The sequence below is a fragment of the Mauremys reevesii genome, linkage group 1 (assembly GCF_016161935.1).
Source record: "Mauremys reevesii isolate NIE-2019 linkage group 1, ASM1616193v1, whole genome shotgun sequence".
NCBI classification, from domain to species: Eukaryota; Metazoa; Chordata; order Testudines; family Geoemydidae; genus Mauremys; species Mauremys reevesii.
In genome coordinates, this window is record NC_052623.1 from 222,938,466 (window position 1) to 223,211,217 (window position 272,752).

Here is a 272,752-nt window from a genome sequence, read left to right on the forward strand (position 1 = left end):
TAGAATATTTAAAATTCTCAAGCTTGTGCTTAATAACCTTTCCTCTCCACTACACCCTCAAAAGTTTCCAACCAGCTTTCCAATCACTTTATATTTATTGCCTGCCCGTCTGGGCCCGATCCTTTTTTCCTTTCCAAGTTCTCTGTCTATTGCCTGCCTGCCTGGGCCCGATCCTTTTTTCCTTTTGCTAGACCGTTCCTTTCATGAACACTAACTTATCCCACTATCAATTTAGCTAGGAGGGTGTACTTCTTAACTAGCCCCTACCCTTCTGGTCTCTTCTATGAACAATTATCTGTACTTTCCCACCGTGGGGGCTACATTCTCATGCATATAACTTTAATTACAACATCTGCATTCAGCCTATCTATTATAATATTGGCTACATCTAATATCAAACAATCTTACAATTGCCAATAATCAGCACATAACACAAAATTTACAAAAATCTAATAAGGCTAACAAAAGCACTTAACATAAAGGTACTAAAATCACATAAATTCAAAGCCATTCTTCCAAATTACCTAAATTTATGCCTAATAACACCCCAAAGCCATCCTCCTAAATTACCTAGATTTATGCCTAATAACACCATAAACTCCCCCCCTTTGAGAATACTCAACAAACCTTTGGCTGAGTTTTCTCAAACTCTGAAAACAAAAAACAATTAAGCTCTAGAAAATTGGGGTTAGTAATGGGGGGGGGGGGTAATATCATATACAATCCAATTAGGGAGGGCAACACAGGCTAAAAATTTTATCCAAAACACAGGGCGCAGCCTGTAGAATAAACCCCAAAATCCAATCAATACCACATTTTTCAGCAGGAGTCCCAAATTTCTTCCTGCCTGTGTACAATTCTTCGTTTCTTCACCAGGGTCAGTTCTCAATGTCCTTTTAGTCAGGAATTTCTGGACTTTGGCAATGTCAATAATGTGAGCATTTTTTCTTCTTTTCCACCACCGTTGTGGTTCAGCTTCTACGGGGAAAATTACCAAAACATTATTCTGTAGTGGTTTTGCTTCTTGGAGTTGGTTTTGCTTCTTTCAAAAAGAAATCCAATAACACAATGGGGGCTGCAGCGGACAAGGGAGAGGTTAGCCAGTACATCACCTTGTCCTTTTTCCCTGCTGTTTAGAAGCACAATGGAGCTAAATAAAAAAAAATAGGCCAATCATCAGTAGTAGAATCCTCCTAATGTAAAGGGGTCTTTTTGCAGTAAAAATCATGGGTCCAAGCAGTCAGTCTCCTGGTTCCAAGACTCCTGGTTCCAGGGCTGCTAGGATCTTTAGGCAGCTCTTCCATACCTGTGAGAAGAGACAGCTAACACATTCCGTTAGTGCCTGGCAGGGTTTTGCAGCTCTCATTAGCTTTTTTGGGCCCAGTCAAGCCCCTTTGTCTAGGCTGTCCGCCAAGTCTTAGCTGTGCCGCGTCCTTGACTGGGGCCAGAAAAGAATGAGGTGTCTTCGGCTAACTCATTCTGTTCTTTTTTCCTTCCCTGCTTGGCTTCTTTTAATCTGTGAATCCTGTGTCAGAACACCCAGCTGTTGCTGCTCATACCGGAGAAGCATAACGGTTTTCCCGGCATTGTCCCAGGCTTAGACCAGCCAGCGTAGGACGCCTTCTCCAGGCTCCTGCCAAAACAACTTACTTGCTTGTAGGTCCGAACGACCTCCGGGGCCACGGCACAAGCCTCTGCCTGCGCCGTGCACTCCAAAGTCTTCCCGTCCAGGGCTCGCTTCCAGCGGAGCACCTCCTCACGAGCCTCTGCCTGCGCCATGCACTTCAAAGTTTTCCCGTCCAGGGCTCGCTTCCAGCGGAGCACCTCCTCGTCGTGTGCCCGAAGGGCGGTCCGGAGCCTCTCCAGCTCCCCCTCTTTCCACAATGATGCTGGAAGACCTTGCATTTGATCTAACTTATTATTAATGGCCTGCAGCTGTTGACCCTGGCGCTCCATTTTCTTATAAAAGGCATTAAACTGGGTAAACTGAATAGGCGTAGTCAAATTGGGATAGACCTGTGATGGCACGTGTCTCACCCGAGCCTCCTTTGTTTCCCCGCATTCGTGACACCCCCAGGTCCCGTGGACACGGCATGGCTTGGGAGGGGGTGCGTACGGCAAAGCTGTTTTCATAGGCTCGGGCGTATCGGGGGGTAGCGGGACCGTAGCAGGATTAGTTATATCAGGGCCGAGGGCCACATTGGAGGGTAATGGAACCATAACAGGGGCAACATTATCCAGGTCGGAAGCCAAAGGTATCACCGTGTCCTCGCCACCGAAAAACTCCCTGGCTCCAACCGGCAACACAGAAGGCATTTCGGGCGTTGGGCGGAAAAGCTTAGAAAGGGCCGCCTGCACTCCTGCCTCGGCCGCAAGAGTTTTTACTATCTTCTTTGTCTTATTCCATACTGGACTCAGGGAAAAGGCTTCCTCATCGCCCTGAGCCACCGACTTCCAAAGCTTGGAGCCTAGCCGTTCCCACACAGTTTTATTAAAAATTGTACTCGGCTTAACAAAAAGTTCCCTTCTCTGTCCCCACCGCAGCAGGCGGGATAACATATCAGAGGGGAGCTTTTCTCCCTGCCGCTTCATAATGTGCAATAAAGGCTTCTGTGTTATCTTTTCTTCCGCTGATGCAGCGGTTCCCATGTTAGCTGCTTTGCCCTTTTCCGCCGCGACTTATAGCCGCCCTTCTCCTCCGCGGCTTATAGCCGCCGCTTTTCTCCGCGACTTATAGCTGCCCTTCTTCTCCGCGGCTTATAGCTGCCACTTTTCTCCGCGACTTATAGCCGCCCTTCTCCTCCGCGACTTATAGCCGCCGCTTTTCCGCCGCGACTTATAGCCGCCCTTCTCCTCCGCGGCTTATAGCCGCCGCTTTTCTCCGCGACTTATAGCCGCCCTTCTCCTCCGCGGCTTATAGCCGCCGCTTTTCTCCGCGACTTATAGCCGCCCTTCTTCTCCGCGGCTTATAGCCGCCCTTCTCCTCCGCGACTTATAGCTGCCGCTTTTCTCCGCGACTTATAGCCGCCCTTCTCCTCCGCGGCTTATAGCCGCTCTCCTCAGGGCTCAGGTGCGCCTCTCTTCTCGGACGCCCGGGGGCTTCTCCAGCACTCTCCGCTGCAGCTCCTCCACCTGGAACAGGCCACCGACTCTAGGCCTCCGACACTATCATCATTCGATTCGAATCACGTCGGGGTCACCATTTGTTGCGTCGCTGTGCCTCTCAGGCGGGCACGGACAGAACCCAGCAATCAATGTGATTGGTAGCAAAGTCATTTATTTCTCTCCAGCATGCTCTTATATACAATTATGGCAAGCAATCAAGCAGTTGCTAATTGGTTAATAAAATACACACAGGCACAGCTGTAACTTCATAGGGTAATTATCATCCTGTACAACTTTCTGATTTATTATCCTGTTTACTGCCTACTTGGCAGCTGAGAACCAGCCCAAGGCCACTTAGCCTCTAACATACCCAAACATACCCATGTGCCAAATTCCCACAGCCAGAACCAAAATGCAATGTTCCATGCAGGATGGGATCACTTACCTCAATAAGTGCATATATATTCCATTGGGTCTCCCCTGGCTAGAAGTGCTCCATTTCTGCTCTGACAAATCATTGGCAGGCCACTTTGGCTGCCTTAAGACTTTCCGCACAGGTTCCCATTTCTTCTGGTGGCCCCATATGTAAGCTGAAGTCCAGGACGACATTGACTCTTATGACTTGTGTATGCATACCAAGGTGGCCTGTACTAAGCCTGTTAGTGCCATAGTACCCCTGGAGACTCCACCTAGGTCCTGGGACATCCTCACCTTGGACTTTCATAGTGAAAGTCCCTGACTCTGATAACCACACAGTGGTCTTGATTATTGTGTGTCATTTTGGTCAGTTGGTCTACTTCATCCATTGTAACAGCCTGCATTCTGCTGAAACAACCGCTTGAATCCTAGTGGTTTATGTGATCTGTATTGATGGACTTCCTGGCTGTAGCACATTGGACCGAGGCCCAGAACTTGTCTCAAACTTTTGGCATGAAGTGTGCTGGCTAATGGATGTTCATGCTTTCAACTTCTTTGTGTCTCCTCTGTGATGGGTTGTCCCCCCGCCCCGCATCTGGGATGCCACCTGATGTACTGGGGTCCCACTGGGCTCACTTGTTCCACCAGCCTGGGTTCCCTCACCCTGTCCTTCTGCAGCTGGCCCTCAAGCTTCCTCAAGCACACACATAGGTAGGGCCACACCCAGCTGCAAACACAAAGACACTGAGGTCAGCTCTATGTGGCAAGACTCAGCTCAGGGATTGCCCAGCACTCAAGTGCACACACCCTCTGAAGTGTAAACCCTAAATTATATTGTCTTGCACTATAGAGAAGTCTATACAGTGTAAACTCATGAAAATTGCTCCCTCCCTCAATGTGGAGGCAGATATACACAGCTTTCCCCCCCCCCAGTTATGAATTGCATAACTGGTTTGTAGAAAACAAAAACAAGTTTATTAACTACAAAAGCAGATTTTAAGTGATTATAAGGGATAGCAAACAGATCAAAGCAGATTACTGAGCAAAATAAACAAACATGCAAACTAAGCTTAATGCACTAAAGAAATACTAAGTTCTCACCCTAAATGTTGTTTTAGGCATGTTGCAGAGTTTCTTGAAGACAAACCGCTTTTGCTTGGAGCTTAAAGTTCCAGGTATTTCTCTTCACAGGCCCTTTCTCAGCCTGCTCCCAGTCCTTCTTCCCCAGATGAATCTTAGGTGTTTCCAGCAGTCATCCTGGGCAGGGAATCTGTGAAGAACCTGCAATCTTGATTAACTCACTCCCCAGCCTTAAATAGGATTTACATATAGTGGGAATCCTTTGTTTCCCTGTTTGGTCCCCACCCCCTACAGTGGCAAAGTACCAGCAGTCCAAGATGGTATCCAGTACCAGGTGACATGATCACATGACCCTGCAGTGCCAAAGCAACCATGAGATAAGGTTTATTTGCAATGTCCACAGGAAGGAACTCCAGGAAGACGGGAGTTCAGTATCGTCAAAGACCCATTGTCTTTCCTAATGGCCCATCCAGGCTCACTGCACAATGTCTGGTGGGCCTTTCTTAGGTGTAAACACAGTTGTAATTGTTACATAGTCAATATTTCTAACTTCAGATACAGAAATGATACATGTATATGAATAAGTTAATAATATTCAGTAACTCATAACCTTTCCAATGATACCTCACATGACCCATCTTGCATAAAATACATCTTAGTTTTGCCATATTCATAACATAGCATATTTCTATGAAGAATATGGGGCATAATGTCACACCCTCCCCAGACAGATGGGCAGACAGAGACGGTGAACCAACTACTATAGCAATACCTAAAGTGCTTTGTTAACTACCATCAAGATAATTGGTTCTGCCTCCTTCCTTATGCTGAGTTCTCATACAACAAGCTGAATACGCCTATGTGGGGGAGAGTCCATTCTTTGTAAATTATGCGTTCCACCCTAGCTTCCACCTGTCCTTGACAGCAGCCTCCCCAAACCCAGCAGTTGCTGTCTGGAGCCAACAAATTCACCATATCCAGGAGGAGGTTAAGGACCAACTCCAAGATGTGAAAAGGGACTATGAGCCATACACGGATTGTCGACCCCAGGAAGGCCCAGCTCTCAGGGTGGGTGGAAAGGTCTGGCTTGCAACAAAACATCTCCATATGAACAAGCCATACTGCAAGCTAGACCCCCAGTTCCTTGGACACTTCCAGATTTGTCAGCAAATCAACCCCATCACCTTCAACCGGGGCTCTCTCGGTTACTGAACTTACATCCCATTTTCCATGTTTCCCTCCTGAAGACTTACACAGAGGACCCCTTTGCCAATCAGTCTCAACAGCTGCCCCTGCAGGTCCAGGTCCAAGGGGATGGGGAATACATAGTCCATGCTATCCTCAGCTCTAAACTGCATAGGGGAGACTGTACTACCTAATCGATTGGGAGGGCTGCGGTGTTGAAAAATATTCCTGGGAACCTGCTGCCAATGTCCATGTCCCTGACCCAGTAAAAAGGTTTAATCAAGACCTTCCAGACATACAAGGCCCAGCTCCCATCCAGAGGAATGGTGCCCCGAAGAGAGGAGTGATGTAAGAATTCATTGACTAGAACCTGGGTCTGAAGAGCCTGGGACAGCTGATGTTCCCACAGTGCAACTAGGAGGCCCTGTGGAGCCACGGCCAGGGACCACAGTGGACAGTAGGTGCCGCAGAAAGTACCACACAAGGCATCCAGAATGACAGTACCCTGAGGTCCTCTGATTAGCCAAGTGCCTTATTTAACCCTGGAGGGAGCCCCAGAAAGTTGTCTGGGCACCCGCACAGACACTGGGCCTGCAGCGACTCCACACCTCACCTCACTTCCCGATCTCTGGTCTCTGATCCCAAGCCTGACTCTGACCCTGACTCTTGTCTCCTGACTCTAGCCTGGTACAACCTCTGATCTGTGGTCCTGGACCACAGTCTGACTCTGACCACAATTCTTGCCTATTGAACCTGGCTCTAGTGATTCCTCAGACCCCTGCTACAGTCCCTGATGTGTGGATCCAGCCCAACAGTGACTTCTAAGCCAGACTACCTACACCCCAGCACCTTACACTGCTGCTGGTCTGGAGGAGTGATGAGGAGGGAGAGGCAGGGAGCAGTAGGATGTGGCTACTCCCTGGGTGAGGTTGGGGGGCCCATTCCAGCTCACTTGCCTCTCTGAAGGCTGGTGCACGTGCACCCCTTAGGAGGTGGTTCCTCCCTGCTTGCGCAGGCTGTTGGGCGTGTGTGCTGGGGTCACACTGAGCTTGGAGGAGTCTGTGGGCTGTGGGCGGTTTTGGGGAGGGAGTTGCATGGGTAACGTCACAGGAAGGGGATTAGACTGGCTGTTTTTGTCCTACTCAGGCTGCCCACCTGGGGCATGTCCCAGATGGGGAGTGCTCGTGGGGTGGGAGCATTGAGGTGTTTTGGCCAACACGGGATCCAGGACTCCAGGCATCCAAGAATTTGCTGTTTCTGGTTGGAGGGAGGGAGGTGCTTGGGGGCCATGAGTCTCTGAAGGAAGGTGGAGCATGACAGCAAAAGTTTGGGAATCTCTGGGTTAGTGAGTGTCCAGGATCCATTTTCCATGGACCTGTTTGGGGATGGACCTAAGGAAGAGTCTGGAGAAGGAGCAGCGCAGAGTCAGCGATAGGATCCACAGCTCGATAAGAATCAGATCTGCCCAGCATCTTTATTATTACAATGGTGGGACAGGGTAGCCTAACAGGGAGGGATTTCTGTGTTGTGACCAATACAATTATTGCTATGGTGGCTATTGCATTCAGTAGGATTGGATTAGCTTCGCCTAGGGTTGCTACTTTTGGTTGGATGTATTTCTGGATAGATGGAATTCCTCTACTTGCCTGGAAAGGTAGCCTTCTCTTCCACTCTGGGATCTCTAACAGACTGATATTCTGCAAGTTTTCCCAGTTTAAAATAATGTTAAAACCAATACTGGTCCCAGGCCCCTAGTAGGATTCCCATCTTGTGGTGAGTGTGACGGAGCTGTTCTGGCGGGATCCAACTGAGAGTGCCAAATCAGGACCAATTGCTTAAACAGGGCAGTTACAACCCTAGGCTGGGGTTTTTCCACCTCTAAGGCAAACCAAACCAGCCAGACAAAAAGGACTTTGGTCTCACCCCACTGGCTAACCATAAGTCACACAAGCAATTTCCTTAGACACTCCAGTCTCCCCGTATCACCACCAGTGCACTCGTCCTGGGGATAAATGGTTATGAAAACCAACACCCCAATAAAAGAAAAAGGTTCCCTCGATCCCAAAGGACCAAGCCCCAGACCCAGGTCAATATACACATCAGATCTTACCCACAAATCACGCTGTTGCCAATCCTTTAGAATCTAAAATCTAAAGGTTTATTTACAAAGGGAAAAAGGTAGAGATGAGAGGTAGAATTGGTTAAATGGAATCAATTACATACAGTAATGGCAAAGTTCTTAGTTCAGGCTTGCAGCAGTGATGGCATAAACTGCAGGTTCAAATTGAGTCTCTGGAAAACATCCCCCACTGGGATGGGTCCTTCAGTCCTTTGTGCAGAGCTTCAGTTTGTAGCAAAGTCCCTCCAGAGGTCAGAAGCAGGATTGAAGACCAGATGGAGATGAGGCATTAGGCTTATATAGACTTTTCCAGGTGTAAGAATCCCTTTGTCTTCACTGTGGAATTTTACAGCAAAATATGGAGTCTGGAGTCACATGGGCCAGTCCCTGCATACTTTGCTGAGTCACAAGGCGTGTCTGCCTTCTCTCCATGGGTCCATTGTGTCCTTAATGGTCCTTAATGGGCCATCAAACAGGCTAGGCAGAGCTAACACCAGCTTGTCTGGGAGGCTTCCCCCAGAAGCACAGCACAAACTTGAAATACTGACAGCATGGAGCCAACATTCATAACTTCAACTAACAATGATACAGACATACAGACAGCATAATTATAACCAGCAACCCATAACCTGGTCTTAGACACCTTATATGACCCCCTTTACTTAGGATTTGGTGCCACTACAGGACCTTGGTTGCAACCCATGTTCTATATGGTCCCCATTTATATCAATAACGTCACACCCCCAACGCAAAATTGATGCAGGAAGGGATGACAAAACATCGCTGACTGCATCCCAAGAGCCCCCTTTCCTTGGGTCTGTCTCACTACAGCTAGTGTTGGGCTAGAGGCCGCACCGGTGTACAACCGAAATGGTTTATCAAAGTCATGTTCAATAACATGAATGGATCTCTTTACAAACTTAAGGTATAACTTGGTTAGCTTTTGCAGCATGGTTCCTGTATGTTTCATGTGATCTTGCCAAGAGCTAAAGAAAACAGCTACTTTATCCATACCAACCTTGGCCAATGTTTTGAACCCAATTAACATTAAACCAATGTAGATATTGATGTTGCTCATAGTACAGGACTCTTGGCATTTAGCCATGAAAGCAATATGGTAGTGTGCCTCAGTTTCCCCTTTCATACAGCACATCAGGTCTGGAATGTATTTTGCCCTGTGAAAAGTTCCAACATTGTTTACATGCATTAACTGTGAAACATCAGTATAGCAAGGCCCTTTAACATAAAGTGTGTTTTCATGTATTCCTTTCAACATGTTCCAGGGATTTTCCAAAAGATTAGGCACATTGTACATTGTTACAGTCCTTGGCCATAGCAACACATTAGTTACAAAAATTAGCATCAGCAATAACAACAAATTCATTGCAAGTGTCCATTTACAATCATATTTGTCATGCCATACCCTTGGCTCAATACCATTGGAGATTGGGCATTTTAGGGTTAACCTGTGGCTTCCCTTTGCAAAATTCAGTCTTCTCTTTCCTGCTTGTCCTGCAGGATGAGACCCTGATTTCTCTTGCTTAACGGAATTCACTGGCTGATGGGGTGGGCCCTCTGTGCTAACAGCTATTAGCAATTCTGTCTTCTCCCTGCCAGCCAAGTAATCCGCATCAACACAGACACTAGCTTTTAACTCTTCAGCTGCTATGGATTCCAAGGCTGGACTTTGTCTCACAGAGATACCACACACATCCAAAGAGTCTGAGGGTGAGAGCTGCCTCCTCAAGCATTTAGCCATATAACTGTTCTGCTCTGAAACACCAGTAACTGAATCTGTCCTCAGATCCTGAAGCACAGACTGCTCACTTACAGATTCAGCATGGAGACATTCCTGTCCCAACAGCATTGTCTCCCCACCAACAAGCTGGCCACACACAGCCAGGTGGTTATAGGGCTGCTCAACTTCCTTAACAGCTTCTACTCCACCTGAGACCTTTTCAAAGCTGCCCACACTGGATCTCTCAAAAGGAAAGTCAGTGGATCCATTCACAACAGAAAATTTCTGGCTGTTAGGAACTGAAACTTTCTTGATTAAATCACTTTTACACCCTTCAGTTGCAGTAAACTGCTTGCACAGGCTACCATGAGGATTCCTTTCCCTAGGAGCTTCTCTAAGCAGCAATTCACCCCTCTCAGAAATTCTGCCCTTCCCCTCTTCACCTAGGGCTTGCTCTAAAGGAACACTTCCCTGAGCAACCACAGATGCTACAGACTTTCTAGATAACAGGTCAGAAGTAGTCTCCTTCCCTTGGCCATGAACAAGTTCAGGAATCTTTTCCTTCTTGCTACAAGTTGTCAAACTGTCAGTCGGTAACACAATTAAATCACCTTTATGCTCTCCTTGTGCCCTGGCTGGGGTATCACCCTGATCAGACAGAGTTGCTGCACCCTTTTCCAACCACACATTAGCAACTGGCAAACTACAAGCATCAGAATTGTCTGTTCTCTGGGATTTTGCTATGACACTAACTGGATGCAACCTAGTCACAGCGCCATTCTCCCCAGCAGACCCAAACTCAGGACCATTCCCTTCCTGGGCTTTAGCTGTATTTACAACCAACTTTGAGACAACTGAATCACCCTTAACCATTACAGGCTGACAGGCACCTTCTGTCTGCTCCACAGACACAGAAGAGCCGGAGACACATTCTCCTTCACCAGACACACAGCTTGGGATCTCATTTCCCTTGTCCCAGCACACAGGGCTGTTCACAGACAACTGCTTGGAGACTGAGGTAGCTCCCTTCATAGGCAAGTCAATACCCTGACAGAGACAGGCACATTCCCCTCACTGTCACATTTCTCCACACAGGAAACAGGTAAGGGATATGGACACTTATCTTCCACTATCCCTCCCTTCCCAAACTGCTGATTAGACAAAGCCATCAGCTCACAAGGCTGCCTAGGCTCCAAACTTTCCCTTCCAGGCACATTGCCTCTTCCAACAGATAAACTGCTGCTCTTTTCACTACACTGAGCTACTTTTAGCAAATCACAGTTACCCATTTCAGGTTTACTTCTACAAGCTGCACTAGCCAACAATTCATTACCCATTACAAATTTACCCTCTCCTTCCTCAGTTAGGGATTTAACCTGACCATCTACTTTAATCTGCTCCTGAGAAACATTTTCCTCACCAATGAGATCTTTCTGCTCTTGATCTAACTCCAGATTCACTTCTGAGACATTAGACAGACATTCAGAAACTTCATTCCCAGACAAACTGCTTTCTTGCACAGACAAACAGATATTTCTCCCCAGGTTAGAACTCCCATCTCCCCAGCCATAGCAAAACTGGTTAAACATAGAAAACTGCCCAGAGTAACCCCATATATCAACACAGTTATAAACTGGATTTCCAAGAGGATACAGTTTCTGCCGTTCTTCCCTTGCTTTTTTGACTTGGAGCTGGAGTCTAGCAGTTTCTTGTTGCATTTTGTGAGTCTCCTGCTGCACCTTGCGAGTCTCCTCCTCAGCAGCCAGCACCTCCAGACGTCCCTTACGAGCTTTTTCTTCTCTCTTAGCAGCCTCTCTCTTTCTCTCAGCAGCCTCTCTCTTTCTCTCAGCCACCTCTTTCTCCAGCTGGGCCAAGACTTGCTTCTCTTCCATTCGAATTTTTGCCAGTTCTTGCTCATAATCAAACTGCAGGCTGTCTCTCAAGGCTTGCAGTTTCCTTGCTTTTTGTCTCATGGTCACTGATCTTTAACCAACCAAACTCTCAATCCCACATTTAAATTTTGGATAGCGTGGGGTTCTGACCCAAAGCTTAATTGACCTGGTTCTGTGGATCCAAGCACGACTACGCCACTGTGACGGAGCTGTTCTGGCGGGATCCAACTGAGAGTGCCAAATCAGGACCAATTGCTTAAACAGGGCAGTTACAACCCTAGGCTGGGGTTTTTCCACCTCTAAGGCAAACCAAACCAGCCAGACAAAAAGGACTTTGGTCTCACCCCACTGGCTAACCATAAGTCACACAAGCAATTTCCTTAGACACTCCAGTCTCCCCGTATCACCACCAGTGCACTCGTCCTGGGGATAAATGGTTATGAAAACCAACACCCCAATAAAAGAAAAAGGTTCCCTCGATCCCAAAGGACCAAGCCCCAGACCCAGGTCAATATACACATCAGATCTTACCCACAAATCACGCTGTTGCCAATCCTTTAGAATCTAAAATCTAAAGGTTTATTTACAAAGGGAAAAAGGTAGAGATGAGAGGTAGAATTGGTTAAATGGAATCAATTACATACAGTAATGGCAAAGTTCTTAGTTCAGGCTTGCAGCAGTGATGGCATAAACTGCAGGTTCAAATTGAGTCTCTGGAAAACATCCCCCACTGGGATGGGTCCTTCAGTCCTTTGTGCAGAGCTTCAGTTTGTAGCAAAGTCCCTCCAGAGGTCAGAAGCAGGACTGAAGACCAGATGGAGATGAGGCATTAGGCTTATATAGACTTTTCCAGGTGTAAGAATCCCTTTGTCTTCACTGTGGAATTTTACAGCAAAAATATGGAGTCTGGAGTCACATGGGCCAGTCCCTGCATACTTTGCTGAGTCACAAGGCGTGTCTGCCTTCTCTCCATGGGTCCATTGTGTCCTTAATGGTCCTTAATGGGCCATCAAACAGGCTAGGCAGAGCTAACACCAGCTTGTCTGGGAGGCTTCCCCCAGAAGCACAGCACAAACTTGAAATACTGACAGCATGGAGCCAACATTCATAACTTCAACTAACAATGATACAGACATACAGACAGCATAATTATAACCAGCAACCCATAACCTGGTCTTAGACACCTTATATGACCCCCTTTACTTAGGATTTGGTGCCACTACAGGACCTTGGTTGCAACCCATGTTCTATATGGTCCCCATTTATATCAATAACGTCACAGTGAGCTACAAGTTTCAGTTGACGGACAAGCAGCTGGGGTCCCAGATGTATCATGTTAAGTTGCTGTAGCCCTGGAGGGCCCAGGATGAGTGTCTTGCCCACATCCCAACACCAGAAGCAAAATTTGGTCCCTAAGGGTCAGAAACCAGGTCATGCACAGAGATGCCTGTCAGGGAAAACCTGTCTCTGGACCACGAGGAGGAGGCCAGAGAATTGGTCAAGCATTTCACAAATGTCCTTACTACTAAAGCAGGGTGGACCCACCTAATCAAACACCACATGCATCTGAAACCTGAGACCTATGTACAGGAGAGGTTAAAAGACACAGCCAAGAAGGAATTACAAACTGTGTTGCAATTGGGTGTATCTGAGGAATCAAATAGCGACTGGTGCAGCCCAGTTGTGCTGGTCCCTAAGTCAGACCACAGCATTCACTTTCACATTGATTTTTACAAATTAAATGCAGTGCACAAGTTAAATGCCAATCCTATATACTGAATCAGTGAGATGCTCGAACATCTGCAGAAGGCTCAATACATCAACCCTCTCATCCTTACAAAGGGCTATTGGGTTCCATGGAGCTCCTGTGATATTTTACAGACTCATGGATAAAGTACTTCTGCCCCACAAAGTGTCTGCCACTTCATACTTAGGCCGTGTCTACACTTACATGTTTACAGCAGCACAGCTGTACTGATACACCTGTGGCACTGTAAAAGTATTTGTGTAGCTGCATTATGTCGAAGGGAGAGAGCTCCCCCATCAACATAATAAAACCAGCTCAAATAGCGGTGGTAGCGATGTTGGTGGGAAACATGAGTGACATGAGCACTTATGATGGCAAAACTTATGTCACTCGGGGGGGGAGGGGTTCACACCCCTGAGCAACAAAAGCTTAGCCAACATTGGTGCTAGTGTAGAATATGGCCTTAGATGATGTAATCGTCTATTCCACCACCTGGGCAGAGCACCTCCATCGTGTTGATGACCTACTTCAGTCCCTTTGAGCTGTGAGTCTCACAGCCAACCTGGCCAAGTGCCAGACTGGCTACTCAGAGACAAAGTACCTCGGCTACACACTTGGAAATGGGGGGATTTAATCCTTAATAGAGAAGGTAAAGGCCCTCATAGAATGTCCTGTCCCCACCACAAAGTGGCAGATAAAAACTTTCCAGGGGTTGGCTAGGAGCCGCCAGTGCTTCATACCCCACATTTCTATGATTAAAGCTCCACTAGCATAGCTATTGTGTAGCCAGGTACCCTGAAAGATGCTGTTATATCCTTGGGGGCAGCCGGTTTAGGAAGAAATCACTTGAGGCCAGACAGCAGACAGCTAACAAAACTACCATTTTATTTACAGACACAGAGCTCACCCAACCGGCTGAAGCTGGCTGGGCTATCCCCTAATAATCTAACTCAGTTGCCAGAGGAACAAAAACCATAACAACCAAATACACAACATATTCCTCCCCCCCCCCCAATAAGAACATCCCCTAAATAAAACACACACTAGACTAGAGAAGGAGAGTAGACTGCCTCCATTCCTGGCTAAACCCTGGGGATTATTTTGCCCCATAACCGACGGTTCGCCCTAGCTAAAGATCCAGCCGATGAGGAGGCCTTCTGTCTCTAGGTGGATTAAGGCGAACTTCTGGTGTTGTTGCACCCGAAAGTACCATGGGCTCAGGGTCCGCAGCACGAACAGGTGAGGAGATAGTATCAGCGCATGCTGGGCAAAGGGGTATCTCAGCCGCCGACAGTAATGGAGGAGAACAGTCAGGAACAGGTGATTCATGATTCGGTGTCTCACCAGAAGAGGTGAAGTCAGACCACTCAACTGCAGATGTGACCTGAGGACTGGCATGACCTGGCAACAGCTGATCTACATGTCGCCGCCAGGTAAGATTCTCTGCAGTTTGGACTGTGTAGGAAACAGGTCCTGTTTGAGTGATGATTGTGGCCGGGACCCATTTATCTCTGGAAGTATAATTCCGAGCCAAAACTGGCTGTCCTGGGCTAAAGGTTCGGTCTTTTGCTCCGGGTGCCTGTCTGATGACTTGATATTGCTGCTGATGTTGCACAATTTGTCGGGGTTCAGAAGGTTTCAGCAGATCAAAACAAGTGTGCAGCTGTCGTCCCATCATTAGAAAGGTCGGGGATGCCTGGGTCGTAGCATGAGGTGTGTTTCTGTAGGAAAGTAAGAAAGGTATCCAGACGCTTTTGAATGGAGTGTTGTCCCCTCGCTGATTTCAAAGCGTGTTTCATTGTCTGCACAAATCTTTCAGTTAATCCGTTGGTGGATGGATGATATGGTGCTGACGTGATATGGTGTATCCCATTTGCCTTCATAAAATTTTGAAACTCCTGAGAGACAAACTGCGGTCCGTTGTCCTCACAAGTTGTTCTGGCAGACTAAAACGACTAAAGAGTCCTCGTAGTTTTTGGATAGTACTCTCTGCAGTAGTGGACTGCATTATGGAGACTTTTGGCCATTTAGAATGGGCATCTACTGCCACCAAGAACATGCTTCCTTCAAGGGGGCCAGCGAAGTCAATGTGAATACGTTGCCATGGGTTTTCAGGCCAGTCCCATGGGTGTAGGGGTGCCCACTGGGGTGCATTCCTCACACCCTGACATGACATCCAAGCTTTTGCCTTCTCTTCAATAGCACTGTCCAATCCAGGCCACCAAAAATAGCTTTGTGCAATTTCCTTCATGCGCACTATTCTACAGTGACCGGAATGTAGCTGTTCTAACATCTGTGATCTCAGTAATGGTGGAATAATGACATGACTCCCCCTCAACAAACAACCAGATTAGACCGATAACTCCGTCCTCCTGGACATGTAGGTAACAAGGTCGGGTGAGACAGGAGAGGTTTGTCGAGATTTTCCATGTGTATTCTCTTCCTGTTCAAAGTAGAAGATTTTCTTTTGGGCACTGTCTTGATGTTTGACTGGCAAAGGCAACCTTGAGAGGCCTTCTGCATTGCCGTGCAGAGTGGATTTCCGATATTTGATTTCATATGTGTGTGCTGAAAGTAACAATGCCCAACGTTGCATACGACTAGCAGCTAATGGGGGAATGCCTGTGTAGGGTCCAAAAATTGACGTCAGAGGTCAATGGTCTGTGAGAAGAGTAAACTTTCGCCCAAACAGGTACTGATGAAACTTCTGAATTCCAAAAACAATTCCTAATGCTTCACGTTCGATTTGGGCGTAGTTAGTTTCTGCTTTGCTTAGAGTGCGTGAAGCAAAAGCAATAGGTCTCTCTTCTCCCGAAGGCATAATGTGTGACACGACTGCTCCCACTCCATAAGGGGAGGCATTGCAGGCCAATTGTAGGGGTAAGGATGGATCAAAGTGCGTTAGAACTTCAGAATATAGCAGTGCATCCTTAGCTTTGTTAAAAGCAACATCACAGGCTTCAGTCCACTTCCAGGCCTTGTTCTACCCAAGGAGCTCATGAAGTGGTTTTAGCAGTGTGGCTAACTGTGAGATGAACTTTCCTTAATAGTTCAGTAGTCCTAGAAACGAGCGCAGCTGGCTTACATTTCGAGGTGGGGGAGCCTCCACAATAGCTTTAACTTTTGCAGGGGCCTTATGAAGACCTGCAGAATCAATGATGTGTCCCAAATATTCAACAGAGGGCTTGAAGAATTCACACTTGTCTTTGTGAACTCGTAGGCCATACTCTTCCAGTCTTTGTAGGGTAGCCTCTAAATTCTTTAAGTGATCCTCTTCATTTCTTCCAGTGACCAGGATATCATCCAGATAGCACTGAACTCCTGACAAGCCACACAAGATCTGGTCCATAGCCCTCTGGAACAGGGTGGGAGCAGACGTTATTCCAAAGGGTAGGCAACAGTATTGATAAAGCCCCTTATGAGTCACAATAGTCAACAGCTCTTGGGACTTTTCATCGACGTGCATCTGTAAATATGTTTGACTCAGATCAATCTTACTGAACTTTTGTCCCGCAGCCAGGCCTGTGAAGAGGTCATCGATGCGGGGAAGCGGGTATTGCTCTGCACACAACACTGGGTTGACAGTGACTTTAAAATCACCGCAAATCCGGAGAGAGCCATCTTTATTGACTATTGGAACGATAGGAGTGGACCATGAGCTATGGGTAACTGGTATTCATAGGCGGCAGGTTCGTATAATTTTTGGTGGGGCCCAAAATGGTGGTCCCCCTCCCACTCTCACCCTGTAAGCTGATATAAAATGAAGCTACAATGTGTCAGCACCACAAGATTACAAGGGACAATTAAAAGTGGAAAGTCAGAAGCAGCACTTGCCTGCTTCAATATACGGTATTAAATTTTGTTGCACCTGATGTGACAAAGTGGGAATGTTCTTAATGTTTTCTCTGAATACTGTGTGGGTGCCTCAGTTTCCCCTGCAAAGTGCCAACTGACGGTGTTGGGGACAAAGAGATCAGGTGGCCTCCTTGTCCGGAAGAGACACAAAGGCCAGATGAGGGAGTGTCAGTTTGGAGCTGGCTGGGGAAATCGGGAGAGGCCCAGAACTTGGGTCTGGGCTCCCCACCCCCCAAGATGGACCTGACTGAGGGGTCCTGTTTTCTGTACCTACAAGCTCTGTTTTAGACTGTATCCCTGTCATCTAATAAACCTTCTGTTTTACTGTCTGGCTGAGAGTCACATCTGACTGCGGAGTTGGGGTGCAGGGACCTCTGGTTGCCCCAGGACCTGCCTGGGCACACTCGCTGCGGAAAGTGCATGGTGTGAAAGGGCATGCTGAATGCTCCGAGGTCAGACCCAGGAAGGTGTAAGCTTCTTGCTCTGGAGACAGTATGCTCAGAGAGGAGGCTCCCCCAGAGTCCTGACTGGCTTTGTATGGAGTTGTTCCAAAGCATCCCAGCATCCCCTTCCACACCATGCGCTTCCCGGAAGTCTGCACAGGCACTGACACTCCCTCCTCTGGCCTTTGTCTCTTTTCCAGGCATTAGGAGGCCACCTGATCTCTTTGTTCTCCAACACCTTCAGTTGGCACCTTGCAGGGGGGTGGCCCAGGCCATCAGTTGCCTGGAGGCAGGGTTGCAGCCATTATCTGTGCAGACAGCATCACACTGGCCCTCTAGTGTCGGATTGTTTTGCATAAGAGTGTGGGAAACTGACATGCAAGTCTCAAGGATGAGGCTCGTTCTTATCTGCTGGGAGGCAATAACAGGATAATAAATTAGAGGGTTGGCCAGGATGTTAAATAGCCAATGAAGTTATAGCTGTGCTTGTTTGTACCTTATTAACCAATTAGCAATTGCTTGATTGCCTGCATTAATTGTATAAATGAAATATGCTGGAGAGGAATAAATGACTTAGCTGCCAATCATACTGACTGAAGAGCTTTGTTCATGCCCGCTTGAGAGGCACCGAGACGCAACAAATGGTGACCCCGACGTGATTCGTATTGAATCATGATAGTGTCGGGAGCCTGAGCCCAGAGGCGGGGAGTGCCTATCCGACGTGATTCGTATCGAATGCTGAAAGTGTCGGTGGCCTAGTCTCGGTGGCCTGTTCCAGGCGGAAGAGCCGCGGCGGGGAGTGCTGGAGAAGGGCCGGCCCCCGGGCGTCCCAAGGAGAGGCGCATCTGAGCTCAGAGGTGAGCGGCTAATATGGGAACCGCTGCATCAGCGGAAGAAAAGATAACACAGAAGCCTTTATTGCACATTATGAAGCGGCAGGAGAAAGGCTCCTCTGATATGTTATCCCGCCCGCTGCGGTGGGGACACAAAAGGGGACTTTTCGTTAAACCAAATACAGTCTTTGATAAAACTGTTTGGGAGCGGCTACGCTCCGAGCTTTGGGAGTCGGTGACTCAGGGCGATAAGGAAGCTTTCTTCCTGAGTCAAGTATGGAGTAAAACAAGGAAGAAAATACAGAAGCCTTTATTGCACATTATGAACCGACAGGGGGAAAGAATTTCCCCTGCTGCACTGATTTACTCATTAAGAAGAGAGGGGGAGTTGGGGAGGCTCCTCCTGACCGGCCTTCGGGCACAGGACGAGGAGGTGCTCCGCTGGAAGCGAGCCCTGGACGGGAAAACTTTGGAGTGCACGGCGCAGGCAGAGGCTCATGCCGTGGCCCCGGAGGTCGTTCGGACCTACAAGCAAGTAAGTTGTTTTGGCAGCAGCCCGGAGAAGGCGTCCCACGCTGGCTGGTCTGAGGCGGGGACAGTGCCGGGAAAACCGTTGTGCTTCTCCGGTATGAGCAGCAACAACTGGGTGTTCTGACACAGGATTTACAGTTTAAAAGAAGCCAAGCAGGGAAAGTAAAAGAACATCATGAGTTAATCGAAGACAGCTCATTTTTTTTCTTTTGGCCCCGGTCAAGGACATATTGCTCACAGCTCACACTAATGAGAGCTGAAAAACCGCCCCAAAAAGCTAATGAAAACTGCAAAATCCTGCCAGGCACTAATGGAATGTGTTAGCTGTCTCCTTTCACAGGTATGGAAGAGCTGCCCAAAGATTCTAGCAGCCCTGCCATTTTTGCAACCAGGAGACTGACTGGACCCATGATTGTTATTGCAAAAGACCCCTTCACATCAGGAGAATTTTCCTACTGATGATTGGTCTAATTTTTTTTTTAGTTTCATTGTGCTTTTAAACAGCAGCAAAAAAGGACAAGGTAACGTGCTGGCTAATTTCTCCCTTGTCCGCTGCAGCCCCCACGTCCTGATTATTTCCCCCGTAGAAGCTGATCCACGACGGTGGTGGAAAAGAAGAAAAAACATTCACGTTGTTGATATTGCCAAAGTCCAGAAATTTCTGACTAAAAAGACATTGAGAACTGACCCTGGTGAAGAAGCAAAGAATTATACACTGGCAGGAAGAAATTTGGGACTTCTGCTGAGAAATGTGATGTTAATTGGATTTTGGGATTTATTTTACAGGCTGCGCCCTGTGTTTTGGATATATATATTTTTAGCATGTATTGCCCCCCCCCCCCATTATGGTAGCCCTTCCTAATTGGATTGTAAATGATATGTCCTTCTTTTATTGAGGCTGAGAAAGCATTGCCGTGGGAGCTAGTATGTTTGAAGTTTTGAATGGCCAGCTGATGGCCATTCGGAGTGATTTTGAGCACCAGGATAGCCCCACTGCCCTTACAGATATATTAGGAGTACCATTTGATTTGGGGTTGTAGAGATATATTTGGATACTGTTTGGTTGGAAGTGTGAGTATTTGCAGTGCCCCTCCCCAGCATTGTAAACCAGTTGAGTTGGGGGGTGAGGGCTTTTACATACTGAACCCTGCCGGGTTCATGGGGAGGATGATGGTGGAATTAATTGCCCCAGCTTTTTAGAGTTTAATTGTTTTTTGTTTTTCAAGTTTGAGAAAACTCAGCCAAAGGGTGTGTTGAGTATTCTCAAGGGGGGAGTTGTGTGTTATTTAGGCATAAATTTAGGTAATTTGGGAGAATGGCTTTGAATTTATGTGACCCAAAATACCTTTATGTAAAGTGCTTTGGATCGGGCCCAGGCAGGCACGCAATAGATAGAGAACTTGAAGAGGAAAAAAGGATCGGGCCCAGGCGGCGGGCAACAGATAACAAGCTTGGAAAACTGGTTGATAACCTTGAGGGTGTAGTTGATAGAAAAGGTAATTAACTACAAGCGAGTAATGTTAGGCAGAGTAAAAAGTTAACTCTGTGGTTGCTAAAGGGAATAATAGCTGAATTTTGTAAAAATGCTGAGAGAGAAAAGTTTTTGGTGTTTTGAAATTTTTGTAAATACATGTAGGCAAAGAAATTAGTTTGTAATTGTTTGGCTATGAATAATTTTGCTGTATTAGCTGAAGAATGTATATAGTGCTATGAAATTGAAATTGTATTAGGCTTTAGGGCATTGTAAGTGATGATGTTTTTTTTTTGTTTGTGTTTAAAAGTAGAAGTTAATAGTAAGAACCCTTAAGCTGTGAATAGCTTTGAATTTAGAAGTAAGTTAGGATGCAATTGTATTACTGTAAATGATTTAATTGATGATGTAATTTTTCTTTTTTTGCCTGATGGTATTAAGGGTATTTGTATATTGTATGTGATGATTGCTTGCCCAGTAGGGGTAGTTTTGTTTTGTTTTTTAGATATTAAGAAAATTGGTGTTAGCTGTATAGCATTTTTATGTACCATGCATTTATTTATGGAGTTAAATTTATGTTATGTGTCTTATGTTTTGTTTTGTGGTGTTTATTTGTTTGTTTTTCTGGCCAGAATTGTTTTTTGCGTTTTATGTGGTTTATGCTGTGTTTTTTCTAGGACCCCCCCCACTCCCTCAGTGTCAGTTTGATCGCCTGACATCTGAGGGATGATTTGGTAATAGAAGTTTGCCACAAGTTGGTGTGCTATAGAGAAGGGGGGAATCCTGTAGAATTTACACCATTTATTTGTTGTGTATTTATGTTTGTTTTGTTTGATGTTGTTGGTGTTGTATGTTATGAATTGCATGGTTATGGATAAGCCTTATAGATTGAGGAAGTATTATTTGGTTTTTAGTTTTGTTTTGCTTAATGGGTTATTGTTAATTTTTTTATGTGTTTTTGGAATAGAGGGGAGAATTTCCCTATGCTGCCTTGGTGGAAAATCACAGCTGCGTGGTTACGAGAATAGAGGGATGAGATAATGTTGTTATGAGAAAGTAGGGAACTGCCAGAGTGAGGCAAAGGCCAGGTGGCCTAATTGGATCAGATACGGCGCATGGGAAATGGGAAGACAGTAAGCAAGGTGGATTCCGGCGAAGTGGGTCTGGCCTTGGCTGATTTTGGCGCAGAGTGCCATAAATACAACGGCCTTCTGCCTGCTGCCCCATGTTGCTGCAGTGAAAGCCCTTATTGGAAACCTGCTTTGTGGGTGTTTGCATATTGGCAGAACCCTCCTGGCCCCTTGGGCCACTTGCGTTACCTGGAGGAGGGATGTATAGGTAAAAATAGGGCATTGCGGAAGATATTGTTACGGTTTAGTTAGGCAGCTGGTGTTTAGATTTGCTTTTAGTTTTGCTGTGTAATAGATTGTAGTAATGTGATGCTATAAGTTGAAAATGTTTTGCTGTGCCTTCCTTTTTTTTTATTATGAGAAAAGGGGGGAAGTGTCGGATTGTTTTGCATAAGAGTGTGGGAAACTGACATGCAAGTCTCAAGGATGAGGCTCGTTCTTATCTGCTGGGAGGCAATAACAGGATAATAAATTAGAGGGTTGGCCAGGATGTTAAATAGCCAATGAAGTTATAGCTGTGCTTGTTTGTACCTTATTAACCAATTAGCAATTGCTTGATTGCCTGCATTAATTGTATAAATGAAATATGCTGGAGAGAAATAAATGACTTAGCTGCCAATCATACTGACTGAAGAGCTTTGTTCATGCCCGCTTGAGAGGCACCGAGACGCAACACTCTAGGGCTTTACAACAATCACACCCCCTTATCCCACCATCTAGAGCCTTAAGAAATGCATTGGGGAAACTGAGGCACACAGACAGTATTCAGAGAAAACACCTGTATACGACCAGTTACATACTTTGAAGGGTGTAAAATAATCAAATATTGTGCTAAATACAATGATACTCCAAACTGACCACCAAATTTAAGTTGCATGTTTTTTCCCCTCAGGTGAGGGTTCTGGGGTGGGGCTGGGGATGAGGGGTTCACAGTGCAGGAGCGTGCTCAGTGCTGGGGGTGCAGGCTTTGGGGTGAGGCAGGATGAGGAACTTGGGGTGCAGACAGGCTGCCCCAGGGCTAGGTCCAGAGAGGACTCCCCATCACCACCACTGGCAGCAGCAAGCTCCAGGGGAGGGACCCCTCCTCTGCCCCCCTACCCCCCACAGCACACTCACTCTGCACCACAGTCACTACACATGCTCCTAGGGCCCCTCAGGTCCAGAAAGCCCACTCGCCTCCCCTATGATGGGTACTGGGGGGGTTGCCATCACAGGTGGCCTTCCATGCTGCCCCTCACCATAACTTCACTGTGGATGGGTGATGGGGCTGCCCCTTGCCCAGCATGCGGCAGAAGTGGGGTAGGCAGGGTGGTGGCTGGCTATGGGGTGGGGGAGCAGGGTGTCATAAAATTCATCCAAGCCCCAGCTGCTCAGGTCTAGGAAGCCTCCCTCTCCCATCCCTCCTGTGGCGGGTGGGTTGGTGGGTGCTGGGGGAGGGGGCATTGCCTTCACATGTGGCTTCCTGCCTCCCCTGTGCAGCCTGCTGCGCCTCACTGGGGGTAGGAGTGGGGGCTGGAGCTGGGGCTGGGGCTGGGGGGGAATCATAGGGTTAAACACTCAAACATAATAAAAAGAATCATAGGGTCAAACACTCATGGAAGCCCCAGCAGCTGCTAAGGTGAGTGATGTCCCTCTCCTGGCGGAAGTCCCGTTCGCGTCTCCTCCAGATAGGGGCAGGGGAGGGGAGAAGAGGCCCCCTCCACTCCCCTCCCCCTCTACAGCAGCAGTTAGTTAGCATTGTTCTTATGCTAATGCTGCAGCTGTAGCCTTAGGCTACAGCAGCAAAAGCAAGGGATAGAGACACTCGCTGTGCGCTCTCTTTACATTCAGGCAGGGAAGCTTCGGGGCGGGGGGGGGAACCTAGCTCCCAATATTGATGGAGCAGAGCCCCTGATTATGAATATTCCTGGGGCTTTAGCCCCAAGAGCCCATAGAGGTCATCAATGCAGGGAAACGGGTATTGCTCTGCACACAACACTGGGTTGACAGTGACTTTAAAATCACCGCAAATCCAGAGAGAGCCATCTTTATTCACTATTGGAACAATAGGAGTGGACCATGAGCTATGGATAACTGGTATTAGGACTCCATTGGTGACCAGGTGCTCCAGGTCTGCTTCAACTTTTGGCCTGATGGCATATGGCACAGTTCGGGCTTTCAGATATTTTGGTGGACTGTCAGGTTTAATGTTCAATGTCACGGTGAGTCCCTTCATACCTCACAAATCATCTCCAAAAACAGCAGCATGTTTCCTTAGTATAGGGGTTAGACTGGTTTCTTCTTTAGTCATCCGGTGCACTTCTGCCCAGTTCAGTTGAATCTTCCCAAGCCAAGACCTACCCATTAAGGCTGGGTAGTTACCTCTCACCACAAACAGTGGCAATTTAGCAGCCTGTCCATTGAGCTCCACCTTAACATCAATAGTGCCCAACAAGGGCACAGCTTCTCCCGTATACGTCTTCAGAACAGTTTTTGTTGCCTTAAGCGGAAGATGCTGTAGCTTTTCTTTAGACACAGTCTCGGAGACCAGCGAGAAGGCTGCACCTATGTCCAGTTCCATGTGTATAGGTTTGCCATCCAACAATGGGGTTACCCAGTATTCATGTAAGCCCACTGCCAAAGACAAAACATGCAGTGGCACTTCCTCTTGCGATGAGGTGTCACCTTGATCATCCTGGGTCTGCTCTAGGGTATGCACGGTTCCTCTTTTTGTTGGCCAGTCCACAAGCCTCTTTTTCTTTTGTTTACAGGCACACTCAATGTGTCCCTTTTTGCCACAGTGTCAACACACCAGGTCCTTACACCAGCATTCTGATGCCTGGTCACCCGGCTTACCACAGCAGTAACAATCTTGACTCTGCACAAGTTTGTGGGTTGGTTCTTGTGACACTTTTTGCACCCTAGGGATGCACCGATGTATTGTGCCACCCCTGTAGCCAGTTCCATGGAGACAGCAATATCAAAAGCCTTCTGTAATGTAAGCTGAGCCTCTGTCAGTAGGCGCTTCCGTATAGCTTCACTGTAGAGGTCACACACTAACCTGTCACGCAGAGCATCATTTAACATCTCTTTAAATTCACAGTGTTCTGCCAGCTTTTTTAAAATGGCTACAAATTGTACAACTGTTTCATCTTCCTTTTGGTCTCTTTTGTGGAACCTATATCTTTCAGCAATTACCAGTGGTTTTAGGGAAAAATGGGACCCCAGGATTTCCACAATGTCACTGTAAGATTTAGTCTCAGGCTTAACAGGGTGTAGTAAGCTGCATAGCAGGGAGTAGTTTTTAGCCCCTACAACACTTAAGAATATTGGCACCTTCTTCGCTTCTGTAATGTCATTTGCAATAACAAAAAGCCCAAAACGCTCAGTATACACATGCCACTGCTCTATATTCTCATCAAAAGGTTCCACTGGCCTGGTCAGAGTAGCCATGATTTTTAGTTTCACTTTCACAGTCAGTGCAAACAAGCAGGTTTTTTTTGTTTGTTTGTTCTTTACCTTGACTTCTACTTCCTTCTGTTACTGGAGCAGCATCGGAATCCCATCCATCATCGCCACTTGTTATATCCTTGGGGGCAGCCGATTTAGGAAGAAATCACTTGAGGCCAGACAGCTAACAAAACTGCCATTTTATTTACAGACACAGAGCTCACCCAGCCGGCTGAAGCTGGCCGGGCTATCCCCTAATAATCTAACTCAGTTGCCATAGGAACAAAAACCATGACAACCTAATAAACAACAGATGCCCTGAACCTGTGTGTGTGCAGCTGCATATGGTGAAATAAAGCAAATTCTCTGCAGTGCCCTGGTACTTCACAGTCCAGACTTTGGTAAAGAGTTCATCTTACAAATGGGTGCATTGGAATGGGGCCTGGGAGCTGCACTTCACTGGAATTGGACAGAGACAACCCCATTTTGCACTTGAGAAAGAAGTTGCTGCCCCAAGAAAAAACATACACAGTCATTGAGAGAGAATGCCTCGAGATAAAGTGGGCTGTCAAGGCCCTTAGATACTATTTACTTGTACTACGTATTTTGATCTCATCTTAGACCACACCCCTTTAAAATGGCCACATGCAATGAGAGACACAAACCGCAGGTTGGCCCAGTGATACCTGGCTCTGCATCCTGATGTGTTTACACTTTGCCATCAAGCTGGTGCCACACATACAGGGGTGCTGGAACAATTTGTATGGGGGGAGGGGGAGCTGTGAGTCATACAACCAAACTGTAAACCCGGTATGATGCAAACCACTTCAAGCCAGGGGGTGCAGCAGCGGTCCCAGCATCCTAGTTATAGCACCGATGCACACATCTGAATGAGGACTTTTATTCACAAGATGGGAAAGGGGCTAGTAATACACTTTGTCTTAGATGGGGGGTTATGCTTACTGTTATGTTAACTGAAAGGTGACTTCATACTTCTCAACCTCCCTGGGATTTTAACTCAACCCATGATAAGGTTTCACCCAGCTCACATTAGGGGCCTTCTGTAGGGCCGCCCAGAGGATTCAGGGACCCTTCCATAAAAAAAATCCTATAGAATACTATATTCTTGTGGAGCCCCTGCAGGATCCAGGTCCTTGGGCAAATTGCCCCACTTGCCCTCCCAGCCCCCGGGAGACCCTGGCCTTCTGAACACTACACTAGTATAAATCATAATAAATATAATGCCTCATTTTATAGGGCTATGCATATTCTACAGTTCAGGCTCTCTGGCCTATCTCAGTGCAATGGCTTTTGCAGGTTTTCATACTTTAAATATCAAATACAATATAGCCCCCAAAGATACTGGCATATCTGGAGTTGCAGTATCTGTCACATTTATTTCATAAATTCTGAGAACTACACCAAATCCAGACAGATTTTCTCTGTGCCATCTAAGAGCACATCTGCAACCAACATGTGCTAAATATCTAATGTCTGCACCAAACCCAAGAAAGGCTATTGGTGTTCAAGATAAGGTGGTTTTGGGGTTGTTTTTTGTTTGTTAGTTAGTTGGTTTGTTTTATTTTTTTTAATAATGGTACAAGTGTATTATTTCTTTCTGTGCTAACAAATGGTTCATCTGTTTTCACTAAAAACAAATTTAAATCATCTTAAGTAGAGACCAGATGTAGAAGAATTCAGCCTGACAGATAAAAAGCTGTAAGGAGCTGAAAAGGGACCCTTTCACATATGGAAATGCTCAGGCAACATTGACCATAGTCTGCAGTGCAGGGGTTGCTATGAACACACAAAATGACAGCCATCTTAATTATCTGGAGGATGGTGTGGACTGCACCCTCAGCGAGTTTGCAGATGACACTAAACTGGGAGGAGTGGTAGATACGCTGGAGGATAGGGATAGGATATAGAGGGACCTAGACAAATTAGAGGGTTGGGCCAAAAGAAATCTGATGAGGTTCAACAAGGACAAGTGCAGAGTCCTGCACTTAAGATGGAAGAATATCATGCATTGCTACAGACTTGGGACTGAATGGCTAGGCAGCAGTTCTGCAAAAAAGGACCTAGGGATTACAGTGGACAAAAAGCTGGATATGAGTCAACAGTGTGCCCTTGTTTCCAAGCAGGCTAATGGTATTTTGGGCTGTATAAGTAGGGGCATTGCCAGCAGATCGAGGGACGTGATCATACCCCTCTATTCGACATTGGTGATGCCTAATCTGGAGTACTGTGTCCAGTTTTGGGCCCCACACTACAAGAAGGATGTGGAAAAATTGGAAAGAGTCCAGCAGAGGGCAACAGAAATAATTAGGGAGCTGGAGCACATGACTTATGAGGAGAGGCTGAGGGAACTGGGATTGTTTAGTCTGCAGAAGAGAAGAATGAGGGGGGATTTGATAGCTGCTTTCAACTACCTGAAAGGGGGTTCCAAAGAGGATGCATCTAAACTGTTCTCAGTGGTAGCAGATGACAGAACAAGGAGTAATGGTCTCAAGTTGCAGTGGGGGAGGTTTAGGTTGGATATTAGGAAAAAACTTTTTCACTAGGAGGGTGGTGAAGCACTGGAATGGGTTACCTGGGGGTCGGGGGGGAATCCCCTTCCTTAGAGGTTTTTAAGGTCAGGCTTGACAAAGCCCTGGCTAGGATGATGTAATTGGGGATTGGTCCTGCTTTGAGCAGGGGGTTGGACTAGATGACCTCCTGAGGTCCCTTCTAACCTCGATATTTAATGATTCTATGATCCCCCCATACGGTTGGGTGTGGCTATCAATGGTCAGCTTTTGTAGTGAATTCATAGTTTCAGCAATTCCTTGATTAAATTTCATTCACTAGACCTGGTGACCTCCTACAACCTTAATTTCTTCAAACTGGAGACTTCATAGTAGAACTGGCTGAATAAGGAAAAAAGATTTACAAATAATCTCAGACAAACAGCTACAACTCTGTTTGCTGCTGTTCATGAGGTCAGGCCCCCTATTCAGATGACTGCGTGGGACTCTTCCAATTACTTTCCAATCTCAGAAGTTTCATGAATTTGTCTCAGAAATGCATTATTAGGTCCTTATTAATCACAGTGCAGCCTGTGTTCTTCTTCTTCTAGAAGTTTCACTCATCCAATTGAGGAGCAGACACAACATTTTGGCACCAATCACACACCACAGATAGAAAACAGCTAGTAGTCAATGTGAACAGTTTACAAACATTCCTTGGGCTGAGAATACCTAAGACATGTTTATGTACCTGTATAGGGGAGTAAATGATACGAAAGCCAAAACTCACCATAGTTTTGGTTTGATAACTAATGATCTATTGCATACCCAGCTTGGTGAAGCAACTTAGATTAAGTAAATAGTTAGACTGATGCCCTATCAATACACCTGGTTCAGAACAGCAAGTGAACAGTTGTAAACCAAAAAGGGAGAATGACTGGCTGTGATAGACCCAGGCCAGGTGGGTACAGCAGAATAGCAGAAGGCAGATATACTGGCCACTGGATTAACAGTTTTCTGTTCCCTGACTGACCAGAGCAGGGGCTGCTCCAGGCTAATGAGAACACCTGACTCTAATTAACCTGTAAAGAGTCAGGTGAGGCCATTCAGTTAATGTGACCACCTGACTCTAATTAAGGCCCTGCTATTACTATAAAAAGGGCTCACTCCAGTCAGGCAGGGGAGCCAGGGAGCCAGAGGAGAGGAAGTGCGGCTGAAGGGCTGGTTATTGAAGACACCCTCAAACCATCGTTAAAGGAGCCCTAAGGTAAGGGTGAAGAAGGGAGAAGCAGGAGAGCTGTGGGGAAGTGGCCCAGGAAAATGTAGGAAGTCTGGCAGTGAAAGGTTGGCTGCCAACAACTGCTACCATTAGGGTCCCTGGGCTGGAACCCGGAGTAGAGGGTGGGCCCGGGTTTCCCCCAACCCACCACTCCAGGAACAGCTCCTGGAAGGGGAAGTCAGGTCCCTGTCAGGACAGGAGGCTGAACAGAGACTGTGGGAGTTCTCTCACCAACCTCCTTGCAGCCTATGATGAAAAGGGCTCAGTAGACTGTAACCCTGGCCCTAGAGAGAGAAGGGCTATGTCGAGGGTCACAGTGAGCCACTGAGGCTAGCATAAACCGCCTAGAAGCGCAAGACCCACAGGAGCAAGGTCAGAGCTCTGCCACAACTGGTGTTAGCAGTGGGATTGGGATTGTTCACAGCGTGGCAGAACAAAGAAGTGTTTACTAAAAAACAAAAAAACAAAACAAACAACAAAAAAACAACCAAAAAACAACAAAAAAGGGTGCACTGGGGTTTTTGGTTGTGGGTTTTTTTTTTGTTGTTATTTGTACCACCATGGAGGAGGCGGTGAGAGCACTGGTGCAAGCCACAGCGGCCCAGCAGGAGGCAACACGGGCTCAGGCGATGGCACAGCAGGAGTCCATGAGGTTACAGCAGGAAACCAACCAATTATTAATGAGCCAGGCGACCCAAGATCGAGCCCTCCTGTGCGAGGTTGTGGACCAGCTGAAGATCCTCACCACCCAGGCCCAGGGGTCCAATGGGACACGAACCCTGAGGGCCACCGGTTGTCTGCCAAAGATGACGGCAGACGATGACATAGAGGCGTATCTCCTCTCATTTGAAAGGACTGCACAGCGTGAGGCGTGGCCCCTGGAGCAGTGGGCCTGCATTCTCGCCCCTTTCTTGTGCGGAGAGGACCAGAAGGCCTACTTTGATCTGCCCACTCAGGATGCCGCTGACTATTACCGGCTGAGGGCAGAGATCCTAGCATGATCTGGGGTGACAGCAGCAGTACGGGCCCAGAGGTTCCAGGAGTGGAAATACAGGGAGAACAAACCTCCAAGGTGCCAACTTTTTGACCTCATACACCTTGCTCGGAAGTGGTTACGGCCTGAGGCATGCAGCCCGGAGGAGATATTAGAGACTTTGGTCATGGACCATTACATGCGGGGGCTGCCGCCAGATCTCCGCAAATGGGTCTGCCAGAACGATCCGTCCACCTATGACGAAATGATCACATTGGTGGAAAGACGGAAAACAGCCAGGGAATTAACCCAACTACCCAAGGAAGGCCCCTCACGAAACAAACATTTGACCCTGACCATGGAGGTTCGGGCAGCCAATCCTCCAGGAAGTCCTAGGTGGAAGAAGAGGGAGGTCAAAAACCGGTGAGGAACCCAGAAGGAAGGGGAAGGGCTGAGTGGGGGGAACCCTGGGACTAAATCTCCTAACCCACGTGATAGGGGAATGACTAGAAGCAATTATAGGTGTTATGGGTGCGGGGAGTTGGGGCACATAGCTGCCCAGTGCCCCAATGTCATAGAGCCAAGCGGGGCAAGCGTCGACTTTGGAAACGGTGCACTGTGGGCAGCTATCCCACAGTTCCCGCAGTCCCCGCTGCCCATTGGAATGCTGGGTAGAGCCCCCAATGCCTGCTGGGGGAAAAAATGTGTCGAGGGTGGTTTTGGGTAACTGTCATCATTCAACCGTCACTCCCGCCCTCCCTCCCTGAAAGCACCGGCGGGAAATCTGTTCGCGCACTTTTCTGGTCAGTGACAGCGCGGACACCACAGCACTGCAAGAATGGAGCCCGCTGCGATCATCGCTGAACTTGTGGCCGTTGTCAACTCCTCACACCTTATCGTCCACCTCTTCCACAGTCAGATGCTGAGAAATCGGGTGAGGAGGCTCCGGCAGGACGATGAGGACATGAAGTCTCAGAGTGGCACAGACCTCTCAGAAAGCACAGGATCCCGTGCCGTGGCGATCATGGTGGCAATGGGTCATGTTCATGCTGTGGAACGGCGATTCTGGGCCTGGGAAACAAGCACGGACTGGTGGGACCGCATAGTGCTGCAGGTCTGGGATGAATCACGGTGGCTGCGAAACTTTCGCATGCGTAAGGGCACTTTCCTTGAACTGTGTGACTTGTTGTCCCCTGCCCTGAAGCGCAAGGACACCCGGATGCTAGCAGCCCTGAATGTGCAGAAGCGAGTGACCATAGCCCTCTGGAAACTTGCAACTCCAGACAGCTACCGGTCAGTAGCGAACCACTTTGGCGTGGGCAAATCTACCGTGGGGGTTGCTGTGATGCAAGTAGCCCACGCAATCGTTGAGCTACTGCTCTCAAAGGTAGTGACCCTGGGAAACGTCCAGGTCGTCATAGATGGCTTCGCTGCGATGGGATTCCCAAACTGCGGTGGGGCTATAGATGGAACTCACATCCCTACCTGGGACCGGACCACCAGGCCAGCCAGTATATTAACCGAAAGGGCTACTTTTCAATGGTGCTGCAAACACTGGTGGACCATAGGGGACGTTTTACCAACATCAACGTCGGATGGCCGGGCAAGGTTCATGACGCGCGTGTTTTTAGGAACTCTGGTCTGTTTAGACGCCTGCAGGAAGGTACTTTCTTCCCGGACCACAAAATAACTGTTGGGGATGTGCAGATGCCTAGAGTGATCCTCAGGGACCCAGCCTACCCGCTAATGCCCTGCCTCATGAAGCCCTATACAGGCGCCTTGGACAGTGACAAGGAACTCTTCAACTACCGGCTGAGCAAGTGCAGAATGGTGGTGGAGTGTGCTTTCGGACATCTCAAGGGGAGATGGAGGAGCTTACTGACTCGCTCGGATCTCAGCGAAACCAATATCCCCATTCTTATTGCAGCTTGCTGTGTGCTCCGCAATCTCTGTGAGAGCAAGGGGGAGACCTTTATGGCGGGATGGGAGGTTGAGGCAAATCGCCTGGCTGCTGATTACGCTCAGCCAGACAGCCGTGCGATTAGAAGAGCCCAGCGGGAAGCACTGTTCATCTGGGAGGCTTTGAAAGCTAGGTTCCTCAGCGAGCAGCATGACCTGTGACTATTCAGTTTCTTTACAGAGAAGCTGAACCTGCCCCTGTTTCTTTACCCAGTTACTGTTGACTATCCTCTGCAGTTACATACCCCGTTCACCCCTTTTCCCCCTTCCAACACACGTGTAATAATAAAATCCATGTTTCATTGTTACTTAACTACGTTTTCTTTATTAATGACTTTGCGTTAAAGGGTTGAAACTGGGACGCAGACTGTGCTGGGTAGGGTGTGTAGTGATGTAAAGATCACTTCTAAACTCGAGGAATGACAGGCTCCTGCTCCTAGAGCAGTCCGCAGTGCCGGACTGGTAGTTTCAACGGAGCCTGCCATCCCTCCTTTTTTGGGACTCTGTGTGTGGGGGCTATGTGACCTTGTGGCGGGGGGGGACAGTTACAGATTCCCCTGCTGCGTGGCTCTGTGATCCAGGACAAGGACCGCCGCCCTCCCCCGCTACAAAGTCACGTACCCCCCACCCACACAGAACATGGAAACCACCTCCCATACCGACCAGGGTACCTACTGACTGCACTGTGTGTGTGACCTGCTGCTGATCCTGCCCCCGTGTCTGTACCCTGGTAAAGGTGACTGTCCTATGCAATTACCAACCCCCTTCCCCCCCTTCAAACACAGTCTTCTGTACAAAAACATGACGGAAACAGTAATTAACAGCAAAGTATTTTTAATAATCAACTAAACAGTTAGGGGATGAAACTGGGATTGTGGCTTGGGTGAGTCAGGAAGGGAAGTACTTCTCAAAATTTATGGAATGAGAGCTTTTGGGTAATTGAGCACTCTGCTGGGGTGGAGTGACAGTTTTCACGGCCCCTGGCACCCCTCCTTCTTGTTATTTTGGGTGAGGGTGGTATGGGACTTTGTGGCGGGGGAGGGCGGTTGCAGATACACTGCAGGGGGACTCTGTCCTCCTGCCTGCGGTCCTGCAGAACATCCACAAGGTGCCGGAGCGTGTCCGTTTGCTCCCTCATTAGTCCAAGCAGCGTTTGAGTCACCTGCTTGTCTTCCTCACGCCACCTCTCCTCCTGTTCACTGTGTGAGCGCTGGTACTGAGAGAGGTTCTCCCTCCACTGGCTCTGCTGGGCCGCCTCGGCTCGGGAGCAGCCCATAAGTTCAGCGAACATCTCGTCCCATGTCTTTTTCTTTCGCCGCCTAATCTTTACCAGCCTCTGTGAGGGGGATGCTAGGGCAGGTCGGGAGACAGTCGCAGCTGTGTGATGGGAAAAAGGGAGTGAATTCCTTGCAAAGATACATTTTTGCGAACAATGAACACAGTCTAGTCTGTCTCTGTGAACAAGACCATGCACAGCACCTATCTCATGCGCACTCAGGACAAGTTCAAATTTTCTGCCTTCGCTTTCATTGCCTGGGGTCTTGCACTGGAGATCAGACAAGCGGTTCAGGACAGCAGAATCCGTGGAGCAGCCAGGCATGGTAAGCTGTAGACTTTAGGCTGCTTAAAACTTAATGTATAGCTGTGCCCTCCTGCTGCAGGCAATCAGGAAAGCATAAACTCTGCCCCTGTTCCACCCCCTCGCGGCTGTCCCCGGGAAAGATCCCTGTATGCTGCCCCTCTGCAGCCTCCACCACGTGGCTGTAAACTGCCGCTTATTGTTATGCAAAGGAAAAGTGAAGCATTCCCAATACTAACATTACACTAATTCCCCTAATTAAATGCAGGAGTCGCCGAGCGAGATCACCCTGAGGAGGGTCACTGAGGCAGATAGAGAGCGCATGCTGCGTGAAAGCCAGCACAAACCAGGGGCCTATGCTGCCATGCTTGTGGAGGCAATGCTCCTAGAGTACCTGATGATAGCCTGGCGCGGAAAAGTGTGCTATCACGGAGCACCCAATAAGGCAGCTCTCCCCAGGAACCTCATGCGTAGGCTTTTCGATTACCTCCAGGAGAGCTTCGTGGAGATCTCCCAAGAGGATTTCTGTTCTATCCCCATATACATTGACCTTCTTTTCACATAGTTAACATTCCTGTTCTTTCAAAAATAAATGTTTACATGTTTATAGCACTTACCGACTGATCCTTCCCCTGATTCAGGGTCCGGGTTAATGGCCGGGGAGGGTTGGTATGGGATCTCCGTGAGGGTGATGAAGAGATCCTGGCTGTCGGGGAAATCAGCGCTGTAAGCACTGTCGCCTGCCTCGTCCTCCTCAAACCCTTCCTCATCTTCCCCGTCCGCGAACATCGCCGAGGAACTGCCCATCGACAGTATCACATCGTCAGAGTCCACGGTCACTGGTGGGGCAGTGGTGGCAGACCCACCGAGAATGGCATGCAGTGCCTCGTAGAAGCGGCATATCTGGGGCTGGGCTCAGGAGCGTCCGTTGGCCACTTTGATTTTTTGGTAGCCTTGTCTCAGGTCCTTGATTTTCACGCGGCACTGCGTTGTATCCTGGCTGTATCCTCTGTCTGCCATGGCTTTGGAGACCTTCTTGTAGGTCTTTGCATTCCGTTTGTTGGAGCGCAGCTCCGAAAGCACAGACTCATCGCCCCACACAGCGATCAGATCCAAGACTTCCCGGTCAGTCCACGCTGGGGCCCTCTTTCTATTCTGAGATTGCATGGACACCTCTGCTGGAGAGCTCTGCATCGTTGCCAGTGCTGCTGAGCTCGCCCCGATGTCCAAACAGGAAATGAGATTCAAACTGGCCAGACAGGAAAAGGAATTCAAATTTTCCCAGGGCCTTTCCTGTGTGGCTGGTCAGAGCATCCGAGCTCGGACTGCTGTCCAGAGCGTCAACAGAGTGGTGCACTGTGGGATAGCTCCCGGAGCTACTAAGGTCGATTTCCGTCCACACATAGCCTAATTCGACATAGCCATGTCGAATTTAGCGCTACTCCCCTCGTCGGGGAGGAGTACAGAATTCGAACTAAAGAGTCCTCTAGGTCGAACTAATTAGCTTCCTTGTGTGGACGGGTGCACAGTTAAGTCGAATTAACGCTGCTAAATTCAACATAAACTCCTAATGTAGACCAGGCCTGAGATGATTGCCCAATATCAAGATGTATTCTCGACAAAGCCAGGTCGCACAACCGGGACATATCACCACATCATCACAAACCCTGGGGCCAGAGTAATTATTAGGCCCTACCGGGTGCCAGCAGCCAAAAGGGAGGAAATAAAAGCGGAAGTCAGGAAAATGCTGGAGATGGGGGTCATCGAAGAATCCCACAGTCAGTGGTCCAGCCCAATAGCGTTGGTGCCCAAACCTGATGGCACCACAAGGTTCTGCAACGACTTCCGTCGACTAAATGAGATATCCCAGTTTGATGCCTACCCTATACCCCGCATAGACAAACTAGTGGACCGTCTGGGGAATGCCGGGTACTTGACAACCTTAGACTTGACAAAAGGGTACTGGCAGATTCCCCTAGCCAAAGATGCAAAGGAAAAGACGGTGTTTTCTACACCAGAGGGTCTCTTCCAAAATACGGTCCTTCCTTTTGGACTACATGGGGCTCCAGCTACCTTTCAGCGCCTCATGGACAAGTTATTACGCTCCCATACCAGTTATACTGCGGCCTACTTGGATGACGTGGTGATTCATACCCCAGACTGGGAGACCCACTTGGAAAAATTGGGGGCGGTCCTTGATACCTTCCGGCGAGCTGGCCTTACGGCGAACCCTGTTAAGTGCGCTGTAGGGTTCACAGAGGCAAAATATCTTGGCTATGTGGTAGGAAAAGGTCTAGTGAAACCCCAACTGAATAAGTTAGAGGCCATCCAAAATTGGCCTCGGCCGAGTCATAAGGAGCAGGTCCGAGCATTTCTAGGGGTGGTGGGGTATTACCGGCGTTTCATCCCCCATTTTGCTGCAAGGGCGAGTCCCCTAAAGGACTTAGTGAAGGCCCGTGGTCCTGATCCAGTCAGATGGTCCGATGCAGCAGAAAGGGCATTCGTGGACTTACGGACTGCCCTCTGCAGTAACCCCATATTGATAGCCCCAGATTTCAACAAGGACTTTATCTTACAGACAGATGCATCCGAGGTAGGGTTAGGGGCCGTCCTGTCACAGAGCAGGGAGTCGCCATGGCAATGCCGATGGCTTATCACGCGTACACTGTCTGGTGTCCCAAGCTGCCCAACCCCTTGGTGTTCAGCAGGGGGAGGGATATGTGATAGAACCAGGCCAGGTGGGTACAGCAGAATAGCAGAAGGCAGATATACTGGCCACTGGATTAACAGTTTTCTGTTCCCTGACTGACCAGAGCAGGGGCTGCTCCAGGCTAATGAGAACACCTGACTCTAATTAACCTGTAAAGAGTCAGGTGAGGCCATTCAGTTAATATGACCACCTGACTCTAATTAAGGCCCTGCTGTTACTATAAAAAGGGCTCACTCCAGTCAGGCAGGGAAGCCAGGGAGCCAGAGGAGAGGAAGTGCGGTTGAAGGGCTGGTTACTGAGGACACCCTCAAACCATCGTTAAAGGAGCCCTAAGGTAAGGGTGAAGAAGGGAAAAGCAGGAGAGCTGTGGGGAAGTGGCCCAGGGAAATGTAGGAAGTCTGGCAGTGAAAGGTTGGCTGCCAACAACTGCTACCATTAGGGTCCCTGGGCTGGAACCCGGAGTAGAAGGCGGGCCCGGGTTCCCCCCAACCCACCACTCCAGGAACAGCTCCTGGAAGGGGAAGTCAGGTCCCTGTCAGGACAGGAGGGTGAACAGAGTCTGTGGGAGTTCTCTCACCAACCTCCTTGCAGCCTATGATGAAAAGGGCTCAGTAGACTGTAACGCTGGCCCTAGAGAGAGAAGGGCTACGTGGAGGGTCACAGTGAGCCACTGAGGCTAGCATAAACCGCCTAGAAGCGCCGGACCCACAGGAGCAAGGTCAGAGCTCTGCCACAACGGCCCTTAGGTCAGGTTGATAGAAGTATTTAAGCATTGCCACATTCAGCATTGCAAGGCCTAAAACTATGTTTATCTCCATATTGCAGGCTTGCTGTGCGTTATTCTCATCTCCCCTCCCCCTCCAGCCACACTCAAAGCTCTTAAACATGTGTCATGGGGCACATTGAATCTGTGATGGTGTGGATGGGAGCGTGGGGCATAGTTTTCCTTAAGCCTTGACCTTACCCACCCACCCTGACATCATGTTGAGATAGTCCTCCAATGCCAGTCCCACAATTTCCTGTGCTTGTATTTTCGTGCCCTTCTACTCACTCACTTCCCACTCACCCTTTATGCACCAGAAGCTACATGATGGTTTGGAGACTCTAGATTGGCATTCAACCCTTCATTTTCCACGTGGCCTGCTCTAGGTTCTGCAGAGTTTAGTCCAGCACAGCCAGGGGCGGCTCTAGACCCCAGCGTGCCAAGCAGGCGCGTGGGGCGGCCCTTTCCCAGGGGGTGGCATTTGGCTCCGGTGGACCTGCCGCAGGCATGACTGTGGCGGGTCCCCTCTTCCCGCAGCTCCGGTTGAGCTCCCGCAGGCATGCCTGCGGGAGCTCAACCGGAGCTGCGGGAAGAGGGGACCCGCCGCGGGACCGGGGAAGGGCGGCGCAGCGCACCGTGCTGCTTGGGGCAGCCTGATTTCTAGAGCCGCCCCTGAGCACAGCCAAGCAGAATAGGAAATGCCGACCCCAACAGCTGGCAGGATGGATGGGCTAGAGCATATTGGTTTTCAAACTGTGGATCCCACCCCCTGGGGGGTGGGCCACAGCAGGGTTAACAGGCAGCTTCCAGGACCTGACTGGTTGGTGAAAGCGCCTCTCACTGTCTGGGTGTCCTGCTCCAGCTCCCGCTGCTGATTGTAAGGGTCCTTGAAAGAGAACCCAGGTCTGCAGAGCCTGGGACCTGTGATGTTCCCACAGTGCCATGAAGAGGCCCTGCAGCGCCACAGCCAGGGAGCACCATGGAAAGTAGGTGCTGCAGGAATTACTGCCCAAGGGACCCAGAGAGACAGTAGCCTGAGGCCCTCTGATTGGCCAGGCACCCTATTTAACCCTGGAATGCACCCCAGGAAGTTGTCTAGGCAACCGCACAGACATTGGGCCTGCTGCGACTCCAAACCTCACCTCACTTTCTGATCTCTGGTCTCTGACCCTGGTCTGACTCTGATCATGACTCTTGCCTCTTGTCTCCTAATTCCAGCCTGGTACTACCTCTGATCTCCAGTCTCTGAGCCTGTCCTGACTTTGATCCCGACTCTTGCTTATTGAACCCGGTTCTAGCGATTCCTCTGACCCCTGCTCACCAACTACTGTCCCTGATGTGTGGCCCCCAGCCCAATGGTGACCGCTAGGCCAGAGCGCCTATGCCCCATTCCCTTATAGTTTGCCCAGACCTACTTACACCACACTCTGTGGGAGCCCTTTAATAGCGATATGGAAGAGTTGGGTCTCCATCACCCACTGCTCCCCAGGTGGTACAGAATCTACAGGAGTGGGTCACACAACTCCAAACCAAGAACCATCTGCTGCGGCCCCAGGTGGTGCAGCTCCTAGCAGAAAATCAGTCACTCTGTGAGCAGCTACTAGGGTGCCAGGAAGAGAATTCCGTGCTCCAGGCTCAGGTTCGGAGGCTGCCTTCTGAACAGGGCACTGCAGTACCACTGCCTGAACATTTTGATGGGACCCACAAGAAGTCCAGGGGGTTCCTGAACCAATGCCACATCCTATTCCTGCTCCACCCTGGAATGTATCCCACCATCCAGGCCAGGGTGCAGTTAGTGACCAGTTTGCTTGCTGGAGAAATGCTGGATTGGGCCTCTCCACTTCTGGAACAGGACAGCCTTCCTCTGCGGCATGGGGCACGGGTCACTTGCTGGTTTAAAGCAACGTAAATGGTGGATTCTCTGTAACTTGAAATCTTTAAATCATCATTGGAGGACTTCAGTAACTCAGCCAGAGGTTATGGGTCCATTACAGGTGTGTGTGTGGGGGGGTGGGGGTGAGAGTCTGATGCCTGCAATGTGCAGTAGGTCAGACTAGATGATCATGACAGTCCCTTCTTCCCTTAAAGTCTATGGGTCTGTGAGTTCGGTGCTAACAGACTGGAACGCCTTCCTGCAAGCCTTTTTCTGCAATTTTTGACAACTCTCATCCCGGTTGCTCAGAGGAAGCTGTACTATGGAGGGTCCAGCAAGGGCAAGGAGCAGCTGTCTCACATGCTGACAAGTTCAAGCAACTCACAGCTGATGATGCGTGGAATGAGGCAGCCCAACTGCATCACTTCATTGTGGACTTAGTAAGGAAGTAAAGGATGAGCTAGTCCACACTGAGATCACAACCCTCTTGGATGCATTCATTGACTCTCTCTCTGCATCTACAACAGGCTGCGTGAATGCAGAGGCACCAACTTTCTGTTTTCCTTGGGGGGTGCTTGACCCATGGTCAACCCCAGGGCCCGCCCCCACTCCACCCCATTCCCAAGGCCTCACCCCCGCCCTGCCTCTTCCTGACCCCACTCCACCCCATCCCCCTCAGCACCTCCTGCACACCGCTGAACAGCTGATCACCGGCAGGTGAGAAACACTCTGAGGCGAGGGAGAGGAGCTGAACAGTGGGGCCGCTGGTGAGTGCTGAGCGTCCACTCTTTTTTGCCCGTGGATGCTCTAGTTCCAGAACCCCCACGGTGTCGACGCCTATGCATGAATGAAAGGAGGAGAGGAGGGGCACCTTGCCACTGCTTTGCCCACATGTTACCCAACCCAGCCATGATTCAGGTTGATCTGGGCCACTGACTCTTGACCCTAGCAGAAAAGGACCGTTAATGACAAAATAAGCGATGCAGCACCCGGACGTGCCCTCTCCTCTTGCCTGTTGCAGACCTCAACCCACAAGGAATCAAGAAATAAGTGAGACTAGGCAGCATGGTGGGGGCTGGTCTGAGTAGCACCAGGTCACTGTGCTCTGGAACAATCCCACAGCCCTCAAGAGAAACTCGATCCGGGACATGCAGGTCCTCCCCCCACTTCCAAGTACGAATAGTTACATACCGAGTATGGGGCTAAGCCGCTTGCCTCCCAGTGGCCTCTGATCAATTTCGAGGCTACTGATAACGTCACAGATGCTAAAGTTGCTCAAGCGCTACAAATCCCCCTATGTTTAAAACCTTCCTCATTTCTAGTAGAAACAACAGATGGGCCCCTCCTGTCTTCAGGGTCAGTGATGCAGGAACAACACGGCTGGAGACCTTAATTCAGGGCCATTGGGAAGTGCTATAGTTCAATGTGATCCATTCTCCACACTTCCTCCTAATTCTCAGCATCTCCTGACTGGAGCAGCATAAGCCTGGCATCTCCTGGTGGGAAAAGAGGATCAGCTTCCTCTCTGAATACTGCCAAAGGCTGTTCCTGCATGCACCTAGCCCAAACCTTCTGGTCCCAGGTTCCTGAACCCAAACTCCCTTGCAGAGCTTGCACCCCTCACACCTTTCTGAACTCCAGCCCCCTGCCCCAGGATCAGCCCGAAGCCCTCTCCCACACTCCAAACGCCTCGGCCCCAGCCCAGAGACGGTACCCACTCCTGAACCTCAACCCCCTGCCCCAGTCTGGTGAAAGTGAGTTAGCATGAGGGAAAGTGAGCGACAGAGAGAGTGGGTGGGGTGGAGTGAGCGGATTGGGGCTTCAGGAAAGGGGCAAGGCCTCGGGGAGGGGAAGGGGTAGCTCCTGGGTTGCACTTACATTGAAAAAGTGTTTTTATGCGTAAAAAGGTTGAAGATCACTGACCTAGACCCTGGACCTCCAGCACCTTGGACATCACCATGGAACTCCCTGACTCTCATAACCACGCAGTTGTCTTGATTATTGTGTGCCATTTTGGTCAGTTGGTCTACTTCATCCCCAGTAGCAGCCTGTCCTCTGCTGAAACAACAGTTTGACTCCTAATGGTTCATGTGATCTGTCTTGATGGACTTCCAGAGCGTATCACATTGGACTGAGCCCCACAGTTTGTTCACACTTTTGGCATGAAGCTCTCAAGCTAAAGGAAGTTCAAGCTTTTAACTCCTCCATGTACCATCCCCAGGCACATGGGCAGACAGAGCCAGTGAACCAAGTATTAGAGCAAAAGCTACGGTGCTTTGTTAACTACCATCAAGATAACTGGCTCTGCCTCCTTCATTAAGCATAGAATTCATACAACAAGCTGAACATACCTCCAAGGGCACAGTCAATTATTTTCAAATGACAGGTTCCACCCTAGCTTCCACCTGGACTTGACAGCAACCTCCCCAAACCCAGCAATTGCCAACTGGAATCAACAAATTCGCCATATCCAGGAGGAGCTGAAGGGCCATCTCCAAGTCGTGAAAAGGGACTACAAGCCGTATGCAGATTGTTGACACCAGGAAGGCCCAGCTCTCAGTGTGGGTGGAAAGGTCTGGATTGCAGCAAAACACCTCCATATGAACAAGCCAAACTGCAAGCTAGACCACCAGTTCCTTAGACCCTTCCAGATTTGTCAGCAAATCAACCACATCACCTTCGAATTGCAGCTCCCTCAGTCACTTAACTTACATCCCATTTTCCATGTATCCCTCCTGAAGACTTACAGAGAGGCTCCCTTTTGCCAATCAGTCTCAACAGCCGCTCCTGCAGGTCTAGCTCCAAAGGCATGAGGAATATACATAGTCCATGCTATCCTCAGCTCTAAACTGCATAGGGGGTGACTGTACTACCTAATAGATTGGGAGGGCTACGGTGCTGAAAAATGCTCCTAGGAACCCACTGCCAATGTGCATGCCCCTGACCTAGTAAAAGGGTTTCATCAAGACCACCCAGATATACCAGACCCAGCTCCCACCCAGAGGAAGGGTGCCCCTGAAGAGGGGGGGGGTGATGTAAGACTCTGTTAACTAGAACCCAGGTCTGCAGAGCCTGGGACAGCTGATGTTCCCACAGTGCCACTGGGAGGCCCTGTGGAGCCACAGCCAGGGAGCACTGTGGACAGTAGGTGCCGCAGGAAGTACCGCCCAAGAGACCCAGAATGACAGTACCCTGAGGTCCTCTTGTTGGCCAAGTGCCTTATTTATCCCTGGAGGGAACCCCAGGAAGTCCCTGATTTGTGGACCTCAGCCCAGCAGTGACCACTAGGCCAGATCACCTACACCTCAGCCCCTAACACTGCTGTTGGGCTGGAGGAGCGATGAGGAGGGAGCGTCAGGGAGCAGTGGGACGTGGCTGCTTCCTGTGTGAGGTTGGGGGGGCCATTCCAATTTGCTTGCCTCTGTGGGGGCTGGTGCATGTGCACCCCTTGGGAGATGGTTCCTCTCTGCCTGCGCAGCCTGTTGAGTGTGTGTGCTGGGGTTACACTGGGTCTGGAAATGTCTATGGCCTGTGGGTGATTTGGGGGAGGGAGTTCCATGGGTAATGCAACAGGAAGGGGAGCAGATGGGCTGTTTTTGTCCTACTCAGGCTGCCCACCTGGGGCGTGGCCCAGGCAGGGAGTGCTCATGGGCTGGGAGCATTAAGGTGTCCTGGCCAATGTGGGATCCAGGACCCAGACATCCATGAAGTTGCTGTTTCTTCTTGGAGGGAGGGAGGTGTGTGGGGGGGAATGGGTCTCTGAAGGATGGTGGAGCAGGACAGCAAAAGTTTGGGAATCTCTGGGTTAGTGAATGTCCAGGATCCATTTTCTAAGGACCTAGTTTAGGAAGGACCTCAGGAAGAGCCTGGAGAGGGAGCAGCGCAGAGCCAGGGATTGGATCCACAGTTCAAAGAAGGAGGACAGAGCGGCTGAGGGGAGCCCTTTGGCCAGTCATTGATGGATACATTGGAACCTGATCCTGAAACCCCAATGAGTGTTCCAGTCTCTCATCGTCCACACCCCTAGAGGAGGAAGGAGAATGCGGCGCGGGGGAGTCACCGATGGACAAGGTGAACAGAAAAGACATCGCTCAGGTAAATGAATGATTTAGAAGTAACGATTTAGAAGATGTGTGTGTGTGTGTGTGATGGGATTAGGAACCATGGTTGTGTAAATCTAAAATCAGGCTGTGGGAATTTACACTTTTTTCTTTTCTGAAAATCTCTCGACAGCTCAATGGTGCCTTTCTAAAGGACTCGGAGGCCCTGGACAGTGTTGCATCAAGCAATGAAGACAAACTGGACCCGCCTTGTTTTTGCTCAACACTGATACAAATTGTTGAAGAGGACTCCGAGGATGACGGCTGTGAGGAGTTTAGGAGGAAACTTGGCATGGAACTAACTGAGCGAGTGCCACATCGTGAGTGTAAAAAAGTCATGCGGACTATTGAATACATTGCTGTTTATGCTGTCCCTAAACACTGTCCTAGGGAAAAGCTTTTCAAAGATTGTGAGGGCTGTGTCATAGATGCGCCAGGCCAGTGGCACCATGACTGTGTGACTTGGACTTAATGGATATAAACTACAAGCTCTGGGGCCTGTGTGCTGAGCTGTGTTTGGAAAACTTATTAAACACTGTTATTGCTAGAGGTGATGCTATGCAATGTCTGTGCTTAACTCAAGAACATTTAGCGCAAGGGGCGACCTTGATAAATGCTGTGTAATTCAGTGGAGACCCTGACCGATTTTAAAGAAAACACACAAACCGGAAGATGCTGCTTACAGCGTTATATTGACCATCTGGTCTGCACAAAAAGTTACAGAACCCTGCTTAAGAAAAAGACGATTTGTAAGAAATCTAAAAGGATTAAGTTAGGGAATGGTGAGGGGACAAACATGCCATATAAAATTTGGTGGCTGTAAATAATAATAAACAACAAAAAAACTATTGAAAGGGCTTTGTGATGATCTGTGTTTCTGTTAGAAGGTCTCTGTGGCCCTTAAGTGAACTAATAGTTTTAATGGAGCATCTTGGTGTGTTTTCAAGGAGCTGTATGTCTTTTAAATTAAAAAAAAATAGTTTGTGAGAACCTCGCTCTTGTGTCTTTGTGTAAAAGAGACCCATTTACAGCAAAAAGCTGAAATATATCTTATAGAATCTTGGGGGGTGGACCCTAAAAATGTGTTTACAATTAAAAAAAACACCCAGGGATGGTTCAGACATGTGTTTGAGTTCAACAGACCCACAGTGTTGAACTGAATGGGTTTTAACCACACCCCCACTGAATAGCCAGGGTGACTGAGATTGCCCACCCTTGTTGTCATCAGGGTTAATCATATTAGTGATCAGTAATTAAATATGATGGGTGTACACCCACAGTAAGGGAGGTGGGTGAGTGAGGATAGTGAGCTCTGATTAATATGAAATGAAATAAAACCTCAGGAATTCGCAGATGCTATGGACATTTTAAATATAACCCAGGAGTTGGTAGAACTCTATTGGACAGATTAAATATGACCCCAGGAGTTTGTGGAATGCTATGGGTCACTCTTTCTAGCAACTCAAAGTCATTAAAATAATATATTTACAAAAATAAACAAGGGTCTAACCCAAAACTGAAATGTTTCAAGGGTTCACACACCTCCACCATATTTTAGAATAAGCATTTGCTCTAAAGACAATCAAACATTTAAAAGCTCTGGGTATTTGTAGGTGCTTACTATGGTTGTGAGACACCCATTTTATTTCAAAAACAACCCCCAAACTTTAAGCATGAAAGAAACATGTTTAAAAAAACAAACAAACAAGCCCCAAGACATTCATTGATATCTGCAATTGAATTGCTGCTGGACTGCAAGAGGAGATATGCTCCCTGCTTTTAACTCTGAAAATATATATTATATAATGTCACTCTTTGGCCTTGCTGTCCTTACTAAATAATGGTACCTATCTTCACTGCAGTGTGATCTATTTAGCATGGAACCAGTAACTTTAAGCTGCATTTCACCATCAGACCAATATAAAAACCAAAAACCATTGTTAACTATAGCTGTGCTTAATACTGTTAAATTAGAAAACTTCAGGTATTACACAGATTATACAGGGGTTTGATGCATTTAGGGAATAATACTAACCAAATGTTTTGCTTGTTCTTTAACCCAAAGGCCCAAACAGACAAGGGGGAAAACAGAACAGCATGTGCCAGCAACCTTTTTATTCTGTGGTGGAAGGTAACTTTCTGCAACTCGCTTTAAATGCATGTGGGTTTATTGAAAAGTATTTTGTTGCAAACTGTTGGTTTTAAACTGCTGGGGTTTTATGGCTACAAACTGATGGTATAGCTAAACCCATCCTACTGCCTGCAATATCCTCCATAGCAATAACTGTATTAGTCACAACACAGAAATCCCTTCCTGTTACACTACACTTTCCCCCATTTATTACCAACTCCCTCCATTGATCAAACATCCTCTCAGGAGTGGTCCCCAGCAGCTGAAGCCCCTCCTGATTGGGAAGGGGCAGTGGGAGGAGTTCTAAGAGGGGTCACATGACTCAATTCCAGAAGGGTCACCCCGCCCTGGAACTCACCCCGATTGGTCAAATCAACTCTCAGGGTGATCCTAAGGGGCTGAAACCCATCCTGATTGGTAGAGGGTTGTGGGAGGAATTCTTAGAGGGGTCACATGACACACCTCGCTTCCAGTCATATGCTTGGCTTGACCCCGGAAATAATACTGCTGGGGTGGGACTTCCCATGATAGGTGGGCAGGGGTCAAGAGGCGGAGCTAAAGTTTGATTGACAGCAGAGCCCTTACACTATTTTGGTGCAATTGCCTGTTTTGTCATTACTGTTTGTTTAAATAGTGGGAGGGCAGAGTGAGGGGGAATGGCAGGATTGAGGGGGGGGGGAATTTGGTTAAAATAAGGAGAGGGAAGGAAGGGAAAGAGGCACAACCATACCTCCTCTCCTGCCAACCTAGTCACTCTGTCAAGTGTTTTTCCGGAATCACAACAGAGCAGAGTCTCAAGGAGGGATTCAAAGGAGGATCAGGTGTCGATTGCACAGATTTTCTCAGGGAGTTTTCTCCATACAGAAACAGCAGCATGGGAGAAAATGCAAAGGGAAAGAGTTAAAGACATTCCCCTTAATCCAAGTATTTGCAACAGTTGTCTTGAGGAAGAGCAGGAGGTAGGTGTGGTGCCAGCCAGTCATTATTCTGTGCTATATGCCCCTAGCCTTGTGCCTGTTCCCTGAATTGTTTGTGTCCCATGAATCAGGTAAACTTGTTTCCAAGGAGCCCTTTTCCTGCTGACAGCACTGAAGGGCATGGTGTGTGCAGGGCATCCTGCTACTGCAAGAGTGGGTTGTGGCCTACTCAGGAAGCCCTAAGCTCTGCCTCTACCACTAACAATCAGGGTCTAGGCAGGAAAACCCAAGGGCAGGGTTAAAGTAACACTTACCGGTACGGGGGCCCGGTTCCAGGCCCCTGGAAGGGGTGGGGCCTTGGGCAGAAGAGGCAGGGCTGGGGATTAGCCTCCCCCAGCCAGTCCATCTGCTCTGCCTGGCCTGAACCACCCAGGGCTCCGGTGGTGATATAATTTTAAATTTTAAATCACCAGCCCCAGGGCAGCTGCCCCTTTTGCCCCCCTCCCCCACGTTGGCTGCCTGCGGGGGTGGGGGGAAAACGTCAGCTGCATATAGGCTGGTATCGGCAGCCGCTTTTTAAGAGTACGTCGTACTGGCCCACTTTCACCCCTGCTCCAAGTTCTATTAGTAGAAGAACTGTCAATATTTCAGATGCTGCTGAGTAATTCTTCTATAAAGCTGATCTGAGTGACACAACCTGAGTCTAGTTATTTGTCCTTGTCTACAGTTGAGCATGTCCTATACTGGGAATTGGTCTTGTAATGATCACCGTTGGCAGAAGGGATTTCATTCCTAGTTTATAAAATAACCAGCCTCTAATGTCTCCCAATTCATGTTTAATATGATATAAACTCTATCGTGGCAAGAAACAGCAGAGATACAGTTTGTACAGAACTTTTCCTTCCAGCTCCGGAGATTGGGGGTTACTCAATGATCTGAGGCTGTGGTAAACCTGACGTCAGGAGGGGGCTCATCACTCATATATGGTGATGTTTGTTGCTTTCAAGTTTTATTGGATGTTTTAGCTGCATAAAGTCACAGATAAAACCACTGATAATAACTAAAAAGGCAGGTGGGTTTTCTATTGGTTCCTTCCCACAGCTGATGCCAGCCTCTGAATCTATATATTTCCCTTCCACTGCTTTGTTGTCACTTGTCAGCCACAGAGGAGCCCTGGCAGGTGTTTAGGTGCAGCCAGTGCAGTGAGAGGAGGGGACAGCAAGTCAGGCTGGCAATGAAGGGACATCTCTCCACTCCGGTGCTGTGGCTTCTTCTCCTCACAATTCAGGACATCACAGGTAAGTCTCCTCTGTGTTTCACTAGGGGAGACGGGTTAACTGGAACTAGGGTGGTAACTTTTACTGTCAGCTTTTTATAATCCACATCTGGTTTGGAGATTGTGACTTTTCCTTTCAGGATTGGACCTTGCCACTGTTACGGAGGCTTTTCTAACCTTGAGATTGGAGTATTCAAATGACCCTAATGTGGGGCTGCACCTTAGAACCATTCAGAGAACAAAGCTGGTGCAAATGGCAGCGACTCACTGAGCAGCGCATCTTGCTGGCAGCATGTTACAGCTGTGCTGCAGGGTCTGCACTGGCTGCCCAGAGGTTAAGGTGTTGGCGATGATTTATAAAGACCTAAATGGCCTGGGACCCGCCTCCCTGAGGGATACACACAGCTGTGGTCAGCAGGGGCACTTGATCTGGTTCACCCTTTTTATAAAGGAGAGGGGTGGCTGGCAGCGTGTTCTCTGTGAGGCCCCCGGGACTCTGAAACTTGTTGTCCGGTTTGGGCCAAAATAGTCCAAATTTGGTGATCTTCTGGGCACACTGCACAACAAATTTGTTTGGCAGTGGGAAGGACCCAGGCCGTGTGTCACATAACGAGAAATGGGTGGGAAGGAGTTTCTGTAGGTGGCTGGTTGAGTTCCTGTTGAAAGGGTCACTTCATGCTGCAGGGATTTGAGTGTGTTATCAATGTCATCTGGGTGCCAACAGTCTTGGCTGGGCATCACTTTAGTGTTTTAAATCCCAATAAATACATCAATAATTTGGGATGCAACAGAAATCTCTCTTTGGTCCTGAATCCAACAGCTCCAAGGGCCAAGTCTTGGCTCCTCACTCCTCCATTCATTCACTGAAGCAGTAGAAGTTTTGCATGAGTGAGATCCAAATAAACCCAGAGCTGATTCCTCTCACAGAACGGGTGTGTGCATGTGCTGAGATGCAGTGTGTAGTGTCATGTGCCCATGAGGGTACCGGAAGCTCTGCCAGCAGGAAGATTTATCCTGCATTAGCCCTTCCTCCCTCCCCCAAGGTTTCTGCTGGAGACTGGAGAAGCCCGACCTTAGGTTGGATATTAGGAAAAACTCCTAATCTCCTTCCTTAGAAGTTTTTAAGGTCAGGCTTGACAAAGCCCTGGCTGGGATGATTTAGTTGGGAATTGGTCCTACTTTGAGCAGGGGATTGGACTAGATGACCTCCTGAGGTCCCTTCCAACCCTGATATTCTATGATTCTATGACCTCTGCATGGCAGAGGTGCTATATCAGTGCCTCTCACGGCCACATTGGTTTCATTCCCTCAAGGCTGCCCCTGCCCAGTTTCAAGGCTGCTCTCATTCCTCCAGCACCGAGGGGGCTGCAGGCTCTTTACTATCCAGTGTCCCAGCTCAAGGCAGACTTAACAGCAATGGTGGGGGGTGGGAGGAGAGAGGCAGATCAAGGGGTACATCAACATGTGCTGGTGCATTTTTGGAAGTGAAACTGGCCCAAAGACTCCAAAACTGATTAGCAATAGGATTAAAACTGAATGTGGGACCCAGATATGATTCAAATAATACAGTGATTGGAACCTCTTGGGCTGGTGTTAGCAGCATGAGAATGATCCATGTGACTTGCAGGGCAGTGAACTCCACAACAGTAGCTGGTTTATAGGAACCTGATGTGCTACTGCGCTAGCCTGAAAAATTGACCGTGAAGTTGATAATCAGAAATGTCAGTCTAAATTATTCTCTTAGAGAAAAACCTGCCCTAATGTATATTTCACAGACAGCTCAGTGCGGTGATACCGAGAAAATCCTGAGCAAACCAAACCATCTAGCAGGTTACTTGGAGTTTATATTTCAGATTCCCAAGAAGTTTAGATATAATGTGCTGGGATTAGAGTCCATAACACAGCTGTACATGACTGAAAAGCAGGGAATTCGATGGTGACTTCTGATGATCAGACTGACATTGCAGGGGATGGACAATTATTACCACGTGAGGGATAAATTACTGCACGATTGTGGGATGGTGTCACATAGTGATGCCAAGCACATGTTCAGCTCAGTGTATTTTTGTTGGATTTATGAGAAAATGTTTATCATCCCCTGAATATTTATTTTCTATAGGAAATTTGACTGCTTCACATGATGCAGACCCAGTGATGTAGGGGAGCATAAAATACTCTCCAGTTATTTGTGGGATAGCGTCATATAGTGATGCCAAGCACATACTCAGCTCAATGTATTTTTGTTGGATTGATGAGGAAATGTGCATCATCCCTTTGATATTTTTTATTTCCTAATGGAAATTTGAGTTTGCCTCACATAACACAGACACAGTGATGCGGGGAAGTTTACAATATAGGGGAAATCACCCCATGTAGCTACTTTTCCCTTTCCCACAGTGCTCCAATTCTTTTCCCTGAGCCCTGAGCAGAGGCCAGGTCAGTCTTTGCCAGAAGATCGTGTTTCACAATTATTGACCTCTTTACATTGTGCAGGAAAACAAATGTGTAAAATGATGTGGGGTCCAGACAAACAAGAGAGAAAATATCAGTGACGGATCAAAGCCGCAGGTTTTACTCCCAGACCCAGATCTGAACTTCTCCAATGTTCAGAGAGCTGTGGGGGGTCATTATTCCAAGCTGGGCCACAGAAGTGGAGCCAGTATATGATAGAGAGAGTATGCAAATGTGATTTTTATCCTGAAAGGTGCTGATGGCTGCTATTGGGGAGTCTTTGATCCTAAGACAATCACAGACCTCCTGAAAGTCAGTGGCAGGGTGAGAACTCTTTTTTAGGCTCAAGAGATGGAGCAATCAAGATCCTTTATGTGCTGAAAAAAGCTGCAGACAGTGGGAGCTACTGCCAAAGGCACTGGGCATATGGGCAGGGCAGAGCTAAGCCAGGAGTTTCCCTTGTTGCCAATGCAGGGGCCAGGATACTGGCGTCAGACTGTCTGTTGGAGGGAGAAGCCAGTAGAAGGAGTTGTGACTGGGATCTTGGAAGTAGAAAAGAAACAAAACCAGTTGGAGCTCGCTGAAGGGGCAGGCTGGGGGATTTCTGAGCAAGGAAATTGCTGGCTGTTCTTAGTTTCTACTGTGTGCAGGGAAACAGAACTGTGTGTGCACTTAGCTAGAGCAGTGTTACAGCCTTCGGTCCTGTCACAAGTGACCATCACTGAGTTAACCCCACTGAAAAAAGCCCTTTTTTTCTTAGTGCAGACCAGGCCCCATTGGTTGGCTGTGGGACTGCACTGAAGTGAGTCATACCTGAATAAATGCCCCTGTGGACTGCAGAAAAGTGAGAGGTTTGTATTTGCTTGGCATTAAAGGAGCAGGATGGTCTGGGCATGTACTAGTATGAACTGCACTGTTCTCTGAGCTCCATGGATGCTTGATAAACATGGTGTCCCCTGCTCAGCCATCCACTGCTGCAGCCAGCCTGTTCCAGGGGTCACAGTGGAACTCTGCATGTAGCTGTAACTCATAGGCATTGTAATGATGCCCGTACTTGCTCCCAGTCTCAGGGTCAATCCTATGTCTTCACACCCTGTCATGTAGACTAATTCTCCCAGCCAATATCCCAGTGTAAGCGGGGGAATGGTCCCGCTATTGTGGGGAACTTTCCTGGCTTCTGCACTACCCCGGGGAAGTGGGCTAGCGAAGGGATCTGAGTCCTCGCTCCCACTTCCTTTACCCAGAGACCTCCCTGCCCTTGAGGACTCCCCTTCCACTCTCCTGTCTGGCAGAGTCCTCGTAATTCCAACAAGGCTGGGCCTAGGATTCCTGGGGGGCTCGACCCCCAACCTAGCTGTGGTCACCTAGGACAGGGCTAGGGTGTCCCCACTCTGGGGTAATCTCTTTGCACTGCACACATCCCTGACCCACTGATCACATCATACAATTTAAAGCAAATACAAGTTATTTAATTAACACTTAATTTAAAAAAGAATAAGGAAAAATGGGAGAGGTTAAAGGAAAACACATTACGCTGCTCTGTAGCAGGGAACATTTCAAACAGTGTCTCTGGAACGTCAGGGCAGTTCACAGTCTGTTCCTTGTAGGTCCCAGGCCTCCTTCTCAGGCCCTGGCTGTGCTGAAGGGATGCTGCGGGTTGGACACTTGCTCTGCCTCTGGTTGGCAGGACCCTTCTCCCCAGCGTCACCCCCGCCCTGTCAGGGTTATGATCACCCTCCCAGTCTGGCTTGCAGGGCCTCTTGGCTGAGGTATCTCCCTGTGCTGGGCCCACTGCCCAGGGTCCCCCTTGCTCTCCCCAGCTGCTCACCGCACCAGGCTCTGAACTGCCCCAGCTCCAGCTCCAGCTCCTGCTCCAGCTCCACTCTGCCTCAGCATGGCTGATACTGCTACTCTGACTTCAGCTCCCTGGGCTGCTTCTCTGGCCTCTCTGGCTCCGGTTGCTACCGCTCCGCTCCCAGGGCAGGGCTGCTCTGCAGGCTGTTTCTGTGACTCTGCTCTGAGCTCTCATCTGCTTCCTGGGCTGCTTGTCTGACCCTCTGGCTCTGGTTGCTGCAGCTCTCCTCCCAGAGCAGGGCAGCTGTCTCTGGGCTGTGCTCTGGCTTTTTGGGCTGCAGCTCCACTCCCATCAGCTTAGCTTGGGCCTTGCTCTCTCCTTAGCTCGGCCCCACTCCCTCTGACTCAGACAAATCCAGCTCACACGGAAGACGGGACCCCTTGGCCTCCTGACTCCTTGATTAGCCTGCCCGCCCTGTCAATCAGGCTGACCTGGAGCACTGGCCTCACCACATTGTTCCTGGAGACTGCCAGTCTCAGGCTCCTGATTTCCCATCGACTTCTCCCTTTTTAGTGCTGGGAGCTAGCAACCAAACACCCCCACTCAATGTTAGTGTAACCCTTCTGCCCCTCTGAGTTAGCAGCAACAAGGGCTGGGTTCAGTATCCAGGGGTTCCGTTTCAATAACACAATGCAAAACCGGCTCGAGCCCCCACCCAGTGACCTGGGACAATTACCTACCACCCCCCCCGGGCGCCTCTAGGAGGCAATACTTCCCCACTCGCAAGCACAGAGTCCGAGTGTAGCAAAATCCTTTTAATAAAGGAGGGAAACAATGCGGCATCACGTTGGAGAGACACCACAAACAGGACTATACACAAACCATAAGCAAAAAAAACCCCCAACTTTCAAGTACATTTGGCACTGTCCTTTCCCCCTTAGGGTCTTAAGTCCAATCACCCCAAAGTCCAACAACCCAAGAGTCTCTGTCTCTGGTCAGTGCCACCCCAGAGTTCAAAAGTTTATCTGCAGAGTTTTACCCCCCCCCCAGCCTGGGTGGAAATGGGGGGGGCACACACAGGGTGTTAAAGGACACCTTATGTGGGCCAGGGCCGACTGCCCCGCTTCTCCGTGGAGTTCTGCTGCAGCCTTCACCACGACTGGCTCCACTCCATCAGCTGTGCCGCTCCTCCAGCCAACCTGTGAACCACATCAGCTGTCCCCGTGAATCGCTCCACACTGCTCACTGTTCCACAGGCTGCGCCAACGTGCTGCAGACTGCTCCGCTCTGCCAGCTGCTTAGCAATCAATCTTCAGGCTCCCCTACTCAGTGATCTCAGCTCAGTAAGCTTAGCTCTTTTAGTGATTTCAGCTCTTAGTGGTTTCAACTTGAGCCCCAGTGCCACCTTGGCCCAACATGAATTCAGGTCGGCAGCCTCCAGATGGACTCCTAAAGGATTTAAAATTAGCTCTGCTCTTTAACAGTGGAGAGAGGAGGAAGTGCAATTGGTGTTCCAGGCCCTCAAAAGGGGCCCATACCATCAGGTACACACACCAGTCCCCAGCCTCTCTCCCTTCACTGGGTTTTGGAACCCATGTCCCTTGTCTAGCAGGTACTATTTAATGTAGGTTGAGTCATTTCTGTCATAAAGCAGTCTCATAGTTCCTCATTCACATAATTAAGGTAACAGCACTTTTTTCTCCTTCCTGCCCCAATAACAAAGAAATTGGGGATTCCACAGTGTGAAAATAACCATCCCATGCTGCTGTGTGTTATGCTAAGTGGAGTGGGTTTACCAATGCAAATGCACATTCCTAAAATTCCTTTGCCCACTCCTCATAATGTACCACCAGATGTCAGGGTAGATCTCATCCTGACTCTGCTTACATTAGTAAGGGGGCAACAGTCCCCTTACATTAGGACTGTGTGACAGGCATCCTCACAGTTCCTGTGACCTGTCTGTCTCCCAGCAGCCAGCTTTGCCTCTCCACATCCCCCAGAGAGACAAAAAACTCTAGAGACAACTGGGGGCAGGAGGTGGCACTCAGATCTGGCTACTGGGAAAAAAGCCAATGGCAGGGAGTGGGGGCAAAGTCTGCTGCTCATCTGGGGAAAGAGCAGCCTGTACATGCAGGGCAGAGAGGCCAGGTAGAAAGGGGAGAAGAGCCCAGGGGAGGCAGGTGGGAAGAGAGAAATGTGGAAGAGGGAAATGTGTGGGGCAGGTGGGGAGAAGAAGCTCTGGCAGGGAGCACAAGGCTGTATTGCCAAGTGCCACAGAACAAAAATTACAAGGTTATAAAAAAAATCCAGTCATGTTACTCAGTCTGTCTTTGGACTTTTGAACTCCCCTCTGCTCCTCTGCCAGAGAGAGGGTGAGAATCCCAGGCTGAAAAGTCACCATTTAATGCACAGAAACTGCACAACTCCCCCTGGCTGCTCAGCTGGAGACTGTGCTTCCCTCCCCTCACCCATGAGACGGGAACTGCCGTCCATTACCCAGCACTGCCTTTGCTCTCCCTCCTGGTTCAGTTCCTCTGACAGACGAAGGGATGACTGGGAAATAGTTTGACAGCCACTGAGCTAATTCATGCAGCGTGGTTCACACTCGCACACAGAACTTCTGTTACTGTTCAGGGTTTAATTACAGATACTGGAGACCTTCACACTGACATCAACCATTCACATCAGCAATAATGTCACCGTAACACGACGGGTTTGGTTTAGTCATTTGCAAATAGGAACACTTCCCTGGCTTCCCCCACCCCACCCTGCAACTTCTCTGTCTCAGACTGAATCACACCCCACAATCTAGAGGCCCCTCCTCTTCCCTTGCCTCCCTCCAGCCTCCTGTTCCAGACCCCCTCCCCCCTCTCCACACTCCCTCCTGCCCCCTACTCCAGTCGTTATTTCTCACCCCACTACTCCCTCATGCCCCTCTGCTCCAGACCCCCACCTCCCTGCCCCTCCATTCCCCTCACCTCCCTCCTTCCTGCCAGGGCCGGCTCCAGGCACCAGCCGAGCAAGCTGATGCTTGGGGCAGCAGAGTCCAAGGGGCAGCATTCCGCCCAATCCATTATTTTGTTTGCGCTTCGCCGCTTCCACCGCCCCTGCAGGTTTTTTTCTTTTGGTTTGCTGCTCCTGCGGCGTGGAGGAGGGAAGCTGCTGGGAGCGGTGCCAGGTCTGCAGCAAGCCTGGCACAGCAGCCTGCATCCCTCCCTGCCTGCCCACTGGAGCGGCACAGAGCCCTCCAAGCCAGCGGTGCGGCGGGAGGGGCCGCATGGCGAGCGTCTCACTTAAGGAAGCCCTGGCTGCCCCCCTTCTCCCCGCCCCCGCTAGCTGGGGTGTGCAGTCCGCTGCCTGGGGTCTGCAGGGCTGGGAGTCCCCCTGCACCCACGCTCCCGCCGCCCCACAGGTATTTTTTTTTCTTTTTGTTTTTCCTTCTCTTTGTTGCTCCGGCCGGCTGGCAGGCAGGTTTGTTTCGTCCCCCTGCTCCAACCGACAGGCAGGTTTACCAGATTTCCCGCCTCTCACCCTTTGCTGCTCCAGCCGTGCGGCAGATTGGTTTCCCGCCCCCGCCCCACTTTGCTGCTCCAGCCGGGTGGCAGGTTGGTTTCTCGCCCCCACCCCCTTGCTGTTCCGGCCGCTGCACAGGTTGTTGTTTTTTTTTTTTTTTTTGCTTGGGGCGGCAAAAAAGCCAGAGCCGGCCCTGCTTCCTGCCTCCTTCTCCAGACCCCTCAGCCAATTCTCCCTGTTCCCCAACTCTAGACCCCTCCTCTCCCTGTCTTCTGACACAACTTTCTAGCCCCCTTCCTTCATCTGGTCCCCTGCTCCAGACCCCCACCTACCTGCCCCTCCACACTCCTTGCCTCCCTCCTTCCTGCCTCCTTCTCCAGCCCCCTTAGCCCCCTCCACAGATCTCACTCCTCCCCTACTCCAGACCCCCTCCTCTTCCTTCCTCCTGACCCAACTTTTCAGACCCCCCTCCCTTCCCCTGGTCCCCTGCTCCAGACTCTCCACTCTCCACTTTACATTCCTCCTTTCTGCCCACACAACACTTGCACCCCATTCCTTAACAACCCTTGAATCTGCTTCCTGCCCCCCCGAGTGCCCTTATTCCCTCACTCTCCCCATCCTCCTTGCACAGGGTCTCTGCTTCCCATCACAGTCCCTGGATCCTGTCCAGTCCCTTGAGCCATTCAGGGGAAGCCATGTTTCCTGTGGGCTTCAGTCTCATTGAAAACAGTGGGAAGTGGCAGCCAGCTTTATTCAGGGCGGCCTCACTCCCACATGTGGACAGACTGTAGGGAGATGGCGGCATCTCGCTGGCTTCAGCCCCAGTGACAGTGACAGGAGATGGTGCCTTTTGGAATAAGGGAAACTGTGAGTTGGTGTCTTTCATCATGTTCTCACGAGACAGGTAAAAACACCCCAAATCTCCAGAGTGGAGATAAAATGGTGAGAGCTGCAGCACTGACAGCCCCGAGTGTGAGGCCCTGAGATGGGATCAGGTGGAGCCATGAGGCAGCTCTGGGCATGTCCCATTCTCCTGGCTCTGGGCGCGGATCCCCTGCTGTTGGGCGTGGACTCTGCTGTGATAACGCTGGGGAGGGGGCTCCCTGTTCACCCTGACCCTGCTCTGTGTCTTTCTTTGAAGGTGCTGATGAGCTGAGGCTGGCGAATGGAGGCAGCCCCTGTGCCGGGAGAGTGGAGGTTAAACACCAGGATCAGTGGGGGACGGTGTGTGATACCAACTGGGACATGGAAGATGCTGAGGTGGTTTGTAAGCAGCTGGGATGTGGAGATGCTGTCAGTGCCCCTGACTGGGCTCATTTTGGAGAAGGATCTGGACCGACTTGGCTGTATCTAGTTGATTGTGGTGGTGACGAGTCAGCTCTCTGGGACTGCAGGCATAGAGGATGGGGTGTAGCCAACTGCCCTCATTCTTATGACACTGGAGTGATCTGCTCAGGTAAGAACTCGGCCAACCTGCCCCCGTAGGAAACTCCCCATAAGGGAGAAGAGACTGAACCCAAAGTGTGTGACATTCCTGGTGACTCAGAGCTGAATCGTGCCCTGCCCTGGGGTCAGGGTGGAGCTGACCAGTCTCTCCCTGAGCTCCCCTGGGCAGACTGGGGATGAGCAGGCTGTGCCAGCCTTTGGGCCACTAGCAGGGGCAGCTGGGGCAGTCATTGTGCGGTGGGTGTCCCCATTAGCAGATGGGTACAGCAGCCCAGTGTCTCCCCAGAGCAGTGGCAGCAGCAGGGATTCTGCCTGTGGCTGCAGGAGCTGAGACATGAGTTGGGGGAGGGGGACGGGACAAGTGCTGTGGAGCTTTCCCCAGAGTTCACTGAAGCAGTAAAGGAGGAGCCCTCAGCCTGACCATGGCAAGGGGGAGAGGCCAAAACAGCTGGGGGTAGGTGCAGGGGTTAAAATTGGCTACACTGCGCCACACAGCTCCCTCCTTCCCCAAATCTCCCCACAGGGAACTCCCATGTGGTGCGTAGCTTTTTGCTTAACAGCTTCCTTCACAGGCTGCCTTCCCATGCAGGGTGGGCTAGATTTACCCCCCAGCACAATGTGATGGAGATACACCTGGATCCCTCTGAACTCTGCATTTGGGAAATATATGTTTGCATAATCTGACTTCATCAAAACTTGTGCAAGAAAAATGCCTGGGCACAGAGGCTTGCACAGAGTGACTAATGCACTGATAGAAACAGCCCCTGACAGGTAATACTTAGGATAGGAACATGGATATCTACAGCTGGCTGAACAGCGATAACACCTCTTTGCTCTGATTAGCTCAGTTTGTACCTCTCTGCTAGTTCCTGATCACCACCATTGGTGAGGTCACATCTGAGTACGGGGGTCAGTGCTCTTTGTGTCTCCCTCTCGCATCCTGCCACTCACTCACTATCCTCATTGTAGGATCTCCAGAAACTGTGGGGGGGGGGATTTCACCCCAGCTCTGTGTCCTCTCAGCCCCGGCTGTGTCAGCACAAAGGGGCCACAGTCACCATAAGCCCCGCCCCTTCCCTCAGAACTGTGTCTGGTTCAGTGGGGGTGTGATGGGGCAGTAACCCTGCTCCTGCCCTGAAGGGCTTAAAACAGCCCTGGGAGAGGGCTGTGGTAGGGGAAAACCTGGGCTCATTGGGGAAGTAGCCACAGCTGGGCCATGCCCCAATCAGGCTGCAGCTGGCCCTTATAAGAGGGCAGTGGCCCAGGGAGCAGTCAGTCTCTCTCTGCTTAGAGAGCAGGGGCGGCTCTAGGAATCCCGCCGCCCCAAGCAGGGCGGCGCGCCGCGGGGCGCGCGCTGGCGGTCGCCGGTCCTGCGGCTCCGGGGGACCTCTTGCAGTCATGCCTGCGGGAGATCCGCTGGAACCGCGGCTCCGGTGGACCTCCTGCAGGCATGACTGCAGAAGGTCCGCTGGAGCCACCTGCCGGTAAAATGCCGCCCCAAGCGCGCGCTTGGCACGCTGGGGTCTGGAGCCGGCCCTGTTAGAGAGAGAGGGGCTTGGCTCTGGGAAGCTCAGGATACTTAGGGTAAAGCAGGGCTGGGGAAAGACCAGAGGGGCTGGGGAGCTCCAGGCTGGCAACTCCCCAGGCTGCAGGGCCTAATTCAAGGCCCCATAGAGGTACTGGGTTACACAGAAAGGCAGCACATCCAAAAACCCCTTGCCTGTGATGAGTGGCTTATACTGCAGTCTGCCCCAGGGAGCGGGGGCTAGTTGGTGACTAGCAGTGGCCTATGACTGAAGTGAGGTGGGGGTAGGAGTTCCCTGGGGAGGGGAGACCCTGAGACTGAGGGATGTACTGCCGGGGGCAGCATCCCAGATAATGGGGTACTGGAGTCCTGGGAGGGACACAGGGGCCAAGCAGCAGTGGGATACTGGCCTGCAGAGGGTGTTTCAAGGCTGGAAAATGAACTAATTCCCAGGACACCAGCAGGAGGCGTCGAAGGAGTGAGTCTCACACTGGTACAGGGGGCCTCCTCAACAGGCCCTAAACAGGAGTAATCTCCAGTACATGGAGGTGCATTTGTAACACTGACAGACCATGGTCATTAGTGGGCAGGACTGAACCTGGGATCCCTAAAGCTTAGTGCTATGGGCCTATACTGCATGAGCTAAAAAAATACCAGCCTATTAACCAAAACTGTAGCAAACTCATCAATAACTAGGTGCCACTAGAGGGAGACAGAGCACCACACCCAGCAGGAATGGGTTACACATTGGCTCCCTTGTCAGTCCCTGTGCCAGGTTCAGCTCTGGTGCAAGGAGCTACCAGGGCAGAGGGTCTCTCTCTCGGCTTGATTCTGGATTTCCCACATAAAGTGAGGCCTGCAGCTGCAGTCTCTCAACTGATCCTGGTGTAACTGACTGAGCTGTACCATCCTTATTTCCACTGTTTCTGTACCAGAAATGCACAATTGCAGAGAGGAGCTCATTTGCATAATGGGAGGAGCCAAAAGCACGAGCCTAGCAGACACACCCCCATTCCCTGCTGGGTCTGTGTGTGTATGTCTGTGTGATTTCTGCCATGGTTTCCCAGCCCTGCTTGGTCATATGGTGTGGCCCGGCCCCCCTCCCTGCCTGGCAGCTGCTGGAACCTGTGAGCTGCAAGCTGTGCCCCATGGGGAGAGGCAGGAGGAACAGATGGGAGCTGCAGGGAGGGGGCTGCTGCTTTCCAGGAGGGGAGACTGAGGGTAAGCGGGGGTGGGGCCTGCCTGCAGAATGGGGCATGACTTGAGGTGTTCCAAGGGTGGTTGAAAATTTTAATTGTGTCACCCCTGCACTACCAGCAGATATAGGTAGTCTCTGACTGGGATTGTAAACCCTGAATTTCTGGGCTGTTCCCTGCTGCTTGGGGGATTTGGAGCGTATCCAGAGGGTGCAAAGGAACTCGACTGGCTGCCTGGGAACTAGGCACAAGCAGTTCCCAAGGCAAATCCCGAGTAAATGCAAAGTAGAAACTTACCTGTCTGAGAAACCCTCACTCCAGCCATCCAACTCCAGTTACCTGGCTTTAAAGGTGTAACTCATGGTACAAAAGTGACTGATGAGCCACATAAATTGAGTGTCCCCCCTCCATACAAATTATTTACCTCAGAAATAAAGAATCGTTGTCCTGAGGTTACAGAGCCATTTACGCTAAAGGAAAAGATTCCTCAGCACTTTAAGTTTCCTGCATGAATGCTCAGTGTGTGTCCTCCATTTTGAGTCTTTATCACATATTGGCACCAAACTTGGGCCTTGTCAGGTGTCACAGAACTACAGGATCTGTGCTATGCCCCAGCTTTTAAACAGTCCCTTGAAGGACACCTTCAGTGTGCCAGACCCCAAGTGGTCACTCTCTTCCTTAAGGTAGGTCACGTGGCCTCAGTGCCTCCAAGACAGAGTCTCTGTGCTCCAGCACTCGTGTTTTGCACCATGAGCTCTGCCCAGTGAGTCCAACTGAGACTTACACTTATGAGGGACCAGTGCAACTCAGCAAGTATCTGCAGTGACTCCAGGCAGCCTTTTCAAAACACAGCAGGGTTTGTTAGTCAACTGGAACACAGCATCAGGAAGTCCTACGGTTAGGGTTACCATACATCTGGTTTTCCTGGACATAAACTCTTTTTTTGTTTGCTGACCTCTGTCCGGGCGGATTTTCCAAATAAGAGAAAATGTCCAGGATTTTTCCAGATGTTGCAGGTCAGAAAGAGCCATCTCCACACCCTGATTGGTCCCTCCCCAGGGCATCTGCATCTGCTGCGTCCTGCTAGCCCCATCCCAGCCTGGCCCACCAAGTAAGCAGAGCCACCCAGCACCTGTTGGCCTGGCCACCTGCCCCACCACAGGGCCTCAGAACCCAGTCAGGAGTTGTGAGAGGGCCAGGCCCCAGCTCCCAGCCCAGGGAAGGGGGAGAAGCCTGCAGGGAGACCTTGACTGTTGGGCTGGCTCTGCTGACTAGGCATGCACCAGCTGGCAGGAAATGTGACACTGACCCCCACCTCGAGAGTGAGGCTGCAGGTACCCTCTCCGGCATCCCCCAAATACTCCCTCCCAGTACACACATCCCTCCAGCATCCCCCAAATACTCCCTCCCAGTACACACACATCCCTCCAGCATCCAACAAATACTCCCTCCCAGTACACACCCCTCTAGCATCCCCCAAATACTCCCTCCCAGTATGCACACACCCCTCCAGCATCCCCCAAATACTCCCTCCCAGTACACACACATCCCTCCAGCATCCCCCAAATACTCCCTCCCAGTATACACACACCCCTCCAGGACCCCCCAAATATCTCCTCCAGCACCCGCCAACTGTAACCCCTCTCCATATTGGGTCACAGAAGGGCTACCATGAGCCATGCTGCTGTGGACCCATCTTGGTTTCTTCTCTCTTTCTCTCTCTCTTTCTCTCTCAGTCCCAGATGAGCTCCCATGTCTCTCCAAAGTCCAGTTCTTATCCTTGCCTCCTGTCACTGCTCGATCCATTGTCCTCCTCCTGCCAGTTATGGCCAATTATCCACATTGCAGCAAAGCAAACTCATCACAATTCCCACAGTCTACATGCCAGGCAGCAATCTTGTACCTACAGGGCACTACCAGAAGGGGAGCATGACAATGGACATGCCCAGGGGAGAACAGCAGAGACGCCAGCACAGAGCATGGCCTTGTTAAATGCTGTGATTGAATAGGACCCTATTCACCAGCTTTGCACGTACAACAGCCACTTACACCAAATTTGCCCAGGCTTACACTGGAGAATATGCACAATATAGATTTTGCTGATCACTCCCTTTCTTGCTGAGCCACTGTCCAAATTCTCTTTTGGAACCTGCCTCTTGTCTCACCGAACCAGCGGGTCTAGCTGCAGTTACAATGACTTCATCCAGCCAACCATCACCTCAAAGGTGGCAAATGGGTGCAGTGCACTAGTGGTGATGGTAAAGGGCCAGTTTACACCTTTGCAGCTTCCTACACACAGCGCTATGGAGACCTGAGCCCTCTGTGTGCACATAGCCCTGCACTCACTGCTAGAGCTAAACATTTCTTACACTGGTGCCCTATTAATTGTCACTGGTGCTCTACGAGTCCCACCCAGAACAGGAGGCCGTTGTTCATTCACTGCAATGAAGGCCAGACTCTCCTTACTGCCTGTGCACAGACAGCTCCGCATGTCAGAGACTGTGGAGTTAAGTTAAAATTAATTGACAGAAAGCTTCATTTACACAGAGTGCATGTTGCCCAGAGGTATCTCGTGCCCTTCTAGGACATCGAGTTGGGCCAAACTCAAACTGCTGAAAACCAGGCAATAGACAGTTACGGTAAATGCCAAGGCAGCCTTAACTCTGACCCCTGGAGCTGGAACTAGCTACTGGCACTGGGAATTATTTGCATGTGCTCCAGCTTCAGTCACTGTGTTAGGTGTAGCTGTACTGAATGGTGGAGGCATGAGTGGGAGCACTTCGGCAGAGCTGTGACTGTGATATGAGGAGGTCTGGGACTAAGCCCCACCATATGATGAAAGGGAAGAGGTGCCTGACTACCCTGGGGATCCCATATGCCTCATTTCAGTGCTGTGTTCTGTACAGTGTGTCAGGGGCAGAGCACAGGAATCTTCTTGCCATGGGGATAGCAGCAGTGAGGTGGGAGATGGAAGCAGTCTGTGTGTTTAATGATGGTGAAAGGACAGTGTTAGCTGGAATCCTGTGAGTGTGGGTGAAGTGGTTGTGAGAAGGGGCAAAGGGGTTGTACAATGTAACAAGTGTGGGGTTGTTTCTGACTGCGGAATAGGGTCAGTGTTTGCAGGGCACTGGCCACTGAGGACCTTCCTCTGTGACTGTGAAGTGTTTTCATTTTCTTGTGTGCAGATGCTTCAGTGCCAGGCCTTTCCTTTCCCTTGGAATGGCTCCCATTTTACAGTTTGTTTTCTGAATGTGGATCAGTGTCATGGAGGATCTTAGCACAGCTGTGGGACCCATGGCTACGGGTGGAGGCTTATCTGGTAGGAATCGCTGATCCAGCCAGGAGTTTGCATGCTGTACAGCAGGGCTGGCTCTAGGATTTTTGCCGCCCCTAGCAAAAAAAAATTTGGCTGCCCCCCACCCCAACCCTGGGCTCCCCCCCACACCAGTGCCCTCCCCCACCCACACCCCCTACCACCCCAGCCCTGGGCTCCCCCCCACAAATGTGACCACCTCGTTCACCACAGCAATCCTCGTTTACACTTGCACTGGGGATCAAACTGTTTCTCCTATTTTTATTTCACTTTAGTATAAATCTTGCCCCCACCTCCCGAAATCCCATCTTTAGTGCTCCAAATGCACATGGAAGGCATAGGGACTAACCCTCAAACCTTGTACCTGGAAAGGGATGGGGATCTAGTAAAGAGGGTTCAGGCAGAGCAGCGGGTGTGGGGGCGCTTGGGGGCTCTGTACTGGCAGAGAAGCTGGGTGTGATGTACTCACGGAGGAGGGTGGAGGAGGCGAGGAGGTATCAGGAGGGTTGCAGGAGAAGAGGTGCAGGGGAAGGGGGGAGGTGCGGGAGGAGAGGGCTGGGGGAAGGTACAAGGGGAAGGAGCAATGGGGGGAGGTACAAGTGAAGAGGCTGGGAGTGGAATGGGGGGTGTGAGGGCTGAGAGGGGCAGGTGCTGACAGCTGCTTCCCCAGCCCCGTGCAGGCAGAGCTGAGAGGACGGACACTCACCCCAAGGTGCCCGAGCCGTGGGGGTCCCCTGGGGGGCAGTATCCCCTGCTGCCCCGCTCGGAGCTGGGCTCTGCATCTCCCCGCCCAGGACAGGCAGCAGGGGCTGAGGAGGGGGAGGTGCGCGGCGAGCTGGGTCCGGGGGCAGGAGGGGGTGGTGGCAGCTCCCTGGCAGCTCGGGCTGCCCAGCCACTCGCCCTGTCAGTGCGGGAGCCGGGATCTGCGCCCCCTGCCCAGCCCGGCAGCGCCCTGCACAGCCCACTCGGGCGGGGAAATGCCGCCCTGCCCTGGGGAGACTCAGAGCGGCAGGGGTGGTGTCAGCAGGGCCCCTCCTCCCTCCCTGCATCCCGGGCCCCACTTCACCCCCTCCCCAGCTCCTCACACACAGGCTGGACTGCGGTTCAGGCTGCCCTGCCGCTGGAGAGCCCGAGCATCATCCCCCGGAGCTGAGCCCCTCTCGCCGCTGCAGCCTGGGCTCAGCTCTAGGGGATGATGCTCGGGCTCCCCAGCAGCAGGGCAGCCTGAACCGCGGTCCAGCCTGTGCGACTCAGGGTGCCGTGAGCGCCATCTAGCGACTGAAGCCAGAACAGCAGTGTCATAAGAACATAAGAACGGCCGTACTGGGTCAGACCAAAGGTCCATCTAGCCCAGTATCTGTCTACCGACAGTGGCCAACGCCAGGTGCCCCAGAGGGACTGAACCTAACAGGCAATGATCAAGTGATCTCTCTCCTGCCATCCATCTCCATCCTCTGACGAACAGAGGCTAGGGACACCATTCTTACCCATTCTGGCTAATAGCCATTTATGGACTTAGCCACCATGAATTTATCCAGTCCCCTTTTAAACATTGTTATAGTCCTAGCCTTCACAACCTCCTCAGGTAAGGAGTTCCACAAGTTGACTGTGTGCTGCGTGAAGAAGAACTTCCTTTTATTTGTTTTAAACCTGCTGCCTATTAATTTCATTTGGTGATCCCTAGTTCTTGTATTATGGGAATAAGTAAATAACTTTTCCTTATCCACTTTCTCAACATCACTCATGATTTTATATACCTCTATCATGTCCCCCCTTAGTCTTCTCTTTTCCAAGCTGAAGAGTCCTAGCCTCTTTAATCTTTCCTCATATGGGACCCTCTCTAAACCCCTAATCATTTTAGTTGCCCTTTTCTGAACCTTTTCTAGTGCTAGAATATCTTTTTTGAGGTGAGGAGACCACATCTGTACACAGTATTCGAGATGTGGGCATACCATGGATTTATATAAGGGCAATAATATATTCTCAGTCTTATTCTCTATCCCCTTTTTAATGATTCCTAACATCCTGTTTGCTTTTTTGACCGCCTCTGCACACTGCGTGGACATCTTCAGAGAACTATCCAGATGACGCCAATCCTGGTTTATAACCATTAACTTCTGTTCTAAAAATTTTATATGAATTTACATTGGGATTACGAAAGAGACTGATGGTAGTTCAGTGCATAATTTGCTTTGACTTTCAATGAGACTTTGGCTCCTAAGTGCCCAAGGGCCAGGTTTTAAAAGATATGTAAGTGTCTATAAATGCAGTTAGGTGCTCAGTGGGATTTTCAAATGTGCCTGAAGCTGAACTCCAAGGAGATTTGGAAACTCCCAGTAGTTGCCTGTCTTCACTCCTAGGTACCTGAATGTCCTTTAAAATCTGGCCCTGAGTCACTTTTGAAAATGACACGTAGGCTCCTAAGTCACTGAGGCACATCTGAAATTTTTACCCTTAGGCTAAAATCCAGACTCAGGCACCCAGCCAGAGTAGCTTGGAAGATACACAGAGGGAAGGGTGTTTATGGAGCCCCTTTCCCACCCTCATAGGGTGACCAGGCAATGGGTTGATCATCCTGACTCCCTGATACCCTGTAGATCTGGTGTAGCATAGAGGGCTCAGCCAAAAGAATATCTCAGCCTTACCCGGCACAAGGATATCGTATTATGGAGGAATTTCCTGGGACTCCATAATTAACGTTACAACTACGGGTCCATTCTAAGTTTTATTTGTAACTCTTCTCTTTTTAACAGTTAGTAGGAGTAATAAATTGCTATGCAAACAGTACAAGGAAGAGTAGAATATTTTTCTTAGAATTTCAAATGTTTTAGCAGCTCCCCTGGCAATGGGAGCTAAAGGTAAGTGTTTAATCTTAACCCTCTCTGGACTGTGAGTGTTTCTATGCAAAATCTCAACATCCTCTTAACATGGGGGAGGTGAAGGGCAGGGCATGATATGCAATTTCCTAGCATTGTTAAAAAATAAAGATGACAGGCAGGACTTTATTAAAATGAGCTTCATTTCCAGGACTTTGAAATTCTACACAAAACGGACTGGTCCTCGCCAATGTAAATTCTCTAGCAACAACAGACGCAGCCTAGACTCCACTAGTTGTGCATTCAGTGTGCCACTGATTTTGAGTTCCCTCCACCATGGCATTACAGTTCCCATGCAACAGTCTGTGCACAGTATCCTCTATGTTTTTTGGCCTTCATCTAGGACCTCTGGGGAAGAAAGATTTCCCACCCCTAAGGCCTTTCTGAGACTGGGCTCAGCTAGCCCTGTTCCCCTCTCTCTTTCCCCACCAGGGGCATCCTTCCTGTGCGTCTTTATCCGATTTGGGCTGATGGGCTACTTGGCTGTTTATCCACCCAGCCTGCTAGCCTACTTAGCTAATGACCTCAGTCAGCTTTCTTTGGGGGACTAACTGACATCTAAGAGACCAGTGTCACACTGTCTGGAGTGGCTCATGACTGTGAGTGCCTCCTCAGGGCAGACTGTCAGAAAACAGGGCAGACACTGCAAACTGGTGATGTTTTCTATAATTAGATTTCACCAGGCCAGTAACAAATGTGAAATCCTGGATTCCTAGGCACCGACTCTGTGGAAGAAATTAGCGGGTGCTCAGCACCCACCAGCAGTCATGTTCCCCCCACCCAGCGCCTCCTGCCTGCCGGCGGCTCCGCCAATTAACTCTTCCTTCTCCCTCCCTGTGCCTCCCACTCACCGCGATCAGCTGTTCTGTGGCGTCCAGGAGGCACTGGATTACTATAACAGTCTTACCATGGAGTCACAGACAGTGCCCTTAGACCAGTGGTGGGCAACCTGCGGCCTGCAGGCCACATGTGGCCCATCAGAGTAATCAGTTGCTGGGCTGCCAGACAGTTTGTTTACATTTCACAGCCGCCCGCAGTTCCCAGTGGCCACCGTCTATAATTCAAAATTGTAGCAGAGATGTAGTCATCTGCCAGTTTCCCAAAAGTGTCTCAGGGCTACCCTGAGTAACTCTGGGGAACTCCATCTTTTCGTTCACTTATTCCACCCTGTTAGAATTCAGACAGTCCAGAGATGAAGGATCTTTCCCTGAATCCAGACTTACAGCTTCTTCTCACAGAAAACAAACTGAGAGGGTCATTACCCACAGGGACTCTACTTTTGATGACGGAGAGTGGGGAATGCATTTAGAGTGTTTGCTTCCAATCATCACACACAATGACCACTTGCTTGTGAACGTTCTTAATTTGCATTCCACAAGGCTTCTTTCTATTCTTTCTGGATATCTAGGCAGAGGAGGTGTGTTCATGTAAATACAGTTTGCTCCTGAAGTGTTTCCCATTCCCAGCTAGCTGTCAGGGGAGAACTCATTCAGACCGTGCTTCTATCAGCAATTACCTAGTATTTTTACAGAATAAAAAGATGGGTTGGGCAGGAACTTTACAAAAATGAGCTTCATTGTCAGGACTTTGAAACTCTGCAGAAAACAGATCGACCTTCGCCAATGTAAATCCCCTAATGTGGTAATAACTACTGCAATGCCTTGTGCTGCACACCTAGCAAGTGCACAGCAGGGAGTTCCTCTCCTCTGAGCCTCACCAGGAGGAGGGAGCTGCACACAAACAAAGGGGTATCAAAGCAAAAGTCCCTTCTGTGCACCTTTCTGTAAAACTGGGCCTGCATCTCAGCTGGAGCTGCACGTTTGCAGTGGGAATAAAGTTTGTGTTTGTAACAGGGCGCTTGAAGGGCTGGGCTGCCTAGTGGTTGGTTCCCCTGACCTCCAGCCCCTGGTTTTCAAGGTCAATTTGCCTCAGTCTTTTAGGCAGTGGGGTAGGGAAACCCAGGCCCTCGCTCTCTACCAGGTCCCAGGCCAGGGTCCTGCCTGCATCTACCCCTGAATAGGGGAGGCCTCCCAGCAGGGATCTAAATCCACTTCCCTGGGCTACTTCCTACCACTGTCCCTTTTGTTTAGGGCCTGGCCCCTCTAGTCCCGTTCGCTGGGTGGCTTGTACCCCATAGCGCCTCTCGTGGATCTTGGATGCCCTCTCGTCCCAGCCTCCTTCAGGTGGGGCAGCCGTAAGTTTGGTGAGACTGAACCCCACAATGTCTCTGGGCTTTAGGGACCCAGTTACCTCAGTTGCCGGAGGCTCCTAGTCTCCTCCACAGTCCCCCTTGGCTGGGGAGACAGCGCTTACTCCCTGGTGGCTGCCTTGGCTGGCAGGCTAGTGACCCTTCCCCTCGGGTAGGGATGCGGATCGCTCCTGCCTCTTCCCCAGTCAGCCCTCAACTGAGCCAGGCTCTCTCCTTTTCTCACCCCCAGGCCTGGCATTGGCTGCAGGTACAGCAGGGTGAGGCTAGCTGGGCCCAAAGGCTCCTTTAACCCCTGCTGTGCTGGCAGGGTAGTTCCACATGGTTGAAGAGGAGGCTGAGTCTTTCCCTGGCCCTTATAGTTATGTTCATTCTTGTCACTAATCCCCGTCTTCCCTGGATAGAGGTTCAGGGCCAGCTCCCAGGGCCATACCCAGGGTTCCTTGCTCAGGCAGGCAGTTATTGACTATCATGTGAGTTTGGTTTGTACAGACTGAGTAGAAGCAGGATAAAGGACTCAGGATTGGGCCCATTCAGAATTATTCCAGAAATAACCAGTCAGCCATCTACAAACTGCCCTGTGCACTAGATATCACTGAGAACAAACACATACGGGATCTGTGATGTTTCTGCACCAAGTGATTTTAGAGAGATGCTGTCCTGACAGAATACTAGAAAACTTTCCAAAAAGTGACAGTCGCCTTCTTATATGCAGTGTTGTTGTAGCCATGTTAGTCCCAGGATATGAGAGAGACAGAGTGGGTGAGGTAATATCTTTTATTGGACCCATTTCTGCTGGAGAGAGACAAACTTTTGATTTTACAGAGAAGAGCTGTGTGCAAGTTCAGAAGCTTGTCTCTCTCACCAACAGGAGTTGGTCCAATAAAAGATATTACCTCAGTAACTTTGACTCGCTCAACCCCTTCTCATCCAGCTTTCACTTCTCATTTCTGGTTGGATTCATACCAAACTTCACCAAAACTTTCTCCTCTGCCAAGGTTCCAACTCAGTCATTGCACAGGCTGGACGGTGCCCAGGGAGTGAATCAGAGATGCACAGTGAAAGAGGCTTTTGTCTGTAGGCCCCAGCCTCATTGGTTGCACCAGCAGCATCACCATCATCGGACTCTTCCATAGATCTGCCCGCAATAGGTACAGACGTTTCCAGATGGGTCAGCTGCCTGCTGGGAGAAAGTTGTTTTTCTTTCCTTCCTTCTCTCTCTCTTTTCAACTTCAAGGGCAAGGCACTTCTCCTCAAAGCAGACCACTGCCTGGTGGAGAATGTGGCATCATTGAGATCAGTTGGTTCCTTGCTCCTCCCAGCTTGTGATGTCCACATGAGTTTTCTTGAGATACGCTTTCAGTGTGTCTTTGTAGGATTTCCTCTGACTACCACGGGATCTCTGGCCATGGGTGAGCTAAGGCCTGGTCCACACTAAAAAGGGGGTTCGAATTAGGGTACGCAAATTCAGCTCCGGGAATAGCGTAGCTGAATTCGAAGTACCCTAATTCGAACTACTCACCCGTCCAGACGCGGCGGGGTCGAACTCTGCGGCTCCCCCGTCGACTCCACCACCGCCGTTTGCAGTGGTGGAGTACCGGAGTCGACCATGGCGCTTCCGGAGTTCGAACTATCGCGTCTAGATCAGACGCGATAGTTTGAACTCCGAGAAGTCGAACTCACCGCGTCGACCCGCGCGGTGAGTATGGACCTGCCCTTAGAGTAGAGGGCTTGTTTTGGGAGGTGAGAGTTTGGCATCTGCACACAATGTCCAGGCCAGTGGAGTTGGTGAGTGTGGATCATTGCTTCAATGTTGGTGGCATTGGCTTCAATGAGGATGCTGGTGTTAGTGCAGCGATATTCCCACTTGGTGCAAAGGATCTTCTGGAGGCATCATTGGTGGTACCTCTCCAGACTCTTGAGGTGCTGTTGATAGGTCACCCGGGTTTTGCATCTATAAAGAAGTGTAGAATAACAGTTGTCTCATAGACCTGGATCTGTCCTTCCGTAGGACATGGGCTGTGAAAACACTCCAGAGCAGTTTCCCAAAGGAAGCACTTGCGCAATGGATCCTGTGCTGGATCTCACTGTGAATTTTTGTATTTTGAGAAAGTTGGCTACTGAGGTAACAGAAGTCCTGAACTCTCTCCAAGGTCTGTCCCTTGATGGTGATTTCTGGTGGGTGATGTGCAAGGCCTGAAGCAGGCTGATGGAGCACTTTAGTTTAGTTTTCTTGATATTGAGTGAGAGTCATAGGTGTCGGTAAGCTTGTGCAAAAAAATGCAGTGTGGACTGAGGGGCACTCTCAGTGTGTGTGACAATGACACAGTCATCAACGTACTGAAGGTCAGTAATGGATGCCCTGAGGACCTTAGACTTAAAGTGGAAATGTCAAAGATTAATAAGCCGCCCATCCTTTCTTTACTGAATAAATTTTGGAGGGCAGCCAAATCTGGGCAGCACCTTCCACAGGGCTTCATGATTGACAGAGTCAAAGGCCTTTGTCAAATAGATGAAGGCCATGTACAGGTCCTGATTTTGCTCCCAAGACTTTTCCTGGATTTGGTGGGCAACCAAGATCATGCATATGTGGAGAAAAACGAAGCTCCCAATAGCATAGCTCTGAGGATCATTGGAGCACATAAACCCCTTCATCACAACAAGGTGATGGGTTGCAGCAGTGGCAAGATGTGTGACCAATAAAATTATGCTGAAATTATGCTCCTGGCTGCTATGGGCCAGCAAGGCAACAGGCACTGGAACTGAGATGCGGGAGACTGTTTCCACCTATTGGACCGAGGCAGTGTGGGGAGGAAGCTACCAGAATTGATCACAGGGTGAGAGGGGAAAGTAGATGAGGACAAGGATGCAGGGGGAATATTCTGAGCCTGGAGTCTGGTGGATGGAGAGAAACTGGGACTGGGAGAGAAAGCGGGAGATGGGGACTGCCTGGGCAAGGAGAATGGGACTCGGAGGAGATGGAAAGAGACTAGGACTGGCTAAGCAGGGCGATTAGGACAGGGAGTGGGTAAGGAGAGACTGTGTCTTGCTGAGCGAGGAGATTGGGAGCTGGGGAGACTGGGACTGACTGGGTGAGGAGAGTGGGACTAGGAACCAGTGGGGAGGAACTGGAGGTGGGTGAGGAACCAGAGTGTCGGGGGAGTCTAAGACTAACTGGGCAACGAGACTGGAATAAGCAGCCAGGGTGGGATCGGGGAGACTGAGAGCAGATCTACATGAACATTTAGTATGTGGCAAGCTGGGGTGCAAATCTATCTTGCACTGTCCTCACAGGCACCCAGTGTCTGTGTGGACTGTGCTGCCCATGCTCCGATGCCTTGTCTACACTACCGCTTAAGTTGATGTAAATTATGTCACTCAGGGGTGTGACTCCCCGCCCCCCCAGAACGTAAGTTACATCGATTTAAAACGTTCTTCCACCCATGTAATGCATCTTCATCAGACATGCTAAATCAGCACCACCGCATCGATGCACTGGCACTGATACAGCGCGGGAGGGAAGACAAGCCCTAGCAGTTCCCTAGGGAACAGATCTAGTCCCATTTCAAAGCACTAGGGGAATGTTAGTGCGCAGAAGCAGGTTCCACACAGACACTCACTGTGCAGCAGCCCAGTGTGGGTTAAATTTATCCGCAAACTAAGTGTTCATGTAGAGAAGCCTTGAGATTGGATGAGGCATCCAGGGAGGGAAACTGGGAGTTGGGGCAGACAGGAGAACCCAGCGCAAGTGTGGGAGTGAGAAACAGATCAGATGAGGGCCCCAGAGGTGAGGGGCAGCACAGAGAACAGGGAGGGAAACTAGCACTTGGCTGGGGAAGCCAGAGGTGAATTCTAGGACTGGCTTGGCAAGGAGACTGGGTCTGGGGATGTGAAGCTTGAGGAGTGGAGACTGGAAATTGGTAGACAAGAAGAATGGGACTGGGATGTAGAGCAAGGAATGGGGAAGAGACAGGACTGGGACAGGGACAGGTCGGAGGGGAGGGGGCTGAAGGAGGAACACGGGAAGAAGGGTCTGTGACTGCTAGAACCAGGGCCGCCCAGAGGGGGGGCAAGTGGGGCAATTTGCCCCAGGCCCCGGGGCCCTGCAGGGGCCCCCACGAGAGTTTTTCAGGGACCCCGGAGCTTCTTCCTCTCCCAGTCTTCACCGGCAGGGGGTCCTTCCACTCCGGGGCAGAAGGACCCCCCCACTGCCGAACTACCGCCATAGCAGGATGGCAGCCGGGTCTTCAGCGGTAATTCGGCAGTGGGGGGTCCTTCCATTCCAGGACCCGCCGCCGAAGACCCTAGACCCCTGGAATCCTCTGGGCCGCCCTGGCTAGAACACACATCTCTCTAGAGCCTGGAATGGAACCCAGTATCCCTGAGTTTTGCCATTCCCCTGCTGTCAGGAAATATCTGTCAAACCCTCCAGCCAAATCTTCTGATCCTCTTCTAGTGCTGGTCCACAAAGAGGATGACAACCTACTACTGCTGTCAGTTACTCCATTAGCTCCAGTGTCAGAGGTTTGTGTAGTGAATCTAAAGGCTGAAAAGCTGCCGATGACCCATGGGGGTGGCAACATGATTCCGCATTCTGGAACATCTATTTTTTCAGTTTGCTTTTTTTAAAACGTAAGAAATTATGCACAAAACTTTACTTTTAAGGAACATTAAGTTTGCAAAGTTGAGCCATAAAAAAATAAGCCTTGCAACTCTATTTTGGCCTGTCTTTACATATGCATTAAGATTCAGCCTTTCATTACATGATAACTTGCTATTTTCTCCACAGGACCCCTGCTTCATTCAGCACATGGAATTGACAGTGCTCTGAATCAGGGCTGTGGAGTGAAGGAGGTGGTTGTCTGTAGGATCCCTGCCTCATTTGTTGCAGGAATTGTGAAGTGTGCAGTGTATGAGGCTGGGAATTGCAGAAAGAGATAGGAGGGTCTCTTGTTAAGGCAGTTGGGAATTAGGGTCCCTGGGGAATTAGGATCTATTCCTGCCTCTGCCACAGAGTTCCTATGTGATGCTTGGCAAGTCACTTACACCAGATGTTTCACAGGTGGTCATTAATTGTGTGTTCCTCATTTTATGGGTGGCCCCCTTGAGACTGTGAGTGTCTGATTTGCAGAAGTGCTGAGCACTCACAGCTCTAAACTGAAGTCAGTGGGAGTTGTGCTGCACAAGCCGAAGTACTCTCAAAAGCCAGGACGTGGGTATCTCAAGTTGGGCACCCAAAATCAGTGGATGCTTTTGATAATTTTGGCCATAGTGTCTCTGGGCTTTGGTTCCCCGTGTTTAAAATGGAGATAATTACACTTCTCTACCTCCCAGGTGTTGTCAGCTGTTGGCTGTTCGTGTTTTCTCTGTGTGTGTGTTTTCAGCTCTGTGCAGATAGCGGACGCAGCAGGCCTCAATCACACTGCCCAAGAAGACCACAGACTTGGTTCAGTGATGAAGGCGCTCGTCAGGTTTATTGCTGACAAAGCACGGTACTAGCTCCCCGGATCAATGTCCACAGTTACACTGGTACATCTATGCCTCTTACAATGGACTTGGCTCAGTGAGTGGTGAGACTTTCCACCCCCATCTCCCCACTCCGAGGCCAGAAGAAGACTCCCTCTGCGACTTGTCTTTTATACTCTGATAGAAACCAGTTATGTCTTGCCCCTCAGACGTGGTTAATTACCACCCTTTACCTGGTACATTTTGGTTGGATCAAAACATCTCTATCCATCACCTTGTCATCCTGACCTTACCATTAGGAGGGGTTAGTGTATCCCTGTATCATCATTGGGGAAGTGTGTTTACACCATAACCCTGTACCAGGGTGCTCTGGTATTACCCTTCTGGAATGTGTTTATGCACGTGCCAGTGCCTAGCACTTCTCATGAATATTTGTGTTTTGTCAACACCAACCACGCTTTTGCCAGATGAACCTGCACCCATAGTCACAAAGGGACTAATGAAGGTTTCAAAGGCAGGTACAAGTCTGGCATTCTGAATGTTTGAGTGCTTCTCTTTGCAAACTTTAACTTTCTTTTTGATTCATAGCTGTGTAGATTTTAGGGCCAGAAGGGAGCTTTAGATCTAGTCTGACCTCCTGGGTAACAAAGACTAAAGAATTTAAACCAATTACTTCTATACTTCATCTGAAATTGTGTCTGGCTAAGGCATATCTTCCTGAAAGGCATCCAATTTTGTTCTAAATAATTCAGGAGGTGGAGAATCTTTTGCTTCCCTTGGTAGTTTGTTCCAGTGCTTCATCAGCATTACTGTGAAAAATATCTGCCTTACCTCTAATAGGAATTTATCTGGCTTTAACTTCCATCCATTGGTTCTTGTTATGCCTTCCCAACTAGATTAAGAAGGCCTTTAGTATGCAGTGTTTTGTCCATGGGAAGGTATTTATACACTGCAATCAAGACACATCTAGGTCATCTTTTTGATAAGCTAAACAGATTGACCTCCTTAAATCTCTCACTGTAGGGCACATTTTCAAGCCCTGGAATCATGATTGTGGATCTTCTCTGTGCCCTTTCCCATTTTTTAACATCCTTCTTACAATGTGGATACTAAAAGCAGATGTTTGTCTTCCCAGTGCTGTGTACACAGGAAAAATCACCTCCCTACTAGAGCTGGTTGGAAATTATTTGGCAAACCAGAGTTTCATTGGAAAACGCCTGGTTGTTGATTTCAATATTTGTCATGAAAATGAATCAGGTTCAAAGAACTTTCTCAAAACCACAAGCAGGGTCTGGTGGAAATGTCCATGGTTCCCTGCCCGGTTCACTGGTGGCTCCTGTTAGTCCTGCCATGTAGATTGTCCCAGTGCTGGGTACCCCAGTCTTCTAGGATCTGCAGCTTTGGGGCAGCCCCACCATACAGATTCCCCCAGAATTGGAGACCCTGGGCTTTCTAGGGTCTGTACGTCCAGGGCAGCCCTGCCAATGCTTTCAGGCTGTCTGCCATGGGATAGGAACCTGGAAGCCCTGGGAGCCCCAGCTCTCACCAAGGATCCACCCCAGGGTCTGCATCAGGGATCCTGGAAGTCCTGGGGTGGGTTCTGGTGTCCCAGGGTCTCTGGCTCTGGGGCAGCCCTGCCTTGCAGAATGGGCTTGACTGGGATATTTGCCTATTTAGGCTGCCAGCTGGTCAAAGAGTCTGGGAGCCCGGGAGTCCCTGGTCTAGGGCAGGCCACATGATGAGGCTGCCTCAGAGCCCCAGCAGTGGCTGTGGGAAATTGACATGCTTGTCCTGATGTTAACAGTGGTGAAACTGACAAGGATGTCAGTGTCACTCCACATCCGTTGGGGGTCCTGGAAGCAAATTTCATGTTGGATACACCATGGGCTGGAGTATCCAAAACAAAATTTTTAGCCGGATTTCCAATTCACAGGACATTTTAAAAGAGTGAAAATTCTGTACACTGGAAATCCTGCATTTCAGCCAGCTGTACTCATTGCTCCCCTCTTTATACATCCAAGGATCAACGTCACCGTTTCTGCAGCAGCATCACACTGGGAGCTCACATTCAGTTCTTTGTCTACTATAACCCTGCACAGAACATGGGAAATATCTGTATCTCTGTGACTATTATGTGCACCTCAGTCCCTTTTACTGCTATTTTTACATTTCCTACCAGGGTTCAAAGGGCAACCCCCATCTGAGCTCCCCACATATGCCAGGACGGCAGACAATGGTTTCATAGAACCCAGTTACTGGTACGTAACTGACAAAACAGGTGTCAGGGGTTTTGAACTTTTGCATCTGGCCAAGCTGAGCACAAGCCCCCTTCCTTGGGAAGGCCCCTGAGGTGGGAAAACTTAACCAGAGAGCTTGGGAATTGTTAACAGGGGAGCCCTGATGAACAGAGCGGGTGAGGCAGGGTCTGCAGGGAAGGAGACTGAAACACAATCCCCAGAAGCAGGGGTTCTTGGGATAAGCTGAGTCAGCCCAGATTTTGTGGGGAAAGCTGAGCTTTAGGTAAGACATAGCCCTGCGGGCCTTCAGTTGCTTTATTCTTTTCTCTGTGATTGCTGTGTCCCTATGGATAAATACAAAATAACACTGTCCTGGGTCTGGTACTATTCAATATTTCAATAAATGACCTGGATGATGGAGTACAGAATACACGTACACAATATCTGGATGACACGAAGCTGAGAGGGGTCTCAAGCTCTTTGGAAGGCAGAGTTAAAATTCAAAATGGTGTTGATAAACTAGAGAATTGGTCTGAAATCAGTAAATTGAAATTCAATAAAGACAAGTGCAAAGCATTAGACTTAGGAAGGAAAAATCAAATGCAAAAAAAAAAGGGGGTGGGGGAATAACTGACTAGGCAGCAGTTCTGCCGAAAATGATCTTGGAGTTATAGTGGATCTGTTCTATCAACCAGGAAAGGTACTAACAAACTTCAACTGGACTTTATTTTTACAGTGGAAACCTCTTTACCAATCTGCTGCTGCACCCTTTGTAACTCTCACTCAGCCTCCTCAACTCCTCCCCCCTCCTTCCTGTTTCCTGTCCTTTCAGACTCCCAACAGCCAGTGCTCCCAGTTCTAATAATTACAAGCACATCTAAACACCACAGGATCACAATCTGAAAAGTTGTGATGCTGTTATGAAAAAGGGAAATGTCATTCTGAATTGTATTAACAAAAATGTCATGTGTAAGATACAAGAGGTAATTGTCCCACTCTACTTAGCACTGGTGTGGCCTCAGCTGGAGTCCTGTGTCCAGTTTTGCTCATCACCATTTAAGAAAGATAAGGACAATTTGGAGAATGTCCCGAGGCGAGCATCAAAGAGAGTAAGAGTTTATAAAACATGATCTGTGAGGAAATGTTGAAAGAATTGGACATTTTTAGTCTTCAAATAACTGAACGATTGTTTGTCAATTGTTGTCCATATACACTAAGGGTTCCTTCCAACCCTACATTTCTATTATTCTGTGGTTTTATCAGCTATTCAGACCTGCTGATATATATAAAAAATGTTGATCCATGGTAAATGCCATTTAACATGCTCCTTAGGTACCAATAGATTGGAGAGAGATTCATCCTCTTCACAGAATATGAATAGACATCCTGCTGCTGTGCAAAACCAAAAATGTGTATTGAACACTTCTGCCTTTTCTGCATCATTAACAATTTTACCATCTCCATTTCTAATGGGCCTATAGCATTGGTAGGATTTGTTTGTTTGTTCCTAATATATTAAAAAAAAAAACTCCTTATTTTTCATAGTCCTCCCAGTCACGGAGTTTATCCTGATGTCTTTAGCTTCCCTTATCAGTTTTCTTCATATCCTAACTTCTAATGTATATTGATTTGCTCTAATTCCCACTTTTTCCATTTTTTTAATGTACTGCCTTTTATTTCTATTGCTGCCTTCACTTTGCCACTGACCCAGAATGAGCTTTTAGGCAAAGTTTTATACCAGTGGAGTACCCGAACTCCCAAACCCCCTTTATAATTTTCAGCTTTCATTGACTTTCTAGGACACATTAAGCCCCGTCTAGTTGGAGGAGATGGTGCCTGCTCAGGACGTGTGGAGATAAAACGTGGAAACACGTGGACCACAGTCTGTGATGCACATTTTGATCTCAGCGTTGCCAATGTTATCTGTAATGAACTACAGTGTGGAATAGCTGTATCTATCCCAGGAGGAGGTCACTTTGGAGAAGGACAAGGGTTGATCTTGACTGAAGAATTCCAGTGTGTGGGGAATGTCTCTCACCTGTTCTCCTGTCCCAGGATATCACAAGTGAATCAGAGATGCTCACACACAAATGATGCTGGTGTCATATGCTCACGTAAGAATTCAACACAATCTCTTTAAAATCTCAGTGACGTATTCTAAATTAGGGTGAAGCAATGTACTGATCTCACTGTGCAGAGAGCTGGGTTTAATAGGGTTGGATCAAAACCCCAAACAAGCCAAGATAACTAGAAAGGGATCAAATGCCCCCTGAATTTCCTTTCTTTTACTATTTGCTATAAAATAGTCCCTCTCTAAATCCCTTCTTCCCTGGGCACACAGGTTTCCGGCTGGTGAATGGCAGCACAGCATGCTCAGGGAGGGTGGAGATCCAGGTTCTTGGTGCCTGGGGAACACTCTGTGACTCACGCTGGGATTTACCAGATGCCAACGTTCTCTGTCATCAGCTTGACTGTGGATTCGCTGAATCGGCTCCAGGAGGAGGGTATTTTGGGAAGGGAACTGGCTCTGTCTGGACAGACACCTATCACTGTAAAGGGACTGAATCCCATTTGGGTCATTGCTCTGTTACTGCTCTGGGGGCCTCTCTGTGCTCACATGACAATGATGCCAGTGTGATTTGCTCAGGTAAGTGCAGGAGAGATGCTGGATTAAGGACACCTGCCCCTCAGTGTGTGACACTGCCCCCAGAGGAGGGAAACCTCAGGGCACAGCAAGGGGAGGGGGAGCGAGATCCTAAAGCACGTATAATAATAGTAAATATGTTAAACATAAAATTAAACTAAATAATATTATCACAAATGAATAGTTGTGACCCAGGAAAGCCCTGGATTCTCCAGGAAGAGCTTTAGTCAGCAACTCTGTCCTTACGAAGAACAGAGAAGCAGGGGCAGCACTTTGTCCTTCAGGTTACATAAATGTCACCAATTCACCGTCCCCATCCTTCTCCAAATCACTGCTAACCTTCTTCTTTAGAAACAGTCCATATTTTCATGCACACTCTGTATTATTTCTAGTGTATAACATGGTGTGTTATTCAGTGAATTTCCCATCTCTCCTGAGCCCAGGTCGCTCTGAATCACTCAGACTGCTGAATGGAGAGAGCCGGTGCGATGGGAGAGTTGAGATTTCCCTCCATGGTATGTGGGGCAGAGTGCTGGATGACCAGTGGGACATGAACGATGCCAGCGTGGTGTGCAGGCAGCTCCAGTGCGGAGTCGCTGAGAAAGCTTATAACCCCCCTAAGTCTGAGCGAGGAACGGGCCCCGTGGGGCTGAGAAGTGTCCAGTGTGCAGGAAATGAGACTCATCTGACGCTCTGCATGATCTCCACGTCTGAGACAGCCCAGGCAGGAATTGCTGAGGATGTCGGCGTCGTTTGCTCAGGTGACTTATATGAAATCTTGCAAACATCCTGTCCTTGTTCAATGGGAACATGACCTGTCCTAGGACCTTGAAAATAGGTGGATCTGAGGTTCAAACTCTGTTGTAAAAATATAGTATTATGCACAGAGAAGAGCACAGCCACGGGATAGGTTAATGCACTGCAGCAACCTCACTGTCTGCCTGTCTGTCTGTCCTGCATTTTTAATCAAAACTTCTTCAGATGTAAAACTGTTTCCTTGTTATGGAAATTTTCACAAACTTTTTTTATTTTCACAGAACATTGTCATGGTTACAGGGTTAGCTGCACCTCCCTCCCCGTTCTGGTGTCTCTGAGTGCACCCACATCAGGCCTTAGCCTGCTTGCCCTGGCCTGTCATGGGGTGGAATCGAGATTCTTCCTCTGTCAGGCCTGGCCAGGTTACACTACCCTGTGCAAACCAACCGCTTAGCACCCAGCAGGTCTGACTGGATTTCAGGCACCAGCATTTCTTCCTCTGGGGGATTTGTGTCCCGTGATAGTGACCTACAGTGTACTCAGAACAAAGCACTTTATTCAGCAGCTGGAGAATGCATTTGAGCAAAAGGGTTTAAAAAACCAAACACCCCACACTTGTGTTGCAGCTCATCTAATCTCTGCTTCACTGCACATTAAGTGAGCCGGGCTTCCCTGGGGAAGAGAGGAAAAGAACAGAATGAGCCTGTGTTCTTGTAAGAACCAAGGTGCTCATGAGACCCAGCTGGAGCTCAGTTTGTCTGCCCCACTCTGCTCCCCTTTCTCTGTGAAGTTGCATTTTCTGAAAGTCCCCACCCTGTGTGTGTCTGGGCTCAATTACCATGTTGGTCAGTGGTCTGTGTTACAGGGCCAGGTAAAGTATTCCTGCTGCCTCAGGCTAGTTTTCCCGGTTGGCCAGCCAGGCCATCTAGGAGAACATCCCCATGATGATTGCTCCATTGTCCCGCAGTCAGCCCCATCCAGCTTTAATGGCTGGCAGCCACTGGTCTTGTGACCATATCCACCTGCGTGACAGAGCTGCCTGTTCCCTCCAACATTGTGACACCATTTTAAAAGTCAAATTCATAAGTCACAGTTCAGGGTACACAGCAGTAACCTCTACCCTGCCCATACACTCACCACAAACACAATCAGATGTGGTTTTTTTTGAAAGAATAATGGAAAATTCTGACAATGAAAAATACTGATATCTATCCTAACATTTGTTTGGCAGAAGAGATAATTTTATGAACATGTCAATAAATACTTAAAAACGGTGGCTTCTTATCTTAAAATCTTCAATAATGGGGCATCCAGAATCAAAAAAGAAAAGAGGGGGAGGCAATGTGGCCTATTTCACAGAGCACTGGAACAGGACTCAGGAGACTTGGGGTCTCCTCTCAGCTCTGCCACTCTCCATTGTAACAGATTGCTAAAGACAGAAAAACTACCTCTAGAAATTGTTTTAAGTACATGGGAAGCAGGAAGCCTGCTGTACAGACTGTGGGGCCACTAAATAACAAACGTGACAAAGGTGTTAAAGGAGCACTCAAGGAAGACAAGGCCATTGCAAGAAGCACAAACAATTCTTTGCATCAATCTTCACTGCAGAGGATGTGGGGGAGATCCCCACATCAGAGCTATCCTTTTTGGGTGACAAATCTGATGTACAGTCCAAATTGATGTGTAATAAGATGAATTTTAGACAAATTGATAAACTAAACAGTATTAAGTCACCAGGACCAGATGGTATTCACCCAAGAGTCCTGAAAGAACTCAAATATGAAATGGCAGAACTATTAACTCTTGTATGTAACCTATCACTGAAATCACCTTCTGTATCAGATGACAAGAAGGTAGCTAATGTAAGGCTGGATTTTTTAAAGGGCTCTGGAGCAGATCCTGGCAATTACAGGCTGATGACCCTACCATCAGCATCAGGCAAACTGATAGAAACTAGTGTAAAGAACCAAATTATCAGACACATAGATAGACATGATTTGATTGGGAAGAATCAACAAGGCTTTTGTGAAGGGAAGTCATGCCTCTCCAGTCTCTGAGGAAGTAAACAAGCATATGGATGAGGGTGATCCAGTTGATACAGCATACTTGGGTTTTCAGAAAACCTTTGACAGGGTCCCTCACCGAGGCACAATGCAAAGGCATGAACAGCGGGTCCCCCCAAGGATTTGTACTGGTACCTGTGCTGTTCAACATATTAATAAATGATCTGGAGAAGGGTGTGAACAGTAAAGTGGCAAAGTTTGTAGATGACAGTTCAATCCAAAGCAGGCTGCAAGAAGTTACAAAGGGATCTCACAATACTGCGTGATTTGCCAACAAAATGGCAGGTGAAGTTCATTGTTGATAAGTGCAAACCAATGCACATTGGAAAAAAATAATCCCAACTACACATATACGATGATGGTTTCTAAATAAGCCATTACCACCAAAGAAAGAGATGTTAGAGTCACTGTAGATAATTCTTTGAAAACTGCTGAAAATTGAGAAATGATCAAAAAGGCTAATGGTATATTAGGAACTATTAGGAAAGGGATGGAAAATTTGACAGAAACTATCATAATGCATCTATATAAATCCATGGTCTGCCCATGCCTTGAGCACTATGTCCAGTTCTTGTTGCCCCATCCACAGAAAGGATATAGTGGAATTGGAAAAGGTACTGAGAAGGGCAACAAGGATGTTGAAGAGTACAGAATGGCTTCTGTCTAAGGAATAGGACCAATCCTATTCAATTTATTCATAAATGATCTGGAGAAAGGGGTAAACAGTGAGGTGGCAAAGTTTGCAGATGATACTAAACTGCTGAAGATAGTTAAGACCAAAGCAGATTGTGAAGAACTTCAAAAAGGTCTCACAAAACTAAGTGATTGGGCAACAAAATGGCAAATGAAATTTAATGTGGATAAATGTAAAGTAATGCACATTGGAAAAAATAACCCCAACTATACATACAACATGATGGGGGCTAATTTAGCTACGAGTCAGGAAAAAGATCTTGGCGTCATCGTGGATAGTTCTCTGAAGATGTCCACACAGTGTGCAGAGGCGGTCAAAAAAGCAAACAGGATGTTAGGAATCATTAAAAAGGGGATAGAGAATAAGACTGAGAATATATTATTGCCCTTATATAAATCCATGGTATGCCCACATCTCGAATACTGTGTACAGATGTGGTCTCCTCACCTCAGAAAAGATATTCTAGCACTAGAAAAGGTTCAGAAAAGGGCAACTAAAATGATTAGGGGTTTAGAGGGTCCCATACGAGGAAAGATTAAAGAGGCTAGGACTCTTCAGCTTGGAAAAGAGAAGACTAAGGGGGGACATGATAGAGGTATATAAAATCATGAGTGATGTTGAGAAAGTGGATAAGGAAAAGTTATTTACTTATTCCCATAATACAAGAACTAGGGGTCACCAAAAGAAATTAATAGGCAGCAGGTTTAAAACAAATAAAAGGAAGTTCTTCTTCACGCAGCGCACAGTCAACTTGTGGAACTCCTTACCTGAGGAGGTTGTGAAGGCTAGGACTATAACAATGTTTAAAAGGGGACTGGATAAATTCATGGTGGCTAAGTCCATAAATGGCTATTAGCCAGAATGGGTAAGAATGGTGTCCCTAGCCTCTGTCCGTCAAAGGATGGAGATGGATGGCAGGAGAGAGATCACTTGATCATTGCCTGTTAGGTTCACTCCCTCTGGGGCACCTGGCATTGGCCACTGTCGGTAGACAGATACTGGGCTAGATGGACCTTTGGTCTGACCCGGTACGGCCTTTCTTATGTTCTTATGTTCTTATGTAAAGGCTAAAAAGATTAGGGCTGTTCAGCTTAGAAAAGAGTGATGTGATAGAGGTCTATAAAATAATGAATGGTGTGGAAAAAGTGAGTACAGAAATGTTATTTACCCATTCACACAGTACAAAACCGAGGAATCACCTGATTACATTAATAGGCAGCAGGTTTAATACAAACAAGAGGAAGAACTTTTTCACACAATGCACAGCTAATCTGTGTAACTCATTGTCATGGGATGTTGTGATGGACAAAAGTATAACTAGGTTCAAAACAGAACTGGATATGTTCCTGGAGGATAGGTCCACCAATGGCTATTAGCTAAGATGGTCAGGGTACAGCTCTGATACAGGCCACTTTTGCAGACAGAATTCTGGTCTGACCCAGGCTGGCAGCTCTTATGTTCTTATGGTTCTTTTCTGGGGAAGGTAAATAAACAATGGCTTTCTTCAAATAACAGATTTTTTAATAAACCCCTAAATCATGCACTGTACTGTTACTGCACTGAAATCATTGTTCATGCCCATTCCAGTTCCAGGGTACCTACGGCACAGTAAGGGCCCATTCCTGCTCCCATTATGGCAGGGAAAGCTTTGTTGTTGACTTCAGCAGCATTAGACTAGATCCCTAAGTCTATTAGACTTTACCGTAGGTACAAGTATCCACCTGCCGTTCTTCCTTTATTTGGAAAATAAATGGGTCCTAAGTCTGATTTTCTCCAAACCTCTGGAACCTCCCAAGTCTGTAACAATTTAAAAGAAAAGTGGAATTTTTGATAAAGTTGTTAGTTAATATGATATTTCTTATATCAGAGGGGTAGCCGTGTTAGTCTGGTTCTGTAGAAGCAGCAAAGAATCCTGTGGCACCTTATAGACTAACAGACGTTTTGCAGCATGAGCTTTCGTGGGTGAATACCCACTTATTCGAATGCAAGCGGATATTTCTTGTGCATCCTTAGAAGAGCGGTTTGAAAATATTCAAGTTTTCCAAGTAGGAGCTGATTCTGCAAAGCTTTAGCTTCACTAGTAGTTCTTGCTTTCAAGAGCTGTCCCATAAGGATGACTCCGATGACTAAAGGTTCAGGGTTAGTTCCTGTCCCTTTAAATGCTTTTAATCAGAAGTTTCTTCACAAAGTCTTCAGCATTTCCTAATTCTACAGACTTCTTCTTTTTATGTTTCTTGTTAAAGACGCACATTTTTCAGTATCTCAGCCATTGTAGCATCATCGTTGACTTGCATAGAACCTGTTAAGTTATCATTATATTGCACATTAACAGCTGGGATCTATCCCTGCAGGAAGCAGGCGGATCAGACTGGTGAATGGGGCAGGTCGCTGCGCCGGGAGAGTGGAGATTTATTACCATGGCAGCTGGGGGACAGTCTGTGATGATTCCTGGGATCTGTCAGACTCCAATGTCGTTTGCAAACAACTGGGATGTGGACACGCCATCAATGCAACTGTCTCTGCTCATTATGGGCAAGGATCTGGGCAGATCTGGCTGGATGATGTGAACTGCTCTGGGAAGGAATCCGAACTTTGGGAGTGTCCTTCCAGAGGCTGGGGCCAGCACAACTGCAGACACAAAGAGGATGCGGGAGTTCTCTGCTCAGGTCTGGTCTGGGAATGCTCCCATGAGTCCGATAATCAGGGGACTTAATGAAGTACATGGGTGTCTGAGGAGTGAGCTGAGGATGTCAGAAAGTTTATCTCCTTTTTCCTTTCTCTCTCTCTCCGCTACCTACCCACTTGCAGTGGTCACCATTAAAAAGTCAGCATTGCCAACAGTTAATACCAAGGGTTACTGCAAATGTCACACTGATTTTTGAATCTCGGGTACCACTGTTTGCAACTGTTGGTAAATGGTGTCTTTTTAATAATAATTTCATTGCTCATGGGCCTGTCACTGGTCTCTAGAAGAATGTCTCTGATTCTTCTGTAGAAGAATGGGCAAGGTTGTTAGCGATCTCTGGGATTTCAGCCTTTAAATCCCAGTGAGTTTCAGAATCAGAAATCTTCACACCCAACTTGTCCATTTCCTCCTAGAATTCACAGATCTGAGACTGGTGAGTGGCAGTGACTGTGCTGGGCGACTGGAGGTTTTCTACAGTGGGACTTGGGGCAGTGTTTGCAGCAGTCCTATGGATGCCGTCACCATGGCACTTATATGCAAACACTTGGACTGTGGAGACAGAGGGACACTTTTGACAGAGTTAAAACATGGAAGCGGCTCTGGCCCTACCTGGGTGGATGGTGTTCGGTGTGATAAGCAGCACATCTCCCTTTGGCAATGCCCATCAGACCCTTGGAAACAACAATCGTGTAGCAGAGGAGAAGAAACCCATATTGCTTGTGAAGGTAAATAGCAAACAGACACACACACACTCAACAGTCAGGTTTAGCTCACTGAAAGACTTTGATATAATTATTATATTTTGTTACTTTTCACTAGATCTTTTTATGAAATACATACACATGTATATACATTATAAATAAATGTGTATGTATTTCATAAAAAGATCTAGTGAAAAGTAACAAAATATAACAATTATATCAATCTATAGCTATAGCTATATAACATTCTCAGTAATGGTACAAACTTCTTTTTGGTATCTGAGGTTTTAGAAATAGTAATGTTCCCTGTTAATAACAAACATGGAAATCGCTATTACAAAGACATACATTTCACTGCAACCACAATTAGGGCCTAATCCAAAACCCAGTGAAGTCATGGAATCACAGATTTTAAAGGCTGAAGAGACTGTTAGGATCTTCTAATCTGACCTGCATATCACAGGCCATAAAATATCAGCCAGTAATTCCTGCATCAAGCCAGTACATTTAGTGGAGCTAGAGCAGATCTTATAGAAATAAGTCAAGTCTTGATTTAATGAATTCATACCCAGGAGACTCCCCATATCCCTTGGTAAATTGTTTCAGTGGTTAATTAGCATGAACAAATTCTAAGCCCTTTGCAATCCTTGTTACTGGGATCAGAATCTTGATCTCTCAAGTCTCACTCACACAGCAGCAGAGCCTTTCAGGAGAACATTATTACAGACAGGGAATGGAGCCACAGAGAGATGAAATGTCCCAAGGTCACCCATGGTGCCTTAATGAGCATTGACTCAGGCCTCTGGTAAGAGCCAGGAAGTGTTACCCATTAAAGACCATCATTAGTGTGCCTTTCTGGTTATACATCTTCCAAGGAATAACAATCAGAGGTTTGGGCTGTGAAGTTCATCTATAGATCTGTGTCTCAAGTATTATTTGAGACCTAAAAACACATAAAATCCCCAAAGGCCTCATTGCCCCAGGCACTGTCAATACACAAATCGAGAGAGGCCTGCCATACAGAGTTTACAGTCGAGATAGACCAGAGGAGCGGGAGGGGAAACAGATGATAGAGAGGTGAAGGAACTTGCCCAAGTCACACAGCAGATCTGTTGCAGAAACAAAAATAGAACCCTAGCCTTTTAAGTCTGAGTGCAGCACCATAACCACTGGACGACACTGCCTTTCTGTGTGGGGAAGTTCAGACCTGCAGCTCCCATACAGCCCCCTCTCTATATTACTTTCCCTCTTCTGTTGGTTCCTGTGGTAATGAGGGTGAGTTTCAGTTCAGGTGTCTGTTTCCATTCCAATCTCTGGGCAGAGGGGTCAGGAGTGTTGTCGCAGGGAGAGCTAGAGGAGAATCAGATACTGTCCTGCCAGTTATGTAAAGAGACACACCCGCCAGCAGGGAGCTGCTTAAAGACTGCAAAATCCAGAGGAACAGCTAAGTAGCTAATTAATTATTCAATAACCTAGATTTTGGCTTTCAGTCAATATATAAAGCACTGGTATTAGTGGTGTGAAATACCAATAAATCCTACTCGAACCTGCATTGCACACACTGCCCGATCCACTCACCTCAGCTTTCTCTCCATAGGAAAGAAAGGGAAACCTACTGAATGCTTGAACTCTACAAGCTGTACAGGTATCTCCGCATCTCTGTCTCTCCCTCTTGGTCCCTAAGGACTTTCCCAGCTGTCCCAGTAACATGTGAGGTTTCTGCATTTCCAGACCAGGAGAAGTTACGTGTCGTGGGAGGAGAGAACAGATGCTTGGGCAGAGTGGAGGTTTGGTACCGTGGCTCCTGGGGAACAGTTTGTGATGACTCCTGGGACATGGCGGATGCTAACGTTGTGTGTAAACAACTGGGCTGTGGAACTGCTGTATCTGCCCTGCGCGAGGCTGCATTCGGTGAGGGGACTGGTCCCATCTGGGTGGAGATGTTGAACTGCAGAGGGACAGAGTCATCTCTCTGGGACTGTCCTGCCAAGCCCTGGGGTGAGAGTAACTGTGACCATAAGGAAGATGCTGCCGTGAATTGCTCAGGTGAGTGACAGGAGATGTTTCTGCTACATGCTGTAATTTTTCAGGGAGGAGGATGGATGAACCCACCCACTCCTGCCTTGGTCCCAGACAAGGCTCTCCCATCTCCTGTGCGCAGGAGCTGTGAGATGGGACCTTTGTGGTGACAGATTGGCTCAGGCATCAGCCCACACAGCCCCCCATCCATCACAGGTCCCAGTGTGCTTGTTTATTAGTAGTGTCCTCATCACTGCACAGAGCAAAAGGGACTTGGGCCCTAAATCACTAACAAACAGGCCCTGTGCTGCTGTGAGGGAGTTTGTGGAGGTGACAGCTGGAGACAACCAGGGACTCTCAGATAACAAACACGTCACTTCCCCCTCACTCCAAGCTCCAACTCTCCTCCTTTTCCCTTTGCAGGTGTGACACGGATGACAGATTCACCAAATACCCCAGGTAAACCATCCCCCTTCTCCATCAAGGGTTAAATTCCCCTGGTGCTGAGTCACAGAGGAGGAGCTGCAAGCTGCAGCCTGAGGAAAGGAGCTCCTTTCCATGACCTGTGAAATCTGAGGTCGAATGACACCTGGGTGGGAGCTGCAGGCCCTGCTGAGCAAGACGATTCCTGTTTGCTGGCTCCATAACAAGGCAGGGCCCATGATTTAAAGAACAGCCTGTGAGCTGGCCCCATGGTTCACAGACTGTGTCCCCGCCCATTACCCTGCTGTCCTGGGCCGTGCAATGAGTGACTGGGGAGCTCCATGCTCCCCCGTCCCCATGACTCTCACAGGATAATCTCTCTCTGTTGCTTGTTCATTTCCATCCAGCTCCCCCTCGCCGTCCTCTGTCCTCTGACAGTGGGAGAGTCACGGTGCCCGTGGTCATCTGCATTATCCTGGGGGCCCTGCTCTGCCTGGTCTTAATCATCCTGGGGGCGCAGGTGCGAAGTGCCAGGGCAAAGCGCAGAGGTGGGTGCTGATTTGTGTCGCTGTGTGAAATACCTCTGCAACAGAAGAGGACTGCAGGGTGTCAGGGTCAGGGGTGATACCAGGGTGGGTGGGGTGGCCATGGATGCCTGTTAACCCCTCTCTCATTTAATATTTCATTAACTGTCTGGCAGTGGAACAGCCCAGCCATGGAATTTGGAGATGATATTAGCTAGGGAGCATCACAGTTTAAGGGAAACTGCACCTGTATCCCCCCCACCCCACCGCTCCCTCCCCGTGGTGCACTCCAGGAGAGCCAAATCACACCTCAGGCTCCAGGCATCACCTGTCTCTGGGTAGAACCCCCTGTCCCATCTCCTGCTGACCAAGATCTAAAGGCTGCACAGCCCCCTGCCTTCTGCTGTGATATCTCCATAAGTCAGGCTGCTTAAAGGCCAGCCCCCATGCTGTGTTATCTCTCTGTGTGCTATGAGCAGTGTATTGCCAGCAGTTACAATTACCTCCCAACTCTTTCTCAGCTGACTGCACCTTATTAGTAGGATAAAAGCTTCACAGAGAAAACACACACAAAATACAAAATTCCGCCACATTTACTGAACATACCAGAAATCACCCATCTTCCTCATGGGCAGCCTGGTACAGCAATGTCCCTTCAACCATTCAGCATTGGCCTTCCCATGTGCAGAAGATCCTGTTCATTTCCTGAATTGAAACAAAGGCCCTGAGTTTGTTTAAACTCAGCCTTTTCTACCAAAAATCTTTCTTTATCTCCTGGTCTCTGGTAACCCAGTTTGTACCAGTCCATGCACATCGCCCCAAGGTCTGGTATCTCTCTGGATTGTTTACGATCTCAGTGTTTCACCTTAATAATCCTCCATTGTTTTTTCTTCCTGGAGGACCTGTGGTAACACTCATCCTTGGTGTAAAACACAATCATGCCTAAACCAGTCACAGATTTCATACAATGGTTCCCAAAGGTACTGCAATATCTGTCACAGGAGGGGTTCTGAATATCATTGAGGAGAGAAAACATGGAAAGGGGCCTACATAGACTGGAAATGTTGTCAGACAAAAAAGGGTACAAAAATAGAGCTGGGAAAATAGTTCTGTATAGAGAAATCCAGTGGAAAGCAGAATCTTAGGAAGGAGAACTGCTGGAAAGGAGCATTATAGACTCATAGACTTTAAGGTCAGAAGGGACCATTATGATCATCTAGTCTGACCTCCTGCACAATGCAGGCCACAGAATCTCACCCATCCATTCCTGTAACAAACCCTTATCCTATGTCTGAGTTATTGAAGTCCTCAAATTGTGGTCTGAAGACCTCAAACTGCAGAGAATCCTCCAGCAAGTGATCCGTGCCCCATGCTGCAGAGGAAGGCGAAAAACCTCCAGGGCCTCTGCCAATCTGCCCTGCAAGAAAATTCCTTCCCGACCCCAAATATGGCAATCAGTTAAATCATGAGCATGTGGGCAAGACTCACCGGCCAGCACCCAGGAAAGAATTCTCTGTAGTAACTCAGATCCCACACCATCTAACATCCCATCACAGACCACTGGGCATACTTACCTGCTGATAATCAAAGATCAATTGCCAAAAATTAAGCTATCCCATCATACCATCCCCTCCATAAACTTATCAAGCATAGTCTTAAAGCCAGATATGTCTTTTGCCTCCACTACTCCCCTTGGAAGGCTGTTGCAGAACTTCACTCCTCTAATGGTTAGAAACCTTCGTCTAATTTCAAGTCTAAACTTCCTAGTGTCCAGTTTATATCCACTTGTTCTTGTGTCCACATTGGTACTAAGCTTAAATAATTCCTCTCCCTCCATAATATTTATCCCTCTGATATATTTATATATATTTATAAAGAGCAATCATATCCCCCTCAACCTTCTTTTGGTTAGGCTAAACAAGCCAAGCTCTTTGAGTCTCCTTTCCATTCCTCGGATCATCCTAGTAGCCCTTCTTTGTACCTGTTCCAGTTTGAATTCATCCTTCTTAAACATGGGAGACCAGAACTGCACACAGTATTCCAGATGAGGTCTCACCAGTGCCTTTTATAATGGTATTAACACCTCCTTATCATTGCTGGAAATACCTCGCCTTATGCATCTTAAAACTGCATTCGCTTTTTTAATGGCCATATCACATTGGCAGCTCATAGTCATCCTGTGATCAACCAATACTCTGAGGTCCTTCTCCTCCTCTGTTAGTTCCAACTGATGTGTCCCTAATTTATAACTAAAATTCTTGTTATTAATCCCTAAATGCACTTTTCACTATTAAATTTCATCCTATTACTATTACTCCAGTTTACATGGTCATCCAGATCTTCCTGTATGATATCCCGGTCCTTCTCTGTGTTAGCAATACCGCCCAGCTTTGTGTCATTCGCAAACTTTATTAGCACATTCCCACTTTTTGTGCCAAGATCAATAATAAAAAGATTAAATAAGATTGGTCCCAAAACTGATCCCTGAGGAACTCCACTAGTAACCTCCTTCCAGCCTGACAGTTCACCTTTCAGTACAACCCGTTGTAGTCTCCCCTTTAACCAGTTCCTTATCCACCTTTCAATTTTCACATTGATCCCCATCTTTTCCAATTTAGCTAATAATTCCCCATGTGGAACCGTATCAAATGCCTTACTGAAATCGAGGTAAATCAGATTCACTGCATTTCCTTTGTCTAAAAAATCTGTTACCTTCTCAAAGAAGGAGATCAGGTTGGTTTGGCATGATTTACCTTTTGTAAAACCATGTTGTATTTTGTTCCAATTACCATTGATCTACTTTCTCCTTCAAAAAATTTTCCAAGACCTTGCATACTACAGATGTCAAACGAACAGGCCTATAGTTACTCGGATCACGTTTTTTCTCTTTCTTAAAAATAGGAACTATGTTAGCAATTCTCCAGTCGTACGGTACAACCTCTGAGTTGACTGATTCATTAAAAATCCTTGCTAATGGGCTTGCAATTTCATGTGCCAGTTCCTTTAATATTCTTGGATGAAGATTATCTGGGCCCTCCGATTTTGTCCCATTAAGCTGTTTGAGTTTGGTTTCTCCCTCAGATGTGGTAATATCTACCTCCATATCCTCATTCCCATTTGTCATCCTACCATGATCCCTAAGCTCCTCATTAGCCTCAATAAAGACTGAGGCAAAGTATTTGTTTAGATACTGGACCATGCCTAGATTATCCTTAACCTCCATTCCATCCTCAGTGTTTAGCGGTCCCACTTCTTCTTTCTTTGTTTTCTTCTTATTTATATGGCTATAGATCCTTTTACTATTGGTTTTAATTCCCTGTGCAAGGTCCAACTTTACATGGCTTTTGGCCTTTCTCACTTTATCCCTACATGTTCTGACCTCAATAAGGTAGCTTTCCTTGCTAATCCCTCCCATCTTCCACTCCTTGTAGGCTTTCTGCTTTTTCTTAATCACCTCTCTTAGATGCTTGCTCATCCAGCTTGGTCAACAACTCCTGCCTATGATTTTTTTCCCCTTTCTCAGGATGCAGGCTTCTGATAGTTTCTGCAACTTTGACTTGAAGTAATTTCAGGCCTCCTCCGCCTTTAGATCCACAAGTTCTTCAGTCCAATCCACTTCCCTAACTAATTTCCTTAATTCTTGACATAAAAAACCCTAGTCCCACATCTATTTTTGTTTATCCTTCTATCTAGTTTGAACTGAATTAGCTCATGATCACTTGAACCAAGGTTGTCCCCTACAACCATTTCTTCTATGAGGTCCTCACTACTCACCAAAACCAAATCTAAAATGGCATCCCCTCTTGTTGGTTCTTCAACTACTTGCTGAAGAAATCCATCAGCTATCACATCCAGAAAAATCTGAGCCCTATTATTATTACTAGCACTTGTCCTCCAGTCTATATATGGGAAGTTAAAGTCTCCCATGATCACACAATTCCCATTAGTGTTTACTTCCTTAAAAACATTAAAGAGGTCTCTGTCCATATCCAAATCAGATCCCGGCAGTCTGTAGCACACCCCAAGAACTATCACAGGGGAGTCTCTAGTAGCTTTCTTTCCCAATGTGATTTTTGCCCAGACAGACTCTGTCTTATCCATTCCATCACTTCTTATTTCTTTACAGTTAACCTCATCATTGATATACAGTGCTACTCCACCACCTTTGCCTGTATTTCTGTCTTTCCTAAACAGCACATACCCTTCAAAACCTGTACTCCAGTCATGACTATTATTCCACCATTTTTCTGTTATCCCTATAATATCTGGTTTCACTTCCTGCACCAGTAGCTCTAGTTCCTCCATTTTGTTACGTAGGCTCCTTGCATTAGTGTACAAACATCTTAATTTTTGCCATTTGGCTTCACTGACATTCTTTACCCAGTTAGGCACAGGCATTCTACCACCAGTATCACCAATTAGACTGGTATCTACACTAACCTTCCTCCTTGTGTCCATTCTCCTACCCACGTATCCTCTCTTAGGGTATGGCTACACTGGCGATTTGCAGCGCTGGAAAGCCTCCACCAGCGCTGCAATTAGTAAGTGGCCACACCTGCAGGGCACTTCCAGCGCTGCAACTCCCTGGCTGCAGCGCTGGCCGTACACCTCACTCAGCATGGGGAATAAGGATTCCAGCGCTGGTGCTGCAGCGCTGGTCATCAAGTGTGGCCACACACCAGCGCTGTGATTGGCCTCCAGGGTATAAGGATGTATCCCAGAATGCTTTTATAAATTACTCTCTTTGTTTTGTTATGCAGCCTCTCTTTGTTTTGTTGTGAACGAGCTCCGTACGGAGCTCCGTTGCCGTTGCCGCTTATCTAAAAAACAAACTGAGCTCCTGTTTGCTGTGATCATCTGTACCTGGCTGTAAACAATCAAATGAGATTGCAGGCAGGGAGTGAATGAAACAGCGGGGAGTCGTGTTGGCTGCAGGCTGTTTGCAATTAAGAGTTAAGACTAAGGGGTTGGAAACATGTTCTGATTTTTCAAGTCAGGAAGCTAAACACACAGTGTTGGCTCCAAAAATCCACTCTCTCTCTCCCCCCGCTCCCTGTCACACTAGACCCCACTCCACCCCCCTCTTTTGAAAAGCACGTTGCGGCCACTTGAATGCTGGGATAGCTGCCCATAATGCATCACTCGCAGCAGCGCTGCTAATGCTGCAAATGTGGCCACACACCAGCGCTGGTAGCTGTGAGTGTGGCCACACACCAGCGCTGCTCCTACACAGCTGGATGACCAGCGCTGCAAACTACCAACGCTGCAAACCATAAGTGTAGCCATACCCTTACTTTGTTTTCTTCCCTCGCAATGTTAAATTCCGGCATGGAATTTACCTGGACATCTCCCAACAATCTTCCCCAAATTCCTAGTTTAAAGTTCTCTTAACCAGTTTTGCCAGCCTCCATCCTAGAAGTCTATTTCTCTCCTTACTCAGGTGCAGTCCATCCCAAGAGAACAGTCCTCTGTCCATGAATGCTTCCCAGTGGCCATACATCCCAAAGCCCTCCTTATAGCACCACTGCCTGAGCCATCTGTTGATCGCCATAATCTTCTCACACCTTTGTTGCCCTTCTCTAGGAACAGGCAGAATCCCACTGAAGATCACCTGAGCCTCGATTTCCTTAAGAGTCTTCCCCAGTCTGGCATAGTCTCCCCTGCTACGTTCCAGTGAGAATCTAACCATATCATTCGTTCCCACATGAAGGACAATCAGCAGATTCTTTCCTTCTCCCGTTAGGATCCTTTTCAGGCTCAGGTCCACATCTCGTATCTTAGCACCCGGCAGACAGCACACCCTTCTGTTCTCCAGATCAGCTCTAGTTGCAGGCCTGTCTATTCTTCTCAGTAAGGAGTCCCCAATCACGTAGACCTGCCTTTTCCTGGTGACAGTGCAGTTCTCCGGTCTAGCCCCTGTTCCCTCTTGCTTCAAGTCCTCTTGATTTCTATTGTCCCTTGCAATCCTCCGCAACCCATCCCATATTCTTCTGGGGATCATATTTGTTGTTTTCTCCATTGACACTTCCCCTCTTCCTATAGGTCTATCTGCTCTTCTCTTCTTCCTTGCCCTCTCACTTTCAGCGACCACCTACTGTGCTCCTTCTTCATTTTCCAGCTCAGCAAACCTGTTCCTGAGCTCTATTTCTCCTTCACTGGCCGTCCTTTCCTCTTCCTGGTTCTCTTAGTCACATGCTTTCACTGTCCACTTTCCTCACCCCTCAGAGTTCTTTGGTCCTGCTTCCATCTGCAAGTCTGAGCTTATCCCTTCAGCCTCCTCATGTCTTTGCTCCATCATCTGCTCGAACCCCCTTCTAAACTCAACCAGAGTTTCCACTTGCATCTCCAGTCTTCGGATCTTTTCTTCCATCAGCCCTATCAGTCGGCACTTCATGCAGACGAAACTCTTTTCAGGTACCCCCTCCAAGATCATGTACATGCCGCAGCTTCCACATCCAGTCATCCTCATTATGTCTTTCACTGCTGCCTCTGTACTGGTCATAGCCTTCCCACCTAAAACCTGTTAGTCCAGGAAACACAAACCAAAACAAACCCCCAACAGGCACCAGAACACCGGCCGAACACCACCCACTCCCTTCACTAGCCTGTTGGTTCCTCTACCTAGGTCTCTAAGTCTCCCCCGCAACCTCGTCCAACAGAACTCCCACTGAAACTCACCTGTTTACAACTGTTCGCTGGCTCCTGTGCCGCTGCAGCTGTCTATACTATATTATACTCTTAAGTATAATAATACTTAGAGGATTTTACATCTATAAAACACTGTACAAATATTAGCTCCCAGCACCCTGGGAGGCAGATAGAGAACAGGATTGCCATTAACATACACATAACAGCAGTGGTAGGCAACTGATGGCACGCGTGACGAAGGCGGCACGCGAGTAGATTTTCAGTGGCACTCACACTGCCCGGGTCCTGGCCACCAGTCCCGGGGCTCTGCATTTTAATTTAATTTTAAATGAAGCTTCTTAAACATTTTAAAAACCTTATTTACTTTACATACAACAATAGTTTAGTTCTATATTATAGACTTATAGAAAGAGACCTTCTAAAAATGTTAAAATGTATTACTGGCACAAAAAACCTTAAATTAGAGTGAATAAATGAAGACTCGGCACACCACTTCTGAAAGGTTGCCGACCCCTGCATAACAGTCACAGTTTAGCACTAGGGCAATGTCTGTAATGTTAGAGAAGAATGAGCAAGCTGACCCAGAGGCAGATTGAGTAGCCGGGCTTCTTTATTGCGGTACTTGTTCCCCTTGACCCAGTTGTTGAGTAAGCACTGGATTAGTTACAGCTCACGCTTTTTATTTAAGTTAGTATGTAAACGCCTACATCTGCTACAACAATCCCAAACCCCTTATTAAGTAATAGAAACACCCATACTATGATTATACCCACCCCGATTGACTGATTACAGCATTACGCATATTATACACACATTTTTACCTTGGACATATATTTCTTGGCAGTAATTTGTTGTCACAAGTTCCCTTAATCAGCAGTTCTCAGGGGAAGGAGGGAGGGGCCATGACCCAGGGCTTGTTTATGTAGCTGGGAAAGGAAGGGAGGGGGAGATAACACTTCTTTTACACACATTCCTCATGCAGCTGCAATACTTATCAATTCTCAACAAGCAACAGGGAAGGGAAAAGGATGGCAACTTATTTATCAAACCGAGAAACACTGCTTGCCTGTGCCCTTATCCCCTAATGCCATGTCAGCACACCAGCAGCTTCCAAGGTCTTTACTTAACCCTAACATATCTCAACATATAATCAGACCTCATGCTTCAGGGCTTCAGATAGTCATCTTCAGGGGTCAGGAAGGTGTTGGGCCCTCTTTCTCTCCTCTTGCATATTTGTGGGGGACAGGTTTCCCTCCTCTGTAGCATCTGAGATTGGCCACAGCTAGAGAAGGGAGGCTGGATGAGCTGGAACAGACTCTGAGATGGTACAGAGAAGAATCTTTCTTAGATGCCTAGCTGATGTGTCTTTTCCACATGCTTAGGATCAAACTGATCACCAGATTTGGGTCAGGAAAGAATTTTTCCCAGGTCAGGTTGGCAAAAAAGGAACCTTGGGGGATTTTCATCTTCCTCTGAAGCACGGAGCAGGAATCGCCTTCCAGGATCATCTGACATCTCTCACCTAATCAATTCCCTTCCATTGCATGGACACTGGGTATTAGTGGTACCTCAGTCCCTCCTGTACTCTGCCTGTGGCACACAACAGTTTGTTCTCCTGAGGACTGAAATGTTTAGTCTAATTAAGACTTTGGGCTCAAACATGCGTGTATCTGGGTGAAATAAAGTGCATCTGGGTGAAATATATACAGGAGTTCAGACTAGATGTTCTAATGGTCCCTTCTGTTCTTAAACTGTATGGAAAAAAATGCTATCAACATTTTGCAGATAGGTGTAAACACCAGCATGGGGGATGAATTATTTAAGAAGCTCCAAAGGGCAATAACCAGGAATAATTGGATGATATTTAAGAAGAAACATTTAGGCTGAATATGAAGAAACTTCCTGACAGTGAACTAGCCTTTGGAGCCATCCTCAAAGAGATTTGTGGAAAGGGATGTTGTCCCCGTCACCTGGCACATTTAAATCTAGCCTGGACAGATCAGTGGGAATGAGCTGTAGGAACCAGTCCTGCACTGGGCCCATGGGGAGGGGCTGGATGATCCAATAGTGTGTCCCATCTCAAGTTTCAGTGACCCTGTGCAAACCCTGCCCTTTGTTTTCAGGTTCCAGAAGACTCATGGATCCCTTCTCTGAGGCCGTATACGAGGAGATTGATTATAACCTGATGAGAGAGAAGCAGGAGATGTTCAGTCGCTCAGGTCTGTGTATCTCAATCTTAACAGGGAGCATTTGTGAAAGTCACATTCCATTCTGAGGCCCTGACCCAGAGCTAAATCACTGGAGCTTCACCGCCGTGTTAGCTTGTGATTGGAGATGGGTGCAAGTTTTGGTTAAAACAATGTAGGTGAATGTTATGTATGCAAAGATAGGGGCGGCTCTAGGTTTTTTGCCGCCCCAAGCATGGTAGGCAGGCTGCCTTTGGCGACTTGTCTGCGGCAGCTCCCTGGTCCCACGGATTCGGCGTACCTGCCGCTGAATTGCCACTGAATTTGCAGGATCGGCGGACCTCCCGGAGGTGCGCCACTGAAGGCTGCCTGACTGCCACCCTCGCAGGGACCGGTAGGATGCCCCCTGCAGCTTGCCGCCCCAAGCACACGCTTGGAGCACTGGTGCCTGGAGCTGCCGCTGAAAGGAGAACATTTTTATGTAGGCGAATTCACTCACTAGAGGTGCTACTGTTAGAGCCAGCCAGTTGTTGTCTAGAAGAAATGGATTTTGCTCGGCGTTCAGTGAAGTTTCCTCCTCCTAGTGGCCAGTTCATCTGTAGATTTGCTTTTCTTGACATACAAAATATAAGAGTTCATTGTTGCTGCTGACTGTGAGAGATTACACATGTTCCTCACCACACAAATACAACCCCTAACGTTTCTGGCCACGAGCATGGCATTCTATTGAAGATTAAACACAAGCAGCGGGATTCTAGAACCACCCCAGTAGAAAATTGTGATCTCAGAAATTAATGGCAAGTATTCCAGTTCAAAGGGGCCACCTTGGCATCTGAACCAATGTTGTTCACCTTTGATTTGAAATGATGATGCTGGGACACATTGAAGACTTTAACATAAGTGTAACGATGTGGTTCTGTGGCAGGACCCAACTGAGAGTGCCAATTCAGGACAAATTGCTTAAAGCAGGGCAGTTACAGCCCAAGGCTGGGTTTTTTTCACCTCTAAGGCAAACCAAACCAGCCAGACAGAGAGGGCTTTGTTTTTGCCCCACTGGCTAACCACAAGTCACACAAGCAATTCCCTTAGACATGCCAGTTTCCCAGTATCACCACCAATGCCACTCGTCCTGGGGACAAATGGTTATGAAAACCAATACCCCAGTAAAAGAAAAGTGTTCTCCTGATCCCAAAGGACCAAGCGCCAGAGCCAGGTCAATATACAAATCAGATCTTACCCACAAATCACGCGACTGCCAATCCTTTAGAATCTAAAATCTAAAGGTTTATTCATAAAAGGAAAAAGATACAGATGAGAGCTAGAAATGGTTAAATGGAATCAATTACATACAGTAATGGCAAAGTCTTGGTTCAGGCTTGTAGCAGTGATAGAATAAACTGCAGGTTCAAATCCAGTCACTGGAGTACACCCCCAGCTGGGATGGGTCATCAGTCCTTTGTTCAGAGATTCCATTTGTAGCAAAGTCCCTCCAGAGGTAAGAAGTAGGACTGAAGACAAGATGGAGATGAGGCATCAGCCTTTTAAAGTCTTTTCCAGGTGTAAGAACACCTTATTGTTCTTACTGTTGAAAATTACAGCAAAATGGAGTCTGGAGTCACATGGGCAAGTCCCTGCATATTTTGCTGAGTCTCAAGGAGTATCTGCCTTCTCTCAGTGGGTCAGTTGTATATCTGATGGTCCTTAATGGGCCATCAAGCAGGCTAGGCAGAGCTGACACCAACTAATCTGGGGTGTCACCCAGAAGCATAGCATAAGTTTGAAATACAGACAATATAGAGCCAATATTCATAACTTCAACTACAAAAATGATACACACATATATACACCATAATCATAACCAGCAAACCATAACTTCTCCATAGACCCCTTTTATACAAGATTTGGTGCCACTACAGGACCTTGGTTGCAACCATGTTCTATGTGGTCCCAGTTCAAGTCAATAATGTGACAATAAGTCACCCTGAATCGTGGCATTCTCATTCAGAGACATTTCCTTATTATCTTGAAGCAAATAAGATCAGTGACTGCTAACCAAAAGTATCAGAGGGGTAGCCGTGTTAGTCTGGATCCTAGCCACCATGGATGTAGAGGCTCTCTACACAAACATCCCACACACAAATGGAATACAAGCTGTCAGGAACAGTATCCCTGATGATGCCACAGCACAACTGGTTGCTGAGCTCTGTGCCTTTATCCTCACACACAACTATTTCAAATTTGATGACAATATAAATCTCCAGATCAGTGGCACCGCTATGGGCACCCGCCAATATGCCAATATTTTTATGGCCGACCTGGAACAACGCTTCCTCAGCTCCCATCCACTCACGCCCCTTCTCTACCTACGCTACATTGATGACATCTTCATCATCTGGACCCATGGGAAGGAGACTCTGGAAAAATTTCACCAAGATTTCAACAGCTTCCACCCCATCATCAACCTCAGCCTGGACCAATCTACACGGGAGGTCCACTTTCTAGACACCACGGTGCAAATAAGTGATGGTCACATTAACACCACCCTATACCGAAAACCTACCGACCGCTATGCCTATCTTCATGCCTCCAGCTTCCATCCCGGGCACATCACAAGATCCATTGTCTACAGCCAAGCACTGAGGTACAACCGCATCTGCTCTAACCCCTCAGACAGAGACCAACACCTACAAAGTCTCCACCAAGCATTCTCAAATGTACAGTACCCGCCTTGGGTGGCAGGCCAGTCCTCGCCCACAGACAACCTGCCAACCTGAAGCATATTCTCACCAGTAACTGCACACCGCACCATAGTAACTCTAGCTCAGGAACCAATCCATGCAACAAATCTCGATGCCAACTCTGCCCACATATCTACACCAGCGACACCATCACAGGACCTAACCAGATCAGCCACACCATCACCGGTTCATTCACCTGCACATCCACCAATGTAATATACGCCATCATATACCAGCAATGCCCCTCTGCTAAGTACATTGGCCAAACTGGACAGTCTCTAAGGAAAAGGATAAATGGACACAAATCAGATATTAGGAATGGCAATATACAGAAACCTGTAGGAGAACACTTCAACCTCCCTGGCCACACAATAGCAGATCTTAAGGTGGCCATCCTAGAGCAAAAAAACTTCAGGACCAGACTTCAAAGAGAAACTGCTCTTACTATATTGATAATTAACCTCCTTCTGGGAGACGTGCCATTCATCTTGTTGGATTTTAAAAACAAATTGTGAACTCTGGATGATCAACATGTTCAATGAAAGCTTCAGTTCATCTGCAAATTTGACACCATCAGCTCAGGATTAAACAAAGACTGTGAATGGCTTGCCAACTACAGAACCAGTTTCTCCTCCCTTGGTTTTCACACCTCTACTGCTAGAACAGGGCCTCATCCTCCCTGATTGAACTAACCTAGTTATCTCTAGCTTGCTTCTTGCTTGCATTTATATACCTGCCCCTGGAAATTTCCACTACTTGCATCCGAAGAATTGGGTATTCACCCACGAAAGCTCATGCTGCAAAACGTCTCTTAGTCTATAAGGTGCCACAGGATTCTTTGCTGCTAACCAAAATAGGCTGTTCTCTTGACAGTCTGTGGGTACAAGATATTTTTCATTCATTATCATGAGCTTTCGTGGGTGAATACCCACTTCTTCAGATGCAAGTGGTGGAAATTTCCAGGGGCAGGTTTATATATGCAAGCAAGAAGCAAGCTAGCGATAACGAGGTTAGTTCAATCAGGGAGGATGAGGCCCTGTTCTGGCAGTTGAGGTGTGAAAACCAAGGGAGGAGAAACTGGTTCTGTAATTGGCAAGCCATTCACAGTCTTTGTTTAATCCTGAGCTGATGGTGTCAAATTTGCAGATGAACTGGAGCTCAGCAGTTTCTCTTTGAAGTCTGGTCCTGAAGTTTTTGTGCTGCAGGATGGCCACCTTAAGATCTGCTATTGTGTGGCCAGGGAGGTTGAAGTGTTCTCCTACAGGTTTTTGTATATTGCCATTCCTAATATCTGATTTGTGTCCATTTATCCTTTTCCTTAGAGACTGTCCAGTTTGGCCGATGTACATAGCAGAGGGGCATTGCTGGCATATGATGGCATATATTACATTGGTGGACGTGCAGGTGAATGAACCGGTGATGGTGTGGCTGATCTGGTTAGGTCCTGTGATGGTGTTACTGGTGTAGATATGTGGGCAGAGTTGGCATCGAGGTTTGTTGCATGGGTTGGTTCCTGAGCTAGAGTTACTATGGTGCGGTGTGCAGTTACTGGTGAGAATATGCTTCAGGTTGGCAGGTTGTCTGTGGGCGAGGACTGGCCTGCCACCCAAGGCCTGTGAAAGTGTGGGATCATTCTCCAGGATGGGTTGTAGATCCCTGATGATGCGCTGGAGGGGTTTTAGCTGGGGACTGTATGTGATGGCCAGTGGAGTCCTGTTGGTTTCTTTCTTGGGTTTGTCTTGTAGTAGGAGGCTTCTGGGTACACGTCTGGCTCTGTTGATCTGTCTCCTTATTTCCTCGTGTGGGTACTGTAGTTTTGAGAATGCTTGGTGGAGATTTTGTAGGTGTTGGTCTCTGTCTGTGGGGTTAGAGCAGATGCGGTTGTACCTCAGTGCTTGGCTGTAGACAATGGATCTTGTGGTGTGCCCGGGATGGAACCTGGAGGCATGAAGGTAGGCATAGCGGTCGGTAGGTTTTCGGTATAGGGTGGTGTTAATGTGTCCATCAATTATTTGCACCGTAGTGTCTAGGAAGTGGACCTCCCGTGTAGATTGGTCCAGGCTGAGGTTGATGGTGGGGTGGAAGCTGTTGAAATCGTGGTGAAATTTTTCCAGAGTCTCTTTCCCATGGGTCCAGATGATGAAGATGTCATCAATGTAGCGTAGGTAGAGAAGGGGCGTGAGTGGACGGGAGCTGAGGAAGCGTTGTTCCAGGTCAGCCATAAAAATATTGGCATATTGTGGGGCCATGCGGGTGCCCATAGCGGTGCCACTGATCTGGAGATATATATTGTCATCAAATTTGAAATAGTTGTGTCTGAGGATAAAGGCACAGAGCTCAGCAACAAGTTGTGCTGTGGCATCATCAGGATACTGTTCCTGACAGCTTGTATTCCATCAGCGTGTGGGATGTTGGTGTAGAGAGCCTCTACATCCATGGTGGCCAGGATGGTGTTTTCTGGAAGGTCACCAATGCATTGTAGTTTCCTCAGGAAATCAGTGGTGTCACGGAGATAGCTGGGAGTGCTGGTGGCATAGGGTCTCAGTAGAGAGTCCACATATCCAGACAGTCCTTCAGTGAGAGTTCCAATGCCCGAGATGATGGGGCGTCCAGGATTTCCAGGTTTGTGGATTTTGGGCAGTAGATAGAATAGCCCTGGTCGGGGCTCTAAGGGTATGTTGATTTGTTCCGGTGTTAGTGTAGGGAGTGTCCTGAGTAGATGGTTCAGTTCCTTAGTGTATTCCTCAGTGGGATCTGAGGGCAGTGGCCTGTAGAATTTGGTGTTGGAGAGTTGTCTGGCGGCCTCCTTTTGGTAGTCAGACCTGTTCATGATGACAACAGCACCTCCTTTATCAGCCTCTTTGATTATAATGTCATCACAGGACCTAACCAGATCAGCCACACCATCACCGGTTCATTCACCTGCACGTCCACCAATGTAATATATGCCATCATATGCCAGCAATGCCCCTCTGCTATGTACATCGGCCAAACTGGACAGTCTCTAAGGAAAAGGATAAATGGACACAAATCAGATATTAGGAATGGCAATATACAAAAACCTGTAGGAGAACACTTCAACCTCCCTGGCCACACAATAGCAGATCTTAAGGTGGCCATCCTGCAGCAAAAAAACTTCAGGACCAGACTTCAAAGAGAAACTGCTGAGCTCCAGTTCATCTGCAAATTTGACACCATCAGCTCAGGATTAAACAAAGACTGTGAATGGCTTGCCAATTACAGAACCAGTTTCTCCTCCCTTGGTTTTCACACCTCAACTGCCAGAACAGGGTCTCATCCTCCCTGATTGAACTAACCTCGTTATCTCTAGCTTGCTTCTTGCTTGCATATATAAACCTGCCCCTGGAAATTTCCACCACTTGCATCTGAAGAAGTGGGTATTCACCCACGAAAGCTCATGCTGCAGAACGTCTGTTAGTCTATAAGGTGCCACAGGATTCTTTGTTGCTTTTACAGATCCAGACTAACACGGCTACCCCTCTGATACTTCATTCATTATAAGATCACTCATTGCACCTGCTTTGCCCAGGACCAAGACATACAACAAAATCATACCTTTGCTGAAGGCACATTTCTCACCTGTGCCATCTGTCATTGTTTGGAGATTTCAATTTCATAAATGAAATCATTGCGCTGACAAGGGCATCGCAGCCTATGTTGCCAAACTGCATCGCATCACCAAACATTGTAACTTTGGTAATGTTCTCACCGACATGCTGCAAGATCGCCTTGACTGTGGAGTTCAGGAGAAAGCATTTCAATGCCATCTCCTTGCGGAGGCAAATTTGACATTCACCGTCCCTCAGGAAAAGGCCTTGGCTGCCGAAACAGCATCATTGCACACTGAGGAAATTTGTGAGATGACAACCAGCATGAATGCTGTACTTCACAATCAGAAAGATCATCGTCATCGAGAAACTCAGTGGAACAATGGGAACTCAATCACATTAATGTCATCAGACAAGATTAATCACTTACACATCTGTCCAGGCTAAGGGGAACAGCATCAACACTCTTCTTGGAAATTCAAAGGCACAAAGCACCATTTCTGCAAAAAGAATGGTCATGTTGAGAGAGTCTGCCAATCAAAGGTTAAAAGCATGAAACAAAAGGACAATGACCAGTATTCTCATCCTCACACATCAAACATACTTGATGCTTCCTTCGACAATGATATCAAGAAGCTTTACTACATTTAGAGCCATCCACAACAAGGAATCTTGAGGTTCTGAAATATTTGCAACAGTGCTTATCAATTACCATGAGTTACAAAATGGAAGTCAACTCTGGTTCTGCAGTGTCGATTATCAGTGAAGACACATTCTGTCAGTTTTTCTCGCATTGTCCTCCCAAGCTGTCAAATCCATTCTGCAGCCTTCAAGACAATAATGGAAGCTGTAATGTAAATATTTGGTATGGCTCTTTCAATTGCCTCTCATCATCACAGAAAGTCAACATAAAAGTATCTTAGACAGGAACTGGTTAATACAGCTGGGAATCAACATGGGAATCAACAAAGAGTAAATAAGAAAGATCACTGATGAATTCTCTCAAGTATTTTCTGAAGAATTGAGAGCTTACAAGGGACCTCCAGAGTTGTTTCACCTGGATCCGACAGTTGTGCCAATTCACATGAAGGTTGGGAATGTAGCATTTTCCCCATGTCCAAAGACTGACATAGAATGAGAATGTCTCATTGCAGAGGGAAGCTTTGAACCAGCTACAGATATGAAATGGGCTATACCAAGTATCCATACTCAAGCCAAATGACAAAGTGAGAATCTGTGGAGATTATAAGTGCACTTTGAAAAAGGCACTTAAACAGCATTCTTCCCCAGAGCCTGCTGTTAAACAACTGCTCCCTGTTCTTGCTGGAGGAAAAGTCTTCACAAAACTCAATCTTGCCCAAAAAGGTAAGAAGTGATTGTTGACAAAGATGCAACAGATGCAGAGACGATGATCACTCATTGAAAATTTTGAGTCACGGGTCTCCAGTTTGGGATTTCCATTTCACTGGGAATTTTCCAATGGTTCATGGGAACTCTACTTTCCAGAAATGCTATAAGTATATTTTGACGACATCCTGATTATGGTATCAACCAAAGCTGAGCTTGCCAAGCAACTTCAAGAAGTCTTGTGCTGATTTGCAAAGTCAAGTATTTGAACCAAGAAGGAAAAATGTGAATTTGGAGCTACAAGTGTCACCTTCTTGGGCTATTGATGCATCTGGTATCCACCCTACAGAAAACAAGGTACGGGCAATCCATGATCTAAAATCCAAACAGGAACTTCAAAATTTTCTAGGGTTGCTCAACTTCTGTTACCAAGGGGTTTCAGAACCCACATCAGTGATAACTTAACTTTTTCACTGCAGGCAATATCAGGAATAACTCAATGGGAACATAGTGCTCCAGCTGATGAAAAGGAATACAAGTAAGCATGCTCTTATTTACAACTACACTTTATTCAATTTAAGCACAGAGAGACATAAGAAATAGGAATAGAACATCCCAAACATTTACCTAAATTCTGAGCAGGTATTGAGTAATTGACAGCTGGTCTTCATTGGTCAGTTGCTTACCTGCTGGGGAGAAAAGGTGTCAGGAAAAATGTCTCTCTTAGGACACTGTGATGGGGTGGACTAGGCTCAAAGGCCTCTTGCTGGGGACCTCAGGGTTCTGCCACAAGCATCGAAGAGAAGGAGCAGTAGAGTGGTCCTCCAAACAGGCTGGATTGGCTGCAGCCAGTCAGGGCCTAGGAGGTCCATATAAAAGGAGGTACAGAGCAGAGCAGTAGTTAGTTGCTTCTTGGAGCAGAAGAAAGGACTGCAGTCCTAGCTGCCTGGAAGACCAGCAGTGCTACGGACAGTTTGTTAGCAGGGACTGGGGCAGCACTGACGGAGTTCCTGGCTGGTTGCTAGGACTGAGTAGGGATTGAGCCTGGGGAGGGCTGCAGGAAGATAGTATCTCCAGGGAGGAAGCCCTGGGGATACAGCCCCATACCAGGTCTGAACTACTTAAAGACCAAAGCCCAGGGAGGACTAGAGAGAGACACCCGAAGAGGGGTAGTGAGATAGGTCCCAGTGGACCATATACCTGAAAGGGGATTATGCTGGTTAACAAGCAGACAGTGTGACTCGGCCGGAGTGCTGTGTTACTGACAAACCCACCTGAGAACCACTGAAAGGGGTCACCAGAACTAAAGAACACAGACACACTCAACCAGAAGGGGGCACTCATGACAGGTGGGTACCAACCCCATTATAGACACCTTCAAAGAACTGCTCCAAAGTACATTCTATTTCTAGTCCTCTTTATAACTAACTTTTACAAAACACATAGCTCATAGTGACCCCTACTGAGTCATCTCTTTCTCCTAACATCAATAAACTATTTATCAACAAACCTTCCTAACAATCTTAATCATAATAAGATTCTCTATCAAAGGCACCCAGATTCAAGGTTCTTTTCCACTTATTTGCTTTCAGTCTTAGTTGTTGACTTTTTCTCTTCCCTCCTCCCATTCTGATTAGCAGAAACTGTTGGTGTACACCTAGCATTTGACTTGCCTTCAGAAGCCTGCTTATTCAAATTAACCCTTAACTATGTGGTTTTCTATTTTATTAAGTCATAGTGGCTGAATGCACATGATATGGTTGCAATTAGCTTAATCACATTCTGGGGTACACACACCTCTCAAATCCAGGCAACACTTCCACCACCATATTTTCCAAAAAAGGCAACAGTTACTGAACATCTTCATCACCTTCTTGACAAGGGAACTCCAAGGAAATGGACTTGCCAGCACACAGAAGCCTTCAGGAATGTCAAGAAGTTACTGACATTTGACTCCATCCTCATTCACTATGACAAACTGAGGCCATTGATCATTACCTATGATGTATTACATTATGGCGTTGGCGCCATTCTCAGCCATCCCTTTCCAGAAAGAAAAGAGGCACCTATATCATCCGAGAGAAACTATGCACAAATTGATAAAGATGATCTCACTGCCATTGCTGCAGCCAAGAAATCCCACAATTACATTTACAGTCTGTGTTTGAGATTCGTACTGACTATAAGAGACATCTAGGAATTCTCTCCGATAACAAGCCAACACCTTCAGAAACTCCCTGCTATAGCACGGGAACAAATCTACCCAGACACCCCCCACCCCACGGAGCCCCGACCAGGGGTATTCTATCTGCTACCCAAGATCTATAAACCTGGAAACCCTGGAATCCCCATCATCTCAGGCACTGGCACTCTTACAGCAGGATTATCTGGCTATTTGGACTCTCTCCTCAGACCCTACGCTATCAACACTCTTGGCTATTTTCAAGACACCACCAACTTCCTGAAGAAATTACATTGCAGTGGTGATCTTCCCAAAAACACCATACTGGCCACCATGGATGTAGAAGATCTGTACACCAATATTCCACATGAGGGTGGACTATAAGCTGTCAAGAACAGTATCCCTGATGAGGCCACAACACACCTGGTGGCTGAGCTTTGTGACTTTGCCCTCACCCACAACCATTTCAGATTTGGGGACAACTTTATACCTTCAAGTCAGTGGCACTGCTATAGGTATCCGCATGGCCCCACAGTATGCCAACATTGTTATGGCTGACTTTGAACAGCGCTTCCTCAGCTTAGGTCCCCTAGCACCCCTCCTCTACTTGTGCTACATTGATAACATCTTCATCATGTTGACCCACTGGAAGGAGGCCCTTGAAGAGTTCCACCTGGATTTCAACAATTTCTAGCCCACCATCAACCTCAGCCTGGACCAGTCCACACAAGAGATTCACTTCCCTGACACTATAGTGCAAATAAGTGATGGTCACGTAAACACCACCCTATACCGGAAACACTAACCCAGGAACCAATTCCTGCAGCAAACCTCATTGCCTACTTTGTTCCCATATCTACTCTAGTGACACCATGTGAGGACCCAACCACATCAGCCACACCATCAAGGGCTCATTCACCTGCACATCTACCATTGTGATATATACCATCATGTGCCAGCAATGCCCCTCTGCCATGTGCATTGGCCAAACTGCACAGACTGACACAAATTGGACATCAGGAATGGTAACATACAAAAGCCAGTAGGAGAACACTTCAATCTTCCTGGACATTCCATAACAGATTTAAAAGTAGCCATACTTGAATAAAAAAATTACAGAAACAGACTTCAAAGAGAAACAGCAGAACTAAAATTCATTTGCAAATTTAACACCATTAATTTGGCCTTGAATAGGGAGTGCCTGGCTCATTACAAAAGCAGCTTTTCCTCTCCTGGAATTGACACCTCCTCATCTATTATTGGGAGTGGACTACATCCACCCTGATCGAATTGGCCCTGTTAACACTGGTTCTCCACTTGTGAGGTAACTCCCGTCTTTTCATGTGTGAGTATATAATGCCTGCATCTGTAATATTCAGTCCATGCATCTGAACAAGTGAGGTTTTTTCATCCATGCAAGGTTATGCCCAAATAAATCTGTTGGTCTTTAAGGTGCCGCGGGACTCCTTGTTGTTTTTGTGGATACAGACTAACATGCCTACTGCCCTGATACTTGACACCTTCAGTCATGTCACCACAAATGCAATGGTGGAGTGTCATGCTAACTACTACTGCAACGATCATTGTTCTGCATCAATTGTTCATGACTCATTTGTCACCAGATACTATCATATCTGATAATTGAACTGCTTTTACCTCTGACGAGTCCAAGGACTTCACCAAAAGCAACTTCATTCGAGCTGTCACCATTGTCCCATCCCATCGCCAAGCAAATGATCTGGCTGAACAGATGGTGCAGACAACCAAAGATGCTATAATGAGGATCATCAAGGGAGACTGGCCGACAAGGCTTGCCAGATTCCTCATTACACAACATGTCACTCCATGCCCAAGTACCAGAGTTAGCCCAGCCGAGCTACTCATGGGACAATGTTTTAAGACCATCTCAACCATGATCTATCTGAGGAATTGGAACACAAGTAGGATCATGCTCTGGATTCCTCCCTATCATCTACCCTGTGGCTCCTTCACACGATAAGAAAGTGTATTTGTAGAAGTTATGGAGGTAGGTTCCTTCAGCAGTTATTGAGGTCACTGATTCCAGCTCATATAAGGTCCAGATTGCCAGTGGACATGTTTGGCATCACTACATTGACTAGATGAAAAGCTGCTCATCTTCAAGAAACATTACTCCAGAGAAGCCGTCAGATGTGTCTCCTATAGAGGCAACCATTTATTCTTCATTATCGGTACAGCCTGCAGCCTCTGACACTCTGAGCTCACCAAAGCTGCTACTCAAAGGGGACAATGCTCTTGTCTCACCAGGGGTTCATGCTGAATTTCAGTCACCAAAGACACCTGCCCTGCCGAGTGTTCTAGAGACACCACAACACAGGCGAGAACACTCACTATGGTTGGATGATTGTGTTGCTAAAGGAGGGAGGAGGGTTATGTATACATGGGGGCCCTGTAGTTTTGTGAAGGGGAAGGCACTCACCAGGAACACTGCTTTTAGTACCCAACCAGTTGTTGTCTAGAAGGAAGAGAATTTGCTCAGGGTTTAGTTCAGCTTCGCCCTTGCTACTGGGCAGTTCATCTGTAGTTTTGCAGTTCCTGACAAAATAAGAGTTCAATGTTGCTGCTGACTGTGAGTGATTACACACGTTCCTCATCACACAAATACAACAGTGAAAAATACAGACCCGGAGATACCGAAACATTTTACAAATTCATATCAATTTCACCAAGTTGTTCCAAATACAGACACACATAATACATTTTGTTTCAACATTTTCTACGCAGAACATTTTTTTTCAATTTGCAATTATCTTTCATTTACAAATTTCCTTTACTGTATTAATAAAAATTAAAAAAAAATTGAAAATGTCAAAAAATCCAAAATTGTTTCATTCAATATGCATTTTTCTCTTTTTAAAAAAACTTTTAACTTAGCCAAAATTTCCAAAAAAAGTGATTTTGGGCTTAACACAAAATCATTTTTTAAATTTGTTTTACAAGGGCCAGCAAACTAAAATTCTGTGTCTCTCCCAACCCTAGCTGTGAATGTTGCAGGAGCTGGGGCTGTGTTGAGACCAGCAGTTACCCATGTAGACTGAGGGAGATGGGCTTCCTTCCCATCATACTCTATAAGTACCAATTCTAGGGATGGTAAATATCACTCTGCCAATCCTGCAGCTTTGGAGTGTAACCAGTGAGGGGTCAAGAATGCGATTGTCTGGGGCCAGGCTAAACTATCATCTGAAAACTGCTTTGGAGCATTGGGGCAGGGGATGTTCTGTGTCCCCATCCCACTACAGCCACTGGCCTGCTGGGTTGGCTCCCTCCTGCCCCCGGAGCAGAGAGATCAGCCCAGGAGATCCTCATGACTTTGAGTTCTGTCCCTTTTATCCTTTGTGCCATTTTGTCTCAGTGTCAGATGGGAACATCCTGCCCAAGGGCTCTGCTGTGCTCAGAGCATCCCCCAGCACCACAGCTAGAGTGAATCACAGATTCTGCTCTGGGCCTGTCTTGGCCTACGTCAAGCTGTCCTGCTGTGGCTCAAGTGCGTGAGTACCAGGCTCAGGGCAGACTGTTAGGAAGCAGGGCACAAACCTCAGATTGGCTGTGAATTCTGTACTTAGATTTTACCCACCAAGTAACAAGTGTAAACTCCTCAGGCATTATACACAGTCTAACCATGAAGTCACAGACAGTCCCCTTGGGTACTCCAGTCTATCTGCTCAGCTAGGTGAGCTTAGCTTTGCGCTCGATGGTCCCTTACATCAAAAATCACAACAATATTCAGGTTATTTCCAGTCCCAAAGGACCAGCCACTTCTCCCAGGTCAATTGCACCTTAGAACTCACACCAAAGATGCTTGTAGCCAATCCTGTAATAAACTATCTAAGGATTTATTAACTAGGAGAAGAAATTAGTTATTTACAAGGTTAAGGCAGGGAAACACACACGCACACCAATAGGTTTCAAAAAGTAATGGGAACTTCTAAGCAAGCTCTAGATCTTCTTTAGGGCTAACCCAAGCCAAGCACTGTGGATATTTTGCTTAAGCTTAGTAAACCTTGCTCCTGCTTTGAGCAGGGGGTGGACTAGATGACCTCATGAGGTCTCTTTCAACCCTAATCTTCTGCGATTCTATGATTAATGCGGGAGATGGGTATTTGCCCTTAAGAAGGAGTCTTCTCTTTGGCTGAGGTGGCCAGGACCATTGTGGAACTTCCCTGGACCAAAGCCAGAGATGTGCCCTTCACTAACCCCACAGGGTATGTGAATTACCAGCATCCTTCAGGTCAGATTGTATCATTCTGTCAGTCACATTTTCCATAATGAATTGGAGATTTCTCTTGGGGAGTCTGCATCAGTCTCTCACGGCTCAGAGTCACTGTGATTCAGCATCTTCTCTAGAAGGACAACCAGACTGAGACCGGAAATCATGCTCCAGGCCGCGGGTGTGTTCCCAGTCCCACAGTTTTGCTATTCTCACTGTGATGAATTTCTGGTTCTCGTCTCTCCAGTCTCCTATTCAGATGACTCAGTGACGAAGCTGCAGTATTACACCGGGGACAGCGAGGGGGAAAACGATCCTGGATCAGAACAAGGTAATGGGGGAGGGGCAGACTCAGGCCAAGAGACCCAAATCTGGGCAGAGAACAGAATTTCTATGACACTTTCTGCAATCGCAGCCATTTGCCCTCACACGGTTCCCATTTTACACAGTCGGGTCTAATCCCATTAAACAGCATTTCTGCCAGAATCTCAGGATGGGAACATATGACCATCTCCTAAGCCCACACCCCTGGGAGTGGCACCCAGTGACCTCCCCAGGTGAGGAGCTGGAGGCAACGGGTCAGTCTCTTTGGATGGAAGGTGTCAGTTCAGTAGGAGAGATGAGAAAATTGTCCTGTGTTATAATTACAGATGGACTCAGCTGAATTCACTGATCTGAACCCACCAGAACTTTGTGGGAGGAGAAATTTTCAGATTCTGACCCCAGCTCTGGAATTCAGTTTTGGGGCTGGCACCTGTCATTATAACAAGCTGAAGGAAAATCCTGGATGTGAACTTCCTGGCCTGGGCCCATCTCTAACTGTAAACAGGGCAGCATTTCTACCCCAGCTGCTCTCAAGGGAGTCCATGAATTTGGTCCCTTTGGGAGTTTAGCCTGTGGCTGGGGGAGGAGACACTGAGCAGATGAGCCAGTTCTGCTGAGAAGCTGGAGCGCTGCTAAGCTGAGCCCTGGGCTGCCTGAGAGGCTAGTGGAGAGCAGGAGCTCACAAAGGATCAGGCCAGTGACCTCCCAGTGGGAGCTTTAATTCCTGCAGAGGGGAGGTTCCCCCTCCCCAGGGTAATAGGAAAATTCAAACCTGTCTGCAGAGATCAGCTGGATTCACACAGGCCGGCTCTGGCCTGGCAGCTCCCATGTCTCAGCCTGTTAGAACAAACCCAGATCCTGCTCCCACTGAAACACATAAAAGAGCTGCTGTTGGATTCTGCAGGGACAGGATTGGCCCCTAGTTATTTCTGGGACTCCTGTTTTACTGTCGTTCTCTGACTTGTGCCCTCTCACCATGGGCCCCTGCGACTTCCCCTCTCACGTGCCAAGATAAACAGCTCTAGTTACAAGCGCCACCTGTGCTGAAGAGAGGCTGCTGGTGCCGGGGCTGAGTGTGGCATTTGCTGTTTCAGAGGGAGCTTCCCCAGGGGGGTCTCAGCTGGATTACGATAACGTGGAGGAGCCTGCCTTGAACGATGTCCCCCAGACTCCAGACGGCCGAGGTGAGCAGAGAATCCACCTCCTGGAAGCAACTTCACCCTAGGGACAATAATGGTGTGTTAAGAAAACCATGAAGTTCCCCACCAATATTTTCTATTGGCGTAACGCTGGGGACACTGACCAGGTGCATTATAAAAACTGTGTGGAGGCCCAGGGGTAGGGAAGCATGTTTTGCCCTAGGTCATAACAGAAACTCATTGCAGGGATGGAAGGAGCAGTTCACTCAGGGGCTGTCCATGCTGTACTTGCTTCAGGTCACTGCCCTGTGACCCTCACTGCCATGATCACTAGGGTTAATCACCATTTATAAAGGGGCACATCAAAGCAGAGATGTCATCAGTGCTGCAATGTTCCCTGCCTGCCTTTCCTGGGATTCTGCTAGAGCAGCTTATATACACTGTGACATGGGGGTGGGTGGGACATGCAGATTTTACACCCAAAGGGCCATGTCACACCCTTATTAGCTGGCTTAGCTCCCAGTGGTGTCAGTACATTGGACACTGATGGCAGTTTATGGGGTAAATATTATCAGCAGAACACAGTGTAATTACTGTAACCAAATGCCTTTGTGGAGCAACCCCTCTAGGCTAGATCCCAGTCACATCTTTCTAGAGCTCCCCCCAGCCCCCTGCTCATTTGGGAGCTCTAGGATCCTCTCAAATGGTGATTGAAATGTATGAAATCAATGTGAAATCCCCCAGTCTGAGGTTCCAGAGGAGACTCCTCTTACTGCCCTGAGGGTGGAAGTTAAGTGCTGAGAGATCCCCAGGGACCAGTAAGCCAAGTGCATCTGCAGCTTGTAGCTTATTTCTACTTTTGCTGTGACTATTCTCTTAATTACTTCACATCTTCACATCAGATGCCCCTGCCCTGCCTGGAGATGTCACAGGGGATGGTTATGATGATGCCAGAGAAGTGTCTGACTCTGAAGTTGACCCTGCTTTGGGGCAGAATGATGAGGAAGGCACTGGGGCAAGTGACAGGGATTCCCAGACAGGTGAGTGGAGAACTTTTTACACTTCACATTGTCTCTGCAGAGTGGGAGGGCTGGAAATGTGGGGTACGCAGCAAGGGAACATCCCTGGCTACCCCAACACCTTGTGAGAAAATCTTTCCTTCTCTCGTATCTCCATTCCCTCAAAGCAGAGGCTTCAGTGCTTGCAATGGGGAGAAGAACAGCAGGGTCCCTGCTGGTGGTACTTTGTGGTCAAACCAGCAAGATACCTGGGATCCTTCTGCCTCTAGGTTCCAATCCTTGTGTGGCTGCCACGCCCTGGATGTGCTGGATTCCCACCAATTCACTGTGCGTGTATCTTTTGGGTGGAACCCTATGAATCAAAATCCTGTTACTGCTGCGCAAATGTTAAAGAGCCCATGATACATCCCGTAAAAGTTGGGCTTTGCCCATTGTCCTTGGCCAAAATCACCCCTCCCTTCCCGATTTTGCCATGAGCAGAGACACCATCGGACACCCCAGAAGAGGTGCAGTGGTGATTAAATGTGCATTGATTAGTACTTGATAAGAATAACGTGCTTATGTTCATTGTTAGGACAGAGTGGATGTTCTTAAATAAGTGCTTAGGTTTTGTACATGAAGTAACAGGTTAGCTGTGTTGGCAGTGTTAGCTGGTCTGTAAACCAAAGGTTTTAATTTCCAGACTATTTACAGAGATGATGGATTAGAACTTATCATAGAGCCGCCAGAAGACGGAACAATTCCTAACCATTACTATAGAGCAGAGATTCTCAACTGTGGCACATAAAATGTATTCTGGGGCAGCATGAGAAGCCAGAGCAGAGAGAGGTGGCTCCTTTCCGGCCACCCAGCTTTGAAGGCAGCACCCCCACGACCAGCAGCGCAGAAGTGAGGATGGCAGAGTATGGTGTTGTCACTCTCACTTCTCCGCTGCTGCTGGCGGTAGTGCTGCCGTCAGAGCTGGGCAGCCGGGGAGCTATATACTTAAATGGCTCTTTTTGATTCAATGTCCTACTGCTTTTCATATTTAGTGAGAGTTGCATGTTGATTTTTTGAATCGTTGTATGTACCTATGTGGTGGGGCTGGGGGGTGTCAACTATCATGGACACAAAGAAGGGGGGGGGCGATCAAATAAGTTTGAGAACCACTGCTGTAAACTCCACCTTGCTCTGCTGCTGCACATCACCATAGACTGGATCCACTGACTGTATGTGTCTCCCTTGGGATTTTCAGGTTGGAGTCGGCACTCGCTAAGGAGTAAAGTTGTCTCTGGGATGGACAGGGAAACCCCGGTTCCGCTTCCTGGAGACACAGGTTATGATGATGTGGAACATGGTGACTCTGGGGGATCAATATCAGAACAATTTGATTGGAAAAAATAACCTTGTGCTGATGTAAACGCTTCTCCTCTTTCTCTCAGAAATGCTCCGTCTGCTATGACAGCCTAGAGACAGTCCCTGCCTGGTATATAGACAAAGCAGGTGTTTTTATAGGATTTGTGTGAAGTTGCAGGAAATACAAGTGGGAGTTGGAAAAGATTCGTAAACTTTCTTTGTATAATTTTCCATTGTTTGAAGGGGGATGGAAGTTTCCTGCTTTTTTATGCCTATAATTTCTTCAGCTTGAATTTTGCCTTTTTCATATTAAATCCTTTTTGAAAGTCTTCTCCGTAGTGGAAGTTTTTCTTGCCAGATGTTTCCAGGGTTCATCATGGGGAAAGACTGAGATAGAACAAACCAAGAGACAAGGGTGGGCCACCTCTGGGTATGGCTGGCGGTTTGATGGTGGTGGTGGTGGGGATTTACACTGAATGTTCTATCGAGCATGTGGTAAAAAGGGAAAATCAGCAAGAGAATATTCTGAGAGGAGCAACAGGGTTTTTCCTAAACCTAGTTCAGATCTGTAATCTTCATTGAATCCAAGGAGATAAATGGGAAATTCTCCCTCATAATTCAGACCTGAAATTAAACAAAGAGTGAAAAGAATTCCACATTTGCAATAAATGTGGAGGATGAATATTTCTGCCAGGACAATAAATGAATTTTATAGAAAATAATGACAAGAGGAGGAATAATAAGAATCTGGGTTTCCACTGAAGCAATACGGCTAAAACAAGTAACCAATCACTGAGTTGTTACTAGAAACCCCAGTAAAATTGATCATGTTCACACAATGCAATATTTATTTCCATGACAATCTACAAGTATAGTTTAATATCGATGCTGAGCTGAGAACTGACCAGTGGAGAAGCCAGAAGTGTTCTCTGGATGAACCCTCAATGAAATCAGTAGCAGAACGCATGTAGAGTACATCGCTATTTCACAGAAATGTCTTTCTTTCCTTTATCACGAATCCTGCATTCAGTCTGCTCACTTCATCTGTACACGGATACAATGACAACAGAAATGTCAAGAGAAGGCACTTCCAATCATCTGCATTCAACAGGGCCAGGGGTCATATGAAGAGACAGTAAATACAACAATTTACTTTCAAAAGGAGAAAAATAAAAAGACATTGAGCCGTGTAATAGGGAACACTGACCCTTGGAGACAGAGTAAGGAAATCTCAGGGGCTGCGTTACCCTGTTCAAGGGGTTGTGTCTTCAAGACAGATGTGTGGGACAAAGGAAATCACCACAGAGAGGAGGCAGCCCCAGAGTGGATGTTTGTGCTTTGGCAGGGAACCCAGGTTGCTGAGGCTGCCTAGGCCCTGGGACTGGAGCCTTAAAGAAGGAGCGGGTGAAGGTTCCCCTCTTCTCTCAGGCTGAAGGAATCATAGCAAATGTTCCTGGGTTGGTCAGGCCAAGGGTAGTTAATTATTTTTTAATCAAGGTCCAGATTTCTTGGTCAAGGTTAGTTAAGGTCCAGACTCCAGAGAAACATTTTTTCACACCACAAGTGCCCCTGTTCAATGAACACATACAATTCTGTGTAATATACCCAGGGCTTATTGCAGGGGTAGTCAAAAGGCGGAGTGCGGGCCAAAGCCAGACCACCAGAGGTTTTTGACTGAATTTCAAAACTCTGGGGGGCCGTTAGCACTTAGTATGTGGGGAGGCTAGTTAGGGTTGTCATCTTTCCAATTTCTGAAAACCAGATACCCCTGCTCCTCCCCTTCCCTCAAGGCCCTGCCCTCTGCTCATTCCTCTCCCCTTACCTCCCATCATCTCTGCTCTCTCCCCTTTAAAATTAAAACTGGCATTTGATTATCACTAAACAAGGTGTAATTGCTTTGAATATTTTGAAAAGAAAAAGTTAAAACTGACAGAGACATGTTTAAGGACCTGATTCTGAAAACCCTGTTTCATCTGACTACTCCTTACTCCCGTCAGCAGTCCAGATGAAGTCAAGGTAAGTCAATAGGATTACTTGCATGAGCAAAGATCATTCTTGTAATGTGGAGGATTGAGCCCAAAAATTGTTACTGTGAAAAGAAATCAAAAGAACTGTGCCAGTTCCATCCACTGAAGAGTATATAACTTTTAAAAGTTTATAATATGTACTTTATTAATAGATTGGAATGGCTCCAAAGTTATTCGCAAGCAGAGATGTGTTTGCATCCTGGGATCCATAATGACTGATTTGTAGAAGAGAATCTAAGGAAATGTCCACCTTTCCCTCAGCTATGCGTGTTCTAGCCCTGAACATTCAATAACTTCACAGCCAGGGGAATGCATTTGTCCTTTCCTCTATATATTTTTTCTGTGCTTTGCATTAGTCTAATTTTCTAAAATCTATTATGACAAGCTATTTACCTCAGGCCACAGCTTGGAAACTTTGGTGTGCCTTTCCCACGCCTCCTCCTTTGTAGGAATTTCACTTATAACTCACAGTGTATAATAACCCAGACTTTCTGATATGAATTCACAGCATTCCGTTAAAAAGAATTTTTTCTGGCCTGAAAGTTTGTACAACTTGTGTGTAGATCTAAAAATAGTGACAAAAAGCCTCATGTTATTTACCTGGTCTATAAAAAAATATCAGGCTTCAGAGAAACTGGGAAGCATCCCAACCAAACTGAAAACCATGACATATGTCTTTACATATTGACTTTAAACAGCTGAAACGTTTAAAATTGTCAACATTAATCAGCATAAGTAGCGATGCTGTTTGCAACAGGGTAACAATTCTTATGTTCTCATTTCTCCTGATTTTTTTTCTTCTTGCACAAAGTACCTTTCCAAAAAAAAAGAAAGTAAATACATTTTGGACAGCATTTGAAAGCAATAAGAAATAAGTAAATATCTGTGGAGGGGAAAGGTGTTTCCTATTCCCATCCTCTCTCCTCCTGGGCAGGTGTTTAGTTTGGGTTAGGATTGTTGTTGCACTGCCTCCAGTAGCCCGGTTTAGGTGCCGGGATCTCATAGCCTTACTGAGGGGCCAATTCCTGGTCTCTGAAGCTGGGGCAATTTAGAGGAGACATTAAAGAGAGATTTTAAGCTTCTGACTGGAAACATACAGCACAGTCCAACCACACACACAGCACATCACAAAAACATATACAGCACAACCACACAAACCCAACCCAAATACACACACAGCACAACAAACACACACACAGAGCACAACCCAATCCAAATATAGGCACAGCACAACACAAAACACAAATACACAACCCCAACACAAAATACCCACACAGCGTGACACAAAACATACACACAAAGCAACCTCACAAACCCAATCCAGCCGCACACAGCAAATAATCCAAACACACATTCCAGTACCTACACACACAGCACAACACAAACACACAACCCCAGCCTTCCATCCCTGCCCTACAGCACGCGCAGCACTGTCCACCAGTCGCCAGCTCTTAGCTGCCTTCCTGAGCCTCCAAGAGCCCTGCAGGGTGCCCAGAGACTCCCCGCGTTACTCGCAGCAGCCGGGCGAGTCACAGCCGCTCAGCAGGGACAGTGACTTCATGCCCTGGGACCTGCTGCCAGAAAGACCGGAGCCAGTCCTGGGGAGCTGGCAGGCAGAGCTGCGGGCTGGAGAGGGGGTAGGAATGCAAGGGACAGGCAGCGAGCTGAGCTGGCCTGGCCCCTCTCCTGCCCCAGGACTCACCTGCCGCCTGCAGAGCTGGGCTGGGAGAGGGTCACAGCCATGCTGCCCCCCGGCTCTCTGGCAGCCAAGTGCTGCGCTGCGGTGAGTGGCGCCTGCCTGGCCCCCACTGTTCCGCTCCCCTGCAGGCAGTAACCGGGCTCTCAGCACCCCTAGGGCTAGTGCGGGGAGAGGGGTGAGTGGCCACATGCTGGTGGGCTTGGGGGAGTTGGCACCAGGACTGACTCATAACTTGGGGGGAACAGGTGCCCCCCCTCCATAAATGGAGCCCTGCCAGGTGTGCGGCGCACCAGGACTTGGGGCTTCAGCTGAAACCTGGAGCTGGAGCATGTGGCTGAGCTCCATTTGGAGTGGGGGAGCATCTGCCCTCCCACACTTACAAATCAGTCCCTGGCGCCAGCTCCCCCAATCCCACCATCACATAGCCAGTCACTTTTCTACCCACACTAGACACACCCCCCCCAACTGCAGACTCCCAGAGTTTCACAGTCCGACCGAAAGCCTCTGGCAGTCTGCATCTGGTGTGCGGTTCACCTATTGACTACCCCTGTTATAACATACCTCCATTTTTGTGATCAGGAAGGAATTTTTTCCCAGGTCAGATTGGCAGAGTTGCTGGAGGTTTTAGAGTGCAAGTCAGTGCTAGGATCATCTGGGTATCTCACCAATCAATTCTCTGCCATTGCAGGGGCCTCTGGCAGTCTGCATCTGGTGTGCGGTTCACCTATTGACTACCCCTGTTATAACATACCTCCATTTTTGTGATCAGGAAGGAATTTTTTCCCAGGTCAGATTGGCAGAGTTGCTGGAGGTTTTAGAGTGCAAGTCAGTGCTAGGATCATCTGGGTATCTCACCAATCAATTCTCTGCCATTGCAGGGGCATCAGGTATTGGTGCCCCTCAGTGCCTCCTAGTCTTTGCCTGTGGCACACACTAATTTATTCTCCAGAGGCCTTTGGTCTAATCCAGGTTGGTGGGCTCAGTGCAGGGGAGACTTTGGTGGCCAGTGATATGTATCGGGGTTAGACCGGATTATTTAGCTGTCCCAACTGGCCTTAAAATCTGTGGATCTATATTATGGTTACAATGCTGCAGTGTCTGACCTGTGGCTGCCTTGATTCACAGGTGCCCCCTCTTTCCAATCCAGTCACTCAGGGAATGGCAGCTGCAGCAAAAGCCAATAGGCCACTGGGAGGAGTGACTTTGGGGGCAGTCACTAGCCACAGAAAACTGAACCTCTCCCAGCACCTCTGGCTGCTGCATATCAGGGTCTCTGGCCATACAGGAGACAGACTGTTGTGTATTTGGTTGTCATGGTTTTTGTTCCTATGGCAACTGAGTTAGATTATTAGGGGATAGCCCAGCCAGCTTCGGCCGGTTCGGGGACTTCTGTGTCTGTAAATAAAATGGTAGTTTTGTTAGCTGTCTGCTGTCTGGCCTCAAGTGATTTCTTCCTAAACCGGCTGCCCCCAAGGATATAACAAGTGGCGACGATGGATGGGATTCCGATGCTGCTCCAGTAACAGAAGTAGAAGTCAAGGTAAAGAACAAACAAACAAAAAAAACTGCTTGTTTGCACTGACTGTGAAAGTGAAACTAAAAATCATGGCTACTCTGACCAGGCCACTGGAACCTTTTGATGAGAATATAGAGCAGTGGCATGTGTATACTGAGCGTTTTGAGCTTTTTGGTATTGCAAATGACATTACAGAAGCGAAGAAGGTGCCAAAATTCTTACGTGTTGTAAAGGCTAAAACCTACTCCCTGCTACGCAGCTTACTACATCCTGTTAAGCCTGAGACTAAATCTTACAGTGACATTGTGGAAATCCTGGGGTCCCATTTTTCCCTAAAACCACTGGTAATTGCTGAAAGATATAGGTTCCACAAAAGAGACCAAAAGGAAGATGAAACAGTTGTACAATTTGTAGCAATTTTAAAAAAGCTAGCAGAACACTGAATTTAAAGAGATGTTAAATGATGCCCTGCGTGACAGGTTAGTGTGTGGCCTCTACAGTGAAGCTATACAGAAGGTCCTACTGACAGAGGCTCAGCTTACATTACAGAAGGCTGTTGATATTGCTGTCTCCATGGAACTGGCTACAAGGGAGGCGCAATACATCGGTGCATCCCCTAGGGTGCAAAAAGTGTCACAAGAACCGACCCCCAAAACTGTGCAGAGTCAAGAATGTTACTGCTGTGGTAAGCCAGGTCACCCGGCATCAGAATGCTGGTGTAAGGACCGGGTGTGTCGACACTGGTGCAAAAAGGGACACATTGAGTGTGCCTGTAAACAAAAGAAAAAGAGGCCGGTGGTCTGGCCGACAAAAAGAGGAACCCTGCATACCCTAGAGCAGACCCAGGATGATCAAGGTGACACCTCATCGCAAGAGGAAGTGCCACTGCATGTTTTGTCTTTGGCAGTGGGCTCACATGAATACTGGGTAACCCCGTTGTTGGACAGCAAACCTATATGCATTGAACTGGACACCGGTGCAGCCGTCTCGCTGGTCTCTGAGACTGTGTATGAAGAAAAGCTACAGCATCTTCTGCTTAAAGCAACAAAAACTGTTCTGAAGACATATACGGGAGAAGCTGTGCCCATGTTGGGCACTATTGATGTTAAGATGGAGCTCAATGGACAGGCTGCTAAATTGCCACTGTTTGTGGTGAGAGGTAACTACCCAGCCTTAATGGGTAGGTCTTGGCTTGGGAAGATTCAACTGAACAGGGCAGAAGTGCACCGGATGACTAAAGAAGAAACCAGTCTAACCCCTATACTAAGGAAACATGCTGCTGTTTTTGGAGATGATTTGGGAAGTATGAAGGGAATCACTGTGACATTGAACATTAAACCTGACAGTCCACCAAAATATCTGAAAGCCCAAACTGTGCCATATGCCATCAGGCCAAAAGTTGAAGCAGACCTGGAGCGCCGGGTCACCAATGGAGTCCTAATACCAGTTATACATAGCTCATGGGCCACTCCTATCGTTCCAATAATGAAGAAAGATGGCTCTCTCTGGATTTGCAGTGATTTTAAAGTCACTGTCAATCCAGTGTTGTGTGCAGAGCAATACCCTCTTCCCCGCATCGATGACCTCTTCGCAGGCCTGACTGGGGGACAAAAGTTCAGTAAGATTGATCTGAGTCAAGCATATTTACAGATGCACATTGATGAAAAGTCCCAAGAGCTGTTGACTATTGTGACTCATAAGGGGCTTTATCAATACTGTCGCCTACCCTTTGGAATAACGTCTGCTCCCACCCTGTTCCAGAGGGCTATGGACAAGATCTTGTGTGGCTTGTCAGGAGTTCAGTGTTATCTGGATGATATCCTGGTCACTGGAAGAAATTAAGAGGACCACTTAAAGAATTTAGAGGCTACCCTACAAAGACTGGAAGAGTATGGCCTACGCGTTCGCAAAGACAAGTGTGAATTCTTCAAGCCCTCTGTTGAATATTTGGGACACATCATTGATTCTGCAGGTCTTCATAAGGCCCCCTGCAAAAGTTAAATCTATTGTGGAGGCTCCCCCACCTCGAAATGTAAGCCAGCTGCGCTCGTTTCTAGGACTACTGAACTATTACGGAAAGTTCATCTCACAGTTAGCCACACTGCTAAAACCACTTCATGAGCTCCTTGGGCAGAACAAGGCCTGGAAGTGGACTGAAGCCTGTGATGTTGCATTTAACAAAGCTAAGGATGCATTGCTAAATTCTGAAGTTCTAACACACTTTGATCCATCCTTACCCCTACTATTGGCCTGCTATCCCTCCCCTTATAGAGTGGGAGAAGTCGTGTCACACATTATGCCTTCGGGAGAAGAGAGACCTATTGCTTTTGCTTCACGCACTCTAAGCAAAGCAGAAACTAACTACGCCCAAATCCAACGTGAGGCATTAGGAATTGTTTTTGGAATTCAGAAGTTTCATCAGTACCTGTTTGGGCGAAAGTTTACTTTTCTCACAGACCATGGACCTCTGATGTCAATTTTTGGACCCTACACAGGCATTCCCCCATTAGCTGCTAGTCGTATGCAACATTGGGCATTGTTACTTTCAGCACACACATATGAAATCAAATATCGGAAATCCACTCTGCACGGCAATGCAGATGGCCTCTCAAGGTTGCCTTTGCCGGTCAAACATCAAGATAGTGCCCAAAAGGAAATCTTCTACTTTGAACAGGTAGAGAATACACCCATCACTGATACTCAGATAAAGAAGGCAACTCGCATTGACCCAGTATTGTCTCAAGTTATGGACCTGGTGATGCATGCAAGATTTCGACAAACATCTCCGGTCTCACCCGATCTTGTTACCTACATGTCCAGGAGGATAGAGTTATCGGTCCAATCTGGTTGTTTGTTGTGGGGGAGACGTGTCATTATTCCACCACCATTGAGATCACAGATGTTAGAACAGCTACATTCCGGTCACTGAGGAATAGTGTGCATGAAGGAAATTGCACAAAGCTATTTTTGGTGGCCTGGATTGGACAGTGCTATTGAAGAGAAGGCAAAAGCTTGGATGTCATGTCAGGGTGTGAGGAATGCACCCCAGTGGGCACCCCTACACCCATGGGGTTGGCCTGAAAACCGTGGCAACGTATTCACATTGACTTCGCTGGCCCCCTTGAAGGAAGCATGTTCTAGGTGGCAGTAGATGCCCATTCTAAATGGCCAGAAGTCTCTATAATGCAGTCCACTACTGCAGAGAGTACTATCCAAAAACTACGAGGACTCTTTAGTCATTTTGGTCTGCCAGAACAACTTGTGAGCGACAACGGACTGCAGTTCGTCTCTCAGGAGTTTCAAAATTTTATGAAGGCAAATGGGATACACCACATCACGTCAGCACCATATCATCCATCCACCAATGGATTAGCTGAAAGATTTGTGCAGACAATGAAACATGCTTTGAAATCAGCAAGGGGACAACACTCCCTTCAAAAGTGTCTGCATACCTTCTTACTTTCCTACAGAAACACACCTCATGCTACGACCCAGGCATCCCCGGCCTTTCTAATGATGGGACGACAGCTGCACACTTGTTTTGATCTGCGGAAACCTTCTGAACCCCAACAAATTGCGCAACATCAGCAGCAATATCAAGTCATCAGACGGGCACCCAGAGCAAAAGACCGAACCTTTAGCCCAGGACAGCCAGTTTTGGCTCGGAATTATACTTCCAGAGCTAAATGGGTCCCGGCCACAATCATCATTCAAACAAGACCTGTTTCCTACACAGTCCAGACTGAAGAGAATCTTACCTGGCCGCGACATGTAGATCAGCTGTTGCCAGGTCATGCCAGTCCTTAGGACACATCTGCAGTTGAGTGGTCTGACTTCACCTCTTCTGGTGAGACACCGAATCATGAATCACCTGTTCCTGACTGTTCTCCTCCATTACTGCTGGTGGCTGAGATACCGCTTTTCCCAGCACAAGCTGATACCACCTCCTCACCTGTTCGTGCTGCGGACCCTGAGCCCATGGTACTTTCGGGTGCAACAACACCAGAAGTTTGCCGTAATCCACCTAGAGACAGGCGGCCTCCTCATTGCCTGGATCTTTAGCTAGGGCGAACCCATGGTTATGGGGCAAAATAATCCCCAGGGTTTAGCCAGGAATGGAGGCAGTCTACCCTCCTTCTCTAGTCTAGTGTGTGTTTTATTTAGGGGATGTTCTTATTAGGTGGGGAGGAATATTGTGTATTTGGTTGTCATGGTTTTTGTTCCTATGGCAACTGAGTTAGATTATTAGGGGATAGCCCTGCCAGCTTCAGCTGGTTGGGTGAGCTCTGTGTCTGTAAATAAAATGGTAGTTTTGTTAGCTGTCTGCTGTCTGGCCTCAAGTGATTTCTTCCTAAACAGGCTGTCCCCAAGGATATTACATCAGGGCAGGTGCGGGGGTCCACCCCGCTACACAGCACTAGTCACCACAGGAGATCAGTATAGTGGAGATCACCATCAGCACATAATTCCAGTCCCACCTCTTTGTGAGGGTCTCTGACAATGACAGCTGGAGCACAGCCCCACCCTCCCCAGGAAGAAGAGCAACAGATAGAAATGGGAGAAAAGAGAAGATGAGACAAGAAGGAAGCAAAAAGGGACAAATTTCAAATACCCCCAGCCAGTCACAGATTCATAAATTCCAAACCCAGAAAGAACCACTCTGGTCTGACTCTCTTTTTCACATCAGCCGTAGAATATTCCTCAAAATAATCCCCAAGGGAATTGGGGGAGATTTTTTAGAAAACTACCCAATCTTGATTTTTAAAAAGGCCATTTGTGGAGGATCCAGCACAACCCTGGGTGAATTACTTCAAACACTAGCTGTTAAAAATGCTCCACTTTTTATTTCTAGTGTGAATTGGTCTAGGCTTCAGCTTGCAGCCATTGTCTGCTCATAACATTTATCTGCTAAAGCGAATAGCCCATTAGTAAATATTTGTTCCTTTAGGCTAATCCTTTAACCTTCTCTTTGACTGAGCTCCTGTAGTCTATCAGCACAAGGGATGTTTTCTAATCCTTTCATTATTCATGTGAACCCTGTCCAATTTATCAGCATCTGTCTCAAATTGTGGACATCAGAAGTGGACACAATATTCCAGGAGTGGTTGCACCAGTGCCCAGTACATAAATATAGAACCTCTTTATTTCTACCTGAGATTCTGCTATGTAGGCTCCAAGGGTCACATTTGCCCCTTTGGCCATAGTGTCCCACTGGGAGCTCATGCTCAGCTGATTATCCCCCATGACCCCAAGCCTTTTTATGGGTCACTTCCCAGGATAGAGTCCCCCATCTTGTATAGAGCCTATATTTTTTCTTACCTTCTACACAGAGGATGACCTCTTTTGACAAAATCCACACAGAAATGAAAAAACTCAAAAATTTCCTCCACACCAATCCTCTCTTGGTCCTCACAGAGAGACTGTGGGATGGAGGCTTGCTGCAGAAAGGCTACGGGGATCTCCGAAGTTCCCCCTGCCTGCATCCTTGTCCTGCCTGGCTGTTGTCAAGGGAGCTCTGTGAGGTCACAGCTGCCTCATCATCTTTGCCCAATAGGCTGAGTTCCTGCCAAAGGCTTTTGTGAAGTCACTGCCACACCCACCTTTTCCTGGCAGGCCTGATGTCTGCCCCTGGCCAGTCCACTTGGACATTTGAGCTGCACCCTGGATCACCCCACTTGGTCACTATTGATTCTGGGGAGCAAGCAGGTTATCCAGTAAAACAGCAGAGTCTGCTCCTCACCCCATACTGAGTTTTTCATAGAGGTGTCCGTTGTGAAACAATTTGATCTCCTACTCCAGCCTCTATTTCACGGGATATGACATTTCACACACTTAGCACCATATTAAGCCCAATTGCTTGTAATTCACTAAAAGGCACCTTCCAAAAGGACAACCAGTTGTGACGTGAGGAGACCAGGAAACAGAGAATAAAACAATGGTTACAATACCATTAAATGTCAGATGGAAATATCTGAAATGGTAACATTGGTCAATTTCAAGGCCAGAGGATTTTTAAATTAGTGAAAGTGAGCCCTGAATTTGGTAGGGACCTGGCTATTATGGAGGGCCTAGCAGGTTTGCACTCCCAGTGCTCCTGAAAGGCCGTTGAGAATTCAGGCTGCCTGAGAACTTTCCCAGAATAAGCTACCAGGATTTGGGTGGGGGAGAGGAAATGAAGGAAACCAAATGAAGCCTGAGCTAGCATGGAGAGCACTGATCCAAGCGGTGTTTGATCCTCTCCACCCCCACCTGCCTGTCTGCGGTGAAATGGACAGAGGGGCACTGATTTCTAGTTGTGAACTTGCTAAAGACCATGGGCTTCAGCACAAGCCGTACAGCCCTTACTCTGAACTCTTGGATAAACAGCAAAGTTGGCTTTTCCGAAACATTTTCCCTCAGTGCTCTGCATCCACTTTGGATTGTGCCCGGCAGAGGCTTTGGAATCTATGACTAAATTATATTTCCCTTTAGGGATATCTTAAGAGATAACATGAGTCTGTACAGGACATCAGATTTATTTGTGTGGTACCCATTGCTTCTAACCCCTTCCCTCCTCTGCCTCTTCTTTGGCACAGAGCACAGTGACAGGAGAAATGGCTCCAGGGAACTGCACCACAGTGACTGGCTTCACTTTCTGGGAAATAACAGACAGTTGAAAGCTGCAAAACATCCTCTTTGTGTTCTTCTTTGCCATTCATTTCTGCACCCTGGTAGGGAATGTCAGGGTGATTGCGCTGATTAGGGTTGACTCCCAACTCCACAACTCCATGTTCTTTTTCCTTAGCAACTTGTTGCTCTTAGATGTTGTCTGCTCCTCTGTGATTGCCTCCAAGGCGATGGTCAGTTCCCTAGCGAAGAGTGAAGACATTTCTTTCCCTGGGTGTGAGGTTCAGTTTTTCCTCTTCTCCTTCTGTGCCAACAATGAGCTTTGCCTCCTGGCTGTGATGGCCTACGATCGCTTTGTGGCCATCTGCAACCCATTGCTTTATTATGTCATCATGCCAAAGGGAGTCTGCTTCCAGCTGGTGCCTGGCTCTTCCCTATGCGCCTGTGTTAATGCCACTGTGCATACGTGTACTGAATTCAGTCTGTCCTTCGGCCACTTCACTGTCCTCGATCATTTATTCTATGATATTTGCCCACTCCAAGAAATCTCCTGCTCTTTCGCATCAGTAAGCGAGTGCATTTCATCTTTGCATCCATAGAAACAATAGGCACCGTTTTCACCATCCTCATCTCCTACACTTACATCATCTTTGCCATCCTGAGGATCCGCTCCACGGCAGGAAGGCACAAAGCCTTCTCCACCTGCGCCTCGCCTTTCAGTGAAAGTTCTAAGCTATAACCCTGAATGTAAGAAGCAGATAATAACCAAGAAAAAGAGCTGAACCCCTGATCTACAGCCTGAGGAACAAGGAGGTGAAGGACGCTCTGAGGAGGACAATACACCAGAAAATTATTCCTCAGTGTATGTAAATATGGGGACTGTTTTTTCTGATCAGTTCTGGAGTGTAGATATGAGCTAGTTTTCACTCATTAAGTCATTGTGCAGAAATTTCTATCATGTGATTTACAGGAGAAAACAATATGGAAATGGAACTTGAGCCCGATAATGAAGGAAGGCGCCATTTCCCTTGAAAAATAGTGTCCAGTAACCGTGTTACAGCTTCTCCTTTATGCACTGATATGTGATTTCTGCAATATAGACATCTCCCCCTGGTTGTTCCACTACCTTTTAACTATGTTGGTTAACTTAGCAGATGATATAAAGAGGAGATACTCAGACTATAATTATTTCCATTTGCCACTGCTATTATCTCAGTTCCCACAGCCCCCACCTAAAATCACTGTACAATTAAATAAAGGGAGGTGCACATGGAGATGTGTTTTTATAGATAGATAGTCAGACAGATGATTCTGTTTGCGGACACACAGGTAGACGCTAGACAGACGGATTTTTTTTGTGGGGATAGACAGACAGAGACTGAAGCCTGGTCTACACTAGGCGTTTAAACCGGTTTTAGGAGCGTAAAACCTATTTAACGCCACACCCGTCCACACTAGGAGGCACATTATATCGATTTTAATGGCTCTTTAAATCGGTTTCTGTACTCCTCCCCGACGAGAGGAGTAGCACTAATATCGGGATTAACATATCGGAATAGGGTTAGTGTGGCCGCAAATCGACGGTATTGGCCTCCGGGCGGTATCCCACAGTGCACCACTGTGACCGCTCTGGACAGCATTCTGAACTCTGATGCACTGGCCAGGTAGACAGGAAAAGCCCCGCGAACTTTTGAAATTCATTTCCTGCTTCCCCAGCGTGGAGAGCTCATCAGCACAGGTGACCAGGCACAGCTCATCTGCACAGGTAACAATGCAGTTTCCTGAGAATCGAAAAAGAGCCCCAGCATGGACTGCATGGGAGGTACTGGATCTGATCGCTATATGGGGAGAGGATTCAGTGCTAACAGAACTGCGTTCCAAAATACGAAATGAAAAAGTATTTGAAAGAATTTCTAAGGCTATGACGGATAAAGGCCACAGCAGGGACTCAGTGCAGTGCAGAGTGAAAGTTAAGGAGCTCAGACAAGCCTACCAGAAAACCAAAGAAGCAAACAGTAGGTCCGGGGCAGGTCGAAAAACATGCCGCTTCTATGCTGAGCTGCATGCAATTTTAGGGGGCTGCGCCACAAGTACCCCACCCCTGACCGTGGATTCCGAGGTGGGGGTTGTAATCTCTGCCATGTCTGAGGACTTTGCGGACGGGGAAGATGAAGATGAAGAAGAGGAGGATGACCTAGCAGAGAGCACACAGCACTCCATGAGCCCCAGCAGCCAGGAGCTTTTTCTCACCCTGACGGAATTACCCTCCTCCCAGCCCTCCCAAGCAACTATCACAGACAATGACGCCATGGAAGGGACCTCTGGTGAGTGTACCTTTGCAAATAGCAAACATTGTTTTTTAAGCAAGCGTTTTTTAATGGTTGATTTGCCCTGAGGACTTGGGATGCATTCGCAGACAGTATAGTTACTTAGAAAAGTTTGCTAACATGTCCGGGGATTGAGCGGAAATCCTCCAGGGACATCTCGATGAAGCACTCCTGGAGGTACTCCAGAAGCCTTTGCAGAAGGTTTCTGGGCAAGGCAGCCTTGTTCCGCCCCCCATGGTAGGACACTTTACCACGCCATGCATGTAGCAAGTAATTAGGTATCATTGCATGGCAAAGCATAGCTGCGTATGGTCCCGGTGATTGCTGGCATTCAAGAAGCATCCATTCTTTATCTCGCTGTGTTATCCTCAGCAAAGTGATATCGTTCAGGGTAACCTGGATGAAAATCAGGAATTTAAGTAAGGGGGATGGCCATTTTCCTACTGGGTTCGTGGACTGCAGCAGCTTAAAAAAAAAAAACTTTCCTGCACGTAGCCAAGCGGGGGGAGGGGAGGAGTGAAATGCCAATGATCTTTTTCGTGTTTGGTCAGCGGGAATCTTCCCCAAGCTACCAGCCACACAGTGGGGGGGGTTGGGAGGGGAAGGGTGTTGATTAGCAGGGAGCTAGCCTGGTATTAGCCATGCGTTGGGGGGAGGGGTAAATCACTACAGAAGCCGAAAGACAGTGGCTTACCATGGCCGCATGCAAGCTGAATTCTGATGCCCGGACCTGTGTCTGTGAGATCTGTAACTCCAGAGCTGCAGGCACTCAGTATTAAGATGAAAAATGCGACCTTGTAGGGAAATCAGATGTGCTATGTAAGGTGAATAGTGCTGTTCACTGTGAAAGAGTATAACCATTGTTCTGTAAAATGTATCTTTTAAAATATTTCTCTCCCTCATGCAGCTGCAAATTTTTCAAGCGTCCCTCCTCCATCCCAAAGGCTAGCACAGATAAGGCGGAGGAAAAAGAAGACGCGAGATGAAATGTTCTCGGATATTATGGAAGTTACACGCAAGGAAAGAGCTCATCTGAATGAGAGGAAGGACGTGGTATCAAATTACAGGAAAGATGCCAGTGAACGTGAGGACAGGAGGTACACCCGAGATGAGAGGTGGCGGCAGGAAGACCGGCAGGAAAATCAGCGGTGGCGGCAGGAAGATCAGCGGTGGCGGGATGCAACTTTGGGGCTGCTGCATGATCAAACTGACATGCTCCGGCGTCTGGTGGAGCTTCAGGAACGACAGCAGGATCACAGAGTGCCGCTGCAGCCCCTGTATAACCACCCTCAACCCTCACCATGTTCCACATCCTCCTCACCCAGACGTGTAAGAACGCGTGGGGGGAGGCTCCGTGCACCCACCCACTCCACCCCCGTGGACAGCCCAACCAGAAGGCTGTCATTACTGTGAAATTTTTAATGGCCTTCTCCAGCCCTAATATCCTCCTCCCAAACCACACCCTTACTTCTCTCCCTCTTTTTATAATGAATTAATAAAGAATTCATGATTTTTATACTATAGTGACTTTATTTGCATAAGTAAGCTGTACTCAAAGGGGGAGGGTGAGTTGCTTACAGGGAATGAGTCAATCAAGGGGGAGTGGGTGTTCATTAACAAACACAGCAGTCACAGTGTATCCTGGCCATTGATGAAGCTCGTTTTCAAAGCTTCTCTGATGCGCACCGCTTCCTGGTATGCTCTTCTAATCTCCCTGGTGTCTGGCTGCGCGTAATCAGTGGCCAGGTGATTTGCCTCAGCCTCCCACCCCGCCATAAAGGTCTCCCCCTTACTCTCACAGAGATTGTGGAGAATACAGCAAGCAGCAATAACATAGGGGACATTGGTTTGGCTGAGGTCTGAGCGAGTCAGTAATGTGCGCCAGCGTGCCTTTAAACGGCCAAAGGCACATTCCACCACCATTCTGCACTTGCTCAGCCTGTAGTTGAACAGATCCTGACCACTGTCCAGGCTGCCTGTGTATGGCTTCATGAGCCATGGCATCAAGGGGTAGGCTGAGTCCCCCAGGATAATGACAGGCATTTCAACATCCCCAACTGTTATTTTCTGGTCTGGGAAGTAATTCCCTTGCTGCAGCCGTTTAAACAGAGTAGTGCTTCTGAATACGCGAGCGTCATGAACCCTCCCTGGCCATCCCACGTGGATGTTGGTGAAATGTCCCTTGTGATCCACCAGTGCTTGCAGCACCATTGAAAAGTACCCCTTCCGGTTTACGTACTGGGTGCCCTGGCGCTCCGGTGCCAAGATAGGGATATGGGTTCCATCTATCGCCCCCCCACAGTTACGGAATCCCAGTGCAGCAAAGCCATCCACTATGGCCTGCACGTTTCCCAGAGTCACAACCTTTCATAGCAGCAGCTTAGTGATTGCTTTGGCTGCTTGCATCACAGCAGCCCCCACAGTAGATTTTCCAACTCCAAATTGATTCCCGACTGACCGGTAGCTGTCTGGCGTTGCAAGCTTCCACAGGGCTGTCGCCACTCGCTTCTCTACTGTGAGGGCTGCTCTCATCTTGGTATTATGGCGTTTCAGGGCAGGGGCAAGCAAGTCACAAAGTTCCATGAAAGTGCCCTTATGCATGCGAAAGTTTCGCACCAATGGGAATCGTCCCACACCTGCAACACAATGCGGTCCCACCAGTCAGTGCTTGTTTCCCGGGCCCAAAATCGGCGTTCAATGGATAGAATCTGCCCCATTACCATCAGGATCTCCAAAGCACAGGGGCCCGCGGTTTGAGAGAATTCTGTGTCTACGTCCTCATCACTGTCATCGCCGTGCTGCTGTATCCGCCTCCTCCTCGCCTCGGTTTGAAGGTCCTGGTTCACCATATACTGCACGAGAGTGCGCGAGGTGTTTAAAACATGCACGATTGCGGTATGGAGCTGAGCAGTGTCCATGCTTGCTGTGTTATGGCGTCTGCACAGTTCACAAAGCAAAAAAGGCGCAAAACAGTTGTCTGCTGCTTTCAGGGAGGGAGGGGTGAGGCTGTACCCAGAACCAACCGCGACAATAATTTTTGCCCCATCAGGCACTGGGAACTCAACCCGGAAATTCCAAGGGGCGGGGGAGGCTGCGGGAACTATGGGATAGCTACGGAATAGCTACCCACAGTGCAACGCTCCAGAAGTCAACGCTAGCCTCGGACCGTGGACGCACACCACCGATTTAATGTGTTTAGTGTGGCCGCGCGCACTCGATTTTATACAATCTGTTTTGCTAAACCGGTTTATGTAAAATCGGAATAATCTCGTAGTGTAGACGTACCCATAGTTATGTCTGGGGTTAGATAGACAGAAACACGTCATTAGACAGACACAGGAGAAAGGAAGGATGGTCCAGAGCTTATCGCACTCGCCTAAGACTTGAGGGGTCTGAGTTTAAATTCTGCCTCCGCTGCATACTTCCTTTGTGACCTGGTGAGGCCTGGTGCACTGGTGAGGCCTCATTTGGAGTACTGTGTCCAGTTTTGGGCCCCACACTACAAGAAGGATGTGGATAAATTGGAGAGAGTCCAGCGGAGGGCAACAAAAATGATTAGGGGACTGGAACACATGACTTATGACGAGAGGCTGAGGGAACTGGGATTGTTTAGCCTGCAGAAAAGAAGAATGAGGGGGGATTTGATAGCTGCTTTCAACTACTTGAGAGGGGGTTCCAAAGAGGATGGATCTAGACTGTTCTCAGTGGTAGAAGATGACAGAACAAGGAGTAACGGTCTCATGTTGCAGAGGGGGAGGTTTAGGTTGGATATTAGTAAAAACTTTTTCACTAGTAGGGTGGTGAAGAACTGGAATGGGTTACCTAGGGAGGTAGTGGAATCTCCTTCCTTAGAGGTTTTTAAGGTCAGGCTTGACAAAGCCCTGGCTGGGATGATTTAGTTGGGTTTGGTGCTGCTTTGAGCAGGGGGTTGGACTAGATGACCTCCTGAGGTCCCTTCCAACCCTGAGATTCTATGACCTTGAGCAAATCACTGAGGGCCAGATTTTTTAAAGGGATTTCAGGTCCTAATTCCCATTGAAATCAATGGGATTTATGTGGCCTAAATGCCTTTAAAAACCTGGGTTTAGTCTCCCTTTGCCTCTGTTTGTCACTTGTAATGTGGAGGTAAGAGAAGGAGTGTTGTATGCAAGAGACAAGAAGTGATTCCTCTGCCCTACTCTGTGCTGATTAGGCCTCAACTGGAGTATTGTGTCCAGTTCTGGGCACCACTTTTCAGGAAAGATGTGGACAAATTGCAGAGAGTCCAGATAAGAGTGACAAAAATTCGAGTGCCGTGTCTCCGTGTGGCTCCCAGAAGCAGCAGCACATCCCCAATCCGGCTTCTATGCACAGGGAAAGCCAGGAGGATCCACATGCTGCCCATGCCCCAAGCACCACCCCTTCAGCTCCCATTGGCTGGGAACCAAAGCCAATGGAAGCTTCAGGGGCAGCACCTGCAGACGGGGCAGTTTGCCCATCCCTTGTCTAAGGCCACAGAATGTTCCCAGTTACATGGCCCATGATGCCAGCCTCCATCACTCCCTTGTTAAATCTTCAAACAAGCCCTTCGTGCTTTCTCCCATTCTGACCCCAAACTCAGGAGGAGCTCCCTGTAAACATCAGCAAAACGACCTCCTCATCCCAGGGACTTTTTGACTCTTTACGAATTCCCTGTCCAGTCTTGCCATCTCCTTATGAACTTGCTGCTGCAATGTACCCGTTCTGTGGTATGCTTTGCTGGATGCAGGCTATGATCCCACATGTGAGTCAGGCCTGGCCTTTTTGATCATACCTGCCAGTGAAGTTGCAGCACAGCCATGACCTCTGTCTTTTCAGTTAGGGTGACATCTTCACACACCTCAATGCTCTCGAGTGAGATATCCCTATGGCATTCAGGCCTCAGATCAGTAACAGGGGCTGTCTTACAATCCTCTGCACAGAATATCATCTTGACAATGGCCTCACTATTTTGATGCACTTTAAACCTGTTTATATACACCCTCCGAGGTGCATCCCTGCTGTGGGGCCTGTGTACATTGCAGGTAATAGCGTGACCCCTACTTACCACCTCAGAAGGCCCCTCCCATCAGTTTAGCAATTTGTACTTTTCCACAAGGAATAACACCAGCAGCAGATCACCTGCATCAAATGATGGGAGCAGAACCCCGTTTATCCCATTGAATTGGGACCAGGGCCAGATTGGTTAACCAAAACCTCGGATAATTGGATGAATGGGAAAGAACGAGGCTGCAGTGCCATCTAGTGACTATAGGAGAGATTGCCCATTTCTATACCTGTGTGCGCTGGTTGTTGTGTTAATAAGGAGAACCAGATAATAGAGGGTCAGATGAACAGGGTTCTATTGCATTGTGATTATCCCATTCTTTCCGAGCTGCTTGGCTTCTCGTGAGGCTTTGCTTCATTATTCCAATCATGGATTTAGGGAAACCTAATTTAGGCTCCTCCCTGTGAAAGGGAAAGTCAAAGTGAAGTCCTTCAGTAAGATCAACCTTATCAGAATGAAATGGTTCCATTTTTTTGTTTCAAAAGCACATTTGGGTTCATTATTTTTTTCATTTTTTATGAGATTATGCCTTTTATGTTTTGTGGCACACAAGCAGAGAAGTTAGAAAAAACATAAAATACTCTTGCTGGACGTTAGCAATGTCTCACTAATTTGTTTCTTAGGAGCCAGAACAATTACATGTAAGAACCCAAAAATCAGAGGGAGAGAACATAGGCTACTGCCTATAATAGAGAGGCACAACTCACTGGGTACCTGCTGACTGACTGCTGCTAAGCCCTGATTGTGTCCTGCCCTACTGAGCTCCCTAGCATGCAAGCACGTCCAGGAACTCTGCCTAAAATTTAAAGTCACAGTATTCAATTTTAACACAATCACAAATACACCAGAGCATCAAAATTTTCTGGTTTACAAGGTCTCTTCTTTTTTGGAACCCTTGTTTCTAAACATGCCATGCAGGATTTGAATCAAATTTCAGCGACTAATTATCATGTGTGTGGACTCATCATTAATGTGTATTCTGTGTAGTTATGTTGTTGGCTTCTTTAGGAAATTTGTGAAAACAGGAACACTGGGTTGTGAGTTCAATCTTTGCCTGTTCCCCCCACCACAAACACACATACACACCACAGGTTTGCTGCCCACTGGTGTTGCCTGATCAGTAGCATTGTGACATCAACCTGGCTGCCAGGGCAACAGCTACTTTTGACAACTGATTGCCCCTTTATTACCAAAACATCATCACAGAAAAGAAGTTTGTAATGAAACAGGGCCAGATGTGGATAACCAGTACAGCCTCCTGCTGTGCTCATTTGGGTTTGTACTGTGGCGCGGTGCAGTGTTTCTTTTCAAAGGGCAATTGTTTGCTATGTTCCTTAGTAAGGACTAGGTGAAAATAAGATGAAAAATTCCAGCTCTTTTTCTTGGATATTTTTTATCTGCTTCTTGCACATTCAGAGTTATAGCTTAGAACTTTCTCTGAAACTGAAGTTGCATGAAATGAGTTTTGTTTTAATACAGTTTAATTTAATTACTTTCAATTACTTTCAGCATTGAGTGGTAAAGCTGGGATTTTCACAAAGATAACAATGGCAATAAAATATATACTGAAACGACACATAAGTAAGAGCTTCATTGTTTAAACAGCACATATAGAAAATATTTTCTTTCTATTAAAAAACAAAGGAAATTAACAAACAAAAAACCCTTCATTTAATGCTACTTAAGTTTGCTCTCATCAATAACATAATTAGGAAATACAAAGTCAAGGTTTTTAAAAAGGATTAAAAGGTTACAAAGTTCAGCATTCTCAGGTTAGCAAATATCCAAATAAGTGTTGCTTTGGCATCCTTAATTCAGTCCTCTTGTGCATTTGCATGATGATGCAGACTTTAATTACATGATCCCATATTATTATTTTTTTCCACGGGACCCCTTCCTTATTCAGTGCACAGGGTTTTCTTCTCTGGGGCTGTGTATTGAAGGGGTCTGTTGCCTGGAGGATCCCTGCCTCATTTATTGCAGAGTTAATGTTGCATAGGCAATGCTCATTAAGGTATTTCCTAACTTGAGAGTGCTTCACTTTGAAGCCTTTTAATCCCTTGTGCATTTCTAAATTAAATTAATGGAGATATCCTATCTTGTAGAACTGGAAGGGACCTTGATAGGTCATTGAGTCCAGCCACCTGCCTTCACTAGCAGGACCAAGTACTGATTTTGCCCCAGATCCTTAAGTGGCCCCCTCAAAGATTGAACTCACAACCCTGAGTTTAGCAGGCCAACACTCAAACCACTGAGTTGACCACAACAATAGAGTTGACTTATCCTGTTGAACTGAGTTTAACCACACCCTCCCCTCACTGAATAGCCAGGGTGACTGCAATTACTTACCCTGTTGCCATAGGGCTAAATTTGATGCGGGTGCACCCATAGGAAGGGCAGGTGGGGATGATAAGTTCTGATTAATATGAAATGAAATAAAACCTCAGGAATTCGCAGATGCTATTGGACAGTTTAAATATAACCCTTGGAGTTGGCAGAACTCTATTGGACAGTTTAAATATGGCACTGGAGTTGGTTGAATGCTATGGGTCATTCTTTCTAGAAAACACCCCCACACCCAAACTTTAAGCATGAAACAAACATGTTAAAAAAGAATAAAACAAGCCTCAAGACATCCATTGATATTCGCAAAGGGCCCCCCACTTGGAAATGGGTACTGTTTAATACTGTAAGAAGGCCCTACAGAAAAATGTATTTTAACTTACAGAAAAAAAGAAAAGAAAAAAAAAGCCCTGTTGTGCAGACAACTTGGTTCCCCCACCCCACATCACAAAAGGGAAGGGTGCCTAAAGTCCTTAAGGATCTATTATTTCAGAGCTGTGGTGATTAAATTAACCTGCTAGCTACTATGCTTAAATCTGTTTGAAACAATGGGCTAAGATGCTATAAAAATCTCAAGTATGTTGGAGACTGTCCATTTCAACAGAAACTTTCTTGAATGGCTGCTGGACTGCAAAAAAGGTAAGGCTTGCTGTCTTTAACTCTGAAACTATATATTGTATAATGCCACTCTTTGCCCATGCGGTCTTAGTAAAAAAAAAAAAAGTGCCTATCTTTATTGCAGTATGATCAGTTTAGCATGGAACCAGTAACTTTAAGCTGAAGTTCACAACTAGGCCAAGGTAAAAAACATTTTAACTATAGTTGTGCTTAATTCTGTTTTTAAAAAAAACTTTAGGTATTACACAGGCTGTATAGAGATTTGGTGGTAATACTAACTAAAATTGTTGCTTGTTCTTTAACCTGAAGGCCCAAACACACATGCGGGGAAAAGAACAAGCATGTGCCTCACTTTATCCCAGGGTCTCAAACACGCGGCCCACCCTGCAGCCCGCAAGCTCCTCACAGCCCCCCTGCCCTCCCTCAGCGTTTACCTTGAGTGGCTCTGGCCCAGCATGCACCGGGGGCAGGGCAGGCTCCCTACCCACCTGCCTGCCTTGCCCCCGTGCCACTCCAGGAAGAGGAAGGAACCTGGGGGAAGAGAGGCACAGGGGTGTGTGTTAATGTTGCTTCAGGCACCGTCTGCAGAAACTCCCATTGGCTGCGGTTCCTAAACATTGGTTTGGTATGTTTATAAAGCTGCTGATCTGTGAGAGAGGTCTGTGCAAGGCATAGGTTTTTTTAAAAAAGTACTTGGTTTGTTTCAAACTAACAAGGTTTTTTTTTTGTTTTGTTTTCACTGTGCATAATGTGATGTGTTTTTAAAAATGTGTTTGAGGCAATAGTAAGGAATAATACTAACTAACCGAAAGGCCCAAGCACACATGGCTGGGGGACAGAACAAGCATGGGCCTTTTCAGTGCATGGGGGTGTTATTGAAAAGTATATGGCTGCAAACTTGGTTTGGTGTGTTCTATAAAGTTGCTGTGAGGGGTCTGTGCAAGGCACAGGTGTAGGTTTTTGAAATGTATTTGGTTTCTTTCAAACCAACAGGGTTTTTTACTGTGCAAAATGTGGTTTAAAATGGATTTTAAAAACCGTTTGGTTTTTTATTCTGCAAAATGAGATGTATTTTAAAAAAAAGTTTGTGAGTTGTTTGTTGTTTTTTGTTTTGTTTTTTAAGTGGTAGAAATAAACTCAAAACCTGTGTTTGTTGTACAGCCGGAAATGGATGATTTGTTTTAAAGCTGTGACTTTTTAAATAGAAAAATACCCTAATGAATATTTAGTTTTTAAGTTTACATGACAGTTTCATGTGTTTTATAATAATGTTGTTTGCTCCACAGTATGATCAAAACATGAGAGATCCTTAGACCAGAGGGAAAACAAGCTCAAAAGATAAAGGAAAGAGACAGCTACAAAGGAAAATTCACCAGCATCAGTGACTGATGGATGGATGAAGCCCAGTAAATATATTTTGCTTATTGGTTGGGTTGTTCTATGAGGTTTTGTATTTTAAGTAAATACATAGGTGTGGGTGAGAGAGATGGTAAAGTTCAGTTTTGTAAAATGGTTCTCTCCCCCGCACACACACACATAGGCGCGGGCAACTTTTCTGACAATGCTTAGTCAGCGCTACAAGGACACCTCCTCCAGAACCACCAAAGAACTAGGAATCTGCTTTGAGACCTTTAACAACACAAAACAGCACAAGAGTGCAGATGAAGCATCCGGGCAGTCCAAACCTTATATACGTCAAAACCCAGGGCCAGCTCTGAGTTTTTTTTCTGCCCCAAGCAAAAAACGTTTTGGCTGTCCCCCACCCCAGCTCTGGGCTCCCCCGTGCACTCCCCTGCTGCCCCAGCCCTGAGTTCCCCCTCCACACACACCCCATGCCACCCCAGTGCTGGGCTCTCCCATTTCCTCTCCCACCAGTGCCCTCCCCCACCCTCCTGCCACCCCAGCCCTGGGCTCTCCCCCGAACCTGCACCCTCCTGCTGTCCTAGCCCTGGATCACTGGTAACTCGCTCGCAGGGTGGGTTATTCAGCAGGAATTTTGGATGTGCACAGAACACAGACAGGATTGGTTCCCATATGGTTAGAGAACTGCAGTAAAGTAGAACAATTTTCAGCTTGTTTGATTCGAGGATATCTGGATGCATATGAGACTGACCTATATAAATGAGGAAAAGTTGAGGTGTCTTTTGTTCCACTCTTTCTTTCTATGGGGAATTGCCAATGCAATATCACTGTCTTACTTTTAAACAAATAAAACTTTTAAAAAATGGCAATATCTGTTTAAAATAGCAATTCCAGTCCTAATAACACTGGGAAGCATTTCTTGTTCAATTTTATCCTACTTTTTCTACAGCAAGTTACAGTGGATCAGTATATTTGATTTGGGAAAAATGAAGTAACAGCTGCCCAAATTGAGCTTGAGCACTCCTGAATTTTGAGGGTATTCAAATCTGGAAGGCAGGTGCTAGATTCCATTTTTGAATATTAGCTAAATCTGGAAAGGAAAAGTCAATTTCTGCTTCCATGGCTCTGACATGGAAATCCTCCTATGTGTCTGGAACTGTATCTAAAGCTGCCCAGGTCCAGAGCCTCATCTTCCTTACTTTTCTTTTTAAATTCTACTGAGATCCACGTACCTCCCTTGCTAGGCTTCATATAGAGGGGTACACTGTCCATTTAGTCCACCCAATTCCTTCTTTGGGGGCTGCAAGGTGAAGTCACACCAATATCCCTAATCCAGTCTGGGAAAGTCTTCTGAAAGGGATATCTGGGGCAAAGCCTTCTACTCCTTGGGCATACTTCTTCCCCATTCACACTGCCACCCATTTCAACTCACAGCATGGCTCAGCTACCTCACTTCCTACCCCTCCTTTTCCTGTTGATAGCTGCCAAGGGATTGCTGGGAAATGTAGTTCTTTCCCTGCTCCAGGGATGGCTCTATAGGCAGGGAGCTAGGCAAGGAACTACAGCTCCCAGGGTCCCATGGGTTCTCAGCTCCCAGGCTGGATCCCCAGCTGCTCTGTGGCTCCACTTCTGCAGGGTTGTGAGAGGGGAGGAAGTGAGTTAAAAAAAAAAAAAAAGGATGGCCCGAATGCCGCCTCCTACAAATGTGCTGCCCCAAGCACTTGCTTGTTTTGCTGGTGCCTAGAGCCAACCCTGGCTATGAGATACTCAAGACACCCTACTAGCCTGCCTAGGACTTATGAAGCGGTCTGTTGGCTATTCCAACATGACTTATGAGGAGAGGCTGAGGGAACTGGGATTGTTTAGTCTGCAGAAGAGAAGAATGAGGGGGGATTTGATAGCTGCTTTCAACTACCTGAAAGGGGGTTCCAAAGAGGATGGATCTAGACTGTTCTCAGTGGTAGAAGATGACAGAACAAGGAGTAATGTCTCAAGTTGCAGAGGGAGAGGTTTAGGCTGGATATTAGTAAAAACTTTTTCACTAGTAGGGTGGTGAAGAACTGGAATGGGTTACCTAGGGAGGTAGTGGAATCTCCTTCCTTAGAGGTTTTTAAGGTCAGGCTTGACAAAGCCCTGGCTGGGATGATTTAGTTGGGTTTGGTCCTGCTTTGAGCAGGGGGTTGGACTAGATGACCTCCTGAGGTCCCTTCCAACCCTGGGATTCTATGATTCTAAGCGGTCTGTTGGCTATTCCAACATAAACTGTTGACTCTAGATTCCCAACCAAGGGCCGTAGCCCAATGACTCTGGGATTTGTGTTCTCTCTGGCTGAAATCAGACATTTGTTTTCCAGTGGAAGTAGTGATGTTAGAACAGTTTTGCCAAACTAGTCTGGCATGGCCCAAGGAGTGGGTTGGCTGCCACCGGGTGACTTGCCTGGAGGAGACAGTCTGCCTCGTAGAGAATTTTCTGGAGACCAAATTGGAGTGTGAGTCTCTGGAAAACCTGGGTAATTGAACATCCATGTTCCAAGTCCAAGGAGGATGGGAGCCCAGGCCCCAACGAATCCTTGGAAAAGGCCACATTGGGCTACAGGGTGCACCCACAATACCCCAAGAGACTGACAGTGAGCCAGCTGTAGTGAATGAGGGCAGACAGCTGAAGGAATCCCAGCTGAGAAGGGGGTGGGGGGGACATGGTTTGTTTTACTTGTGGCAATAAGGCCATGAATACAAAGATTGCCTCCAAATGCAGTGTGACTCTGCCTGTGTCTGTTTCTCAGAAATGTGTGGCAAATCCCTTGGGCTGAAGGCTTATGTCGTCCCAGTTACAGTAGGGGGCACTGAGGTGCCTGGCATGGTTGACTCAGGTTCAGGGTGTATGTTCATACAAGAGCACATAATCACTCCTGGATCTGTGAAAGGGACGAATTGGTCTATGTAGAGTGTATTCATCAGGACGTTTGGCCCTACTGTATGGCTAGTGGAAAGTTAACAGTGGGAGTGGCAGGTTGAAATGGTGGTGGTGATGGTAGCCTGACACCTAGCCTACCTGGTGGTATTGGCCTGGGACTGAGGACCTATGGGGACATGTAACCAGTCTTGTGAGGGTAGCTGGGAAGGCAGGGTTGACCCTCAATCTGGGCAGCCAAGGAGAGATTAAGCTAAAAGAAATGTTCCCCTTTTCTGACCCTGAGCTGTTCGATTCCAAACTGAAGTGCTTCTGGGAGCAGTGTCAGGCCCGAAGGGTCAGGGTGCAGTGTAGTTTGGAGGTCTCTGAGGAGGAGCCACAGGAACAGCCTCCTCCTAGGGACAACCCACTGGTCTCAGACAAGGGGCCCAACCAATGTTTCCTCTAATTTTTTACGTCTATGTGCAGAATGAATTTTGTTATGTGCACCAGTATGGAGGTGATGTGTGGTGGGGAGGAGGCTGAGGAGTTTGAAGTATGGGAGGGGGCTCAAGGCTTGGGCAGAGGGTAGGGACATGGGGGAGAGGGCTCTGGCTGGGGATATGGGCTCTGGGGTGGGGCCAGGGATGAGGTGTTTTGAGCATAGGACAGGGCTCAAGGCTAGGGCAGAGGGTTGGGGTGAGGGCTTCAGCTGGGGGTGCAGGCTCTGGGGTGGGGCAGGGGATGAGCAGGTTGGGGTGCAGGCTGCCCCAGGGCTGCAGCGGGGAGAACTCTTGGGGTCCATGGAACCAAGTTCAAGTGGGTGTCAGTTTATTTTGGTGATTGTTGATTATGCCACTTGGTAACCTGAGCTACAGCCTTGCGCTCGGCCCTGTCACAGACAAGAGCTACCTAATTTATGAAAGTGTTTGCAAGGGTAGAGTTTATAAGATTTCTCCTGACAGATCAGGACACAGTCTCCACATCACAGTTAATACCTCAGGTCGCAGTCTCCTGAAAATTTACTCAGTTAAACCTCTGTCACCCACAAACAGATGGCCTGGTAGAGCAATTTAACCATACATTAAATGAGATGTTGCAAAAATTTGTAACTAAGGAATCCCATAATTGGGACAAAATGCTTCTGTTTGTTGTTGCAATCCAGGAGGTCCTATAATCCTCCAGCACTTTTTTCAACCTTTGAATTGCTGTGCAGCAGACAACCCTGGAGGATACTGGATCTTTCACAGGAGTCTTGGCAGGAACAAGGCACTTTTAGCTAGAATGTAATCCAGTGTGTCCTCAAGTTGAGAGAGAGACTGGATCTGGTAGAGGGATTTGCTAGGGAGAAGCTGAGTATAATAGAAACACCCACCTCTGGGTCTACCAGCTGGGGGATGGGGTTATCCTGCTGCTCCCTCTGCAAAATGCAAACTGCTGGGAAAGGGACAAGGGCCTTTTGAAATCCTCAGACAAGTCATGGGGAGTGGACTAAAAAGTTTCAGTTGGCGGGCAAACAACAGTAGTCCCAATCATATCATGTCAGGTTACTGAAGCCCTGGAGGGCCCAGGAGATGTGCCTTACCCTTGTCCCAACACCTGATACAAAATTTGGTCCCCAGGGATCAGAGACCAGGTTGAGCACAGACATGCCTCTGGGAGAAAACCTGTCCCTGGACCACCAGGAGGAGGCCAGAGAATTGGTCAAGTGTTTCACAAATGTCCTTACTACCAAACCACGGTGGACCCACCTACTTGAACACCACATACATCTGAAACCTGAAAACTGTGTCCAGAAGTGCTGCTTCCTTGATGGCGAAGCCAACTCCAGATTCTCGACGCTCATCACTGCTGTGGCCACTCCAGAAAAATGTATAGCCTCCGCCTGACTTGGACAGCTGTCCTTCATTAGCAAGGTGAGTTTCGCTAAGGGCTGCAATGTCAATGTTGTAGTGTGCGAGCTCTCTGGCGACAAGTGCTATTCTTCTCTCCAGTCTGTCTGCCATGATGTTGTCCAGTAGCGTGCGCACATTCCATGTGCCAATTGTGATCGGTGTCACTCTAAGTTTTGTTTTTGTTCGACCGCTTTTATGGGAGCTCCGCCAGCCGCAGTATGCTGGCCAGGGTAAGGTGAAGCAGGCAATGTTTAGGGCATCTTTTCTAGCCCCCTCCTCATTCTATGGAGGTGAGCAGTGCAATCCTGAATAGGGCTGCTCAGTCGCTCAAGAAGACGCCGAGCTCGACTGCTGCTTCGGTCAGTGAGGAACGACCATTATACCTGAGCCGCCTGCGTGCAGGTTCGTGGCTACAGCTCCCAGTGTATCCACACCTGCTGCTTCGTCGCTCGCCCATCGCCACAGGACTTGATATGATGTAATATGATATGATGTCGAGACTTGTGCGTGAATTGGATTAAAGTGAGGGAGAGTTGCGCGACGTCAACCTCACTCTCTCTTCCCAGTTCCTATCTGTATCCAGTGGCAGGACAAGAGTAGAGACGGCTGGAGATAGGGCAGGGCGAAGTGGATGACCAGGATGCCTACGTGTCTTGTCGTGCTCTTGAGTGTTCCACAACACTTGCTGTCACCGCCTTCCTGACCGTTGAACCAAGTTTCCTCAGTCAGCTGGATCCAGCCTTCGCATGCAATGGGTAGACAGGCCCTAAGTCACCAAGGGTCTCAGACTCATCGGCTACCCTCACCTGGTTTAGCCCGCCAGTCGAGACGGTTTCTGGGGTATGGCTGCTGTCGCATGCTGACAGCTACTTGGAGCCACAGGAGAGAGCTGGGTGTCAAGTGGGGACCAGAGTGGATGAGCTACTCCTAGGAGTACGACTGCTCCCCTATCAGAGTTACTACCCCTCCCTGACAACCCCATACACCCAGTGATGAGCTGCCAAAATCTTAACAACGGGTTCCCTATAAAAAGTTCTGATTTAAGGGATGTGCGACAGCATGTATTTTTTGTACCAATAGGGTTACCATACGTCCATATTTTCCCAGGAGGTGATTAAGAACCGTAAAGCCTGACATGTCCAGGAAAATACAGATGTATTTTAACCCTACCCAAAGTTCTTTTTTAAAAAGATGGGGCTGAACTAGAAATGAGCTCCGTTTCACATGTGTGGGTGGTGATCAGGGACAGTCTCAATTTTTGGGTCTTTTTCTTATATAGGCTCCTATTACCCCTCACCCCCATCCCGATTTTTCACACTTGCTGTCTGGTCACTCTAGGGTGTGCACATGTGTGGGTCCCAGCTGCTCCCTGCCCCCCCCCCCCTCATTGAAGCAGGTGTGCAGGGTTACTGCCCTGGGAACTGCAGGGCACCAGTGGATGTGGGGCTGGCTGCAGATAGGGGCGTGGGGCAGGGCTAGCTGGAGGCAGGGAGTGACACGGGCTGGCTGTGGGCAGGTGATGCAGACGGGCGGGCTGCGGGTGGCTGTGGGCAGGGGGTGGCTGCGGGCGGCTGCAGGCAGGGGGTGGCTGTGGCAGGGGCTGCGGGCAGAGGGCGGCTGTGGGCAGGGGCTGGCAGGGGCTGGCAGGGGGCGGCTGCGGGCAGGGGCTGGCTGGGGGCAGGGGCTGGCTGGGGGTAGCTGGGGGCAGGGGCTGGCTGGGGGCAGGGGCTGGCTGGGGGCGGGGGCTGGCTGGGGGTAGCTGGGGGCGGGGGCTGGGGCAAGGGGCGGGCTGGGGGCAGGGGCTGGCTAGGGCTGGGGTGGCTGGGGGCAGGGGCTGGCTGGGGGCTGGGGTGGCTGGGGCAGGGGTGGCTGCGGGCAGAGGGTGGCTGGGGGCTGGCTGGGGCAGGGGCTGTGGCAGGGAAGGCGGGGGAGGGGCGCAGACACTCACACGGGGGGGGGGGGGTGGGAGCAGCAGGACGCAGCCGGGGACTCACCAGGCAGCAGCAGCAGGAGCCCCAGGGCCAGAGGTCCAAAGAGCAGGAGCAGCAACAGGGCCAGGAGGCTGCTCACATGGCTCTCGCAGCACAGCGCAGCGCCCCCCGGCGGCCGGGAGGAGGAATTACAGGCTTCCCAGGCAGAGCCCATCAAAGCTTCCCTCGCAGGGAAGCCAGTTAACAAGCGGTTCTAAAACCGCTTCTACATTTAACAACAGGTTCGCGCGAACCGGCTCCAGCTCACCCCTGCATACACCCCTGCTTCCTGGTACTGGAGCAGTTAAAGGACACAGTCAAGAAGGAAATTACAAATTGTGTTGGAATTGGGTATAATTAGAGTAATAGAACATTAGGGTTCAAAGAGACTTCAGGAGGTATTCTACTCCAATCCCCTGCTCAAAGCAGGATCAACACCAACTAAATCATCCCAGCCAGGCCATAAAAACCTCTAAGGATGGTGATTCTACCACCTCCCTAGGTACAGGGCCGGCTTTAAGCCGATTCGCCCGATTCCTGGGAATCGGGCCCCGCGCCTAAGAGGGCCCCGCACCTTTGGCGCCTTTTTAATTTTTTTTTTTTACTTACTCCAGCTGCCGTCTCTCTGCTCCGGGGTCTTCTGTGGCCCCGCAGCCCCGGCTGGAGCTCCGTCCGGAGTGCGGCAAGCCCCGCGGCCCGGCTCTCCCAGCTGCAGCTCCGGCCGGAGCGCGGCAAGCCCCACGGCCCCGGCTGCAGCTCCGGCCGGAGCGCGGCAAGCCCCGCGGCCCCGCTCTCCCAGCTGGAGCTCCGGCCGGAGCGCGGCAAGCCCCACGGCCCCGGCTGGAGCTTCGGCCGCAGTGCGGCAAGCCCTACCATGCAGCCCCGCTCTCCCAGTTGGCGCCCTGGGGTAGTGGGGGGCTCCGGGGACTATTTAAAGGGCTGGGGCTCCAGCTGTCTCTGCCACCCTGGTCCTTTAAATAGCCGCCGGAGCCCCGGGTTGCCCGGCCCCTATGCATTCATCAGGGCTCCCGCGGCTATTTAAAAGGTCTGAGGCGGGGTAGAAGCAGGGGAGCCCCGGGCCCTTTAAATAGCCCCCAGAGCCCTGGGATAGAGGGGGTCTTGGGGGCTATTTAAAGGGCCAGGGCTACAGCTGCCTCTGCTGCAGCCCTTGCCTTGCCCTGCCTGCACCAGCTCTGCCCCCCCATGCCTGCAGCCAGCTCTGCACCCTGTGCCCACAGCCAGCCCCTGCCAAACCCCCTGCCCTGTCTCCAGCCAACCCCTGCCACACACCCCTGTGGCCGTGCCCAAAGCCGGCCAGCCCTTCACACACCCCTGCCCACACCCAGCCCTTGCACCCCCTGCTCTGTCTCCAGTCAACCCCTGCAGCACCCCCCTGCCTGAAGCCAGCCAGTCCCACAATCCTCTGTCTCCAGCCCTGACAACCCCTGCTGCACTCCCCTGTGGCCCTGCCTGAAGCCAGCCAGCCCACCCCACACCCCCGTCTCCAGCCAGCCCCACACCCCTTGCCTTGCCTGCAGCCAGACCCTACCTCCAGTCAGCCCCTGCCCTGCCTCCAACCAGCCCCATGTCCACTGCTGCCCTGCAGTTCCCAGGGCAGTAACCCTGCATACCTGCTTCAATGAGGGAGGGCAGGGAGCAGCTGGGACCCACACATGTGCACACCCCCAGGGATTGGCGGTGACCCACACATGTGAAATGGCAGTCATTAATAACCAATCAACAGCATATATGAATCAATGTACATAATATATAATTTTATTATTTATATAGTTATGGAAAGTAAATAATAGAAGGAAGAAATGAAAGGCTTTTTTTTTTAGTCATCCCTGCCAGGGCCCCGCCAAAAATGTTCAAATTGGGCCCCGCACTTCCTAAAGCCGGCCCTGCCTAGGTAACCCATTCCAGTGCGTCTCTACCCTCGTAGTGAAAAAGTGTTTCCTAATATCCAACCTAAACCTCCCACACTGCAACTTGAGACCATTACTCCTTGTTCTGTCATCTTCTACCACTGAGAACAGTCTAGATCCATACTCTTTGGAACCCCCTTTCAGGTAGTTGAAAGCAGCTATCAAATCCCCCCCTCATTCTTCTCTTCTGCAGACTAAATAACCCCAGTTCCCTCAGGCTCTCCTCATAAGTCATGTGCCCCAGACTCCTAATCATTTTTGTTGCCCTCTGCTGGACTTTCTCCAATTTGTCCATATCCCTTCTGTAGTGGGGAGACCAAAACTGGATGCAATACTCCAGGTGTGGCCTCACCAGTGCCGAATAGAGGGGAATCATCACATCCCTCGATCTGCTGGCAATGCTCCTACTAATGCAGCCCAATATGCCATGGCCCTTCTTGGCAACAAGGGCACACTACTGACTCATATCCAGCTTCTTATCCACTGTAATCCCCAGTTCCTTTTCTGCAGAACTGCTGCTTAGGAGTTGAGGAGTCAAATAGTTACCGGTGCAGCCCAGTTGTTCTGGTCCCTAAGCGAGACCACAGCATTTGCTTTTGCTTTTGCATTGATTTTTGCAAATTAAATGCAGTGCCCAAGTTTAATGCCTATCCTGTACCCCAGATCAAGGAGATGCTAGAAGGCCTGGGGCAATACATCACTCCTCTCAGCCTTACAAAGCGCTATTAGGAAATCCTCTTGGCACCTGACTCCAAGGCATTAACTTCATTTGCTGTGCCCTGTGGGCTGTGCCACACCAGACCCTTCCATTCAGATTCCATGGAGCTCCTGCGACATTTCAGACACTCACGGACAAAATGCTTCTTCCCCACCAAGTGTATACCACCGGATACTTAGGCCATGTCTACACTTACAAGTTTACAGCTGTAAGAGCACTCGTGTACCCATGACAGTCTCCATGGAAGGATCAGCTGTCTGGACTGGTCTAAAAGACTGAGGAGAGAATCTGCATATTGACGTCCTTTATCACACCCTGAATGTTTTGGAGGCTTTTGTTTCAATCAGGTACCACGTAGCAAATTATCTGACCCAAACAAGGGTGCTGGAGCCTTCCCAAAAGTTGGAGGGCTGGGGGGCCAAGCCTGGAATCCCACCCCCCTATGCCTGGAGAGGAATAGGGGCAAAAGCAGCCCCCTGCCCATGTCCCTGCCTCCTGGGCTCACTGCCTGAGCCAGGGCAGGTGGAGGTGGAGGGTCTGACACTGTTTTTGCCGCCCCAAGTGGTGGGAAAAAAAATTAAAAAGCCGCGATTGGTGGCACTTTGGCAGCAGCTCTACTGCTGCCGCTTCAATCTTTGGCGGCAGGTCCTTCCCTTCAAGATGGAATCAGGGACCCACCATCAAATTGATGCCAAAGAGCCGGACGTGCCACCCCTTTCCATTGGCTACCCCAAGCACCTGCTTGTTGCGCTGGTGCCTGGAGCTGGCCCTGTCTGCACCGGCTCCCCACAGCTGCCACTGGGCTCTCCCTGATCTGAGGTGAGCAGCCTCTGGCCTGTGTCCCGTCCCTTCCTGCCCAGGGCAGGTCGAGGGTCCAGGGCTTCCCACAGCTCTTACCATGCAGCTCTTACCGTGGCTGGGCTGTGGCTCCAGGGCCACCCCCACCAGCTGGAGACGGATAGGGGAGAGCCGCATGGGCAGCTCTGGTGAGCCAGCATGGAGTTGTGAACCCTTCACCTTCACCTGCCCTGGGCCGGGTGGGGACATGACCTGGGGCTGGGACCCAAGTGAAGGTTATGCATGTGCAGCTCCTACAACTCTCCAGGCTCTGCTCCCTGGCACATTTACAAAATGAGGCATTAACCCCTTGTAGACATGTGTTTCATCACTTGCTCTACAAATCAGCCAGAGACCTCTTGCTTTGCAAAACCCAGTGCCCTTTTATTTCCCTGTATTCGTTCCCACCATCATCTATATAGAACTCTGTACAATTCAATAGGATTTAGGTAGCTACCCAGGGGACAGCTAGTTCCTGTTGCTAGCTAGGAGCAGCAGTTCCTTACTCCTCCTGGTTTCTCCCCCTCCCCTTTCCACTTTCTTCCTGCCAGCTTTATAGGCCTTTGTCCCAGCCGGCTCACAGGTGATTACTCTTAGGCTCCTTTAATGAGCCACACCCTGCCAGCTCCAATCAGTTCCCCTTGATAGGAGCTGCACTAGCAGGTTCTAAGCTAATGGGCTGGTTCGGTGTCTCTTAGGCCAGCACACTGTTACATCCCTGCGTGGCATGTAAATGCTTCAGAGCCTCACATGTAGGCCTAAAATATCACTTAGAAACAGACCACAAGCTGCTAACTACTCTGCTAGGACAAAACCCCTAAATGAATTACCCCTAGAATACAACATTTTTAATGATGCTCATGTGGTTCCAGTTTTCAGTTCCTCATGCTGCTAGAACAAAATCTCAGGGCAGCAACCCACTTTCCAGAGCTGTCCCTCCTGACACTCCTCAGCCAGAGTTCCAGCTGGAGAACCCACAGACCCAGTGCTCACTCCCCTGCCAATCAGTGTAAAGCAGTTATAAAGGTACATCTGCATGGGGTGTACCTGAGCTAGTCTTAATCCAGTGTTTCCCAAACAGTGGGTCCCAAACCACCAGTGGGTCATGGGAAGGTTCTAAATGGGTCACCATGTCCAGGGTTGGATTAACTCATCACTGGACTCTGACCTAAGCAACATGCAGCCTTCCTGGCCAGTGCAGAGGGGACTCCCCCACAGATGTGTGGGGCAGGATATAGGAAAGCCAACCTGCCCCACACTCACCCAACAGTGGCAACTCCTGTTTCACAGGTCTAGGCTTAGTTGTGATGTTTCTTGGTGCACCCAGAGTTGTGAGGCATCTCACTACCACCTGCCCTTAGCGTGAGGCAACTCCACTGGCCCAGGGCAACACAAGCCCTCCCCTCTAGGCTTTTCACTGGCTCTGCTGTTATTTCACAGCTTGAACCTTGAGCCCTTTGAGTATTTCCCTGGAATGTCCAGTCCCTAGTTCCCTGGAGACTTGCAATATTCCCTGCTTTGCTACTTCCAAAGATGCAGCACAGCCCAGCTTACCTGTTCCACCTCAGATAACTGCTCCGCTTCAAGCACAGCACTTATACTTGATTTCACTGGAAACATATCTAAGTTTATTTAGCCAAGTACAGGGATTGAAGTAGTAGCAAACAGAAGTATTGGAAACAACTGGTACAATACAAAACAAAATTCTAACATGCATTCTAGCACCTAGAATTAATTAACAAGATACTTTCATGTCTTGTAGAATATTGTTCACTCAAAACCCACACAGCATTTTACAGACAATTGGTTAGGACCATCCTTTCATGAGACAAGTATGCTGCCAGCTTGCCTCCTAGGTGAAGGATTCAGTGCCCCCCTAAAGATACTTTATTTTCTCTTTATTCAGAAAGAGGATGTCCCCTGCTGTTCTGTTTCTTCCTGTAGATTCTCTTGTGTAGATTTTGCAATCTGTTCACTTACCCCAGCTCAGTCTGCAGATTGGCCTCCACTGTGAGGCAGACAATACACAATATGCAAATGACCAGTCAGGGACATAAGTGGGTAAAGGAACATTTCTGAAGTATGTCACCTCCTGGTGACCTGCCTTAACGCTAAGAGATATTTTAATGGAGATGAGGACAGGCCAAACTTGACATGCACTGCAACCCCATGGGCCACGTCACAACGCCCAGAACAGGGAGCTGGGCACAGTTCTATGGGACAGAAGGCGCAACTGCGAGGTGAATGAGGGGCAGGCTGGCTCTGCAACAGTGGGGCCTCCCCTCTACACTGGGCCAGAGCTGGGGCCAGGAGCGGGTCCGTGGCTCGGGAGGAGGGAGAGGACATGGACAGATGTAAGGGGCCAAGTCTGGGACCCTGCATGCGGGGACAGAAGCAGAGCCCACGGTACTGGGCAGGCAGCAGCCGGGACCCTGCGTGCGCACTCCAGGTGTGGGGCCATGAACAGAGTGCTGGGTGTGGGGCCAGAGGCAGCCAGGAGCTGAGCCCTGGGGCCGGTGGCAGCTGGGACCCCACGTGCGGGGCTGGCTGCAGTTGGGAACAGGGCTGAGACAGAGTACCGGGCGTGGGTCCTGCAGCAGCTGAGGCACCATGTGCAGAACTAGAGCCTGGTCTACACTACACGTTTAAACCGGTTTTAGGAGCGTTAAACCGATTTAACGCCACACCCGTCCACACTAAGGCCTGGTCTACACTAGGACTTTAAATCGAATTTAGCTGCATTAATTCGAATTAACCGCTCAATTGTCCACACCAGGAAGCCGTTTAATTCAACCTAGAGGGCTCTTTAGTTCGAATTCGGTACTCCACCCCGACGAGGGGAGTAGCGCTAAATTCGATATGGCTATCTCGAATTAGGCTAGGTGTGGATGCAAATCGAACTTAGTAGCTCCGGGAGCTATCCCACAGTGCACCACACTGTTGATGCTCTGGACAGCAGTCCAAGCTTGGATTCTCTGACCAGCCACACAGGAAACGACCCGGGAAAATTTGAATTCCTTTTCCTGTCTGGGCAACTTTGAATCTGATGTCCTGGTTGGACATCGGGGCGAGCTCAGCAGCACCTGCAACGATGCAGAGCTCTCCAACAGAGGAGTCCATGCAATCCCAGAATAGAAAGAGGTCCCCAGCATGGACAGACCGGGAAGTCCTGGATCTGATCGCTGTGTGGGGCGATGAGTCTGTGCTTTCGGAGCTGCGCTCCAACAAACGGAATGCAAAGACCTACGAGAAGGTCTCCAAAGCCATGGCACTCAGAGGATACAGCCGGGATACAACGCAGTGCCGCGTGAAAATCAAGGACCTGAGACAAGGCTACCAAAAAGTCAGAGCGGCAAACGGACGCTCCAGAGCCCAGCCCCAGACATGCCGCTTCTACGAGGCACTGCATGCCATTCTAGGTGGGTCTGCCACCACTGCCCCACCAGTGACCGTGGACTCTGAGGATGGCATAGTGTCGACGGGCAGTTCCTCGGCGATGTTCGCCGATGGGGAAGATGAGGAAGGGTTTGTGGAGGACGACGCAGGCGACAGCGCTTACAATACCGCTTTCCCCGACAGCCAGGATCTCTTCATCACCCTCACAGAGATCCCCTACCAACCCTCCCCGGCCGTTAACCCGGACTCAGAATCAGGGGAAGGATCAGTCGGTAAGTGCTATAAACATGGAAACATTTATTTTAAAAAAAACAGGAATAAAAACTATATAAAAACTATATACAAAGTTTTCCATATTAAACTATATAAAAAGAAGGTCCACACATATAGGGATGGAACAGAAATCCTCTTGGGACACTTCCACGAAGCTCTCGTAGAGGTGCTCGAAAAGCCTCCGCAGGAGGTTCCTGGGGAGAGGTGCCTTATTTGGTGCTACGTGGAAGCACACTCTTCCGCGCCAGGCCATCCTAACGTACAGCGGAATCATTGCCTCGACCAGCATGGCAGCATACGGTCCTGGTCTGTGCAGGGATTCTCGCAGCATCCTCTCTCTCTCTCCGAGTGACCCGCCTCAGGGTAATCTCGTTCGGCGACTGCTGCATCTAATTAGGGCAATTAGTGTACTGTTACTATTGTGAATGCTTGACTTTTACTTTGCATAGCAATGACCTTCGTTTAACAGCCACGTGTTGGAGGCCGCAGAGGAAAAGCATACAGTGATCTTTCCCGGGCACTACCGCGAGGGGCTGGAACAGGGTCAGACTTTATGCTTTCCAGATTGCCTTCAGCGGGAGGGCACAGCTATCCATTAACTGTTAAGCAGCCTATAGTGTAGGGCTTACCAGGCCTGGCTGCTACACGGATTCAGCTGTACCGCCCCGCTTGTCCGATCTCCTGTGCAAGACCGCAGCCAATGAAAGCGTATTCCGAAATCTCGAACTTGTCCTGAGAGCTCGTGAGACTAGGTGCCCTGTATGGTCTTGTTCACAGAAACTGAGTAGACTGTGTTCAGTGTTCGCAAACATGTATCATTTCAAGGAAATCACTTCCTTTTTCCCATCACACAGCTGCGGCTCTTTCACGAACTGCCCTGGCATTCCCCTCACAGAGGCTGGCGCAGATTAGGCGGTGAAAGAAAAAGACTAGGGACGACATGTTCTCAGAACTGATGGCCTGCTCCAGAGCCGAGGCGGCCGAGCAGAGACAGTGGAGGGAGACCCTATGTCAGCACCAGTGCTCACACAGCGAACGGGAGGACAGGTGGCGGCAGGAAGACCAGCAGGCGACTCAAACGCTGCTTGGGCTAATGAGGGAGCAAACAGACACGCTCCGGCGCCTTGTAGATGTTCTGCAGGACCGCAGGCAGGAGGAGAGAGCCCCCCTGCACTGTATCTGCAACCGCCATCCCCCGCCACAAAGTCCTGTCCCCCCCTCACCCAAAGTAACAAGAAGGAGGGGCGCTAGGGGCCGTGAAAACTGTCACTGCACCCCAGCAGAGCGCTCATGTACCACACAGCTCTCATGCCATAAATAAGTCCCAAATCCAAGTTTCATCCCCCCACTGTGTAGTTGAGTATTAAAAGTAGTTTGCTGTTATTCACTGTTTCCATCACATTTTTCTTGTCAGAAGACTTTGTGTGAAGGGGGGGGAGGGTTTTTTTAATTGCATAGGACAGCCTCCATTACCAGGGTACAGACTTGGGGGCAGGATCAACAGCAGGACACACACAGACTGCAGTCACTAGGCACCAGGGTCTGTCTGTGAGGTGTATGCTGCCCCGGGTCAGTCTGTGAGGTGTATGCTGCCCCAGGGTCCTAGCGCCTGCCATCCACAAATGGCAAGGCAGGCTGCCCTCACCATGCCCTTCCACCCTAGCCACGAGCCTCTCCGATGCCCTGAGCCCCAGCAAGAGCCCTCATCCACGGACACATACTCACCCTTCCCACACACCCCTCACCCCTTCCTATGCCCCAACACCCAGCCCAGAGCCTGCATCCAAACTCCGTCCCAAACCCTGCACCCCTCACCCCTTCCTGCACACCCACCTGCAACCGTCCTCCCCCCAGAGACCGCTGTAGGAGCAGGAGCCTGTCATTCTTCTAGTGTAGAAGCGGTCTGTACATCAGTGCACACCGTACCCACCACAGTCTGCGTCCATGTTTCAACCCTTGAACAGGAATTCATAATTAAAGAAAACTTTGTTAATAATCAGTGTTCCATTAAATTTATTTTAAAACGTGTGTTGGAAGGGGGGAAACCTGGAGAACGGGGTATGTAACCACAGATCGAAGTCAACAGTCAGTGAAACAGGCTCAGGTTCAGCTTCTCTGTAAATCAAGTGGACAGTCATAGGTTACCCTGCTCTCCGAGGGACCTAGCTTTCAAAGCCTCCCGGATGCACAGCGCTTCCCGCTGGGATCTTCTATTGGCACAGCTGTCTGGCTGAGCGTAATCAGCAGCCAGGCGATTTGCCTCAACCTCCCATCCCGCCATAAAGGTCTCCCCCTTGCTCTCACAGAGATTGTGGAGCACACAGCAAGCAGCAATAACAACAGGGATATTTTTTTCGCTGAGGTCCGAGCGAGTCAGTAAGCTCCGCCATCTCCCCTTGAGACGTCCGAAAGCACACTCCACCACCATTCTGCACTTGCTCAGCCAGTAGTTGAAGAGTTCCTTCTCACTATCCAAGGCGCCTGTATAGGGCTTCATGAGCCAGGGCATTAGCGGGTAGGCTGGGTCCCCGAGGATCACTGTAGGCATCTGCACATCCCCAAACGTTATTTTGTGGTCCGGGAAGAAACTACCTGTCTGGAGGCGTTTAAACAGACCAGAGTTCCTGAACACACGCGCGTCATGAACCTTGCCCGGCCACCCGACGTAGATGTTGGTAAAACGTCCCCTATGGTCCACCAGTGCTTGCAGCACCATAGAAAAGTAGCCCTTTCGGTTAATGTACTGGCTGGCCTGGTGGGCCGGTCCCAGGATAGGGATGTGAGTCCCATCTATAGCCCCACCGCAGTTTGGGAATCCCATCGTGGCGAAACCATCTCTGACGACCTGGACGTTTCCTAGAGTCACTACCTTTGAGAGCAGTTGCTCAACGATTGCGTGGGCTACTTGAATCACAGCAAGCCCTACGGTAGATTTGCCCACACCAAAGTGGTTCGCTACTGACCGGTAGCTGTCTGGCATTGCAAGTTTCCAGAGGGCTATGGCCACTCGCTTCTGCACACTCAGGGCTGCTCGCATCCAGGTGTCCTGGCGCTTCAGGGCAGGGGACAGCAAGTCACACAGTTCAAGGAAAGTGCCCTTACGCATGCTGAAGTTTCGCAGCCACTGTGATTCATCCCAGACCTGCAGCACTATGCAGTCCCACCAGTCCGTGCTTGTTTTCCGGGCCCAGAATCGCCGTTCCACACCATGAACTTGACCCATTGCCACCATGATCTCCACTGCGTGGCATACCCTGCTTTGTGAGAGGTCTGTGCCACTCTGTGACTTCCTGTCCTCACCGCGCTGACGGAGCATCCTCGCCCGATTTCTCAGCAGCTGACTGTGGAAGAGGTGGACAATAAGGTGCGAGGAGTTGACAACGGCCATAAGTGCAGCGATGATCGCAGCAGGCTCCATGCTCGCAGTGCTGTGGCGTCCGCAATGTAACCGACCAGAGAAGGGCGCGAACAGATTTCCCGCCGGCGCTTTCAGGGAGGGAGGGCGTGATTGACGGTTCAATGACGAAAGTTACCCAAAACCACCCTCGACACATTTTTTCCCCCAGCAGGCATTGGGGGCTCTACCCAGCATTCCAATGGGCAGCGGGGACTGCGGGAACTGTGGGATAGCTTCCCACAGTGCACCGCTTCCAAAGTCGACGCTGGCCTCGTTACTGTGGACTCAGACAGTCGAATTAGTGTATTTAGTGTGGATACACAAATTCGACTTCATAAGGTCGATTCCACAAATTCGAGTTAAGTAGATTCGAAATAGTCTTGTAGTGTAGACGTACCCTAAGAGGCCCCTTATATCGATTTTAATGGCTCTTTAAATCAGTTTCTGTACTCCTCCCCGACGAGACGAGTAGCGGTAATATTGGGATTAACATATCGGAATAGGGTTAGTGTGGCCGCAAATCGACGGTATTGGCCTCCGGGCGGTATCCCACAGTGCACCACTGTGACCGCTCTGGACAGCATTCTGAACTCTGATGCATTGGCCAGATAAACAGGAAAAGCCCCGCGAACTTTTGAAATTCATTTCCTGCTTCCCCAGCGTGGAGAGCTCATCAGCACATGTGACCACACACAGCTCATCTGCACAGGTAACAGTGCAGTCTCCTGAGAATCGAAAAAAAGCCCCAGCATGGACTGCACGGGAGATACTGGATCTGATCGCTATATGGGGAGAGGATTCAGTGCAAACAGAACTGCGTTCCAAAAGATGAAATAAAAAAGTATTTGAAAGAACTGCAAGGTCTATGACGGATAAAGGCCACAGCAGGGACTCAGTGCAGTGCAGAGTGAAAGTTAAGGAGCTCAGACAAGCCTACCAGAAAACCAAAGAAGCAAACGGAAGGTCCGGGGCAGGGCCAAAAACATGCCGCTTCTACGCTGAGCTGCATGCAATTTTAGGGGGCTGCGCCACAAGTATCCCACCCCTGTCCGTAGATTCTGAGGTGGGGGTTGTAATCTCTGCCATGGCTGAGGATAATGCGGATGGGGAAGATGAACATGAAGAAGAGGAGGACGAGCTAGCAGAGAGCACACAGCACTCCGTGAGCCCCAACAGCCAGGAGCTTTTTCTCACCCTGACGGAATTACCCTCACAACCCACTACCCCAGACAATGAAGCCATGGAAGGGACCTCTGGTGAGTGTACCTTTGCAAATATCAAACATTGTTTTTAAGCAAGTGTTTTTTAATGATTGATTTGCCCTGAGGACTTGGGATGCATTCGCAGCCAGTATAGTTATTTAGAAAAGTAGGACACTTTACCACGACATGCATGAAGCAAGTAATCAGGTATCATTGCATGGCAAAGCATAGCTGCGTATGGTCCCAGTGATTGCTGGCATTCAAGAAGCATCCGTTCTTTATCTCACTGTGTTATCCTCAGCAAAGTGATATCGTTCAGGGTAACCTGGTTGAAAATCAGGAATTTAAGTAAGGGGGATGGCCATTTTCCTACTGGGTTCGTGGACTGCAGCAGCTTAAAAAAAAATCCTTTCCTGCATGTAGCCAAGCAGGGGGAGGGGAGGAGTGAAATGCCGATGTTCTTTTTCGATTTGGTCAGCGGGGATCTTCCCCAAGCTACCAGCCACGCAGTGGGGAGTGGGGGAAGGGTGTTGATTAGCAGGGAGCTAGCATGGTATTAGCCATGCGTTGGGGGGAGGGGTAAATCACTACAGAAGCCGAAAGACAGTGGCTTACCATGGCCGCATGCAAGCTGAATTCTGATGCCCGCACCTGTGTCTGTGAGATCTGTAACCCCAGAGCTGCAGGCACTCAGTATTAAGATGAAAAATGCGACCTTGTGGGGAAATCACATGTGCTATGTAAGGTGAATAGTGCTGTTCACTGTGAAAGAGTATAACCATTGTTCTGTAAAATGTATCTTTTTAAATACTTCTCTCCCTCATGCAGCTGCAAATTTTTCAAGCCTCCCTCCTCCATCCCAAAGGCTAGCCCAGATAAGGCGGAGGAAAAAGAAGACGCGAGATGAAATGTTCTCGGATATTATGGAAGTTACACGCAAGGAAAGAGCTCATCTGAATGAGTGGAAGGACGTGGTATCAAATTACAGGAAAGATGCCAGTGAACATGAGGACAGGAGAGACACCCGAGATGAGAGGTGGCGGCAGGAAGACTGGCAGGAAAATCAGCGGTGGCGGGATGCAACTCTGGGGCTGCTGCGTGATCAAACTGACATGCTCCAGCGTCTGGTGGAGCTTCAGGAACGGCAGCAGGATCACAGAGTGCCGCTGCAGCCCCTGTATAACCACCCTCAACCCTCACCATGTTCCACATCCTCCTCACCCAGACGTGTAAGAACGCGTGGGGGGAGGCTCCGTGCACCTGCCCACTACACCCCCGTGGACAGCCCAACCAGAAGGCTGTCATAAATGTGAAATTTTTTTACTGGCCTTCTCCATCCCTCCTATCCTCCTCCCAAACCACACCCTTACTTCTCTCCCTCTTTTTATAATGAATTAATAAAGAATTAATGATTTTTAAGCTATAGTGACTTTATTTGCATAAGTAAGCTGTACTCAAAGGGGGAGGGTGAGTTGCTTACAGGGAATGAAGCAGCAAAGAATCCTGTGGCACCTTATAGACTAACAGAAGTTTTGCAGCATGAGCTTTCGTGGGTGAATACCCACTTCTTCGGATGCAAGCAGGGAATGAGTCAATCAAGCGGGGTGGGTGTTCATCAACAAACACAGCAGTCACACTGTACCCTGGCCATTGATGAAGCTCGTTTTCAAAGCTTCTCTGATGCGCACCGCTTCCTGGTGTGCTCTTCTAATCTCCCTGGTGTCTGGCTGCGCGTAATCATTGGCCAGGTGATTTGCCTCAGCCTCCCACCCCGCCATAAAGGTCTCCCCCTTACTCTCACAGAGATTGTGGAGAATACAGCAAGCAGCAATAACATAGGGGACATTGGTTTGGCTGAGGTCTGAGCGAGTCAGTAATGTGCGCCAGCGCGCCTTTAAACGGCCAAAAGCACATTCCACCACCATTCTGCACTTGCTCAGACTGTAGTTGAACAGATCCTGACCACTGTCCAGGCTGCCTGTGTATGGCTTCATGAGCCATGGCATCAAGGGGTAGGCTGAGTCCCCCAGGATAATGACAGGCATTTCAACATCCCCAACTGTTATTTTCTGGTCTGGGAAGTAATTCCCTTGCTGCAGCCATTTAAACAGAGTAGTGCTTCTGAATACACGAGCGTCATGAACCCTCCCTGGCCATCCCACGTGGATGTTGGTGAAATGTCCCTTGTGATCCACCAGTGCTTGCAGCACCATTGAAAAGTACCCCTTCCGGTTTACGTACTGGGTGCCCTGGCGCTGCGGTGCCAAGATAGGGATATGGGTTCCATCTATCGCCCCCCCACAGTTATGGAATCCCAGTGCAGCAAAGCCATCCACTATGGCCTGCACGTTTCCCAGAGTCACAATGTTTCGTAGCAGCAGCTTAGTGATTGCTTTGGCTACTTGCATCACAGCAGCCCCCACAGTAGATTTTCCAACTCCAAATTGATTCCCGACTGACCGGTAGCTGTCTGGCGTTGCAAACTTCCACAGGGCTATCGCCACTCGCTTCTCTACTGTGAGGGCTGCTCTCATCTTGGTATTATGGCGTTTCAGGGCAGGGGCAAGCAAGTCACAAAGTTCCATGAAAGTGCCCTTACGCATGCGAAAGTTTCGCAGCCACTGGGAATCGTCCCACACCTGCAACACAATGCGGTCCCACCAGTCAGTGCTTGTTTCCCGGGCCCAAAATCGGCGTTCAATGGATAGAATCTGCCCCATTACCATCAGGATCTCCAAAGCGCAGGGGCCCGCGGTTTGAGAGAATTCTGTGTCTACGTCCTCGTCACTGTCATCGCCGCGCTGCTGTATCCGCCTCCTCCTCGCCTCGGCTTGAAGGTCCTGGTTCACCATATACTGCACGAGAGTGCGTGAGTGTTTAAAACATGCACGATTGCAGTATTGAGCTGAGCAGGGTCCATGCTTGCTGTGTTATGGCGTCTGCACAGTTCACAAAGCAAAAAAGGCGCGAAATGGTTGTCTGCTGCTTTCAGGGAGGGAGGGGTGAGGCTGTACCCAGAACCACCCGCGACAATGATTTTTGCGCCATCAGGCACTGGGATCTCAACCCGGAAATTCCAAGGGGCGGGGGAGGCTGCGGGAACTATGGGATAGCTACGGAATAGCTACCCACAGTGCAACGCTCCAGAAGTCAACGCTAGCCTCGGACCGTGGACGCACACCACCGATTTAATGTGTTTAGTGTGGCCGCGCACACTCGATTTTATACAATCTGATTTGCTAAACCGGTTTATGTAAAATCGGAATAATCCCGTAGTGTAGATGTACCCTAGGAAAGGAACCCCGGGCGCGGGTCCAGCAGCAGCAGCCCAGGCCTCACGTGTAGGACCAGGACCAGAGTTCTGGGTGCGGGTCAAACAGCAGCCAGGACCCTGCGTGCGGGGCTGGGAGCAGAGCCCCAGGGGCAGGTCTTGCAGACGGGAGTTGGCACCCCAGGTGCAGGGACCAGAGCAGAGCCCCAGGCCAGCAGCACTGGCTCCCTGGGTGCCGGCATGGCAGGTGGGATCCCACAAAAAAACTGGGAGTGCTGCAGTACCCCCTGCACCCCTAGTTCCCACGCCTATGTCTACAAACAGAGAACTACTGAGGCAGAGCAGAAGCGTCAGCAGTGTAAATCTCACAACATCAGCATGTCCGGTGTTAATCAAGTAACCCATAGTGGCATCTCTTGTTCAGTGTTCCACGGACAGTTCAAAGCTCAAATTGGCCTGATCAGCCACTCACCTGTTCACAGAATGCAAATCAGTCAGTGATGTCATGGTCATCTCTGAACTTAAAGGACAAACAGGATAAACTACAAGGACCCAGACAGCTGGGCACCATTCACACCTGTGTCTCTGAGCCTCTGCAGAGCGCAAACAAGCCTTTCTACTCCCTAGGTAACCCTCAAACACACAGGGTAAACTGAGGGAGACAGAGGCTTCATAAAAATCTTACAGAAAATTCCAACTTTGCAACAGCTGTTTGTGGCAAAATTGCCAAGTGTGTCTGCCTGTTGAGCAGCACTTAGACTCTATCACCATGAGATATGGTGAAGTGGACAGAGCACCAGGCTGGTAGACAGGAAACCTACTTTGCAGTCCAGGCTCTGTCGCCCAGTCACTGTATGAATTTATTTTCACCTTTCTGTGTCTCAGTTTCCTTGTCTCCTGAACTGGAAAATTTCAAAAGCATTTTTATTCTAACACAGCATTTTTTAAATTTCCCATAAAATGTAAAATTCAGAGAGTTTTGAACTGAAACCCATAGAAAGGAGAAGTTTGGATATTTTCAGTTTGAAGCTCATGGAACATTGAAATCTCAGGTCAGCAGAGGAAATGGAATCATGGCCTTTGTGTTTATTTTCCAATGCACCAGTGGCAGGGACAGGAAACGTGTACAATCCCTGGCTGCTAGACACACAGATGAAAAAAACCCAAACCTGCAAAGCAATGTCACCAACATAAGCCCTAGGGAGTGTGAAAGGGAGGGAGGTGGGGTGAGGGTGGGAGAGAAGAAAGAGGAGGAGGGGTAGGATAATGAGGAGAGGAGGGGAAGGAGACTGCCTCCCAGCCACCCTTCAGGGAACCCTGCCAGCAGGTGTCTAGCTCCACAATGTACAAGGCCTGCACAGGATCTCTATGTAATGGAAATCCCAGACAAGCAGCCACAAATTGCAATGGTCAGTGAGACAATCACAAGCCCCAAATCATTTCCCTCTGCCCACAGATGTGTGGACAGGGGAGGCAGGTGCAGCTCAGCAGCCCTATAGGCAAGCCCAGAAGCAGACAGTCAGTCTTGTACTAAGTGTGGGCTTTGTGCCAATGCTCATCACAGCCAGAGCAACAGTTCACCCTGTGTGACGTGGAGGTCAGCTGAGCCAGTCATACGTTCTCCCAGTGTGTGGGCTCACTCACTGAGCATGGAAAACCTTCTGGCCACATGGGACAAAATTCGCAAACAGTAGAAACTGAGAGAGAAAATGTCTGAAATTAAAAGAAAATCAAACACTTGAAAACAAAATTAAAAAAAAAACCACAGCAATATTTTTGTATTTGAAATTTTGTCACAAAAGGGAAATTTCTTCCAAATGTGCTTTCTTCAAACTAGCAATTTTGATTAATATTTTTCATTAGAAAAGTATTTTACCAGCTCTCCTCTGACATGCTCGTCTCTTGTAAATGTTAATACATTTCTGACTCTCCATGGAAACTTATGAAACAGACTCTTTGGTGCATACAGGAAAGCACACGCAAACACACAGAGCCAGGGAGATTTGTCCCAAGGTGTATGTTTTAAAAAAAAAAAGCGTCCTAACCTTCTTTGATTTGAGATACAGAGATTAATCCTTCTGAAAGTCAAATGTACCTGCAGAAACCACAGTACACGGCAGCTCATCTACAGCAGACTCGTACTCGCTGCAGCAGGGTCTGAGTGAGGAAGAAAGTGGTTTCTCTTCCATCACTCATTTCCCCTCAGACAATGTTGCTCTTTCCTTTCCTCACTGTAAACTCGGGTATTAGCTCGATTGCCTACATACACATCATTATAAGAGATAGCAGCAGCTGAAAATCACACATATGCACTCAGAAAAAACATACAGTTGTAATCAGAACTGTGAAACCCCAGTAATTTGGTTAGGAGCTGGTGAAATAGTTTTCTAGTCTGGGAAGTGTTTTCTCTCTCACACTCAAACACTTTTACTTTGTAAGAATTTGCAGGCCAGGGAGGAGGCAGTCTGCCTCGTAAAGAAATTTCTGGAGACCGAACTGGAGTGTGAGTGTCTGGGAAAACCTTGGCAATTGAACATCCACAGCTCAGGTCCAATGGGGAAGGGGGCCCTGTCCCCAAGAATCCCCTTGGGAAGGGCTGCACTGGGCTATGGGGTGCACCCATGATACCCCAAAGGACTGAAAGCCAGACGTAGCCCTGTCAGTGGGCCACCTGTAATGAATGAGGGCTGACCATTGAAGGAATCCCAGCTGAGAAGAAAGGGCGCTGGGTCCCTAGTTTGTTTTACTTGTGACAAGAAGGCAACAAGTCTGCAGAGGAGAAGAATGGGGGGGGTATATAGCTGCTTTCAAGTACCTGAAAGGGGGTTCCAAAGAGGATGGATCTAGACTGTTCTCAGTGGTAGAAGATGACAGAACAAGGAGTAATGGTCTCAAGTTGCAGTGGGGGAGATTTAGGTTAGATATTAGGAAAAACTTTTTCATTAGGAGGGTGGTGAAGGACTGGATTGGGTTACCTAAGGAGGTGGTGAAATCTCCTTCCATAGAGGTTTTTAAGGTCAGGCTTGACAAAGCCCTGGCTGGGATGATTTAGTTAGGGATTGGTCCTGCTTTGAGCAGGGGGTTGGACTAGATGACCTCCTGAGGTACCTCCCATCTCTGATATTCTGTGATTCTATGAAGTATAAAGATTGCACCCAAATGCAGTGCGACTCTGCCTGTGCCTGTTCCTCAGAAATGTGTGGCAAAACCCTTGAAGGCTGAAGGCTTATGTAGCCCCAGTTACAGTATGGGGGGACTGAGGGTCTGGTTGACTCAGGGGTCTGGTTGACTCAGGTTCTGGGCAGATGTTCACACAAGAGCACTTAATTGCTCCTGGCTCTCTAAAGGAGCCAAATTGCTCTATGTAGAGGATATTCATTGGGACATTTAGCCTTACCCTGTGGCTAAGGTCAAGTTAATGGTGTGGGGCAGCAGGTTGAAATGTCGGTGGCGGTGGCCTGACACCTAGCCTATCCAGTGGTATTGGGCTGGGACTGGGGACTTGTGAGGGTAGCTGAGACGGCCGGGTTGTCACTCAACCTAGGGAGCCAAGGGGAGGTTAAGCTAAAAGAAATTTTCCCTTTTTTCTGACCCTGAGCTGTTCAGTTCCAAACCAAAGTCCTGCTGGGAGCAGCGTCAGGCCCAAAGAGTCGGGGTGCAGTGTAGTTTGGAGGTCCCTGAGGATCAGTCACAAGAACAGCCTCCTCCTAGGGACAACCTGTTGGTCTTAGAGGAGGGGCCCAACTTCATCTAGAATCAGAGGGAGGAGCCAGTCTTGAGTCTTCCATATGGCCAGTTGACTTGGGAAAATAGGTTGTTCGTTGATCCTGACCAGGATACCCATTACAGCCATTTTGAACTAAAAGAGGATCACTTGGTGAGGGTAATCCAGGACAAACAAACTAGGGCCTGATAAATCCAACTCCTGGTCCCCAAGTTGTATTGGAACTAAGTGTTAAAACTGGCCCATGATGTACCATTGTCCTGTCGCTTGGGAGTGGAGAAGACCTGAGAGGATACTGACTCTGAGGATACTTTTGGCCCTGGATTTATTGCAACATCAAAGATTATTGTGCATCCTGTACAGAATGCCAACAGGTAGCCCCACAGCCTGCCAACAGCTCCCCCCCAGTCCTCTTCCATTGGTGAGTAGCCCTTTGGCCACAACTGGGGTAGACCTCGTGGGGTCCTGGAACCAAGTTCAAGCCAGTGTCAGTTTATTTTGGTGATTGTTCTTTATGCCACTTGGTAACTCGAGCTATAGCCCTGTGCTCGGCCGTGTCACAGAAAATAACTACCCAGTTCATGAAAGTGTTTGCAAGAGTGGGATTTCCAAGAGTTCTCCTGACAGGACAGGACACAGCCATTTAATACCTCAGGTTTGTGGTCCCCTGAAAATTTATTCAGTTAAAACCTCTGTCACTTGCAAACAGATGGCCTGGTAGAGCAGCGTAACCATCCATTAAAGGAAATGTTGCAAAAATTTGTAACTAAGGAATCCCAGAATTGGGACAAAATGCCCCTGTATGTGTAGCTCTCAATCCCAGAGGACCCACAATCCTCCACTAGCTTTTCACGATTTGAATTGCTGTACAGCAGACAGCCTTGCAGCCTACTGGATCTTTCACGGGAGTCTTGGCAGGAACAAGGCACTTCTAGCTAGAATGTAATATAGTGTGTCCTCAAGTTGCAAGAGAGACTGGATCTAGTAGGGGGCTTTGCCAGGGAGAAGCTGAGGGTATGTCTACACTACCAGATTAGTTCGATTTAAGTTAAATCGAATTTTTGAAATCGACCTTACGAAGTCGAATTTGTGTATCCACACTAAGGACACTAATTCAACTTTGTGAGTCCACACTAACGGGGCCAGCGTCGACTTTGGAAGCGGTGCACTGCGGGAAGCTATCCCACGGTTCCCGCACTCCCCACTGCCCATTTAAATTCTGGGATTTCCCCCCAATGCATGCTGGGGGGGAAACTGTGTTGAGGGTGGTCTTGGGTAACTGTCAGAATTCAACAGTCCCTCCCGCCGGCGGGAAATCAGTTCGCGCACTTTTTCTGGTCAGTGACAGCGCGGACGCCACAGCACTGCAGTGCAACCATGGAGCCCGCTGCGATCATCGCTGCACTTATGGCCGTTGTCAACTCCTCGCACCTTATCGTCCACCTCTTCCACAGTCAGATGCAGAGAAATCGGGCGAGGAGGCTCCGGCAGCGCGGTGAGGACATGAAGTCAGAGAGTGGCTCAGACCTCTCACAAAGCACGGTACGCCGCGCCGTGGAGATCATGGTGGCAATGGGTCATGTTCATGCTATGGGACGGCGATTCTGGGCCCGGGAAACAAGCACGGACTGGTGGGACCACATAGTGCTGTAGGTCTGGGATGAATCACAGTGGCTGCAAAACTTCAGGATGCGTAAGGGCACTTTCCTTGAACTGTGTGACTTGCTGTCCCCTGCCCTGAAGCACAAGGACACCAGGATGTGAGCAGCCCTGACTGTGCAGAAGCGAGTGGCCATAGCCCTGTGGAAACTTGCAACACCAGACAGCTACCGGTCAGTAGGGAACCACTTTGGCGTGGGGAAATCTACCGTGGGGGTAGCTGTGATGCAAGTTGCCAACGCAATCGTGGAGCTCCTGCTCTCAAAGGTAGTGACCCTGGGAAACGTCCAAGTCGTCATAGATGGCTTCACCGCGATGGGATTCCCAAACTGCGGTGGGGCTATAGATGGGACTCACATCCCTATCCTGGGACCGGCCCACCAGGCCAGCCAGTATATTAACCGAAAGGGCTACTTTTCAATGGTGCTGCAAGGACTGGTGGGCCACAGGGGACGCTTTACCAACATCAACGTCGGGTGGTCGGGCAAGGTTCATGACGCACGTGTGTTCAGGAACTCTGGTCTGTTTAAACGCCTGCAGAAAGGTAGTTTCTTCCCGGACTACAAAATAAATGTTGGGGATGTACAGATGCCTACAGTGATCCTCGGGGACCCAGCCTACCCGCTAATGCCCTGGCTCATGAAGCCCTATACTGGCGCCTTGGACACTGACAAGGAGCTCTTCAACTACCGGCTGAGCAAGTGCAGAATGGTGGTGGAGTGTGCTTTCGGACGTCTGAAGGGGAGATGGAGGGGCTTACTGACTCACTCGGATCTCAGCGAAACCAATATCCCCATTGCTATTGCAGCTTGCTGTGTGCTCCACAATCTCTGTGAGAGCAAGGGGGAGACCTTTATGGCGGGATGGGAGGTTGAGGCAAATCGCCTGGCTGCTGATTATGCTCAGCCAGACACCCGTGCAATTAGAAGAGCCCAGCAGGAAGCGGTGTGCATCCGGGAGGCTTTGAAAGCTAGGTTCCTCAGCGAGCAGGGTAACCTGTGACAGTTCTGTTTCTTTACAGAGAAGCTGAACCTGTCCCTGTTTCACTTACTGTTGACTTTTTTCTATGCTTACATACCCCGTTCACCACGTTTCCCCCATTCCAACACCCGTGTAAAAATAAAGGTAATGGAGCATTTTTAATTAACAACCTTGTCTTTACTAATGACTTTGCGTTAAAGGGTTGAAACAGGGACGCAGACTGTGGTGGGTAGGGTGTGCAGTGATGTAGAGACAGCTTCTAGACTCCAGGAATGATAGGCTACTGCTCCTACAGCGATCTCTGGGGGGAGGACGGTTACAGGTGGGTGTGCAGGAATGGGTGAGGGGTGCAGGGTTTGGGACGGAGTTTGGGTGCAGGCTCTGGGCTGCGGGTGGGGGCGTAGTAAGGGGTGAGGGGTGTGTGGGAAGGGAGAGGAGGTGTAGGGGGATGAGGTCTCTGGCTGGGGCTGAGGGTTTGGGGCATTGTAGAGGCTCAGGGCTGTGGTGGAAGGGCAGGGTAAGGGCAGCCTGCCTTGCCATTTTTGGATGGCAGGCGCTAGGACCCTGGGGCAGCAGACAGAGACCCACCTCCAAATATACCTTGAGCAGGGCACCTGCCGCCTATGAACAGAACATTAAAAACACCTCACAGACTGACCAGGGTGCCTAGTGACTGCACTCTATGTGTGACCTGCTGTTGATCCTGCCCCCATGTCTGTACCCTGGTAATGGTGAATGTCCTACGCAATTACAACCCCCTCCCCCCTTCACACAAAGTCTTCTGCAAAGAAACTTTGTGGAAACAGTAATTAACAGCAGACTACTTTTAATACTCAACAACACAATTGGGGGATGAAACTGGGATTTGGGCTTGGGTGAGCCAGAAAGGTAGGGACTTTTCAAAATTTATGGACTGAGAGCTTTTGGGTAATTGAGATCTCTGCTGGGGTGCAGTGACAGTTTTCACGGCCCCTCGCGCCCCTCCTTCTGGTTATTTTGGGTGAGGGGGGTATTGGACTTTGTGGCGGGGGAGGGCGGTTGCAGATACACTGCAGGGGGGCTCTGTCCTCCTGCCTGCGGTCCTGCAGAACATCAACAAGGCGCCTGAGCGTGTCCGTTTGCTCCCTCATTAGTCCAAGCAGCGTTTGAGTTGCCTGCTGGTCCTCCTGACGCCATCTGCTGCTGAGTGAGGTTCTCCCTCCACTGGCTCTGCTGGTCCGCCTCGGCTCGGAAGCAGCCCATAAGTTCAGCAAACATCTTGTCCCGTGTCTTTTTCTTGCACCGCATAATCTGCGCCAGCCTCTGTGAGGGGCATGCTGGAACAGGTCGGGATACAGTTGCAGCTGTGTGATGGGAAAAAGGGAGTGAATTCCTTACACAGATACATGTTTGCGAACAAGGAACATAGTCTAATCAGTGTCTGTTAACAAGACCATGCACAGCACCTATCTCATGCGAACTCACTCAGGGAAAGTTTGATTTTTCTGAATTCGCTTTCATTGCCTGGGGTATCGCACTGCAGATCAGAGAAGAGGGGCAGGAAAGCTGAATCCGTGGAACAGACAGGCATGGTAAGCCAAAGACTTTTGGCTGCTTAAAAGTAAATGTATAGCTCTGTCCTCTTGCTGCAGGCAATCCTGAAAGCATAAACTCTGCCCCTGTTCCACCCCCTCGCGGCTCTTCCCTGGGAAAGATCCCTGTATGCTGCCACTCTGCAGCCTCCACCACGTGGCTGTAAAGTGACGCTTCTTGTTGTGCAAAGGAACAGTGAAGCACTACCAGTACTAATAGTACACAAATCACTCTACTTAAATGCAGGAGTCTGCGCGCGAGATCACGCTGAGGAGGGTCAGTGAGGCAGACAGAGAGCGCATGCTGCATGAAAGCCAGTACAAACCAGGGGCCTTTGCTGCCATGCTCGTGAAGGCAATGGTCCCGGAGTACCAGATGAGAGCCTGGTGTGGAAAAGTGTGCTACCACGGAGCACCCAATAAGCCAGCTCTCCCCAGGAACCTCCTGCGGAGGCTTTTCGATTACCTCCAGGACAGCTTCCTGGAGATCTCCGAAGAAGATGCCTGTTCCGTCCCCCTATATATAGACCTTCTTTTCACCTAGCTTATATTCCTGTTTTGTTAAAAAATAAATGTTAACATATTTAAATCACTTACCGACTGATCCTTCTCCTGATTCAGGGTCCGTGGTAACGGCTGGGGAGGGTTGGCAGGGGATCTCAGTGAGGGTGATGAAGAGATCCTGGCTGTCGGGGAAATCAGCGTTGTAAGCGCTGTCGCCTGCCTCGTCCTCCTCAAACCCTTCCTCATCTTCCCCGTCCGCGAACATCGCAGAGGAACTGGCTGTCGACACTATCCCATCGTCAGAGTCCACAGACACTGGTGGGGCGGTTGTGGCAGACCCACCGAGAATGGCATGCAGTGCCTTGTAGAAGCGGCATGTCTGGGGCTGGGCTCCGGAGCGTCCGTTTGCCGCTTTGATTTTTTGGTAGCCTTGTCTCAGGTCCTTGACTTTCACGTGGCACTGCATTGCATCCCAGCTGTATCCTCTGAGTGCCATGGCTTTGGAGACCTTCTCGTAGGTCTTTGCATTTCGTTTGTTGGAGCACAGCTCCGAAAGCACAGACTCATCGCCCCACACAGCAATCAGATCCAAGACTTCCCGGTCAGTCCATGCTGGGGCCCTCTTTCTATTCTGAGATTGCCTGGACTCCTCTGCTGGAGAGCTCTGCATCGTTGCCAGTGCTGCTGAGCTCGCCCCGATGTCCAACCAGGAAATGAGATTCAAACTGGCCAGACAAGAAAATGAATTCAAATTTTCCCGGGGCATTTCCTGTGTGGGCTGGTCAGAGCATCCGAGCTCGGACTGCTGTCCAGAGTGTCAACAGAGTGGTGCAGTGTGGGATAGCTCCCGGAGCTACTAAAGTCGATTTCCGTCCACATCGAGCCTAATTCGACATAGCTAAATGTCGAATTTAGCGCTACTCCCCTCGTCGGGGAGGAGTACAGAATTCGAACTAAAGAGCCCTCTATGTCGAATTAAATGGCTTCCTGGTGTGGACGGGTGCACGGTTATTTCGAATTAACGCTGCTAAATTCGAATTAAAGTCCTAGTGTAGACCAGGCCTGAGAGTGGCACAGCATTCCTAGGAACAAGAGTACAATAGAAATGCCAGCCTCTGGTTCTACCAACCAGGGGATGGGATTCTCCTGCTGCTCCCTCTGCAGAATGCTTACTTCTGGGAAAGGGGCAAGGGCCTTTTGAGATCCTCAGACAAGTCGTGGAGGGTGAGCTACAAGTTTCAGTTGACGGACAAGCAGCTGGGGTCCCAGATATATCATGTTAAGTTGCTGTAGCCCTGGAGGGCCCAGGATGAGTGTCTTGCCCACATCCCAACACCAGAAGCAAAATTTGGTCCCTAAGGGTCAGAAACCAGGTCATGCACAGAGATGCCTGTCAGGGAAAACCTGTCTCTGGACCACGAGGAGGAGGCCAGAGAATTGGTCAAGCATTTCACAAATGTCCTTACTACTAAAGCAGGGTGGACCCACCTAATCAAACACCACATACATCTGAAACCTGAGACCTATGTCCAGAAGTGCTGCTTCCAGGTACAGGAGAGGTTAAAAGACACAGCCAAGAAGGAATTACAAACTGTGTTGCAATTGGGTGTATCTGAGGAATCAAATAGCGACTGGTGCAGCCCAGTTGTGCTGGTCCCTAAGTCAGACCACAGCATTCACTTTCACATTGATTTTTACAAATTAAATGCAATGCACAAGTTAAATGCCAATCCTATATTCTGAATCAGTGAGATGCTCGAATGTCTGCAGAAGGCTCAATACATCAACCCTCTCAGCCTTACAAAGGGCTATTGGGAAATCCCCTTGCCACCTAACTCCAAGGAGTTAACTGCATTTGCCATGCCCTATTGACTACCACTCCAGATCTTTCCATTCAGGTTCCATGGAGCTCCTGTGCTATTTCACAGACTCATGGATAAAGTACTTCTGCCCCACAAAGTGTCTGCCGCTTCATACTTAGGCCGTGTCTGCACTTACAAGTTTATGGCGGCACAGCTGTACTGATACACCTGTGGCACTGTAAAAGTATTTGTGTAGCTGCATTATGCCGAAGGGAGAGAGCTCCCCCATCAACATAATAAAACCAGCTCAAATAGCGGTGGTAGCGATGTCGGCGGGAAAAATGAGTGACATGAGCGCTTATGCTGGCAAAACTTATGTCACTCAGGGGGGTGTGGTTTTTCATACCCCTGAGCAACAAAAGCTTAGCCAACATCGGTGCTAATGTAGAATATGGCCTTACATGATGTAATCATCTATTCCACTACCTGGGCAGAGCACTTCCATCGTGTTGATGACCTACTTCAGTCACTTTGATCTGTGAGTCTCACAGCCAACCTGGCCAAGTGCCAGACTGGCTGCTCAGAGACAAAGTACCTCGGCTACACACTGGGAAATGGGGGGATTTAATCCTTAATAGAGAAGGTAAAGGCCCTCATAGAACGTCCTGTCCCCACCACAAAGTGGTAGATAAAAACTTTCCAGGGGTTGGCTAGGAGCCGCCAGTGCTTCATATCCCACATTTCTATGATTAAAGCTCCACTAGCATAGCTATTGTGTAGCCAGGTACCCTGAGAGATGCTGTTATATCCTTGGGGGCAGCCGGTTTACGAAGAAATCACTTGAAGCCAGACAGCAGACAGCTAACAAAACTACCATTTTATTTACAGACACAGAGCTCACCCAGCCAGCTGAAGCTGGCTAGGCTATCCCCTAATAATCTAACTCAGTTGCCATAGGAACAAAAATCATGACAACCAAGTACACAACATATTCCTCACCCTCTAATAAGAACGTTCCCTAAATAAAACACACACTAGACTAGAGAAGGAGGGTAGACTGCCTCTATTCCCGGCTAAACCCTGGGGATTATTTTGCCCCATAACCGTGGGTTCGCCCTAGCTAAAGATCCAGCTGATCAGGAGGCCTTCTGTGTCTAGGTGGATTACGGCAAACTTCTCATATTGTTGCACCCGAAAGTACCATGGGCTCAGGGTCCGCAGCATGAACAGGTGAGGAGGTGGTATCAGCTTGTGCTAAGCAAAGGGGTATCTCAGCTGCCGGCAGTAATGGAGGAGAACAGTCAGGAACAGGTGATTCGTGATTCGGTGTCTCACCAGAAGAGGTGAAGTCAGACCACTCAACTGCAGATGTGTCCTGAGGACTGCCATAACCTGGCAACAGCTGATCTACATGTTGCCGCCAGGTAAGATTCTCTGCAGTCCGGACAGTGTAGGAAACAGGTCCAGTTTGAGTGATGATTGTGGCAGGGACCCATTTAGCTCTGGAAGTATAATTCCGAGCCAAAACTGGCTGTCCCAGGCTAAAGCTTCGGTCTTTTGCTCTGGATGCCTGTCTGATGACTTGATATTGCTGATGATGTTGCACAATTTGTCGGGGTTCAGAAGGTTTCAGCAGATCAAAGCAAGTGAGCAGCTGTCGTCCCATCATTAGAAAGGCCGGGGATGTCTGGGTCGTAGCATGAGGTGTGTTTCTGTAGGAAAATAAGAAAGTATGCAGAAGCTTTTGAATGGAGTGTTGTCCCCTTGCTGATTTCAAAGCGTGTTTCATTGCACAAATCTTTCAGCTAATCCGTTGGTGGATGGATGATATGGTGCTGACGTGATGTGGTGTATCCCATTTGCCTTCATAAAATTTTGAAACTCCCGAGAGACGAACTGCGGTCCATTGTCGCTCACAATTGTTCTGGCAGACCAAAACGACTAAAGAGTCCTCGTAGTTTTTGGATAGTACTCTCTGCAGTAGTGGACTGCAATATAGAGACTTCTGACCATTTAGAATGGGCATCTACTGCCACCAAGAACATGCTTCCTTCAAAGGGGCTGGTGAAGTCAATGTGAATACGTTGCCACGGGTTTTCTGGCCAGTCCAATGGGTGTAGAGTTGCCCACTGGGGTGCATTCCTCACACCCTGACATGACATCCAAGCTTTTGCCTTCTCTTCAATAGCACTGTCCAATCCAGGCCACCAAAAATAGCTTCGTGCAATTTCCTTTATGCACACTATTCCACAGGAATGTAGCTGTTCTAACATCTGTGATCTCAGTGGTGGTGGAATAATGACACGTCTCCCCCACAACAAACAACCAGATTGGACCGATAACTCCGTTCTCCTGGACATGTAGGTAACAAGGTCGGGTGAGACCGGAGAGGTTTGTCAAGATTTTCCATGCATCACCAGGTCCATAACTTGAGACAATACTGGGTCAACGCGAGTTGCCTTCTTTATCTGAGTAGCAGTGATGGGTGTATTCAAAGACTGTTCAAAGTCGAAGATTTCCATTTGGGCACTATCTTGATGTTTGACCAGCAAAGGCAACCTTGAGAGGCCATCTGCATTGTCATGCAGAGTGGATTTCCGATATTTGATTTCATATGTGTGTGCTGAAAGTAACAATGCCCAACGTTGCATGCGACTAGCAGCTAATGGGGGAATGCCTGTGTAGGGTCCAAAAATTGACGTCAGAGGTCGATGGTCTGTGAGATGAGTAAACTTTTGCCCAAACAGGTACTGATGAAACTTCCGAATTCCAAAAACAATTCCTAATGCCTCACGTTGGATTTGGGCGTAGTTAGTTTCTGCTTTGCTTAGAGTGCGTGAAGCAAAAGCAATAGGTCTCTCTTCTCCCGAAGGCATAATGTGTGACACGACTGCTCCCACTCTATAAGGGGAGGGATAGCAGGCGAATAGTAGGGGTAAGGATGGATCAAAGTGTGTTAGAACTTCAGAATTTAGCAATGCATCCTTAGCTTTGTTAAATGCAACATTACAGGCTTCAGTCCACTTCCAGGCCTTGTTCTGCCCAAGGAGCTCATGAAGTGGTTTTAGCAGTGTGGCTAACTGTGAGATGAACTTTCCATAATAGTTCAGTAGTCCTAGAAATGAGCACAGCTGGCTTACATTTCGAGGTGGGGGAGCCTCCACAGTAGCTTTAACTTTTGCAGGGGCCTTATGAAGACCTGCAGAATCAATTATGTGTCTGAAATATTCAACAGAGGGCTTGAAGAATTCATACTTGTCTTTGTGAACTCGTAGGCCATACTCTTCCAGTCTTTGTAGGGTAGCCTCTAAATTCTTTAAGTGATCCTCTTCATTTCTTCCAGTGACCAGGATATCATCCAGATAGCACTGAACTCCTGACAAGCCACACAAGATCTGGTCCATAGCCCTCTGGAACAGGGCGGGAGCAGACATTATTCTGAAGGGTAGGCGACAGTATCGATGAAGCACATTATGAGTCACAATAGTCAACAGCTCTTGGGACTTTTCATTGATGTGCATCTGTAAATATGCTTGACTCAGATCAATCTTACTGAACTTTTGTCCCCCAGCCAGGCCTGCAAAGAGGTCATCGATGCGGGGAAGCGGGTATTGCTCTGCACACAACACTGGGTTGACAATGACTTTAAAATCACCACGAATCCGGAGAGAGCCATCTTTCTTCCCTATTGGAACGATAGGAGTGGCCCATGAGCTATGGATAACTGGTATTAGGACTCCATTGGTGACCAGGCGCTCCAGGTCTGCTTCAACTTTTGGCCTGATGGCATATGGCACAATTCGGGCTTTCAGATATTTTGATGGACTGTAGGTTTAATGTTCAATGTCACAGTGATTCCCTTCATACTTCCCAAATCATCTCCAAAAACAGCAGCATGTTTCCTTAGTATAGGGATTAGACTGGTTTCTTCTTTAGTCATCCGGTGCACTTCTGCCCAGTTCAGTTGAATCTTCCCAAGCTTTTCTTTATACACAGTCTCGGAGACCACCGAGACGGCTGCACCGGTGTCCAGTTCCATGCGTATAGGTTTGACATCCAACAACGGGGTTACCCAGTATTCATGTGAGCACACTGCCAAAGACAAAACATGCAGTGGCACTTCCTCTTGCGATGAGGTGTCACCTTGATCATCCTGGGTCTGCTCTAGGGTATGCAGGGTTCCTTTTTTTGTCGGCCAGACCACAGGCCTCTTTTTCTTTTGTTTACAGGCACACTCAATGTGTCCCTTTTTGCCACAGTGTCAACACACCAGGTCCTTACACCAGCATTCTGATGCCTGGTGACCCGGCTTACCACAGCGGTAACATTCTTGACTCTGCACAGTTTTGGGGGTCGGTTCTTGTGACGCTTTTTGTACCCTATGGGATGCACCGATGTATTGCGTCTCCCTTGTAGCCAGTTCCATGGAGACAGCAATCTCAACAGCCTTCTGTAAGGTAAGCTGAGCCTCTGTCAGTAGGCGCTTCCGTATAGCTTCACTGTAGAGGCCACACACTAACCTGTCACGCAGGGCATCATTTAACATCTCTTTAAATTCACAGTGTTCTGCTAGCTTTTTTAAAATTGCTACAAATTGTACAACTGTTTCATCTTCCTTTTGGTCTCTTTTGTGGAACCTATATCTTTCAGCAATTACCAGTGGTTTTGGGGAAAAATGGGACCCCAGGATTTCCACAATATCACTGTAAGATTTAGTCTCAGGCTTAACAGGGTGTAGTAAGCTGCACAGGAGGGAGTAGGTTTTAGCCCCTACAACACTTAAGAATATTGGCACCTTCTTCGCTTCTGTAATGTCATTTGCAATAACAAAAAGCCCAAAACGCTCAGTATACACATGCCACTGCTCTATATTCTCATCAGAAAGTTCCAGTGGCCTGGTCAGAGTAGCCATGATTTTTAGTTTCGCTTTCACAATCAGTGCAAACAAGCAGGTTTTTTTTGTTTGTTTGTTCTTTACCTTGACTTCTACTTCCTTCTGTTACTGGAGCAGCACCAGAATCCCATCCATCGTCGCCACTTGTTATATCCTTGGGGGCAGCCGGTTTAGGAAGAAATCACTTGAGGCAAGACAGCAGACAGCTAACAAAACTACCATTTTATTTACAGACACAGAGCTCACCCAACCGGCCGAAGCTGGCTGGGCTATCCCCTAATAATCTAACTCAGTTGCCATAGGAACAAAAACCGTGACAACCTAATACACAACAGATGCCCTGAACCTCTGTGTGTGCAGCTGCATATGGTGAAATAAAGCAAATTCTCTGCAGTGCCCTGGTACTTCACAGTCCAGACTTTGGTAAAGAGTTCATCTTACAAATGGGTGCATTGGAATGGAGTCTGGGAGCTGCACTTTCACTGGAATTGGACAGAGAGAACCCCATTTTGCACTTGAGAAAGAATTTGCTGCCCCAAGAACAAACATATACAGTCATTGAGAGAGAATGCCTCGAGATAAAGTGGGCTGTCAAGGCCCTTAGATACTATTTACTTATACTTCTTGTACTATGCATTTTGATCTCATCTTAGATCACACCCCTTTAAAATGGCCACATGCAATGAGAGACACAAACCGCAGGTTGGCCCACTGATACCTGTCTCTGCATCCTGATGTGTTTACATTTTGCCATCAAGCTGGTGCCACACATACAGGGGTGCTGAACAATTTGTATGGGGTGAGGGGGAGCTGAGAGCCATACAACCAAACTGTAAACCCGGTATATGATGCAAACCACTTCAAGCCAGGGGGCGCAGCAGCGGTCCCAGCACCCTAGTTATAGCACAGATGCACACATCTGAATGAGGACTTTTATTCACAAGATGGGAAAGGGGCTAGTAATACACTTTGTCTTAGATGGGGGGTTATGCTTACTGTTATGTTAACTGAAAGGTGACTTCATACTTCTCAACCTCCCTGGGATTTTAACTCAACCCATAATAAGGTTTCACCCAGCTCATATTAGGAGCCTTCTGTAGGGCCACCCAGAGGATTCAGGGGGCCTGGGGCAAAGCAATTTTGGGGGACCCTTCCATAAAAAAAGTTGCAATCCTATAGAATACTATATTCTTGTGGGGGCACCTGCAGGATCCACGTCCTGGGGCAAATTGCCCCACTTGCCCCCACCCCCACCCCGGGCGACCCTGGCCTTCTGAACACTACACTAGTATAAAGCATAATAAATATAATGCCTCATTGTATAGGGCTATGCATATTCTACAGTTCAGGCTCTCTGGCCTATCTCAGTGCAATGGCTTTTGCAGGTTTTCATACTTTAAATATCAAATACAATATAGCCCCCAAAGATACTGGAATATCTGGAGTTGCAGTATCTGTCACATTTATTTCATAAATTCTCAGAACTACACCAAATCCAGACAGATTTTCTCTGTGCCATCTAAGAGCACATCTGCAACCAACATGTGCTAAACATCTAATGTCTGCACCAAACCCAAGAAAGGCTATTGGTGTTCAAGATAAGGTGGTTTTGGGGTTGTTTTTTGTTTGTCGGTTAGTTGGTTGTTTTTTTTTAATAATGGTACAAGTGTATTATTTCTTTCTGTGCTCGCAAATGGTTCATCTGTTTTCACTAAAAACAAATTTAAATCATCTTAAGTAGAGACCAGATGTAGAAGAATTCAGCCTGACAGATAAAAAGCTGTAAGGAGCTGAAAAGGGACCCTTTCACATATGGAAATGCTCAGGCAACATTGACCATAATCTGCAGTGCAGGGGTTGCTATGACCACACAGAATGACAGCCATCTTAATGATCTGGAGGATGGTGTGGACTGCACCCTCAGCGAGTTTGCAGATGACACTAAACTGGGAGGAGTGGTAGATACGCTGGAGGATAGGGATAGGATACAGAGGGACCTAGACAAATTAGAGGGTTGGGCCAAAAGAAATCTGATGAGGTTCAACAAGGACAAGTGCAGAGTCCTGCACTTAGGATGGAAGAATCCCATGCATTGCTACAGACTAGGGACTGAATGGCTAGGCAGCAGTTCTGCAAAAAAGAACCTAGGAGTTACAGTGGACAAGAAGCTGGATATGAGTCAACAGTGTGCCCTTGTTGCCAAGAAGGCTAATGGTATTTTGGGCTGTATAAGTAGGGGCATTGCCAGCAGATTGAGAGACGTGATCATTCCCCTCTATTCGACATTGGTGAGGCCTAATCTGGAGTACTGTGTCCAGTTTTGGGCCCCACACTACAAGAAGGATGTGGAAAAATTGGAAAGAGTCCAGCGGAGGGCAACAAAAATAATTAGGGGGCTGGAGCACATGACTTATGAGGAGAGGCTGAGGGAACTGGGATTGTTTAGTCTGCAGAAGAGAAGAATGAGGGGGGATTTGATAGCTGCTTTCAACTACCTGAAAGGGGGTTCCAAAGAGGATGCATCTAAACTGTTCTCAGTGGTAGCAGATGACAGAACAAGGAGTAATGGTCTCACGTTGCAGTGGGGGAGGTTTAGGTGGGATATTAGGAAAAAACTTTTTCACTAGGAGGGTGGTGAAGCACTGGAATGGGTTACCTGGGGGGGGGGAATCCCCTTCCTTAGAGGTTTTTACGGTCAGGCTTGACAAAGCCCTGGCTGGGATGATGTAATTGGGGATTGGTCCTGCTTTGAGCAGGGGGTTGGACTAGATGACCTCCTGAGGTCCCTTCCAACCTTGATATTCTATGATTCTATGATCCCCCATACGGTTGGGTGTGGCTATCAATGGTCAGCTCTTGTAGTGAATTCACAGTTTCAGCAATTCCTTGATTAAATTTCATTCACTAGACCTGGTGACCTCATATGACCTTAATTTCTTCAAAGTGGAGGCTTCATAGTAGAACTGGCTGAATAAGGAAAAAGATTTACAAATAATCTCAGACAAACAGCTACAACTCTGTTTGCTGCTGTTCATGAGGTCAGGCCCCCTATTCAGATGACTGCGTGGGACTCTTCCAATTACTTTCCAATCTCAGAAGTTTCATGAATTTGTCCCGGAAGTGCATTAGTGGGTCCTTATTAATCACAGTGCAGCCTGTGTTCTTCTTCTTCTAGAAGTTTCACTCATCCAGTTGAGGAGCAGATACAACATTTTGGCACCAATCACACACCACAGATAGAAAACAGCTAGTAGTCAATGTGAACAGTTTACAAACTTTCCTTGGGCTGAGAATACCGAAGACATGTTTATGTACCTGTATAGGGGAGCAAATGATACGAAAGCCAAAACTCACCATAGTTTTGGTTTGATAACTAATGATCTATTGCATACCCAGCTTGGTGAAGCAACTTAGATTAAGTAAATAGTTAAACTGATGCCCTATCAATAAACCTGGTTCAGAACAGCAAGTGAACAGTTGTAAACCTAAAAGGGAGAATGACTGGCCCTTAGGTCAGGTTGATAGAGGTATTTAGGCATTGCCACATTCAGCATTGCAAGGCCTAAAACTATGTCTATCTCCATATTGCAGGCTTGCTGTGTGTTATTCTCATCTCCCCTCCCCCTCCATCCACACTCAAAGCTCTTAAACATGTGTCATGGGGCACATTGAATCTGTGATGGTGTGGATGGGAGCGTGGGGCATAGTTTTCCTTAAGCCTTGACCTTACCCGCCCACCCTGACATCATGTTGAGATAGTCCTCCAATGCCAGTCCCACAATTTCCTGTGCCTGTATTTTCGTGCCCTTCTACTCACTCACTTCCCACTCACCCTTTATGCACCAGAAGCTACATGATGGTTTGGAGACTCTAGATTGGCATTCAACCCTTCATTTTCCACATGGCCTGCTCTAGGTTCTGCACAATTTAGTCCAGCACAGCCAAGCAGGATAGGAGATGCCAACCCCAACAGCTGGCAGGATGGATGGGCTAGAGCATATTGGTTTTCAAACTGTGGATCCCACCCCCTGGTGGGTGGGCCACAGCAGGGTTAAAAGGCAGCTTCCAGCACCTGACTGGTTGGTGAGAGCACCTCTCACTGTCTGGGTGTCCTGCTCCAGCTCCCGCTGCTGATTGTAAGGGTCCTTGAAAGAGAACCCAGGTCTGCAGAGCCTGGGACCTGTGATGTTCCCACAGTACCATGAAGAGGCCCTGCAGCGCCACAGCCAGGGAGCACTGTGGAGAGTAGGTGCTGCAGGAATTACTGCCCAAGGGACCCTGAGAGACAGTAGCCTGAGGCCCTCTGATTGGCCAAGCACCTTATTTACCCTGGAATGCACCCCAGGAAGTTGTCTGGGCAACTGCACAGACATTGGGCCTGCTGCGACTCCAAACCTCACCTCATTTTCTGATCTTTGGTCTCTGACCCTGATCTGACTCTGATCATGACTCTTGCCTCTTGCCTCCTAATTCCAGCCTGGTACTACATCTGATCTCCAGTCTCTGAGCCTGTCCTGACTTTGACCCCGACTCTTGCTTATTGAACGTGGTTCTAGCAATTCCTCTGACCCCTGCTCACCAACTACCGTCCCAGATGTGTGGACCCCAGCTCAGTGCTGACCGCTGGGCCAGAGCGCCTATGCCCCGTTCCCTTATAGTTTGCCCAGACCTACTTACACCCCACTCTGTGGGAGCCCTTTAATAGCGATATGGAAGAGGTGGGTCTCCATCACCTACTGCTCCCCAGGTGGTACAGAATCTACAGGAGTGGGTCACACAACTCCAAACCAAGAACCATCTGCTATGGCCCCAGGTGGTGCAGCTAATAGCAGAAAATCAGTCACTCTGTGAGCAGCTACCAGGGTGCCAGGAAGAGAATTCCGTGCTCCAGGCTCAGGTTGGGAGGCTGCCCTCTGAACAGGGCACTGCAGTACCATTGTCTGAACATTTTGATGGGACCCACAAGAAGTTCAGGGGGTTCCTGAACCAACGCCACATCCTATTCCTGCTCCACCCTGGAATGTATCCCACCATCCAGGCCAGGGTGCAATGAGTGACCAGTTTGCTTGCTGGAGAAATGCTGGATTGAGCCCCCGACTTCTGGAGCAGGACAGCCTTCCTCTGCGGCATGGGGCACAGGTCACTTGCTGGTTTAAAGCAATGTAAATGGTGGATTCTCTGTAACTTGAAGTCTTTAAATCATCATTGGAGGACTTCAGTAACTCAGCCAGAGGTTATGGGTCCATTACAGGTGTGTGTGTGTGTGGGGGTGGGGGGTGAGGTTCTGATGCCTGCAATGTGCAGTAGGTCAGACTAGATGATCATGACGGTCCCTTCTTCCCTTAAAGTCTATGGGTCTGTGGGTTCGGTGCTAACAGACTGGAACGCCTTCCTGCAAGCCTTTTTCTGCAATTTTTGACAACTCTAATCACGCTCGCTCAGAGGAAGCTGCACTATGGAGGGTCCAGCAAGGGCAAGGAGCAGCTGCCTCACCTGCTGAAAAGTTCGAGCAACTCACAGCTGATGATGCGTGGAATGAGGCAGCCCAACTGCATCATTTCATTGTGGACATAGTAAGGAAGTAAAGGATGAGCTAGTCCACACTGAGATCACAACCCTCTTGGATGCATTCATTGACTTTCTCTCAGCATCTACAACAGACTGCGTGAATGCAGAGGTGCCAACTTTCTGTTTTCCTTGGGGGTGCTTGACCCACAGTCCACCTCAGGACCCGCCCCCACTCGACACCATCCCCAAGGCCTCACCCCCGCACTGCCTCTTCCTGACCCCACTCACCCCATCCCCTCAGCACCTCCTGCACACCGCTGAACAGCTGATCACCGGCGGGTGGGAGACACTCTGAGGGGAGGGAGAGGAGCAGAACAGTAGGGCTGCTGGTGGGTGCTGGAGCACCCACTCTTTTTTGCCCATGGATGCTCTAGTTCCAGAGCCCTCACAGAGTCAGCGCCTATGCGTGAATGAAAGGAGGAGAGGAGGGGCACCTTGCCACTGCTTTGCCCACATGTTACACTGAAAACTCCAGGGCCCAGCCATGATTCAGGTAGATCTGGGCCACTGACTCTAGCAGAAAAGGACCGTTAATGACACAATAAACTATGCAGCACCCAGACGTGCCCTCTCCTCTTGCCCGTTGCAGACCTCAACCCACAAGGAATCAGGAAATAAGTGAGACTAGGCAGCATGGTGGGGGCTGGTCTGGGTAGCACCAGGTCACCTTGCTCTGGAACAATCCCACAGCCCTCAAGAGAAACTCGATCCAGGACATGAAAGTCCTCCCCCCACTTCCAAGTACAAATAGTTACATACCGTGGATGGGGCCAAGCTGCTTGCCTCCCAGTGGGCTCTGATCAATTTTGAAGCTACTGATAACTTCACAGATGCTAAAGTTGCTCAAGCACTACAAATTCCCCTATGTTTAAAACCTTCCTCATTTCTAGTAGAAACAACAGATGGGGCCCTCCTGTCTTCAGGGTCAGTGCTTCAGGAACAACACTGCTAGAGACCATAAATCAGGGCCATTGGGAAGTGCTACAGTTCAGTGTGATCCATTCTTCACACTGCCCCCTAATTCTCAGCATCACCTGACTGGAGCAGCAAAAGCCTGGCATCTTCTGGTGAGAAAAGAGGATCAGCTTCCTCTCTGAATACTGTCAAAGCTTCCTCTCTGAATACTCTTCCTGCATGCACCTAACCCTAACCTTCTGGTCCCAGGCTCCTGAACCCAAACTCCCTTCCACAGCTTGCACCCTTCACACCTTCCTGCAATCCAGCCCCCTGACCCAGGATCAGCCCAAAACCCCTCCCTCAGCCCCAGCCCAGAGCCAGCATCCCCTCCCGAACCTCAACCCCCTGCCCCAGTCTGGTGAAAGTGAGTTAGCATAGGGGAGAGTGAGCGACGGAGAGAGTGGTGGTGGAGTGAGTGGATTGGGGCTTCAGGGAAGAGAAGGGACCTTGGGGAAGGGGCAGGTAGATCCTGGGTTGCACTTAAATTCAAAAAGTGATTTTGTGTGTAAAAAGGTTGAAGATCACTGACCTAGACTCTGGACCTCCAGCACCTTGGACTTTCATAGTGGAACTCCCTGATTCTAATAACCACACAGTGGTCTTGATTATTGTGTGCCATTTTGGGCATTTGGTCTACTTCATCCCATGTAGCAGCCTGTCCTCTGCTGAAACTACAGTTCGACTCCTAATGGTTCATGTGATCTGTCTTGATGGACTTCCAGAGCGTATCACATTGGACTGAGGCCCACAGTTTGTCTCACACTTTCGGCATGAAGCTCTCAGGCTAATGGAAGTTCAAGCTTGTAACTCTTCCATGTACCATCCCCAGACACTTGGGCAGATAGAGCCAGTGAACCAAGTATTAGAGCAAAACCTACGGTGCTTTGTTAACGACCATCAAGATAACTGGCTCTGCCTCCTTCCTTAAACTTAGTATTCATGATGATGATGTTCGTCCATCGTTTTCGAAGAAGACCTTAACATCTATCAGGTTGTGAGCTGTCCACGGTGCGTCCACAAATGGCTGGTAAGGCCAATACGGGCACGAAATGTTCTGCCACATGTTGGGCAGACATGTGTGGGCACCACTGTTACAACATTTGCAGCTCTGGCTTTACGGAGTGCTCGCTTCTCTTGTGCTAGGGTTATCCTTCTGGCTTCAGATGTCTGGCAGCCTTGATGGATCAGCGTACGCCATGTCGATCGGTCTTGTGCCAGGGTTTCCCAGGAGGTGATGTCGATATCCAGGGACTTAAGAGAGGCTTTCAGCGTATCTTTGTATCGCTTCTTTTGTCCCCCGTGCGATCGCTTTCCTTGAGACAGCTCACCATAGAAGAGCTGTTTGGGGATGCGGTGGTCTGGCATCCTTGCAACATGGCCTGCCCAGCGTGTCTGGGCTTTCATAAGCAGAGTGTAAACTGACGGCAGGCCTGCTCTGGAAAGGACTTCTGTGTCAGGCACCTTATCCTGCCACTGAATCCTCAGAAGTCTGCGGAGGCAAGTCGTGTGGAAGTGGTTCAATTGCCTAGCGTGCCTCCTGTATACAGTCCAGGTCTCACTGGCATACATCAAGGTAGTTAGCACTACTGCTTGGTAGACTTTAAGCTTTGTAGCAAGGCTTATTCCACGGCGGTCCCACACGTTGGTCAGCAGTCCGCCAAATGCAGAGCTTGCCTTGGCGATTCTGCAGTTGACCTCGATGTCAATTGTCACTGCGCGGGAGAGGGTGCTGCCAAGGTATGTAAATTGGTCCACTGCTTGCAGCTTCTGCCCCTTCACTGTGATGGTGGGCTCTTGGTGTTGGGCTTTCGGAGCTGGCTGGTGCATCACTTCGGTTTTCTTTATGTTGATAAGAAGGCCGAAGTTATCGCATGCTGCTGCGAATTTGTCCATGCTGGCTTGCATTTCCTGCTCTGATCCAGCATTCAGGGCACAATCGTCAGCAAAAAGGAGGTCTCGTAGCACAGTCTCCTTTATCTTGGTGACAGCCTGGAGTCTTCGCAGGTTGAACAGTTTCCCATCAGTCCTGTATCTCAGGCTGACTCCCAAGGAACTGTTCTGAAAGGCGTCTGACAGCATGGCTGAAAACATCATGCTGAACAGGGTCGGTGCCAACACACACCCTTGCTTGACGCCATTTGTGACGGGAAAGGCCTCTGAAGCTTCTCCGTCGTCCAGAACATGAGCCGTCATGCCGTCGTGGAATTGACGTACCATCAGGATGAATCTATCAGGGCACCCAAACTTTGACATGATACGCCACAGACCTTCACGACTGACAGTGTCAAAAGCCTTAGTGAGATCCACAAAGATGGTGTACAGTTCACGATTCTGCTCTTGACACTTCTCTTGGAGCTGTCGGACTGCGAAGATCATGTCCACAGTGCCACGCTCTTTACGAAAGCCGCACTGTGTCTCGGGTAATAGACCCTGTTCCAGGTGGTCAATCAGGCGATTCAGCAACACTCGTGCAAAGATCTTGCCTGCGCTGAAAAGCAATGATATTCCTCTATGATTGTCACAGACTTTTCGATTTCCTTTCCTCTTATAGAGGTGTACGATGGACGCGTCTTTCAATTCCTGAGGGATAGACCCTTGATTCCAAAAGGACTGAAACAGTTGAGTGAGTTTGTCAACAAGCACTGCACCACCAGCCTTATAAACTTCTGCTGGGATCGCATCAGATCCTGTGGCCTTGCCACTGGACAGCTGGCTAGTGGCCTGTAGGATTTCAGTCTCTGATGGTGGGACGTCCAGACTGTGGATGATATCCGCCTGGGGCATTCTATCAATCGCCTCGTTATTAATGGAAGATGGGCGGTTCAGTACGGATTGAAAATGCTCAGCCCAACGCTGTAGAATCAGAGTCTTCTCAGTAATGAGAGTTACACCATCTAAATCCAGTAAAGGAGAGCTCCCTGAGGGCCGAGGGCCGTACAAGGATCTGATGGCTTCATAGAACCGTTTGGCATCGTTTCTATCAGCAAACATCTGGATTTCACCTGCCTTGGCACTCAACCAGGAGTCCTGCATCTTGCGAAGCTTGCTCTGTACGGTCCTGCGAGTGTTGTTATAGGCATTTTTCTTAGCTGATGATGACGGGTCGTTCTGATGAGCACGGTAAAGGCGGTGCTTTTCAGCAAGTAAGGCCTTGATCTCTTCATCGTTTTCATCAAACCAGTTCTGCTATTTCCTGTGTGAGGGTCCAAGAACCTTTAGTGCAGAAGAGTGCACAATATTCCGGAAGCGTTCCCAGTCCTTCTCAGCATTTTCCTCTAATTGCAGCTCTAAGAGTTGGTTGTCAAGATCTTCTGCTAGTAAAGCTGCTGTATTGGGGTTCCTCAGTTTACTGACGTTAATCTTTTTCACCACAGCTCTGTTTCCCTGCGGACGTCTCTTTGGCTTGATGTAAAGGCTTAATTTAGAGATGATGAGTCTATGATCAGTCCAACAGTCAGCACTCGGCATGGCCTTAGTCACCCTTACATCCTGTCTGTCTTTCCTCCGCGATGACATAATCAATGAGATGCCAGTGCTTGGAGCGTGGATGCATCAGGACGTCTGTTCGCGAGTGGGCAGGCGGAAGATGGTATTGGTAATGATCAGATCATGAGCCACACATGTCTTCAGGAGTAGTAGGCCATTGCTGTTACATTTGCCGATTCCATTTTTTCCAATGACGCCATTCCAGGCAGAGTGATCAGATCCTACTCTCGCGTTAAAATCGCCAAGTAGAATCAGCCTGTCGGTACGCTTCACAGATGAGAGTAGGGCATCAAGATCTTCATAAAACTTGTCCTTTACTTCATCCGGATTCGTCATTGTGGGTGCGTGGCGCTGATTAGTATAGCTTGCTTTCCTCTCGGTAGTGGAAGATGCAGCGTCATGAGTCGGTCGTTCACACCCTTGGGAAGACTGGCAAATTTGTGGACAAGTTGATTCTTAACCGCAAAGCCAACTCCAGATTCACGACGTTCGTCACTGCTACGTCCACACCAGAAGAATGTGTAACCACCCCCTATTTCTGTGAGCTGACCTTCGTTGGCTAGACGAGTTTCACACAAGGCTGCAATATCGATTTTAAATCTTGCGAGCTCTCTAGCGACCAGGGCTGTTCTTCTTTCTGGTCGATCTGCTGAGGGGTTATCTTGAAGTGTGCGTACATTCCATGTGCCAATAATGAGTGGTGTCACCTTGCGGTTTGTTATTTGAAGTTTTGTTGTTCGACCGCATAAGATGGGATCCCCTCCAGCCGCGGTAAGCTGGCCAGGGTTCTGTGAAGCAAACAATGTTTAGGGCACCTTTTCTAGCCCCTTCCTCTTGCTACGGAGGTGAGCAGTGCGGTCCTAAAAAGGGCTGCTCAGTCACTCAGGTAGACGCCGAATCCAGCTGTTGCTTCGATCAGCAAGAAGACGACCATTAGACCTGAGCCGCCTGTGTGCAGGTCCGCGGCTACAGCTCCCAGTGTATCCACACCTGCTGCTTCGTCGCTCGCCCATCGCCACAGGACTTTGAAATTTACGGAAGTTAGGAGATGTCAAGACTTGCGCGTGGATTGGATTAAAGTGAGGGAGAGGTGCGCATAGTCAGCCTCACTCTCTCTTCCCAGATCCCATCTTGCTCCAATGGCAGGACAAGAGTCGAGACGGTTGGAGATGGGCTGGGCGCAGTGGTTGACCAGGGCATCTTTCGCGTCTTGCCGTGCTCTTAGCGTACCACACCGCTTGCAGAAACCGCCTTCATGACCGTTGGTCCTATTCTAGAAGGTCTCATCCGCTCAATCCGCCGGAGTCTGTCTTCACATGCTCGGGATAGACAAAACCCTATCTCACCGGAGGTCTAAGCCCAACGGCTACCCTCAACCTAGTTTAGCCAGCCTGTCGAAGCTGTTGCCCGGGGTGTGGCCGCTGCGCATGCTACAGCTACAGGGAGCCACAGGTGAGAGCTGAGTGACAGGTGGGGACCAAAGGTGGACGAGCTGCCCTGAAAGGACACGACATGCCCCTACACCAGAGGTGCTACCCTCCCTGAACACCCATACACCCCTTGTTGTATGTATTCATACAACAAGCTGAACACACCTCCAAGGGCACAGTCAATTCTTTTCAAATTACATGTTCCACCTGGACTTGATTGCAACCTCACTTAACCAAGCAACTGCCGACTGTATCCAACAAAATCGCTATATCCAGGATGAGCTGAAGGACCATATCCAAGTCGTGAAAAGGGACTACAAGCTGCACGCAGATTGTTGACAACAGGAAGGCCCAGCTCTAAGTGTGGGTGGAAAGGTCTGGCTTGCAGCAAAACACCTCCATATGAACAAGCCAAACTGTAAGCTAGACCCTCAGTTCCTTGGACCATTCCAGATTTGTCAGCAAATCAACCCCATCACCTTCGAATTGCAGCTCCCTCAGTCACTTAACTTACACTCCGTTTTCCATGTATCCCTCCTGAAAACTTACACAGAGGCCCCCTTTTGCCAATCAGTCTCAACTGCCACCCCTGCAGGTCTAGCTCCAAAGGCATGAGGAATATACATAGTCCATGCTATCTTCAGCTCTAAACTGCATAGGGGGTGACTGTACTACCTAATAGATTGGGAGGGCTATGGTGCTGAAAATTGCTCCTAGGAACCCACTGCCAATGTGCATGCCCCTGGCCTAGTAAAAAGGTTTCATCAAGACCACCCAGATATATCGGACCCAGCTCCCACCCAGAGGAAGGGTGCCCTGAAGAGGGGGGTGATGTAAGACTCTGTTAACTAGAACCCAGGTCTGCAGAGCCTGGGACAGCTGATGTTCCCTCAGTGCCACTGGGAGGCCCCGTGGAGCCACAGCCAGGGAGCACTGTGGAGAGTAGGTGCCGCAGGAAGTACTGCCCAAGAGACCCAGAATGACAGTACCCTGAGGTTCTCTTGTTGGTGTGAAAGTAGAATGAATTATATTGTAAAAATAAGAATGGATTAAAGAAATGTTGTATGTACCTTTAAGCAGAAATAAGAAATGTTGAAATACAGGTGCCAGGAAAAGAAACATTAGGCATAAACAATGGTGCTAATGGCGAAACATTAACAGAAGATGAGTAATAGTTAGTAAGGAAATAAGATATGCATGCCTAGCCCAGGTAAACTTATCTGATTCTGCTTCCTTTGTTATCTTGTTAAGTTCTCACCCTTTTATCTGTATAAATAAGATAGTTTGTGTCTTGCATGGTGCTCACATTATCTGGGTGTTATTAGCAGAGCGCTGTGCTAATAAAAGAGTGGTCTGACAAACTGTGAGTCCTGAGTCTAACTTTGACATTGGCCAAGTGCCTTATTTATCCCTGGAGGGAACCCCAGTAAGTCCCTGATATGTGGACCTCAGCCCAGCAGTGACCACTAGGCCAGACCACCTACACCTCAGCCCCTAACACTGCTGCTGGGCTGGAGGAGCGATGAGGAGGGAGCGGCAGGGAGCAGTGGGACGTGGCTGCTTCCTGTGTGAGGTTGGGGGGCCCATTCCAATTTGCTTGCCTCTGTGGGGGCTGGTGCATGTGCACCCCTTGGGAGGTGGTTCCTCCCTGCCTGCGCAGGCTGTTGGACATGTGTGCTGGGGTCACACTGCATCTGGAGAAGTCTGTGGCCTATGGGTGGTGTATGGGAGGGAGTTCCATGGGTAATGCCACAGGAAGAGGAACAGATGGGCTGTTTTTGTCCTACTCGGGCTGCCCACCTGGGGCATGGCCCAGGCAGGGAGTGCTCGTGGGCTGGGAGCATTAAGGTGTCCTGGCCAATGTGGGATCCAGGATCCAGGCATCCATGAAGTTGCTGTTTCTTCTTGGAGGGAGGGAGGCGTATGGGGGGGGAATGGGTCTCTGAAGGACGGTGGAGCATGACAGCAAAAGATTGGGAATCTCTGGGTTAGTGAATGTCTAGGATCCATTTTCTAAGGATCTGGTTTAGGGAGGACCTCAGGAAGAGCCTGGAGAGGGAGCAACGCAGAGCCAGGGATTGGATCCACAGTTCCAAGGAGGAGGACAGAGCGGCTGAGGGGAGCCCTTTGGCCCAGTCATTGATGGATACATCGGAACCTGATTCTGAAACCCCAATGAGTGTACGGCCGCCTCTCATCGTCTGCACCCCTAGAGGAGGAAGGGGAACGCAGCGCGGGGGGGTCACTGACAGACAAGGTGAACAGAAAAGACATCGCTCAGGTAAATGAACGATTTAGAAGTAATGATTTAGAAGATATGTGTGTATGTGTGTGTGTGTGTGTGTGTGTGTGTGTGTGTGTGTGTGTGTGTGTGTGTGTGTGATGGGGTTAGGAACCACGGTTGTGTAAATCTAAAATCAGGCAGTGGGAATTTACACTTTTTTCTTTTCTGAAAATCTCTCGACAGCTCAACGGTGCCTTTCTAGAGGACTCGGAGGCCCTGGACAGCGTTGCATCAAGCAGTGAAGACGAACTGGACCCGCCTTGTTTTTGCTCAACACTGATACAAATTGTGGAAGAGGACTCCAAGGATGACGGCTGTGAGGAGTTTAGGAGGAAACTTGGCATGGAACTAACTGAGCGAGTGCCACATCGTGAGTGTAAAAAAGTCATGCGGACTATTGTACACATTGCTGTTTATGCTGTCCCTAAACACTGTCCTAGGAAAAAGCTTTTCAAAGATTGTGAGGGCTGTGTCATAGATGTGCAAGGCCAGTGGCACCATGGCTGTGTGATTTGGACTTAATGGATATAAACTAGAAGCTCTGGGGCCTGTGTGCTGAGCTGTGTTTGGAAAGCTTATTAAACACTGTTATTGCCAGAGGTGATGCTATGCAATGTCTGTGCTTAACTCAAGAACATTTAGCGCAAGGGGCGACCTTGATAAATGCTGTGCAATTGAATGGAGCCCCTGACCGGTTTTAAAGAAAACACCCAAACCAGAAGATGCTGCTTACAGCGTTATATTGACCATCTGGTCTTCACAAAAAGTTACAGAACCCTGCTTAAGAAAAAGATGATTTGTAAGAAATCTAAAAGGATTAAGTTAGAGAATGGTGAGGGGACAAACATGCCATATAAAATTTGGTGGCTGTATATAATAATAATAAAAAAACTATTGAAAAGGGCTTTGTGACGATCTGTGTTTCTGTTAGAAGGTCTCTGTGGCCCTTAAGTGAACTAATCATTTTAATGGAGCATCTTGGTTTGTTTTCAAGGAGCTGTATGTCTTTTAAATTACAAAAAAAATAGTTTGTGAGAACCTAGCTCTTGTGTCTTTGTGTAAAAGAGACCCATTTACAGCAAAAAGCTGAAATGTATCTTATAGAATCTTGGGGGGGTGGACCCTAAAAATGTGTTTACATTTAAAAAAAAACACCCAGGGATGGTTCAGACATGTGTTTGAGTTCAACAGACCCACCGTGTTGAACTGAATGGGTTTTAACCACACCTCCACTGAATAGCCAGGGTGACTGAGATTGCCCACCCTTGTTGCCATCAGGGTTAATCATATTAGTGATCAGTAATTAAATGTGATGGGTGTATACCCACAGTAAGGGAGGTGGGTGAGTGAGGATAGTGAGCTCTGATTAATATGAAATGAAATAAAATCTCAGGAATTCACGACGCTACGACATTTAAATATAACCCAGGAGTTGGTAGAACTCTATTGGACAGATTAAATATGACCAGAGTTTGTGAAATGCTGTGGGTCACTCTTTCTAGCAACTCAAAGTCATTAAAATAATATATTTACAAAAATAAACAAGGGGCTAACCCAAAACTGAAATGTTTCAAGTGTTCACAAACCTCCACCATATTTTAGAATAAGCATTTGCTCTAAAGACAATCAAACATTTAAAAGCTCTGGGTATTTGCAGGTGCTTACTATGCTTGTGAGACACACATTTTATTTCAAAACCAACCCCCAAACTTTAAGCATGAAAGAAACATGTTTAAAAAAACAAACAAGCCCTAAGACATTCATTGATATCTGCAATTGAATTGCTGCTGGACTGCAAGAGGAGATATGCTCCCTGCTTTTAACTCTGAAAATATATATTATATAATGTCACTCTTTGGCCTTGCTGTCCTTACTAAATAATGGTACCTATCTTCACTGCAGTGTGATCTATTTAGCATGGAACCAGTAACTTTAAGCTGCATTTCACCATGAGACCAATAAAAAAACCAAAAACCATTGTTAACTATAGCTGTGCTTAATACTGTTAAATTAGAAAACTTCAGGTATTACACAGATTGTATAGGGGATTGACACATTTAGGCAATAATACTAACTAAATGTTTTGCTTGTTCTTTAACCTAAAGGCCTAAACAGACAAGGGGGGAAACAGAACAGCATGTGCCAGCAACCTTTTTATTCTGTGGTGGAAGGTAACTTTCTGCAACTGGCTTTACATGCATGTGGGTTTATTGAAAAGTATTTTGTTGCAAACTGTTGGTTTTAAACTGCTGGGGTTCTATGGCTACAAACTGATGGTATAGTTAAACCCATCCTACTGACTGCCAGGGCCGTCTCCAGACCCAAATGCGCTTGGGGCGGCATTTTGCCAGGAGGGTGGCAGGCTCCGGCGGACCTTCCGCAGTCATGCCTGCGGAGGTCCACCGAGCTGCGGACCAGCGGACCTCCCGCAGGCATGACTGCGGAGGGTGCGCTGGTCCGGCGGCTCCGGAGGACCTCCCGCAGGCATGACTGCGAAGGGTGCGCTGGTCCCGCGGCTTGGGTGGACCTCCCACAGGCATGACTGCGGGAGGTCCTCCGGAGCCGCGGGACCAGCGCACCCTCCGCAGTCATGCCTGCGGGAGGTCCGCTGGTCCCGCAGCTCCGGTGGACCTCCCGCAGGCATGACTGCGGAAGGTCCGCCGGAGCCGCCTGCCACCCTCCTGGCAAAATGCCGCCCCAAGCGCATTTGGGTCTGGAGACGGCCCTGGCAGTCAGTAGGATGGGTTTAACTATACCATCAGTTTGTAGCCATAGAACCCCAGCAGTTTAAAACCAACAGTTTGCAACAAAATACTTTTCAATAAACCCACATGCATGTAAAGCCAGTTGCAGAAAGTTACCTTCCACCACAGAATAAAAAGGTTGCTGGCACATGCTGTTCTGTTTCCCCCCTTGTCTGTTTAGGCCTTTCGGTTAAAGAACAAGCAAAACATTTAGTTAGTATTATTGCCTAAATGTGTCAATCCCCTATACAATCTGTGTAATACCTGAAGTTTTCTAATTTAACAGTATTAAGCACAGCTATAGTTAACAATGGTTTTTGGTTTTTTTATTGGTCTCATGGTGAAATGCAGCTTAAAGTTACTGGTTCCATGCTAAATAGATCACACTGCAGTGAAGATAGGTACCATTATTTAGTAAGGACAGCAAGGCCAAAGAGTGACATTATATAATATATATTTTCAGAGTTAAAAGCAGGGAGCATATCTCCTCTTGCAGTCCAGCAGCAATTCAATTGCAGATATCAATGAATGTCTTAGGGCTTGTTTGTTTTTTTAAACATGTTTCTTTCATGCTTAAAGTTTGGGGGTTGGTTTTGAAATAAAATGGGTGTCTCACAAGCATAGTAAGCACCTGCAAATACCCAGAGCTTTTAAATGTTTGATTGTCTTTAGAGCAAATGCTTATTCTAAAATATGGTGGAGGTTTGTGAACACTTGAAACATTTCAGTTTTGGGTTAGCCCCTTGTTTATTTTTGTAAATATATTATTTTAATGACTTTGAGTTGCTAGAAAGAGTGACCCACAGCATTTCACAAACTCCTGGGGTCATATTTAATCTGTCCAATAGAGTTCTACCAACTCCTGGGTTATATTTAAAATGTCCGTAGCGTCCGTGAATTCCTGAGATTTTATTTCATTTCATATTAATCAGAGCTCACTATCCTCACTCACCCACCTCCCTTACTGTGGGTATACACCCATCACATTTAATTACTGATCACTAATATGATTAACCCTGATGGCAACAAGGGTGGGCAATCTCAGTCACCCTGGCTATTCAGTGGAGGTGTGGTTAAAACCCATTCAGTTCAACACGGTGGGTCTGTTGAACTCAAACACATGTCTGAACCATCCCTGGGTGTTTTTTTTTAAATGTAAACACATTTTTAGGGTCCACCCCCCCAAGATTCTATAAGATACATTTCAGCTTTTTGCTGTAAATGGGTCTCTTTTACACAAAGACACAAGAGCTAGGTTCTCACAAACTATTTTTTTTGTAATTTAAAAGACATACAGCTCCTTGAAAACAAACCAAGATGCTCCATTAAAATGATTAGTTCACTTAAGGGCCACAGAGACCTTCTAACAGAAACACAGATCGTCACAAAGCCCTTTTCAATAGTTTTTTTATTATTATTATATACAGCCACCAAATTTTATATGGCATGTTTGTCCCCTCACCATTCTCTAACTTAATCCTTTTAGATTTCTTACAAATCATCTTTTTCTTAAGCAGGGTTCTGTAACTTTTTGTGAAGACCAGATGGTCAATATAACGCTGTAAGCAGCATCTTCTGGTTTGGGTGTTTTCTTTAAAACCGGTCAGGGGCTCCATTCAATTGCACAGCATTTATCAAGGTCGCCTTGCGCTAAATGTTCTTGAGTTAAGCACAGACATTGCATAGCATCACCTCTGGCAATAACAGTGTTTAATAAGCTTTCCAAACACAGCTCAGCACACAGGCCCCAGAGCTTCTAGTTTATATCCATTAAGTCCAAATCACACAGCCATGGTGCCACTGGCCTTGCACATCTATGACACAGCCCTCACAATCTTTGAAAAGCTTTTTCCTAGGACAGTGTTTAGGGACAGCATAAACAGCAATGTGTACAATAGTCCGCATGACTTTTTTACACTCACGATGTGGCACTCGCTCAGTTAGTTCCATGCCAAGTTTCCTCCTAAACTCCTCACAGCCGTCATCCTTGGAGTCCTCTTCCACAATTTGTATCAGTGTTGAGCAAAAACAAGGCGGGTCCAGTTCGTCTTCACTGCTTGATGCAACGCTGTCCAGGGCCTCCGAGTCCTCTAGAAAGGCACCGTTGAGCTGTCGAGAGATTTTCAGAAAAGAAAAAAGTGTAAATTCCCACTGCCTGATTTTAGATTTACACAACCGTGGTTCCTAACCCCATCACACACACACACACACACACACACACACACACACACACACACACACACACACACATATCTTCTAAATCATTACTTCTAAATCGTTCATTTACCTGAGCGATGTCTTTTCTGTTCACCTTGTCTGTCAGTGACCCCCCCGCGCTGCGTTCCCCTTCCTCCTCTAGGGGTGCAGACGATGAGAGGCCGGCACACTCATTGGGGTTTCAGAATCAGGTTCCGATGTATCCATCAATGACTGGGCCAAAGGGCTCCCCTCAGCCGCTCTGTCCTCCTCCTTGGAACTGTGGATCCAATCCCTGGCTCTGCGTTGCTCCCTCTCCAGGCTCTTCCTGAGGTCCTCCCTAAACCAGATCCTTAGAAAATGGATCCTAGACATTCACTAACCCAGAGATTCCCAATCTTTTGCTGTCATGCTCCACCGTCCTTCAGAGACCCATTCCCCCCCCATACGCCTCCCTCCCTCCAAGAAGAAACAGCAACTTCATGGATGCCTGGATCCTGGATCCCACATTGGCCAGGACACCTTAATGCTCCCAGCCCACGAGCACTCCCTGCCTGGGCCATGCCCCAGGTGGGCAGCCCGAGTAGGACAAAAACAGCCCATCTGTTCCTCTTCCTGTGGCATTACCCATGGAACTCCCTCCCATACACCACCCATAGGCCACAGACTTCTCCAGATGCAGTGTGACCCCAGCACACATGTCCAACAGCCTGCGCAGGCAGGGAGGAACCACCTCCCAAGGGGTGCACATGCACCAGCCCCCACAGAGGCAAGCAAATTGGAATGGGCCCCCCAACCTCACACAGGAAGCAGCCACGTCCCACGGCTCCCGGCCGCTCCCTCCTCATCGCTCCTCCAGCCCAGCAGCAGTGTTAGGGGCTGAGGTGTAGGTGGTCTGGCCTAGTGGTCACTGCTGGGCTGAGGTCCACATATCAGGGACTTACTGGGGTTCCCTCCAGGGATAAATAAGGCACTTGGCCAATGTCAAAGTTAGACTCAGGACTCACAGTTTGTCAGACCACTCTTTTATTAGCACAGCGCTCTGCTAATAACACCCAGATAATGTGAGCACCATGCAAGACACAAACTATCTTATTTATACAGATAAAAGGGTGAGAACTTAACAAGATAACAAAGGAAGCAGAATCAGATAAGTTTACCTGGGCTAGGCATGCATATCTTATTTCCTTACTAACTATTACTCATCTTCTGTTAATGTTTCGCCATTAGCACCATTGTTTATGCCTAATGTTTCTTTTCCTGGCACCTGTATTTCAACATTTCTTATTTCTGCTTAAAGGTACATACAACATTTCTTTAATCCATTCTTATTTTTACAATATAATTCATTCTACTTTCACACCAACAAGAGAACCTCAGGGTACTGTCATTCTGGGTCTCTTGGGCAGTACTTCCTGCGGCACCTACTCTCCACAGTGCTCCCTGGCTGTGGCTCCACGGGGCCTCCCAGTGGCACTGAGGGAACATCAGCTGTCCCAGGCTCTGCAGACCTGGGTTCTAGTTAACAGAGTCTTACATCACCCCCCTCTTCAGGGCACCCTTCCTCTGGGTGGGAGCTGGGTCCGATATATCTGGGTGGTCTTGATGAAACCTTTTTACTAGGCCAGGGGCATGCACATTGGCAGTGGGTTCCTAGGAGCAATTTTCAGCACCATAGCCCTCCCAATCTATTAGGTAGTACAGTCACCCCCTATGCAGTTTAGAGCTGAAGATAGCATGGACTATGTATATTCCTCATGCCTTTGGAGCTAGACCTGCAGGGGTGGCAGTTGAGACTGATTGGCAAAAGGGGGCCTCTGTGTAAGTTTTCAGGAGGGATACATGGAAAACGGAGTGTAAGTTAAGTGACTGAGGGAGCTGCAATTCGAAGGTGATGGGGTTGATTTGCTGACAAATCTGGAATGGTCCAAGGAACTGAGGGTCTAGCTTACAGTTTGGCTTGTTCATATGGAGGTGTTTTGCTGCAAGCCAGACCTTTCCACCCACCCTGAGAGCTGGGCCTTCCTGTTGTCAACAATCTGCGTACAGCTTGTAGTCCCTTTTCACGACTTGGAGATGGTCCTTCAGCTCCTCCTGGATATAGCGAATTTGTTGGATACAGTCGGCAGTTGCTGGGTTCAGGGAGGTTGCAATCAAGTCCAGGTGGAACCTGTAATTTGAAAAGAATTGACTGTGCCCTTGGAGGTGTGTTCAGCTTGTTGTATGAATACATACAACAAGGGGTGTATGGGGTGTTCAGGGAGGGGTAGCACCTCTGGTGTAGGGGCATGTCGTGTCCTTTCAGGGCAGCTCGTCCACCTTTGGTCCCCACCTGTCACTCAGCTCTCACCTGTGGCTCCCTGTAGCTGTAGCATGCGCAGCGGCCACACCCCGGGCAACAGCTTCGACAGGCTGGCTAAACTAGGTTGAGGGTAGCCGTTGGGCTTAGACCTCCGGTGAGATAGGGTTTTGTCTATCCCGAGCATGTGAAGACAGACTCCGGCGGATTGAGCGGATGAGACCTTCTAGAATAGGACCAACGGTCATGAAGGCGGTTTCTGCAAGCGGTGTGGTACGCTAAGAGCACGGCAAGACGCGAAAGATGCCCTGGTCAACCACTGCGCCCAGCCCATCTCCAACCGTCTCGACTCTTGTCCTGCCATTGGAGCAAGATGGGATCTGGGAAGAGAGAGTGAGGCTGACTATGCGCACCTCTCCCTCACTTTAATCCAATCCACGCGCAAGTCTTGACATCTCCTAACTTCCGTAAATTTCAAAGTCCTGTGGCGATGGGCGAGCGACGAAGCAGCAGGTGTGGATACACTGGGAGCTGTAGCCGCGGACCTGCACACAGGCGGCTCAGGTCTAATGGTCGTCTTCTTGCTGATCGAAGCAACAGCTGGATTCGGCGTCTACCTGAGTGACTGAGCAGCCCTTTAGGACCGCACTGCTCACCTCCGTAGCAAGAGGAAGGCTAGAAAAGGTGCCTAAACATTGTTTGCTTCACAGAACCCTGGCCAGCTTACCGCGGCTGGAGGATCCCATCTTATGCGGTCGAACAACAAAACTTCAAATAACAAACCGCAAGGTGACACCACTCATTATTGGCACATGGAATGTACGCACACTTCAAGATAACCCCTCAGCAGATCGACCAGAAAGAAGAACAGCCCTGGTCGCTAGAGAGCTCGCAAGATTTAAAATCGATATTGCAGCCTTGTGTGAAACTCGTCTAGCCAACGAAGGTCAGCTCACAGAAATAGGGGGTGGTTACACATTCTTCTGGTGTGGACGTAGCAGTGACGAACGTGAATCTGGCGTTGGCTTTGCGGTTAAGAATCAACTTGTCCACAAATTTGCCAGTCTTCCCAAGGGTGTGAACGACCGACTCATGACGCTGCATCTTCCACTACCGAGAGGAAAGCAAGCTATACTAATCAGCGCTTACGCACCCACAATGACGAATCCGGATGAAGTAAAGGACAAGTTTTATGAAGATCTTGATGCCCTACTCATCTGTGAAGCGCATCGACAGGCTGATTCTACTTGGCGATTTTAACGCGAGTAGGATCTGATCACTCTGCCTGGAATGGCGTCATTGGAAAAATGGAATCGGCAAATGTAACAGCAATGGCCTACTACTCCTGAAGACATGTGGCTCATGATCTGATCATTACCAATACCATCTTCCGCCTGCCCACTCGCAAAAAGACGTCCTGGATGCATCCACGCTCCAAGCACTGGCATCTCATTGATTATGTCATCGTGCGGAGGAAAGACAGACAGGATGTAAGGGTGACTAAGGCCATGCCGAGTGCTGACTGTTGGACTGATCATAGACTCATCATCTCTAAATTAAGCCTTTACATCAAGCCAAAGAGACGTCCGCAGGGAAACAGAGCTGTGGTGAAAAAGATTAACGTCAGTAAACTGAGGAACCCCAATACAGCAGCTTTACTAGCAGAAGATCTTGACAACCAACTCTTAGAGCTGCAATTAGAGGAAAATGCTGAGAAGGACTGGGAACGCTTCCGGAATATTGTGCACTCTTCTGCACTAAAGGTTCTTGGACCCTCACACAGGAAATAGCAGAACTGGTTTGATGAAAACGATGAAGAGATCAAGGCCTTACTTGCTGAAAAGCACCGCCTTTACCGTGCTCATCAGAACGACCCGTCATCATCAGCTAAGAAAAATGCCTATAACAACACTCGCAGGACCGTACAGAGCAAGCTTCGCAAGATGCAGGACTCCTGGTTGAGTGCCAAGGCAGGTGAAATCCAGATGTTTGCTGATAGAAACGATGCCAAACGGTTCTATGAAGCCATCAGATCCTTGTACGGCCCTCGGCCCTCAGGGAGCTCTCCTTTACTGGATTTAGATGGTGTAACTCTCATTACTGAGAAGACTCTGATTCTACAGCGTTGGGCTGAGCATTTTCAATCCGTACTGAACCGCCCATCTTCCATTAATAACGAGGCGATTGATAGAATGCCCCAGGCGGATATCATCCACAGTCTGGACGTCCCACCATCAGAGACTGAAATCCTACAGGCCACTAGCCAGCTGTCCAGTGGCAAGGCCACAGGATCTGATGCGATCCCAGCAGAAGTTTATAAGGCTGGTGGTGCAGTGCTTGTTGACAAACTCACTCAACTGTTTCAGTCCTTTTGGAATCAAGGGTCTATCCCTCAGGAATTGAAAGACGCGTCCATCGTACACCTCTATAAGAGGAAAGGAAATCAAAAAGTCTGTGACAATCATAGAGGAATATCATTGCTTTTCAGCGCAGGCAAGATCTTTGCACGAGTGTTGCTGAATCGCCTGATTGACCACCTGGAACAGGGTCTATTACCCGAGACACAGTGCGGCTTTCGTAAAGAGCGTGGCACTGTGGACATGATCTTCGCAGTCCGACAGCTCCAAGAGAAGTGTCAAGAGCAGAATCGTGAACTGTACACCATCTTTGTGGATCTCACTAAGGCTTTTGACACTGTCAGTCGTGAAGGTCTGTGGCGTATCATGTCAAAGTTTGGGTGCCCTGATAGATTCATCCTGATGGTACGTCAATTCCACGACGGCATGACGGCTCATGTTCTGGACGACGGAGAAGCTTCAGAGGCCTTTCCCGTCACAAATGGCGTCAAGCAAGGGTGTGTGTTGGCACCGACCCTGTTCAGCATGATGTTTTCAGCCATGCTGTCAGACGCCTTTCAGAACAGTTCCTTGGGAGTCAGCCTGAGATACAGGACTGATGGGAAACTGTTCAACCTGCGAAGACTCCAGGCTGTCACCAAGATAAAGGAGACTGTGCTACGAGACCTCCTTTTTGCTGACGATTGTGCCCTGAATGCTGGATCAGGGCAGGAAATGCAGGCATGTCTGCAAGAAGTCCCCCGGAGACGCGGGACCGGTGACCGGCAGTGTGCCCCCTGCGGCATGCCGCCGTGCTTGGGGCGGCCAAATTCCTAGAGGCACTCCTGCTGCCTGCAATATCCTCCATAGCAATAACTGTATTAGTCACAACACAGAAATCCCTCCCTGTTACACTACACTTTCCCCCATTTATTACCAACTCCCCCAATTGGTCAAATATCCTCTCAGGAGTGGTCCCCAGCAGCTGAAGTCCCTCCTGATTGGTAGGGGGTAGTGGGAGGAGTTCTAAGAGGGGACACACGACTCAATTCCAGAAGGGTCACCCAGCACTGGAACTCCCCCCGATTGGTCAAATCACCTCTCAGGGTGATCCTAAGGGGCTGAAACCCATCCTGATTGGTAGAGGGTTGTGGGAGGAGTTCGTAGAGGGGTCACATGACACACCTTGCTTCCAGTCATATGCTTGGTTTGACCCTGGAAATAATACTGCTGGGGTGGGACTTCCCATGATAGGTGGTCAAGAGGCGGACCTAACGCTTGATTGACAGTAGATCCCTTACACTATTTTGGTGCAATTGACTGTTTTGTCATTACTGTTTGTTTAAGTAGTGGGAGGGCAGAGTGAGGGGGAATGGCAGGATTGATGGGGGGGGGAATTGGTTAAAATAAGAAGAGGGAAGGAAGGGAAAGAGGCACAACCATACCTCCTCTCATGCCAATCTAGTCACTCACTGTCAAGTGTTTTTCCGGAATCACAACAGAGCAGAATCTCAAGGAGGGATTCGAAGGAGGATTAGGTGTTGGTTGCACAGATTTTCTCAGGGAGTTTTCTCCATGCAGAAAGGGCAGCATGGGAGAAAATGCAAAGTTAAAGAGTTAAACATGTTTCCCTTAATCCAAGCCCTTGCTTTGTGCCTGTTCCTTGAATTGTCTGTGTCCCATGAATCAAGTAAATTTGTTTCCAAGGAGCCCTCCTCCTGCTGACAGCACTAATGGGCATGGTGTGTGCAGAAAGGGTCCTGGCCTACTCAGGAAGCCATAAGCTCTGCCTCTACCATTGGTGATCATGACCTAGACAGGAAACTCCAAGGCCGGGGTGAAAGTAACATTAAGCACTTACCGGTACGGGGGCCTGGCTCTGGGCCCCTGGAAGGGACAGGGGCGTGGCTAGAAGGGGCTGAGGGTCAGCAGCCGGGGAGGAGAGGGGCAATGATGTTAGCAGTATGGCAGTGCTTTACCATGGACTGCATATGGGTCGGGACCAGCAGCCGCTTTTTACTAGTCCATTGTACCGGCCCACTTTCACCCCTGCCCCAAGGTCTATTAGTAGAAGAACTGTCAATATTTCAGATGCTGCTGAGTAATTCTTCTATAAAGCTGATCTGAGTGACACAACCTGAGTCTAGTTATTTGTCCTTGCCTACAACTGGGCATGTCCTATACTGGGAATTGGTCTTGTAATGATCACCGTTGGCAGAAGGGATTTCATTCCTAGTTTATAAAATAACCAGCCTCTAATGTCTCCCAATTCATGTTTAATATGATATAGAATATATCGGGGCAAGAAACAGCACAGATACAGTTTGTACAGAACTTTTCCTTCCAGCTCCGGAGATTGGGGGATGATCTGAGGCTGTGATGATGAGATGATCTGAGGCTGTGGTAAACCTGACGTCAGGAGGGGGCTTATCACTCATAAATGGTGATGTTTGTTTCTTTCAAGTTTTATTGGATGTTTTAGTTGCATAAAGTCACAGATAAAACCACTGATAATAACTAAAAAGGCAAGTGGGTTTTCTATTGGTTCCTTCCCACAGCTGATGCCAGCCTCTGAATCTATATATTTCCCTTCCACTGCTTTGTTGTCACTTGTCAGACACAGGGGAGCCCTGGCAGGTGCTTAGGTGCAGCCAGTGCAGTGAGAGGAGGGGACAGCAAGTCAGGCTGGCAATGAAGGGACATCTCTCCACTCTGGAGCTGTGGCTTCTTCTCCTCCCAATTCAGGACATAGCAGGTAAGTCTCCTCTGTGTTTCACCAGGGGAGCTGGGTTAACTGGAAGTAGGGTGGTAACTTTTACAGTCATCTTTTTATAATCCACATCTGGCTTGGAGATTGTGACTTTTGCTTTTGGGATTGGACCTTGCCACTGTTACGGAGGCTTTTGTTACCTTGAGATTGGAGTATTCAAATGACCGTAATGTGGGGCTGCACCTTAGAACCATTCAGAGAATGAAGCTGGTGCAAATGGCAGCGATTCACTGAGCAGGGCATCTTGCTGGCAGCATGTTACAGCCATGCTGCTGGGTCTGCTCTGGCTGCCCAGCTCTGGGTGGAGGCTAAGGTGTTGGTGATGATTTATAAAGGCCTAAATGGCCTGGGACCCGCCTCCCTGAGGGATCACCTCTCTCCCCATGCCGTACTGCCACAGCTGTGGTCAGCAGGGGCGCTTGATCTGGTTCCCCCTTTTTATAAAGGAGATGGGTGGCTGGCAGGGTGTTCTCTGTGAGGCTTGTTGTCTGGCTTGGGCCAAAATAGTCCAAATTTGGTGATCTTCTGGGCACACTGCAAAAGACACTTGTTTGGCGGTGGGAAGGACCCAGGCCATGTGTTACATCACGAGAAATGGATGGGAAGGAAATGTATGTATGTATCTGGCTGGTTGAGTTCCTGTTGAAAGGGTCACTTCATGCTGCAGGGGTTTGAGTGTGTTATCAATGTCGTCTGGGTGCCAGCAGTCTTGGCTGGGCATCGCTTTAGTGTTTAAATCCCAATAAATACATCAATAATTTGGGATCCAACAGAAATGTCTCTTTGGTCCTGAATCCAACAGCTCCAAGGGCCAAGTCTTGGCTCCTCACTCCCCCATTCATCCACTGAAGCAGTAGAAGTTTTGCATGTGTGAGATGAGCAGGATTCATCCAAATAAACCCAGAGCTGATTCCTCCCACAGAAGGGGTGTGTGCATGTGTTGGGATGCACTGTGTAGTGCCATGTGCCCATGAGGGTACCGGAAGCTCTGCCAGCAGGAAGATTTATCCTGCGTGAGCCCTTTGTCCCTCCCACAAGGTTTCTGCTGGAGACTGGAGAAGCCCGACCTTAGGTTGGATATTAGGAAAAACTCCTAATCTCCTTCCTTAGAGGTTTTTAAGGTCAGACTTGACAAAGCCCTGGCTGGAATGATTTAGTTGGGAATTGGTCCTGCTTTGAGCAGGGGGTTGGACTAGATGACCTCCTGAGGTCCCTTCCAACCCTTATATTCTATGATTCTATGATTCTATGATTAGTGCCTCTCACGGTCACATTAGTTTCATTCCCTCAAGGCTGCCCCTGCCCAGTTTCAGGGCTGCTCGCATTCCTCCAGCACAGAGGGGGCTGCAGGATCTTTGCCATCCGGTGTCCCAGCTCAAGGCAGACTTAACAGCAATGGAGGGGGTGGGGGGGAGAGGCCGATCAGGGAGTACATCAACATGTGCTGGTGCATTTTTGGAAGTGAAACTGTCCCAAAGACTCCAAAACTGATTAGCAATAGGATTAAAACTGAATGTGGGACCCAGATATGATTCAAATAATACAGTGATTGGAACCTCTTGGGCTGGTGTTATTAGCATGAGAATGATCCATATGACTTGTAGGGCAGTGAACTCCACAGCAGTAGCTGGTTCTTAGGAACCTGATTTGCTACTGTGCTAGCCTGAAAAATTGACCGTGAAGTTGATAATCAGAAATGTGAGTCTAAATTATCGTCTTACAGAAAAACCTGCTCTAATGTATATTTCACAGACAGCTCAGTGCAGTGGTTAGGGGGCTGGTACTCAGAAAATCCTGAGAAAACCAAACCATCTAGCAGGTTACTTGGAGTTTATATTTCAGATTCCCAAGAAGTTCAAATATAATGTGCTGGGATTAGAGCCCATAACATATCTGTACATGACCTAAAAACAAAGGATTCTATGGTGGCTTCTGGTGCTCAGACTGACATTGCAGGAGAGGGACAATTATTACTGCGTGAGGGATAAATTACTGCACGATTGTGGGATGGTGTCATATAGTGATGCTAAGCACATGCTGAGCTCAGTGTATTTTTGTTGGATTTATGATCAAATGTTTGTCATCCCCTGAATATTTCTTATTTTCTATGGGAAATTTGACTGCTTCACATGATACAGACACAGTGACATGGGGGAGCATAAAATACTCTCCAGTTACTTGTGGGATAGCGTCATATAGTGATGCCAAGCACATGCTCAGCTCAATGTATTTTTGTTGGGTTGATGAGGAAATGTGCATCATCCCTTTGATATTTTTTTATTTTCTATTGGAAATTTGAGTTTGCTTCACATGACACAGACACAGTGACATGGGGAAGTTTACAATATAGGGGATATCACCAAGCAGCTACTTTTCCCTTTCCCTCAGTGCCCCAATTCTCTTCCCTGAGCCCTGAGCAGAGGCCAGGTCAGTCTTTGCCAGAAGACTGTGTTTCACAATTATTGACCTCTTTACATTGTGCAGGAAAACAAATGTGTAAAATGATATGGGGTCCAGGCAAACAAGTGAGAAAATATCTGTGATGAATCAAAGCCGCAGGTCACTCCCAGACCCAGATCTGAACTTCTCCAATGTTCATAGAGCTGGGTGGGGTCATTATTACAAGTTGGGCCACAGAAGTGGAGCCAGTATATGATAGGTGCAGTATGCAAATGTGATTTTTATCCTGAAAGGTGCTGATAGCTGCTATTGGGGAGACAATCACAGACCTCATGAAAGTCAGTGGCAGGGCGAGAACTCTCTTTTAGGCTCAAGAGATGGAGCAATCAAGATCCTTTATGTTCTGAAAACAGCTGCAGACAGTGGGGGCTACTGCCAAAGGCACTGGGCACATGGGCAGGGCAGAGCTAAGCCAGGGGTTTCCCTTGTTGCCAATGCAGGGGCCAGGATACTGGTGTCAGACTGTGTCTGTTGGAGGGAGAAGCCAGTAGAAGGAGCTGTGACTGGGATCTTGGAAGCAGAAAAGAAACAAAGCCAGTTGGAGCTCACTGGCGGGGCAGGCTGGGGGATTTCTAAGCATTGAAACTGCCGGCTGTTGTTAGTTTCTACTGTGTGCAGGGAAACAGAACTGTGTGTGCACTTAGCTAGAGCAGCGTTACAGCCTTGGGTCCTGCCACAAGTGAACATCACTGAGTTAACCCCACTGAAAAAAAGCCCCTTTTTTCTTAGTGCAGACCAGGCCCCATTGGTTGGCTGTGGGACCGCACTGAAGTGAGTTGTACCTAAATTAAAATGCCTCTGTAGATTGCAGCAAAGTGGCGTTTTATATTTGCTTAGCATTAAAGGAGCAGCATGGTATGACCACGTACTGGTGTGAACTGCGCTGTTCTCTGAGCTCCATGAAGGCTGCATAAACGTGGTGTCCCTGGCTCAGCCATCCACTGCTGCAACCAGCCTGTTCCAGGGGTCACAGTGGAACTCTGCATGTAGCCGTAACTCATGGGCATTGTAATGATGCCCGTACTTGTTCCCAGCCTCAGGGACAGTCCTGGCTCTTCACACCCTGTCCTGGGGGCCAGTTCTCCCAGCCAATATCCCAGGTCTGTGTGGCAGGCAGTGGACCCTCCTCACATTCCCTGTGAACTGCCTTCCTCCCAGCAGCACCTTTGCCTCTCCACAACCCCCAGAGATACAAAAAACTCTAGAGACAACTGGGGTCGGGGGGGCAGGGGGTGGAATTCAGAGCTACTGAGAGAAAAGCCAATGGCAGGAAGTGGGGGCAGAGTCTGCTGCTCATCTGGGGAAGGAGCAGCCTGTACATGCAGGGCAGAGAGGCCAGGTAGAAAGGGGAGAAGAGGAGGGGGAAGAGCCCAGGGGAGGAGGGAAATGTGTGGGGCAGGTGGGAAGAGGAAACTCCTGTGGGAAGCACAAGCTGTAATGCCAAGCTCCACAGAACAATAATTACGAGGTTCACACTCGCACACAGAACTTCTGTTACTGATCAGGGGTGAGTTACAGATATTGGACCTTCACACTGACATCAACCATTTATATCAGCTAAAATGTCACTGTAACATGACAGGGTTGATTTAGCCATTTGCAAACAGCAACATTTCTCTGAATTTCCCCCACCCCATCCCATCCCATCCCCACCCCACCCTGCAACTTTTCTGCCTGGGACTGGGAAGCCCCGTCCCGCTCCTCTGCATCTCTTCTTTGCTCCTTCCCCCTCCCACTCCTGTCCCCATCCCCTGCCTAGTCCAGACTCCATTCCCCTCCCCAATACTCCCTCCTGTCCCCCTGCTCTAGCACCCCGCCCCGACCTCCTGTCCCCCGGCCCCCGAAACTCCACGCCAGCCCAACGCCTCCCTCCGCCCCACTACTCTCTCATGTACCCCTGCTCCAGGCTAACTCCCCTCCCTCCCATCCTCTGCTCCACACCCCTCCCTCTTGCTGCCCTGCTTCATACCCCCTCCCTCCTCATCCTACACATGATCACCCTTCCCCCACCTCCTCCTTCCCCCCTTTTTAGACCCCCCTCTTCTCCTCATGCCTCTTTCTGCCCCCTTTCCCTCTCTCCTGCCCGATTCCTCACCCCCTCCTCACTTCTCACTCCTCTCCCCCACTCCAGACCCCCTCCACTCTGCACGCAGACTCCCTTCTTTAAACCCCTATCACCGCCCCAACCTCCTACCCCAGCTCAAAAACCCCTTCCAGACGCAAGCGTCCTGCTCGCCCTCCAGACTGCCCTGTGCTCCCTCTCCACTCCTCCATCCTGCCTCAATTTCAGATCCCTGTCCCCTCCCGTCCCTGCTGACCTTCTCATCTGCTTCCCTGTTAACCCCCACTGCAGACACGCTCCTCTCTCCACTTCTCCCTCCTGCCACCACTTTCTGACCTCCTTCCTACCCCCACTCCAGACCCACCTCCTCACCCCTGCCCCTTCCTACCCCCCTTTCCAGACCCTCCTCCCTCTGTCTCTCCTACCCCCTGCTACGGACTCTCTTCCTTCCCCACCCTCTTTCCTTCCCTTGCTCCAGAACCCCCTCCCCACCCCTCCCTCCGGCCAACTCATCATCTTTACCCCATTCCCTTGCAAGCCTTGAACCTGCCTCCTGTCCCCCCAGTACCCTGCTCCCCTCACTCTCACCATCCTCCTTTCACAGAGTCTCTGCTGCCCGTCACAGTCCCTGGGTCCTCTCCAGCCCCCTTAGCCACCCAGAGACAGCCCTGTTCCATGTGGGCTTTAGTAGTAGATGGCTGCCAGTTTTACTCAAGATGGCTTCACTCCCACATGCCGACAGACTGTAGGGAGATGGCGGCATCTTGCTGGCTTCAGCCCCGGTGACAGTGACAGGAGATGGTGCCATTTGGAATAAGAGAAACTCTGTGAGTTGGCACCTTTCATTGTGTTCTCACGAGACAGGTAAAAATACCCCAAATCGCCAGAGTGGGGATAAAAAGGCGAGAGCTGCAGCACTGACAGCCCTGGGCGTGAGGCCCCGAGATGTAATCAAGTGGAGCCATGAGACAGCTCTGGGCATGTCCCATTCTCCTGGCTCTGGGTGCGGATCCCCTGCTGCCAGGCGCAGACTCTGCTGTGATAACGCTGGGGAGGGGGCTCCCTGCTCACTCTGACCTGCTCTGTGTCTCTCTTTGAAGGTGCTGAGGAGCTGAGGCTGGCGGATGGAGGCAGCCCCTGTGCTGGGAGAGTGGAGGTTAAACACCAGGATCAGTGGGGGACGGTGTGTGATGATGGCTGGGACATGAAAAATGCTGGGGTTGTCTGTAAGCAGTTGGGATGTGGAGCTGCTATGAATGCCCATCATAATGCCCATTTTGGAGCAGGATCTGGAAAAATTTGGCTGGTTTACGTTGCCTGTCGTGGTACTGAGTCTGCTCTCTTGCACTGTGGGGACAGGAGACAGGAAGTGAATTCCTGCCATCACGGAGAGGATGCTGGAGTGACCTGTTCAGGTAAGAATCAGCCAGCTCAGTCCTGAAAGGCAAATCCCCTGAGACAAAAGGGCTTGAACCCAGATTGCACCATGTTCCTGTGACCCTAACGAGAAATGAACAAAAAACAGAAAAACTCCATTACTGAGCTGTAATTATTACTGTTCATGTCTCCGGCCACTGAGGAGCCCCCTGTGTGACTGTGAAGTGTTTTCATTATCTCATTTCCAGTTGTTTCAGTGCCACGTTTTCCCTTTCCCTCTGAATGGGTCTAAAAATGCAGATAGGAGAGAAAATGGAGAAGGAAAATGTCACTTAGGATCCTAAGTTGCTGAGGCACTTTTGAAAATGTTACACTCATGCCAAAATCCAGACCCAGACACCCAACCACAGAGGTACAGAGGGTGGGGCATTTGTGTAGTCCCTTTGCCATCCTCACAGGGTGACCGAGGAATGGGCAGATTCTCCCACATTGGCCAGAATTAGATTTAGCCGAGAACACTCCCCAGTCTGCTCTGTTACTTCTCACATTTTGGACCAACCAGTAATAGAAAATTTCAAAACCTCTGATACCCTGTGGATCTGGCATAGCATAAAGAGCTCAGCCAAAAATATACCTCTACCCTACACAGCATAGAAATATTATATTATGGAGACATTTGTTGTGACTCAGTAGTTAACATTACAGCTACAGACCTATTATAAGTTTTATTTATAACTTCTCTCTTCTTAACATTTGGTAGGAATAATATCTTCCTCTGAATATAGCTCAAGGTAGAGAGAATATTTTCCATAGTTCCAAAAGTTTAGCCGCTCCCCCAGCAATCAAAGCTCAGGGCAGTGTTTAATCTCAACCCTTTCCTGGATTTTGAGTGTTTCAAAATTGATACGCTCTTCACAAGGGGGGTGGAAGAGGTTATATGAAATTTCTTAGTATTTTTTAAACATAAAAAAGCTGGGGTGAGCGGGAACTTTACAAAAAAATTATTGCCAGGACTTTTAAACTCTTCAGAAAACAGACTGACCTTCACCAATGTAAATTCCCCAACCTGGTAATAACAACTGCAATTCCTTGTGCTGCACACCTAGGAAGTGCACAGCAGGGAGTCCCTCTCCTCTGAACCTCACCAGGAGGAGGGAGCTGCACACAAACAAAGGGGCATCAGAGCAAAAGTCCCTTCTGTGCACCTTTCTGTAAAACTGTGCCTGCATCTCAGCTGGAGCTGCACATTTGCAGTGGGAATAAAGTTTGGGTTTGTAACAGGGCGCTTGAAGGGCTGGGCTGCCTAGTGGTTGATGCGTCTGACCTCCAGCCCCTAGTTTTCCACCTTAAGTTGCCTCAGTATTTTAGGCAGTGGGTTAGGGAAACCCAGGCCCTCCCTTTCTACCGGGTCCCAGCCCAGGGTAATGCATGCATCTACCTGTAAATAGCGGAGGCCTCCCAGCAGGGATCTAAATCCCCTGCCCTGGGAAACTTCCTACCACTGTCCCTTTTGTTTGGGGCCTGGCCCCTTTAGTCCCATTCGCTGGTGGCTTGTATCCCATAGTGCCCATTCGTGGATCTTGGGTGGCCTCATGCTGTGGTCTCTGGCTCCTTCAGGTGGGGCAGCTGCAAGTTTGGTGATAGTGAACCCCAAAATGTCTCTGAGCTTCACGGACCCAGTTACCTCAGTTGCAGGAGGCTCCTAGGTCTCCTCCACAGTCCCCCTTGGCTGGGGAGACAGTGCTTACTCCCTGGTGGCTGCCTCGGCTGGCAGGCTAGTGACCCTTCCCTTCAGGTAGGGAGGCAGATAGGTAATATCTTCTATTGGACCCACTTCTGTTGGAGAGAGACAAACTTTTGATCCTACAGAGACGAGCTGTGTGTAAGCTCAGAAGCTTGTCTATTTCACCAACAGGAATTGGTCCAATAAAAGATATTACCTCACCCCCCTTGTCTCTCTCAACCCCTTCTCGTCCAGCTTTCACTTCTCATATCTTGTTGGATTAATACCAGACTTTGCCAAAACATTCTCCTCTACCAAGATCCCCACCTCAGTCAGTGCACAGGATGGATGGTGCCCAGGGAGTGAATCAGGGATGCACAGTGAAAGATGCTGTTGTCTGTAGGCCCACAGCCTCATTGGTTGCAGCAGTAGCATCACCATCATTGGCAACTCCTCCATTCAAGGATGAGCTCTACCACAGTTTTACATATGGGTCTTGAGACAACTCAGGAGTCCAATCCTGGAACCATAGATCTGCCCGCAGTAGGTACAGACATTTCTTGATCGGTCAGCTGCCTGCTGGAAGAAAGTTATTTTTCTTTCCTTTCTTCTCTCTCTCTTTTCAACTTTGAAGGCAAGCACTTCTCCTTGAAGCGGGCCACTGCCTGATGGAGAATGAAGCGTCATTGAAATCAGTTGGTTGCTTGCTCCTCCCAGCTTTTGATATCCACATGAGTTTTCTTGAGATAGGTTTTCAGTGATCTTTGTAAGGTTTCCTCTGAATACCAGGGGATCTCTGACCATGTGTGAACTGAGAGTAGAGGGCTTGTTTTGGGAGGTGAGAGTCTGGCATCCGCACACAATGTCCAGCCCAGTGGAGTTGGTGAGTGTGGATCATTGCTTCAATGCTGGTGTCAGAGAAAAACTCAGTTCTCGCTTTTTCTTTGGGTGCAGCAAAATCAAATACTTTATTATTTCTCCAGTAATTACAATAGAGGGAGGGAGTGCCCTAGGACACAGGGTCACCCCAGTCCCGGACAGGTCTCTCAACAGGTAAACAATTACAGCAAGCATTTATACCTTTGTTACAGATAATAACAAGCAATAATACAGACAATAATGAGCAAGAACTGCATTTTGTTTATACATAAGCCATCCTGCTATCTTATTTTTCTCACTTCTAGGAGACGCCAGTCTACATATTTGGTTATCAGTTGCAACATCGTAATAACTTCTTACACAGTTCTTTCCCTCTCGCCTCACACCATCCTCGCTTCTACAAGTCTCACGTCATTAGGGTTACAGTGTGGCCTAACTCTTGCTAACTACTAGCCTGACTCTTGCTAACTGACTGACATGCATTAAGATCCCTTCAAATCCTTGTTAATTCTTTCCCTACTTCCTCACTCCCCCCTTTTGTACTTCTAGTACAACAGATATTTTCAAATCTCTATTTGCATTAAACCATGGATTTCAGATTCTACATCAGATGTTTCAACCTTAGGGGTTTTCATTGGATGTAATGACAATGCATGATTAGCATGGACATGAAAGGTATTACTTTTAGTACATCCTTTACAACAACAATAACATAATCCTAAACTAACTAACAGCACTACAAACAATAACATTCCCATAGCAATAATATAATGGGTTTGTTGTACAGTTTTGGTTACAAAGCACAATACATCATACTTAGTACATAAAGTAGACACTCTATAAGCTGTATGAAAGGCATTCTTTCCAGTAAATGATATGATTGCCTGCAGCAGTGGTAAGATTAATATGTATATCTTGCAATGTGGTGGCTTTAACGTACACACAGCTATCATTAGCTTGAAAAAGTGGGTGTCCTGTCAGGGTAGTTCCTTGACCTCCACCCTCCCAGCAAAGATTTTTATAAACAGTGACAACTTCCCCTGGCTTCAGTTTATAGATACACTGAGGATGTAGGGGTTCTAACAACCAAAATGTCCATTGACTCCCTATTCCTATCCAAAATGTCAGGTGTTATTCTAGGGACACTGACTATAAATCAGTTAGGTATATCAGGTGGTCTAATTTCCCAGATGTCTCGGTAAATAATTCAGTTCCACATGCATCCTCCCCATGGACCCAGCAGGATTCGGTATGTGGGAGCCCACACCCCCCTAACCGGTCCAAATGCTTGGAAGGAGCACTGTAAATGTCCACACTTCCACCCAGAAAGTGTCCAAGTATGTTTTCCTGACCACAGATCAGATGGTACTCCTGATGTGTCTGTAAGGGCAGTGGGCCAAGTCTGGTGCTCAAGATCACTCTGAATGGCCATCAGCTGGTCATTCAGGAAATCCTGAATTTCTAAACATACTAGATCCCACTGCAATGCCTTCCCAGCCTCAGTGATATTCAATACCATCTCTGTCAGTAACTTCTGGGTCATGGAAATGACATGTAACTCACCAACTCCAGCCTGTACTTGGGTTAGCTGAGCTCCAGAAATAAGGCTAGTGGCCTTTTCTAGTTGGCCCAATTTCTCATCATGTTCTTGGCTTTTAAGAATATTCCAAATGGCTGCTGCACTATTGGCCCCAGCCCACAGGGATCTGGTCAATTCCCTCTTCTTCCAGAGGAAATAACCCAGGCGCTCTGTTGTGCTAATCTAATGGCAGCCTCTTGTGAGCAATTTGGGTATGTAGGAGTGATCTGGAAACTGGATAAGGGTAATGTCATTTAAAATCCAATTAGGGAGGGCAATACATGCTGAAGGATTTATCCAGAACACAGGGTGCAGCCTGTAGAATAAACCCCAAAATCCAATCAATACCACATTCCCAAGCAGGGGTCCCACAAATTTCTTCCTGCAAGTGTATAATTCTTTGTTTCTTCACCAGGGTCAATTCTTAATGTCCTTTCTGGTCAGGAATTCCTGGACTTTGGCAATGTCAGTGGAGGGAGTGTTCCATCTTCTTTCCCGAAACAGTCGTGGTTCAGCATCCTACAGGGGAGAGGTTAGATCTGTCAGTGGATAAGGGAGAGGTTACTAGCACTTCACCTTGTCCTTTTTCCCTGCTGTCCAGAAGGCACAGTAGAACTAGAAGAAGGAATAGGCTAATCATCAGTAGGAGAATCCTCCTGAGGTGGAGGGGTCTTTTTGCAGTGAGAATCATGGGTCCAAGCAGTCAGTCTTTGGCACTACTAGCGGTGTTGGTAGTCAGCAGGACTTAATAAGGGCCTTTCCAGCATGGAGCCAAAGCAGTCTTTCGTTGGTGGACCTTTACATAGATCCAGTCTCCTGGTTCCAAGGAGTGGCAGGGCTGCTAGGGTCTTTGGGTAGCCCTTCTTTACCTGTGAGAAAAGAAACCTAACACATTTCATTAGTGCCTGGCAGTATTTTGCAGATCTCATAGCTGCTTGGGCACATTCAAGCCCCCCTTTTCTTTGTTTGTCAGCCAAGGCTTAACTGTGAGCAGTGTCCTTGAATGGGGCCAGTGTCTTATCTTTAGACTGAGCATGCTATTTTTTTCAGTTAATTCATTCTGTTCTTTTTCTTCTTCCCTTCTTGACTTCTTTTAACCTACAAAGGAAACTTCCACTCTTCACTCATACACCTTTTTCCATATCATGAACACATAAACATTGCCGTTATACAGTACATTAGTCTTATTATTCAATGTATGCCACATATACCCTTCCACTAAAATAACTTTATTACAGAGCTTTGGAGCAACAAGCCAGGACAAGCACACTCACTTTGAGGAGTTCACTCAATATAACCTCTAGTCCAATAGCTTCCCACCATCCCCAGCCCTCTGGCTAGAAATCTGAGGTAGCCAGAAGGATCCCATGTATAATATGGGGAGTGGGTTAACTTTACATGTCCTTGCTTCCAAAAACTGTTGGTATGCAAATTTTAACAACAATTTTGAATTAACAGTCTGGCCAATGAAGTTTCTTTTTCTTACTTAAGGAAATGTATTAGACTTTAGAATATCACATTTTCCTGATTTATCCAAACACTTTGTATTTTAAAGTTGCATAAAACAAGTATCTGCATTTTAATCCTTCTGTTTGATTTTTAAACTAGACCATCCTATGAAAATATTAAACACAACAATTCTGGCCACGAGACAAACACCACAAGACAGGACATAGAAATCAAAACATAATTCCTATTGTGCCAGTACATGCATGGTACGTTAAATGCTGTTCAGCTGGCATCAGTTTTCTTTGATTATCTGAAAGACAAAGAAACAGAGGTCTACCCCTTCTGGGCAGTCAATCATTGCTTAAAATATACAAATATCCTTAAAAAGAACAGGAGTACTTGTGGCACCTTAAAGACTAACACATTTATTTCACGAAAGCTCATGCTAAAGTAAATTTGTTAGTCTTTAAGGTCCCACAAGTACTCCTGTTCTTTTTGCGGATACAGACTAACACGGCTGCTACTCTGAAACAAATATCCTTGTTGATTTCAGGCAAAACAGAGGAATTACCCCATATTTTCTTGTATTTGTTTCATAGGCAGCCCATGTTTCAGTGGCTTCTACCTTATCAGTTAGATAATTTGCATTAATACAGTTGCTTTCTGGCTTGCTTCTGGATCCAAAGCTATTCACAGCTTAAAGATTCTTACCTTAAAAGGGACATAATTAACTTTACCAGAATTTTGATGGCTTTTTTACTTCTAACTTCTGCTTTCAAACACTGAAAGAAAAGCACTTCTCATAGTGCCCCTTAGAGCCTAATAGGATTTCAATTACATAGCACTGTATACATTCTTTAGCTAATTCGACTAAATTGTTCATAGCCAAATAATTGCAATCTAATAATTTCTTTGCCTGAATTTATTTACAAAAATTTCAAAGACACCAAGAACTTTCCTCTTTAGCATGTTTACAAAGTTCAACTGCTGTTCCCTCCAGCAACTACAGAGTTAACTTCTCACTTCTTCCTTAAATCACTTGCTTGTCTCCCAACAGCCACTTTTATCCACTCAAATCACCATTTCAAGTATTGTCCTGGGTATTTGAAATCCCCATGCTTATACTTACTTACTTCTTCCTTCCACTACACCCTCAAAATTTTCCAACCTGTTTTCCAATCTCTCTGTCTGTTGCCTGCCCGCTTGGGCCTGATCCTGCTTTTCTCGCTGAACAGTCCCTTATTAGCACCGGCTTGATCCAATACCAGTTTAGCTAGGAGGGTGGGCTTCTCAACTAGCCCCCACCCTTCCTGGTCTCTTCTCTTAAACATTCTTACTCACAAGGCTACCCGCGTCCTCCCTCATGAGGCTTGCCACCTGGGCAAAAACGCATGGCCCATTGGCGTTTAACTATTCAATTTCCTCTTGTAGCAAACACACTGCTGTTACGGCATATGCTGAGCACAAATGGTCATATTTTAACAAGTCCCTGAAGGACCAGTACTTGCTTAGACAGGGCTTCCTTTTCTAACTGGAAGTCCTGTCTCAAGGCCTGCAACTTGCCCTGGGCGCAGGTTTGAGTTGCTGCCTGGTTCATGATCTATGCTCTTAGTTGCTCAATTCTAGTTATCAAGTACACATCTCTTCCCTTTTCTCCAGCTACTCTATTGCCCAGTCCTGCTACAACTGGGGGTAGATCCACCTGCCACCCTTACCGGTCAACCAGGGTGGAGAGAGGAATGCTAAACCCCTCTCCAGTTCTCAGACTTACTGCGGCTGAGAGTGTGCACACCTTTAATCATGCAATCCTCAACATATAACACCAACAGTACCAAACAAAGCAAACATAAAATAACAAGGGTAAAACAAATAGATGGTGTAAATTCTGCAGGGGTCCCCCATTCTTAATTGCTCACCAAACTGTGACAAATTTCTGTTACCAATCTATCCCTCATGTCAGGTGATCAGGCTGACACTGCAGGACGTTGGGGGAAGATAAAGAAAACACACCATATAACCGAATTTTAAAGCTTCATTAAAAATAATAAAACAACAATGGAGAGTGTTGGGAACGCTCCCACATCACTCAGGAAAAACATGAATACCCCAAGCCCTAAGCCACTTTAATACTCACACATGTCCAGACTGGCCACGTCTGTGTATAACTTTCAGAAAAGGGGAATAGGTGGATGGGAGATTATCCTGTATACAGCTTGTCCAGAATTTCCAACATGCTTCCGCTCTTGGGAGGGCTGTTCTTTTACACCCTGGAATCTCCTGCGATGTCTCTTTCAGAGATTCCAGTCCAGGTCAGCTGCCTGTGGCTTCTCCAGTGTCACCAAGCCACACCGGCTCCAGGGTCGCAAAGGCACACTCTTGGATCTCACTGGACAGTTAAGCTTTGCAAATGTAATCTCAGTTCTGTAACTTGTATTGCCTTTGGTTTGTCTCTGTCTATATTTTTTCCACAGCTAGCTGGGGCCGAAAGCAGTTTTTCTTTGTTCTTAGCATAGTCTGCGTTGATTCTTGACCTTGAACGCAGAGGAACTTTCTCTTTATCTCTGGGCCAAGCTGAATTTCAAATTAACCCATTCCTTTCCTCAATAGACAAATTGCTCACACTGTGTCAGAGGCTCTTCTTTGGTGATTAAAAGCTCCTCTGAGATGTATGATCTTATCTAGATTGAAGGTACCTTCTAATGGGCATTGTTTAGATAGATTTTCACACGTGTAAAGATTCCAATTTTCTAAATACCTGCAGGTTTTAGGACCATAATGTATGTACATGTAATATACTGGGGTACTCTTAGGGGGTGAGGTGGAATGTTTAGACTGTCCCTCACTCATATTCCACTTACACACACAGGGAGGGTGCCCTGTCCGCGCTAGCGGCTCATAAACTATGGATCTCTCCATACAGGGTACTGACACACGAGAGACTAACGAGGATGACCACGACTCTCCTACACCTCCCTTCAGCAAAGGGCGTCGGCTAGTCTCTAGGAGACAGCACCGCTTACTCTGATTGCATCCAGTTAGATGATCAGACTGTCAGTAGCCCACACAGAAAGAAAGGGGAGGGAAGATGGATTCACATGCTCCTAGACCCAGGTAGCTTCTTTGCCAGACAATGCCACGCCGAGTCAGCCCACCATGGGTCGGATCTCCTAAAGATCCACTAGTTACTGGGCTTGCGTTAGAGTAGTCCTGGTCACGAGCTTTCGCTTCACAGGGTACTATGGGCGTCTTCCGGTAACAGTCACTCACACTGGTGTACACACACACACACCAAGGCCTTTATTTCCTATTACCACGATGCATCTTTACCTTACATCCAGACCCAATACCATGAGGCGGTATGACAACCCCTCTTGAGGCGGTAAAAACCCCTCAGCACCGGTGCATACCTAATGCATTTACCTATGCATTACCTAATGCATTTACCTATGCATTAACTTTGTTGGCCAACCCAGCAGTTCCCCAGTACTGCTATAAACTAACCTTGTTGGGGCCTTTCCCCAATACCACTTGCATCTGATCTTGCTGCACAGTCAATAAGTTCAGATGGCATGAGCCCAACAGAGACAGACGTCCCCACGGACAGTCCTCCTCCGATACCCCAATAGAGATTTCAAAAGGTCTCATACCTCTCATATGGCGCCATGGGGTTCGAAGGGGAACGATCCGTAGTAGCCGTCTGTGGGTCCGTGGGCGTTGCCATCCCTGACGAGCCCCCAAATTGTCGGAGAAAAACTCAGTTCTCACTTTTTCTTTGGGTGCAGCAAAATCAAATACTTTATTATTTCTCCAGTAATTACAATAGAGGGAGGGAGTGCCCTAGGACACAGGGTCGCCCCAGTCCCGAACAGGTCTCTCAACAGGTAAACAATTACAGCAAGCATTTATACCTTTGTTACGGACAATAACAAGCAATAATACAGACAATAATGAGCAAGAACTGCATTTTGTTTATACATAAGCCATCCTGCTATCTTATTTTTCTCACTTCTAGGAGACGCCAGTCTACATATTTGGTTATCAGTTGCAACATCGTAATAACTTCTTACACAGTTCTTTCCCTCTCGCCTCACACCATCCTCGCTTCTACAAGTCTCATGTCATTAGGGTTACAGTGTGGCCTAACTCTTGCTAACTACTAGCCTGACTCTTGCTAACTGACTGACATGCATTAAGATCTCCTTCAAATCCTTGTTAATTCTTTCTCTACTTCCACACTGGTGACATTAGCTTCAATGAGGATGCTGGTGTTAGTGCAGCAATCTTCTCACTTGATGCAAAGGATCTTCCAGAGGCATCTTTGGTGGTACCTCTCCAGACTCTTAAGGTGCCGTTGATAGGTTTAGCAGCTATAAAGGAGTGTAGGAATAATAATTTCTCATATACCTGGATCTTCGTGTCCTGCTGTAGGTCACGGTCTGTAAAAATGTGCCAAAGCAATTTCCCAAAGGAAGCACTTGGGTAATGGTTCCTGTGCTGCATCTCACTGTCAATTTTTTCATTTTGAGAAAGTTGGCTACTGAGGTAACAGAAGTCCCCAACTCTCTCCAAAGTCTGTCCCTTGATGGTGATCTGTGGTGGTTCCTGTGCATGGCCTGAAGCAGGCTGATGGAGCACATTAGTTTTCTTGATATTGTGTGAGAGTCATAGGCTTCAGTAAGCTTGTGGAAAATAATCCAGTGTGTACTGAAGGTCATTCTCGGTGTGTGCGAGGATGGCACAGTCATCAGCATACTGAAGGTCAGCAATGGACGCTCTGAGGAGTTAAGACTTTGAGCGGAAATGTCAAAGATTAATAAGCCGCCCATCCATTCTGTATTGAATGGCAACTCCAGTGGGGATGTGGTCTTTAACAAGGACCAAAATGACTGCTAAATACCTGGAGAACAGGGTTGTGGCAATAACACATCCTTGCTTAACCCCAGTTTTGATGACTAAAGAATCCATCTCCAGGCCATTACAGAGAACGGTGGAAGTCATATCATCATGAAGAAGCCTTAGGCCCTTAATAAATTTTGGAGGGCAGCCAAATCTGGCCAGCACCTTCCACAGGGCTTCACAATTGACAGAGTTGAAGGCCTTTTTCAAATAAATGAAGGCCATGTACAGGTCCTTATTTTGCTCCTGAGATTTTTCCTGGATTTGGTGGGCAATGAAGATCAGGTTGGTTGTCTTGTGGGATGGTCTGAAAATTCATTGAGATTCCAGCAATATTTCCTCAGCAAGGGGAAGTAACCAGTTTAAGAGAATACAGGTGAGAATTTCCCCTGCTGTAGATAGCAAGGCAATGACATGATAATTTCCACACTCCAACTTATCTCCTTTTTTTAATGATGGTAACAATGTTGGCATTTCTCAAGTCTTCTGGAATCTTCTCATTATACCAAATTTGAAGAGAAATGAAGCTCCCAGCAGCCCAGTTCTGAGGATCATTGGCATACACAAGGTCCTTCCCGACAGCAAAGTGATGGTCCCCAAAGAGATGTTGCAGCAATGGCAAGATGTGCAACCAATAAAATTCTGCTGAAATTGTGCTCCTGGCTGCTATGGGCCAGAGTGGCACCAGGCACTAGAACTGAGATGAGGGAGATGGTTTCCACCTATTGGGCCAAGGCAGTGTGGGGAGGAAGTCACCTGAATTGAACACAGACTGGGGTGAGAGGGGAAAGTAGATGAGGACAAGGATGCAGGGGGAATATTCTGAGCCTGCAGGCTGGTGGGCGGAGAGAACCTGGGACTGGGAGAGAAAGCAGGAGATGGGGACTGGCTGGGCAAGGTGACTGGGACTGGGAGGAGGGGGAAAGAGACTAGGACTGGCTAGGCAGGGCAATTAGGATAGGGAGTGTGTGGGGAGAGACTGTGACTTGCTGATCAAGGAGATTGGGAGCTGGAGAGACGTGGACTGACTAGGGAGGAGTGTGGGACTGGGAACCAGTGGGGAGGAACTGGAGGTGGGTGAGGAAAAACAGATCAGATCAGGAACCAGGGTGTGGGAGGAGTCTAAGGCTAACTGGGCAAAGAGGCTGGAATAAGCAGCCAGGGTGGGGTGGGGGAGTCTGAGAACAGATCTACATGAACATTTAGTTTGTGGCAAGCTGGGGTGTAAATCTCCCTGGCACTGTCCTGCCAGGCACCAAGTGACCATGTGGATGATGTTGCTGCGCACTGAGGGCAGAGAGGATAACCCAACACAAGGATAAGAGTGAGAAGCAGATCAGCTGAGGACCTCAGAGGGGAGGGACAGCACAGAAAACAGGCGGAAAACTGGGACTTGGCTGTGGAAGCCAGAGGTGAAGTCCAGGATTGGCTTGTCCAGGAGATTGGGACTGGGGAAGAGAAGCTTGAGGAGTGGAGACTGGAACTGGGTAGAGAAGAAGAATGGGACTGTGTAGAAGGGTGGTTACCCTGCTCCTGCCATTAAGGGCTTAAAACAGCCCTGGGAGAGGGCTGTGGCAGGGGAAAGGCTGGGCTGATCGGAAAGCATCCACAGCTGGGCTGGCTTATTGCGTGCCCAGCTGGCCCTTATAAAAAGGCTGTGAGGCAGAGGTCCCAGGCTGGGAGAGAGCAGGGCCTGGCTGCCTGTAGAAAGGGTACTAGGAGTGAAGCAGGGCTGGGGGAAGGCCAGAGGAGCTCCAGGCTGGCAACTCCCCAGGCTGCAGGGCCTGGTCCAAAGCCCATAGAGGTACTGGGAGGCAGAGAAGGCAGCAGGTCTGAACCCCCTTGCCCATGGTGAGTGGCTTTTGCACTGCAGTGTGCCCCAGTGAGTGGGGGCTTGGTGATGACTGGCAGTAGCCCAGACTGAGGCAAGGTGGAATTAGAAGGTTGGAGGTTCCCCAGAGAGGGGAAACCCATAGAGACTGGTGGAGGTACTGCCAGGGGGCAGCCCCTGGGTAAAGGAAAAGTGAGGTCCGGGAGGGACATGGGGGCCAGCTACAAGTGGAACACTGGCCTGCAGAGGGCGCCCAGGCTGGAAAAGAGCTAATTCCCTGAGATGACCAGCAGGAGGCACTGCAGGAGTGAGTCCTGCACTTTTACAGGCTGGGACACAGCGCATGGGATGGGGAAGAAACAGGACTGGGATAGAGACCGATTGGAGGGGATGAGGCAGAAGGAGTTAGGCTTGGAGGGAACAGGGGAAGAAGGGTCTGTCACTACCAGAACACACATCTCTCCAGAGCTTGGAATGGAACCCAGTATCCCTGAGTTTTGCCATTCCCCTGCTGTCAGCAAATATCTGTCAAACCCTCCATCAAGCTTTTTGGATCCCCCTCTAGTGCTGGTCCACAAAGAGGATGACAACCTTACTACTACTGTCAGTTACTCCATTAGTTCAAGTGGCCGTGGTTTCTGTGGTGGATCTAAAGGTTCCAACTGTGCTGATGACACAGGTCGGTGTCACGGGGTTGCCATGTTTCTAATAGCTAGTAATCGAATCCTTGAGGCTCTACCCCCTGCCCTGATTCTTCCTCCCAGGGGTTCTCCACCTCTTCCCCCAAGGCCCTGCTCCACCTCTTTCCTCGAGGCCCAGCCCCTTCTCTGCCTCTTCCCCAGACCCTACCCCTTCTCTGCCTCTTTCCCTCAAGGACTTGCCCCCGTCAATCACTCCGCCCGTCCCCTCATCACTTGCTGGATCGTCTCAAGGAGCCTGCCTTTAGGTACGAAGCCGCCCTGGCTGAGCAGGGGCTGGTACGAATTAATGACTCAGTTCCTCTCTCCGCTCTGTGGAAACCAGGATTTTGGTACAGGTACCATTTAGGTCCCTTTTCAATTGGACTTTCCAGTAGAAAACCAGGCACCTGGCAACCATAAATGGCGCCCGGACACAAAGTCCAAAGTCGGACTATCTGGGTAAAACCGAGACGGGTGGCAACCCAAGAGTGGCAACATGATTCCAAATCTTGGAACTTTTGATTTTTCAGTTTGCTTTTTTAAAAACCTAGGAAATTATGCACAAAGCTTTACTTGTAAGGCACATTAAGTTTGCAAAGTTGAGCAGTAAAAAAACAAGGAAATGGCAGAATTAAAGTTGTCTTTGCAACTTTATTTTGGCCCACTTGTATGTATGCATTAAGACACCATCTTTAATTACATGATAACAAGCTATTTTCTCCATGAGACCCCTGCCTCATTCAATGCACAGGATAGACAGCATGGGCATAGTTTGGGAGGGTGCAGGGGGGCATTGGCAGAGGTAAGGCATGGGGTGGGATGCGGGGTCGATGCAGGGAGCAGAGGGGGTGAGATGGAGCCGCTTCTCCTGAGGCTGAGGGTAGCTGCTCTGGGTTGCTACCTCTGCAGCTGGACACTATTTCCTGGGTCCTAGTGCCTGCCCATTTCCTGTAGAAGGCTGAGTGCCTGTACCAGGGCAAGGGACAGTGGGAAAGGGGGATGGGAGGGGCAAGGGACAATGGGGAGAGGAAGGGGGAGGAGACGGGGCATGGATCAGTGGGAAGGGGGATGGGATAGGGAAGAGAAGGAGATACAGAAATGGGAGCCAGGAGCAGGAGACTGGCATGTGCTGTCCCCTAGTCAGCAGCATCCCCAGCTGAGAGACGGCTGCAATAGCCCTGGGAGGCACCAGAGCAGCGACATCTCTGAAACAGCCCATGTAGAGTTGCCGCAGCTCCCAAGCTCAAGCTGCTGCAGCAGACAGCAGCAGCTGGGGCTCACCCATTAAGCCATCCTGCCTCTTCCCCCCCCCCACACCACACCAGTAGCCCAGGGACTACTCCAGGCACAGGGAGAGAGTCAGTGAACCAAGGGAACTGGCTTCAGCTTGTGTGTGTGCTCTATCTCCCCCACCCCAAATATAGCAGTCACACTAGGCCTATGCTAGACATTGCTCTGAATCAGGGTTGTGGTGTGAAGGAGGAGGTTTTATTCAATATCTTCATTAACGATCTGGAGGATGGTGTGGACTGCACCCTTAGCAAGTTTGCAGATGACACTAAACTGGGAGGAGTGGTTGATACGCTGGAGGGTAGGGATAGGATACAGAGGGACCTAGACAAATTAGAGGATTGGGCCAAAAGAAATATGATGACGTTCAACAAGGACAAGTGCAGAGTCCTGCACTTAGGACGGAAGAATCCCATGCACTGCTACAGACTAGGGACCGAATGGCTGGGCAGCAGTTCTGCAGAAAAGGACCTAGGGGTTACGGTGGACGAAAAGCTGAATATGAGTCAACAGTGTGCCCTTGTTGCCAAGAAGGCTAATGGCATTTTGGGTTGTATAAGTAGGGGCATTTCCAGCAGATCAAGGGATGTGATCATTCCCCTCTACTCAGCACTGGTGAGGACTCATTTGGAGTACTGTGTCCAGTTTTGGGCCCCACACTACAAGAAGGATGTGGATAAATTGGAGAGAGTCCAGCGGAGGGCAACAAAAATGATTAGGGGGCTGGAGCACATGACTTATGAGGAGAGGCTGAGGGAACTGGGATTGTTTAGTCTGCAGAAGAGAAGAATGAGGGGGGATTTGATAGCTGCTTTCAACTACCTGAAAGGAGGTTCCAAAGAGGATGGGTCAGACTGTTCTCAGTGGTAGAAGATGACAGAACAAGGAGTAATGGTCTCAAGTTGCAGAGGGGGAGGTGTAGGTTGGATATTAGGAAAAACTTTTTCACTAGTAGGGTGGTGACGAACTGGAATGGGTTACCTAGGGAGGTAGTGGAATCTCCTTCCTTAGAGGTTTTTAAGGTCAGGCTTGACAAAGCCCTGGCTGGGATGATTTAGTTGGCTTTGGTCCTGCTTTGAGCAGGGGGTTGGACTAGATGACCACCTGAGGTCCCTTCCAACCCTGAGATTCTATGATTCTATGATTCTGTGAGGGCCCTTGCCTCACTGGTTGCAGAAACTGTGATGTGTGCAGTGTATGAGGCAGGGGTTTGCAGAAAGAGAAAGGAGAGTCTCTTGTTAAGGCAGTTGAATGCCGCCCTGGGGAATTGGATTCTGTCCCTGCCTCTGCCACAGAGTTTCTATGTGATTATTGGCACGTCAGTTAAACTAAAAGTTTCACAGGTGGTCATTAACTGTGTGTTCCTCATTTTATGGGTGGCCCATTTGTAACTGTGGGAGTCTGGTTTGCAGAAGTGCTGAGCATTCACTGCTGTAAATGGAAGCCAGTAGGTGCTGTGCTTTGAATCCATTAAGTGCTGTATAATGTTAAGGACTCTGAAAAATTACGACCTGGTGTCTCAAGTTGGGCACCCAAAATCAGTCAGCACTTTTGATCATTTTGTACATAGTGTCTCTGGGCTTCAGTTCCCCATGTGTAAAATGGAGATAACAACACTTCCCTGCCTCCCAGGGGTATTGTGAAGAGAAATTATTTAATGTTTGTGAAGCACTCAGCTACCATAGAAATGAGCCATAGAAAAGCCCATGAGAAAATGAACAATTCTGTTTTGGGAGTTCAGTCTGGATGACGTGCAGTACATAGGGGCTGGGACCACACACTGAACAACGAGTATAAAAAGAACTATTGACCATCCACTCATTCAGTCAGCACCACATGTCCTGTGCACTGAATGAGGCAGGAGTCCTGGGGTAAATATTTGGGATATAATTAAAGACTGTATCACAATGCAAATACAAAAGGGACTAATTAAGGTTACAGAGGACAGTATGACTCTGGCATTCTGAATGTTTGAGTGCTCAGCTTTACAAATTTCACTTGCTTTTAGATACAGAGCTTCATAGATTTTAAGGGCCAAAGGAAGCATTAGATTATATAGTCTGGACCCCTGGGTAACAGGCTACAGAATTTAATCCAGTTACTCCTGAACTGAACCCAATAATTTTTGTTTGGCTAAAGCACATCTTCCAGAAAGGCATCGAGTCTTCATCTAAATACTTCAGGAGGTGAATAATCTTCTGCTTCCCTTTTAGTTTGTTCCAATGGTTAATCACCCTCAGTATGAAAAATGTGTGGGTTAGTTCTAATATGAATTTATCTGGCTTTAAATTCCTGCCATTTATTCTTGTTTTGCCTTTCTCCACCAGATTAAAGAGGCCTCTGCTTGCCAGTGTTTTGTCCCTGTGCAAGTACTTATACACTTGTGATGTTGTACTTTGTATGATTTTAGCAAAATATGCTAATGAGTGTGAATATAATATAACTAGAATATGCTTCATGCAAAAGGTCTCTTGTAAGGTATCATTACAAAGCTTATAATCTACTGAGCGTGGTCATCCTATTTGTATAAATGTATCACTCTTGTATCTGAAACTAGAAATATGAAAAATAACTCTGAGGGCCTATTGTAATTATGCAAAGCGTGGGCCATTAATGGTGGTTTGGAATCTTGATAGGTTTCAGAGTAGCAGCAGTGTTAGTCTGTATCTTCAAAAAGAACAGGAGTACATGGCACCTTAGAGACTAACAAATCTATTTGAGCATAAGCTTTTGTGGGTTACTGCTCACTTCATCAGATGCATAGAATGGAAAAGTGGTAGAGAAGGGAACACTTCTTAAGCTGCTTTCAGTTAAGCCTGCAGTTTGTGGGAAGTGGTTCAGATCTGTGTCTGTGTTTGCAGCTGGCAAGCGTGTCTGGCTCAAACAGACAAGGTACTAGAGTCCCAAGCTGGCAGGGAAAGCAGGGGCAGATGTAGTCTCAACACATCAGGTGGCAGCTCCCAAGGGAGTTTCTGTTATTCAACCCATCACAACACTATAATCACGTCTTCTTTTTAAAAAATAAACAGATGGAGCTCCGGGAATCTCTCACTGCAAGGCACATTTACAAGCCCTCAAATAATCTTTGTGGCTCTTCTCTGCACCCTTTCCATTTTTTTTTAAAAATCCTTCTTAAAATGTGGACAGCACAGCTGGATGCAGTATCATTCTCACCATGCTGTACACAGAGGTAAAATCACATCCCTGGTCAGAAATTATCCAACAAAATGGAGCTTCATTGGAAAATGCTGGTTTGTTGAACTTGACATTTCCCATGGAAGTGAGTTGGATGCAATGAAGTTTCCCCAGATCACAGGCTGGGTTGTGGCAGAAACCTGCATGGTTAAGTGCCAGCTCGCTTGGGGGACTCCAGACAGCCCTGCCATGCAGACTGCCTTGGGGCCAGGTACCCCAGTCTTCTCAGGTCATCTACTCTGGGATAGCTGCACCATGTAGACTGCCCCAGCACCAGAGACCCTGGTGTTCTATAGTCTGCATCTCCAGGGCAACCCTGCCATGGAGAAAGGAGTCCCAGCTTTAACCAGGGCTCAGCTCCCAGATCCACAGCAGGGAATTTAGAAATCCTGGGGTGGGATCCCGATTCCCAGGGTCTGTGGCTCTGAGGCAGCCCTGCATTGCAGACTGCCCAAAACCAGGGACCCCAGAGCTTCGAGACTCCCAGGCCAGTGGGCTATTTGGGACACCAGCTGGCCCAGGAGTCTGGAAGCCCAGGGGTCCCCAGTCCAAGGCAGTCTGCATGGCCAGGCTGCCCAAGAGCCACAGACCTTGGGATCCCCAGCAGCAGCTGAGAAAAATTGACATTTTTGTTTTTCTCCTAGCACTGGTGAAACTGGCTAGAATGTCAGTGTCACTCAGCATCCATTGGTGTCCCTGGGAGCAAATTTCATGTCGAACACTCCATGTGTTGGTGTTTTCAGAACAAATTGTTGAAGGGTTTCTGGTTCACAGGAAGTTTTGAAATAGCGAATTTTCCTGTGAGCTGGAAATCCTGCGTTTCAGCCAGATCCTCTCACCGCTCCCCTCTTTAACCCTCCAAGGATCACCTCAGCCTGTTCAGACCATCTCCCTGGGAGCTCTAGTTCAGTTGCTTGTCCACTATGACCCCTGCAAAGACCATGGGAGAGATCTGTATGTTTATGTATATTATGTGTTACCTCTGTTTCTTTTATTGCTGTTCTGCCATTTCCTACCAGAGTGCAAAGAGTAACTCCTGCTGGAGCTCCCCACATGTCCCAGCAAGGCAGACAATGGCTACAGAGACCACAGTCACTGATACTTCCCTGACAATACAGGGGTCAAGGCCTTTGAACTTTTGCCTCTGACCAAGCCGAGCACAACCCTCCTAGCTTGGGAGATGGGAGGAGCCCTTCAAGTGGGAAAATTAAACAGAGAGCTTGGGAATTGTTAACAGGGGAGCCCTGATGAACTGAGAGGGAGAGGCAGGGTCTGCAGGGAAGGAGAGTGAACCCAGTCCCCAGAAGCAGGGGTACCTGGGATAGGTTGGGCCAGCCCAGGTTTTAGGGAAATGCTGAGGATTAGGTAAGACATATGCCTGTTGGCCTTTAGTTGCTTTAACACTTTTCTCTCCGGTCACTGCGGTCCTATGGATACATAAATAATATCACTGAACTGGGCCTGGTACTATTCAATATTTTCATTAATGATTTAGATGATGGAGTAGACAATCAAGTCATCAACTGTGTGGATGACACAAACCTGGGAAGGGTCACAAGCTGTTTGGATGAGAGTATTAGAATTCATAATGACCCATATATACTGAAAAATTGGTTTGAAATCCGTAAATTAAAATTCAGTAAAGACAAGTACAAAGTTCTAGACTTTGGTAGGAAAAAATCAAATGCAAAAAATCCAAAATGGGGAATAACTGACTAGGCAGCAGTTCTGCAGAAAATGTTCTGGGGTTATATTGGATCACAGACTGAAATGGGTGATGCTGTTTTTAAAACAGGAAATGTCCTTCTGGATTATATTAACAGAATGTCCTATGTAAGACAGAGGAGGTAATTGTCCTGCTTTACTCAGCACTGGTGAGGCCTCAGCTGGAGCACTGTGTTCAGTTTTGGGCTCTCTCTCTATGATGGGTAGGTAGGACAAGAAATAATCCACTTAGATTGCATCAAGGGAGAGTCTGATCAGATATTAGGAAAAACTTTCTAACTATAAGGATAGTTTAAGTACTGGATCAAGGTGCCAAGGGAGGCTGTGGAATCCCCGTCACTGGTGACTTTTAAGAACAAGTTCGCCAAACCTCGATCAGGGATGGACTAGGTATACCTAAACCTGTCTTGGTGTAGGGGGATGGACTAGCTGACTTTGTGAGGTTCCTTCCAGTCCTACATTTCTATTTATTCCAAGATTTTATAAACTAGTCCAGGCTGCCAATTTTTAAAAAAGTTTATCCCTAGTAGATACTGTTTAACATCTCCCTTAGTTACCAATGGACTGAAGAGTGGTTCACCCTCTTCACATAGTATGAATACACATCCTGCTTCTATCCAAAACCAGAAATGTTTATTGAACACCTCTGCCTTATTTGCATCATTATGAACTATTTTACCACATCCATTTGTAATGGGTCTACACCTTTGTTAGAATTTGTTTGGTTGTTTGGTTGGTTTTGCTCCTAATATACTTTAAAAAATTCTCATTTTTGTTCTTAGCTCTGCCAACTATGTATTTGTCTCAGATAGCTTTAGCTTCCCTTATAGATTTTCTATATTTCATAACTTCTAATGTATATTGATTGCTAGTGAATTCCTCTCTTTCCATTTGTTGTACATTGTGTTTTTTCATTTCTAATTGCTGCCTGCACTGCCTCACTGCACCAGGACGGGCTTTTGGACAAAGTTCTAGGGCAGTGGAACACCTAACTCCCTAAAGCTCCTTTGTAATTTTCATCCTTCATTGGTTTTCTAGGCCACATTGAGCTCCAGCTGGTTGGAGGGGACAGTTCCTGCTCAGGACGTGTGGAAGTAAGACATGGAAACACCTGGGCTACAATCTGTGATGCACACTTTGATCTCAAAGCTGCCAGTGTTATCTGTAATGGACTACAGTGTGGAACAGCTGTATCTATCCCAGGAGGAGCTCATTTCAGAGAAGGACATGGACCAATCTGGACTGAGAAATTCCAGTGTTTAGGGAATGAGTCACACCTCGTGTACTGTCCCAGGGTATCACACAGGAATCAGATGTGCTCACATGCAAATGATGCCAGTGCCATATGCTCACGTAAGAATTCGGTACAATGTCTCTAAAATCCCAGTGTTGTGCATTCTAGAGTAGGGTGCAACAATAAATGATCTCACTCTGTAGGGAGCTGAGATAATAGAGCTGGTATCAGCTTCTAGTAAAACCTCAACCATCCAATATAATGGGGATGGGCTCAATCTCCCCAACTTTCCTTTTCTTTAATATAAAATAGCTCCAAGGCTCCCCCTCTAAACCCCTTTTCCCTTCTCCCCAGGGCTCACAGGGTTCCGGCTGGTGAACGGCAGCACAGCGTGCTCAGGGAGGGTGGAGATCCAGGTTCTTGGTGACTGGGGAACCCTCTGTGACTCACGCTGGGATTTACCAGATGCCAACGTTCTTTGTCATCAGCTCGACTGTGGACTGGCTGTATCAACTCCAGGAAAAGCATATTTTGGGAAGGGAACTGGTGCTGTCTGGACAGACACATTTCACTGTAATGGGCATGAGCCTCATTTATGGCATTGCCCTGTTACTGCCCTGGGGGCCTCTAAGTGCTCACACGACAATGATGCCAGTGTGGTTTGCTCAGGTAAGTGTAATGCTGGATTAATGACACTGCTCCCAGAGCAGGGGAAACTCAAGGCACAAGGCAGAGTGAGGGAGCTAGTTTCTAAAGCATGTATCAGATGATAAACAGTCACATAAAAAAGAATCTGGCACATCAGAAAAAGGCAGGCTAATAAAGAGGGACAAGTTTTTAAAGTGCTTGTACACAAATGCCAGAAGTCTAAATAATAAGATGGGTGAACTAGAGTGCCTTGTGATAAAGGAGGATATAGATATAATAGGCATCACAGAAACCTGGTGCACTGAGAGCAACCAATGGGACACAATCATTCCGGGGTACAAAATATATCGGAAGGACAGAACAGGTTGTGCAGGGGGAGGAGTGGCACTATATGTGAAAGAAAGTGTAGATTCAAATAAAGTAAAAATCATAAGCGAATCCACATGTTCCATAGAGTCTCTATGGATAGAAATTTCATGCTGTAGTAAAAATATAACATTAGGGATCTATTATCGACCACCTGACCAGGACAATAATAGTTATGATGAAATGCTAAGGGAAATTAGAGAGGCTATCAAAATTAAAAACACAATAATAGTGGGGGATTTCAATTATCACCATATTGACTGGGAACATTTCACTTCAGGACGAAATGCAGAGATAAAATTTCTCGATACTTTAAATGACTGCTTCATGGAGCAGCTGGTACGGGAACCCACAAGGGGAGAGGCAACTCTAGATTTAATCCTGAGTGGAGCGCAGGAGCTGGTCCAAGAGGTAACTATAGCAGGACCGCTTGGAAATAGTGACCATAATACAATAGCATTCAACATCCCTGTGGTGGGAAGAACACAACTGCCCAACACTGTGGCATTTAATTTCAAAAGGGGGAACTATACAAAAATGAGGGGGTTAGTTAGACAAAAGTTAAAAGGTACAGTGACTAAAGTGAAATCCCTGCAAGTTGCATGGGCCCTTTTTAAAGACACCATAATAGAGGCCCAACTTCAATGTATACCCCAAATTAAGAAAAACAGTAAAAGAACTAAAAAAGAGCCACCGTGGCTTAACAACCATGTAAAAGAAGCAGTGAGAGATAAAAAGACTTCCTTTAAAAAGTGGAAGTCAAATCCTAGTGAGGCAAATAGAAAGGAGCACAAACACTGCCAACTTAAATGCAAGAATGTAATAAGAAAAGCCAAAGAGGAGTTTGAAGAACGGCTAGCCAAAAACTCCAAAGGTAATAACAAAATATTTTTAAGTACATCAGAAGCAGGAAGCCTGCTAAACAACCAGTGGGGCCCCTTGATGATCAAAATACAAAAGGAGCGCTTAAAGACGATAAAGTCATTGCGGAGAAACTAAATGGATTCTTTGCTTCAGTCTTCACGGCTGAGGATGTTAGGGAGATTCCCAAACCTGAGCTGGCTTTTGTAGGTGACAAATCTGAGGAACTGTCACAGATTGAAGTGTCACTAGAGGAGGTTTTGGAATTAATTGATAAACTCAACATTAACAAGTCACCGGGACCAGATGGCATTCACCCAAGAGTTCTGAAAGAATTCAAATGTGAAGTTGCGGAACTATTAACTAAGGTTTGTAACCTGTCCTTTAAATCGGCTTCGGTACCCAATGACTGGAAGTTAGCTAATGTAACGCCAATATTTAAAAAGGGCTCTAGGGGTGATCCCGGCAATTACAGACTGGTAAGTCTAACATCGGTACCGGGCAAATTAGTTGAAACAATAGTAAAGAATAAAATTGTCAGACACATAGAAAAACATAAACTCTTGAGCAATAGTCAACATGGTTTCTGTAAAGGGAAATCGTGTCTTACTAATCTATTAGAATTCTTTGAAGGGGTCAACAAACATGTGGACAAGGGGGATCCGGTGGACATAGTGTACTTGGATTTCCAGAAAGCCTTTGACAAGGTCCCTCACCAAAGGCTCTTACGTAAATTAAGCTGTCATGGGATAAAAGGGAAGGTCCTTTCATGGACTGAGAACTGGTTAAAGGACAGGGAACAAAGGGTAGGAATTAATGGTAAATTCTCAGAATGGAGAGGGGTAACTAATGGTGTTTCCCAAGGGTCAGTCCTCGGACCAATCCTATTCAATTTATTCATAAATGATCTGGAGAAAGGGGTAAACAGTGAGGTGGCCAAGTTTGCAGATGATACTAAACTTCTCAAGATAGTTAAGACCAAAGCAGATTGTGAAGAACTTCAAAAAGATCTCACAAAACTAAGTGATTGGGTAACAAAATGGCAAATGAAATTTAATGTGGATAAATGTAAAGTAATGCACATTGGAAAAAATAACCCCAACTATACATACAACATGATGGGGGCTAATTTAGCTACAATGAGTCAGGATTGGCGTCATCGTGGATAGTTCTCTGAAGATGTCCACGCAGTGTGCAGTGGCGGTCAAAAAAGCAAACAGGATGTTAGGAATCATTAAAAAGGGGATAGAGAATAAGACTGAGAATATATTATTGCCCTTATATAAATCCATGGTACGCCCACATCTCGAATACTGTGTACAGATGTGGTCTCCTCACCTCAAAAAAGATATTCTAGCACTAGAAAAGGTTCAGAAAAGGGCAACTAAAATGATTAGGGGTTTAGAGAGGGTCCCATACGAGGAAAGATTAAAGAGGCTAGGACTCTTCAGCTTGGAAAAGAGAAGACTAAGGGGGGACATGATAGAGGTATATAAAATCATGAGTGATGTTGAGAAAGTGGATAAGGAAAAGTTATTTACTTATTCCCATAATACAAGAACTAGGGATCACCAAATGAAATTAATAGGCAGCAGGTTTAAAACAAATAAAAGGAAATTCTTCTTCACGCAGCACACAGTCAACTTGTGGAACTCCTTACCTGAGGAGGTTGTGAAGTCTAGGACTATAACAATGTTTAAAAGGGGACTGGATAAATTCATGGTGGCTAAGTCCATAAATGGCTATTAGCCAGAATGGGTAAGAATGGTGTCCCTAGCCTCTGTTCGTCAGAAGATGGAGATGGATGGCAGGAGAGAGATCACTTGATCATTGCCTGTTAGATTCACTCCCTCTGGGGCACCTGGCATTGGCCACTGTCGGTAGACAGATACTGGGCTAGATGGACCTTTGGTCTGACCCGGTACGGCCTTTCTTATGTTCTTATGTTCTTATAATAATAATTAAAATATTACAAGTAAAAGTAAAATAAATATTATCACAAAAGAATAGTTATGACCTAGGAAAGCCCTGGATTCTCCAGGAAGAGTTTCAGCAAAGATGTGCTTATGCAGGACAGTAAAGCAGGGACAGAATTTGTCCTTAGAGTTTCATAAATGTCACCAACTCACTGTCCCCATCCTTCTTCAAATCATTACTCTGGTAGTTACTGGGGGAGCAGACCCCTACATCGAGGTTGCTTCACACTTTCTATTATAAAATATTCTCTCCACCTTCTGCAGAAGCCCTCGTGCCTTCATTGGTTGCAGCAGGCCTTTGCAATTCAGCAAGGGGTCAGTGCTGGGGCCAAGAGAGCACCTCCCCTTACTTCAGTGAAATTTCTTCCATTTTGGCTGCATTATAAACTGCTGAAAATAACAATTTCCCTGAGGATATTTTTGATAGCATGACACAAAGAATGTAGCACTTTCTCTCACTTAAAAAAAAATCACACCTTTCCAGTGGGAAAAATGGGTGGGCGCAGGGGTGGGGGGATAAAAAGGGGGAGAAATGGGGAGAATCTGTAAACTGTAAAATGGAAATGGAAAACTAAGTTTTTGTTTCCAGAAGTTGAAATGAAACAACATTTTAGTTAGAATCTGAACAATAATTCTCATTCTGTTTTTAAAGGTTAAAATCTTGGTTCTTCTTCAGAAATCCAGAGAAAAACTGAAATTTTTCATTTGAAAAATACTTCACAGGAAAAAAATTGGGGTTTCATCAAGCTCTAATATTTACCTTACATACAAAAAAAAAAAAGAGAGAGAGAGAGAGAGAGAGAAGGATAATGTTATTTAGTGAACGTCAAATATTCAAAAGTTAGGAAATACCAGTGGTAAGGTTGTCTGTACATTGCTAATTCTCCCTGCCTCCTTATGCATATACACTATGATACAGTCTAATTGCAGGCACACATACTATTTGTTCCACTCAGCTCCTGCATCATTCACTGCACTGGGTGGATGGTGCCCATGGTAACATTTTCAAAAGCACCAAGTGATTTAGGGACTTAACTGCCATTTGCATAAGTCACTTATGAGCCCCAGTACCATGGGGACTTCAACATCTCTTTGCTTCAGTCCCATTTGCGAAAGGGACTTAGGTTCTTGGTCATTCAGGCATTTTTGAAAGTTTTACCTCTGGTGATTAAAGCCAAAATTTTAAAAGTCTCCACTAACTTGGGGTGATGGGTCACTAACTGGAGACTCCCCAGGGCCTGATTCTGTAGCACTTGATATGTTCAAAGTACTGTCCAGACATTAATTAATCCTCACAAAGCTCCTGGGCAGTAGGTGGGTATCATCACCATCTCCTTTTTACAGATGGTGAAAGTGAGGGGATGTGAGGCCTTGCTCAGGTCACTCAGAATTGTCAGACACGGTTACTGCTCTGCCTCAGCAAGTGAGAGCTTTGCTGCTGTTCAGCTATTCTCAGCTCCCTGCCACACCAGCTCGCCTGCCCGGCTAGCAACTCCTCCAGATTCTGCCAGTCCAAACCTCGCCTTACAGGGAACCATCAATGAACCCCAGTGCCCGAGTTCCCCAGAGACATCATTCGGCTGCGGTCAGTCCCTCTCACTGGATACTCACAGAAGTTATCAAGGGCACTGCCTCCAAAGAGACAGCAGCCTGCTAGTTTGGCTGAGGATTTTACCCTTCAGTTTCATACACAACACTGCAGTGGTTTTGTAATAAAACTAGAGTGAGTCTATTAACAAAGAACAGATATTTAAGGTATAATAATTAACAATGGAAGATACAGGTATAGTTACAAGTAAAACAAAACATGCTTTCTAGTGACTAAAACTTAACTCCAACAAGTTATTGTCTCTGTCTAAGCAGATTTCTCACCTAGAGTCAGTTCCAGCTACTCTTGGGTTCCAAGTCAAGAGGATCCACTTTTCCTGAGCTCAAAGGGTGCTGCTCCCCCTTTGTCTCCTAGGTGATGGATAACGAAATGGCTTTTTGCCTCTGCTCGTATCTTCCCAAAGTTCATTCACCCTGTTTGAAGGGGCAAGAAGGACATGGATCAATCTGGTCTCCATCAAGATTGTTAAGTGGTCATCGTCCCCCACTTACTTGCCTGCTGGCTTTGTTTACCTTACATTTAAATGGGCTTTTCTTTGTCTTTGCTCTCACCTTGGTTAATTTACAATGGAGACATGGTCAAGCCCATGAAACAACAGCCCTTTGTTTAGAACAGCTGGGCTTAGGCACACATTTTAGGAACATATTTCCAGCACACAGCTATCGTTCTTTAAACCCTGCCAGGCGTCCAGTTTTCAGCTGGAACGTCCAGTTGAAAAGGAAACCTGCAGCTCCAGCATTGCTGACCAAGCCGTTAAAAGTCCGGTCGGTGGCGCAGCAGGGCTAAGGCAGGCTCCCTGCCTGCCCTGGCTCTGTGCAGCTCCATGTCCCTGCAGCCCCTAGGTGCAGGGGTGGCCAGGGAAGCTGCATGAGCTGTCTCCACCCCGAGCACTGGCTCCGCAGCTGCGATTGGCCAGGAACTGCAGCCAATGGGAGTTGCGGGGGTGGGCGGTGCACACCGCACAGAGCCACCTGGCCTTGCCTTTGACTAGGGACCGGACATGCCGGCCGCTTCGGGGAGCAGCACAGAGTCAGGGCAAGAAGGGAGCCTGCCTTAGCCTCATTGCCTCAATGATTGGGAGCAGCCTTAGGTAAGCGCTGCTTGGCCAGAGCCGGCACCCCAAACCCCCACCTGCACCCCAACTTCCTGCCCCAGGTCATAACCCCCTCCTGCACCCTAATTCCCTCCCAGACCTCACCCCTACCCCCACCTCAATCCCCTGGCCCAGACCTGAGCCCCCTCCTTCACCCTAACTCCATCCCAGAGCCCACGCCCCAGCCCCCTATCACAGCCCTGAGCCCCCTCCTGCACCCAAACTCTCTCCTGGAACCTGCACCCCAATCTCCTACCCAAGCCCTGAGCCCCATCCCACACCCAAACTCCCTACCAGAGTTCACACCCACACCTTCACCCCTATCCCCTGCCCCAGGCCTCAGTGCCCTCCTGCACCCAAACTCCCTCCTGCACCCCGAACCACCTCCTGTACCCCAACTTCCTGCCCCAGCCCTAAGCCCCTACTACATCCCAAATCCCTCATTCCTGGCTCCACCCTAGAGCCCACACCCTCAGCCAGAGCCTGCACCCCCCTCCCAAACCCCAACCCCCTTGGCCCCAGCCCGGAGCCCCTTCCTGCATCCCAAACTCCTCATCCCCCACTGCATGCCAGATCCTGCACCCCCAGATGGAGCCCACACCCCAACCACCTACCCCAACCCAGTGAAAGTGAGTGAGGATGGGGGAGAGCGAGTGATGGGGGGAGGGGGGCTGGAGTGAGTGGGGGCGGGGCCTCATAGAAGGAGAGGGGCAAGGCAAAGGTGTTGTTTTGTGCAATTGAAAACTTGGCAACCCTACCTGTTCATGCACCACACAACAATATTAATGACCAGCGAGATACCAGTTTGTATAACACCTTACACAACACCTTTTAGATGCACATTTTGACACTGTGAGTTGGGACAACGAGTGTGTCAGGCCAGAGCAGAGTTGTGGTATGGAGTTAAGGTTGCCACTGGGGGACTCGCTGGGCCACAGGTATGTCTACACTTTTTGCTGGGCATGTCATTCTCAGCTCATGGACACTGGCACACTAAAAATAGAGTGTAGCTGCGAGCCTACCATCTCTCAGGATATGCTAACAAGCCCCTCTGTCCAACTGGGTGTTACAATCCTTAGAGCACCCTACACTTAGACATTAAAAAAGAAGACTACCTTCTGCAGAGGTTACTCCTTTTAACCCTGTGATACACATCAATCACTGTATTAAAACCCTCTTAGTTAGAAACTTTCCATAATTTCTTGCATACTATGCATTATTTCTAATGTATAACAGGGAGTGTTATTCAATGAATTGCCTATCTCTCCTGATCCCAGGTCGTTCAGAATCACTCAGACTGCTGAATGGAGAGAGCCGGTGCGACGGGAGAGTTGAGATTTCCCTCCATGGTGCGTGGGGCAGAGTGCTGGATGACCAGTGGGACATGAATGATGCCAACGTGGTGTGCAGGCAGCTCGAGTGCGGAGTCGCTGAGAAAGCTTATAACCCCCCTAAGACCGAGCAAGGAACAGGCCCCGTGGGGCTGAGAAGGGTCCAGTGTGCAGGAAATGAGACTAATCTGACGCTCTGCATCATCTCCACATCTGAGACAGAGCAGCCAGGAATTGCTGAGGATGTCGGCGTCGTTTGCTCAGGTGACTTACCATGACATCTTGCAAACATCCTGTCCTTGTTCAATTGGAACACGATCTGTCCTATGACCTGTAAATATCTCACCTTGTTCTGTGATCTCATCAGATCTTGAAAATATGTGGATCTGAGGATCAAACTGTGACCCATTTATTGTAAAAATATAGTATTACGTACAGACAAAAGCATAACCACAGAATAGGTTAATGCACTGCAGCAACCTCGCTGTCTTGAGTTTTTAATCAAAACTTTTTCAGATGTAAAACTGTTTCTCTGTTATGGAAATTTTCACAAACTTTTTTTTATTTTCACTGAACATTGTCACGGTTACAGGGTTAGCTGCATGTCTCTCCCTTTTCTGGTGTCTCTATGTGCACCCACATCAGGCCTTGGTCCGTTTGCCATGGCCTGTCATGGGGTGGAATCTCGAGATTCCTCCTCTGTCAGGCCTGGTCTGGTTACACTACCCTGTGCAAACCAACCACTTAGCACCTTGCAGGTCTGACTGGGTTTCAGGCACCAGCATTTCTTCCCCTGGGGAACTTGTGTCCCGTGATAGTGACCTACAGTGTACTCAGAACAAAGCACTTTATTCAGCAGCTGGAACAATGTATTAGTGCAAAAGGGGTTTAAAACAACGAACATCCCATACTTGTGTTACAGCTCATCTAATCTCTGCTTCACTGCACATTAAGTGAGCCGAGCTTTCCTGGGAGTAACAGGAAAAGAACAGAATGAGCCTGTGTTCTTGTCAGAACCAAGGTGCTCATGAGACCCAGCTGGGGCTCAGTTTGTCTGCTCCACTCTGCTCCCCTTTCTCTGTGAAGCTGCTTTTTCTGGAAGTCCCCACCCTCCCTGTGTGTGTCTGGGCTCAATTACCATATTGGTCAGTGGTCTGTGTTACAGGGCCAGGTGAAGTCTTCTTGCTGCTTCAGACTAGTTTTCCAGGTTGGCCAACCAGGAGAACATCCTCATGAGGATTGCTCTGTTGTCCTGCAGTCAGCCCCATCCAGCTTTAATGGCTGGCAGCCATCCGACTTGTGACCATATCCACCTGCATGACAGAGCTGCCTGTTCCCTCCAACACTGTGACACCATCTTAAAAGTCAAATCATAAGTCACAGTTCAGGGTACACAGAACTTTAAGGTCAGAAGGGACCATTATGATCATCTTAGTCTAACCTCCTGCACAATGCATGCCACAGAATCTCACCCACCCACTCCTGTGGCAAACCCCTAACCTATGTCTGAGTTACTAAAGTCCTCAAATCGTGATTTAAAGACCTCAAGGTACAGAGAATCCTCCAGCAAGTGACCCGTGCTCCATGCTGCAGAGGAAGGTGAAAAACCTCCAGGGCCTCTGCCAATCTGCCCTGGAGGAAAATTCCTTCCCGACCCCAAATATGGCAATCAGTTAAACCCTGAGCATGTGGGCAAGACTCACCAGCCAACACCCAGGAAAGAATTCTCTGTAGTAACTTAGATCCCAACCCATCTAACATCCCATCACAGACCATTGGGCATATTTACCTGCTAATAATCAAAGATCAATTAATTGCCAAAATTAGGCTATCCCATCATACCATCCCCTCCATAAACTTATCAAGCTTAGTCTTGAAGCCAGATATGTCTTTTGCCCCCACTACTCCCTTTGGAAGGCTGTTCCAGAACTTCACTTCTCTAATGGTTAAAAACCTTCGTCTAATTTCAAGTCTAAACTTCCTAATGTCCAGTTTATATCCATTTGTTCTTGTGTCCACATTGATACTAAGCTTAAATAATTCCTCTCCCTCCCTGATATTTATCCCTCTGATATATTTATAAAGAGCAATCATATCTCCCCTCAGCCTTCTTTTGGTTAGGCTAAACAAGCCAACCTCTTTCAGTCTACTTCCATAAGACAGGTTTTCCATTCCTCGGATCATCCTAGTAGGTCTTCTCTGTATCTCTTCCAGTATGAATTCATCCTTCTTAAACATGAGAGACCAGAACTGCACACAATATTCCAGATGAGGTCTCACCAGTGCCTTGTATAATGGTACTAACACCTCTACCCTACCCCAACATGCATGAATCAAAGTTTGGGGTACACAGCAGTAACCTCTATCCTGCGCCCACCTTCACCATAAAAACAATCAGGTGTTTTTGTTTTTTTAAATAATGGAAAATTCTTACAATGAAAAATATTGATTTCCATCCAAACATTTGTTGGCCAGAAGAGAGAATTTTCTGAGCAAGTCAGTAAATACAGTGGCTTCTTAATCTTGAACTCTTCAATAATGGGGCATCCAGAATCAAAAAAGAAGAGAGGGGGAGGCAATGTGGCCTATTTCACAGAGCACTGGAACAGGACTCAAGAGACTTGGGGTCTCCTCCCAGCTTTGCCACTCACCTGCTGGTGACCTCTAGCAAGTCATTCACCTCTATGTGCCTCAGTTTCCCCATCTGTAATATGGGGATAATGACACTGACTTCCTTTGTAGAGTGCTTTGAGACCTACCGATGAACTGTGCTATATCAGAATTAAATTCTTCTTATTATTATTATTAAGAGGAAAATGAAGTCATATATAACCATATTTCTCTTGGCAATTAAGTAAAACTTATTGTTATAAAGTGGTATTGTTATGTCCTAATCTTAAGAGTACATACTGTAATTTTGCTTCACTGAAAAGAAAAAGGAATTGAGGATTCTATGATGATATATGTATTGCTATTGATTGTACATCACTATTGTAGCAGATTGCTAAAGACACAAAATACTACTTGTAAAAATTGTTTTAAGTACATAACAAGCAGGAAGCCTGTCAAACAGACTGTGGGGCCACTAGATGACAAAGGTATTAAAGGACCACTCAAGGAAGACAAGGCCATTTTAAGAAGCTAAAGGAATTGTTTGCATCAGCCTTCACTGCAGAATATGTGGGGGAGATCCCCACACCAGAGCTAACCTTTTTGGGAGACAAATCTAAAGTACTGTCAAAACTGGCATGTAATAAGATAATATTTTAGACAAATTGATAAACTAAACAGTAATATGTCACCAGGACCAGATGGTATTCACCCAAGAGTCCTGAAGAAACTCAAATATGAAATTGCAAAACTACTAACTGTAGTAAATATATGGAGAACTGGAAGGGACCCCAAAAGGTCATTGAGTCCAGCCCCCTGCTTTCACTAGCAGGACTAAGTACTGATTTTGCCCCAGATCCCTAATAGGCCCCCTCAAAGATGGAACTTACAACCCTCAGTTTAGCAGGCCAATGCTCAAACCACTGAGTTGGCTCTCCCCCATATGTATGTAATCTATCACTGAAATCACCTTCTGAATCAGATGAGAGGAAGGTAACTAATGTAACACTGATTTTTAAAAAGGGCTCTGGAGGAGATCCTGGTAGTTACAGGCCGATGACCCTACTGTCAGCACCAGGCAAATGGTATAAACTACAGTAAAAAACCAAATTATCAGACCCATAGATAAATGTGATTTGATGGGGAAGAATCAAAACAGCTTTTGTAAAGGGAAGCCTCCCCAGTCTATTAGAATTCTCTGAGGGAGTCAATGAATGTGGACAAGGGTGATCCAGTTGATACAGTGTACTTGGATTTTCAGAAAACCTTTGACAGGGTCGCTCATCAAGGCTCTTAGGGAAGTTAAGCAGCCATGGGGTAGGTAAGAGGGAAGGTCCTCTCATGGCTTAGTAACTGGTTGAAATATTGGAAACAAAGGGTAGGAATAAATGGTCAGTTTTTGCAATGGAGAGACACGAACAATGGCTCCTCCAAGGATCTGTACTGGTAGCTGTGCTGTTCAACGTATTCATAAATGATCTGGAAAAGGGTGTGAACAGTGAAGTGGCAAAGTTTGTAGATGATACAATATTATTCAAGATAGTTAAGTGCAAAGCAAGCTATGAGGGGTTACAGAGGGATCTCACAATACTGCGTGACTGGCCAACAAAATGGCGGGTGAAGTTCAGTGTTAATAAGTGCAAACCAAAGCACATTAGAAAAAATAATCCTACATATATGATGATGGATTCTAAATTAGCTGTTACCACAAAAGAAAGATCTTGGAGTCACTGTGAATAATTCTCTGAAAACTGCTGCTCAATGTTCAGCAATGATCAAAATGGCTAACAGTATATTAGGAACTATTAGGAAAGGGATAGAAAATTAGACAGAAAATATCACAATGCCTCTATGTAAATCTGTGGTCCACCTATACCTTGAATACTGTGTCAAGTTCTTGTCACCCCATCTCAGAAATGATATAGTGGAACTGGAAAAGGTACTGAGAAGGGCAACAAGGATGTTGAAGGGTACAGAATAGCTTCTGTCCAAGGAGAGACTGAAAAGATTAGGGCTGTCTAGCTTAGAAAAGGGTGATGTTATAGAGGTCTATAAAATAATGAACAGTGTGGAGAACGTGAGTAATATAAGAACATAAGAACGGCCCTACTGGGTCACACCAAAGATCCCTCTAGCCCAGTATCTTGTCTTCCGACATTGGCCAATGCCAAGTGCCCCAGAGGGAATGAACAGAACAGGTAATCATCAAGTGACCCATCTCCTGTCGCCCATTCCCAGCTTCTGGCAAACAGAGGCTAGGGACACAATTTCTACTCATCCTGGCTAATAGCCATCAATGGACCTACCCTCCATGAATTTATCTAGTTCTTTTTTTAACCCTGTTATGGTCTTGGCCTTCACAACATCCTTTGGCAAGGAGTTCCACAGGTTGACTATGTGTTGTGTGAAGAAATACTTCCTTTTGTTTTAAACCTGCTGCCTATTTAGTGACCCCTAGTTATTGTGTTATGAGAAGTAGTAAACAACACTTCCTTATCTACTTTCTCTATACCAGTCATGATTTTATGGACCTCAATCATATCTCCCCTTAGCCATCTCTTTTCTTAGCTGAAAAGTCCCAGTCTTATTAATCTCTCTTCATACGGAACCCATTCCATACTCCTAATCATTTTTGTTGCCCTTTTCTGAACCTTTTCCAATTCCAATATATGTTTTTTGAGATGGAGCAACATCATCTGCACACAGTATTCAAAATGTGGGCGAACCATGGATTTATATAGATGGAACATGATATTTTCTGTCCTCTTATCAGGAGGTCAGACTAGATGACCATAATGGTCCCTACTGACCTTAAAGTCTATGATTCTAATTCTAGTAGATTGGTGAGGCATGATTTCCCTTTACTAAAACAATGTTGACTCTCCCTCAACAAATTATGTTCATCTATATGGGACAATATTGTTCTTTATTATAGTTTTAACCAGTTTGCCCAGTATTGAAGTCAGGCTTACAGGCCTGTAATTGCTGGGATCACCTCTGGAGCCCTTTTAAAAAATTGATGTCACATTAGCTACCATCCAGTCATCTGGTACAGAAGCTGATTTAAATGATAGGTTACAGACTACAGTTAGAAGTTCTGCAATTTCACATTTGAGTTCCTTCAGAACTCTTGGGTGAATACCGTCTCGTCCTGGCGACTTATTGCTTTTTAATCCATCAATTTGGTCCAAAATCTCCTCTTATGATACCTCAATCTGGGACAATTTCTTAGATCTGTCACCTCAAAAGAATGGCTCAGGTTTGGGAATCTCCCTCACATCCTCAGCCATGAAGACCGATGCAAAGAATTCATTTAGTTTCTCCGCAATGGCCTTATAGTCCTTGAGTGCTCCTTTAGCATCTTGATCATCCAGTGGCCCCACCGGTTGTTTAGCAGGCTTCCTGCTTCTGATGTACTTAAAAAAATTTGCTATTACTTTTTGAGTCCTTAGCTAACTGCTTCTCAAATTCTTTTTTGGCCTTCATAGTTGTATTTTTACACTTCATTTGCCAGTGTTCATGCTCCTTTCTATTTTCCTCACTAGGATTTAACTTCCATTTTTTAAAGGATGCCTTTTTGCCTCTCGCTGCTTCTTTTACTTTGTTGTTTAGCCACGGTGGCTCTTTTTTGGTTCTCTTACTATGTTTTTTAATTTGAGGTATATATTTAAGTTGAACCTCTATTATGGTGTCTTTAAAAAGTTTCCATGCAGCTTGCAGAGATTTCACTTTTGGCATTGTACTTTTCAATTTCTGTTTAACTAACCCCTTCATTTTGTGTAGTTCCCCTTTCTGAAATTAAATGCTACAGTGTTGGGCTGCTGTGGTGTTTTTCCTGCCACAGGGATATTAAATTTAATTATATTATAGTCACTATTACCAAGTGGTCCAGATATATTCACCTCTTGGACCAGATCCTGTGCTCCACTTAGGACTAAATCAAGAATTGCCTCTCCTCTGGTGGGTTCCAGGACCAGCTGTTCCAAGAAGCAGTCATTTAAGATGTCAAGAAACTTGATCTCTCTATCCCTTCCAGAGGTGACATGTACCCAGTAAATATGGGGATAATTGAAATCCCCCATTTTTTTATTGAGTTTTTTTATTTTAATAGCCTCTCTAATCTCCCTCAGCATTTCACAGTCACTATCACCATCCTGGTCAGGTGGTCAGTAATATATCCCTACTGCTATATTCTTATTATTAGAGCACGGAATTTCTATCCATAGAGATTCTATGGTACAGTTTGATTCATTTACTATTTTTACTTCATTTGATTCTACACTTTTTCCACATATAATGCCACTCCCCCACCAGCATGACCTGTTCTGTCCTTCGATATATTTTGTACCCTGGTATTCCTGTATCCCATTGATTATCCTCATTCCACCAAGTTTCTGTGATGCTTATTATATCAATATCCTCATTTAATATGAGGCACTCTAGTTCACCTATTTTATTATTTAGACTTCTAGCACTGGGATATAAGCACTTTAAAAACTTGTTTCCTTTTAGCTGTCTGCCATTACATGATGTAACTGAATGGGGCTCTTTTTTATTTGACTGTTTCTGATCAGACCTTGCCTGTATTTTATCATTTTCCATCCTCTTGTCCTCACTAGGACATAGAGATTCTCCCCTAATAGTTCCTCCCCTAAGGAATGTCCGAACCACGTGCTCCTCCACACCTGTCGGCTGAGAAGTGTTATTTACCCATTTGCACAATACCAAACCCAGGTGTCACCTGATGAAATTGATAGGCAGCAGGTTTAATACAAACAAGAGGCAGAACTCTTTCACACAATGCACAGCCTACCCATGGGATGTTGTGATGGACAAAAGTATAAATAGGTTCACACAGACCTGGATAAATTCCTGGAGGATCGGTCCATCAACGGTTATTAGCTAAGGTGGTCAGGGACAAAACCCCATGCTCAGAGCAACTCTAAGCCTCTGACTGCCAGAAGCCAAGAGTGGAGGACGGGGTGACTCCATAATTGCCCTCTTATGTACATTCCGCCTGAAGCTCTGGCAAAGGCCAGTTTTGGAGACAGGATTCTGGTCTGACCCAGGCTGGCAGCTCTTGTGTTCTTATGATTCTTTTCTGGGGAGGGTTTAAATAAACAATGGCCTTCTTCAAATAACAGTTTTTTTAAATAAACATCTATATCATGCAATGTACTATGGCTGCACTGAAATCATTGTTCATGCCCATTCCAGTTGCAGGGTAACTACTGCACAGTAAGGGCCCATTATGGCAGGGAGAGTGTAAGTGAGCAGGACTCACCCCAGCAGCACCTCCTGCTGGTCTTCTCAGGAATTAGCTCATCCTGCCATTGGAGCATCCTTTGCAGGATGGTGTCCCACTGCTGCTGGCCCCGTGTCCCTCCCGGACCCCAGTGCCCTTTTATCTGGGGTGCTGCCCCCTGGTAATACCCCCACACTCTGCCTCTAGGTCTCCCCTCTGTGGGGAACCCCCAACCCTCTAATCCCCACCTCATCTCAGTCTTGGCTACTGCCAATCACCACTTAGCCCCTGTTCACTGAGGCAGACTGTAATGTATCAGCCACTCATCACAGGCAAGGGGGGTCTGGACCTGCTGCCTCTGCCTTGCCTACTACGTGGGCTGCCTCCTGCAACTCAAGTGCCCCATTGACTTACCCTAGGCCTACACCCTGAGGCTTTCCTAGGCCAGAGCTCCCCAGCTCCCTTGGCCTTTCCCAGACATACTCCAATCTAGGCACTAGGTTAAGCTCCCTGCAGCCAGGCCCTTCTCCCTCTGAATGCAGAGAGGCCTCTGGCTCACAGCCTTTTTATACAGGCCAGCTGAGGCCAGATTGGGGCATGGGCCCAGCTGCAGCCGTTTCCCCACTCAGCCTAGTTTTTAGAGCTGCAGCCCTCTCCAGGGCTGCTCTTACCACTGCAGCCCTCTTTCAGGGCTGATTTCAATCCCTTCAGGGCATGAGTGGGTATCCACTCTGCTACAGAGAGCTTTGCTGTTGACTTCAGCAGCATTAGAATAGAGCTCTAAGTATCTGAGACTTTACTGTAGGTACAAGTATCCACCTGCCTTTCTTCCTTTATTTGGAAAATAAATGGGTCCTAACAAGTCTGATTTTCTCCAAGCTTCTGGAACCTCCCAACTCTGTAACAATGTAAAAGGAAATTGGAATTTTGGGTAAATTTGTTAATCTGAAATTTCCTGAACATCCTTAAAATGCTTATTGAAGAGCTGTTTGAAAATGTTCATGTTTTCCAAGTAGGATCTGATTCTACAAAGCTTTAGCTTGACTAACAGTTCTTGCTTTCAAGAGCTATTCCATAAGGATGACTCAGATGACTAAGGGTTCGGGGTTAGGTCCTGTCCCCTTAAATGCTTTTATCAGAAGTTTCTTCACAAAGTCTTCAGCATTTCCTAATTTTACTGACTTATTCTCTTTATGTTTCTTGTTAAAGACACACATTTTTCAGTATCTCAGCCACTGTAGCATCATCATTGATTTGCATGGAAGCTGTTTAGTTATCATTATATTGCACATTAACAGCTGGGATCTATCCCTGCAGGGAGCAGGAGGATCAGACTGGTGAATGGGGCAGGTCGCTGTGCCGGAAGAGTGGAGATTTATTACAATGGCAGCTGGGGGACAGTCTGTGATGATTCCTGGGATGTGTCAGACTCCAATGTCATTTGCAAGCAACTGGGATGTGGACCCGCCATCAATGCAACTGTCTCTGCTCATTATGGGCAAGGATCTGGGCAGATCTGGCTGGATGATGTGAACTGCTCTGGGAACGAATCCAATCTCTGGGACTGTCCTTCCAGGGGCTGGGGCCAGCACAACTGCAGACACAAAGAGGATGCCGGAGTTCTCTGCTCAGGTCTGTTCTCTGAATTCTCCCATGGGTCTGATAATCAGGGGAATTCATGAACTATATGGGTGTCTGAGGAGTGAGCTGAGGATGTCAGAAAGTTTATCTCCTTTTTCCTTTCTCTATCTCTCTCTCCCCGCTACCTATCCACTTGCAGTGGTCACCATTAAAAAGTCAGCATTGCCAACAGTTAATACCAAGGGCTACTGCAAATGTCAAATTAATTTCTGAATTTTAGGTACCACTGTTTGCAACTGTTGGTAAATGGTGTCTTTTAAATAATAATTTCATTGCTCATGGGCCTGTCACTGGTCTCTAGAAGAATGTCTCTGATTCTTCTGTAGAAGAATAGGCAGGGTTGTTAGTGATCTCTGGGATTTCAGCCTTTAAAGCCCAGTGAGTTTCAGAATCAGAAAACTTCACATCCAACTTGTGCATTTCCTCCTAGAATTCACGGATCTGAGACTGGTGAATGGCAGAGACTGTGCTGGGCGACTGGAGGTTTTCTACAGTGGGACTTGGGGCAGTGTTTGCAACAGTCCTATGGATGCCATCACCGTGGCACTTATATGCAAACACTTGGACTGTGGAGACAGAGGAACACTTTTGAAAGAGTTTACACATGGAAGCGGCTCTGGCCCCACCTGGGTGGATGGTGTTCGGTGCGATAAGCAGCACAGCTCCCTTTGGCAATGCCCGTCAGACCCTTGGAAACAACAATCGTGTAGCAGAGGAGAAGAAACCCATATTGCTTGTGAAGGTAAATAGCAAACATATATATATATGTGTGTATATACACACACACACACTCAACAGTCAGGTCTAGCTCACTGAAAGATTTTGATATAATTATTATATTTTGTTACTTTTCACTTTGATAAAAAGATCTAGTGAAAAGTAACAAAATATAACAATTACATCAATCTATAGCTATAGGTATATAACATTCTCAGCAATGGTACACACTTCTTTTCGGTATCTGAGGTTCTAGAAATAGTAATGTCCCCTGTTAACAACAAACATGGAAATCGCTATTACAAAGACATACATTTCACCACAACCACAATTAGGGCCTAATCCAACACCCAGTGAAGTCATGGAATCACAGATTTTAAGGGCTGAAGAGACTGTTAGGATCTTCTAATCTGACCTGCATATCACAGGCCATAAAATATCAGCCAGTAATTCCTGCATCAAGCCAGTACATTTAGTGGAGCTAGAGCAGATCTGTTAGAAATAAGTCAAGTCTTGATTTAATGACTTTGTATCAAGGAGACTCCCCATATCCCTTGGTAAATTGTTTCAATGGTTAATTAGCATGAACAAATTCTAAGCCCTTTGCAATCCTTGTTACTGGGATCAGAATCTTGGTCTCTCAAGTCTCACTCACACAGCAGCAGAGCCTTTCAGGAGAGCATTATTACCCTCATTTTACAGACAGGGAATGGAGCCACAGAGAGATGAAGTGTCCCAAGGTCCCCCATGGTGCCTTAATAAGCATTCGCTCAGGCCTCTGGTAAGAGCCAGGAAGTGTTACCCATTAAAGAACATGATTAGTGTGCCTTTCTGGTTATACATCTTCCAAGGAATAACAATCACAGGTAGATCTGTGTCTCAAGTATTATTTATATTATGGTAACACCTAACATCCCCAAAGGCCTCATTGCCTCATTGTCAAAACACAAATCGAGAGAGGCCCTGCCATACAGAGTTTACAGTCGAGATAGACCAGACGAGTGGGAGGGGAAACAGATGACAGAGAGGAGAAGGAACTTGCCCAAGTCACACAGCAGATCTGTTACAGAAACAAAAATAGAACCCCAGTCTTTTAAGTCCGAATGCAGCACCATAACCACTGGACAACACTGCCTTTCTGTGTGGGGAAGTTCAGACCTGCAGGTCCTATACAGCCCCCTCTCTATATTACTTTCCCTCTTTTGTTGTTTCCTGCAGTAATGAGGGTGAGTTTAAGTTCTGGTGTCTGTTTCCATTGCAATCTCTGGGTAGAGGGGTCAGGGCCGTTGTCACAGGGAGAGCTAGAAGAGAATCAGATACTGTCTTGCCAGTTACATAAAGAGACACACCCGCCAGCAGGGAGCTCCTTAAAGACTGCAAAATCCAGAGTATCAACTGAGTAGCTAATTAATTATTCAATAACCCAGATTTTGGCTTTCAGCCAACTTATAAAACACTGGTATTAGTGATGTGAAATACTGTTAAACCCTACTAGAACCTGCATTGCACACACAGGCATGACTGTGGAGGGTCCGCCGGAGCCGCCTGCCGCCCTGCCGGCAAAATGCCACCCCAAGCGCGCTGGAGTCTGGAGCCGGCCCTGTTAGTAGCGCCCTCATCACTGCACAGAGCAAAAGGGACTTGGGCCCTAAATCACTAACAAACAGGCCCTTTGCTGTGTGAGGGAGTTTGTGGAGGTGACAGCTGGAGACAACCAGGGACTCTCAGAGGTGAGGTTCCCCCCGGGAATAAACACGTCACTTCCCCCTCGCTCCAGGCTCCAACTCTCCTCCCTTTCCCTTTGCAGGTGTGACACGGACAACAGATTCACCAAATACCCCAGGTAAACCATCCCCCTTCTCCATCAAGGGTTAAATTCCCCTGGTGCTGGGTCACAGAGGAGGAACTGCAAGCTGCAGCCTGAGGGAAAGGAGCTCCTTTCCATGGCTTGTGACATCTGAGGGCAAAGGATTCCTGTCTGCCGTCTCCATGACAGAGCAGGGCCAATGATTTAAAGAGCAGCCTGTGAGCTGCCCCCATGGTTCACAGACTGTGTCCCCGCCCATTACCTTGTTGTCCTGGGCCGTGCAATGAGTGACTGGGGAGCTCCATGCTCCCCCCTCCCCATGACCCTCACAGGATAATCTCTCTCTGTTGCTTGTTCATTTCCATCCAGCTCCCCCTCGCCGTCCTCTGTCCTCTGACAGTGGGAGAGTCACGGTGCCCGTGGTCGTCTGCATTATCCTGGGGGCCCTGCTCTGCCTGGTCTTAATCATCCTGGGGGTGCAGGTGCGAAGTTCCAGGGCACAGCGCAGAGGTGGGTGCTGATTGGTGACACTGTGTGAAATGCCTCTGCAATAGAAGGAGGCTGCAGGGTGTCAGGGTGAGGGATGATACCAGGCTGGGTGGGGTGGCCATGGATGCCTGTTAACTTCTCTCTCATTTAATATTTCATTAACTGTCTGGCAGTGGAACAGCCCAGCCATGGAATTTGGAGATGATACTAGCTAGGGAGCATCACAGTTTAAGGGAAACTGCACCTGTATCCCCCTCGCTCCCTCCCTGTGGTGCACTCCAGGAGAGCCAAATCACACCTCAGGCTCCAGGCATCACCTGTCTCTGGGTAGAACCTCCCTGTCCCATCTCCTGCTGACCAGGATCTAAAGGCTGCACAGCACCCTGCCTTCCACGGTGATATCTCCATAAGTCAGGCTGCTTAAAGGCCAGCCCCCATGCTGTGTTATCTCTCTGTGTGCTATGAGCAGTGTATTGCCAGCAGTTACAAATTACCTCCCAACTCTTTCTCAGCTCACTTCACCTTATTAGTAGGATAAAAGCTTCACAGAGAAAACACACACAAAATACAAAATTCGTCCACACTTACTAAACATACCAGAAATCACCCATTTTCCTCATGGGCAGCCTGGTTGGTACAGCAATGTCCCTTCAAATATTCAGCATTGGCCTTCCTGTGTGCAGAAGATCCTGTTCATTTCCTGAATCGAAAACGAAGGCCCTGAGTTTGTTTAAACTCAGCCTTTTCTACCAAAAATCTTTCTTTGTCTCCTGGTATCTGGTAACCCAGTTTGTACCAGTCCATGCACATCACCCCAAGGCCTGGTACCTCTCTGGATTGTTTACGATCTCAGTGTTTCACCTCAATAATCCTCCATTGTTTTTTCTTCCTGAAGGACCTGTGGTAACACTCAGCCATGGCATAAAACACAATCATGCCTAAACCATTCACAGATTTCATACAATGGTTCCCAAAGATACTGTGTGGGGCTGCAATATCTGTCACAGGAGGGGTTCTCAATATCAGTGAGGAGAGACAACATGGAAAGGGACCTACATGGACTGGAAAAGTTGTCAGACAAAAAAAGGGTACAAAAATAGAGCTGGAAAAATAGTTCTGTAGAGAGAAATCCAGTGGAAAGCAGAATCTTAGGAAGGAGAAATGCTGGAAAGGAGCATTTTACTGTATTATACTCATAAGTGGCACTTATAGAGGATTTTACATCTATAAAACACTGTACAAATATTAGTTCCCAGCACCCTGGGAGGCAGCTAGAGAACAGGATTGCCATTAACATACACATAACAGTCACAGTTTAGCATTAGGGCAATGTCTGTAATGTTAGAGAAGAATGAGCAAGCTGACCCAGAGGCGGATTGAGTAGCCGGTCTTCTTTATTGCAGAACTTGTTCCCCTTGACCCAGTTGTTGAGTAAGCACTGGATTAGTTACCGCTCACGCTATTTATTTAAGTTAGTATGTAAATGCCTACATCTGCTACAACAATCCAAAACCCCTTATTAAGTAACAGAAACACCCATACTATGATTATACCCCCCTCCCTCCGATTGACTGATTACAGCATTATGCATATTATACACACATTTTTACCTTGAACATACATTTCTTTGCAGTAATTTGTTGTCACAAGTTCCCTTAATCAGCAGTTCTCAGGGAAGGGAGGAAGGGGCCATGACCCAGAGCTCATTTCTGTAGCTGGGAAAGGAAGGGAGGGGGAACAGTCTCTGTGATGGTACAGAGAAGAATCTTTATTAGACACCTAGCTGATGTGTCTTTTCCACATGCTTAGGGTCAAACCGATCACCAGATTTGGGGTCAGGAAAGAATTTTTTGCAGGTCAGGTTGGCAAAAAAGGAAGCTTGGGGGATTTTCATCTTCCTCTGAAGCATAGATCAGGAATCGCCTTCCAGGATCATCTGACCTCTCTCACCTAATCAATTCCCTTCCATTGCATGGACACTGGGCATTAGTGGTACCTCAGTCCCTCCTGTACTCTGCCTGTGACACACACAGTTTGTTATCCTGAGGACTGAAATGCTTTAGTCTAACTAAGACTTTGGGCTCAAACATGGGTGTATCTGGGTGAAATATATACAGGGGTTCAGACTAGATGGTCTAATGGTCCCTTCTGGTCTTAAACTGTACAGAAAAAAAATACTATCACCATTTTGCAGATAGGTGTAAACACCAGCATGGAGGATGAATTATTTAAGATGCTCCAAAGGGCAATAACCAGGAATAATGGGATAAGATTAAAGAAGAAACATTTTGTCTGAATGTGAAGAAACTTCCTGACAGTGAGCTAGCCTTTGGAGCCATCCTCAAAGAGATTTGTGGAAAGGGATGTTGTCCCCATCACCTGGCACATTTAAATCGAGCCTGGAGAGAGCAGTGGGAATGGGCTGTAGGGACCAGTCCTGCACTGGGCCCATGGGGAGGGGCTGGATGATCCTACAGGGTTTCCCATCTCTGGTTTCTATGACCCTGTGCAAAACCTGCCCTTTCTTTTCAGGCTCCAGAAGACCCTTGGATCCCTTCTCTGAGGCTGTGTACGAGGAGATTGACTATAACCTGATGAGAGAGAAGCAGGAGATGTTCAGTCGCTCAGGTCTGTGTGTCTCAATCTTAATGGGGAGCAAATATGAAAATCACATTCCATTCTGAGGTCCTGACCCAGAGCTAAATCACTGCAGCTTCACCCCCATGTGAGGTTGTGATTGGAGCTGGGTGAAAGTTTTAATTAAAACAATGTAGGTGAATGTTATGTATGCAAAGGAGAACATTTTTACGTAGGGGAATTCACTCACTAGGGGTGCTGCTGTTAGTTCCGGCCAGTTGTTGTCTAGAAGAAAAGGACTTTGCTTGGCGTTCAGTGAAGTTTCCTTTTTGCTAGTGGCCAGTTTCATCTGTAGATTTCCTTTTCCTGATACACAAAATATAAGAGTTCATTGTTGCTGCTGACTGTGAGAGATTACACATGTTCCTCACCACACAAATACAACCCCTAACTTTTCTGACCACGAGCATGGCATTCTATTGGAGATTAAACACAAGCAGCGGGATTCTAGAACCACCACAGTAGAAAATTGTGATTTCAGAAATGAATGGCAAGTATTCCAGTTCGAAGGGGCCACCTTGGCATCTGAACCAATGTTGTTCGCCTTTGACTTTAAATGACTATGCTGGGACACATTGAAAACTTTAACATAAGTCACCCTGAATCATGGCATTCTTATTCAGAAAGACTTTCTTATTATCTTGAAGCAAATAAGATCAGTGACTGCTAACCAAAACAGGCTGTTCTCTTGACAGTCTGTGGGTCCAAGATATTTGACATTCATTATAAGATCACTCATTGCACCGTCTTTGCCCAAGACCAAGACATACGACAAAATCATAGCTTTGCTGAAGGCACATTTCTCACCTCTGCCATCTGTCACTGTTTGGAGATTTCAATTTCATAAACAAAATCATTGAGCTGACGAGGGCATCGCCACCTATATTGCCAAGCTGCATTGCATTGTCAAACATTGTAACTTTGCTAAAGTTCTCACCGACATGCTGCGAGATCGCCTTGACTGTGGAGTTCAGGAGAAAGCACTTCAATGCCATCCCCTTGCGGAGCCAAATTTGACTTTCATCGTCTCTCAGGCCACCGAAACAGCATCATTGCACACTGAGGAAATTTGTGTGATGGTAACCAACATGAATGTTGTACTTCACCATCAGAAAGATCATTGTAGTCGACAAACTCAGTGGAACAATGGGAACTCAATCACATTAATGTCATTGGACAAGATTAATCACTTACATATCTGTCCAGGCTAAGGGAGACAGCATCAACACTCTGCTTGGAAATTCAAAGGCACGAAGCACCATTTCTGCAAAAAGAAAGGTCACGTCAAGAGAGTCTGCCAATCAAAGGTTAAAAGCATGAAACAAAAGGACAATGACCAGTATTCTCATCCTCACGCATCAAACATACTTGATGCTTCCTTCAACAATGATATCAAGAAGCTTTATTACATTTAGAGCCATCCACAACAAAGAATCTTGAGGTTCTGAAACATTTGCAACAGTGCTTATCAATTACCATGAGTACAAAATGGAAGTCAACTCTGGTTCTGCAGTGTCAATGAAGACACATTCTGTCAGTTTTTCTTGCATTGTCCTCCCAAGCTGTCAAATCCATTGTGCAGCCTTCAGGACAATAATGGACAAAATGTTGACCTAATCGGAAGCTGTAATGTGAATATTTTCTATGGCTCTTTCAATTGCCTCTCATCATCACAGAATGTCAACATAAAAGTATCTTAGACAGGAACTGGTTCACACAGCTGGGAATCAACATGCAGGGCATCTATGCCATCAACAAAGAGTAAATAAGAAAGATCACTGATGAATTCTCTCAAGTGTTTTCTGAAGAATTGGGAGCTTACAAGGGACCTCCAGAGTTGTTTCACCTGGATCCGACAGTTGTGCCAATTCACATGAAGGTTGGGAATGTAGCATTTGCCCCATGTCCAAAGACTGACATAGAATGAGAATGTCTCATTGCAGAGGGAATCTTTGAAACAGCTACAGATATGAAATGGGCTACACCAAGTATCCATACTCAAGCCAAATGACAAGGTGAGAATTTGTGGAGATTATAAGTGCACTTTGAACAAGGCACTTAAACAGCACCCTTACCCAGAGCCTGCTGTTAACCAACTGCTCCCTGTTCTTGCTGGAAGAAAAGTCTTCACAAAACTCAATCTTGCCCACAAAGGTAAGAAGTGATTGTTGACAAAGATGCGGCAGATGCAGAGACAATGATCCCTCATCAAAAATTTTGAGTCACGGGTCTCCAGTTTGGGATTTCCATTGCACTGGGAATTTTCCAATGGTTCATGGGAACTCTACTTTCCAGAATTCCAGGTGCTATAAGTATATTTTGACGACATCCTGATTATGGTATCAACCAAGGCTGAGCTTGCCAAGCAACTTTGAGAAGTCTTGTGCTGATTTGCAAAGTCAAGTATTTGAATCAAGAAGGAAAAATGTGAATTTGGAGCTACAACTGTCACCTTCTTGGGCTATCGATGCATCTGGTATCCACCCAACAGAAAACAAGGTTCGTCCATGATCTAAAATCCAAACAGGAACTTCAAAATTTTCTAGGGTTGCGTAACGTCTGTTACCAAGGGGTTTCAGAACCCACAGCAGTGGTAACTTAACTTTTTCACTGCAGGCAATGTCAGGAATAACTCAATGGGAACAGAGTGCTTCAGCTGATGAAAATTAATACAAGCATGCTCTTATTTACAACTACAGTTTATTCAATTTAAGCATAAGAAATAGAAATAGAACATCCCAAACATTTACCTAACTTCTGAGCAGGTATTGAGTAATTGACAGCTGGTCTTCAGTGACCAGTTGCTTACCTGCTGAAGAGAAAAGGTGTCAGGAAAAATGTCTCTCTTAGGACACTGTGATGGGGTGGATTAGGCCCAAAGGCCTCCTGCTGGAGACTTCAGGGTTCTGCCACAACTATTGAAGGGAAGGAGCAGTGGAGTGGTCCTCCAAGCAGGCTAGAGTGGCTGCAGGGGAAGCAGCCAATCAGGGCTTAAGAGGTCTATATAAAAGGAAGTACAGAGCAGAGCAGTAGTTAGTTGCTTCTTGGAGCAGAAGAAAGGACTGCAGTCCTAGCTGTCTGGAAGACCAGCAGTGCTATGGATGGTTTTTTAACAGGGACTGGGGGAGCACTGAGGGAGCTCCTGGCTGGTTGCTAGGACTGAGTAGGGATTGAGCCTGGGGAGGGCTGCAGGAAGATAGTGTCTCCAGGGAGGAAGCCTTGGGGATAAAGCCCCATACCAGGTCTGGACTACTTAAAGACCAAAGCCCAGAGAGGACTAGAGAGAGAAACCAGCAGAGGGGTACTGAGATAGACTGGACCATATACCTGAAAGGGGATTATGCTGGTTAACAGGCAGACAGTGTGACTCGGCCAGAGCACTGTGTCACTGACAAACCCACCTGAGAACCATTGAAAGGGGTCACCAGAACTAAAGAACACAGACATGCTCAACCAGAAGGGGGCACCCATGAGAGGTGGGTACCAAGCCCATTATAGACATCTTCAGAGAACTGCTCCAAAGTACATTCTATAGCTGGTCTTCTTTATAACTAACTTTTACAAAATACATAGCTCATAGTGACCCCTACTGAGTCATCTCTTTCTCCTAACATCAATAAACTATCAACAAACCATCCTAACAATCTTAATCATAAGATTCTATATCAAAGGTGCCCAGATTCAAGGTTTTCTTCCACTTATTTGCTTTCAGTCTCAGTTGTTGACTTTTTCTCTCCCCTCCTCCCATTCTGATTAGCAGAACCTACTGGTATACAACTAGCATTTGACCTTGCCTTCAGAAGCCTGCTTATTCAAATTAACCCTTAACTATGTGGTTGTTCTATTTTATTAAGTCATAGTGGCTGAATGCACATGATATGGTTGCAATTAGCTTACCTAGGTTACCTAGGGAGGTAGTGGAATCTCCTTCCTTAGAGGTTTTTAAGGTCAGGCTTGACAAAGCCCTGGCTGGGATGGTTTAGTTGAGTTTGGTCCTGCTTTGAGCAGGGGGTTGGACTAGATGACCTCCTGATAACGGAACTGCTTTTACCTCTGACGAGTCCCAGGACTTCACCAAAAGCAACCTCATTCGAACTTTCACCATTGCCCCATGCTATCGCCAAGCAAATGATCCGACTGAACAGATGGTGCAGACAACCAAAGATGCTATAATGAGGCTCATCAAGGGAGACTGGCCAACAAGTCTTGCCAGATTCCTCATTAAACAACATGTCACTCCATGCCCAAGTACCAGAGTTAGCCCAGCCGAGCTACTCATGGGACAATGTTTTAAGACATGGGTTCACCATCTCAACCATGACCTATCTGAGGGATTGGAACACAAGCAGGATCATGCTCTGGATTCCTCTTTATCATCTACCCTGTGGTTCCTTCACACGACAAGAAAGTGAATTTGTAGAAGTTATGGAGGTAGCTTCCTTCAGCAGTTATTGAGGTCACTGGTTCCATCTCATATAAGGCCCAGATTGCCAATGGACAAGTTTGGCATCACCGCATGAAGATGAGCAGCTTTTCATCTGGTCAAAGAAACATTACTCCAGAGAAGCCATCAAATGTGTCTCCTCTAGAGCCAACCATCGATTCTTCATTATCGGTACAGCCTGCAGCCTCTGACATTCTGAGCCCACTGAAGATGCTACTAGAAGGGGACAACGCTCCTGTCTCACCAGGGGTTCATGCTGAATTTCAGTCACCAAAGACACCTGCCCTGCCAACTCTTGTAGAGAGACCACAGCACAGGCAAGAGCACTCACAATGGTTGGATGATTGTGTTGCTAAAGGAGGGAAGAGGGTTATGTATACATAGGGGCCCTATAGTTTTATGAAGGGGAAGGCACTCACCAGGAACACTGCTCTTAGTACCCAACCAGTTGTTGTCTAGAAGGAAGAGATTTTGCTCAGGGTTCAGTTCAGCTTCATCCTTGCTAATGGGCAGTTCATCTGTAGTTTTGGAGTTCCTGACAAAATAAAAGAGTTCAATGTTGCTGCTGACTGTGAGTGATTACACATGTTCCTCATCACACAAATACAACAGTGAAAAATACAGACTCGGAGATACCGAAATATTTTACAAATTCATATCAATTTCACCAAGTTGTTCGAAACACAAACACACATAATACATTTTGTTTCAACATTTTCTACAGAGAACATTTTGGTTTTTTCAATTTGCAATTATCTTTCATTTACAAATTCCCTTTATTGTATGTATAAAAAAATAAAAAACATTTTGAAAATGTCAAAAAATCCAAAATTGTTTCATTCAATACGAATTTTTCTCTTTTTTTAAAAAAAAACTTTTAATTTAGCCAAAATGTTCAAAAACAGTCATTTTTGGCTCAACCCAAAATCATTTTTTTAAATTTGTTTTACAAGGGCCAGCAAACTAAAATTCTGTTTCTCTCCCAGCCCTAGCTGTGAATGCCGCAGGAGTTGGGGCTGTGGTGAGAACAGCAGTTACTCGTGTAGACTGAGGTAGATGAGTTTCCATTCCACCATACATTGAGTGTCCCAATTCTAGGGAGAGTTAATGTCACTCTGCCCATCCTGCAGCTTTGGAGTGTAACAAGTGAGGGGTCAGGAAAGTGACTGTCTGGGGCCAGGCTAAACTATCATTTGAAAACTGCTCTGGAGCACTGGGGCAGGGGCTGTTCTGTGCCCTCCTCCCACCACAGCCACTGGCCTGCTGGGTGAGCTCCCTCCTGCCCCCGGAGCAGAGAGATCAGCCCAGGAGAGCCTCATGACTTTGAGTCCCGGCTCTTTTATCCTTTGTGCCATTTTGTCTCAATGTCAGATGGTAACATCCTGCCCAAGGGCTGTGCTGTGCTCAGGGCATCCCCAGCACCACTGCCAAGATGGCTAGAGTGAATCACAGACTCTGCTCTGGGCCTGTCTTGGCCTATGTCAAGCTGTCCTGCTGTGGCTCAAGTGCGTGAATACCAGGCTCAGGGCAGACTATTAGGAAGCAGGGCACAAACCTCAGATTGGCTGTGAATTCTGTACTTAGATTTTACCCACCAAGTAACAAGTGTAAACTCCTCAGGCATTACACACAGCCTAACCATGGAGTCACAGACAGTCCCCTTGGGTACTCTGGTCTATCTTGTCAGTTAGGTGAGCTTAGCTTTGTGCTCGATGGTCCCTTACATCAAAAATCACAACAGCATTCAGGTTATTTCCAGTCCCAAAGGACCAGCCACTTCTCCCAGGTCAATTGCACCTTAGAACTCACACCAAAGATGCTTGTAGCCAATCCTGTAATAAACTATCTAAGGATTTGTTAACTAGGAGAAGAAATGAGTTATTTACAAGGTTAAGGCAGGGAAACACACACACACCAATAGGTTTCAAAAAGTAATGGGAGCTTCTAAGCAAGCTCTAGATCTTCTTTAGGGCTAACCCAGGCCAAGCACTGTGGATATTTTGCTTATGCTTAGTAATCCTTGCTCCTGCTTTGAGCAGAGGGTTGGACTAGATGACCTCCTGAGGTCTCTTTCAACCCTAAACTTCTTTGATTCTATGATTAATGCGGGAGATGGGTATTTGCCCTTAAAAAGGAGTCTTCTCTTTGGCTAAGGTAGCCAGGACCATTGTGGAACTTGCCTGGACCCATAACCAGAGATGTGCCCTTCACTCACCCCACAGAGTATGTGAATTACCAGCATCCTTCACGTCAGATTGTATCATCCTCTAAGTCACATTTTTCACAATGAAATAGAGATTTCTCTTGGGGAGTCTGCATCAGTCTCTCACGGCTCAGAGTCACTGTGATTCAGCATCTTCTCTAGAAGGACAACCAGACTCCGACCAGAAATCGTGCTCCAGGCTCCAGGTGTGTTCCCAGTCCCACAGTTCTGCTGTTCTCACTGTGATGAATTTCTGGTTCTCATCTCTCCAGTCTCCTATTCAGATGACTCAGTGATGAAGCTGCAGTATTATACCGGGGACAGCGAGGGGGAAAACGATCCTGGATCAGATCAAGGTAATGGGGGAGGGGCAGACTCATTCCAAGAGACCCAAATCTGGGCAGAGAACAGAATTTCTATGACACTTTCTGCAATTGCAGACATTTCCCCTCACACGGTTCCCATTTTACACAGTCCCATTGAACAGGATTTCTGCCAGAATCTCAGGATGGGAATATGTGACCATCTCCTGAGCACACACCCCTGGGAGTGGCTCCCAGTGACCTCCCCAGGTGAGGAGCTGGAGGAGACGGGTCAGTCTCTTTGGATAAAGGTGTCAGAGCCCAGTGGAGCTCAACTCACATCTCTGAGAGAGCAAGAAGATTGTCCTTTGTTATAATTACAGATGGGCTGAGTCCAACTCACTGATCCGAACCCACTGGAACTTTGCAGGTGGGGGGATTTGCAGATTCTGACTCCAGCTCTGAATCACAGTTTTGCAGCTGGCACCTGTCATTATAAAAAGCTGAAACAAACCCCTGGATGTGAACTTCCCAGCCTGGGCCCATCTCTAGTTATAAATGAGGGGGCATTTCTACCCCAGCTGCTCTCAAGGGAGTCCATGAATTTGGGCCCTTTGGAAGTTTAGCCTGTGGCTGGGGGAGGAGACACTGAGCAGATGAGCCAGTTCTGCTGAGAAGCTGGAGCGCTGCCAAGCTGAGCCCTGGACTGCCTGAGAGGCTAGTGGAGAGCAGGAGCTCACAAAGGATCAGGCTAGCGACCTCCCAGTGGGACCTTTAATTCCTGTAGAGGTGAGGTTCCCCCTCCCCAGAGTAACAGGAAAATTCAAACCTGTCTGCAGAGATCAGCTGGATTCACACAGGCCGGCTCTGGCCTGGCAGCACTCGTGTCCCACCTGTTATCTCAGCACAAGCCCAGATCCTGCTCCCACTGAAACACATACAAGAGCCGCTGTTGGAGTCTGCAGGGACAGGATTGGCCCCTAGTTATTTCTGGGACGCCTGTTTTACTGTCGTTCTCTGACATGTGCCCTTCTCACCATGGGCCCCCTGCAACTTCCCCTCTGACGTGCCATGATACACAGCTCTAGTTATAAGGGCCACCTGGGCTGAAGAGAGGCTGCTGGTGCCAGGGGGTGACGGTGGCATTTGCTGTTTCAGAGGGAGCTTCCCCAGAGGGGTCTCAGTTGGATTATGATAATGTGGAGGAGCCTGCCTTGAACGACGTCCCCCAGACTCCAGACGGCCAAGGTGAGCAGAGAATCCACCTCCTGGAAACAACATCACGCTAGGGACAATAGTGGTTTGTTAAGAAAACCGCAAAGTTCCCCACCAGTATTTTCTATTTGTGTAATGCTGGGGGTGCTGACCAGGTGCATTATAAGAACTGTGTGGAGGCCCAGGGGTAGGGAAGCATGTGATGCCCTAGGTCGTAACAGAAAGTCATTGCAGGGATGGAAGGAGCAGTTCGGTCAGGAGCTGCCCATGCTGTACTTGCTTCAGGTCACTGCCCTGTGACCCTCACTGCCATGAGCACTAGGGTTACTCACCATTTGTAAAGGGGGCACATCAAAGCAGAGATGTCATCAGTGCTGCAGTGTTCCCTGCCTGCCTTTCCTGGGATTCTGCTATAGCAGCTTATATACACTGTGACAGGGGGGTGGGTGGGACATGCAGATTTTACACCCAAAGCGCCATGTCCCGCCCTTATTAGCTGGCTTAGCTCCCAGTGGTGTCAGTACGTTAGAGACTGATGGCAGTTTATGGGGTAAATATTATCAGCAGAACACAGTGTAATTATTGTAACCAAATGCCTTTGTGGAGCAACCCCTCTAGGCTAGATCCCAGTCACATCTTTCTAGAACTGCCCCTCCCCCTGCTCATCGGGGAGCTCTAGGATCCTCTCAACCGGTGATTGAAATGTATCAAATGGGACCAGTAAGCCAAGTGCATCTTCAGCTTGTACCTTATTTCTATCTTCACTGTGAATATTCTCTTAATTACTTCACATCTTCACGTCAGATGCCCCTACCCTGCCTGGAGATGTCCCAGGGGATGGTTATGATGATGCCAGAGAAATGTCTGACCCTGAAGATGACCCTGCTTTGGGGAAGAATGATGAGAAAGACACTGGGGCAAATGACAGGGACAGGGGTTTATAGACAGGTGAGTGGAGAACTGTTTGCACTTCATGCTGTCTCTGCAGAGTGGTAGGGCTGGAAATGTGGGGTACACAGCAAGGGAACAACCCAATACCTGTGAGAAAATCTTTCCTTCTCTTGTCTCTCCATTCCCTCAAAGCAGAGGCTTCAGTGCTTGCAATGGGGAGAGGAACAGCAGGGTCCCTGCTGGTGTTATTTTGTGGTCAAACCAGCAAGATATCTTGTATCTTTCTGCCTCTAGATTCCAATCCTTGTGTGCCTGCCACGCCCTGGATGTGCTCAATTCCCACCAGTTCACTGTGCGTGTATCTTTTGGGCGAAATCCTATGAACCAAAATCCTGTTACTGCTGCACCAGTGTTAAAGAGTCCATGACACATCCAGTAAAAGTTGGGCTTTGCCCATTGTCCTTGGCCAAAATATCTCCTCCCCTCCCAATTTTGCCATGAGTAGAGACACCATTGGCCACCCCAGAGGAGGTGCAATAGCGATGAAATGTGCATTTAGTATTTGATAAGAATAACATGCTTATGTGCATTGTTAGGGCAGAGTGGATGTTGTTAACTAAGGGCTCCAGGTTGGTAAGTGCTTAGGTTTTCTACATGAAGTAACAGGTAATAGAGTGGCTGGTAATATAGCTGGTATGGAAACCAAATGTTTTAATTTCTAGACTATTTACAGAGATGATGGATTAGAGCTTGTCATAGATCCACCAGAAGACTGAAGGGGGAACAATTCCTAACCATTACTGTAGAGCAGAGATTCTCAGCTGTGGAGCACGAAATGTATTCTGGGGTGGCATGAGAAGCCAGAGCAGAGAGCAGCGGCTCCTTTCTGGGCACCCAGCTTTGAAGGCAGCGCCCCCACCACCAGCAGTGCAGAAGTGAGGATGGCAGAGTATGGTGTTGTCACTCTCACTTCTCCGCTGCTGCTGGCGGTAATGCTGCCTTCAGAGCCGGGCTCTTTTTGACTCAATGCCCTACTGCTTGTAATATTCAGTGAAAGTTGCATGTTGTTGTTTTTGAATCAGTGTATGTACCTGTGTGATGGGGGGGTGGGGGTGTCAACTACAATAGGCACAAAGAAGGGGGGCGATCAAATACGTTTGAGAACCACTGCTGTAAACTCCACCCTGATCTGCTGCTGCACATCACCATAGACTGGATCCACTGACTGTATGTGTGTCTCTTGGGATTTTCAGGTTGGAGTCGGCACTCGCTAAGGAGTGAAGTTGTCTCTGGGATGGACAGGAAAACCCCGGTTCCACTTCCTGGAGACACAGGTTATGATGATGTGGGACATGGTGACTCTGGAGGATCAAAATCAGAACAATGTTGATTAGAAAAAATAACCTTGTGATGATGTAAATGCTTTGCCCTTTCTCTCAGAAATGCTCTGTCTGCTGTGATGGCCTAGAGACAGTCCCTGCCTGTTAGATAGACAAAGCAGGTGCTTTTTTAAGATTTGTGTGAAGCTGCAGAAAATACTAGTGGGAGTTGGAAAAGGTTCATAAACTTTCGTAGAACAATTTTCCATTGTTTGAAAGGGGGGCGGGGTGGAAGTTTCCTGCTTTTTTATGCCTATAATTTCTTCAGCTTGAATTTTACCTTTTCATATTAAATCCTTTTTTGAAAGTCTTCCCTGTAGTGGAAGTTTTTCTTGCCAGATGAATTGTGCAGGTTCCCAGGTTCATCACGGGGAGAGGCTGAGATACAACAAACCAAGCGACAATGGTGGGCCACCTCTGGGTATGGCAGGATGTTTGATGTGGGGGGGCGGGGTTACACTGAATGTTCTATCAAGCATGTGGTAAAAGCAGAAAACCAGCAAGAGAATATTCTGAGATGAGCAACAGGGCTGTTCCTAAACCTAGTTCAGATCTGTAACCTTCACTGAGTCCAAGGAGATAAATGAGAAATTCTCCCTCATAATTCACACCTGAAATTAAACAAAAAGTGAAAAGAATTCCCCATTAGCAATAAATGTGGAGGATGAATATTTCTGCTAGGACAATAAATGAATTTTATAGAAAATAATGACAAGAGGAGGGTTAATAAGAATCTGGGTTCCACTGAAGCAATAAAGCTAAAACAAGTAACCAGTCACTGAGTTGTTACTAGAAACCCCAATAAAACTGATCGTGTTCACAGTGCAATATTTATTTCCATGACAATCTACCAATACAGTTTAATATCAATGCTGAGCAGAGTACTGACCAGTGGAGAAGCCAGAAGTGTTCTCTAGATGAACCCTCAGTGAAATCAGTACCAGAACTGATGCACAGTACATCGCTATTTCACCCAAATGTCTGTCTTTCCATTACCACAAATCCTGCATTCAGTCTGGTCACTTCATCTGTACATGCTTTGACAGACCCAGGCCAGTGGGGTACAGGAGTCTGGCTATCAGCGGCACGCCTACGGGAGGTCCGCCGGACCCGCAGCTTTCGCGGCAATTTGGCGGCAGGGACGCTGATGGCACGGCACCGATGACCTCCCGCAAGCATGCCGCTGAATCTGCATGATCACCGGACCGCCGCAGGCATGGCACCAAAAGCCGCCTCCCTGCTGTGCTTGGGGCGGCAAAAACCATAGAGTCGCCCCTGGAGAGGAGGTGGCCCCAAGGTGGATTTTTTTTTGCTTTGGCAGAGAACCCAGTCTGCTGACGCTGCCTAGGCCCTGGGACTGGAGCCTTAAAGAGGGAGCGGGTGAAGGTTCCCCTCTTCTGTCAGGCTGAAGGAATCCTAGCAAATGTTCCTGGGTTGGTCAGGCCAAGGGTAGTTAATTATTTTTTGTCAAAGTCCAGATTTCTTGGTCAATGTATAGTTAAGGTCCAGACTCCAGAGAAACATTTTTCACACCACAACTGCCCCTGTTCAACGAACACGTACAATTCTGTGTAATATACCCAGGCCTATTGCAGAGGTAGTCAACAGGCGGACTGCGGGCCAAAGCCAGACCGCCAGAGGTTTGTGACTGGATTTCAAAACTCTGGGGGGCCATGGGCACTTAGTATGTGGGGAGGCTAGTTAGGGTTGTCAACTTTCAATTTCTGAAAACCAGACACCCCTGCTCCGCCCCTACCCTCAGGGCCCTGCCCTCTGCTCTCTCCCCTTTAAAATAAAAACTGGCGTTTGATTATCACTAAACAAGGTGTAATTGCTTTGAATATTTTGAAAAGAAAAAGTTAAAAGAAACAGAGACATGTTTAAGGACCTGATTCTGGAAACCCTATGTCATCTGACTAATCCTTACTCCCATCAGCAGTCCAATTGAAGTCAATGTAAAGTCAATAGGATTACTTGCATGAGCAAAGATTATTCTTTTAATGTGTAGGATTGAGCTAAAAAATTGTTACTGTGGAAAGAAATCAAAAGAACTGGGCCAATTCCATCCCCGAAGAGTATATAACTTTTTTTAAAAGCTTATAATATGTACTTTATTAATAGACTGGAATGACACCAAAGTTATTCACAAGCAGAGATGTGTTTGCATCCTGGGATCCATAATGATTTATTTGTAGACGAGAACTCTAAGGAAATGTCCACCCCTCCCTGTGCATTCTCTAGCCCTGAACATTCAGTAACTTCACAGCCAGGGGAATGTATTTGTCCTTTTCTCTATATATGTTTTCTGTGCTTTGCATTAGTCTAATTTTCTAAAATCTATTATGACAAGCTATTTATCTCAGGCCACAGCTTTGAAACTTTGGTGTGCCTTTCCCACGCCTCTTCCTTTGTAGGAATTTCACTAATAACTCACAATGTATAATAACCCAGACTTTCTGCTATGAATTCACAGCATTCCCTTAAAAAGAAATTTTCCTGGCCTCAAAGTTTGTGTATTGCAACTTGTGTGTGGATCAAAAAATAATAATAAAAAGCCTCATGTTTTCTACCTTGTCTATAATAAATAAATAAATTAATCAATAATTTTTGGACAGCATTTGAAAGCACCAGAAATAAGTAAATATCTTGAGGGGACGGGGAGGGGATATAGCCTATTCCCATCCTCTCTCCTCCTGGGCAGGTGTTTAGTTGGATTTGGATTTTTGTTGCACTGCCTCCAGTAACCTTGTTTAGGTGCTAGGATCTTATAGCCTTATTGAGGGGCTACTTCCTGAGCTCTGAAGCTGGGGCAATATAGAGTAGAGATTTTAAGCTTCTGACAGGACACATACAGCTCACTCCAATCACACACACAGCGCATCACAAAAAACATATGCAGCACAACCACACCAACCCAACCCAAATATAGGCACAGCACAACACAAACCATGCACAAAACATAAACACAAAATACCCACACAGAGTGACAGAAAACATACACACAGGGCAACCTCACACACACAATCCAACCACACACAACAAATAATCCAAACACACACGCCACCACCTACATACACAGCACAACACAAACACACAACCCCAGCCTCCCATCCCTGTCACACAGCATGTGCAGCACTGTCCACCACTCGCCAGGTCTTAGCTGCCTTCCTGAGCCGCCCAGAGCCCTGCAGCCGTGCAGGTTGCCCAGAGACTCCGTGAGTTACCTGCAGCAGCGAGTCACAGCCACTCAGTGGGGACAGTGACTTTACGCCCTGGGACCTGCTTCCGGGAAGACCAGAGCCAGTCCTGGGGAGCGGGCAGGTGGAGCTGCGGGCTGGAGAGGGGGTGGGAATGCGAGGGACAGGCAGCGAGCTGAGCTGGCCTGGCCCCTCTCCTGCCCCAGGACTCACCTGCCGCCTGCAGAGCTGGGCTGGGAGAGGGTCACAGCCATGCTGCCCGCCGGCTCTCTGGCAGCCAAGTGCTGCACTGCGGTGAGCGGCGCCTGCCTGGCCCCCACTGTTCCGCTCCCCTGCAGGCAGTAACCGGGCTCTCGGCACCCCTAGGGCTAGTGCGGGGAGAGGGGTGAGTGGCCACGTGCTGGTGGGCTTGGGGGAAATGGCACCCGGGACTGACTCATAACTTGGGGGGGGACAGGTGCCCCCCTCCGTAAATGGAGCCCTGCCATGTGTGCAGCGCACCAGGATTGGGGGGCATCAGCTGAAACCCTGAGCTGAAACCTGGTGTGCCCAGCAGGGCTACATTTGGGCATGGGGGGGCATATGCCCTCCCCCACTTACAAGTCAGCCCCAGGCGCCAGCTCCCACAAGCCTACCAGCACATAGCCAGTCACTCTTCTACCCGCACATGCCCCATCCCCCGCCCCCTGCACTAACTGTCGAAAGCTGCAGGCTTTAACTGAAAACCACTTAGCGGGTGCTCCTGTCTCCAGCACCCAGGTAACCAATTCTCAATGGGATCCAAACCCCAAATAAATCTTTTTACCCTGTATAAAGCTCATACAGGGTGTCATGAATAGTTAGTAAAGGGTTAAAGCATAGTACCTGGTGGGCACCTGACCTGAGGACCAATCAGGGAAGAGAATTTGAAACTCCTAGGAGGGAACTTTTTCTCTCTGTTTGGGGGGGGGTCTTTGTCTTTGGCCGTTTGGAATTACAAGAGTCCAGATGTTTTAATCAAGTCTACCAGCTTCCACCTTTCTGAACTAATTTCTTCTAGTCAAGATAGTGAGTATTAGAAAGATACTTTGTGTCCTTATCTAATAATCCTATGTTTGCAATTCTCTGTGTTTGTTATTGATTATTCTTAATTCTGCTTGTACTGGTTGTACTGAGAAAGAGAGAGGATTCTCTCCAGAACTTAGCAAGGTTATACCCTATGAGTGTCCAGCTTGGACTCATAGAGATTCTGTATTTTCTTTTTGTTCTCTTAATAAATTCTTTTCTTTTCTTTGGACTTGGTTAATTCCTTCCCTTGGGGAAATTCAGGGGAAGGGGAGGGGGAAGTGGGCTGCTTCCCTGTGTGTAGAGATTCAAGGCGTTTGAATCAAGGCATCTCTGTCTCCGGAGCAGGCTGGAGAGAGGGAAGAGGGGGGAGGTTCCTCCTCTGTGAATTGATCTGTGTTCCCAGGGAGTGTCTTTGAAGGGAGACAGGGGAGAAACAGGGGTGTCCCGGCCCACGGAATTGACCGGGTGGTGGCAGAAAAGGGGACCTACCCTAGGATTTTAGGGTGGGGGGATACATGCGGGTCCTCACTTTGAAACCGGCCAGTTTCAAGTGAGGGTAGACCCATGACACAGGGTAAACTCATAAATTCTCCACCCCCTACAACACTGATAGAAATATATGCACAGCTGTTTGCTCCTCCAGGCCTTAATTATTACATCAGTGTTATATTTGGGCTTTGGATCCCATTGGGATCTGGGTGTCCGGGTGCTAGAGACAGGAGACTTTCTAAGCTGTTTTCAGTTAAGTCTGCAGCTTGTGGGGGATGTGGTTCAGTCCTGGGTCTATGTTTGTAGCAGACTAGCGTGTCTGGCTCAACAAGGCAGGGTACTGAAGTCCCAAGCTAGCAGGAAAAATGGGCTCAGAGGTAGTCTCAGCACATCAGGTGGCAATCCCCAGTGGGTCTCTGTGATCCAACCCATCACAACCCATTCCAAAGCTTCACCACCCTCCTAATGAAATAGTTTTTCCTAATATCCAACCTAGACCTCCCACACTGCAACTTGAGACCATTGCTTCTTGTTCTGTCATCTGACACCACTGAGAATAGCTGAGCTCCATCTTCTTTGGAATCCCCCTTCAGGTAACTGAAGGTTGCTATCAAATCTCCCCTCACTTTTCTCTTCTGAAAACTAAATAACCCCAGTTCCCTCAGCTTCTCCTCATAAGTCATGTGCCCCAGCCCCCTGATCATTTTTGTTGCCCTCTGTGGGACTCTCTCCAATTTGTCCACATCCCTTTTGTAGTGGGGAGCCGAAAACTGGACACAATACTACATCTGTGGCCTCACTAGTGCTGAATAGAGGGGCATAATCACCACTTCCCTCGATCTGCTGGCAACGCTCCTACTAATGCAGCCCAATATGCCATTAGCCTTTTTGGCAACAAGGGCACACTGTTATCTCATATCCAGCTTCTTGTCCATTGTAATCCCCAGGTCCTTTTCTGCAGAACTGCCACTTAGCCAGTCTGTCCCCAGACTGTAGCAGTACATGGGATTCTTCCGTCCTAAATTCAGGACTCTGCATTTCTCCTTGTTGAACCTAATCAGATTTCTTTTGGCCCAATCCTCCAATTTGTCTAGGTCAATTTGGACCCTATCCCTACCCTCCAACTTTTCTACCTCTCCCCCACTGTCATCCACAAACTTCCTGAGGGTGCAATCCATCTCATCATCCATCTCTTAATGATATTGAAGCTATTGAACAAAATCCGCCCGAGGACCAACCCCTAGGGCACTTCACTTGATATCTACTGCCACTGGACATCAAGTCGTTGATCACTACTGTAGAGGAGTGGACTCACCCCAGCAGCTCCTCCTGCTGGTGACTTCCAGGAATTATCTCATTCCAGCTCCAGGGCACCCTCTGCAGGCCAGTGATTCACCTGTCCTCTGGCCCCCGTGTCCCTCCCTGGACCCCAGTGCCCCTTTAACTAGGGTGCTGCCCTCTGGCAGTACCCCACCAATCTGGGTCTCCCCTCCCTAGGGAACCCCAACCCACTATCCCCACTTTGCCTCCTGCCCAGTCTCCATCTAGCCCCCATTCACTGGGGCAGACTGCAGTATCAGCCACTCATAGAATCATAGAGTATTAGGGTTGGAAGGGACCTCAAGAGATCATCTAGTCCAACCCCCTGCTCAAAGCAGGACCAATCCCCAAATGGCCCCCTCAAGGATTGAGCTCACAACCCTGGGTTTAGCAGGCCAATGCTCAAACCACTGAGCTATTCCCTCCCCTCACTCGTCATAGGCAAAGGGGTTTGGACTGGCTGCCTTTACCCACCTTCAGGCCGCCCCTCTTCAAGTCCAATACCTAGGCCCTGCAGTCTGGGGAGTTGCTGGCCTAGGGCTTCCCAGCTCCTAAGGCCTTTCCCCAGCCCTGCCTCACTCTATGTCCCCTGGGTGAGTTCCCCAGCAGCCAGGCCTGTCTCCCTCTCCAGTCAGAGAGAGACTGCTGCTTCCAGCTTCCCTGGCCTTCTTATAAGGCCCTGTGGCTCAGTTTGGGGCATGGCCCCAGCTGCAGCCACTTCCCCCAATCAGCCAGGGTTTTATCTTGCCTAGCCCCAGGCCTCTGCAGGGCTTTTCTAACCCCTTCCAAGCTGGAACGGGTGGTCACCCTGCTAAACTATCCATTGAGCCAGACAATCTAGCCAGCTTTCTATCCATTCATCCAATCCATACTTCTTTAACTTACTGGCAAGAATACTGTGAGAGACCATATTGAAAGCTTTGCTAAAGTGAAGGTATATCATGTCCACCCCTTTCCCCATATCCAAAGAGCCAGTTATCTCATCATAGAAGGCAACCAGGTTGGCGAGGCATGATTTGCCCTTGGTGAATCCATGATGACTGTTCCTGATCACTTTCCTCTTCTCCAAGTGCTTCAAAATGGATTCCTTGAGGACTTGCTCCATGATTTTTCCAGGGACTGAGGTGAGGCTGACTGGTCTGTAGTTCCCCGGATTCCCCTTCTTCTTCTTTTTAAAGATGGTCACTATATTTGCCTTTTTCCAGTCATCCAGGAACTCCTCCAATCACCACGAGTTTTCAAAGATAATGCCAATGGCTCTGCATCACATCAGCCAAGTCCCTCAGCACCCTCGGATGCATTGCATCCAGACCCATAGACGTGTGTATGTCCAGTTTTACTAAATAGTCCTTAACTTGTTCTTTCACCACAGAGGGCTGCTCATCTCCTCCCCATACTGTGCTGCCCAGTTCAGCAGTCTGGGAGCTGACCTTGTCTGTGAAGACCGAGGCAAAAAAAGCATTGAGTACTTCAGCTTTTCCACATCATCTGTCACTTGGTTGCCTCCCCCATTCAGTAAGGGTCACGACCTTTACCTGACCTTCTTCTTGTTGTTAACATACCTTTAGAAACACTTCTTTTTACCCTTTAGATCCTTTGCTAGCTGCAACTCCATTTGTGCCTTGGCCTTCCTGATTACACCCCTGCAGGCTCGAGCAATATTTTTATATGTATCGCTAGTCATCTGTCCAAGAGTCCATTTTTTGTAAGCTTCCTTTATGTATTTAAGCTCACCGAAGATGTCTCTGTTAAACCAAGCTGGTCACCTGCCATATTTGCTATTCCTTCTGCACATCAGGATGGTTTGTTACTGTGCCCTCAATAAGGCTTCTTTAAAATATAGCCAGCTCTCCCGGACTCCTTTCCCCCTCATATTAGCCTCCCAAGGGATCCTGCCCATTAGTTCCCTGAGGACAGAATCTGGGTATATCTCACCAAATCAATTCCCTGTCTTTGCGGGGGCTTCAGCTATTGGTGCCTCTCAGTCCCTCCTAGTCTCTGCGTGTGGCACACAATAGTTTATTCTCCTGAGGACTGTAAGATTTTGGTTTGGTGGGCTCTGTGCAGGAGAGACTTTGATGGCCAGTGATGTGTATGGGGGTTAGAGTGGATTATTTAGACTGTTCATTGGCCGGGAACGGCAAACCATGGCCACTGGGAGCTGCGGGCGGCCATGCCTGCAGACAGTCAATGAAAACAAACTGTCTTGTGACCCACCAGCCAATTACCCTGATGGACTACATGCGGCGCGCGGGACGGAGGTTGCCCAACACTGATCTATGTTATGACTATGATGTTGCATTGTCTGACCTGTGGCTGTCCTGGTGTTCCCAGGTGTTACCTAGATGGGTGATCTGCTAGGTCACTCCAGTCCTTGACTCTGGGAGCCAGCCTTACCCTGCTCTGCTGTAAGAATCCCCACTCCGGGACTGTTCACGCACAGCCTCTGGCATGTAAGCTGCACCAAGCTACGTGAGTGAGCACTTTTGGCCAGTTGCTGCTTGGATTGTGCAACCAAATGACACTAGCCAATATCTCCAGTCCCAGACACAACCCTAGGAACCTCCATCTTGCAGTGTCCAGTAATGCCCACTGGATGCTGAAAGCTTATCTGAGTTCATCAATTTAACAAAGAAATTGATATGTATCAGGCTTGTTATCCCAAGGCAAGTCTCTGACATGCTTCAGAACAAATGCACTGCTTCAGGTAGAATAAACAAACACATTTATTAACTACAAAAGGCTGATTTTAAGTGATTATAAGTCAAAGCATAACAAGTCAGATTTGGTCAAATGGGAAAAAAAAGAAAAACACATTCTAAGCTGATCTTAACACTTTCAGTGCCTTACAGACTAAGATGCTTCTCACCACAGGCTGGCTGGTTGCCCTTCAGCCAGGCTCTCCCCTTTGATCAATGCTTTAATCGCTTGGTGGTGATGTCTGTAGATGGAGATGGAAGAGAGAGAAAGCATGGCAAACGTCTCTCCTTTTTATCATGTTCTTTCTTCCCTCTTGGCTTTGCCCCCCGCCTACAGAGTCAGGTGAGAATTACTTCATTGCAGTCCCAAACTGACCAAGGGAAGGGGGGTGACTCACTCGCGAGTCCAACAGATCCTTTGTTGTTGCCCAGGGCAGTGTCCTTTGTTCCTGTGAGGCTGAGCTGGGTTTGTTCCATACATGACCTGATGAGGTGTGAACTGCACCTCTGCTTCTGGAGGGCTCTGCCTGGGCTTATTTTAAGCCATGAGAACACATTTTCAACCTCATAACTATGTACATTAAATTACAATCTATAACATTACTATAACACCAATGCTCAGTGCATCACGAGCCTTCCGAAGACACCTGACATAACAAATTTTGCATTGGATACCACACAATCATATTATAAGGATGAACATGGAGCTTCAGGGTGTGACCCTGAGGCACAGAGTGTCACACAAGTTCCCCCTCCTTCCAACAGAGTCACCTCCTAGTACTCAAGGAATGGCAGCTGGAGAGAGTAACTTTGGGGCAGTCACTGGCCACAGAAAACTAAACCTCTCCCAGCTCCCCTGACTGCTGCACACCAGGGTCTCTGGCCATACAGGAGAAATTCCAGTATCCTCAGTGGAATGGAAACACCCAGGAGGGGAAGTTGCATATTTCAGCTATATTGGTGTGGGGGTTACCAACTGAAACACATTGGACACACAAGCAGAGCAAGTTCCCACTGTACCCACTGTAAAAACAACAAGAGGAACACGTTACTCTCAGCAGAAGTTCTGCTTTAACCCATTAGAAACTATCCACTGCCCTGTAATTATTGGGGCAGCTTAGTGCCGGAGTACATCAAACCCCTGGGGTGCCAATGCCATGCCAGGTGTACCGCAACTTGGAGGCAAGCACTGTAGGTGCTTCAGTAGCTAGGCCTTGCAGGTGCAGGGTCCCAATAACTGCTTAACACCTGGCTAAGGGAAAGGGTATTTTACTAGAGCTGACAGGAAAGGGGAAAGTTGCAGATTCCGTAGGTACCGAGGCTTCAGTAGTTAGAGTTCACTGCAAGGAAAAGTGATAAATGTTTGGGTGTCCAGGGCTGTCCAGTTGAGATTCAGGGCTCTTTAGGCCGAGTGCCTGGAGTGCCCTCTCCAGTCCATTCTCTAGTCAAGCAAATAGGAGTTTGCAGGTTTGCAGGACAGGTTCACTTAGTGTCTTTCATTGGAGCCACTTTGCACTGGCTTCCTGCTCAGCCACTGCTGCTCCCCCATAAACCTTTCCCAGACCCACACTCAGACATAACCTCCAGCAGTGACAGCCTGTTCCACATGTAGTTCTGCATCCAGGTCTCTGCAGCTCCTCATTTGTCTTACAGCCACTGCTTCCTACAATAGCCCAACACCCTCCTGGTTCAGGAGTCTTCCCCTTATCCAGCCAGAGGAAAGGGATGTGCTGTGGAGAAGGGGCTGATGAGTGTTGTAGTCTCCTTCTTAGCAGATCTGTCACAGTCTCAAACATATGTAAGCAGAGGAATGGACCCGCTATTGTGGTGAACTTTCCTGACTTATACACTACCCTGGTGAAGTGGGCTAGTGAAAGGATCTGCATCCTCGCTCTCACTTCCTTTACCCAGAGGCCTATCTGACCTCCAGGGTCGGCTCCAGGCCGGAGCACACCAAGGGCATGCTTGGGGCAGCATGCCAAGGGGCGCGCTCTGCCGATCGCCGGGAGGGCGGCAGGCGGCTCCGGTGGACCTCCTGCAGACGTGCCTGCGGAGGGTCCGCTGGTCCCGCGGCTCCAGTGGAGCATCCGCAGGCACGTCTGTGGGAGGTCCACCAGAGCCGCGGGACCAGCGGACCCTCCACAGGCACGTCTGCGTGAGGTCCACTGGAGCCGTGGGACCAGCGACCGGCAGAGCGCCCCCTGCGGCGTGCCGCTGTGCTTGGGGCGCCGAAATGGCTAGAGCGGCCGCTGCTGACCTCAAGGGCTCTCCTTCAGACCCAGGCAATTCCAGCTCACACAGAAGATGCCCCTCCCCCTGGCCTCCTGACTGCTTGATTAGCCTGCCCACCCTGTCAATCAGGTTGATCTGGAGCATTGGCCTCTCCCCATTGTTCCTGGGGACTGTCAGTGTTAGGGTCCCGAATTCCCATCATCCCTTCCCCTTTCTTTTGGTGCTGGGAGCTAGCCAACCAAAACATCCCCACTGAGTTTTAGTAAGGGGACAAAAGATTCTGTAAACAGAAGAAGGTTCTTCTCTTCCATATCAGATTATGACTCCCAAGGAGTTTTGAGGTCATATCAATAGTTTCTTTGTGAAAAAGAGGACAAAGTCCACATCTTCCTTTTCAGCTCATTTCTGTACTTTTTAAATTGCAAACTTTATATAATATAGTTTTGGAAACACACTGATTTCCTACATTCTTTTACTGATTTAACCCCAAAAGATTATGAAATTTTATCAAGAAATGTAAATTTGGGAAAATCAAAGTGTTTGTGAAAAGTTTCATTTTTTTGTTAAAGCCATCTTTTGGGTCAGTGGACGCAGTTCCATGGACATTTGGGCCAGACTGAAGACTGGGCAACTGAAGGGAAAATTCAGTTGATAAAGTAAGTTTCTCTCCATCCCAGCAGCAGGGACAGCAAAGCCAGTGACAGATAAGCTGGCAGAGACTATGTCCAGGACAGGTAGGGTACATCTCCAAAACCTTGAAGACAGTATGGCCTGAAGCTTAGTAGGACTGACACTCTGCAGACCAGAGTCTAAGAAAAGAAAAGGGATGGACACCGAACAACAAGTTAGCACAACCCACCCCTTTTCACTGCAGGGTTTTCAAAAAGTTCACTTAGTTCCTCGGTGTTGGAGTTTTGCATTTAGATTTCCATTGAAAAACAAAGTGTTGATGAGAAATTTAAAACACACACAGACACAGACACAGACACACACACCCTTGATGTTTTTGGACATGCTCTCCTCTGATCACAGGAAATAAGGCCTTCCTGTTTTCCCAAGAAGACTGTCTAT

General features: G+C 47.9%; 2 protein-coding genes and 1 long non-coding RNA gene across 3 annotated transcripts; 2 read left to right on the forward strand and 1 right to left on the reverse strand.

The window, feature by feature from the left end:
* Positions 1 to 29,921: 29,921 nt before the first annotated feature.
* On the forward strand, positions 29,922 to 228,003 carry LOC120371630 (antigen WC1.1-like). The gene is made up of 14 exons (XM_039487611.1): positions 29,922 to 30,157; positions 35,697 to 35,865; positions 38,928 to 39,058; positions 40,260 to 40,372; positions 42,646 to 42,713; positions 42,852 to 43,038; positions 55,943 to 56,068; positions 78,154 to 78,471; positions 83,575 to 83,889; positions 84,323 to 84,634; positions 86,342 to 86,656; positions 113,581 to 113,585; positions 227,049 to 227,352; positions 227,588 to 228,003. Exons 1-14 carry the CDS (start codon positions 29,922 to 29,924, stop codon positions 228,001 to 228,003), a joined length of 3,015 nt encoding a protein of 1,004 aa, XP_039343545.1.
* Positions 115,135 to 116,842, reverse strand: LOC120404234. Its single transcript, XR_005597881.1, has 2 exons — positions 116,730 to 116,842; positions 115,135 to 115,353 (listed from the first exon to the last, which is right to left on the reverse strand). It is a non-coding gene; the product is annotated as an uncharacterized LOC120404234 (long non-coding RNA).
* Positions 228,004 to 235,073: 7,070 nt separating the features above from the next.
* LOC120371673 (antigen WC1.1-like) lies at positions 235,074 to 251,860 on the forward strand. The gene is made up of 5 exons (XM_039487746.1): positions 235,074 to 235,381; positions 244,290 to 244,604; positions 245,044 to 245,355; positions 250,159 to 250,254; positions 251,826 to 251,860. Exons 1-5 carry the CDS (start codon positions 235,171 to 235,173, stop codon positions 251,858 to 251,860), a joined length of 969 nt encoding a protein of 322 aa, XP_039343680.1. The 5' UTR covers positions 235,074 to 235,170.
* The last annotated feature ends 20,892 nt before the right edge of the window (positions 251,861 to 272,752 follow it).

Bases quoted from the DNA above. Each gene is read 5' to 3' on its own strand.
- LOC120371630 (XM_039487611.1), top strand. From the start codon at position 29,922: ATGGACCATTACATGCGGGGGCTGCCGCCAGATCTCCGCAAATGGGTC. The intron at 35,866-38,927 runs GTAGGGTTAGGG...CCGGTTGCTCAG, and splicing joins TACAGACAGATGCATCCGAG to AGGAAGCTGTACTATGGAGG. The intron at 39,059-40,259 runs GTAAGGAAGTAA...TCTGAACTCCAG, and splicing joins ATCACTTCATTGTGGACTTA to CCCCCTGCCCCAGGATCAGC.
- LOC120371673 (XM_039487746.1), top strand. From the start codon at position 235,171: ATGAATGATGCCAACGTGGTGTGCAGGCAGCTCGAGTGCGGAGTCGCT. The intron at 235,382-244,289 runs GTGACTTACCAT...CTATCCCTGCAG, and splicing joins TGTCGGCGTCGTTTGCTCAG to GGAGCAGGAGGATCAGACTG. The intron at 250,255-251,825 runs GTCTGTGTGTCT...TGTCCTCCCAAG, and splicing joins GGAGATGTTCAGTCGCTCAG to CTGTCAAATCCATTGTGCAG.